The sequence below is a fragment of the Calidris pugnax genome, unplaced genomic scaffold (assembly GCF_001431845.1).
Source record: "Calidris pugnax isolate Ruff unplaced genomic scaffold, ASM143184v1 scaffold14, whole genome shotgun sequence".
Lineage (NCBI taxonomy): Eukaryota > Metazoa > Chordata > Aves > Charadriiformes > Scolopacidae > Calidris > Calidris pugnax.
This window is the reverse complement of record NW_015090793.1, coordinates 5,025,592-5,313,949: the sequence shown is the minus strand read 5'-3', so window position 1 is coordinate 5,313,949 and position 288,358 is coordinate 5,025,592. Positions and strand designations below refer to the sequence as shown.

General features: G+C 39.1%; 5 protein-coding genes across 13 annotated transcripts in view; 3 read left to right on the top strand and 2 right to left on the bottom strand.

The window, feature by feature from the left end:
- RGS12 (regulator of G-protein signaling 12) overlaps positions 1-72,549 on the top strand; it is an 89,986-nt gene extending 17,437 nt beyond the window's left edge. Inside the window, exons 3-18 of one of the 9 annotated variants that reach the window (XM_014935976.1) lie at positions 7,534-7,653; positions 28,002-28,023; positions 35,874-36,043; positions 39,291-39,383; positions 40,514-40,657; positions 44,983-45,162; positions 46,404-46,557; positions 47,800-47,876; positions 49,652-49,852; positions 50,823-50,896; positions 53,462-53,588; positions 54,558-54,654; positions 56,124-56,200; positions 56,718-56,871; positions 59,477-60,094; positions 71,796-72,549. In XM_014935976.1, coding sequence (XP_014791462.1) covers positions 7,534-7,653; positions 28,002-28,023; positions 35,874-36,043; positions 39,291-39,383; positions 40,514-40,657; positions 44,983-45,162; positions 46,404-46,557; positions 47,800-47,876; positions 49,652-49,852; positions 50,823-50,896; positions 53,462-53,588; positions 54,558-54,654; positions 56,124-56,200; positions 56,718-56,871; positions 59,477-60,094; positions 71,796-72,160 — 2,673 coding nt within the window. In that variant the 3' untranslated portion in view covers positions 72,161-72,549. Of the gene's footprint in view, positions 1-7,533; positions 7,654-8,720; positions 8,836-17,137; positions 17,251-21,232; positions 21,974-28,001; positions 28,024-35,873; positions 36,044-39,290; positions 39,384-40,513; positions 40,658-44,982; positions 45,163-46,403; positions 46,558-47,799; positions 47,877-49,651; positions 49,853-50,822; positions 50,897-53,461; positions 53,589-54,557; positions 54,655-56,123; positions 56,201-56,717; positions 56,872-57,953; positions 61,620-71,795 lie in introns of those variants that run through there. The other 8 variants (XM_014935968.1, XM_014935967.1, XM_014935969.1 and 5 more) reach the window with 8 other exon arrangements.
- An 18,136-nt stretch (positions 72,550-90,685) lies between these two features.
- Positions 90,686-134,828, top strand: HGFAC (HGF activator). Its single transcript, XM_014966673.1, has 14 exons — positions 90,686-90,840; positions 92,325-92,379; positions 94,214-94,310; positions 99,879-99,952; positions 105,391-105,504; positions 106,562-106,693; positions 108,088-108,198; positions 120,347-120,521; positions 122,903-122,988; positions 123,948-124,188; positions 126,678-126,817; positions 128,939-129,079; positions 130,099-130,247; positions 133,009-134,828. The coding sequence occupies exons 1-14, from the start codon at positions 90,775-90,777 to the stop codon at positions 133,177-133,179; spliced, it is 1,752 nt and encodes a 583-aa protein (XP_014822159.1). The 5' UTR covers positions 90,686-90,774; the 3' UTR covers positions 133,180-134,828.
- Positions 134,829-137,119: 2,291 nt separating this feature from the next.
- DOK7 (docking protein 7) lies at positions 137,120-203,749 on the top strand. Its single transcript, XM_014966666.1, has 12 exons — positions 137,120-137,228; positions 137,379-137,424; positions 139,983-140,213; positions 144,196-144,396; positions 153,013-153,132; positions 160,857-160,964; positions 163,633-164,507; positions 185,881-185,923; positions 195,395-195,460; positions 196,538-196,609; positions 200,250-200,402; positions 202,040-203,749. The coding sequence occupies exons 1-12, from the start codon at positions 137,175-137,177 to the stop codon at positions 202,174-202,176; spliced, it is 2,106 nt and encodes a 701-aa protein (XP_014822152.1). The 5' UTR covers positions 137,120-137,174; the 3' UTR covers positions 202,177-203,749.
- Positions 203,750-211,455: 7,706 nt separating this feature from the next.
- LRPAP1 (LDL receptor related protein associated protein 1) lies at positions 211,456-221,368 on the bottom strand. Its single transcript, XM_014936111.1, has 8 exons — positions 221,150-221,368; positions 218,138-218,282; positions 217,619-217,743; positions 216,108-216,228; positions 215,013-215,171; positions 214,412-214,494; positions 212,511-212,687; positions 211,456-212,197 (listed from the first exon to the last, which is right to left on the bottom strand). The coding sequence occupies exons 1-8, from the start codon at positions 221,327-221,329 to the stop codon at positions 212,132-212,134; spliced, it is 1,056 nt and encodes a 351-aa protein (XP_014791597.1). The 5' UTR covers positions 221,330-221,368; the 3' UTR covers positions 211,456-212,131.
- Positions 221,369-224,241: 2,873 nt separating this feature from the next.
- Positions 224,242-225,321, bottom strand: LOC106902924 (C-C motif chemokine 5-like). Its single transcript, XM_014966761.1, has 3 exons — positions 225,104-225,321; positions 224,758-224,866; positions 224,242-224,575 (listed from the first exon to the last, which is right to left on the bottom strand). The coding sequence occupies exons 1-3, from the start codon at positions 225,210-225,212 to the stop codon at positions 224,482-224,484; spliced, it is 312 nt and encodes a 103-aa protein (XP_014822247.1). The 5' UTR covers positions 225,213-225,321; the 3' UTR covers positions 224,242-224,481.
- Positions 225,322-288,358: the final 63,037 nt, after the last annotated feature.

The window sequence follows — 288,358 nt, the reverse complement described above, 5'->3', positions numbered from 1 at the left end:
TTAACCCATCATGCCCCATTTTTCAGTCCATCCCATTCTCAGGCCCCATAGACCCTCGCTTTGCAAGTCTTCCAAGTCTGCACTGTCAGATTTTGGGTGGAGGAGCCTGTGACGTTGACTGATAGGATGAGGGGTAAGGGGAAGTCATGGCCTGCAGTCCTGGCTGCTCTGCCTTGCTCTGCCGGGGTGGTCACTCAGCTAGACAGGACCCATAATCAGGAGATTGGAACTTAGGGATGGTAGAGGACAGCAGAGAAAGATTAAGCCAAATGGTCAAGAGCAGGATTTGAGACTAATATTAATGAGAGAATAGTATTTGTACCAGCTACTTTGTTCCATGATCCTCCAAGACTTTCAGTATTTTTTGAGATTTTGTGCACCGACTGTGTTGGCATTACTGTGGCATTCCCGTTTCCCATCCTTTTTCAGAAGGCTCTATATTAGGAGCTGCCTTTCTGAAATCTTAAACCTGCATTTTTTGTAAAGACGAACTGCCATTTCAGACTGACCCTTCTGCTGTTTAACATCTGAGAGTAAATTTGACGTATTTTGAATATCCACAGAAGCTTCAAATTATATTACCTGTGTATCTGGGTGCTGAACTGTTATGTACTCAACCTTAAAATCATGGAGTCAAACCTGAAAACAGTGAGAGTTTTTTAAAAGCTTCAATAGCTGGAAATAGGAGTAGGACAAATTAAAATTTGATGATTTTATAGTTAGTATAATTAAGCTCTGTGACACATAGAAGGCAACAAATTCTGTATTAGCTGAGCTTCTTAAATTGAGGCCTTTTAAATGGTGCTGGTGGTTTGTTGTTTGTTTTTTTTTTCTGTGTGATAAAATCAATGAATAGAAGCACCCTCCTTTTGTAATGTGCTTTTTAGAGACAATCAGAATAAGTACTCAAATTGACACTTGTACAGACATTCATAGACAGAGGTTTTGCTGAAAGAATCTAATTTATTGGACTTTTTGTGTAGGGAGATGCTGGCCTGGGGAATCAGCTCTCTGGAGCAGGATGGCCAGTTGCCGTCAGGGTAGTGATGGTTGTTTCTGTTGCAAGCGTGGTTTAGTTGGATTGTATAAGACTCACCAAACTGTTTTTCTGGTGAAATTTTCTAACCCAGCTGGCAAACGGTCCTGCGTAACCATTCTAGCATATGCGTGGTCCTTTTGTATTATCATAAAGGGTCAGGGCTGAGGATGGAATCCTTGTTCCACCTGAACAGGAGGAGGAGGAAACAATTTCTATCAAAATTACTATGTACCGGTACCTATATTATTGGTTTAGAGCTCTTATAACTTTGTTCATGACATTCAATTACTTTCTTATGCCTTTTTCCTCAAACATTTAAAAAAAATATTTCACTCACATGCTTGAGAATCCTGTGAGATTAGCTTTCACTGTGAAACAGTTTTGAAAGCTTGTGAAAGCATCCTTCTATAAATGTAGATGATGCTTGTTAATGTTGGTTTTTTTACCTTTTAAATTAGCTCCCCTTCTTATATTTTACCTTTTCCTCTTCCTGCTCTTCCACACGGCAGCCAAAATCTTGGTTCCGTAAGCTTCAGCCCCATTAGTTTCTCCTCAAGGTCATGAACTGTAATGTGTTTTTCATGAAAAGATTAAATTGTTAGGTGTTGTAAAGCTGATCTAAGCCTCACAGTTTTTCTTTCTCCATTTTTCCCCTTTCTGGATTCCTGCTGCCAGCTCCCTGAATTTTGTCGATGTCAAGGATGCTTGAACACCTAGCAAAAATCTCTCACTTCCTTAGTCTCTTGCACTCCAAGAGTAGCCAGCGTTCTCTCCTTGCTACCTCCTTCCTGCTCCTCCAGCTTTAAAACTTGCACCAGATGAGAGGAATTTCATTGTTTTATTAGTTATGTCCATATATTTGCGTGAGAAGACAATCTGTGTTTAACTGTGTGGAGAGACACAAAGACTATGTAGTACAAAATGGAACTTTCAGGTTGTTACATATGGCAGTTTGTCAAAAATTTAATAGTGCTTGTTAAACACATTTGCTAGAATATGAGAGAGCATGATATACAGCTCATGCTGTAGCTGGGAATTTCTTTAAGCCAATTGAGGATGTTTTCTAAAGGTGTTTGGTTTCTTTGGGTTCTGAATAATGGATAAGGTTTCATCAGCTTGCTTCTGTGCACTCACGCTCCAGGTTCGAGTATCGTATTGACTATCAGAGTTTCACGTTGCATTTCTTTGGTAGTACCAACTTTGAGTTCCTGTCTTGCTCAGGCCAGAGTAGGCAGTGAGCATCATCAGTTGTGTTGGCATGACTGTGGATCTGTGTTAGAAACAGGGTTATTTCATGTTGTAAACTATAGTTTATCATTAGTGGAGATGAGGGGGCAGCCTGCTGCAGTTTGGGAGCTAGCGTGATTACTTCTAATCCTTTTTCTTTCTGTCTTTAAGGAACTAGATTTTTGCAAGTCACCTTGTAATGGATTATTTTTATTCTTTTTGTCCCTCTGTTTGCAGTCTAACATGAATCATGTGCTTCTTCACTCTGTTGCTAATACATGAAGTACAACATATTCCACTTTCTCATTCATACTTCTCTTGTACACCTTTCTTGTTATCGGCCAGGAACTATTCTCACTTGGACACATTCACAAACTGCTGCTAGATCCGTCCTCCTCTGGTGACTTGTTTTTAATGCCTTCCTTGTCAAGTAGATTAGGAGGTAGCTAATCCACAAGGCCAAATAAGCATGTTAAAAATGAAATTTAAAAAAAAAGTCTTTGAAGGGAAATAAAGTCTATAGCTTGGTAAGTGTCTTATGGTTATTTCAGGGGAATGTATTTGCATGTGCTATTACCACATTATGTTAGCCTATGGAAAAGGGGTGGTCTAGTTGTATATTTTTTTTTAAAAAAGCAGACCCATTCTTTGTCCTGCTTTTTCTCTTATGGTTATACATTTAACTGGTATTTCAGACCATGCCAGTTCATAATTTTTACTTTGTTATAAGAACAGAAAAAGGAATGGATTTTTTAGAGCATCAGCGTGTTTTTTCTCTCCATCTGCCAAATTATAACAGGATAAAGGCTTTTAGAGGTATGTTCTTTTATACTTTCACTGTGATAGACAGTAGTAGTAGAGTTGTAAGTGTCTGTATGGCAAAATGCAGAGTATGCATTGCTGTAGCACAGCCTTTTTACTAATTTAACTTGTTTTCACAAATTTCTATGCTTTTCACTTTTCTTTTTTGTTTCTGGGTTCCTAAAATGAAGACACTTAGTGAAGTATCAGATGGATTTTAGTTTCTAATACTGTTCTGTGACAGGATTTCTTAGATTTTATTGAATATCTAAATAATTTTAGAGTTTTCTTTTATAGATTTGGCAACACAGTGTTTCCTGAAGAGAATCTTTAAGATATGGTAGTAAATAGTTCTATTGCTTATAGGCAATCTGTATTTAAAAAGACACACAGCCCAATGTTCATGAAGCAAAATTCAGTGTTTTAGTTTGGCAGCTAACAATGAATGAAACAGCATTTTGTTGGTCATGTAGTGTGGCGTTTAAAATTTTTTAATATCTGTTTAATAGTGTAATAAAGGCAGTAGAAGTATGATAATTTCTCTATGCCTAACAGACTGCAAAATTTACATTAATACCAGTCATTGCACTAGCAATCTCTCTTTGCTTAAATACTGTGAATTTCTTTAGCCATGATGATTAGTATGTTCTAGTTGCACTGGCTGTTCTCTCTTCAAGTCGTGGATACTTTTATTTCCAGCTCTTCAGAGTCCCGTGAAAAACATTTGCCAAAATGTTGCTGCTATTTGCTTAAGATACGTGATTCTTTCTATATTTGTGTGTGCGTGTGTATGCAAGGCAATTTTTTTAATTGATCTGCAGAAGGAGGTCTGTGTTCACAGTCTGAATGTCTGGAATAGAGTCAAGAAAGGAAGAAAAGGGAGACTTCTCAGCCCCATTACCAGGAAATTAAATACTTCATGAACTGCAGTCTTTCATTTTCTTTTTTTTTTTTTTTTTTTTTATAATTTAAAAGCAGCACTAAAGAGGAGCCGTCTCCCGTGCAACAAAAAGAAATAGAACAAATATTTAAAGCGGTTTTCTTTGTGAGAAAGGGGCAAAACTCCTGCCAGCACTTCAGAAATAAGCGGCCGTGACCTCGGGAACTGTGATGAGTAAATCCTGCGCTCAGCAAGGTAACAACGGGCCTGGAGGCACTTGTGTAGCTCTCAGTGCCCAGATTTTTTTTTTTTTTTTTTTTTTTTTTTTTAGCAATGTCTTCCTTAATTTCCTAGGTTATTAATTTGATTCTTCAGAGCATGGGAGAGATTTTTGTCAGTTGAAAATGTTTTCCTAATTGCAATTGTTATCTAAATCTTTTGGGGAAATGGTTAGCTCAGTGAATTTCTATATTTTGTAATTGTTTCTTAAGCACTGTTTTATTCTTGGGTTCTTTTTTTCCCTGCCCTTATCTTTACCATTCCATCCAGGGCTCAATAGTGAGTTTTGCATAAGAATATCAAAAACCTTCAATAAAAATTTCGATTGGATACTAATTTACTGTTCTCTTTTCTACTACCACACAATTTGTAAGTATTTTTGTCCACTCTCCCTCTTTCTCTTTGTTCTGTTTCTCACCACAAATAGGTAAGCAGCATTTATGTCTAAAATGGGGCATCTGGTGATAATTAATCTTATCTAGAATCTGCTTCTCAGTGGAATCTAATTAGATTTGTCTTCAGGCAGTTTGTTCCTCTTCCTTCAATTTGTAATGTTATTACTTCAAAATTTTTTGAGTGTATGTTCTCTAGTTGTGTCTTAATCTCCCAGAATCACATATGGACATCTCCTCTATTTAAATATATACTGGAGAATTTATATTCTTTTTGGGCTGAATTAGAAAGAAAAGTGAAAATGTATTTGCTATTCCAAATATATATGACTGCTAGTGATAGTTTTTTCCCTTTGTTTCCTTTAACCAATTTTCTTTTGTGAAAGATAAAGTCATGTGAGGGATGCATCTTGTTTTGAGAAATATGTGAAAGACTGTTAAGCAAATTCCATACTGTGTAGTTATTTAATTAGTTTGAAAATACTCGTACTTGCACTAACAATGTCGTTAATTTCACTAGCCTTAGAATTTGCTGAGCTGTTTGTAGTCTGATAGTTTTTCCACTAATTCACAGATAAAAAATTTAAAAATTGCCAAACTGACATGATCATACTTAACTAGTGATGAAGCCTAGTAGCTCTACACATATATTCATGCTGCTTTAAAAGGAACATACTCATAGGAGAAGCCGTGTCAGTGCTTTGATGTGTTATGCAGTAATAGTAATGGATACTACTGGGGTTAATGTGGAGTTCACTGTCTGACACAGATTACTGCATCAGCTATAAGCTTTCAGTTTAGACAGGAAAGACCATTGTGACTGTAAGGTATTAGCCAAGGGTGACCCACCTCAGTGGTACCTGCCTGGATGAAGAGGTGATTTTAGAAGTTGCTCAGAAGGACAGGAACTGTCCTCATTGCAGTGGGTGCCATCTGTGAACATTTACCGAGCAACTTCCCTGTCTTCACATTTAGTTGATCATTTTAGCAAAAGCCATCTTAGCGTGTTTATGCTGCACTTGTAAATGTTCTCTTAAAAAGCTCCTAATCTCCAGTTGCCAGATTTCCAGTTTTCCTTGGCAGAACATGCCCAATTTTCTTCTCAACCAATAAAAAAACCTCTTAGTAAACTGAAAACTGGGAGGGAAGGAGATACTGTATAAAAATGGGTCACTTTTAATACTGAATGAAGAAGCTGGAGTCTCAGACTGTTGCAGTGATGAAACCTGATAGATACTTTGGATCCAGATTCCTGTATACTGTCTTGACATTTCTATGAGCTTGTAAACAGTCTGTTGTGAATACCAGTGATAGTTAGAGCCCTGTTGCTAAAGAATAGTGTTGACTCCATAGGAATAAGCAAACAGGCAGGTATCTGCTAGATAGTACCTAATATATCTAGTATCTTTCTAGTATCTAGTAAGAAATTCTTTACTGCAAGGGTGGTGAAACACTGGAACAGAGAAGCCGTGGCTGCCCCATCCCTGGAAGTGTTCAAGGCCAGGCTGATGGAGCTTTGAGCGACCTGCTCTAGTGGGAGGTGTCCCTGCCCATGGCAGGTTGGAACTCAATGATCTTTAAGTTCCTTTCCAACTCTAACCGTTTGATGATTCTACAATCTGTTGAATACCTTATCTTTCATTGCAGTAAGGAGGCTGCCTAATATTCTTGATGCTTTTCTCTACTTTGTATGAGTGGTTGTTAGCATGAGATTATAGGAATGTGAAATTTGTGATTGTTCTTTTGGTTAACATGACGTATATAGACTTTCAAACAACTTATCAAAGGGTTGCCAAAATATTTCAGAATTGAGAGCACAGCAACTTGCCCAAAGGAAGAAGCCAATACAAATATAAAATTCAGTAAAAATCATGAAACTGCCAATAAGCAATTTAAAAACTACTAATATATTTTTAAGCTTACTGTGATGAAAAAGATGCTGAAATGAAATAGAAAAAAAATTCACACTGACAAACTTTGTTATTTTCTAAAGTGGAAAAGCATTAGAAGACGGGGAGGAATTTTCCCCACATTGAATGTTACAGTGAAAGGAATCCAAAATTTCAGGCACATAATCACAAGTTTTTATAATGTAGTGAGTTTATGTACATCTGCTTAGCAGCAGACACTGACTGTGTGCCCACTCTTTGGTTTAAGTTTATACTTTGCCATTTGGCATAAACTAGATATGTACATGCTGAGCTGTTGTAGCTTAACTGACATCTGGTAACTTTTTAAGGACAAAGAATATGATTATGGGGAAGAGAGAAAGCCATTAGATTTAATTGTTGCAGCACCAATTCTAGTTGTGGAATATCCAAGTGAGGTAGTTTCTTTCCACAAAACCAGAGTTCCTCCATTTTGTACTGTGTGATTTAAAAAGTTGGACTTGACAGTAGCTAGCCTTTTAAAAAAATGAGTAGTGAAAGTAAGATATTTAATAGTGTGGATAAAGATTCTAACAAAAGCCGGGTGAGAAGATTTCTAGGATGGTAATTTCCTATAGAAAGAACAGATATTTTGTCATTGTAAATATTTTCCAGTTAAGACAGTAAAGAGCTAGGATTGTCTTGCTTTTAATTAAGTTCTGTCTACTAATACTGAAGTGTAGCATGTGTACACTTTAGCAACGTAACTGATGACTCATGTTTATACAGTGCCTTAATACTGAATATTTATATTATTTGACTTGAGACTGGAAAAGTCATAACTTAAATGATTTTAATACATAATTTTACAGGGGCATGATAAGTGACCAACTTATGTTGAAATTGTGGTCCTGGTACAGGTTTGCAAGTCCATCTCCTTGGAATTCTCTACCTATCAATTTTTAAAGTTCAGATGCTGTCGCTATGATCAGCAATGTGCTAAAATTAAAGTAGTAAATAATAATATATATTTTCTCTTTTGTTTAGGGTGCAAAATTTGGACATACAATGGGATTAAATCAGGCTCCTCCCCCGCGTTCTTCTGTCCGAAGATCATTTGGAAGATCTAAGCGATTTAGTATTACTCGTTCTCTGGATGACCTTGAGGTAATCAACTTTCACTTAAAACCTTCTAAGTGAGTCCTGGAGAGGAACTTACAGTAGTTAATGCTTATCATTAATGAAAGAAAGTAACATTAGTAGTGTAATAAAGTTTCGAATCATTATATGAGATTTATGTGAGGGGAGTACAGATTTCAGGCATTGCCTGACTTTTTCAGTGTTTCCTTAGTAGTTACATTGATGCCAGCAGTGGCCATTCTTTATGTGGGGAATTTTAACTTTATTTTACCCATCACAGATGGTCATGTAAAGCAAAGTGATACAGTTTTGCTTATCAAAATGTTCATCATATCTTAGGAGTCATTGTATCATGATATTGTATAAAAAAATCAAATGATCATCATACTTGGTTTTTCATTCGGCTGATGATTGTTGCATTAAGAAAATTTTGAGGGGGTTAAAATTTGTAGCTGGAGCAGGCTTACTTCCTAAGGAATGTAGCCTACTGCCTATGGAAATGTTTTTAAAATTTTTTAAATAGGTTTTTCCTCCATTTATATCAGCAGTTGAGAAAAGGGAATTCCTGATCAACTTGGTGTTGGTCATTGGTTGTGGTGGGTTTTGGGTCTTTCTGAGTGTAATTTAACAATGCTATTTCACATATGGTATAACATCAGCTGATGCCTGGGCCTCAGTGGCTAAACCTTACTGATTTTGGTGAAAACCAGGCATGAGAAGCCACCTGAATTTCAAAAGATGCTCTTCCTGCTCCGCTGAAAACCTCCCTCACCCAGCTGTTGGAATATGACTCCAATGTATCTTATCTTCTTGTGTGCTTCCTCGGGAAAACCTGACCCATAGTGATGTGAAGGCAAATAGGCAGTTTTTTCCCTTGCCCTTTTATCATGAGATAAGAACGTTTGTGGTTGAGAGGAAACAAAAATATGTGAGAGCTCTTGGCATAGGAACCATATAATACATATTATACTGCTCTTTAGCATGGGAGGGAATGTGGCACACTGATTCCTCTAGATGGGAAGGAGGTGTTTAGAAGCATTTGAGATGGGAGGAGGAAAGAAGGAGATATTCTGAGTTTTGTGCCATGGGAAAATGTAGGAAGAATGGCATTGCACTGACTCAGACCTAAAGGAGAGGGGAGCTCAGTGCACTGGATTTTTAGGGAACAGAATATATGGAAGGAGCTTCTGGCGTGCTTAGGGAATGCAGGTAGGAACTATAATTACTTATTTCTCAGATGCTTTAAAGGACATTTTTCGTTGTGGTCTATTTCTATCTTGTCTGAAGCTTTTAAGAGTCTTGCTTTTTTTTTCTAGTCATGGAAAATACTTTTTCTTTGCACTCATAACTTTAACACAGTAAGTGCATAACTGTAAAAAACAGAGCAAGATCCTCTGGATAAAGCTGTTAGGAAGCCGTCTAGCTACATCTTTCTTCATCTGAAAATGGCGATTCTTCTAAATTAAAAAAGCTTGCTGCTATGTATTACCAGCTTTGACAGAATTTCTGGTCACAGTAAGTGAGAATCCTCTCAATATGTCAGAGCCTAGTGCTAGTAGTTCATGTGGAATAGGAAAACCATGGTTCAGCCACGTTCTTCCAGGTTGAAATTTCATAGAGATTTATCTCATATTTTGAGAGAGTATTTTAAACACTGTTGTTGGAGCTGTTTTACATTGCATAAATATTCATTAAAATAGGGATGTGGTACTTAATTTTTGTTAATTTCAGAAATATGTCATAGTCACTGGCCTGTAAAGACCGTTTTTCTCTCATTATGTCTTAGTTGGTATTCATTAGTGTATATAAATTGAGTAGCACCAACAGGAGGGATTAAGAGGCTCTCTGTGTTACCCTGTGTCCTAATTGTTAAAGCTGTTACTTTAGATGGGGAAACTTACATTGTAGGTCACCATATGAGTTGGACAAAGAAACAATCTGTATTAAAATCTGTATTTGGATGAATGCCCCAACTACATGAAGCTATTTGGGGTGTGGACGGCTCTCTGTCAATTGCTTCTTTTCACTTTGAAATCTGGTTTGGTTTTGTGTTGTTTTTTTTTTCCTCCCTCTGCATGTCATTAGAGAATGATACTCTAGCCACCAGAAGAAATACGAACCCGGAGAAGAATTTCAAAAACTTCATAAGTAAGATAGTGTTGAGGTTTTTCGATTTTGTTTCTAACTTTAATGTTGCTACTACAGCACTTTTCCCAAGTACTGTTACATTAAGTGTAGTAGAACACAATGTTGTTAGTACACGTTTAGATTATTTCAGGCCATCTATTTAGAGTTACTGGAAGAGGAAATAACAATACCAGGAAATTCTTAGAGACTCCACCTTTGGAATAATGATCATGGACATATTATATAGGCTACTCAGTCGCTATTGTGTTCTTTCCAGTTATCTTAGCGGAATGGATAAGGTACTAACCCAAACATGAAATTTGAAAATGAATGCGTTTCTTTAAGTTTGTGGGTTTGATTCCTGCTGGCATCCAAATTAGTCATCTAAATTGAGAAGAATAAGTAGCTTACATGAAGTTTCTTTTATGGGAATATGCTGAACACTGTTTATTTGCTTGTAGGTCTGAAGAAGGTTGTATTTGGATTTGTTGTGAAAGTATGAACTTGCTCCTCTTGTCTTCGGAGCTCTAGTTTGTGAAATACTAGCTGGCAGTTTTGCTGTCTTCTGCCATAAGGTGGCGTGATTTCTTTGCAGTTTCTTTTTAAATCTATCCAAGCATAAAACATATATATATATATTATTTTAATAAATAAAAAAAATATTCCAAGACAATATGTGACCTTTTCTTTTAAATTGTTAGATTATGGCTGGCTATACATGGACAGACAATATTCTTATAAGGTTAGATTTGGCTGTAATAATCCTTTTACTCATAAACAGTTTTGGAGCCAGATTCCATAAAACACTTTCAACTGTTAGCATGTTCCACTCGTATCTAAATTTTTCTTGAGGTCTATAAAAATGGGGGATTCTTGCAGTATTCCCTTGAGGTCAATAAATTCAGGTTCGTCCTCGCCAAGGAGAACATTCAAAGGTGTTGTGTTTCCTGAAAATCGTTGTGGCACTTGTAAGTTTGCTATTTCTCTGTGGTTAAAAATAGGGCAGAATAGTATCATGAGACATTATATCTTAGGCAAGCAAGTGTCAAGCTTCTTAAGTATTGTTAAATAATCCTTTCATGTAGAGATCTTTTTAAAATTAATGACTATTTAATTATTTTAAGTACATAACAGGAGGAAAAAAGATGGCTGTTGCTGCTTTTCTTCTTGTCCTTATCCTGTTTTGGAAACTTTAAATCTGTAGACTATATAGAAGTGAACATTTTTTGGATCAAATTTCTGGAGCTTACTAATTTTTCAGAGTTGGAACGTATCATATATTCCTTTTAAAAATCAGTGTGAGGAATTTTGTTAGAATGTTCTATCTTAATTATAACCATTAATAATGTAGTATTATTAGCTGTTATTATAGATAATAATACTTGATTTTTTTTTCTGTTTTGTTAATTCCACTGAAGCAACTTTTTTTGCATTTCATCTGCTAATTAAAAGCATACAACACATCTCTTTGGTATGAGGTTTTTATACTAATGAATGACATGTCTCTGCTGGATATTAGCTTTGGCATCTGTGGGTGGCAAAAACCCCTAAATGCTCATTTGACTTAATAATGAGTTTTTAAGTGGGTACCTGTCTTTGTTTGACTTATTTAAATAATCAGACAAAGCTTACACAGGGAGATAATAGCTTATATTAGACCAACTAGTATACTAGGAAAATCAGACAAGAAGAACTAAACATGCCCCAAACTTTTCCCACCCAGTTGATCCAATAAAAAGTATTAAGTCTGCCTGCAGAGCTTGCTTCATTGATGTTCTTAGATCATCACCACGGCCACAATGCCGCCTCTATGGCTAGTATAATTATGTGATTGAAATCAAGAGGCCTCTTCATTCTCAGCCCATCATTGTGAATTTTAAATTTGGAAAGAATGTATATTTTTGTCTTAGGTTTCACCATTTTTTAAAAGCTCTGATAACTTGCCATGGGCTGCCAGTATATGCAGGTTCTACTACCCTTAATTGTTGCATCTTTTCCATGTATTTTGTCTTAATTTTTACCCAAAATGTAACTGCCTAATTGACAGTTTTGCTTTCATGAAGATGGAGAAAAGGCCAGTTGTGAAATAAAACTGCATGCAAGAATAAAATCTCTGTTTTTGTATGTAAAAGTAGTTCTGTATTTTTAGTCTGTTAATAGTAAAGTTCTTAAAGGGCTACTCCTGTCTTACATTTGTATATTCTGAAGGCTGAATGCTAACACAGTCTATCCACTGATGGCTCTTCTGGAAGCCTTACGGATCTGTGACCACAGCCTATGTTCTTTGTTTCTTGTTTCCCTTTGCTAGAACCTGTCTGGTGTGGCTCAGTGGAGCAGCAGTGACTGACAGATCCTGTTTCTTGGAGTGTGCCACCAGGGGTCAGCTTCTAAATCAGTGCGAAGCATTAGATTTATGCTTAGTGATTTTACAGTCACTTGCTATAATAGCCCAGACCCTCTTGTTGAATGATAATATATAGCTTTAAATAGTGTAAGTTAGTCGTGACATTAAACAATGATTTCTTTACCTTGAATTACTGTAGCATATGTGGTCATGGAGCTGATCCATAAGGCTTTGAAAGCATCCAGGGGTTTCTGCCAGGCATTCTTCTGCTCCCTTCAGACCTTTGGCTGTTACAGTCGTGGCTGGAGTTGTTTACCTGCTGTGCTGCATAGTGGCTGCACACACTCTGCTGGTGAATTAAACATTGCCAGGACACAGGGGCAGGCAGGGGATTGCAGTATTTCTACTGTCACATTGTTAGAGTTGTCATTTATGTGACTTCGACCTGGGCCAACTAGTGCATTTTCTCAAATGACTTCAGTTGTGGTTTAGAGATTAGCCCCAATAGCTAGTATTGCTGTCCCTGGCAGGCAGTTTGCACACAGCCAACTTTATTGATAGGAGGTTGGGAGAGCTTGGCTGGATACCTTGGAGTTTGTCATATTGTTTGGTTGTTTTTGACTATCTCTGGCTTCCAATTGCAAGTGTAATTTCTGGTGGTAAAGCTCTAAATCTTGTCGCAGCTTGTTTAAAGTGTCCTCCAGTAAAACCATAACTTTTTTAGTTTCAAAGTACTTCTTTCTTCATTCCTTGCGAATGGACACAGGAAAACAGGAATACTGTTTGGTCTTGTTCATCTTATCATAAGGTCTATTGAAGACAGTAATGACCAATTGATCTCACAAGTTTCAGTTGGCCATTACATGTGTTAAAGCTATGTGTGGGTTTCTTTAAAAAAAGCAGAAAGCACCAGCTGTGTTTGGAACTATGCATTACCTTATGGTGCTATTTATTTAACTAGTAGTGATATAGCCAGTATGTCTGTAGGTTATTGTCATCTTGTATTGAACAATGCCTATGATCACCTTTAGTCTTTTTTTTTTTTTTCCTGACATCATTCTTAGTGTGCCTTAAAGATTTCCAAAAGCATCATTTTTTTTCATGTTTGGTCCTCCAGACTTCTCTGTTAAAAATTTCAAACTCTTTTCAGCATATTCTAGGGGATCTTTATCAGGCTTTTACTTTGCTGTGTGTGATCTTACCAGGTACTTTAGTTATATCCATAGTTACTGCCTAAAGGAGGACAACATCATCCTAACGCTATACTTCTATTTATTTTTTCCACAGATTATGCTCTGGCATTAACCTTAAGTCTTTTCTGGTATTTTATACAGTACCAAAATTTTAAAAAGATTTCCAATATATGCTCTAAATTTTCCATATGTTTATAGCATTTATTATGTAAAATTCTTATATTCCTCACATTGTTTTTTAAAGCATCAGACAAAGGTGCCTTGGTTGACGGATGAGTACAATTGTGTGTAACCTCTTGTTTATCATGAATTGGAGGTACTTATTTCTAGATACAATCCAGAATGTTAAACTGTGGGATTTTTTTTCCAGACACTGCGAATAATGGGATTTTTTTTTTCTTTTTTCTGTTCTTGCAATTGGTTAAGTGACCCTACTTTTGTAATTTTACTGTTTACTCTTTTCTACTCCTTTTGGGTTATTTTCTTTAATTCAGGTTCTGGAGAAATTTGCCATGTAAATTTGCATGTAAAAAGCTGAGTAGTCAGAGAATGTGCTGAAAGCTGGGTCTCATCTCTGCTTTCTTTGTGAGGTGCATATGACAGTGCTCATCTCAGCAGTGCTCATCCCATACTTCGGTGCCTGAGAAGAAACCAAGTGTGGCCTAGGATGGATTCCATGAGGAATTGTATGGAGAAATTTCTCCCTGAGGAATCTATCAGTACATTGTCTGACCCAGCCACTCAAGTGCTGTCCAAGCCTTACTGCCTCTGGCCTTGGCTCTCCACCACAGGCTGATTTCTGTCACAGATCCAGAGGCACAGAATATGCTTTCAGGGACGTGATGAGAACTTGTAGTCTGCTTAAATCCTCAGGCAGCAGGCCTTACTTCTTGTCAGTAGCCAGTTCCACCATTCTTAAGATGTGTGATTAAATGGACACAGGTGAATTCATAATCTGTCAACATCTCTGATGCAGTCACCTTTGTGGAACTAGAAGGATCAGCCAGGGTGAACAAGTTAAGGTAACTACCTGAAGCTACAAGAGGGGTCATATCCCTTAGCTCAGCAATATGAGGTAATGGACCTTTGGTTTGGGTCTGTTCCTTCGGTTCCGGTTTCTTTGCATAGTGACAAAATAGTCAGTGCTTGCTGGATTGGGACTTCTGGTAGATGAGCAACCCATCAGGGGTGTCTTTCTCCACAACCCTTGGTACCTAGTGTTCTTTTAAAATTGGGCTTGCTCTCTTTGAACTAAAAGTCTTTGCTCTTCTGGTTCTAATTCATGCAGCATGTTAACCCCCTGACATTAAGGCAGAGTAATAGCTTACAGCACTGGGGTCTGTTAGTGAAACCTAGAATTATTTGCTGCTTAAGGCTGGCCCTTGCTTCACTTTCTTATATTACACTTGTTGACTCAAGAGCATCTTTTAAGGCTCCTCCCAAGAAGATGAGCAGTGAGTTGAAGCTACTCAAGGTAATAAGTACAAGAGCAGTCTCTGAAGATAAGAGCAGGCTGCTTTTATAAGACTGGGTGACTGGACAACAAAATGGCAGGTGAAAATGTATGCAGATAAATGTAAAGCAATGCAAATGAGGCAAAATAGTCCTAGCTTCATATATTGAATGATATATCTATATCTCTGAGCTGAGTGTTTCCTCTCAAAAGTGAGGTCTTTGAGTGACAAGAGACAGTTGTGTGAAAACATCAGCTCAATACAGTAGCAATGAAACAAAATCTTATGAATTATTAGGGAAGGAACAGAGGAAAAAAACCACATAATGATTCCATTGTATAAATCTATGATTTGCCCACCCTTTGAATGTTATGTTCTGGTCTCTTTATTTCAAAACGGGTATGATATTAGGAGTGGAAAAGGTTCAGAAAGGTGTAACCAGAGTACAGAATCATGGGTGGCATAGCAAACATAGTTGGGATTGACTGCTCACTGTCTCCTTCGGGACAAGGAGTCATCACCGTTAATTAAAGGTAGCTGAAGCCAGGAGCAAAACAAACAGAACGCGATTGTTCATGCAGGAGGTAAGTTGGTCTGTGGGATGCCTCACCACTGAGTGCTGTGGATGCAAGAAATTTGCATGTCCTGGGGGGAAAGTGGACAAGGATTTGGAAAAGAAAGCCACTGGGGATTATTAAGGAGACAAGCAACACCAGGTTTAGGAAACCTCCTGAACTAAAAGTCCCTTGAGTCTGGGAGAATGTAATCAGGGAAATGTCCTCTGTGTTGCCCTGTGCTACTTGTCTGTAGACATCCATATGTGGCCACTGCTGGAAACATAATACTAGGTTTGATAAACTTGTGTTCTGAGAGGATTCTCATGTTCTTAGACTCAAGGATGGATATTGCATCTCCTTAACTGTGGAAATATGGATTGTACTGTTGGCACAGGAAGCTGCCTTACCTTTCACTTGGTGTAAACTTGTTTGTAAAGCCAAAGGCTCACTGACCATAGTATTTCCTAGTGCAGCGTAACTGCCAGGGGGCTCAAGGAGCATTCACTGTTTGTGCCACAGCTGTCTGAGCAAGGGGGCACCTGGACAGAGCTTCTGCTGCAAAACAGATTGCCCACGTAATTCTGGCTGGGAATGAGGAACTGGGTGACTGATTCTGTGCCTCGCTGTTCCTGCCCTCCCTCAGCTGCTCTTCCTCTTACCTGGTTATGTCTTTTTGTCGTGTCATGTGTTAATGGGGCAAAGAGGGATCTGTGAGATCTGAGTAATGTTAGGGAATGAATTAAGTCCTTATGGAATGAACTGAATTGATATTTCTAGAGTATAATCACAGAATGCACGCAGCACAGATGATACCACTGTAGCTATCTGTGAGTTGTTTCTGACCCTGTTTCCATGCTTAAACTGCTGAGATTTTGGCTAAGTGTTAGTACCATTTCATTTTCACTGTCCTTGTGGATTTACCAGTGCAGTGAAAAAAAAAAAAAAAAAGGAAATTGTCTGTGGAGCTTCTACTGGATGAACTACTGCTTTTTATTCAGTATTAAATTCTCAAAACATTTCATTGTTCTTCTGATATTTAAAAATATACAATAAAAATCCATCCTCTCCCTCTCGACTGAGGAACTTAAGTTCTGTCACTTCAGGGTAGTTCGTAAGCATTACTTGTTGGGCAGAAAGTGTATGCATTTCCTTCTGAAAATACACAGCTATTGCTGGTCTGTGTGGAGAGTAGGTGTGGTATTGAAAATTACGAGATTCATGTTTCACTTGGAACGCGATCCTTGTAAATGCCAATGCCCTGCTTACTCAAAAGAACACAGAGCGTTTTGGTAGGATGAGATAGGTTGCATAATATGCATACATGTGATTGTAATCATACTGAGACACGCACCTACACGCCAGAAACTGAAATGAATTTCCCGTGAGTCTTACAAGTTTTAACAGTTATATTTTTTTTAAGGCTTTTTAGATTACATTTTAAGTGTTTTTAATAGGGATTGACGGCCTAGTTCACGCAGATAACATACTCCTCAAAGGGGAAAGTGTTAAAAAAGAGAATACTTTGGAGGAGAAAGCGATGTTGACTCAATGCTTAAACAAGTTTGGACAAACGTTTAAGACAGAGTCCTGTAGGCCCTTACCAAGTGCTTTTTGCATTAGCAGATTCCTCAGCAGCATGCTGTTGTCTTAATGGAAGCTTTATTGTTACACAGGACCTGCCTAAACAACATTTTAAAAGCTGCCTGTTCCTTTTGATGAGAAGATACAGAACCAGTATTGAGGGCGGAGAATGTGGTTGGGAGGGAGGAGAATCCGAGAGGTGTTGATAGGGCAACAGACAGAGAAGCCTCATTTTTTTACTGGACTCTGGAAGAAGTAAATATGTGTTCAGAAAGAGCGTAATAATAAAGTTGAAGGGACTGTTTCTTAACAATGAGCTATTAAATTATTTATACATGGAGAAAACTTTTACTGATAGTCAAGTGTCTGTAAGTATAAAGTTTTGTTTGTCTAAAGCGAACAGAAAACAGGAATATGGTTTAATGAGTAGCCTTCCGAGCTAAGAAATCTTGCAGTGAAATGTGATAAATAATGCTTCTAAGGATTCAATGAGGTTTTAAAGAGACAAAGTTCGTAAGTATAAGTATTTAAGTTGACTTTCTCTATAAGATCTATTATGAAATTTTTATAGACATGCTTTAAATATCTCTTTAGCATTGTTTTTAAAATGTGTAGTGAGTTTAGTTGATATACAGGTATTTCTCTAAGTTTTATGTAAATCTTTCACTTAATTTTGACTGTACTTGCACATGTGTTTCTGTAAAGCAAGAATGTCATGCTGAAGTTGTAAGTTGCCTTCTAATTGTTACAGCATTTTTTAAGGTGTGCAGCTAAAGTGATTTTTTTTTTCTTCTAGCTGGATTTTTATCTGATAAAACAAAATCCAGGTGGTATGAGTTATTAAAATAACTGAAAATAAATGAAAAGTTTTTATAGAATACGAAATTTCTGAGGTGTAGAGACTTCAAACCAATTTCAGCTTCTTGTTGCTCAGAAAACACGTATTTTTCTAAGTAAAGGTCCTAACTGTGTTACTGAATTTTGATATGATAGTCTTACTTTTTGTCTATATCTCTCAGAGTCTTTAATGCTAAAAGTACAGCAGCAAAATGAACAATTTTTTTTTTTAATCAAAAGGGAAAGAATTGCTTAGAAAGAGATATATACATTGTTTACTTAAAATTAGTAGTTTTCATGCTCAGTTTTACATTGGTTTCCTAAAAATCTGTTGATTCTTAGAGGCTTCATCTGCAGTAGTAGGAAATTTGGAAGCGGCTCAAGGTGTTTCAGTGCTCAGTCACTTAATCATATACTCCTTAATATATAATTGAATTTTGATATTTTTTTTTTACTGGGCTGCAAGTCACCTTCCATCTGGGTGTGTAAGTTATGCTGTTTCTGCATGTTTTTATTAGCAGAGAGAATTCAGTTGCCTTAAAATATTGATCAATAGAAGGGGACAAAATAGTAATTATTTCAAAAACATTTTGTGAAAAAGTGTATTTTTTATTATCAGCTTACAGTCAGGCTCTACAGAAGTACTTTTTGATGTTTACAATATGGCTTTTGAAACCAAATGTTTGTTTTTAGAGTAGATTTCTGGATGGCAAATCTTCCTGAACACTTTAAAATGTGTACATCAGTCTCAGAAGTGTAGGCAGACAGCAGGGGGCACTTGGAACAGCAGTTTGCATCCAGTCGCTTTACTTCACTGAATTTATTGTATAGGAAGTCTTGGTATTTAACAAGGCAGCTTGTGTTTCATTTATTTATACATGAACAAATTCCGAATAGTTTGGCTTGAAAACATTTTTCGTTGCTAGCGCTTTGGAATAGGAAGGACTTTTATTTTGAAATTTATAGAGGGAAACCACAATGTTGTAAATACGAGAATCTTCCCTCTTTTAATCAGTAGCACGTATGGGATTTATTTATTGCTGCGTAGCTGTCAAATAATTGACAAAAGCATATCTGGACAGATTATAGAAAATTTGGAGAATTAGGAAAAAACCCCAACATTTTATTTTAAAGCAAAGTTTTCTTGATTTGTGAGTGGGCTTTTCGATACTCCTGCTTTTTATTTCAGTAACTGAGGTCAGTGAGTTAAATCATACTCGTAACAGATTTTTTTTTTTTTCTGGCTTTTCTGGCTTTCATACAAGTAGTTGTTACTTTCTTTAACATGAGACAAAAAAAAATACTTGGTATTGATGAGATTTAAGATTTTGATGGCGCATTCTGCCAATGTCAAATTTACTTCAGGAATTTGTGTGACTAGAGTTGGCCTGGGGGATTGCCTCCTCCTAGGTACCTGGCGGTCTTTGTGTGTGTTTTCTTCTTTTAGGAGTCAGGGATATATTAAATCCTGTTCATCTTTTGACAAGTTAAAACTTATCCAGGCTTCCTGTCATTCTGTCTTTCTCTTCAGCTTTTGCTGCTCCAAAAACAAATGTACGAAAGAAGACATGAGCAGGAAGTGGAGGGAGGGTAGAAGAGAAAAATGGATCAACCATATCTGGGGTCTCTACCCCTTCCCACAGCTTAGCTTCTAAGCAGATGGATGTGGGTTTACAACTGTTGTTTTTGGTATATCTGAATAAGGTTTTTAAAGCTGTTTTGTCATATTTTAACACTTTCCATTAATAGCTTGGCAAATTAACATTCTTTCTGCTTTTGACCTTTGAACTTTGAGTTGCCTGCCTGGTTTACAAATATGGTACACAAAATCACAAGATTTTGAAGCTAGCAGCTGCTGAAGTAACCTGTGAAAACAGAGAGAGAGAGATGAATTTTTAGAGGGCTTTCAGAGTCACATGACGTTTCATAGCCATTATCATTAGCTGGCACTGTCTAATTGGTAGAGCTTACTTGCGGCGGTAGTAGAGTCACTATATGGAAAAAATGTGGACATGCAATGCTTAGTTCAATGAAATAAAATCAACAGCTTTAAAGGTCTGTTTAAACTAAGGGATTATTAGGTTTATAACGCCAAGTATGAGTGCCTAGAATGTATAAAGCATTGCCCACACACAGTGTTCCTAGCAATGTTCATTATGGTTGCCCTGGTGAACTTCTTGGCTTGCAGCTGCATCCTTTTGCATGCAGGGTTATTTTTCTCCTAATAATTCATGTGTTTTTGTGGGTAACATCCCTGGGTAACCTGTTGAAACTCTGCTAGTACATTTGACCTTTCTAGGTGATTCCTGGAGGACTTAGGTTGAGTGTTAAGTAAACACTGTTGATAAAAGTCCTTTTTTGCGTTACCCCAAAGGGGTATTCACAGGATAGTTTTCTAGGCTTTTCTGATCCATTTGTCCTTTTTTACTCATCCATTGCAAGGATTATTATGCGTGTGGTTACCTGCATATTTGTAATGGTATTGCTGCTTGGTTAAGGTATTTACAGTGAAAATACCTTCTGCATCCCACTTGGTTTAGTGTCAAGCAAAACGCAGTATTTAAACAGCTGTGGCTTTTTTTTCTTTATAAAATTATAAATTTTTAATACTTATCCACACATAGTAAAACTGTTCTTCTGTGCAAGTACCATAAGGAATTTGCTTCTTAAGCCCTAAAATAATGAAGGGTGTAATTTGTAAAACACATTCCTGTCTACCCACCCATTTGTTTCCATTGCATTTCTTCATGGTATTAAATACTTGTAGAAAACAGCATTCTGAAGTGCTGTGGTGTGCCTATTCAAGCAAGTAATCTGTCATAAAATGAGCTTTGTCCATTGCAGCAATTTACTTATGTCTCTGGAATGCTTGTTAGAGTATGCTTCCTCCATTTTCATCTGTAACTAGCTTAAAACTTCTTCTCTGAACACTCTAAATTGAGAAGACTGAGTTTTTCTCTTAACCAAGTCCCTTCATCCTAAATCCAAAAATGGGAATATGTGACTTGGACTGTCTTTTGCAAGGCAATCTTGCTATGAGATCTTGAGTAAAGGTTCTTAACCACTTTTGGCCTCATCTTCTCTCTATAAGGTTCATAGTAATATTTGCCTTCTTCATAGGGTTGTTTTTATATTAGGGGCTCAACCTAGGAACTGTATGGATGTGGGGGATTCCACAAGCTGCATTGAACAAGGCAGAAGATTCCCCTTTCCTAAACTACTACTAGTAAGTCCACCTTGGCTTTAAGGACATCCCACTAGCATAAAAATGCCTACTAATCATTCCCACTTTGCAATTCTGACATTTATTTTTAGCAGAAAATTGTATTCTGATTGCTTAAAAAACAGCAATAAATGGTTTAGGTCTTATCCCTATTTACTTGTGAATAGCAGCAAACTTGGTGAAATCCTATACTTTCCATATACAGTCTCTTGAAGACACTGCTGTCACAGACAAGTTAATAGCACTTCCCTCTTATATTACAAGTCTCCTATTTTGCTCTCTGTTCCTGAGGAGCTGTGCACAGAACTGCCTTGACATCAGTGGAGCACAGGCTTGGGTAGTGAGGAAGGAAGGGCAGAATATCAGTTGATTTCTGAAATGAGAATTTTTTCTTTAGCGACAACAGGCTGCTCTTAGGTTAAACCAAATATGCCAAGTTTCCTTGTACAGTGGATTTTTACATGCAATTTATAGCGTTAACCACTGAGAAGTTAAGCAGAATAGACTGTTTGAGGTCCTACTTTATTCTGGCTTGCATTATGTAAACCTCTGAAAATAGTGGTTTACTATGTAAACGTTTCTATAACTAATGTTAGGGTGATTAACTAATGTTTTTCTGAAAACTGTCTTGGAAATCTGTTTTATTGAATACAGGACTTTCACATAATTTAACATCATTTCGTTTTCCTGATTTGTTATAGGAAACGTTTTAAAATACAATCAGCGTGATTTATATAAAATGATCTAGCTTTTCTGTTGAGAGATAATTGAGATCTAATCTGAATCCCTGACGAACCACAGCTTCCTGCATTGGCCTGTTGCTATGGGTAACATAAAGGGAGTAAAATAGAACTTCATATGAAATGCCTTTAAACTTTACTGGCATGTACAGGCATGGAACAGGGTTGAATTTTTTAGTTTAATCTTTGAGAAGCTGATGTTTTAAGGAAATGCTTTTTCCCTATTAAGTGAAGATGAATTTAGGAAGAGTACTGTTAGGAAAAATAACTGCTGTTTCTTACGAAGAACGGGTAAGTGATATGAATTATATTTAGCTAAGGCAAGGCATCGTTGCAGTGAGAAATTATAAGAGACTATTGCTACTGGCAAGAAATTAGAGAAGAATGTTATCAGCTTCAGAATGCTTTTTGCTTAGCTTTTAAGCTTTTTTACTTTGAAGTATTTGAGTTAAAATTCCTCTGTCAATGCAAACATTGGGGTTTATTAACAGAGAAGAGTAAAGGGAATCTTATTGTACCAACTAACATTGAGATTTTAAGATGTATGTATGAACTGTGCTCAATATGTATAAAACTAAAATATCAGTATGTTTATAATCTGTGCAATTTTTAAAATTCTCTGCAATGTATTTTGTATATGCTTTCTGTACCTCTATATCAATATTATATCTTTAGGTAAAACTCTGTATATTTTATATAAATCTTTATCAAAATAATTTTGGGGATGGATTTGGCATTTGAGGCACTGTGTTTGTGTGATAAGATTGGTTTTGTTTGGAGTAAAAAGTTGAACATTTATTTCTTAAAGGAATTCCAAATGTCACATCATTTACTGTTCATATGTTGTTTTTATAGATCCAAGTATTTGATGAAAATATTTAACTTTCAGAGAAGAATGTATTCAGTAAAATTATTGCACATTAGTTGTGCTGTATTTTTTTTGGGGGGGTGGAAATTATTGCATCAATGATACTTTTGTATTAACTATTATAAATGTACTTCTTCGGTGGAGGAGAATTGAAAAGACAAATTATGTAATACTCCTTTAAGTGGCATTTTGTAGGACCATCCTTTTCATGGAATTCTAAATCATTAAATTAATTGCAATAATATTTTTAACTGAGGATAAAAATAATATTACTCAACTGTTTAGGTGAGAAATACACTTGAGATTATTTATTAGAAGGGAAATCTAGCAATAACTTTTAGGTAATATAATATTTTTTACTTAAAATGTTAGAACAATGTTTGCCGTATTTTGAGACATGATCTCAGTCCCAGAGATCATTAGAGTTCATGGCATTTGTTATAATGTTAATGCTGTAATGCATTTAAAAGGATAAAAATACGTGTATGTAATATAAGTCTTGGAGTAATGTGACTGAAGATCTAGGGACCCGCTGGTAATTCATACCTTGGCAAAAGGAGAAGTTGCTTCAGGTGATTTAATAAGGAGTTTAAACAGAGCTAGATGCAAGCAGACAGTCGACTGAGTGATAGGCTTTCCCTGAGCTAAGTGACAGAATGTTTGAAAGTTGGCTATTTGTATTCAGTCTGTAAATCTTCGGTGCTTCGTCTCTCAAACAAGTTTCCCAAACTTATTTTGTATATTGAAATCATAAGAAAAATGAGTTTAGAGGGTTGGTGGGGCTAGGTATGCTATTCCAAGGTGAAAGGCTTAATGAGAGGGGCTTTTGTAATATAGCGTGGAGTATAATATAATATTGTATAATACTCTACTAGGTAAGCCTGTCAGATTCTGAAGGCAGCAGTCAGAGAATTTTTTGGATTCACCAAAAAAAGTCAATGCCTATATTGGAAGAAAGTAAGCTTTAGACAGGGCACATAGAGAGGTCATTTTAGATCCCTTTTTCTCTGAATGTTTCTGGGTGCCCAGGGAAGAACATAGTTTAGTTTGTGAAGATAGTTTAGTCTGTGATTTTGTCATTGTTAGGGTAGGAGAGAAGAATACTTCTTCATTCTCTTTATAGACTTTATCCCTCTGCATCTCAGAAGGAGTTGGAAATATATGTGTCTTTTTTGACTCAAGAAGTCTCTCACGCACAGTCTATTAGCACAGATGATTTCATGTTGCTCCATTTTATTGCTAAGGCCTGGCATTTCCCAGTATTTGTCGCCCCTCTTGCTATTCCCATCTTTCCCTTTGTTCTTCTCAAGTACTTGAGCATGACTTTGACTTGAAGGACAAATTTTGAGGTGGAAAAAAAGGACATTATTGTGTCGTGTTACGTGGGTAGTCTGTACACATGGATTTATTTGCTCAGTATAATGTCTGGGATCTGGATAGGGTGTTTCTGAGTTTTCTGCATCATGGTTTTATGGGGTAGTACTTAGCTTCCTGGGACCTGATCCATGTAAAATGGAACTAAGTGGATTTTCTGGATAAGAGTTTCTGTCAACTGAAAGATGTCATCAGACTAGTTTAATGCAGTGGTGCACACATCTAGCAGGTATAGACCATGAAAGCCAAAAGATATAGGCTGTTTCAGCCTTATGAATTATTCTCCTTTATGCCCTCTCTCCCTTTTTGCCCTGTTTATGCTGCAAGATACTATGTTGTCTACTTCTATACTGCAATAAAAAGTTTATGTACTCACAAAGTAGATTTCTCCCTGTTAATTATTGTAAACTTATACTCTTAGATTTGTTGCAAGCAAATCCATGACATCAAAAAAACTCATGGGCCCTTCTGGTTTTTCTACCTAGCAAACAGAGATGATACAAAGAGAAATTTTACATATTTTCTCATAATCAGAACTTTATGATATCTAATATATGCTGAAGTGCTTGCCAGTTTACAGAGACCTGGAACATCTTTTATGGTGTGTGATAACTGGGAAGTAACTGTTGAGCTTGCTGGCCCTGGCACTGCGCTCCTCGCTTGGATCACAGGGATCAAGACCTTGCCCTGAAGTCTAGGGAAGAGAGTTGGATCCTCCAACTTTGCGGTGTGTGCTCGGCTGCTAATCCAGCTGGATGAGCCAGCAGAGTTCCCACGAAGAGATATACTAGAAGACATTTTAGTTTTCCTGAACCATATTATTTTAAAAATTTTGCTAATTTGTTACCATCAGACTCCTGGCATATACCATGGGCTTTTTTCTAAAAAGCCTTTTTTGGAAGTCAGAGTACTTTGAAGAACTAATTTCAGTTCTTATCTGATTGTGAAAGATTTGAGGATTGAATACAGTTAGATTTTATCTCTGGGTGATAGTTCATATGTACATTCACAAAATGAATATATGTATGTTTTCTCATTTGGAATGACATACTTAAATACTTTTTTTTTTTTTTAATCTTCACATTACCCTAATTGGTACAGGATCATACCCTGTCCTTCCTCCATCTTTCAGAAATGGCTACACACAAGAACTGTTCAATATTATAGCTTTTTAATAGACATGTTTTTTAATACGTAGTTCTTAATAGGTATGTGGTAAGTGTTAAATTTAATCAAATAATCATAGTTTGTATGTATGGCAGATCAAATTTTGTCCTGAAAAGCCTCCATTGGTGGTAAGCGTGAGTGCTGAAGAAAGAAAAACAGCCCCCAACACATAGTGAGTTTTTAAAATGAGATCATCATAGTATTTAAAATCTGGTCTTGCAACTTACAGCTTTGGACAAATCTAGACAAGTTTCAGGTGAACAGTTTCGAAAAGAAACTGCTTTGTCTAAATGGGGACTGCATGCAGCTTCTGACAGGTTTATTTTAAGATTTTAAGTACTAACAAACATGTTTTGAACATAAATTCTTACATGATAGTTACAAGATTTAGCTTCAAGCTGATTTTGTTGAATTAAGTGGATTTAGTTCAGTTACATCAATGAATTTAAAAATATTCTTAAATTTTCTTCTGTGATATACAGAAGTAAATTGAGAATGCTTGGAACGTGCTGGGTGGTTTTAGTAACACGGTAATGTAAAAAAAACAAAACATAGAGTTTGAATATATCAAAAACCAAAGGGAAATTTGAAATACCTTAATAGCACAGAAATAGGTGGTTGATATTTAGATAAGAAATTGTGTTCTTCCTGTGGGTACTTTTTTTTTTTTTAATGTTTAAACATAAAAATTACTCAGGCCTTGCTTGGAGAGATTCTAAGGTGTTGATGCATGTAATGTAATGTGTATTAGCCAAAGCATTTAAAATGAACACACAAACCCAACCTATGGTGAGTAGAAAGCTCACTGTGTTAAGTTATGCTGGATGGATTGAGGTAATACAGTGTCTCATTGTCCATAGAACTTAATTAAGTGGCACTATTACTGTAATATTCGAGCTTTTCTATGAAATCACACAATTTTTCCTTTGAAATGATATTTTACAATACAGTTAACTTCCCAGTTTTTGAAAAAAAAAAAAAAAAAGTGTAAATATTCTTATTACTCTCATGGGAATTCTGTTCATTTTACTTGATACCTTTCAAAAACATGGAGAGGAATTGTACTTGGTGTTTGAAGCTAGATTCATGCAAGCTGCCAAAGTAAATGACCATTCCTAAAATGTATATATTTTGAAAGTATTTTTATTTTTTTGGTCTACTGTGTAAGCTGATACTATTTCTTTACTTTGATTCATCCTTTTCCTCCTCCTTTGAAAAATGACGTTGAAATTGTTTATTCAACAGCTATTCTGTAGAGTATGTGAATAAGAAATTAGAAGCAATCATATTTATAAAACAGAGTTCAGTAATGTAAATTAAACTTTATGAATCACATTAATTAAGGTACAACTTCTGAATGCGTAATATGCTTGCTAGATTTATGTGCAAATTAGAAGTAGAAAAGATGTCCTAAGCCTCACTGAAGAACTGAACCCAAAACGGTAGTACTTCTTTGCTATCTGAAACATCACTTTTAAAAAACCTGAGAGTCCTCGATAGACTTTTGATTATATTATTATGTTTCCCAGATTCAGAAGCATTTATTTTCGTGTAGTTGAACAAGAAGTGCCATTGTGTTTTTGATCTTCTCCATGGAAGATGTATTTGTGTTTATCTGAAGTAGCACCAGAGGAACGATGTCAGTAGGGACTAGTTTGGATTTTGGAAGTTCCTAAATACTTGTATTGAAATCTAGATCAGGTCCGCCTGGTGAGGCCACAACAGCTTATAATAAGTGGTGTCCCTAAGAGAGTGTTAACAGCAGTATGAAATCCTGCAATGAAATACAAATGAAAAAATAAAAAAAAAGGAGAATATAATATTCTTTTAAGGATTACTAAAGACTTCGGTGGATTTTGAATGGAAAGGGAATGTTTGTTGCCAGGACTGGAAAATACAAACTATGGAGAAATAACTTTTCTCTTGAGTTGTGTGTATGTATATGTTTTTTTTCTTCTGCATGTATTCCATCTTGGAAATATTGTAGATACATAGGGCATTCTTCTGTAGCTTTTTAAAGAGCAGTACAAAATAAAAACATTTCTTTTTAACTGTTTAGAAGGTTATTTAAAGGTTCAAGGGCACTTTAAATGACCAGGAAAAGATTCCCCAAATTAAAATAATAATTTTATTTTAATAGATGTTTAAAATCAATACAAACTTCAATCTCAAAATCAGCTGCCCTTCTACTTTTTCACTCAGCTGAGTGTCCAGGCGCAAGCTGTAGAGTACATGTTGGGTCACCTACTGATTTTTACAGAAGTGTTAGCTGCCTTAAGGTAATCTGTGATCAAAGAGAGTTTAGCACATAAACTTCAACATTTCACTTAAAAGATTGTCCTTGAAAATTTAACGTGAAATACTTGTAGAGGTGGTGAGGTGTTCTTACCCGGCTTACTGGAAATGCTCTTAAAATGCTTTTTGGCTCTGTGGAAGTCAGAAGTAATCGGCAAGGGAAGTTTTTGGAGTCACCTGACAAAATACCGACTTTTAATTTTCATTCCACATATCTCCAGATATTGCAGCAAAGTAAAGTATATGAGGTGTTGTTTTTGTTTTAAGTCTTTCCAGGTCAGTGTTAAGGTACCTGCTTTTCCCCAATACTAACCAATTGGCTCTATTCATCTAAGAAAGGTTGTTGTCGCTACTCACAGCAGGAAGCACTTCGTCCAGTAAATATTGTGGAATCAAGTTTCAGAAAAGTGGTTAAAAGATCCGGGGTGAGTTTCATGGTAGGGAGGAAACACCTGTGAGAAAGCAACAGCTGGTTTCTTTAGATCTTCCTCTCTCGTGTTATCTGTTGTTAATAAGATGACAAAAGTAGCTAACACTTCAAATATTGTATGAAGCTCAGAGATTTCTAATACCATGAAACTTAAGTAACACACATTTTTCTCTTTCTTATTGCAGTCAGCAACTGTTTCTGATGGAGGTAAGCTGAAACATTTTTATTTTTATAATGAAAAGAATCAATTTTCCACATTAAGCAATATAATATGTGTTAAATAAGGGGATATATTACAAGATGTGAGTCCAAAGTGGTGCAGAACCCTGTGAGTTCTTTGGGAATTGTGCCAATGAAAATATTGCAGGATTATGTTCGCATACTTTCACTGATTTACTTCCATAATTGTTTTGGTAACACATCTCTCTAGATATGCACGTTTTTATTGTAACTAGTCTTCTTCATTCATAATAATAAAGAGGCAGAGCTGGTAGACTTTGTATAATTAGATGGTAGATAAAGTCTTGTTCTCCGTCTTATTGTTCTTTACATATCCCGTTTGCTTTTGAAGAGAGATGCTCTAGCTTCTAAGTTGTAAGCTCTGTTGATACATTTGTTGAGGTTGACATTTTCTTTACAGTGCAATGCATTTTGAGAAGGGGGTAAGTAATTTGATATTTGTAAAATCCCAGCATGGAGCTTCTGCAGTTCTGGAGTACTCCTAACTAAACTCCATCATCTAAACTTGTTTGTGTTGATTTTAACATGTCTTTAATGTTTTAAAGGACGTACACTCTTTGTTAAACATTAGAAGATGATTTCTCTGAACCTTTGAAGTTAATTGAAGCAGTTTAAGTATGGTTCCTTAATGGAATAAAGGCATTTGTATAGTTTAAGGTATACAAGAGATGGCTTTTCTCACTTGTCTTGCTTGACAGGAGTGGGTTCACTTGGTCCTGCAAAGAAACTCACTTACATAAATATTATTACTTTTGCTATTCTTTGACAATAGTACAAGAAAAATTTATTAAATGAAAAGGGGACAGACTGTGTTGCTCTAATTAGTGCAGTGAAATTGAAGAAATATTTTGAATTTTAAAGATAATTTTTTATATTACATGCAAATGCAAATGCAAGATTCACAATACTATTCACAAAACTCCATTGTGTCCTAATTTCTGATTTCTTGCAAAGCTAAAACTACAGTTGAGAGAAATGTTGCTGTTTTGGTCCTTTTGATAGAGCCGTTTTCCAATGGCTGATTGACTTTATCATGTTTTTACCTTCTCTGCTGCTGACACAGTCTACTGCTGTAACAGTATTTCTGTCTTGATGAGAAGATAGAGAAGACTCTGTATTGTATCCATCTTGTCTGCAAAATGTTAAAAGAAGGAAACAGAAAATAATTGTGTCTATTCCACTTTCTGTTTCTAAAATGCAGCCTATGTTGTTGTGGGAAAAATATGTTTTCCCCAAGATGTTACCTGTTTGATATACCTGTTACCTGTTTGATATAAAAATCAAGACAGAGCACACACAATTTTTGTTTGTGTCAAGTTAAGTTCCAGATGCTGAGGGGCAAAAAAAATTGATTGATATTTTTTAGCTAAAATGGAATGTACTTGTGTCTTGTCTCCATGAGGATTCTTGTTCCATGTTAACAAAAATTATTTTACTTCTGTTGCCTATCCAAACTTGGAGATCCCTAGGATAGTACTCATATGATAGTCACTTCAAGCCTTTTATGCTTACAGCTGAAAATTTATTTTAGGGATTTGACTTGTTTTCAGTTCTTCCAATATGACTTCTGTATTTCATTCCAATTCCGTATTTGTGGAATTGTGGAATTATTGTGTTTTCACAATAATCGTATACAGTTTTGTGAAGTGATGAAATGTAAGGGCTGTGTAGGTTGCAGAGGTGAAAAAACAGTAAGGTATATTTGTTTTTCTGCTGAGTTATATGACCTAGTTTTTTGAGCTAGTGCTGAAGATTTAATATGGACTCTCTCTTCATTGTTATATGCTACTTTTGGGGGGGTGTAATTTATGTAAAAAGCAGAAGTTGAACTAGACTAAGTAATATTCTATCAATGCTTAAATATCTAGAAAGGGGATTGGAAAAACAAGAACCAGAGAGACTGTAACCAGGAAAAGTGAAATGAAATAAAATCCTAATTCATTTCATTTAGAGCTGCATTGAAGAAAAAGCTCTGATTCACGTCTGAATTACATTTTCAGCCTTTCACTTTTATTGAGTATGTCACAGCACTGAAATTTTTCCAGTCTTCTCTAATCTCACTAATTTGTTAATAGATCCACAGATTTACACATTTTAGGGCATGTCTAGGTTAGAGAAATTTGCACCAGTGTAACAATTAGCATAGCAGTGTATATTTCCTTCCTAGACTAAATATTAATAATAGTATTTGTACAAATAGATACTGTAAGTAGTGTTGTTAAACTTTAGACCAGGAAGGGAAGCTTTTATGTAAAAAAGTAATTATTATGTGTTTATATACATTCTTTCAGAATAATTGGAGGCATGACAGCTCTGTACGGTTTGTTTCCAAGGTGAATGAAGCCTCATGTCATATGGCTTTTATCACATTAGAGCTAGAGACTGGAAAACAACTGTACACTTTGTTGCATTTACTTGACATGGTAACTCAGCTTCTGCAAGGCTGGGATGTTCTTATTAGCCAAAACTGTGTACTTGAGCTTTGCAAGCTAGGTAAACATGTAAAAGAGAAAAGTACTTGAATTAGTGTTGTTTCCAGAGATGCTGACCAGTAGCAGCCCTTAACTGTAGTTGGTTTGCTTAGTGAACTGCAGTCAGTGAGAATGGAAACTGTGATAATGCTTGGATGCAAGATCACTGCTATAGATCAGTTAATCTGCAGCACCTATGCTCTAGGAATAGCACAAACCGTTTTATGTTACTACAATGTCCTGTAATTAGCAGATTTCTCCAGCTTCACAGCTGGGAAAGTGCTCATTCCTGCTGACTCTGGGAGTAGCGAGCGTGTGTACGCAGCAGGCAGGCTGTGCAGGATGTTTTGAGCACTGTGCTGTCTAAATTGGCACAGAGATGATCAATAGTCCCCTGCTAATGTCTGACTTTGTAAAGTGCCATCTAGGTATCAATAGCCAAAGAGAAAACCTTAAGGTCAAAGGACGTATAATAGAAGTACATAATCATTCGTGTCCCAGACAGACAGGTGGTGAGGTATCTGAGCTGTTGAGAAGGTCTAAGACAGTTCTTACCTGCACCAGACAGACAGGTGGTGAGGTATCTGAGCTGTTGAGAAGGTCTAAGACAGTTCTTAGTTCTTACCTGCGTTTCCCTACAGAGATCAGTTCCACAGAGCTGAAGTCTATTATTTCCAAATACTTAAGCATAACAGATACTATGTGCCTGTCTTTCTCCCAAGATACTACTTTACTGTAGTTTCTGCTGATTTTTGTTATTAGTATTCGTCACCTGGAAAGAATTTTCATAAGGAGAAGCATTCTTAAAGACTTTTTTGAAAGGAAATTGGAGTTCACAATAATAAATAATGTAAAACAGCATTTTAAAAATTAACTAAAGAAGGTAGAGCAAAAAATCTGCAATGAAATCCAAAATAAAACAACCCCCTGCTGTTTACACCATAAATACAGATGGATTATTTCCTGCAGCAGGTATATGACTTATTTTTCAGTCACATTGGCAGCGCATGCTTGTTGTAGCTGTGTTCCACTGTAACATAAATAATTCAAGTTCCTTTAGCAGCAGTGGCAAAAGGTCTTTTCTTTAAATTATTTATGTAGCATTTTATAATGCTTTGTGTTAAGTATACTATTGCTTTCCTCTGCTTGAAGCCGTGAGGGTAAAGAATCGATTTGTTTAGAATGGTGCTGGAGGCTACTGGGAATCGCTGGGGGGAAAAGCTTTAGTTTCCCTTATTCCAAAGTTGGAGCGGAACAATGTGCGGTGCCGTAAGACTCATCTGTACCCAATGGGTTCCGGGACGTTACAGCTGAACTTGGTATGGATTCAGGAGGATGGCTTTCAGTGAATGCCTTGAAGTATTTGATTAAGTGGCACCACAGCGGTTCTTACCAGCTTTATCCAGGTAATGTACTTAGTGATTAACTGGAATATCTTAATTATATGAATTTATGCATTTTGATGATGGAATACATGTAGCTTCTCACAATAATAAAACGTATTTATAGATTGAAAAATATATACAGATTTTATGAACAAATGCATAGAAAGACATCCTTAATTAATTGTATTCAATGTATTCAATTACAATTACTGCTTTATATTATTTAAATCAAAACTTTCAAAGCCATCTTATCCTGCATACTTTCAAGATTTTAGCTGATTAAATGCCTGCATTGTCTTACGTAATGCTGGCTTTGTAAAACAAAACCAAGAACCTCCACAGAATGTATAAACACCACAGGTGTTAAAGATTGTTTTCCTGTGGGACTTCTAGAAAACATACTGTGTCAATTTTTGATTTGCAGAAGATAACAAATGAAACTGAATGAGTTTTGCACAGAAAGTAGTGCTTCCTCGCTGGGTGTGGGGGTTTTCTTGAATAGAACAAAAATTTTAGGTCCCTGAGTTAGGAGCCTCCTTTTACAGGTAATGCAAGATGGGTCAGTGCTTACACACAGCAAGGAGAAAGGGAGGCAGGCATTAGGAAACTCCACACACTGCCACGTCTTCTGTGCACCGGAGCTGGGGTTTTCACAGTAAACTCCTTTGGCATCCTGAGATTCCCAATAGCTAATCTTCCTTTTTCAAGCGCTTAACAAGAGGGAGGAGGCCACTTTGCACAACAGCCTTGCGGTTAGAAGGTTTGAAGGTGGGAATCAGGGCTCTACGTTTCCTCTGATGAGCATCACAGAGTGATTGTTACACAAAGTATGTGACTGGGTTAGAAAGTTTCTGCATTCCTGCTTTTCCAGGTGGGCTGTGTGTGCCTCGGAATGCGTGAATTGTGAGAGCTGGGAAACCTGACACTGAAGTCTTACATAGGAAGCATTCCTCTGCAAAGGGGAGTGGAGCAGGAGTTACGGTTTATACAGTCTGCATTTAAGTGTGATTTGGGTAAAATGCCTCCTAGTCTGTTGGTGGGGTTTTTTTTCTTTTTCTTTTTTCTTCCCACCTGAACTTCCTTTTACTCTGATTCTAAAAAGTCTATCTTCAGTGAGTTTTATCCAATTTAATTGCAACTGTTGATGTATGTGGTAAAAGATATTAGAATATCCAAGCCTTTTCTGGAAAACAACCTTGTTCTGTGTTGTTTTCAGGTTGACAGGTACCCCAGTAGAAATCTGTAAAGATTTCTTTTAAAAGAAAACTGACTGCATTTTTGTTTTAAGGGGAAAAACAGCAGTGTCGGGGTTGAATATGATTTCAAATAGTTCTTTCTGAATAAAAAAGGAATTAGCTAAATAAACCCCACTAGAACAGAGAAAGTTTACTGTGAATGAGTAATCCCTTAATGGTGCCTTAACACTTTGGAGGACCTGTGCCAGTAGCTCTTGAAGTTGTTGAAAATGGAGTCATATTTTGGTTCGTTTGTTTTCTTGGGCCCTCCAGAGTCGGCAGCGTATCAGAGGAACGAGAACCCAGCGCAGTTCAGAGCAAAAGTAACTCTGACAAGCTGGAGAGAGCGAGCAGCTGCCAGCAATTAAAGGTAGTTAGCAGTCACCCACTGGTGTAAACACCCAGAGACTGTAATTGCAGTTTGGTCTTCCTGCCTGCCATAGGGAAGTTGAACAGCTGCCACTTGGCGGGAGGAAGGCGAAGCTGACCTGCTGCTGACTGCTGTGCCTACCATGCTGTAATCCCTTCTGAGTCCTAAGGCGCTGTGTCTTGGGGATTCAGAGTTGAGCACTTTGTGTGGCTACTCCCTAATTTCCCTCTGTCAGCCAAGGAGGTTTAAACGGTTTGGTATGTGGGATGAGTTTACCTTTCTGATTTGGCTGAAAGGAACTAGGAAATTTTCATCATTCATCACTGGAGAACACTGGGGATTGAACCCTCTAGGAGTGAGGCAGTATCTGAAACTGTTCCAGATATATCAAGAAGTGGGTGTCTATTTATATCCTGGACTGTAAAATAAAACGTATCCACCTGCAGAGTTAAAGCAACATACTTCAGATAATAAATTTAGATACAATTCTTTTCAGATTCACATTAGCTTCTTTCACAATAGTTTCACCGGGGTGACAGGTATTCTCTAATGAAGCTAACAGTTGACTTGGATATGCTTTTTCATATGTCTTAAAGAAAAAAGTGAATAAATATTTCTTATAAGAAAAATTGGCATTATTTGCTGAGTGTTTTTAGTTAGCCTTGGTTAATATGACAGGCAAAGAAAAATATTTATATACCTCATGTGTTATTATGGTCCTTAAATATTATTGTTGATGAAAATACAAAGTTACATTTTCATTCCTCCCTAATCTAATTCTGTATCTTTGTTTTATTTTGTCTTACCTTTGTCTTAAACAATAGCTTTGCTTACAGAAATTTGCAGTAGTTAACTGTTACAACTTAGTAAATATTTCTTAGCTACAGAATACACTTTAAAATGAAGTTTTCAAAGTGTTTTTCCTTTAATTTTTCCTATCTTTATAAACAGCTTTATAACTTTTTACTCCAAGCTTTGGTTAATCACTTGGACAGTTTCTCAATCACTTTACATTTATAGTGAACTGTATATTTGCTTTGTTATTTTCTCACATCTATTTTTGCTAATTTTTCAAAGAATTGAATGTCTGCTTTATTTTTCTTCCTTTATCACAGAATCATTCACTTTAGCATCTCTACAGTGCAACCTCCTGCTCAAAGCAGGGTCTGTTATGAGATCAGAGCAGGCAGCTCAGGGCTTTATTTAGTTGTGTCTTCCCAATTAATTGAACCTCAGATCACCTCTGTGAAGTGGGTATCTGTGAAGAGAGCTATATCAATTTTGCATTTGTGCAAAGCAGTGATGGAGAGCAGTGATTTGTAAAAGGGCACGCAACAAATAAATGACAAGTTTGTGAATAGAACCCCGTTGTATACAGTTCTCTCTTTTACTTAGAGCAGCCGTTTATTTCACCTTCCCACTTCTGTGAACAAGTAGTCACTTTTTTATGAGGGGTTTTTTTGTGTACTCTATTGATATGTGACAAAGATGATCTGGAGTTAATACTTGAAATTATTACATTCACACTGCTACACAAGATTTTGTTTTCCTGAATTCTTTATAGATTCTTGTTGATTTGTCTTTCAGAATACAAAAGAAATTTCTGTTTTTTTGAGATCTAAAGAATCCTACCATTTCTCAACTTGAGGTTTCCAACTGTACCATGTTGCTTGTGTCTGGAAGAGATTCACGGATCCCTGTTTTTCTCAGAAACCCTGATAAATTTAGGATCTATATTTTGATATATTTTCTTTCCATAGATGAGGAAGGCATGCATTACTAGCTCATTTTCCTTGGTATTTTCCTCAGTTGACTCCTTTCCTAAATTTCCAGTGTTTAACAGGAATCTCGCATTTCCATGAAAAACTTCAGAGTCCCTGTCTACTGACTGAAGAGTGTATGAAATTTTGCTATCATCTCCTATCATTAAATAGGCTTTTTCCCACTTTCTGTGAACAGCGGGTTCTTAAAGGTCTATCTTCCATGGATAATCTTATAAAGGATTGCAGTCCATGGGGTGAGGAATGTGAGCAGAAAATTTTGTCCAAAGTATTTGTTTTGTTGAGCAAGAAAAGAGATTTCCTTTTGTGCCTGCTTGTTTTGCTTCCGGCAGGGGATTACTGTTAAGACACTAGTTTAATTTAATTTGCAGTAGAATGGAAGAAAATTGAGAGATGGCTGGGGCTGCTTTTTCTATGCAGGTGCTCCTAATAAACATGGGGAGGGCCATTTTGAAGTCTGCACTCCTTTAAGCTTCAGCAGGAGGTGTGATGAATCGAGTAAACAATGCTGAAGAGTAAAAGTTAATAATATTTTATTGACAAATTTGCACTTTCTTTTTTTTTTTTTTTGACAGAGCTGAATAGTACTGATTTAAAAGACTGCGTCAGTGAAAATAGCCTCAGTAGCAATGCTAGTCTTCCCAGTGTACAGAGCTGTCGACGACTTCGAGAAAGAAGAGTTGCAAGCTGGGCTGTTTCATTTGAGCGTCTTCTTCAGGACCCTGTTGGTGTTAAATATTTTTCGGTAAGTTTTGAGGAACAGTAAGAGGCCTTTCAAAATACCCGATATTGCTTCAGTAGTTTTTCTCTATTCTTTTTTCTCTCTTGACATTATCCTTGCGCAGGACAAGAGACAGGAGTTCCTTTTTTACAGAGATGTTATCTGAGCATCTTTCTAAGTTTAAACTGGTTCACATTTGAGTTCATAGTAATAGACGTACTGCTGTGCATTTCATATAAAAATGGAGGCTACAGTTTGCCTTGTATCTGAACTTCTAGGAACCTTCCCCATTTTATAAAACAAGTACATTTGGTTATATTTGTACCTGTAGCCTTTGAAAAAAGGAAGAGGCAGTAGTTTCCTAAGAACTGGTATTCTATTCACGTTTGCCTACTGAAATGTTGGAAGCCACATAGAACATTTTTTCAGTGATACAGTGTCTTATTTTCCTGCAAAAAGTTTTTAATTACTTCCAAAAAATGTTTCTAAGGTAGCTAACAGCACTGGTTAAAGCTGCAGCTTTCAGAAGTACTGTTGAGTATTTGCAAAACATAAAATAAGCTTCTTCACAGCACATTTATGGAGTTGTAAGTATTATCATCTGTTTTACATGTAAGGAAATAGAGGTTTATATCCTTTTGCGTTGTTGCATTGAAAGCCTGTTGCTGATTCTGAATCACAAGGACATTTTGTGCTGCCCAAATATGTTTCACAAACACGACCTAAAGAAACTATGGTTTGAGAGATGTAGATTATTGGAATCTGCAGTAATTTAGACTCCTGTACTTGATACAAAAGTACATTAAAATACCAGATGATTAATAAGCAGACCTCCATCTTAAATGCTGTGGGGACCCAAAAACCCACATTAACAGTGAATATGTGTTTGAGGAAACTGAGTGGATGAAAGCAAAATAATCTACCCTGGATACTATATTGTTGTCTTTCCATTTTTCTTAGTTGAGTAGCCCAAGAGTTATTAGCAGTTCTGCTTAGATACTGAGACTTCTTCTCAGACTGAAAGAAAAATTACACTTTTAATCTGCTATTAGAACCTACCTGAAAACTGATATAGTTTGGGGGAGCGCTACTGAAAGTTTAGTTGCCATCAGTAAACTTACTTACATGTAAGAGCCCTACCTGAAAACTGATATAGTTTGGGGGAGTGCTACTGAAAGTTTAGTTGCCTTTTCTCATTACTTTTAAGCCATCAGTAAACTTACTTACATGTGAAAGTGTAAGCCTTAGAGTCTGGCATAAAGCTGAGTCATGGTGCCTACAGAAAAAAAGAGCCTTTTCAAGTGATAGAGTTGGGTTGGGAGAGACCTTAAAGATCATGTAGTTCAAGCCCCACTGCCCCATGCAGGGACACCTCCCACTATACCAGGTTGCTCAAAGCCCCATCCAGCCTGGCCTTGAACATCTCCAGGGATGAGGCATCATCCACAACTTCTCTGGGCAACCCGTTCCAGTGTCTCACCACCCTTGTAGTGAAAAATTTCTTCCTAATATCTAATCTAAATCAACCCTCATCTAGTTTGAAGCCAGTGGTTACCATTCCTTCAAAGGGAAGGTCAGGAAGCCTGCAGAATGTGAAGGGATTCACCTATAACCAGCCAAAGCACACAGATTTCTGCCAGCATTCAAGAACATTGGAACACCAGCGTTTAATTTACAGTTGCATAGTAAGCATCTTGGTGCATTTGGAATTCAGCATGCATAGGCCTTTCCTGAGGACATCTTTGTCACAGAGCAGGAATTACTCTCCAAGAAGAGATTTTGCATGTTTTGCAAATACTCACATTTTGCATAATAGTCTGCTGATTAGAACAGTCATCCAGGAAGTGAGAGACCTGATTGCAAGTTCCCTCCTCGAGTGCCTCAAACCAACATCTCCGGCTTCCCAGCCGTGTGTGACAACGGCTGGGCTGCAGAACGTTCCAACTGGGGCACCACTCGCTCTTCCTGACGAAGCAGAATTGTTGTACAGCCAGCTGTGCCCAAAACACGTAGTCAGAAAGAAGACAGGCAGGAGATTGACGGTAGATGCCTAGTGAAGGCACTGAGTGGGGAAGTAAGCAGCTGAGTTCCAGTTCCTGCTCGCTAATTTGATTCTCTTTTAATCTGTAATTACATGTAAAGTGCAGAAAGGTCCCCTGACTACTCTCTGGGTTATCTTTTATACCTTTGGTGTCTCAGGTTAGGGATCTGAAGAACTTTTAGTTTAAATTGAGAGATTGCTCAATTGCTTTCTTACAGTTGGACTCCCTAAACTCTGTGTAAATCTTAAAAGTAAAATAAAGTTAAGTTTTAAGTATTTCTGTGAAGGTTCCTCTTATGCTGCTTTCTGAGACTGCCTTGTATGTTAAGGAAGCTTGAGTGTTACCAGTGTGACAGTTGAGTGATGGTTGTGGCTTGCAGGCTGACTTAAAATAAAATTTCCAATTAAACACTGATATCTAAAACTTTAAAGCATAAACAACCATTGTTCCAATTTTATAAGACCAAGTTACTTTTTTTTTTTTATATTCCTCCCCCTATGGTTAAAATGCTTTAAAAAAATATATGCTGAGAATATTGCATTATACAGATTTGAATTAGGGACAGTTTGTGATTATACAGTTTCCCAACTGCATGGGGTCCCAGTCTTCATTTGCATCTTTGGATGCTATAATATAAATGTCCTAATTATTGTGTGTTGTACTGGGAGATTTTTTTTTTCTCTAAGAAGGCATTTTCCAAAGAGAAGCTGTGTAACCACGCCAGCAAGCAGTGATAAACGATTTTTTTGTAGTTGCCCTGTGATGCAGAAAGATGCTGTAATGAATACAGAATTGATTACGGGCTCTGCTTGATAAACATCTACTCTATTATACTAGTAGATCTGCAATTAAAGGCAGCCGGTTAACAGTGTAATTTTTAAATGTAGTTATAAATTATTTAAATTTTTATTAGAAGTTTATTCACTAGTTTATGCACCACTTAACATGCAGTATCAAACTTCGCCTTTGAACATGCAAATGATTCGATTGTAATTTGATGGATTCTTCTCAATTGTATATGTTTGAAAAGAAATGAGAAAGAGGAGAAGCACTAGGCTTACATTCGACGTGCACTGATTTTTACTTTAGAAGAAAACTGGATTGCGAGACCGATTGAGATGTTACCATTATGCAAACTTTAATATTCTTATCAAGCATTATAAATATGTTGTTTGAAATGGCAAGTAACATCTTTTTATGGGACATTTATTTATTTATTTTCCCCCTAGGAATTTCTACGGAAAGAATTTAGTGAAGAAAATATTTTATTTTGGCAGGCCTGTGAATATTTTAACCATGTACCTGCACATGATAAAAAAGAGGTAAGTCTATGTTGTATTTCAGTTGCTTACTAAAAATTGTTACTTCTTCAAGATTATTGAAATTATTGGAAAATGTGCTTGGTCTTTGCACTGAGACTTCACTAAAATAGAACTGGAGCCTCAGTCTAATTTCCTCAGTCCTCTGAGAGTAGTGTCCCAGGTTTAAGATGTTGGATATATTTAGAATGCAGTGAAATGCAGAGGTAGTTCTATAAAAACGAGCTAAGGTATGCTGGATGTTGAAAAATGGCTGGCTGCAGTAGCCCACTGCAAGGGACTGCAGAGCAAGTTAATTTAACATGTCAAGGAAGGCTGAAAATTAACCTCTGTTGTGCTCTTTCAGCTAGAATAGCCAAGATGATGTGTTTATAACTAACTTAGCGATATCTACTGCAGAAAGTGTAGTTATGTTTGTTCACAAATTATGAGAATCTGCATCTCATCCTTTTAAGACAGTCCTGTGTTGGTCAGGCAGTTGTGGTGAATTTTGAATTTTGTGCAGGTTGGCAACGCTTCTGTTGACACCTCAGCCAAATCTAGTCAGGTTTACACTGTGGAAATTGTTTCATGTGTGCTCTTTCATGGACCATTGAGATTTTTCCCACTTTCTTCTGTCTCTGAAGCATGTATTTTCTGAACTCACCTTAAGGGTTTTGAGATCAGTTTGGTGGTTTTTTCATTATTTCTAGAATGTGGGTGTTTCAAAATAAGCAAGTTAAAAACAGAGCATGAATGTTTTTAACAGTGAATATTCAAATGTATGTTTACATTTTTCTACCTTCTAGAAATTGAAGGATTTATTTAAGTAGTAACTGTTAATGTAAAAGGTCTAAAATCTAAAAAAATTCATTCTCCTTTGTAAGCCAGCATTTGATGTGCTTCACCTTCATTATTTTCATATTTTGATTATTTTATTTGATGGCAACTTTTAATGCTTGAGAAATATTTGATTAATGTTTGTAATTTTAAAGGAAAAGCCTTATTTATATGCCTAAAATTGACCAAAACTGTTAAATGAAAAAATTCTTATATATTAAGGACACTGGAGTGTCTTTATATTTTTCTGTGGAATGTATCAGTGTAAAAAATGCTTGCAAAGCAGACATACATTTAACATTTCTTTTCTGTAGCTTTCTTACAGAGCTCGGGAGATCTTCAGTAAGTTCTTGTGTAGCAAAGCTACGACCCCAGTTAATATTGACAGCCAGGCACAGTTGGCAGATGATATTCTCAATTCTCCACATCCAGATATGTTCAAGGAACAGCAACTTCAGGTAACCATAGAAAACATTACTGTTGTACATTTATGTCTGTTATCTTTTCCTCTGAATGTTTTAATAATCTATAAAAGTAGTTGCAAATGCTGTACATTTTACTATGCATAAAAAGAGAGAAGACAAGTTCATATAGATTCTATTAGCAGAATAAGTAGACACTGTATAATGAAATGCAGCTTGACTTTTTCTGTACGTTTGCATATGTGTGGAAAATCAGCATTAACTAAAAAATAATCTGAAAAATAATATTATTGAAATGAAGGTTTAGTGCAAGTAAACAATGCCATGTGGTGCAACAACATTGCATATGGTGTTTGCATATGGTTGCTTATTCTTTTCTGTAGTGGACAATTGTGTACACAAATAACATCTAATTTTGGTTAAAGTGGTTTGTAAAATATGTCTGTTGTACTGAAGGACTCCTTCCCTTGTGCTTTAATAGAACTGTCAAACAAAGCTTTTTAAAACTGTTGGTGTCTGAAGACCTCTGAAGTGGATGCATTTTAAATAATTTTTAATGTTCAGAACAGAACAGTTATGTAACAACAGGATACATTTCACATTTTCTGTAGAATTTAAGTTTCTTCTTTTTTCTCCGAAGTAAGGGTAACTCCTACCCTAATATTTTATTAGTAGAAATAATTTTGAGATCATGTTATTTAAAAATCAAGGATATAGCTTTAACTGCATAAATGCAGAAGGTCACAATTTTAGTGCAATCTCAGATTGCATACTTTTGGAGCATAAGAGCAGGTGGGCCCAGTATTTTACTCCATCTGCAAAGTGGAGATAGAAAGGTAGGGTTAACTGCTAGTCTGGTATCTTCTAGCATTACAGCTACCACCCATGCACCTACCAAGGCCCGAGATTTCTGTGGGAGTTACCAGCCATGATCTTTCCAGAGGTTTTTTTCCATGTATTCCTCATCTTGGTTTTATGGAGTCCATGCTTGAATTCCTCTTCATCCTCTCCCACTTGTTTGGTGGAGCAGATGGTGCCCTTATGAGTCTGGTGGCTGGGCTGATGCAGATTTTCTTCCTCCTTTGAAAACACTGTGTTCTTAGATTGGGGGGCTCAGAAGGTGGGTGAAAATGCTGATGTGAAATGGTGTTGTGGGTCTAACCCCAGCCATGTGGTCTGTCAGGGTCTCACTTGCATTTCTCAAATTATCAGTGCCTCTGTAGTTCTCCCCCTCAGTCAGGTCCGTTCCTCTCACTGAAAAATTAGGTGAAGCAGGATGAGAGTTACTTCTGCCAAAGCGGCCTTGAAGCTAGGTGTGCCAGCTGAGGTACTCATGCTGTGTTTGTTGCCTGGCTGAGTTGGTGCTGGGTCATCAGCTGCTTTGATGGCCTTTAATACCTTGGTTTCACTAAGTGATGGTTCTGCACTGGGTCAGTTTGTGGTCCTGATGGGTGGCGTGACCTCAGAAACACAGAATTCTGGGTGTATGTAGTTAGTACACTCACAGACTTCCAAAGTTCAGCTGATGGTGGTGACACCATCTTAACAGTGCAAAGGCTTTGCATTTGTGGTCTTTCACAAGAGGTTTCTATGTTTCAGGGTTGAGCATGGAGTGTAAGAGCGCTGGTCTGTGCTGGCTGTAGGGTGTTAGGTGATGGTGGGGAATTGGGAGCGTTGCTGTAAGGCTGTGGTGGAGTTGCACAAGCGTGTGTGGGAAAGTGCCTTGGAAAGCACTGCTGAGGCCGTTACCTCTCAAGCGCTGCCTGTTGGGAATGCTGCTGGAAGCTCCTTTCTGTCCATAGCCTGACAAATCAGCAAGTTGTTAGAGGTGCTTTAATACAACAGCGTGGATGCAGCCAAAATACCTAGTTAGGATTTCTCTGTTTCTTAGAATAGAATAAGAACGAGCGTTTTGAGTGTTACAGGTGCAGGACAGCATGGATCTCTTGAAGATACAAAAATAAGAATAAAAGAAAGTTTACTTCATGTAGAGTTGTGTAAATGGATGTAAGTTTTTCTGTCCTTGTTTATGTGTAAAGTTCAAATTATGCTTTTATAAGCTATATTTCTCTTTCTCATCTGTAAGAACAAGAAATAGCATCAGCTAGATTTTTCCAAATAAGCAGAAGTCATTACAATGTGTAAATTAATATGATAATAAAGCTAAATATAGGAAATTGGGGATGTAGTGTGGGCTCGCAACATAGAGATGATGATCAGCTCAAGGTGAATTAGTTAAGCTGTCATCACTCTGTCCAGCAAAGTTAGAAGGTTGGAATGTTTTTGCTGTATTAACTCTCCTTGTGTCTCTTAATTCTCTGCAATATTTTCCTTTATTCTTCATACCTAGCATGGAATAGCAAATTTATCTTCTTTTGGTGCTAGATTCTGTGACAGGAGGCAACTCTGAAAAGCTTAGTTTTTCATCCTGAAACAGTATTAAATTTAGAATATTAGTATTAGCTGTACTGGAGAATCATGTCCTATATTTTGCGGGCACAAATGGCATTTAGCTTAAAATATTATGATTTGTTAAGGAGTGTAACTTCTGCAAGTTTCATTTGCTTAAAAACCTCAAGGGCAGGTGAAGTATTTTGTATTTATCAGTTAGCGTGGTTTTTGCATCTGTGTTGGTGTTTGCAGACGGTACTTCACATTTTTCCCCAATAACCTTGCAGCATCAGTGTATCTCTGAGTCCTTGGGATTGAGGCATTTTGATTTCTTGTATTTGAATTCTTGTCGTCTTGAGCTCTTCTGTATTGTATGCTGTTTTGGCAATATACCACAGTATTACTCTTTGAGCTCAACAATTTGGTGAGCCTTGGCCTGAAGACCACGTGTGCTCTGAAACTGGTTGTCTTTTTGAATTTTGTGTACCTGTGGTCAGAGAAGGATTTTATTTTTCATAGCATGAGAGAGAAGACTCCCCTTTGTGAGCGGTTTTTCAAGTGGGAAATCTTTGACCCTGGCTTGTCTCTCTGACACTGCATGAAGGGCACATCAGGCTTTGTGCTGAGCCGTTTCAGCCGGTTAAGCTGGCAAAAGTAACACTACAAAGTATTTTTTCCATAGTTTACCATATGGAAAACAGTACGTTAGAAGGCCCAACAAACAAGCCAAGTAGCACCTAAGTGGAAATGGGAAGACACGGGAGGAAGGCAAGAATATGGCAGCCAGCATTCAGTTTGAATTAGATCTCTGTGATGCTGCAGGATCAAGCTCTCTGAGTGTTGTCTTGCTGTTTGCCAGAAAAGCTTTGGGATAATGCTTGCCGAGAAGGGTTTCTCTGCACAACCTGAAAAATTATTTCCATCTGTAACTGGGCTACTGTGGCTTGGTGATGGACTTCTCTGTAGACTCTTGGGAATGCCATAACCAGTTGGGTGGTGCATAATGTTCTTCACTTGTCATGTCCAAAGAGGGTGGTGTTCATACTATTTTTTCAGATCAAGTGAATCACTGCAGAAGATATAGAGGTGAAAATAAGAATTCACTTAAAACTATAGGTTTGCAAAAGTAGAACAAGAAAGTCAAGCATTGTGTTTAGCATTTAAGGAAGAATGTCTGTTCCTTTACTTTCACAAATTTACCTTTGGCTAAATTAGCCTCAGACATTTGCTTCAGGCCTAGTACAGAGCTGCTTCCTTCCTGGGTGTTTAAAGGTAAATGTTGGTCTTGCCCAGAGCAGCCATTTTATGTAAACTGTTCTTTTTCAAGGTCTTGATGTTACAGCACCTTGATAATTGCATCTTCCAAAGATACTGATCTTTTTTTTTTCCTTATGATTGGGCACATGAACATTACATAATTCTGTAAAGGATTCTTTGCCTCTTCCTGTGACAGTAATTAACCTTGTGTATCTTGTATTGCTGCATACTATAGCATATTGCGATTGTATCATATTCCTGAGTTTTAGACCATAAACTTTTTTCTTGTTTACAGCTACTTTAAAAAACACGTGTACAATCTAATCCTGTCACGTATTTAAAGATTATTACATCAATGCTATAATATTTAAAATGGTTGGCTTGCTATGCGCTTCACATTGAATGTACATAGGCATAAATGCCGTAAAAGATGGCTGTGAGGACGGTGGTGTCAAGATTCTAGAGCATCTCAGCTCCTCGTGCACTTTGCACAGATCATAGCATCTGTCTGAACCTGTGCTAAGGGAATAGATAAAATCATGTTTCACTTCTAAGTGCAGTGTATTTAACTGGGTCTAAACAAAGTCATGACTACTGCTGTTTACAGGTTAATGTCCTAAATTTTGTGGGGGTTGGCTGTTGTGAGATCGCTTCATTTTCTTGATGTGTTCCTTAAGCTTATGTAACCATTATCCATTTCATTTTAATTTCAGATATTTAACTTGATGAAGTTTGATAGCTATACTCGCTTTCTCAAATCCCCCCTTTACCAAGAATGCATCTTAGCTGAAGTAGAAGGTCGACCTCTTCCTGATCCTCAGCGCGTTCCCAGTAGCCCCACTTCTAAACACAGTATCAGTTCAGAGAAGTCCAATATCTCAACACCGAAAAAGGTTACCTTTGTATTGTTGTTATTTGGAAACTATGTTCTTAAATTATGTTTTTCTTTAGAAGATCAAAGATAAAATGTAGAAAACAATTAGAATCTTTGTTTAGTGGTGCCGGTAAATATAATTACAAAATCTTTATGTTCTCAGGAAAATTCTTATTTTTTTTTTAAATCTGTACCTTTGAATCATATTTCTAGCTATTGACTTCCTGAATATAATTTTAAATCTTATTATTTAAATATATGTGTACAAATAAAAAATTAGTATTGTTTTAATGCATCAGTTCAGAAGCTTATTTTGATTGAATCTTGGAATTAAGTTGTGTTATCTTAACCTTTGCTGAGAGCAGACATTTTATCGGAAGTTACTGGAGAAGATTTAACCTAATCTAACTCACCTTTGCAGAGGATAGTTTCTAAATTTCTTAGCCCCTGCTGAACTAAGATAATTCTGGGTAAAAGAGATACAGTTCTTAAAAATCAGGCCAGCAGTCTTACTGATCTCCTAATATTATTTAGAGTTTATTTTTTCTTATGTAGATAATACCACCGTAGTGTTACATAACTGTATGGGTAAATTATAACTTTGGATTTTTCATGTCAATCACTACACATTAGCCCATCTGCTATTGTGCGTTTTTATGACTAGGAACCTTTTCAAAAGTAGCATTTTAAGGAATACTCTAATAATCTAAGAAGGAATACTAGGCTGCTAAAAGCAAGTTTAGTTTCATATCAAACATTCCTGATGTTTGTGTTCTTCAGAACTAATAAATACTTTAATTATACTTTTAAGTGTTGAACAATGCTTTGTCATTGTTTTTAAATGCAGTTCATGTTCAAGCCTACCCTAGGAAAAATATCTGAAATACTGAAGTGAAAATCTGTGTTTTAAAAGCAAGGCAAATGACCTCTTCACATAAACTTAGGTGTTACTGGTGAGCTGTGGAGAGTTCTTTCATATTTGCAGAAGCTTTCCGCGGCTTATTTCCAACTGCTGTTTTGTACTCCCTACCAAGTAACATATTTCCATCTGTATATTTCTTCCTGTTTCCACTGGGTTGGTTTTTCTTTTTTTGATTGCTATTGAGAGGGATGCTGGCATATACACTTGTGAGTGGGGTAAATACAACAGCTAACCTGACCATCACACCCTGGTTTTGGGAAGAAGTGTGGGAAGGTTTAGTTTAGATAATATTCTTACAACTGTGATCCAACGCATGATTTAATTGTGTTTTATGATAGTTAAGTGGTAAATCAAAGTCAGGAAGATCTTTAAATGAAGAGTCAGGAGAGGAGGACACTGAGAAGAAAAAAAGGGGAACGTTTTTCTCGTGGTCAAGAAGTAAGAGTTTGGGAAAATCACAGAAGAGAAAGGAAAATGGTGATTATCCAAATGGTGAGTATTTTCTTTCCACTTTGTTTCAGAGTTGTTTCAACAATAGATGTGACTAATCTCATCATGTTTAGTTTGCATCTAATGCATCCTTGGGTGTGACAGGAACAGAAACTGTTGAGTCAGAAGGCTGTAGTGTGTCTAGTATCACTGAAAGTTCTGTGGAAGCAGATGTACAAGTAAACAGTTAAAAGTATGAAAATATTTAAATTTGTTTTTATTGATTTCCAGAGCCTGTTTTCTGCTTTCCGGTAGGCTCTCCATTTCTGTGTGCTGGTAATTGCTTTTTCAAGCAGAGAGCTACTATTTTTATAGTAAGATAATTTCAAGTCTTCACAGAGATGTTCAGGAGCTGTACATGCAAATAGTGCTATAGTTACAGCTATTTAAAAATTTCTCCATCTGCATTATTCTACCTTTCTTTCTTTTACTAGTACTACACGTTTGTTCACTTTTGAACACACTCATTAGCTGTTTCCACCGTTCCTGACTAAAAAAGAAGAGTCAGAGTTGTAAAAGCCATTGTAGTCTGCTGTTTTGTTACTTCACTGCTTTTGAGAGTTTAGGGAAGAGTACTCCATGAAAGCACCTGTGCATGGCCTCTAGAAAAAGGGATAGAAGTTGCATTAACTCATTCCATTGAGTGAAAAATAATAGAAAAATTCCACCAAAGCACCAAATTTGGACCATATTGTTACTGTGGTTTCTTCTTTTCTATTTTCTAGTAAAGGCACAGACCCACAAAATGTCTTTGATCATATCTAGAGTATTAGTGTTCTCGTTGTACTCACATATGAAAAGACATAAGAAGCATTTGCTAAGAATATAGACTTAAACTTTGTTAGGTCCTGGTCCGATTGTCCGGGAGCTGACTAAAAGCGACTAGAAATTGTCTTAGATTTCAGTTTTCTACCACCATATTTGCACTTTAAAAAATATTTATCTTCCTTCAAAATAACTATAGAGATAAATTATTTTAAAATTTTAAAAGAAATTTTGAGATTTTTTTTTTTTAAATACAAAATCAAGTGTGGTTATTGAAGAGCTACATAGCCAAGAAACAGTTGAGCAAGTATTGTTTTGATTTCCATGCTTCAGTGCACACTATGAAGATTTGGTAGTTTTTTCTGTAATGAAAGAGTTATTTTTCTGATCAGAGGAGCTAATATTTGAAGTAGTTTTCTCTATTATAATAAATAATAAAAAGAAGCCCTTTTACTGATTGCTGATTCTTTCCACAAACAGATTCTATTCAGTCCAATGGGTTATCATACAGACGGGAATCACAAGGCTCCATGTCATCAACTGCCAGTCTTGACTTGGTAATGGACGACTCTTAATAATGGAGTGGGGAAGTGGTGAAAACAGTGATTTACTAATTTTTGAAGTAGTGTGAAGCAATTTATTTGAAGTAGTATTTTGAGAAAGGGTCTTTAACTGATACATTTATAAGCCAAGGTGTAGTATTAAGCAATTTTAGAATACCAGAAATGTAACAGAGGTTGTGTTTATATATTTCTTGTTATTTTGTCCTTGTAACAGAAAGATGTCCTTTGCATCTGTCTACTGGTGCCTGTCTTAACTTCAGGCACCAGTAAACTTCAAGAATAAAAATTTGTCTTTCGAAAGGAGCTACTGTAGTTCTTTATAAACAGCTTTTTCCACCTACCAGTGCTTTGAGATCTGTTCTGAACAACCACAGGTTAAAGCTTTCCGTCCGCTTGGGCTGTATGCAAGTTGTGTTAGTTTGATCCCTGTGGCACCAGTGGCTGTTGTGCTTCTTTCCTCTCTGTTTCTTTTAAAGTTGCAAGTTTGTCTTGTCATTATGATTTAACTCTGCTCCTAAAATCTGAGTAAAGAGGGGCAGGGAATTTCATTGCAAGTGCTGTGATTTTGTTATAGTATGTAGGAAAATAATCACTGAAGCATGCTGTGAGTTCTAACCATCAAGTTCTACCTTTGCTGTGAAGGTAGAATGAAATGCAAAATTAAAACAGTATTAATAATAGAACATAAATGTAATACTTTAAATTTATTTTTTACTACGTTGATATGGAGGAAGAATATAAAAAAGGAGATTATTAAAAGTTTTTTTTGTACCCTCTAATAGACTAGATTCTAGCAACTGTGTAATTTTACCTATGCTACAAATACTGCTCAGGGAAGCAAGCGTGGCAGTCATGTTTATTTCTTGCAGAAAAGTCTTGTCTTAATAAACTGGAGATGCTAAGCCTCCCCAAAGCAGCAACCCCTCTTTTCTCTCCCACTCCCAACTGATATTAGGTCAGAAAGTTACTGTAATTTGGATGAGAAGCTGCAAGTTAGAGAAGAGAAAAAGCACAATGAGTACCCTAAAAGACTGTTGAAAACAGTATTTTTGTAGTGTCTTTTTAAGTTAAAAGTGAGCTTTTTGTTAAATTTGTGAAGATACTTTTGGTATTTCATAGCAGTGCTACTCTTCTGCTGTTACCATAGAATAAAGGTTAAAGCTGTGCCCTTTGGCATTAACCCATAATATTGTACTTTTTGTTCCCTTTAATAAAAAAACAGGTGGTCATTACGTGAATTATTTTAAAATTTTAATTTCTCTGTGGTGTATTTGTATGTGTAGCATTCACATTATGTTAAAAGAGGAGGAAATTCTGTTTGAGGAAACTGATGTTTAAAGGTGTTCTTCAATTAAATGTTGATTCATAATGCCCCAATGTTAATTTTTACACCAGCAGGTCATTACTGAGTTACAGATATTTAACAATTTGGAAGCTAAATAAGATCTTATTTAATTCTTACACTTTTTTGGGTAGGAGTTCTGCTCTATAGTTTGAGAATCTTGTAACCTGTTTTACACACTTCCTGTCTAAAACTGAATTGGTCTTTGAAATGTGTTTAAGTTCTGGCAGTGCTTCTTTATCTAAACTTTTTTTTTTCCAGGATTTACATTTATTAGATATTTGTGTTATTTGGAAGGATTTCTAAACCATAAACAGGATAGAAAGTATGCTTCTTGTCTTGGTTTGATTTGTGTGGACTCTAAAAGTTTATGCATATTCCTGATTTTCCCATTGGGCACTGACTTTTCTTTCTTTCTTCTGTCAAGTCCGAAGGCTCAAGATTACCTGCATTTGTACCAGATAAAGAGAAATCCCCCAAATACTGTTGTGTAAACCTTCCGGATGGTTCATCCAGCAAAATGGCTGTTAAATCTGGATTCTCTATCAAAGAGGTGCTATCTGGGCTCTGTGAGAAACATGGCATTAACATAGCTGCAGTGGACCTTTTCTTAGTTGGAGGTGATAAGGTATTGCATATTCCTGTGCGATTTAAAGCGATTTCATACTTGTTTTACTGATAAGGAATTCTGTTCAGATAATAGTAAGATGTATCTCCTGGTTCTGCCTATAGCTTTACATTGGCAATGCTAGTTAATTGAAGGAGAATTTTAGTGAAACTAAACTGATGGAGTACTGTGGTTGTGGTATATACATTACAGAAAGCAGAAGAGAGCTTATGACAAGGATTTCCTTATAATAATAAGTTAATTTAGGTGTCTAGTCCATGTACTTGTCCAGGGGAATGGTTGGCTTGTACTTAACTGACAGTATCCACAAAGAAAGTAAATGTGTTGTAGCAGATGGTACTTCATTAAAGCAAAGAAACGTAAAGACATTTAGTTGTTCAAAGGTGAAATGAGAATAATTCATGCTAGAATTAAGGTATATGTTTTAATATTGAGAAAAATTTCCAAGTCTGCGTTGGTGGGGGGTGATGGCTCTTATTCCAACCGAAGTATCTTCAAAGAGAAGCTGTGGATGTGAAACATTTATTGTCTTAAATTTATGCTTGTGATAAATCTAGATGATTAGAAGAACAAAAATCAACGAATGTGCCTAGATTTGTGCCTGGTCTTTTAAATCTATTAATGATTGTTAACTTGCCATATTTTCCAACACATCACTCTATGTAATGATTTATTTAAGCTGAAGAACCTGTGGTTGTTCTAAAACACTGAGTTCCTGAATACCTGCTGACTCCAGTGAGAGTTATAAGTTTGGCCATTGTCTCACAACTAGCCAAAATAAAATTTTGGCTAATAAAAAATGCACTTTAATCATGTTGCATATTGTAAATGAATATCGGCTAGAATGCATGCAATTTATAATAATAATTTTATGAATTATCTGAAATTTTTTTAACCACTCAGCTGTTCTTTTGTATGTTTTAAGATTAATTTGTGGTCTGTTCTTTTGTTCCTTTCATGTACTCTGTAGCCACTTGTATTGCACCAAGACAGTAGCATCCTGGAGTCGCGGGACCTACGTTTGGAAAAACGCACTTTATTTCGGTAAGACTCAAAAATGCCACCTTCCTTTGGTATTTTCCACCCCATTTTCCATTTTACTTTTTGTAAGCGCACTGAAATGTATTATCAGTTACCTATGCAGCAAAAGAGTAGTTAATGCAGAAAAGAATTCATCTGAATCCAGTAAAAAATGGAGTTAGCCATGCAATGCAACATTTTAGATTGTAATCCAGAATCCAGCATTAGGGGATCTAAGGTTCCCGTTCATTTTACAGGCATATTAGAAGAAATAGACTTTAGGCTCTTAGCAAAGAGCCTCAGTGAAGAAGGAAGGTGACCTGATGTTTTGTAACTGAAAACGATTGACTTCCACGACTTGCAGTTAACTCAGTTTGAGTTTCTGTTAAAGTCCATTTTTACTTTGGATTGCAATAACACTTAGGCAAGAGATAGGCATTTAGCATGGGGATTCTCCTAAGTTAGATACCCTGCCTACACTTAGGCACTGATATCCCTTAGAGTTAGAGCCAGCTGCTGCGTGCTTCCTCTACAGGTAATGGTGAGGTTGGGGTATCTCTAAAAGGTAATTCAGATGAGGGCAACCAGGGTGAGGATCACTGGGAGAAACGTGGGCCTAACACGAACATTTCAAACTAAGTAGAACAGCACCTAGTGAGTTTTAAATGCTGCTAGAGGAAGCTTTCTGGATTGCTGTCTTGAATACAAGTGGGATTTTGATGCTAATGTTGCAGTTTAGGTGCTCTTAAATATTATTATGATGTCTAACCGCTCAAGCTGAAGCAGTTGTGAACAAGCATAAAGGACAGATCTGCAGGCACAGAGACATGTTTAATAGGTTGAAGCAGCATGAGAATGAAGTGGAAATTGAACTGCAAGTCTTCTAATCTAATCCTAAATGCTACAATAAAAAAATAGGCCTTTAAGATTAAATGGATATGTTTATTCCCATTTACTTACATCTGTAATTATGTGCCTAACTGACAGATTACAGTAAAACAAATTGTATAAATATAAATTCATTTGAGTATATAAATTTGTCTGAGTATAGATTTCTAACCCTGAATCTTTCAGTCAATGTTACAGTATCATTATTAATATGAGTATAATATAATTCAGTACAATATGTATTTAGTATTATGAAATATTATACATTTCTTTCAAAATAATCTGTTTCTATTTTGTCCAAAATGCCAGAAAATATAGTAATGCTCCTAAATTCTAACAATCAAAACTAGTGCTATGAAAACTCCTGGAATAATTATTTCAGGAAAAAGTCACGAAGTAGAATGTTTGTGTTACATTATTGAGTTGTGCTTTTGAAGTGAATAATTTTTTGTGTGTGTCAGGCTTTCTTCATTTTGGCTTTATATAACTTTTCTTTAGCAAGTAGGGCTAGTTTCTATTTATGGGTACTTCAGATTAATGAATGTGGTTTAGCATATTCAATTTTGAAATTGAGATTGAGCAGTCTTTTATTAGGTGTGAGTTTATTGAGTTTCCAAATTAAAAAAGAAATTTTAAGTAGGCAGTACCATATGTTACTTGTGTGTTAATTAAAGTGTAGAAACATTCTACATTATTTCCTTCTGTGGGTAGATACTGTGTAAGCAAAAATACTCAAATATTTGGAATCTTTTCACACATAAGACAAATACTATGTGGATATGCTTGATTACCTGAATGTCTGCTGCTTTGGTGTCAATTACCAGTTAATGATTAAAATTGATCATTTCTATTTGGTAGCTGCTGTATTCAGAGAAAATATGAAAGACAAAATTTCAGTTATTCAGGTTTCTTGTGGAGGTGAAAAATCAGTAAGACTAAACATCTTGTATTTAAGTAACTTGTGTGAGATAAAATATGGGGTTTGCATTCAATCATGACTGAAAAAACCACTAATAGTTTTCATTTCTTCAGATGATATACATTCTTCTGATAGTTTTGTTAGTAAGAAGCCTGTCCTTGTTTTCGTACTATAGTTCCATTATAGTCAAATGTGGCTGTTAGGGAGGAATTGGGGCACAGATGAAGAGTATTTAAAAACCAAACCAACAGCAAACTGGGCGCAGTTCTGTGAAGGAAGATAGACAAAAATGGGATAGTTGTTTGGGTTTTAAAATTTTTCTTCACTCACTATTTTGTTCCTATGCTTAAAAATAAAAATTCCTGTCCAAGCCCATCTCAAGTAATTGAATAGGACATTGTGACTCTCTCTTGTGGAAGTGGGAAGAAACATTTTTCTTGCATGCAAGGCATGGAATCACTGTGGAAGCATTCCTGGACCAGAAGGTCAGAGCAACCTCACTGTAAAGATGAAAGTGCTATGGAATGTGTCTGACTGGTCTGAGGATCACCGTGCAATTAGGTTGGCTCATGCTTTCACTCAGCTCTGGCAGTGAAACGGTAGAAGCTTTACTTGTATTTAAAGTGCTTTAAACCTTCAGGGTAGGATAGATTTGTGCTAGTGAAGTTTCAGTGTCAGTAGCTGTAAACTAGTGTAACTTTGCTGTAGATTGGATTTTGTATATTTTGTACATTTTGTTTTTGGAATATTTAATACTTAATGTTGGAATTGATATGTTTCAGGCTGGATCTTGTTCCAATCAATCGATCAGTTGGTTTGAAAGCTAAACCCACCAAACCAGTAACAGAGGTCTTAAGGCCTGTGGTTGCAAAATATGGTTTAAATCTAAATGAACTTGTGGCAAGACTAGTAAGTATTTTTTGATGTAATTCAGGCTGCAGTATTTTTTGTCTGGAGAAGATAATATGATAGACCCTGAAATTTTTCAAATCCTTATAATCTGTGTTTATAACAAATCTGTATTTATAACTGCACGTTGAGATGAAAACGCTTAGTAGTCATACCCATTACACTTTAAAGCTTTGAGGTCGTTACTATTGTCTGCACCTGTTTTATATTCTCCTTCAGAATAAATCTAACATCCTAAATAGTAAAGCCTGAATTTAGCTTCATCCAGAGCTCAACTTTTCACATTATTAGCCAGGGAATATTTATTGACTTTAGGTAAAGCTATTGTTCCATTATCCTGGGCTATCAATCATGAAAGTTACCTCAGATCTCCTCACAGAAAATTTCTGTGGAAGCAAACAAATTCAACTTCTTTACTACTAAACACTTGACTAGCATTTTCTCTATTCTATTATGGTGGAATATCAAGGAATTGAAAGTTAGTTTTGTGGTATTTCTAGAATGTATACTGTCTTGGCTGAACCAGTCCATGTTTTTAAAATAACTGGAAAACATGTTGGTATAAAAATAATTTTGTTAATTTTGTAATTTCATTAAATCAGGTACAACCAATTTAGAATATAAAAATAATCTCAAGCTTCCTGTGAAAAATATGGTTTGCTGAACATACACTCTAATGGTCCTAGAGTATTTGTGCATGCTTGCAAACCGGGTGATTTTTTTTCTCCTTGTATCTTCTTTTCCCTAAATATTGTTCTCCTCACATAACTGGGTTCCACTCATTGTAATCAAGGTAGTTTTACACAAATGGAATAAACATTTTTAAAATAGTAGAAGAAAGATATATTGAGGCTACACTGAAACGTAAAAATACTTTGTTCATTTTCTTTCAAAAAATGTCAAGACTGCATAAATTTGTTCTGAAAACAGCTTTTTCTCTATTATATACAAACTGTGATCCGACTTTAGAATGGTGAGCAGGAACCACTTGATCTTGGTGTCCCTATATCTAATCTGGATGGTCAGCGAGTTGTTCTAGATGAAAAGGAGCCAACAAAGGGCAGAGGTAAGTTGCTGTAAGAGCTTTTATTAGTTTCATAAACCCTGACTTCGGTCAGTTTCTTCTGCTGAGCTGGAGGTGAGGTAAATGGGATTAGATGTAGCATATATTCTTTTTAACTAAAAAGGAGTGCAGTTTGTAAAGATTGAAGTACATCTGTGGTCATCTGTTGTGACCAAGTACTTTACGGTTGCTGTAAGAAATTTTGCACTGGTAGTACTTGAATATTTTACTTAGCTCAGCCATAGATCCACACACACATTTAGGGACATAGTAACCAATAATAATAACGAGAATAAAATGCCAAATAACTTCTGTGAAATTTGGCAATGAAGTCAAAAGAAACATTCTATAGGAGTCAAAGAGATGCAGTTTATGCAGCAGCTGTATCTACTGTTATGATAACCCCCCTCTTTTAATGTGCAGAGCTTACATCTCCAGTTTTAAGTGGTCATTTCTGGAGATAGTACTAAAAAAAGATACAATTTGTGATTTCCTTGGACAAAATATTATGAAGAGCAGAAGTTAATCAAATGAACAGCTGAAAATCTTTTGTCACAATTAACACACTGCATTAATATCAGCAGCCTTGAGAGTAAAGGTTTGGTTTCGTTAGGAGACCTTTTTGTAGATAGAGAACACTTAGTTTTAAAATTAAAATTTGATGCGGTTAAATTAAATTGACTTAGAGCAGAGATCTTCTTTGAGGAAGAACTAGAAGAATAAAGATGGAGGTATTTATTGAGCAGAATCAGATTTGTCATTTTTCTAGGAAACGGAACCAATTGTTGTTTTGAAAAAAGATATCAATCTAAATACTCTCACAGATAATTAGTTTAAGGATTACAAATAAAACTGTAATCCTATGTGCTGCCAGCTGCTATAAAAGCTTAAATCATAGGGAATTATTCTGGCAGTAGAGTGATTCTGTGGCAACACAGCAGTTAAAAAGGGCCATGATTCTGTGTTTGCAGCTTGGTCTTTGCATAGTATATTTGTTGAGGCAGATGTAATTTGAAGGAGCCATTTAGTTACTTAAAAGTAGACAAGGATGATATGGCAATGTCTAGAAAACAATTGATTCATGAAATGGGTTGGAAAAGGTTCAGTGTGACTTTTCAATGGTCTTTTTTGCTGAATTTTGATTCTTGTTTAAATTCTAAATTTGAGAATTACAAACTGAATTATTAGCTGAGAAATTTTAAAATAAATTTAGACTGAATCAACTGAAAATTTAGGAGAACTGAAATGAAACTTCAGCATCTTTAAACTTTTAAAAGTATTGCTTGTATTAGAAAAATTTGAAGATGAGAGAGGTTCTGGTAAGTTTTCACTGAAAAGTGTCAGGGATATCAACTGTGCTCACTCTGAGACATTTTAAAGCAAAAAATCTGTTTTATGCATCATTGTCACTTAAAGATTACTTCTTTGGGGGCTTATAAATTTGTAGTTATAGAAGGTATGTTTATGTTCAGTGTTTACAGATAAACCAAAAGGTGCATCAGTAAAACCGACTGCAACTGTAACTACTTCAAGAAGCCAAGTATGTACTGTAAGTCTTCTGCAATGATTTTTGTCCCTTAGATCATCTTTTGTTTCCTTCTGGAATTCTATACTAAAAACTGCATTCATCTATAATTTTTAGTCGGCCAACTTATGTAACTAGATTGAGTATAGTTATAATTCATTTTACCTTTTTCCACTGTCATCAGCATTTATTTGTGAGAGCTTTGTCTTCATGATGAATCAAATCGCTCTTTCACTGTGTTGTGTTTGTTGTTTTGTGTCTCATTGGCTTGTCTATATTTGAAAATTATTGAATTACTCTGAAATTCAAAGGCCCTTTCTGTAGTATGAATTCTTCAGAGTAAAGAATATTATGTTTATTTGTACATTTTTGGGAAGTACTATAGCAAATGTTTTTCACAATAATCAAGATTAAAGCATTTGTTGTGGTGGTGTTAGAGAAATGTGTTTTCAAAATAACTTTTTTATTCACTTAGACCATATTATATACACAATGATATAACCTAAATGTAAGTAGTACCTTAACTTTCCTTCTAATGCAGGGAGAGGGAAGAACTCTAGGAAAGTCTAATTCTATCAAAATGAAAGGCGAAAATGGAAAAAATGCTAGGGATGTCCGGCTGTCAAAGAGAGAAGACTCTATTGCAAAGATTGGGAAAAAAAAATGTCAGAAAATAAATTTGGATGAAGCAGAGGGTATGTGAACTTTATGTATTAACATAAGTAGTCTTAGAAAAATTAGGATTTTGTATCTGTGTAGGAAAAGGTACCATGTGTTTAATACTGCATTGTGAAAATCATAGTCATGATCCTTATATTTTTGTTTGATACTGTGTTTGAATTGTATAGTTTTTGAAGCTGAAGGTAGAATTTTAAGAATACCTAAAGAGAGGCGCAGGTGCCTAGTGGATTTTCAAAAGTGAAAGCTACCTAATTCCAGGTAAAATAAAAAGGAATTAGTTATTCAATTGCAGTTGAATATCCCATTTGGTACCCTTTGCAAGCCATGTAGAACCTTGCCTTTTTTTTCACCTTTACATAAGAGTTTTTAACTCACTGAAAGGCATTCTGCACAGTGGTGTACACCCTAACTTACTCAGGAAAGAATTTTTGAAAATTTTACACTAAAGTCTGTAACAATCAGGGCGGTACAGTCTGCTGACTCTGAAGTAGCTGTGATGTGCAAGAGTAAAACTTGGTTTATGTTCAGTAACTGCTCTGGAAAGGTGATTAGAAGTAGGAGTAAGCTTGTCATCTTGTGTATTCTGAGTCCTGTTTTTACCTTCAATTCCATCTAAATAGTTTGGGGGATGCCATTGGGAAAGAACTCATGAGAGAATTTGTTTTCTTATAGAAGGATGTCCATGGGTTAAAGAGGAATATAACCTGTGTAGCAGTAGAAAACTTGACATACCACCCTGTGCCCTAGGGCATTAACTGAAGCAATTACCAATCTTGTCGGCCCTGCATGTTCCTTCCTATTTTCCCAAGCAGCTAAAAATCAGAGGGCATCTTTTACCCACAGATTAAAATTTACTGCTGATGTTACTTAATAGCCAGAACTTGGTTATGCACAGTTATACAGCAAATGAATGTTCATCTGTGAATAAATGTCCAGGAAAGGAAAAAAGTGCTATGACTAAAACTTTTATTGCAAAATAGATGTTTGTTAATATAAGTGTTATTACAAAATATTAGTGCATTTTAAATTATTTTCTGTTGCTTATTATTTTGTTAACTTGTTTTCCATATTTTAATATTTTCATTTTTCTTCCTAGGGCTGAGTAAAACATTAACATAATTTGAAAACTTCAGAATTCGAGGCTTTCACATTTTATTTTGAATTTTGTGAAATTTGTCCAAGTTTGGAAAATAAGTACCAAATGTTGTAGACTGTTTTTTAATGAAAAAAAAAACCACAAAACCTGTTCTATGAAGTTTGAAATTTCAAAAAGGAACATTTTTGTATGGCACATATTTCAGAAATGTTGCATGTTTTAATATGCATACCGCCATTTTGCAAAACTTTGGCAATAAGAAGCATTTTGAAGCTTCCATCTTGGCTACATTCAGATTTTATGGCATTTGACAAAGCATGTTAAAATGGCATTTTTACAAATGCATTGCAAAGCCTGCCAAATATGAGTAGAGGACTAGGAACAAGGTCATAGAAGTGCAAGTGTATGACCTCATATTATGCTAAGTTAAAACTAATACTAACATTTTGTGCTTTATTTTGTAATGGCTTTTGCTTCAAGCAATATTTATAAGCTGGGTTGAAGCTATTGATTTTAATTCATCTGTTGGAGATGGTCTTTTTAAGCATCTTTAATATTCCGTAGTCTCAATGCTCTTTTCTTGAAAAATTAGGACATGCAGAGACCCTATATTAAGAGTTAAATATTTTTATATTTATATGTTTTGTACCGAAGAGTTGTTTATTGTTGTGATGCTTCGCTTTTGAGGAGTGGTATAATTCTTGGCTTATGATTGATAAGTTTCTTGTTGCCAAGTTTTGAGACTTTCTAGAACAGTGGTGACTTACTATGAGTATTATTTATATAGAGAAACATATTAAACCATTGGACATCATTAAGGACATGATCAGAAAATCACTTCTAATTGTGTTAAAACTCTATAAAAAAGCTGCCCCATCGCTTTAGTAATGGCTCCTTTGATGGCTGTTTACTACCTATATGCTACCGATCAATTGCAGTGCAAAGTAAAATGGGGTTATTTAAATCATCATCTGATCATGCCCTGTGATGATAACATCCTGGATTAAAACTGCACTATGAGTTGAACTGAAACTGTGATAAAGTATTATTAAACTGAAAGAAATTAAATATAACAAGGAAGTTTGCAACATTTTGAAACTTTGAACTTTCGAATGGCATGGCTATTTTTGAGTTAAGATGGGTAAACCCCATCCAGAATATAAAAACCTGCACCCATTGTCAGTAAAACCAGAGCCTTGTTTTGTATAAAGAATTAAAAAATCCTGCGTGTGTGTACAGATTTATTAACTGCATAAAATAGAAGATGTGTTCAAGGCTCAGTGAATTGCAGCTGTTCTAAACTGCAAAACTCTTACAATAGCAATCCTGATGGTTTTAATTATAGTGATGCTAGCGAACACTGCTGCAATTGAAAAAGTTCCTAATTAACATGGGATCTTATTTCAAGGCAGCATTGAAAGAATTGAAGATCTTCATGGAAAATAAATGTGCTGAAAATTTACGTTTTAATGACATTGCACTTTCTGACAAAAACTTGTCAATTTTGGGTTTTTCCCCAATAGAATTTTTTGAACTCATATCCAAAGCTCAAAGTAACAGAGCAGATGACCAACGTGGACTGCTAAGGAAAGAAGACCTTATACTTCCTGACTTTCTTCGTTTACCACCCACTGGACCAGAACCATCCTCATCTACTCCTGCAGGCCCTAAAGGCCTCAACAAGCGAGTTTCAAAAAATGATGGCAAGGATGGATGTACATCACCAAGTGGAAAACAGGAGTCCGTACAAAACTTTAATGAAAGTTCAGTTAAGAAAATGGGTTACGCGGAAAATAAACATAAATCTGCTTTGACAGCTCTCCACAGTCAGAAGACTTTCAGTGTTCCATTTAATTCTGCATTGTCTCCGATTCCGCATGCACAGGAAAACAATGCAACTATATGGAAAAGGCAGTCAAGAGAATTACAAGCAGAAGGCATACAGATGGTAGATGATGAGAACGTGGCAGACTTGACTCTTGTGGCTGAAGGAGATATTAGTAGCCCTAACAGCACTTTGCTACCACCGCCACCACCAACACCACCGTCAGACATCAGTAAACTCACAGAAGCCAACTATCCACCCCCAACTCCTTTTGCAGGTAATCAGGAAAAATCTGGATATCAAAGATCCAATTCAGGTATTTCTAGATTTTAATAGTCTTTCCTTTCATGTACAACTACTTTCCTTGGCACTGTTAATCATTATTTGGCACCCATTAAAACAAGAAAAAATTCTCTCCGCACCTTAATTTTTTTTACAAAAAAAAAAATAGATTTTCATTGCCTTAGTCTGTACTAACTGTAATATTTCTGGTTGCCTTTAACAATGTACTTTTGTTTGGATTGGGCGTGTGGCCAAAAATGGACACATGCAGATGAACCTTTAAAATACATCCATATGCTATAATTATCTCATTCTTTACCCTAGGAGTACAAAACAGGATATCAGCATTTGGAGCTGCATAACGCTTTTGCGTTCCAGATTTTCTGATCCATTTATCATAATGAGATACATGATTAGGGTTTGGAAGTTTTAAGTGCTTTAGCAGGAACCCTAATTATGTGTAGAAAAGTGCAGTACGGTTTATGATTAAAATTTGAAATGGATAAACCTTAATTTCAAAAATATTTTGCTAATAAATTGGTATTTTTGTGACTAAAAATGTTACAGTTTTTTTTTTAACCCATACTTTGCTACACAGAAAAATAGCTTCCATTTATCACACTTTGCCCCAGTATAATCACATGTGAAATAACTCTTTCTATTAAATAGTTTTAAAGAAAACATTTAACATTTTTTAGGATGTAAGTTTCATGGTCTAGCAATATCACAGAGCAATATTAGCCCGAGGCTGAAGTATGGAATTTCTTTATAAACATGGACTCTCATAATAATTGCTATTACCAGAAACAAGGGTTTGAAGACAATGGGTGTCGTGACATTGACGTTTTACAGTCATTGTACTGTACATTTTAATGTAAAATATAAGAAGAGGTATCTATGTGCTACATTTATTTTTGATGTTTCACAAACATATGGTGCCATAATTTGTATGATCACATTTCTTTGTGATGTGGGAATATACATTTTAATTATTTATCTTTTTACACAGAGTATTTGATACTGTTCTTTATCTGTATGGTTGATGATTTGTAAATACTTCTTTGGTTGTTGGATGCTTATAAATGGCAATGCAGATTATTTCATCCTCTTGGTATTTTAAAACCAGGTTCCTTTATTAGTAGTGTTTGAGAAATGTTCTATAAGCGCTACCGCTTAATTTCTGAAGCTGAGTATTGAACAGACTTGTAACCAGTGCCTACAAATAACAAAACCACAAAATGTACTTCAGACATATTGATGTGTATATGCATAGATTTGTGTTGGTGTCTTTCTGATAATATGACAAGTGTACAACCTAGGTATCAATTTGCATATTTTTCAGTGAGAACTGTTAAAAAAACCATTTGCACTTAAAAAAAAACTTCATGAATTTACAGTATTTTAATGCATGCCATACATTTCTGTGTAACCACTGAACTGTAGCTTTCCCTTTTCCCACTTTCTACTTTTTACTTTGTAGAAATCTTTGTGTAGTTTTCACATGTATTTTGTATCTTTGTTCTCTCAGGAGTAATAAATTCTAGACCTAGTTACGCAAACTGGTTTTAAGCTTTGATTTTCTTCATTATTTAAAAACCGTTCTTTCATTCCTGGATTACAAATTCTGATTGAAATTATCTTCTAATAACAAAGAGATTAATAGATATGAGCTAGCAATTTCTGTGATACAAAGTTGACAAACGTTATATTTGTTAATAATCTAGATATCAAAGGGTAAAATGCTGTCTTGAGATGCTGATGGGTCACATGTCAAATCCATAGCATGGACATGTGCACCAGAAGGCAGATAAGACAGGAGATTTCTTTAAATGAGTCATAAAGGAACTCCTGAAAGGAGAGTCTCTTCTGTCTTTGGGTTCTTGGGCTTAACTTCATATTCATTACTTTCCTTCTTATTTTAAACTAAAGCAATTCTTCCTGGGTCTTTAAGAAATGAGCTGGTGATCTCAATTCATTTGATGTGGAGTAACCAATATAACCTCTTTATTTGGTAGTCTTGGGTAAGAAATGAAGGGTTGGATGGGTGCTGGAGACCACGCTACCCTTTTCATTCTCATCAGAGATGGGGTCCTACATAACAGTACTGTGAAGCCTTATTAAAAAAAAAAACCCAACAAAAAACAACAACAACAAAAAAACTGCAGAGAGGCTTGTGGTGCTGTTACCTAGGTCTCATTGTGTTCTGGGGCTTGAAATTGTAGTTTTTCCAAAAGTCACTGTGTTCCCACCTTGTTGTGGGCCTTCAGAAAAGAAAATGAAGCAGTTGAAAGCTCTGTAGCAGTTCCCCTTTTAAAATTATTCAGACTTTTCCACAACAAATAAATAATATTGAATTATTTAATTTTTTCCCCCCAGATTTTAATTTTCATGTATTCCAACTGGTCTACTCTACTTTCACTGGGGATTGTGGTTTTTTTTTTTTATAGTCACCTATGAGAATTTTAAGCAATCAAACAAAATAATTTTGCGAAACTAAAATCTTAGTCTGTTTTAGCTTTGTGGCAAACCAGATTTTATCTGATTTTTGAGGAATAACAAAACTCTAAAAGAAAGATCAAAAATCTAAAAAAAAAAAAATCTAAAACCACCTTTTTTTTTTGCTACAACCTTATTGCATACACTTACCTGTATTCTGCACTCCACTCCCAGTACACTGCTCTTTTATGGGAACTGTATTCTACAAGAGAATGGTGATTTTATGGAAAAAGTGTGGGCTGAAACAAAACTTTTCTATTTTCATGATTTCTTGGAGTTTGCATGGAAAGACTATTCAGTGCTGTACAGTAATTATAGTTAAGACTGCTGGAAACTACCTCCAGTCAATAATCAATATTTCAAAGGACTAAATCATTAATAATGGTTGCTTTTTTAAGTGCTTTAATGGTTCTCCATCCATAATCTCCCCATCAATGGAAAATGCATTTCTGATTGGTTTATTGAATTAGAATGTTGAGATAAAAAGGAAAATAATGACAACATCGTTTAAAGTGGTCCATAATCTTGGATTCAAATTGGTATAAAGGCAAGTGACGTGTGTGCTTACACTATGTGTTGGGTTTACATATGCTGGGAAAAGGGCTGGGGAGGGATGTAGTCCCTCACATTCTACAGGGGACAATTCTCTGACTGCAGACTGATGTAGTAAAGCCAGGCCAGTATCCATCCCTCCAACAGGTAACTCTTGAGGTTTTATTCATTTGAAGATCTGGAGAGCAAAACATGAATAATGGAAAATGGCAAAATGACGTTTGCATTGCTCAGAGCTTTTGAGGGCAATTTTTCAAACACAGATCTTAGCTTTCTTAAATAAATGAAACGTGTTTATACTGTAGCAATATTTAGCTATGAAGTATATATCAAATCAATGTGCAATACAAGAATCATTACTGATTCTAGTTGCGTTACTCATCAAGGAGAAAATGGCTTGATTTTGAATAAGCCTGCTAGTTCTGGCAGATTTCCCACTTTAAAAGTCAGGGGTTTTTGGAGTCTGAACACTAGTTCTGAAATGCGCTTACTTCATGTCTCTACATATAATGGCAGTGGGTACCCATCTGTGGAAGAAATAACTTAATTATTGTGTGGTGCAGTTGGCTTGAAGTGATGCATTCTTTTTTTGGTAGTGTTAAAATACTGATTTAATCTCTTTGGTTTGGTCGGTTTGGTTTTTTTTAATTGCATGGTGTAGTCTAGGTACTTTGAATGTTGTCCAGTTTTTTCCAGGTGGTTGGGCATATTCCTTACCCGAGTGAAAAATAAATGTCATGGGAGAGGCAGTCTTTCAGACCTCCAGTCCCTGCAGGCGCTCTGAATACCAAGCCAGAGGCTTTTTTGCACTAGATTGTTTATTCAGTGATACTCCACTGGGACCAGTGAGTTGTTCACTGAGATTGTTGCCTCTACTGCAAAATAGTTGGGCATTTAGTCTGAGCAGCAGTTGGGCTTATTCAGGGAGTACCGTTTCATCCTTAGATAGGACCAGTTGCAGCAATCCAGGCTGAAGGTGCACACACAGTAGATTTGATTCCTTCTGTTTGTTTCTGGCCTTTCTGAGATTGTTCTTCCTTCCTTTTTTTTTTTGTTTTGTTTGCATTTAGAACAAGAAATGTTCTTAAAAGGAAATTGCAGTTACAGTCATGGAATTATTGCCTACCAAGTAAGAAAGTATTTTTTGGAGTAGATGCGTAGACTAGATCCAGCAATTCAGTTCAGTAAAATAGTTTACTCACAGCTCCCTTTTCATAGGTGTAAGATATTGTTGGTTAAGATAGAGAGCCAGCCAGGGAAAATAAAAGCATGGTGAAATCTCTGGAATTATACTTTGAATAATAAGGCTATGGAAGATAAAGAGTGAGTTAAGATTACATAAACAGTTACTTCATTTGTTCTGAAGACGCTGTTTTGTTTCTGAGAGAGATGGACAATGGCATCCTCAAAATAAACTTGCTTCTTTTCTTATTGGAAATAATTCTTTCAGAAATGGGTTCGTTAGTACCAGTGCTAGGATTTTTTTGCTTTGAAAGATAAATTACGCAGAAATAAAATGCAGGGTGGACTCTCAGAGCCTGAGGCTGGCTATTGTTCCCAAAGACAAAAAAAATAATAATTCCCAACTGCTCTTTTTTATTATTCACAGGGAGGACTCAGTGCGCTGCAACCAAGGAATAGAGATCAGATAATATCAGCGATATTTCTGTGACTTTCACTTTTTGGCTACTAGACTTTCCAGTTGTAAGGGTAATGAATTCCAAGCACAATAAACTTTGTCATAGTTAAGGAGATTAAAAACAATCATGCCTATATCTTCAAAAATGCAAAAGGAACCTTTATTTTTGTAAGAATTTCTATAGTAATGGATGCAGTTATTTTACATAATCCCTTAATTTACGTGGCATATTTTAGAGAAAATCCAGTGGTGCTTCCTATGTAAATCAAGATAGCCAAGTGAGTGAAAACATAAATAAAATAAAAATTTAAGAAAAGGAAAGGATTATGACTAAAAGATGTAAAAATGATGTAAATCGTTATTTTTTAACAAAGGCTATTGTCCTGCAGTTAATTACAGCCTTATTGGCTCTGTGTAATTTTATGGAAGATAATTGGATTCTGGATCAATATAAAGCAGCACTCATGGGGATCCAGTCATACTAAGGCCAGAATCTGTTAATCCTCTTTTAATCAGAGCGTGATTAGATTGGAGAATTAAATGTAGTACATGGCTGAGATCAATAATAAACAAAGGAGAAGGAGAATTATGTTAAGAGTAGACAACCAGGAAGTGAGGAAGGCCTTGAGGGATAATTACTTGAGATGTAAGCTTATTTCAATCAAACAGCAAGATACGCATTTTAGAGAAAATTACAAATTTTGTCACCGACTAGATAAAATGTTAGAAAAATCTTTCTAACTGCTCTTTGAACCACACACACAGAGGCTAAAAACAGATCTGTTCAAACACATGACTTGTATTTGGATGGTGAAATGAATTTAGGTGAATTATTAGTTGAAATGTAACTGGTAGCCCTGCTAAACCACATTTTTGAATTTCTTAATTGAAAAATAACTTAATGAATGGCAGATTAAATTAAAACTGATTGAAGTAATTCAAGCCACTATTTCCCAACATATTACTCTCCGCACTAATTAAATCTCCTGTTTCTGGCTACTGATGGAAAAGCAAACCCAATGTTAAAATGAAACGCTGGAGCATCAAACTGAGGGTTGGATAATTTTAGAGTGTTGCAGAGATGTTTTGTCATGCCTACTGCTTGGGAGGATTCAAAAACTATTTCATAGAATCATAGAATGGTTAGAGTTGGAAGGGACCTTGAAGATCATTGAGTTCCAACCCCCATGCCCTGGGCAGGGACACCTCCCACTAGAGCAGGTTGCTCAAAGCCCCATCCAGCCTGCCCTCGAACACTTCCAGGGATGGGGCAGCCACAACTTCTCTGGGCAACCTGTTCCAGTGTCTCACCACCCTCACAGTAAAGAATTTCTTCCAAATATCTAATCTAAATCTACCCTCTTTCAGTTCAAAAACGTTACCCCTCATCCTATAGCTGCACTCCCTCATAGAGAGTCCCTCCCCATCTCTCCTGTAGGCCCCCTTTAGGTACTGGAATTTCAGTTTTAGCAGTGGAGAAACAGAAAGTTCAAGCAAAATGGCCAGTGTTACTGAGGTCGTGCAGGCCGCTTTGGATCAGAATTCAGAACTTCTTACTTCTTCTTGGACTGTTTCTGGCTTTTAGATGATGTTGTGTGTGGTTCTCTTCAGCAGCTGTTGTAGCCATGTGTGTGAACGGTCACTGCCCCCAGCAAACATAGTTTGCAGTGTGTCCTTTTCTGATTATGCATCCACTGGTGAGCAGCAGTAGTGGTTATACCAGCTCCCTCTTCTGTGTAATATTCAGAATTTGTCTTTCCAACTAACGTTTTGTGCTTTGTTTTTGCAAATGATTTTGAGGTGAGCGCAGTGAAAGAATTTCTATCCGCCCTGTGCTTCTAAACTTAATGCTGCAAATGTATTCCAGAAATTCCCAGGACAAAAGTAAATAGGCTGATAATGCAGAGTATTGCTGCTTTGTAGAGTAATCCATTTCCTAGCTTGATGCCCTCATTGTTATTGAGTGTGATTTCAAGGCCCTGAGTATGTTCTGCTCTTGGTGTTTCATCATGCAAGTGAAATACAGCACATAAAGTCAAATTTCCTTTGAAAAGATTTAGCATAAACTGTAGGAACCTTTTATTAAATCCTCTTTCTCCTTGGTGTTGTATCAGTTAAGAGATAAAAGGAAGGAAACTTTAGAAGGCAATTCAACCTGCAGAATTCTGAATCTTAAATGTAAAGTATCCTTTTCCCTTTGGAAGCATAAATATCTTTCCAAACTTAAAAAAAAAAAAAATTGCTTACAGTGCTAACAGTACATCAGTCAGCGTGGAAGTCATTTATCCACCACTTAAAAGAATCCACATGTGGGAAAGCCTAAAATTTGGAAATACCATTTCACAGCAGTTTAGGACAGGAAGGAGGGAAGAAGTGTCTTTCCCAGAGTGGATCTGCCAGATTACACGTATCTTAAGGAAAAAGAGTTACTCAGACTGAAATATTTCCAGGAGACGTTGAAGTGAACACCACTGCAGAAATGGCCTCACAAATCTCCTTTTTTATAGTCCCATGTAAAAAAATGCTTTCTCAGCCAGTGTGTTACCCCCTTGGGACAGGTTGTTTTATGGGATCAGAGATGAGAACAGTATCTGCCCGATCTCCTCTGTTAAAGAAACACACGGATCTATGACTGTGGGGACTGAAAGTGAGTGGTTGTATTTGGAAGTGATATATGCCAGTAAATAACCAATTCCAGGAGTTGTTCCTGAAAAAACGTTGGTGATTTCTGTTCACGAGAGTTACAAGTATTATGAAATACTTCAAACAGACTCTTACCTGCTGTAAGTCAGCACAAAATCATTGAGCTGGAGCTCATTTATTTTTAAGGGAATATCTGATCCTCTCTGACATGAGAAGTTGAACGCCTGGGATCCACGGTACAGGAGTCAGCAGAGTATTCTTGTTATCTTCCAGCAGAACCGAGAGCCATCTAAATAGTCAATGGTTTTGACAAGAACAGTAGGAGTTTAGCAAAGGTAGATTGCTCAGTGAAACGCTGAATCTGCATGGAAGAGGTGGCTGTCTGTATGGAAATAGTGTTGGGAAAATTACGGAATAGAATTTAACATTCTGTCCTATATGAAATCCACTAAGTGTGGACTTTGAAGCACAGAGCTTATCTCTTAAAGTGAAACTTAATAAACGACTACTTCTTTTATTAAAAAAAAAAGACAAATATGGTGTGAATGGAACTGAGTATTGATCACTTAAAAAGTGTTGAATTTCAGATCAGATCTAAATTATGCTTTAACAAGTGAATCATAACTAAAATTAGCACATTGACAATAAATAGATCTAATAATTATGGTGTAGAAATAATATCGTTGCAAGTTGTTGTGGGTGGACCTTAAAATCCCAAGCACCTGCACTGAGCTACGGTTATTTGATCCTGTCATCTGCATTTGACAGTTGGTGCTGGTCCTGAAACTTCGAGGCTTTTTTGTAACTTCATCTTTTCCTGGAATTTCGCCAAATGCTCCCTTGGTCCTAAACTACTTGGGAGACTGTCTTCCAGTATCTTGCTTAGATCTTTTTAGAGCTTGAGGAATAATTTATACAGAACAGAAAATCCCTTTGTGTTCCTCTGTAAAGACACTTTCCCATAATCATAATGTTAAATTCAGAGAGCTTGAGAATAATACACAAAATCAAAATTTCAGAAAAAGAGAAATATTGGTAAAGGAAATGAGGAAATCAGCCAAAACATTGCGTGATCGTTTACCTTTTGAAAAATGCAGACGGGTATGCACAGCCTTCTAAGAGTGAGTCTATAAAATAGCAGATCTTCAGGTTAAAGACAGAAGACAACATGCATCATCCCATCTTTAAACCGGCTGGAATATATTAATGGGATGAGATGCACAGGAAAATTCCCTTAGAGCTGCATGGAATGCTTAGCAGGGGAGCCGAAGGTTACCAATACGCGTGATTATTCTTTTCCCATCTGTTTGGAAGTCAGTCTGTGCAACTACTGCTCTGCAACTACTGGCTTCCTTTGCCTTCTGAAGTTAGGGAGGACATTTGACAGACCAGATTCAGGAAAATGTGATGTCATTCCTGACATGCTTTATGGAAAGCAAAGCAATCCATAGAGACATCCATGGAGGATTTCACCACTTCAGTGCAAGAATGTGTGAAGAGAAATGTTATCAGTGAAAGCTCTCTGCGCCTTTGATGGTGCCCTGCAGAGCAAAGTGTGCTCAGGTAGCTGTGACTCAGAAAGAAAATAGGAAGAAACTAGTGCAGAAGTGTTGTAGGCATCATTCCAGCCTTGTTATAAAGCTCCACTGAGTACATGCAAGTCTTAAGACTATTTTAAAATTTGTGGGATAAATTTATACACAAACTGGTTTTGGGAATCTCCTGTATTATTTGTGCCAAACAGCCTTACTTCATAAATGCTTTGTTTTTAATAATAAGGGAGGGGAAAAAAGCACATTAAAATATTTTTTCAGTGTAGTGCTACTCTTGCAATCATCTTCCTGTTTGGTGTAGATGAGCCAAGATCCTTTGTACCCTGCCAGGAAATGAGAAATTATCTTCAGAGTGTCATCCCTTAGTAATTCTATATTCTTTTGAACCAGTATTTTAGATAAGACCATCTCTGTTACTGCCCTGCCTCCAGCAGTAATTTGTTGGATGCTTCAGAGGGATTGCTCCTGAGAAGGGTATTAATAAAAAAACCCTGCCCATAGCACGGATTTATTCCTCTGCAGATGGGCTTATGTCTTGCGAAGCCCGAGAGCTAACGCTGACCTTGTTTTTGCTTTGTTCCTACTAGACAACTTGCAAGCCCTGTTGCTCCATGTGGTGACTCAGCGACACCACAGTTCCAAGACTTAATGGCATTTCCTACCCATAGCTGTAGAAAGGCTTAGCAACCAAATAAATACAGCAATACTTATACCTTCGTTAGCGTTCCTCGGCAGGAGTTTCCAGCCCTTTCATCTGTTGTACCCTGTTAATGCAGGCTATTTCTTTGGAAAGTGTTTTAGCTTAGTTCAAGTCAACAGAGCTGAAGGACCTTATGCCACCATCAAAGTTGGTTCTTTACATTACATTCAGTAGAAGGATGTATTCTCAATGTGAGGACAACTGGATGACTCATGCTCTGTCAATGCAAACTATTTGGTGTAATTTGTCATTAATATGGCTTTTTGAAATTAGTATCTCTTTTAAGCCAAGATGAAAGGAGAGTTGGAGATCTTCCTCAAAGGGCATAGAGTAGTAGATTAAAAAGATCAAGAGTACAATTCAGTGCATTCAGGTTAAGATAAACATTTTAGAATAGAAGAATAGCATTTTGCACCACAGCCGTGCAAACAGCAGTTAAAATTAAGCCAGTATTCGGCCACAGTAGGAAGAAGTAAACATGAAGCGTAATATAGTCCCATTAAATGTTAGCTGTAAATTAGTAGGCTGGAGTCGTGCTGGGCTAACAGGGCTGAGGAAGCTTCCTGCCTTCTCTCAGCTTTTGCTCAGCTGATTTGCTTGGAGCTTGATCTAATTCCTCTGGATGGGAAAAAAGGGAAGCATTACTGATGTGGAATATCCTCATTATTAATATGGGGCTGCATTGTAGCTAAAGCACTGAAATAATATTGCACTACTTAGAATTTTAACTTATTTTCATTAAATAGAAAGCTTTAACCCTTGAGAAGACCCTTGAGAAGAGTGATTTGATTGAAACAATCAATTTCTTTTTTTGTCCTTTCCATTTGCATTTTCCCACTTCTTCATATCAAAAAGTTCTTGATTAAGATGATTACATGTTGAAATTTATTTTTCTTGCAAAAAAAACCCTGTACACATCAATTTATGGAACAAAACACAGGTGAAAGCTTTCGAAGCCAACTCTGGGATTTAACCACACAATTGTGGGATTTGTGTGACTAAGTGCTAGTCAGGCACTTGTGTGTACTGGGGTAAAAAGTTTAAAGAAGGTTTGGGGAAGAATTGTTGGACAAGATGGTATCTTTTAAAACACTGGCTGGTACGTGTGGAAAAAGCAAATGCAATGTGAAATGGAAGGCCTTACTCAGGTCTGCCTTTGTGCCTTCAGAGGTTTTCTATTTTTTTCTTGGATTCCAGCTGGTCTAACAGAAACAGTTCTCTCTCCCTGCAAATGTTACCCCTTGGGAGCATGTTGACTACAGAAATCATATTGATAACCATGGTGTGAATCATGAAATCAACTCATTCTTCATCCTTCCCTTCCTGTTGCCTTTGAATCAGGAAAAGCAGCTTTATCTGCATTTAATTAACAAGTGCTTAGCAGTTTGCAGTGTCACACCTAACGCAGAGCTACCTTTTGGGGAGCTCAGGTTTAATCTAGGGTTAACTTGGGATAGTAATGACTTTGTATGAGTAGTTCTAGAGAACAGACCCAAATCCTAACAATTGTGATTTTAGAAGCACTGTACTGAAAAGAAACTTCAAGGTTAAAAAAATCACATGTAACTCAGGGGTTTCTTGAATGTTTAAAGCCCTTCGGCAGATTTATTTCTTTTCTTCTTCTCCTGTAAACCGTGGCCTATAACTGCTCAGTTGCAGATCAGAGCAGTGAACTGCAGCTTCAAATCATCCTTCCTTGGTCTGTTAGAGAATTAATCTCTGGCCAAGTAAAAATAATATCTCAGCAGGGATCTGGTATGGGAGGCCAGTTCAACTCAAGGAACATCTCCTGTTCTGCCCCAGTGGAAGCTCTGCATTCTCCTCCTTCAACTTGGGGTTTGCTGGTGTGGCAGTTTTTGTTCTAGAACTGTAAAAATTTATACTAAGTAGTTATTTTTAATGGAGTCCTTTTAAAAGTTCTGAAAAATGCTAAATTAAGACAGATACACAAAAATCATTAATATGTATCTTTGAGATCTACTATTTAGTTCCTTACTTGGTATATCAAGTCTTCTGTGTGGGGCAGAGGAACATCCCAGCTGACTATCTACGATTAGGCTGCACTACTGAAACCCACTAAAAGCCAGGAGATGCATAACTCTTCTGTTTTGTGTTTGTTTTTTGTTTTTTTTTTTTTTAATTCTTCTGTTAGGTGCAAACCACAGAAAGAAAAAAGATTCACAGGGGACTTCAGGAAACAGTTGTGAGCAAACTTCTCACAAAGCGAAGACCAGCAGAAGCTTTAATCCTCCTGGTGTGAGGGAGAACCCTGGTAAGGAGCTGCCTGTGAACAGGATAATTGATGTGGATGGAGTCAAACTGGAAGAGACTGGCACACGCTCCTGTGATGATTCTGAGGGGAACCTCAGCTTTGAAGGATATGTCTCTGAACTGAGATCTTGCCAAGGGAGGATGAGGACTGGAGTTTATAGGACATCAGACCTTCCATCTCTGATCACTGCCAAGAGTGAGAAGAATAAGGGCACTGAGAATCAGTATAAAGCTACTTTTGTTTAAATTCCTGGTTTTAATTAAGAGTTCTGGTATTTGTGCTTGACATCAGCAGCAATGGAGATATCCCTTAGAGGTGTGTTCCTGCAAGTTATAAGTTGTTGTCAGTACCCGTTGCCTTCAATGAGTCTGCCAGGCTGTCTCTTCTGATTTGAGTTAGAACCCGTACAGTGAAAAAATAGTATTTCAATGAAAGTATTGAGCTATTTGTTTTTGTTCTCTTACTGCTTCTATATAATTTTCCCTGGGATGATTCCATTGCACAGTGCAATTAAAATTATTATTCCCTACTCTACCCTTCTTGTCTTTAATAAAGACAAACTCACTTTAAATTCCCCTATCCAAACTTTTTATTTAAGATAATTTCACTGCAGTCTTCTAATGTATTTTGCTGGTCTGCAGGGTTCCCTGTGTGTTGGTAGACTTTTGAAGTGGAAGTAAAATCAGTTATTGGTATAAAAAGATTAGGATTTTTTTCTTTTTTATCTGTCTCATAATTTTTGGGAAGAGGTCCAGGTGGAATTTGGTCTTGTCTAATGCATTGCCTGGATGGATATATGCAATAAGACTGTTGCTATACAAGCAGTAAGAAGCAAAAAAAACCAAAACAAAACCCAACCAAAAAGCTGTGAATTTCCTGTGCTGGGAATAATAGCTGCTCCTGAAGCCAACAGAAATCTATATACTAATTACATAGTGGTGGGAGTGTCATCCAGGTCCCTACTCATCTCTGTTCTTGGTGTCTTGGCCGTGGGGGAGGTGGATTTGGATATTGCTCTTTCAATAAGCGGTTAGGTGCCCCTCATTCTTCTTGTAGTTAATTCTAGTTTCAGTTAATCTTCTAGCCTCGGGCAGAGTTTTGAGAAAGAAAAGATACTTAAGACTACTGACATGTTGCTTTTGCCACCTGCTCCTTTTCCTCCTTTCCCATTTCTTCAGAAGAGGTTATGAGTCTGGACAAGCAGAAGGGTATACGAGTAAATGAGAGTGTTGGATCTCTGTTCATCAATGTGAAACAATATTGAGTGTATATATTGAGATCTTCTGGTGGTTCACTGCTTTGAAATGATTGCAAGACTTAAAAAGTCATATTGCATAGACTGCAGATCTATACAAGCAGTAAGTCTAAAGCATTACAGTAATTATTGATTAACTTCTCTTTCTTTGCTCCTAAAAGCTTACCAAGAATTGTGAATTTTCTGAATAGCTGAGAATACTGGAGGCAGTCACTCAGTTTCTTAAATCTGTAAGATGAGAAAGAGTTACATATAATTTTATATGAGTTAAGTAAGATTCCTAAGGCTTAAGAGTTGTAACATCAAATACTCCAGTGATATAAATGGACACAGCGCCCATTAGTTTTAATACTTGAATTCTTTTCTACTGCTTAGTGATTTTGCTCTTGGTACTGAGGAAAACCCTTGTTAACATTAGGATCAACTCAGTGTGTGACTCAATGAGGACTTATCTTATGGAATAGATGCTCTTTTAAAAACTTTCCAGATTAAAACCAATTTGAGAATCATGCTAAAATCATAGTGGAGTAATGATAGTAGAGACTTGGGAAAACACTGTGGGCAGCAACTGAGATCAGAACTAGGAGTGAGCACTCAGACTATGCCTGCGCTGAGGACAAAGGGGGAAAGCTTTTTAACTGATCCATAGGATATGTTATTTTGTATTGTACTATATATCATCTGTACACGATATAACAAAACAGTCATAGCCCAATGACAAGAAAATATTTAAGTATCTATGTATTTTTAAAGTGTTTTTCCCATTATTTTTCTTTCTTCTTTTGGTAGTATTTTACTAATATTTGGCCATGAGAGAATATTTCTTTGCATAGATAAGTGGCCACAATTTTTTCCTATCTTCCAGAAAATTAATAGCTTTGTTCTAATCAAGACCAACATTACATGAGTCAAACTCAAGAGAAGGCTTTTTGACCTGTGATACGCTTTGCATTTTTTGAGTGCCTTGGAAAATCAAATCCTGACTTCATAGAGGTAAAAGCTTAAAATTAAAATACAATAATTACAGTCTTTATTAGTCTCTGATCAGTATTTTAGATGAAACAAGGTTACTTATCTTACATTGTGCAAGTGTGATTAAGTGACTTGTAGTGAGCAGTACAAAATTCTTCAGCTGGAAAAAGAGACAGCTGAGGAGAGATGTAATAACATCTGAAAAATCTTGAGGGTCATGGAAAGGGATTGGCTATTCACACTCTTTTCTAATACAAGAATTAGGGGCCATGAGATTAAGCTAACAGAAGCCAGGTTCAAATCAAAGAGTTGGTTCCTCACCTTTTCTTTCCACATGCTGCTGTGCTCTGAAAACAGGCAAACAAAATCACTGCGAGTGCAGGAAACTGTATTTGATTGTATCAAGGATTCAAAGGGAATTTGACAGCATGGGAGAGTCAAGCTGTGTGCAGGAAAATGAAGGATGTGAAAGAATGGAGTTTTCTTTAACATAGGGAAAAATCTTGGCACAATGCCTGGAAATCCTGTAAACAAAGGGACTTGGGAAAAACCATTCCTCCCCATGCTGCTCTGTTATGTGAGGTATTGGCATGTTGTTTAAAACAATGACTTCTTAGCTAGGACTCATGGAAATCCATTATTTAGATTTAGAAATAATTAATAATATTAGCTCTCCTATTCAATATCTGGTGAAATATAAAAGCTAAACCTGCTGGAATCAGTTGCCATGGATCATGGAGTTAATAAAAATGAATGTGAACAGCCTCTCTCTGGCTGATGTTTTCCAAGATTTTACTATGTTGTCCAGTTTTAATTACTGCATGACTTCAATATTATAATATGATTTTAAGTTGCCTCATGATACTGTGATTTCCACTACTAATGAAATCTCCTTGCAATTAAAAAAGCAGCCTAATTGAAGCACTGCATGATAGATTAATCCTTTATCTTGCCAGCTAGTTCCTAAAGATAATCAAATTTTATGTGGCTTTATTTCTCTTTTGCTTTTCCTGGTTTTCCCCTATTGAAACTTCACATAAGAGAGTTACTCTTATGTCTCCTTAATCCCATGATGATAAATAAAAGGGGAATTTGGTGTCCTTACCCTCTTAAGTGGAAGAGGGAGATCCACTGACCAATATCAGTACTCAAACCTGAAACTGTAACAACCAGTGATATAAAAAAACCCCAAGAAACAGAAAATACTGCAGCATTCTAAGTCTTATTAAATATACCAGTTCTCTCATCTTTCACTTGTTATGGTATCTGATTTTCACATGGCAGTGGTTTCAGCCTCATAGGCTCCACGACAGTTACAGTTTTGTTGGTTTTTTGTTTTAAATGCTCTGTGAAGAATATAAGATATACACATAGGCAAACTTGGAAAGGGACTTCCCCCTTAGGATTAGTGTAGCAGTGTGCCTTGTCAACAAATTTGTGATATAACACACACGCAGAATAACCCGCTGCGCAGTTTAGCTCTGGGGAACTGCGTGATGAAGAACTGGTGTTTTCTGAAGGCACAGACACAGGCTTTGCAAAGTGACCTTGCCAGAGATTTACTGCTCTGTGGGAAGGAGCCAACACCTGACTGTACCGTGTCCTTTCTCATGCCCCTGAAAGTCTTCTGGGAGTTATTTAATGTCTTTCAAGGTTGCTGGGCCCTCCGTGCACTACTTCTCTGCCTGAAAGTTTTGGTCTATTTTCTTCCCTTTGCTGTGGTGTGTGTTGCCTTATTCCTCCTTCTCTTCTGATGCTGGTATTTACTGTTTTTAACAGAAATCTGGTAAAAGATATAGCTCAGCTGATAGCCTCCTTATCTCGTAGCAGAGACAACCAGGATTTATGAGCTTGTTTTGAATTTCTTTAGAAGCATCCTGATTTTTGCCACAAAACTGAAGTCCTTGCCAGTGGTTGGTTGTCAGTAGCCGTGCTACTGCTCATCCCAGACCTCTCCAACACAGGATCGACGGCGAATGTCGTCGTTTAAAATGGTCTCTCCTGCGGTGCTCGGGATGAGCTGGGAGACTGGGCCAGTGTGTGGTAGCGCGCCGTCGCATCCGTGATGCAAACAGCCAGGGGCATCTTTTCACAATTGCTCAAAGATTCTGGAAAGTTTCCAAAAGCTCAGTTAGACAAAGGCCACACTCCAACGGCAGGTCCTTATCGAGAGGTGTGAGAAGCCAAAACCGTTGCAGGTCCAAGGCACTCCCCCGCACTCCCAACCGCAGCCCTTTGTGTTGGGTTTGGAAACGGACATCATTTCTGCATCGACAGGCAGATTTCCAAGCTCTGTGGGAATGCAGCAAACACGTGTGACAACAGTGTTGCTCTGTGGAGAGCGTGGGTGTTTACCCTGCAGCAAAAACAGGTGGCCCATCCAGGTACTTCTCTCTGCCTCTGCTCTTGGAACAGCATCCTAAGCTCAGTATGGTGGGTACCCAGCAACCAGGACGTTTGTGAACCTGGATCCAATGCCAATTAAAACACAGGAAAAAATTCCGTTGATCTTACTGAAATATTTCCCTCCTGTAGACCAACTGTCACTTTTAGCCAAAGTTGCTCTTGATTTTTCTCTGGAGGCCTTTATCTGTGGAGAAGCACTGGCTGATCAGGTATCTGCAAATCTTGCCTGCATTACTCAAAGTGTTAGCAAATCCAATACGTTACACATGAACCAAAATGTTTTCTGAATTGTTTGTGTGGAAGATAAAGGCATTTTTTGTATTTTTTCATCGCAAGTGATCATTCTATGTACAGCCTAAAAATGTTGTTGTATAGAATTTGATTCGTGTTCTTGTTTTATTTGTGGTTTTGTCTTTAATCTTCTATATAATGACTTTATAATATGAAAATGCACATTGGATTTATTTTTCATGCCTTGTCTCCCCAAAGTATTGAGAAATCCTGTACCGCACAATAATGTTTATAGAATCTTAAGTGTGTCAAACTCATTTAAAATGTTAATTGTGTGTGTAGTAAGTAAATAATTTATACCACTGGAACTGATAATGTTTCATTGATATCTAATTTTGGTGTAAGGAAAAGATGTGAAAAAGGTTTTTTCAGTTATTCTGGGACCTGCTGCTGTCTGGACATCACAGTTTCAGTGGAAGTCTGAGACAATGTGAAACTAGCCTGCATTTTATTAGATTTTGCAAAGATGTCTTCTTAAACCTAGCTTACATAAAGAAATTCCTTTAGAAAGGGATTGCTAAGAATTTCTGCCAAATATTTATATACCTTAAAAATAGCTCATCCTCTGGAATTTAATAATAGCGGGTTAGGTTTTTAGCCTTTAATTAATTCCTTTTGCTCTATTCTAGCAACACAAAGGGACTGCAAACCTGAGGTAAGGCAGTAGCTGAATGTTTTCCAGGTACAGTGGAATCATCCTCTGGCTTCCCTTCTGCACGGTCTTGGTGGGTTCTCTGGCTCTGTGGTTTCTGAGTGGACAAATGCATCAGAGCTGCTCTGCCCTTGCAGCAGGCACTGCTAAAACACACGAATGCTCTATCTAACAGAGAGCAAGAGTGGAACAAAGTGTGTGGGGGCAGCGGCTCAGTGTCTGCGTGCACGAACCTGAGTCAGTGACATGATGGTCCCTAAACGGTCCCCTTCTCATTCACCATCCTCTTCGTTTGTGCTGTGAAGGCTCTGTGCCAGAGCGAGGCCAAGGCAGAAATTTGAGTGCCAATAGCAGAAAACAGTAATGTATGGGAATGGGTTGAAATGTAACTCTTCCAACTCCTTGCCAACAGGGTATTGCTCCCCCCGATAATCTTGCACTGGTTTCCAGTGATGATGCTGAGTCCCACCCCTGCAGGTACACAGAGCTGCAAAGCCACTAGAGCATTTCCAGGTGTCCACAGCTGGCACGGAGCATGAGGGTGAGTAATGTAAAGACCACTCACCTGCCTCACTGGAGAAGGCCCTGAAGTCCAAGTTTGGGAAGTGTATTCCTGTCTCTACTTTGCACCAGCCTGTGCCTGCTTACACACCGACCTCTGCCTCCTTTGCATTCTCTTCCTGCAAAGATCCACACACAATCTCAAAATAGTATATAGTTAAGTTATTGTACAGCTTCTAGCCTCAGTTCCAGAGCCAGCTGATAAAGAAATGAAAGGCCAGCTAGAAATTAATCTAATTAAAGTTAATCCTCTTCAAGTGGCATAATTTTAAGTCAGGGCACAAAAATGAAACTTATGTCTCTCCCTGTTCCTGTGAGAGTGGGGTTTTTCTTACTGATTTGAGGCTTTCCTGGAAAGATGAAACTATGTGATGAGGGTAAACTACCCTTTAATTGCTATTCTCCCTCATTTATGGACTTGCACAAGCATCCTTTTTAGTAACTATTTGCTACTATGTGAACACCATGAAGTAAAATACCAACAATATCCACATATCTTCAATGTCTTCCATGCTTTCAAAATTTCCAGAGTCAATGCTGCAGCCAGGATGAAGCAACATCTGGCTGAGATCAGCAAAGCAGTTGTGTATGCAGTCTATGCAAAGCAGTTAGCTGAAACTTGTTTGCAACCAGGAGATAATCGGTGATGGTGGGCACATATCTATGATCTTGTCCTTGCTCATTTGAGTGTTGAGTGAAATGTGTGCATGTGAGTATTAGAAAATCCAGAACAATACGTGCTGCAACTTCACTCCCTGGTGAGAGGGTGAAGGCACAAACAGGCAGACAGGTGTTCATCTTCCTGTTGGAAGGTGCTGGATGGCTAATGAAGTGCCAACAGACTTACACCACCTCAGTCTCCTGGAGAATGCCGGTCCTCCTATTGCAACCTTCCTGTTTGTTTTATGGTCTTGTGGGGAAGGGACAGATACAGAAGATATAAGATTTTTCTGCTGTGCACTACAAAGACATAGAGCCAACAGCTGCCATAGCTTATACCATGAAAGAACTCCCTCTCCAGTGCCATGAGGTGTAATTTTCCTTGCTAGGCCACTACATAGTCAACAGGATTTGGCCATGTGTGAGCAGCAGAAAGTCCAGTTTAATTCAAAATAGATTAACAGAGCTAATCTGAAAGTCATGATTTCTGTCTTAGGAGAACCCAGTTGGGACCTTCTTACCTAACTTTAGGTGTCTACTCCAAACCTGCCTTTGTATCCTAAAGATGTGTTACTTTATATAGTTATTAGAGATATAGTTAATACTGTCCATTGATATAAAGAATTATTTGTTTAATACTGTCCATGGTTATAAAGAATTGTTTATTTCATCCTTGAAACATACTTTTGGAGAGGTGACTCGTACCTTAAATTTCACTTTTCTGTATTTTCTAGGTCTCCATTTCTTATACCGGGAGCCTCAGTACCTACCTCAGATGTAAATACATATGCAGCAGGTCCTTGAAGCTAGGTGGGGTGACTCTGATCTGCCAGTTTCTCCTGATGTGTGAACAATGTAAGTCAATGACAGCTCAGATTGTTTCTGCAGCAATTACACAGAGCAGCAATTACATTTCTGCAGCAATTACAAGGAGTGGCACTGGAGTTACAGGGAAATGAGGGGGAAAAAAAAGAGAGAGAAGGAAATACGGCAGGGATATTGGCCATTTTGTAAAATGCTTAGCCTAAGCCTTTTCTTGAGGCCAGGGATGAGGTAGTGAGTGGTTGACAAATCACTTCTGAAGTCAGGATCGTGCAGCGGGGTGAGGGCTGCTCACCAGGAGGGACCCCAGGTTCTTCCTGGTACATCTCTGCCTGTCTTACTTCTGGGAGTGAAGGAAAAAGGGCCTTTAGGTTTTGTCAGGGACAGAATCCCTATTGATTTGGTGAAATAACTGTGCAGCAGTCTCCAACAGGAGTAGACTGTGGACAGGTGAGAGCAGAAGGACTTAGGAGAGCATCAGGGGAGGCCATGAGTGGTGGGGCTTTTGTATGCAGTGAGAGGGAAGCCCAGGTAAGGGGCATCTGTGTCCCTCCTTGCAAGAGGCAAGCTTATCTCTCTCTGATGTTACCAGCTCTCCCAAGGCATGGAACTGAGGTCCAAGGGTCCTGCTCCTGCGTAGGAACAAGAGCTTGGCAGCAGGGAGACCAAGGGAGGAAGCTGGAGGAGCCCCTTAGAGATTTTCCACCAGACTGTAATGCAAAATCCCTGGGGAAAGGCTAGGCAAACGCTGCCCTAGATTAATGGATTGACAATACAGATTGACAAATCTAAAGTGAATATCCTTATGATGACATCAGAAAATCCAGTGTCCCAGCAGCCCTGCTGGCCCTGGGCAGCTGCCACGGTGACACTGAGTGATGAGAAGGACTTAGGAGAGCATCAGGGGAGGCCATGAGTGGTGGGGCTTTTGTATGCAGTGAGAGGGAAGCCCAGGTAAGGGGCATCTGTGTCCCTCCTTGCAAGAGGCAAGCTTATCTCTCTCTGATGTTACCAGCTCTCCCAAGGCATGGAACTGAGGTCCAAGGGTCCTGCTCCTGCGTAGGAACAAGAGCTTGGCAGCAGGGAGACCAAGGGAGGAAGCTGGAGGAGCCCCTTAGAGATTTTCCACCAGACTGTAATGCAAAATCCCTGGGGAAAGGCTAGGCAAACGCTGCCCTAGATTAATGGATTGACAATACAGATTGACAAATCTAAAGTGAATATCCTTATGATGACATCAGAAAATCCAGTGTCCCAGCAGCCCTGCTGGCCCTGGGCAGCTGCCACGGTGACACTGAGTGATGGGAGAGCTCCCTGCCCAGGGTGCAGGCTTAGAAGAGGGCACCTCATCGTGTGGCTTCCCTGGCCACTGTAGACAAAAGGCTGATCAATGCGTGTCATCTGGCACTTCAACCCTGGGCATATGAGTTACCTGCAAAGCAGAAAGTCAGTGTTTAATGAGACATCTGATTTCCATACATCTATATTTGGAAAAAAAAATATGGAAAAAATATATGTATACATACATATATACAGGTTTCCATACAGGATATTATTCAAGGGAGGAAGCTGGAGGAGCCCCTTAGAGATTTTCCACCAGACTGTAATGCAAAATCCCTGGGGAAAGGCTAGGCAAACGCTGCCCTAGATTAATGGATTGACAATACAGATTGACAAATCTAAAGTGAATATCCTTATGATGACATCAGAAAATCCAGTGTCCCAGCAGCCCTGCTGGCCCTGGGCAGCTGCCACGGTGACACTGAGTGATGGGAGAGCTCCCTGCCCAGGGTGCAGGCTTAGAAGAGGGCACCTCATCGTGTGGCTTCCCTGGCCACTGTAGACAAAAGGCTGATCAATGCGTGTCATCTGGCACTTCAACCCTGGGCATATGAGTTACCTGCAAAGCAGAAAGTCAGTGTTTAATGAGACATCTGATTTCCATACATCTATATTTGGAAAAAAAAATATGGAAAATATATATGTACACATACATATATACAGGTTTCCACACAGGATATTATTAGGGCTGCAATCAGAATAATTAGAGTACTGTTTGTGAGTTCTGCTCTCCACCCTACCATAGGCAATAACCCCAGCGTCGAGGCCGGCTGTGGGGCTGGTGTCCTCCCCGTGGGGCTGTCTCTTCCCTGTTGGTGCTCTTTCCCACTTTAAAAAGGAAGACTTCAGCTGCCGCAGCGGAGCCACCTTCCCTCACATATGCCTGACTTATAGACCATTTTAAAGTATGCCATGGGGGCGTCTAATATGCTAATGAAGAAAGTGGGTGGAATAGCAGGAATTTGAGCACAGCTAAAAATGTACGTGCCTAACAATTGCAAATCAGCCTGTGCTGAAGTTACCTAAATGGGTTGGCATCGGTGGAAGGTGGGTGCCTCTACACCTCTTCTTGTCAGTTTTCAGTGAGTACAGGGCTAAAAAAAAATCACACGCCTCTGTATATGAGCCTACTGTTTCAGCCAGGGTTATCGGCAAAGGTTTATAGCAAAGTCCTTGAAAAATACAGTTACCTACTTTCCACTCTTATTCATATACAGTAGGAGGAACAGTCTCTCCATGCAAACACATCCTAGACTGGTTGCAGGCATAGTATTTTCGGTATGTCATGACATCTGAGTGCATGAACAGATCTAAGTATCATCTTGAAATGGACTTCTAAAATCTTGGTTGGTTTTCGCAACGAGGTCCATGTCTGGGGTGTATAAGTGAAGGTTCTGCATATTGTGGCTTGTAACAGAGCTTTAAATCACTCACAGATTTGTGTGATTAGGGGTATAAAATCACAGTCTGGTTTTGTTTCTGCAGCTCAAGCCTAACTCTTCCATTGCTATTTCTATATTATTTGATTTTTCAGATCAGAAGTAAAGTTTTCTGGATGTATGAAAGAATCATTTGTAAGCACAGCTGCACATAAAGGATTTTTAAATATACACCTGCAACTGCAGTGGCTGAATCTGGCTAAAATGTGATTTCACACAGAAGAAAGCATGAAGCCATTACAAAATCAGCGCACACAAAGGGTGGTCAAATGAAAGGAGAAAAACTGCAGGCAGGACATCCTGCCAAACCAAAGCCACCCATGCCAATGGGAAGAAGTGCACAGAAGGTCGTGGTTGCAGAGTTGCAGCCTCATCAGGCTGTTATGTGCCTCTTTGGGAAAGTAAAAGGTAGCAGGAAAGACTGGTATGGGAATGGGTCAAAGGGGGCTACAGCTCTAGGGAAACTACAAAAAATGGGATGAGTCTTCCTAGGAGCGCTGAAACTGGAGGAGGGGATGCTGAGGTATTTGCTGTTGCTGCAGAGAGCCCGTTTGAAAGGCTCCATCTTCTGGGTGCTGAGTGTGGAGGGTCCTGTGACTGCTCCTGCTGGATGCAGGCAATGAGGACAAGCTGTGAAGCTCTGGGCTGCAGAAGGAAGATGAATACAACAGTTGTGTGACAAGGAAGGGACTCACAAGGTCTGATACTCGTAGCTGAAGGAAGATATAGCTCTGAGTGCAGACCCAGTGCTGTGGGAAGAGAAGCTGGTAGTGGAGAGCAAGAGTGAAGAGGCCACCTCCATTGGGTAGCAGTGCATTAAGGGGTAGAAGTGGTGGGTAAGCACCAGGATGTGGGGTTTGGTGGGGAGTGATGTTTAACAAAACCATACCAAGGCCAATGGAGGAATCACAGGGGGAAAATCCTGGGGGCCAGGGGCAGATGGATCTCCATGGGGAGGCTGTGATGATAGCATGGTCTGCAGAGTTGCTGAAGAAGGGACCCAAGCCCTGCAGAAAGCAGATGCAAAGGGAAAACCTGATAACCTGATAAGACCCACTCATGCATGGAAGGAAGATGTTCACTCTGCTGCTATGTGCTGGGGAGGCAGTGGAGGTTGCTGGCAAGGCTGTGGTCCAGGATGGGGTATCCATGGCCAGCATGTTTGGGGGGTTTGACAGTGGTGAGGGAGTGAGATGAAAAAAATAACTTCCTAAATGTGAGAATAGTTTCAGTCCCTGGAGAGAAGAGAAAGGAAATTGGTGCCGAAAACCCCGGAGCTGTGAGCTCACGGGTGAGGGAAGCCAGGGGAGCTGCTAGAGATGCTGGAAGAGTGTGGGAGGTGAGAGGAGTGAGGAGGAGTAAACATTTGGGTGAAGGCGTATCTTTCTGTCCCAGGATTATCTGCGGCAGCGCAGCAGCGCCAAATCCATGTCTGCTGGATCCCAGCTGCCCAGCAACCAGCCTTCTGCAGCTGTGCTTTTACCAGCCTCGCTGCCTCAAGGAGAGGGGAGGATGGTTTGTAAAAGTGTAAGTGTGGCAGAGGTTACACACAGTTTGGGGGCTGTCAATATTAGCAGCGAGGTCTGGTGTGGGATGGGATGGACCAGGACTCCAGTCTTCTCTGAAAGCCAAAACCATGTAGGTTTTTTTTTTCCCCTGGGATTTCTGAAGCTCCCAGGGAGAGGTGGGGGTGATGCCCAGAGGTGTTTGTGATTGCAGTGTGGCTATGGAAAGCTGTGCATTTTGGGTGCTACACTGTTTAAGGTCCCTGTGAATAACTCAACTTCTCAGTTTGCTTCGGGCCAAAGCTTTTCTTTTTTTCTCGCTGAAATAAGCAAACAAGCAAAATGATTTCAGCTTTCTTCCTTTGCACGTGGCTTTAGCAAGAGGAATGCAATGGCTTTTCTCTAGGCACCACTCCAGAACAGGGAAGAGGAGGTGGAGGCTCACTTCTTGCCTCAGTGAAGACTCTGGTTTCGGGTATGAGCGACCAGATTGGGGTTGTAACATTTCCTGAGACAGGTCTGACCCGTGCCCTCCCGTCTGGGGGCAGCCCCAAGCAGTAGGTGTTAGGGGGAAGGGGAAAAGTTCCTCGTGCACTCCCCGTGTTGCTACACTGCCTTATTTTAAAATCTTTTAAAAGCCACTAGACTTGAAGCCCATGAGCATTAGCGTCAGCTGTAGTGATTAGGATATTCATTATGTAATGGGGACAGCTGAGTTTTGGTAACGGCTCCCAGGGCCAGAGGATGGGAATGATCTCAAGCAACAGAGATGAAGAGAATCCCATCTGACTGTGACAACAAGGTATACAGCATGGTTTTCAGGTCGCCTGGAGGAAAAGAAAAGAGAGTTGGGAGGGTTTGTACGTCAGTGTCATGTTGGCACTGAGTCCCTTGGTAGTACCCCAGGAGCAGAATTGCCATACGAGATTGCTTGCATTATACCCTTCTTGAAAGATTAACATATAGTTGTATTTTTCATTCTAGAAATACTTCTAATTACTTCCAATCCATGTGCACTCATCAGGTTGTATAAATGTCTGGGACACAGCACACTTGCAGGGACTTTAGGTCTAGCCCTAGTTCCTTGTGCCAGCAGCGCCATAGCCTGCGTCTGTCTCCTCACCCAGGACACTAGATTTGGGCTTCGTATTAATAATGTCAGCTAAAGCCTGGAAATCCACTCGTCTCAGGAGGCTGCCATATGTTACCTTCACAAGGGATGAAGAACCTGGCTTTGAAAGAAGAAATCCTTATTACCTTATTGCTATGAAAAAGCATGGAAGTTTGTAAGAATACATGGGGGGGATCAGTTAGCCACTAGAAAAGATTATAATTTGTCTTCAGCTTTACAGGAGCTGAGTGGTAGAGTTCTCAGAAACATTTGCAATGGTCAGGAAATAATGTAAAAATAGAGAGCACTGATGAACTTGCAGTCATGGGATAACCCTCCCCCAGCCTGCCTGGTCGCTGGTACACAGGAATGAATGCAAATGGGTGCGTGTGTGTTTAAACTTGTCTATTCCACTTATGTCTAGTGAATTAATTGATGAAAAAAATCCCTACCAATTTTATTGTTTCATATTGGTGGCTGACTCAGTTAATTTACTTTTTGTTGGTATTTAATGATTTAGGATGGTTGTTAATATTGTTTCATTATTACTAAGCAGTTCAGAGTCTGGGCTCAGTCTGGGCTTTTATTAATTATTGTTAAATTTAAAGAAATAAACCACATTGCAATGTGGGAAATGAGGAAAAGGCAGATGTATGAGACAGCATTATCAGTATGTGCTATACCCCCTGCAGCAAGGATTTCTGTCTCTTTCTGCTCATTTATTGTGTATTTATTTGCCTTTTCATTTTCCCATGATGATGTCAATATTAAGGCAAAAATGCTGAAACTGAGGAATTTTAGCCTTTGATACAGAAGGATTACAGCCTGCAAACAGGATAAAGAGTTCCTAGTCTTATTTTGAAAGCTTTAATTGACTTCAGCAGTAGCAGATTCTGGCTCTAAATGCATTTGGATTGTGTGCACACCACAAGAAATGTTCAATATTGTGTGCAGCAAAGTTAAGAATCAGCATGTGCCCTTCTTTTAAATGAAAATGGAATTTTCTTAGAAAACAAGAACCAGACTCTGTCTGCAGTTTCACTGGTGGGATGAGCTGCAATACAGGCTCCAGGCCTTAGAGCCGCCAAAAGTTCTGTCACTCCAAACCAGGTCTGTCCACTAGCACAAATTTCTATCTTTCCTCTCTTTTATATACATGCACATATTTATATTTATATTTATATTTATATTTATATTTATATTTATATTTATTATGAAAAAGCATGGAAGTTTGTAAGAATACATGGGGGGGATCAGTTAGCCACTAGAAAAGATTATAATTTGTCTTCAGCTTTACAGGAGCTGAGTGGTAGAGTTCTCAGAAACATTTGCAATGGTCAGGAAATAATGTAAAAATAGAGAGCACTGATGAACTTGCAGTCATGGGATAACCCTCCCCCAGCCTGCCTGGTCGCTGGTACACAGGAATGAATGCAAATGGGTGCGTGTGTGTTTAAACTTGTCTATTCCACTTATGTCTAGTGAATTAATTGATGAAAAAAATCCCTACCAATTTTATTGTTTCATATTGGTGGCTGACTCAGTTAATTTACTTTTTGTTGGTATTTAATGATTTAGGATGGTTGTTAATATTGTTTCATTATTACTAAGCAGTTCAGAGTCTGGGCTCAGTCTGGGCTTTTATTAATTATTGTTAAATTTAAAGAAATAAACCACATTGCAATGTGGGAAATGAGGAAAAGGCAGATGTATGAGACAGCATTATCAGTATGTGCTATACCCCCTGCAGCAAGGATTTCTGTCTCTTTCTGCTCATTTATTGTGTATTTATTTGCCTTTTCATTTTCCCATGATGATGTCAATATTAAGGCAAAAATGCTGAAACTGAGGAATTTTAGCCTTTGATACAGAAGGATTACAGCCTGCAAACAGGATAAAGAGTTCCTAGTCTTATTTTGAAAGCTTTAATTGACTTCAGCAGTAGCAGATTCTGGCTCTAAATGCATTTGGATTGTGTGCACACCACAAGAAATGTTCAATATTGTGTGCAGCAAAGTTAAGAATCAGCATGTGCCCTTCTTTTAAATGAAAATGGAATTTTCTTAGAAAACAAGAACCAGACTCTGTCTGCAGTTTCACTGGTGGGATGAGCTGCAATACAGGCTCCAGGCCTTAGAGCCGCCAAAAGTTCTGTCACTCCAAACCAGGTCTGTCCACTAGCACAAATTTCTATCTTTCCTCTCTTTTATATACATGCACATATTTATATTTATATTTATATTTATATTTATATTTATATTTATATTTATTTAGTGTTTTACAGAGGCTCACTTGAAATGGGTGCTAAATGAAGTCTAAAATCTAAGGTTAGGGACTTTATCTTGAAGGCCATATGGATTGTTTCCATGTTTTTTGTTTTGGTTTTTCTCGTTGTTATGGTATTTGCTCCACACACACCTGACTGTTTTCTCCCTCTGTGGAATGTTTCCTTCAGTATGCTGGAAATCATGAGTCACAGGTTAATTGATTTGGAAAGGTTAAGGAGAGCAACTTCGTGGGCTCATCAGCCCGACCCCTGGGGTGATGGTTTGGGCACAGTGCCCCAGGTCTCTCAGGCTGGTGGGTTCTCAGCTGCAGTGATAGAAACCAAACAGCATCTCCTCCCTACAGCAGAGGATGTCTCTGTCATACTAGTCATCCCCAGAGGTCTTAATAATGTATCATCTGGTGCTATCTGAACATAAGAACGTTTCTTGTGTCTCGTGTCAGCTAGGGCTGCTGTGGGGGTGGACCATCTGATGCTCTGGGTGCTGAGGAGGTGGCTGGCTGCATGTATGGGTTCTGCCTCCATCTCTGGTTAGTCCATTCCTGAGGTCAGGTGTGATTCCTGTAAACTGTCTGAGCACCAGTGATTGCAGAACCAGTGTACATGAGTAAATGAAAAAGGTTATGCTTGCTGAAACTTCCTAAACTGTGCTGCTGCTAATTTTATTTTTTTTTCTGCTTCCCCCACCCCTTCACCCCCTCCTGTTTATTATCTTCACACTGGAAGCTCTGTGCATCTGGATTCTCAATGGAGAGGCTGCCAGGTCAGATGTGAACACGTGTTAGGGGAAGGCATGGCCTCCCTATTTGGTGCCTCTCTGCCTTTGCGGTCATTCCAAGCTCACCCAGGACCATGCTGCTGGATGGCTCTACTGGAATGGCTTAAAAACAGAGCAGGGTAAGGGATTCACCCATGTCAGCTCTCTTTCCCCAAGTTTGTTCCCCAGCTGTCCCTCCATGCACACTTCTTGTGCTGCTCATGGCCAAAAGCTTCACATGATGACACACAAATATCTGCAGCCAAGACTTCTTCACCCTTGTGAACTTCCAAGTGCCTGAAGCACTCTGAGGTTTATAAGAATTCAGTATCAAAACTGAATCTACAGTTTTCTGAGTAGTTTCTTGCCAATGAGATACAATGCTTCTCCAAAAAATATCTGGCATACTTCCTTTTTACTGATTCTAGGAAAAACTTGATGAAGGCAGACAGACTTTCTTCTGGTTATAAATAGCTGAAAGAGTAAGTGATCACTTAACACAATATACAAAAAAACACACCTTAAATTCTGCCTTTTCTTTATAACCATAAGACCTGTTCAGACACCTCTCTGCTGAACCAGTGCAGGCAGCATACATGTAGTTAGGGTTTTTTAATGATTCATATCTGTCTGAACCCTGAAATCACTGTTCGGTCATTATTCAGACCTTACTCAGGGGTAATTCCCATCATATGGTGGTGCTTCTCTGGCAGCTGTTGCAACTCCTGGCTTTGATGCCTTTTCCTTTTGCTTTGTGCCAGCACCCTCCTGTCAGTTAAGTGGCTCCTGGTGTTGGTGCTTCTTCCTTTCTCTTATGTTGAGGAATTGGTTTGAGCTAAAAGCTCAAAAAGCAAAAAGCTTAGAGCTGTGACTCCCCAGAAAGACACTCTGCAACTATTGCTTGTAGTTCAGTGCCTACGAACTGCAGCAACTGGGAGCAGACACAGGGATGCAGAATGCATTCTTGTTTTAATTCTTTTGGCCTTTCAGGTATGGGAAAATGCTTTCCTACAACCTGCCTTGGTGATCATAGAAATACAATGTTTCTGATCCTGAAAGCAGATGATTTTTATTCTGGAAATGGTGGAAGAGGGTATTTCTGCAGCTTTAAAGAAGTCTCTTCCTCCTCTCCTCGCTGTCCCATACTTGCTCCCCTTCTCCTCTCTTTTCACAGAGCTTTTGGGAACTCTGGATGGAACGGCAGCTAACAGCTTTGTTTTGCTTTCTTTGCATAATTTCAGTAGCTTGGGTACAAGCCATTGTATAGGCATTACTAGTCTCATGGTTTGGGCCCTCAAACCAGGACAACTAGTTTGAAGCCTGGTGGCCACAGTCAAGAATGAGGGTAGGAACTGGAAATCTATATTACAGCTTTGCCAGGTGCCCCCAGACAGATTAGACTGTCTCCACATCCCATTTCCATCTTTGAAATGGGTGAAAAATAAGACACATCTATTCCACAAGTCTCTTCTGAAGCTTTATTTACTTCAAATCTTCAGGCAACAAACAATGCATAAAGGCAAAAGTCTTTTTCTGCTTGTTTGCTCTTTGCTGGATTTTGGGAAGAAAATTCCATTTTTTGCCCAGTTTCTGCTGCTCCAAGCCTTGCTGACAGTAGGAAAGCTTTCTCCATAAAGCTGTGTATGCATAGTTGCACTAACAAGAGTATTGCTTTGAGGATAGACACAGCTGTATGACAGCACAGCCGATGGAAGTTTCCTCCAACATTATAAACCTTCATGGCAGAACTGTCCTGGGGTAGCTCCACTGCCCCGCTGGGCCCTAGTGCCATGGTCTTGTTGGGTTAAAATAGAAAATAATAATCACATCTCTTCCATGGCTGTGCTGGTGAAACTTCAAAGGGTAGAGCACAACTTAAACAAGGACTGTGGTATTCTTGCTGTTGTTGTGGCTCTGGGGATTTTGGGTGTGAAGAGGCGTGGTCCCTGATTGACAGGGCATGGCTAGAAAAAGCCTCGTGCAGAGACACAGTTGTACCAGCCAAACCTGTGGATTTTGGTTGTGGGGCAAGGTGGGGCTGAAACAGACTCCACTGGTGAAATCTCAGTTTTAGCAATACCCTCTCTGCATCCCTATTAGAAATGCTTCTGCCGTGCAGTGATCTCAGCCAAGCACTTACAAGACAGAGGTGGCTTTGCTCAGGGGGCTGCAGAAAGGAGTTTTCTGGTACACAAAATGTTTTGTTAGAGGAATGTCTATTTTCTTTCATTTTAATTTTCCCAGTGTGTTGCTGAAAGGCTGCTGTTGTACGTCACAGCTGGGCAGGTAACCATCTGTTAATGAGTAATTCTTGTGTCTGGTATCAGCATTGATCAGGTCCATATTTTGCAATGTAATGTCATCTCCTGAGTGGGCTTGCTTGGAGCTCCTTGTTACTGCTACGCCATGCTTTTAATTAGTTCCTGAAGGGAAAGAGGAGGGAAAGGCCTGGTTGGTAAATTGTCTCTGATCACAAGCAACATTGGATTACCTCCTCTGGAGGTGCTGTTAAACGCTTGCTGAGCACACCAGCGGTCATCTCCAACGCCGGGCACTTGGTGAACTCTTCACTCCCTGTGGTTTGGGGAGAGTACCTCGCTACATGGCATTCCCTTCTACCCACAAAGACATTAATGATTAACAATGATAACAGCTCTGCTTACATAGAAAGCTAAAATACCCCAAAGTTAAGTAAATCACAGTCCCTTGTGAAAGCCCGTTGCTGACTCACTCTCCTGCTTCAGCCCAGCCCTGGAAGTTTCTCTCTGCCAGGCAAAACCTTCGTGAGAGGAGAGCAAAGATGAAAGTCTCTGCTCCTCTCGCTCTTGTCTTGGCTCTGACTCTGAGCAGTGACTGTGTAAGGAAGGTAAGTCCGATTCTTCTGTTTTGGAGTGGTGGATCACCTACGTGCTGGCTGGCAGGACAATGTTGCCTTAGGGTTGGATGAGTGAAGCAGCCGACCAGACGAAAAGAAAGAGTGCTTCAAATGAAAAACAAAAGGGATTTGCTAGATGAAGGCTCGCAGCAGCACTGACTAAGCAGGGGGCCTGCAGGATAGCTGGTCCCATGCAATCTGCATTCAAAGATATTGCTTACATCCTTGCTCTGAAAGAATGGGAGGGGAGGAAGGACCACAAAAATTGAAATACTTTGAAAATGAATCTCAGAAATGTGTTGACACAAGCAGGTACCTGCAGTAGCAGGGAAGGAGAGTGCTACCCCACCAGACTTTACTGCTACCTGGTAACTGAACATTCCAGCTTAGGCAACCATCTCCTACTTTTCAAACCTCTCCCTGTTTTCATGCCATGCCCTTCAGTGTTTTCACTGGGTGCTTTGTGTCTGGTTTTTTTTTGGGTATACAGCACTGCTGAGCATGGCCATGATGGTTTGTTTAAACTCCACCATGGCCTGGCATCCACCAGGGACGAGCAGAGCAGCTAATAGCCTGGACCCCCAGTTATGTGGCTTTATGATTAGCCTTATTTCACTAGCTAGTTCAAAACTAGCTCAGATATGCTTAAATGATGCTATAATCCTAGCTGTCCCCGTGAGGTACAGAAGTATCTCCTTAGATGCTGCAGGTAGGAGCAGAAAGGAATATTCATGGTGCCTGGGAAAAGATCAGCCCTGGCTGAAGCCATTGGAGACTGAGTCAGTGTAAGGTGGAATAACTTTCTTGCTCAGAATTGTTCAAGCCTCCCTATATATCTTAGCAACAGCTTTGTCTTACCCCTTGCTTGTTATATCCCCTATCCAGTTCTGCATTCATGCTGTGCTACTTCCTTGACTGCTTTTGTGATATTTTTATTTTGCTATAGTTCATCTGTCAGCACCTTTGATGGCAGCAGCACTTTATGTGCATTACCATTTTTTATTGTTTTGTGTGGCTTAAAATCAGCTCAGCCTAGTGCTCTTTGCTTGCTGATCAGCAAATCCAAATAAAGTAGAGGTTGATTTTTTAACTAATGCCCTGGGGGATATAGCTAAATGGCAGGAAAAGTCAAATGCTGGGATATTATTTGTAACTGTGAACTGGCCCCGGAATGCTTCCTGCTGAGAGAAATAGGAGATGTATCCTTTGGCAATAGAAAACATAATGGAGCTTTGGCCTTTTTTTGTGCTGTGCTGGGTTTTCCTGGTTTAACAGAGACCTTTCACAAGCCAGTGTTTATCTACCCTCTTTCACCAGACTGTGCCCCAGCAAATCACACACAAAAATGAAGATCTTTGCAGAAGCACTGGGAGAAACACAATTTCAGGGCACCCTGGCAAGCATGTTTGTCTCTATAGGATGGTTCCCAGAGTGAATTTGTGTCTCCAATCCGCATTCTTTTTTTCTCTTTGTAGCACCACAAATCTGGGGCAGGAAGAGGCTCAAAACATGGGCTCACTCCCTCACAAGGTACAAAGTCAAGTCCAATAGGTTTCCTGACAGTGAGAATGCTCTGCCTGTCTGTATCCGTGCTGCGCAAGTCAGTAGTAAGCCTGTCTTTGTTTCAACATGAATAAGGATTATGGAATGGTTATGCCAATATTAATTTCTGAGCAGAGGGGAATTTGGGATTAGCTCAGGAATCTCTGGGTAATTTTCCTTTAGGTGTGGATTAATGGGAAGGTGCTGATAAGATTTTAGTTTGTCTCAGCTGGCGTGGCTTATATTCACTCATAACATGGTGTGTCTGTAGATGTGCAACTTCCTTTATTTTAATCAGAGCCGCGTCTGCCCTGCAACTTTAAAGTACTTAAGCTCTTTGATATGCATAGGTTCAATTTCTGCTGCAGCCCTTGATCTCTCTGTGGGAGAAGAGTTTTAGCCCCATGCAATTTGCTGGGTTGCATTTGTTTTGATGGCACCTAAAATAGTCAGACAACCTGGCTGTGCGCGCGCATTGCAGGCTTCCATTCTTAAGGATTTTGCTGTTAAGGATTACATGAGTCAGACCATTAGTGGTGCCTTTATAGCTTAGTCTTCATCAGACTTTGGAATGCAGTATGTCTTCTGAATAGATGTATTTTCACAACTCCCCTAACTGCTTATAACAGGAGGTATGAAACAGAGAAAGTAAATATCTGAACATTTGATTAATTAGTTCAGACAATGAAAACCAGGCTTGAAAAAGGGATAGAAAAGGGGCTGGCAGTAGCTATTTCACATTGACAGATAAGAGGACAGCTAGGACAGATAGAGTGACCATAAGGCCAACGGGTTAGGGAGGGTTTGGAACACAGGGTTGGGGTATTTTTTCCATTGTGCTAATAACTGGCCTCATCAGTTCTTTGAGCTAATTAATCTGATTTTGTGAGGGCTAACAGATATCGCAAGGGTGTGCAGGAGCCCCAGCCGTGATGGAAAGGGTAAACTCAGGATAAGGAGTAGTTGTACATCGTCACTGAGAAATGGGAATGTGCTGTGCTGCCAGCTTGGTTGTATGCCCCATTTCTCTCCTACGGAAGTGGTTGGCTTTCCATTCACGCTCCTGGCTCTCAGAAGTAATTGCTTTTAGTTTAATGGTTAAATAAGCTCTGACAGTTTTTCATTGTCTTTTTTATCTTCAGTCTCCTTCATTCTCAAGACTCATCTTGAAGGATTTTTTATGTTAGACTCCCACTAGCCTTCCTAGACTCCCACCACCCTTCCTTAGACTCCCATCACTGACGTCGTAAAGATAAAACTTGCCCTTTTCAGACACCAGTCCCATTGATTTCTCCCCACTTGTAAGGAATGTGCTTATCCCAGAGGATAGGTGGTATGATCAAAATTATCTGTCATCTCCCCCAACCTTTAAAACCTTCTTTCTCCTGACTGTTTCTATTTTGGTTTGTACTGTCTGGTGCCTTAATTGTTTTAAACAGATGTTACAATGTGATATGGAGCCTGAAAGGATACTACTTCAGAAATCAACTTAATATGCTATTACAATGCTACATAATTAGAAATGATAATTGCAATTAATGAATATAATTGGCATTTGCTCTACCAGGCATTGCAATATATTTTGAGCTGAAACGATCTGAGATCTTTATTCTACTGCAGAGCCCATTAATCCTTGTTGATTCAGCCATTACGTAGGATTTTAAGCCTCTTATACACTAGAAGTTGCAGAGACACAGAGTCCGAAGTACAGCTGAAAAGCTTGAAGATATCTTTCTTCATAATTTCATATGATAACGTATAATACATATACATGTGGGTTGGATTTCAGATCCATGATGAGGTTTTTATTCTTGTATTTCAGTGTTTACGGAGGATGGAAATCTATGCAAATTTCCTTTCCGGTACGGTGGAAGGTTTTATCACTCATGTTTATCGAATCTACTTTCCCGAAAGAAATGGTAAGTTTACATTGCTCATAAATGAAGACAGCATTCAAATGAAAATGTCATCCTTTCTGTGCTTTAATCCTGTTTTGAGAACAATTAACTTGAGCTTGATGTTGAGCTCAAGCATCAAGGAGAGCCATGCAGTTCTGTTTGGAGTCATGGCCTTTAGGCCAAAACCCATGGTCAGAGGGGAGTGAGTCCAGGCATGAGGTCTCCAGAGCCAGAGAAAGCTCAAGAACTGCAGAAATATTTCCTACTTGGAAATTCATATTGGAATTGCAACTTATACAAATGTCAAGAGCTTGTACAGAAAGGCCAGGACCAATGGAATGACCTGATAGAAACCCTCTGCTGAAGGAGAAAGGAGAAATACAGACACCTGTAAGAGATGATGCTTGGTTACAGAATTGTTTGGTTTGCGTGGGCCATACTTGTGCTGCAGCAGAGACCAAAGGATTTTTGAGGAAATTATTATTATTTTTTTATCCTATACTCTAATTTCTATTCAGGTTGGCACCAGACCCCTTTTGGGCAGTGCAATACTAAGAGGTGAGGTATTACTCCTGCTTGTAGGGTAATGATTTATTCTATTAGAGTGTTTAAGGCCAGTTCTCCTGACTTTGGGCAAAGGTTATTCTTTTACTTATGCAGAAGTTGTTAAATTCAGAAGTTGTTCGTTTTGGGGTAGGGGCAGTCAGGTGGGAACCCTACTGCAGTGAGCACTGAATAAACAAGAATAACTTTGCAGATGAATCTATCTAATGGACAGATACTAACAGGGAACAAAGCAGGGAATATATGGGTACCAGTAATGTGATAATATATGCACAGATGAGCTATGTGAAAAGCACATAATTATATGTTTTCGGGGTGGAGATAATATTTTATAGAACTTATTTTACTCCCCCATGCAGGGCAGAACTCTCATTTTTTATATTGGACTGTCTAATTTTTTCATGATTTGTGTCATCTGTTTTAAGTTTAAATGCTGGCCACACAAAACACATCCCTTCTTACACAAGTAGACGCAGAGCTGCAAGCTAGGAGACCACTTCTGAATTTCCCCAGCATCCATAGATACAATCCAGATAAGAAAAGCCTCAAGGAAACAAGAATTTGAGAATATCTTAACTAAAGGAAGGGAACTGGAATAATTTTGCAGTTTGTGCTGTCTTTGATGAACTGTAGCCACAAAGAGTTTGACCTTTGGACTCACTTAGTTTCATGCAATGCTTAAGATGGATCCTGTTAATACGTGACACTCTGTGTATTTGTATTTAGCCAGTTAGGCCACAGAACTGGAAAAAAATGGAAAAACCTGTGAATGGATGGGGTCCAAGGTTAGACCACACTTTAAAGCCGACCTCGGACAACTTGCTCTTATACTTGCAATTTTTAAAAAGCCATTTACAAGTGGGGAGACAAGGAGGAGGACAGCTGGAGCTGTTTGGTTTTGACAGGCCATTTCACCCCATGGCTGACCTTCTGGCCAGTGTTTACTCTTTGCTAAAAGCAACCTAACATGTGACTTCAGGCACAGAGATGCCGGGAAAAGAGCCCTGAAAGCCACCAGGAAACCTGCTCTGTGCATTTTTGTGTGACTTGGCACTAGCCCATGCTGGATTGATGCTGAGTAACTGATCCCAGGGGACCTGGGAGGCAGCAGGGAAGGGCAAGGCTTGTGTCCTTCCTGCTCTTGCCTGCCTGTGAGCTGCTAGTGAGGATGGAGATGATGAGAGGCTGGATGCTACCTGCCTCTTTGGGGGAAAATGCAAGGAGGCCAGACCAGAAGAGTGCTGGATTACACACTAATGAATCCCTGTCCTTAGTCCTCAAATCATACTTTAAGGCAGGACTACAGGCAGGACTCTGGAGTGTGAGCCGAAGCATGCTCCAATTGGCATTAATGTTATTACATGTTTCCTCATGCTACATGTGACAGATATTGTGTGCTAGCCCATTTTATTAAGGTCAGTAAAAAGATAGTCTTGCAGGAGGCATTTAAGAGCAGTGTCTATCTTAATCAAAAGCTGAACTTTTAATTTATGAAAGCGACCGTGTTGATTAAAAGGGCTAAATGTGGAAGGCAAACAGACATGACCTTGTCTGTTTGTAACATTAAATATTTCAACATAAATCAGAGGCCTGACCACAGAAACCTCTCCCTACTTAATCTGAGAGCAACAAACAAGTTGTATCTTTATAAATATTTATCGAAAACACAGGAAAGAAGACAAAATAATTGCAGTATTCAAATCACAAACTTCCTTTAACAGCATCCTGTATTGCATTTCCCTTTAATTATACTCTCTTTGCCCAGATAAATTCCTATTTAGATGCCTTTTACCAGGTACTAAAGATGTCATGTAAATTTGCCTTTTGTGCTGAAGGGAAAATATTAGCTGGAACTGTTGCTAAAGTTCTTTGGTCCCTTCAGAAAGACAGTGTAGGGACAGACAAAATGGGAGTGCAATGAACACCCATGAGAGCAAATGGGGAAGGTGGTCTCTGAATTACAACTGAGCTGTGGCTGCAGGGGTGCTGCCAGTGCCCTGCCTCTGTGTCCCATGGTGGGATGGGTTCCCTTGAGATCCTGCTGAAGGGGAATGGCGGGAGCAGATCTTGGCTCAGATTTTGGCTGTGACTGGGAAGGTGTTGACTCATACCCTGGAGAAAGAAGCCTTATCCTGTGCTCGAGTGCTGGGTGTGCGGGTCCTGGTTGTGCCAGGTTGCAAGGGTAGGCTTAGGTCTGGATAGAAAGGGCACAATCTTACCATCTTCTGTGGAAACAGAACGATTTGATACTTTGGCCACAGATTAAAGACAGTGCAGAAGAGGGTTTTGTCCAAGATTACAAGATGGAGAGTTTGTGCCAGTCCTGGAAAGGACAAGGACACGTGGGGTGAACCAGAAGAAACCAAGCATCAGGCTCTGGACTTTGTTGGTGGTGGTTGCTCTGGTATTGTCAGGTAAAGTTTAGCCATCTCTTGTGGTCAGGACAACCCCAAAAAAGGTCTTAGGGAACCTCCAGGCCTTAAACATGGTGACAGCACCAGGCATGATGGCAGAGCTCTTTCCTTACACCAGTCTGACTCCGGCCTGAGGCTTTGCTTGTTCTGCAAAACATCCTATTACTAAGGCTCCCAATGCACCTGATGAGTAAAACAGCCCACTTTCCATTTATCCCACCTACCAGTCAGGCCTCATCTGCAACACACCATTTTGTTGTCCATTGCCATGTTGTTTACCACACATGCATTTAAAATGTTGTTTAAATCAAGCCCTAGTAGCGAACTTTTCTGGTGTAATTAATTCAATATCCGTGTCTTTAAAATTTCACTTTATTAACAATTTTATGTGATGGTCTGATGTAGAGAAATTAGTTATATATTTAGAGAGTGGGCCTATTTACAAGTAGACCGAAGAAATAATAAGCCTGCTTGGTTGGTGTGGCTGCTGGAGGTAATATCCTGTGAGACCGAATAGTCATAGTATTTTTGGTAAGACTCTCAGCAAAGAAGAGCTTTTTAAAAGAAAAGGAGGGAGACTAGTGAAGTAGCTTTGAGGATGTGCTGAGTTTCTCTCAGACAGTGACAGGTACGTGGCAGAAAATAGAAAAGGATTATATGAATGTGCAAGAAGCCTGGTACTGAGAAGGCAGCCTGGCATCACAGGGGAGGACCAACACCATCGTAGTCACTACAAGGTGACAGGGAAGAAGGGGATTAGTTGTGAAGAGCATTGGATGGGAGGACTGGTGGGTTGTGGAAAGCTGGTGGAAGAAGCCTCTGTCAGGGTGTTTGGTAACAAAAAATATTTAAGAAGGAAAAAATCGAGTTTCCTTTTCCTTAGAACTTGGCTGCTGCTGGACAGACTCCAGAGAGTATTAACTAACATATAAATTGTTTTCTTTCCCATAATGGTCAGAGTTTGTTTGGATTCTTTAGGTGTATACAGGGCCTTTTCCATGTGCCTCTTCTGTGCTGCCCGGTCTCTAAATCTGTAATTACGTGAGAAAAGTTAGAAAAGTTTGGATTCTCCTTCCCCATCATGGCTGGACACACTACTGTTCAGTCAGAGATGGTTTTGCCAACAATGACACAAATCAGTGCACCACCAAGAACCACTTTTAACTTACTCCTCACCTTAATCCTCATGCATAATAAACCATCCTTTAAAAAAACGCGATCCACTTCCCACTGAGGGAGCCCAGAGAAATTTCCATTAATTCCCAGCAGAGTCGCACAGACCTTAACGCCTGTGAGAAAGCAGTCTCTTTAAGGTGTCAAGTCAATTAGCACTAGACTAGTGAGCGCCTTTCTTTTTATGCACCTTGTATAATTGAGGTCACCAAACTTAATATGCGTGGGCTATTCAGATGCTCCATAGGAACTAAAGCCTTTTAAATACCACATAGCATCTAATTAAGCAGCAAAGTAGGGCAGTGAAAATGGTAGACATGCTCTACAATAAAATTTCATCTAGCTTGTGACGTCCTAGGGTGAAAAAATATTTTTTAACACAACTGATAAAGTTGTTGACTTATACTAACTGGTATACTGTGTTAACACAAGGTATGACAGAAAGACACGTAATAAAAATAGATTATCAGGGATGTTAAATAACACAAACTCCTATTTCTTCCAGTGCCATGTACCCATTCGTTTCCCTGCGTAGTGGCAGCTGATATTTATTATACTGCATTAGAACTAGTTGGAGAAGATGTTTTGGTGGACGGCGCGTTGGGACACAACGTGGGCCTCCAAGGTTCAGCCTCAGTTCAGTCACACACTCCCTGTGTGGCCTGGGGAAGCCTATAAGTCTGCCCCTGCAAATGGAGAATAGCGGCTTAATGCTCCTTGGAGTACTACGAGTCTTGGAGATAACAGACTGGTGAGGGCAAGGAAAGTGTGCGGACAGAGCTGTCGGAGTTTGCCTCAGTAGGATTCCCACGGGCGGCGTTGCATGCAGGATTCAGCCCGCTGCTCTCAAAAAGACGTTTTATCCGTGTATTTGGAAATCACCCTTGTGTCAGCTATTTCCTCATTTCGTCTGGCGAGTCAAAAAATAGACACACGTTAAAGGAACTGAACGCAAAATACAGTTGCTGCTGAAAGCCAAAAAAAAGTCCCTCTGTGGACAGTCTCCTGCCTCCACAGATTATTAAAGTAACTGACGGGCTTAAAAAAATAGTTTGGGTCCTGTTTCGCTTGTTCTGTAATGAATAAAGGAGACATAATTTATTTGCTTTGGTTTTGGTTTTTATTTCTGTCTTTCGTTTTCTAATCTTAGAAATAGAAAGAAGGTTGGGTTTTTCTGGAGGATTCACTGGAATTCTCAGGTCCTGCTCCCACATCTTATTCTTAGTCTGTATTTTGTTTGAGAGAAATGGTGCAGACCATCTTAAACAACAAGAACTAAAAGCATATTTTTCCTCTGGTGTTAAGAGATCTTGAACAAAACATGCTAATTAGGTAAAAAAAGTATGAATTTACCCAAGAATAAAGTTCCATATTGATTCAGTGCAAGCATCCAGGTTGTTAAAAAATTGCACTAACCCGCACCTTTAATTCTTTTCAGGTGTTCAACAACACATAACTATGACCGGGACAGGAGATGGGGACACTGTGTTTTGTTGTCTGAAGACCACTCAGGTAAGGTGAGCTGTTGCTGAGTTGCTCCAGATACATGGCTCCTACTTTACCACCTGCAGTAAGGAGGGATGGTGTCTTCAGTGATGCTTTTATTTGGTGTACGCAGAAGAAGCCTTCACATTAGCTGTCTCTGTGACTCTGAATAACCATAGCATTGGACTGTGAATATCACACAGTCTTTAATTCACTCTCTGTTGACTAAGAAAGTCATAGAGAGAAATGATGGTAATGCCAACATGGAAATCTGAACTGCTGGAGCTGAGGAAAGAAGTGATTGTCTTCTCCTCCCTCATGGCTTGGATGTGCTGTTTATTTTTTCCCTTACTTAACCAGCTACATTTTCCTTCTCTTTGACCAGCTAATTTTTTAGAAGGTACAGAAACATTTCATGCCCTGTACAACACACAACCATCACTTCCAGCTGTCCCTCCTTGAGATCTCAGGGTAAAGAGCAGACCTTCAAAACCAGACTTCCTTGGGCTTTGGGCTGTGTCAGAGAATACAAGAGGACGGATGCATTCATTGCAAGAGTACTGAGGGATAACGATAGGGTTACTTAGTTGAGCAGGGCTATGGCTTCATGTGGTCACCACACTCCAATGCTAATTACCTCATTGTGAAAGTCTGTCTAAAATGGGAAGCCAAGGTCTGTGGCAAACTCTCCTTTCTGTGTCAGTTGCTTTAATTGACACACTGGTGAAAGCATCATTTCCCAAGCAGTTCGGTGGAGAACATGCATCCCTGTCTTCAGCAGTACCTTGATGGTTGGCTCTTGCTTGTCTCTGTGTCCTTAACTTCATATTTCATGAGCTGGGTGCTGGGGATTCTCATTTTATAAGGAACACATGTATCTAATTCTCAATTTATATGACAGACCAGCGCTGAAAAATCAGGTATTGCACTGATCAGACTCAATGCTCCTGAGGTTTTTTTTGGATCTATATCTAAATGCTGGTCATGTTCCTCTTTTCTCCTTCACACTACTTTCAAATGTGACCTGTCTTGTTTAGTCTGCGGAATATGACCACGTGCCCTTAGATGTTTGCTTCCCACTTTCCAACAAAGGGTATTTTCCACCATCTCCTTGCAGGATGTCATGTCATGAGACCCATTGCCAAGTTGATTACAATCTACCAGAGTGCTTGAAAAGCCAACGTTAGCTGAATCATGCTGAGAGTCTAAAATTAAGCAGTGTATAGCATCATCATTTTAAATTTAACAACTTTAAATTTTAATTTTCCAGCCTGGCTTTAAAACGGACTAACAGTAGATCAGAGACAAATGACCTAAGCCCAAAACAAGCAGCAATGCATGTGCCTTTGTAATGCAAGTATGTCAGACATGAATGTAGACTTTATAGACAGTTCATGCTTACAAGAGTCAGGTTATGAGGGCTGCAGTTATTCATGAGTGACCTCCCAGAGCTTAAAATGTCGGAAGTGGTAACTCATGATTGCTTTAATCCTCCATTGAAACCCTGACTGTCAGCCGTGGTGGCTGGCTGATTCAAGGAAGCTTTTCCAGTAGCTGAAGAAGGAGCTCTCGAAGCCTAGTGTTGCATTTCTGGGGGTGCCTTGTGTCACCTCTGTCCCTACCTCAGCCCATTGCCATGGCCCTGCCAGCCCCACATGCAGCCATCTCTGCAGTGAGCTGGCTGTCCAAAAGCCTTTTTGGGCTTTCTGGCTCATTTTTGCCTGTTATCCACCACAGCACTGGAGAGGGTGGTTTGCAACAGGAAAGCCACCTTGTCTGTCTGCCCCTTGCCAAAGGGTATTGCTGTCAATATACCCTACCACCAGTGAGGGCTTGCCCTGGCTCCTTTTTTTTTTTTTCCACTCCAGAAAAAAAGAATTAGAAGTGTAAGAGAGAAAAGGAAAAAGAAAACAGGATGGGGTAGCTGGAGGAGACCACTGCTGGATGTTGCGATGAAAAGACTATCTCTGAAAGCATTAAGAATTTTGTAATATAAAATAAAAGTGTCTTTAGCTGTTCATTTATTTATAAACATAAGTCTACTTTTTTTTTAAGTAGCAGGCACTGTGTTTGGACTTGGAAAATTCTTAACAGATCACCAGTCATAGCTTAGAGAGAAAAGGTTTATAGTGAGGTTGAAAGGAAGAAGCAGCATAATGGCTGAGGGGAATTTCAAGCAAACAGGAGGAAAGTTAGTCTGCTGAGGGAGACAGCTAGGGAGAAAGAAGCAGTCAAACTGAATAATGTAGATATTTGAAGTGTGGAAAACGTATGATTTTTTTGTTAAAAAATCCACTAAAATATTAAATCTTTGGGGGAATCTCAACCACTTTATAGACACTTGAAAAACAAGAAAAAATGAAATTTTTGGGAGAGAGAGTATCCTTTGGCCATAAAAGATTGGTGAGGAATGTGTGAACTGGGATGCTGAAGGAGCTGCTTGAAAGCGAAAGCTGAAGCATGAACTCTCTCTGGGCCAAGAATACCATGTGTACACAGGGAGTCGACTTGAAACCATTGAAACTGCTTACAAATTAGTGTTAAGCAAGTGTTGGAGGCATTGGTCCAGAAAAATACATCTGCCAATCTCAAGAAAAAGTTTAATCAAAAAGTATTTAGCTTCAGGACGAAGCAAAGCTTAGGTATGAAGTCTCTGCCAGAGGGAGATGTTAGTACTGCGCTGTACAGAGCCAGAGCTCACCATAACAGTACCCAAGGTGCTGGTTCAAACCCCTTCTGAAATCACTTTATCACTGCCTTCAGGTTTCCAGAGGATCCTCCACTCCTGCCAAGGAGATCTCCATGGAGACCATGTGTAGTATCTGCCTGATGTGACCCCTTCATACACATGGGCCAACTGGGTTGTGAATGTGTAGTTTGTATGTATGTATGCATGTACACATACATGCATAGAAGTGGAACTAATGGGTCTTCCAGTCCCTGGGTAGCCTCTTAGGACTACTCCTATGAATGTCTGGAGATCTTGGAGAAATGGCCAAAACCCTGAGGAATTCCAGACTTGGGAGAAAAATGCCAGACTGAGGTTTTTTAAGAGACATTTGGACTGATATGGAAAGAAGAAGTGGAGTGATGTGGGCTGTGCAAATAGGAGGAAGAGGCACCATCCCAGGAGGGACTCTGGGGAAGAGTAGTCCCAGTTCTGGGAAAGGTGGGTGGCAGAAACAGAAAGTTTTTCACAGAATCACAGAATCTTCTAGGTTGGAAGGGACCTTAAAGATCATCTTGTCCAACCGTCAACCTAACTTTGACAAAAACAGACACCCGCACAACAAGCAAACAAAAGGAAGATATGGTTAGAAAGGCGACACAAGGCTACTGCTCATTCAGCAGAGCCTCAGAAGGGTGAAGTCAAGGTGATTGCTAGCAAGCACGGAGTATTTTTTCTGTGAGCGTGGGGAGATACTGCTGGGTGGCTTTAGATATTGGCTGAGCTTTCAGGGATTTGGCGCTCCCCAGTCGATGGTTAGTTAATGGGGGGCAGGATTCCCGGCAGGGAACTGTGATGTGTCCACACGCTTATGAGTAGAAGTTTTTCCTGAACTCCATGGGAGGTGGGGAGGAATGCAGAGTAACCTGGCAAAATCAGGCTCAAGTGGCGGGTGGCATGCAGTGAGAAACTCTGATTCAGAATGAAATGAAGGACAGGAAGTGCTCTCTGTAGATTTAATGAAGGCATAAAAAATGTCTTTTTGAGTGCCACCATACCAGAAAATGGCAAGGAGATCAAGTCATGGTTTGGAAGTGATGGGAGTAGGAAATACGGGATTTTCGTTTGAGGAAACATGACACCACTAGAAATTTCATAACTATCAAACGGCAGGAGCAGTAGGAACGTCACTGCCTTTACTTGCTTTCCCTTGATGTTATCCTGAAGTGAAACTGCCAGGGAATACACCCATGCCTGCTATCTGATACCAATTACACCACTCTATTCTGAAGTAAATATTTTGAGTTGTGCAGGAGAACCTTCACATTTACACTACTGTAGCAAAGCTCAGCCTTTTGTGTTTAGCTTCAGCCCTGTATGTGTGTGCCTGTGTTTCTATATGTTGAATCCCATGGTTAGGACCACACACACTAGCTCAAGGAGCACCTGGATTGAGTAACTCTACATTTGCCCTCATGGAGTTTGACTAGTGTTAAAAAAAAAAAAAGAGGGTTTAAATGAAGACAAGCTGTTGGGCCAGCTTTGCAACAGGGTGTAAGACCTGATGTTCGTTGACTTCAGGGGGGAGACACACCCCCTCAACACCACCTGAAGTCAGGAACAAGGGCTGGCCAGCAAGGCTCTAACACCTTTTGCATTATACATTGCCAGGTAAAGCTTCCATCGCAGGGATGAGAAAGTTGTCCTGGAACACCCCCCTCCTCTCCCACCCTGTTTTCCCATGATTTAGAAAATTCCTTAAAAAGCAGAGCTACATTAGACTGGTCCAGTTTGATCTCGCTCGGCCTGATTTAGAATCATAGAATCATAGAACGGTTTGGGTTGGAAGGGACCTCAAAGATCATCGAGTTCCAACCCCCCTGCCATGGGCAGTGACACCTCCCACTAGAGCAGGTTGCTCAAAGCCCCATCCAGCCTGGCCTTGAACACTTTCAGGGATGGGGCAGCCACAACTTCCCTGGGCAACCTGTTCCAGTGCCTCACCACCCTCATAGTGAAGAATTTCTTCCTGAGATCTAATCTGAATCTTTTTTCTTCCAATTTAAAACCGTTTCCCCTTGTCCTATCGTTACACCTCCTGGGAAAGGGTCCCTCCCCACCTCTTCTATAGGCCCCTTTCAGGTATTGAAAGGCCGCTATAAGGTCTCCCCGGAGCCTTCTCTTCTCCAGGCTGAACAATCCCAGCTCCCTCAGCCTGGGATGAGGCATTTACTTGGATGTGCCCTTGTTTTGCCTCGAAGTTTTTTCCTTTGTTCCAGCTGTTCCATTCGTGTTTGTCCATATCCAAAAAATCCATAGCAAATTCCTCTGTGGAGGGCTGTCCTTTGTGTAACTGGCAAGGGGGATGCCTGGTGCCGGTCAGTGATGCTGGGATGCGGTGATGCGGGCAGAGGCAGAGCTGCAGCCTTCCCTCCCCAGTGTAAAGGCACAGCTCCATCTTGTGGGCATTCCTCCGTCTCCTTCCTCGCCACACTGCCAGCCCTGGCGACTTCACACGCCTGACTGGACCTACCACCTCTGGACAAGTTGCTCTGGAGGAGAAGGTCCAGCGCAGTGATTTGCTACACATCTTTTAAAAGCTGGATAAATATAGGTGCTATACAGCTGGACACAAAATCAATGTAAATCGGCTGGGTAAACATTGTTTTAGATTACTAGGTGTTATTGAAACTGCAGTGCAATCAAAATGGTTCGTGTCACCAAGCCGACGTGTAGCACAACAAAGCACGGCTTATCTGGCACCTATTAACATCATCTTCTTATGTGGCCTGTCTAGATCACTGTGCAAACAACCCTTGCCAAAACGGAGGGACCTGTTCTCTTGCTCATGGCTACAGGATGTACCACTGTACCTGTCCCGAGGAATTCACGGGCCAGAACTGTCAGATGAGTAAGTATCTCCTTCCGCGGGTGTTGCAACATGAAATACAAGCAGTAAGTAGAGTTCATTAATGTTTGCTTAATGAAAAGGTAGTGCTGTTGTGATGGGAGAAAGCACTGCAGCATGAATGTTTGTGTAGGCAGATTTCCAAATGGTTCTGACAGACAATCCATTACTGACAGGACAGCTGAAAATAGCTTGATTATGCAGTTATAAATCCAAGCATGCTCTGAGCCAGTGAGGTATTAAGATATGGGAAACACAAAGAGCCTCTTCCTCTCCCTGTGCTGTTTTTAAGATTTAAATATCACTTATATGGTTGGAAATGACTAATATAATCCAGTAGGCAGGGCTGGGAGACATGAAAGAACAATAAAATTTCAGGTGACGCCTTATCCCTTATGTATATGCACACATGGGTCCATTGCAGCTTTTAGTGTGATGTCAACTTAATACCTGGGCAGCTGGTCCACCTTCAGGGGGGGCATTCCCAAAGGAAGAGAGTCCGGCCAAAAAGTTTTGTTTGGTTTATTTTTCCAGTTTTATGGTGGTGTTACTCCCAATTTACTGCACATCAAGTGAGGGATTAGGATTTTACACTGAGGGTTTTCAGTTGTGCTTGCTTTTCCCTGCAGCTCTAGACTTCTCTCCCAACATAAGCACAGAAGCCTCTTTCAGTCCTGGAGCTCCGCCGTCTCCAGCACAGCCCATCATCTGTGGAGGACACAGTAAACTGGGACAGACACAAGTGCATACCACTGATTTTATTTTTTGTGTTTGCTGTGTGACCTTTTGGAAGATCTTAAGTAATGGTGATAGTGTCATGCTCACAGGGCTTTAGGAGGAAGCCACCACTGCCTCCAGGTCCTTGGAGCTGCTGCTACAGTGGCTTAGTGCCTTCACACTGTGGTGTGGCTTGGCTTGCTTGAGAATCACCAACTGTCAACAGGCATATGTCTGCTCAACAGGAAAAAAGAGATGAGCAGGGAACGATGGAGACTGTGGTCCCATTCCTCGCAAGAAATAACCTCTGAAAGCTTGTGTTGTTTTTTCAACTGTCTTTTAGAGAAATGTTTTGACGACAGTCTCTACGAGTTCTTTGATGTGGGCGTGAGCTGGTCAAGAGTCCAACAAGGAGCTGTGGAGCAGTGCACGTGTGTGAACGGCCAGACCGAGTGCGAGCGTGTCGAATACAGAAGTAAGGCACTATTTGGTATTACAGCTGTTGGCCTGCATGGAGGGGGAATAGAGGACAGTAAGGGTACCAAAGCACGTTATACACAGTAATGCTGCTCTCCCAGCTCATGTACCCTCCCCTTACCTTGAGTAATAACGTAGCCGGAGTAGTAGTGCTGACCCAGGAAATCACTTCAATCTGTCCACCTTTATTTGAAGAAGCAATTATATGCATTAAGCTGAATTTTAGGGACACAGCTCAGTGCTTTCTTCACCAGGGATGCAACCCTGGACTGCAGCATGTGAGAATATGCAAGAGATTTTACAGTAGATGTGGTAAAATTTCTGACCTTGTGAGTTGTCTTACAGAACCGTAACATTCCTGAGAAGCACACCCTCCTCTACTCTTCCCCTGCACACCTACAATCGCTTTGTGTTGCTGTTTCACACCTGAGATTTTTTCCCAAGCCTATCCCACTCTTAGGTTGCCAGTGTGTAAACTCTACCTGCCTCCAGGATCCCATTTGCCTGCATTGACCCCAGAGTCCCCATGATTTTTGGCTTGACACACTCATTCTCAGCTGGGGTGGTGCTTCCTGAGTTTTGAAGCCTCCTCCTTGTTTTGGGACTCCCAGGTGGCCGACACAGCTGGCCAGCTAGCTGCAGGGCATGTCCTTGGCATTGTCACTTATCTGGTGAAGCCATCACAGCACCTCCCTGTTGGAAGAAGAGATGGTGGGAAGCAAAACATATACCACACCTATATATATGGTCTGGTATCCTGGTATTCAGTTATTCAGCCTGGCTGACTTCCACCCTGCCCAGACTCCCAAGTAACTTACAGTACTGAGTAAAAGAGCACGTTGAAATAGGTAGATGCTTTTATTCCTACCTTACAGAACTGGAAACTAAAGCATGGAGAGAATTGGTGGCTTTCTAGGACGTTGGGAGTCCATGGGAGAGTTGGGAAATTTGATAGGACTTAATACTTCCCAGTCACAGATCCTAATTATTTAACTGAGCTCCCTGCTAGATACATTATTATAAATTTTAATGCAGCTCAGTGGCAAACTTGGAATTGGCAGAACCCTCTGTACAGAAAGAGATGCTAATGCCACCACCATCCTCACTAGTAATAATAATCACCACCCCCATTTTACCCATTGTTCATTGGTAAGATTTTTCAATAGCTAGGCTGACATTATCCAATAAAAAGTAAAAACAATGAGACAGACCTCAGTAGGCAGAAATCAGCAGTTTCCTTTTCATCAAGTTATAACAAAGTGTAGGTCTGAGACGAGTGAAAAAGGAAAAACTTCCCCAAAATTTATATGCCTGGAGAAGGTGTACTAATGTAAGTTAAGATGGACAAATTCTCTTGAATAGTTTGGTTTGATTCTTGGTTTCTACTTGCAGGTTGTGTTCATGACCCTTGCCTGAATGGTGGAGAATGTAAAATGGTTACCTTCAGTGGGAAAATAGTATGTGATTGCAAAGGAAATTATGCAGGAAAGTATTGCAATATTGGTAAGTATAACAACCTACAGGTGGGCAGAGAATTTGGAATTTTCATCCGGGTTTGGAGCTGGTGTTTTTTGCCTCTGTGTTGTATTCTGTCTTTGCAGACATTTCTTGTAATAACTGAAGAGTCACACAGAACAAGTGTTTAATGTGTTCCTCCATGTAAAACATAACACAGTCTTCACTACCAAGACCCTGATTCTAAAAATATTTGTTCTTGTCTGTAACTCCATGGAAAAATAAGCACAGAAATCTTAATCCCATGCCCATAGAAATAGCTCATGCTTCCATTTTGCAGGATCAGTCACAGAATTGTACCTTAGTGAAACGCTTCCCCACATACCCATGCATTTAATAAATAAAGCAGCAATTTATGCTCTGACAAAATCTAGCAGCTCGTTGTATTTGGTAGCACTAGATTATTGTGGGAAGTAGACAAAGATGAAACGCAGACCCTTTGTTTGGGTTACCTCATACTTTAAATTAGTAGCATGCTTAGCCCAGTAGAGCTTACCTAGAAGTCCTTTCTGGCACTGGTGGAAAACAACCATGTTTTGGTCCCTATGTGTTAGTTTGTGTTGCTTCCTATTAGATACTACATAGTTTTTGATATAATTTTCCTTCAGAAGATTTAACATTTCTCACTGCAGGGGTTAAATCTGCTTGTAAATCTTACCTGCGTGCTAAATTCTCAAGTTCTATCAGTGGCTATTTTTCAAATACAGCAGGTTTCAGGCATAAATTATAGTAGATCTTCAGTTATACCAGCCTGTGATCCCATCAGTTCACTGGCTATATCTTTCTGACTACGTGAATGCCAGGGTTCATCAAAATTGAAGACAAGACTCCTGGTAGCTATGGTGGGCACCTAGTTGGTCTAAATGGGTGGTGGGGTAAAAAAATGTGGTAATGAACACTGGAATTGGTATCTGGTGGTTTTTGGGTTTTTTTTTGTTATTCTGGTTGTTAACAAATGGTCCAGCCATCTAATTTAAGATGGGAAAAAAAACCTCACCAAAGATTTGAGAGACCAGCAATAGAGTTGGAATAACAAATGCAAGGAATGAACTGGCAAATGGAATGGTGTGTGAACTGTTCCTCAACCTCCACTCACCAGGTACCCAATGAATCGTGCAAAATAGGCTTATGATTCTTTTAGTCCCTGCTAAGGAGCAACACTGCAGCTCTGGGTATTTTTGTCCTTCAGCTGCCCTAGTGAGATTTGTCCCAGGCTTTGCGGGTGCTGCCGCCGTGATTTGGGCAAGGGGCTGCACGTGTGCACTGCACGTGTGACCTGGTGTCCCGGCGCTGCTCCTCTCCCAATAAAACTGCATTTCAGATTCCTGTTTCATTATCAGCTTCCCCTGCCCAAAGCGGCAACGCTGCGCGTAAACATCCACGCGGCACGGCCTGGATTATAAATATCAGGATGACAGTGTTATAGCTGTAATACTGGTTTCTGTCTGACTAGTTTAGAACAAGAAATAAGCAGGTGCTCTTTGATTACTTGAAAATAATAAAGCAAACATTTGGTTTGCTAAACAAATGCCTTTAGATGCTTACAATCCATCTGCGTTCGGCTGCCTCACACCCCCACACAAACCGGGAAGCAAAGGATTGTGTTTATGTGTCAGGGCCTTGCAAACAAGCTTAAAAATGAAAAAATACCCTCTTTGCCAGGATTTAGTCATTCTGAATTAATGCAAATAAATGAGTGCTGGGGTCTATAGACCTGGTAATGCGATTACACGAGTGCAATGGCATTCTGGAGTGAAAGCACTGGGTGCTTGTGCTATCAGAGCACAACTGATTTTTAAATATACGTTGGGTTAATTTTTTTCTTCAACCCTTCAATTTAATGCTGTGAGCACAGCTGGATTTTTTTCTATGTTTTCCTTTTTTATTGTCTTGTATATTTTCCCTTGTCTAATAGGACTGAATTGTGAGGTTACCCTTTAGACATAAGAGCTCATGGTTATAATGTTTGATTCAGAGAAAGTTACAGTGTCTCCAAAATTTGTTTGACTCTACATTATTAATTTATGGAGGCAGCCTTAAACCCAAGTTGTGACACAAAATTTTTTTATTTTTTTTTTTTAAATAAAACAATCAATTTAATTAATAGTAAGTACACCAAAATGTTATTAGGCTATGATGTGTTTGAGGTCTCTCTGGTGTCCTCTGCCCTTGACCTCTACCAAGAATAACCACTTTTCAGATGTTTCTAATGGAAAACCAGCTAATTTATCTTGATGTTACACTCACAAATATTAATAAACAAAGCGCCATCCTAGGTCAGATCACAAGTTTAAGTACTACTGTGACTTGAGCACTGGCAAAGTAGAGGATGACCCAGGAGTCATGTAAGTAGCAGGAAATTACTGAGAAATGCTTCTCCTGGTTGAGGATTTTCTGAGCAGGCGGCTGGACCACCAGGTTTGATAGACCTTTAGCTGTTTAACATGAATTTGTCTAAAGTTTTTTGAACTCCTTTATGCTTTTGACTTTCACAGCATGCCATGTCAAGAAGTTCCAGAATTTAAAAAGATGTGATGAGAAGCAGTCTTTTCTATTGTTAGCTTAAAACCTACTGCCTGGTAATTTCATTTCCCCCCTTTGAACAGTGAGTAACAGAGAATAATAATAAATTTTGTGATTTTATAGATACCTATTTATCTGTCCATTAGTTGTTTCTTTTTTTGGACTGCGAGGTCCCTGTCAGTACTCAAAAATAATCTCTTCACAGATATTAAAATTCTCTTGCAAACAATCATTATATAGATATATATTGCTAAGCCATTATCATAATGACCATGTAGCTACTGGCAAATTACCAGCTGACAAAAAAAATATGGGAGGTGATAAACGTGACATAAGATATATCTATAACAAAGGAGTTTGATATATAAAAGACAGTTTCTAATATAGATTTCTGTTCTTTGTGGTAATACATTCTTTTCTAGCCCTTAAAGAAGAAACCTTCAGTTCTAAAGAAAGAATGTCCATTTTAAAAAATGTTCTAAAACAGTTCATATGCATAAAATTTCAGTGAAGTATAATTTCAAAGGAAATTAGATACATCACCAACAAATCCCTCCATAAACAGATGCCATTTAAAATTGTTCAAGGATCCATTTTTTAATTACGTTTATATTGTCATAATTGCCCTTAAATATGCACTTATTTTCAGAAATAAGGATTTTGTATTAAAAGAGTAGCTGTGTTCACTTTGGAGACAGAGTTCTTGCTGAGAGAGCTCTGAATCCAGGCATTAGGTGAAGACTCTTAATTATCCAACCATGAGTAACAATAGTTGTTTTATTATACAGAGAAAGTCAAAAAAAGGGCCCAGACCCAGCCACTTTGGCAGTGAGAAATATGAGGAAGAAATGAAACCTGAGAAGGACGTGAGCATGATATTTTATCTCTAGCCCAAATTGGTATAGGGAGTGGAGAGTGAATTTTTGGGAAGATGTTTAACTTCAGAAATACTTAGTTTAATTGGAGGTGGTAACTTATGACGAACAGTTATAAACATGTAATTGTAAAATTACTTTGACATTTCATGCTTCTTTCAACAGATAGGAGACATGGTAGAGATGTTGGGTAAATACAGAAGGGGACACAGCTAAAAAAAGAGGGTTGTTAGTAAATTTGAGGATCTTATTTGTATTTTTAGGTTTATTCTTGATTTATTGGAGGGAATGTTAGTGGGGTAACTTTATTCTGTTTAATTAGTTGCCAAGACTATTCCTGAAACATTTAGTCTCTATAGGCAGCTTTGTTGTGTTACTGTTGATCAGAGAAATAGCTGGTAGTCATAGATGAATAACCGATGTGGGGTTTAGGAATATGTATTTCAATGGTTTCTTGGCTTTCAACTGGATTTTTAGGGTCACCAATTACCTTAATCATTGGGCAGTACATTGTAGCAATAATGTGTTTGCTAGTATTTTGATCATGATGAAGTATGAAGTTGTTGAAGGTATTTTTGAAATCCCTTTATGTTTTCTAGTGGTTGTTTTTTTTTTTTTTTTTCCTGGTTAGGCTATGGGTAATGGAAATACAGGGGTACCATAGCTTTAAAGAAAGTATGAGTTGGAATGTTAATTACAGAAGGCTTATGGTTATATAAGGAGATGTGTTGTTGTATGTCAGAAGTAGGTTGAAAATTTTTAGAAAAGGAAGATGACAGAATACCTGAATATATAATTATATGCAGGAAGAAAAACACTATTGGCCACATCTTTGGGGGTTAAACTGGGGGAGTCTGAGGTAATAAAAGAAGTAAAAAAGACATCAAACCCACCGTTTTAGTGGTTGTTTTACTGAAATAGGGTGTTTGCAGTTTTCTACTAAAAAAAGTACTTTAGTAAAGGAAATTCAGCTCTGAAGGCTGAAGGGAAAGTTTAAAATCTTTTTCTTCTGAAGAAGACCGTAAGAGGAAGATAAAGAATCTAACCTTTTCAGTTATGTTTACCAATGTTATCTATAATCCACCAGAATGGTTTTGGATTAGTGTTTAATTTTTTATTTGGGATTAGTAATAAATCTAGGATGAAAAAGAATAAGTTTAATATTCCTCCTGGTTGTGGAAGAATGGATGGAAAAGTAGATAAGAAAGCATTGTTATGATTTGATATAGCTTGGCAAGGTGATTATGTTTTTTGCAGGGGTACAGTTTTATGGATCCACTGGGAGGTTGCATGAGGGTAGGGAAAAGGTTAATAAGGCAAGAATAATGAAGAGAATGCCTAAGGCACCAGTGCAGAATTAGTAATGATAGGTTGGATTTTTATCAAAATTTTAGTTATTTCAAATTGCTGGAGTTACATGGAATAAAAGTAGGTCTAGTAGACTATTGCCTGCAATGATAAATGGTAGGAGAGACTGGAAGATGAAGAAGTGAGAGAACATGGCATTATCAACTAACAGCTTGCATCTGGAGAGGATCCAGAGGAGGGCCACAAAGATGATCAAAGGACTGGGAAGCCTGTCCTATGAGGAAAGGCTGAGAGAATTGGGTTTCTTCAGCCTTGAGAAAAGAAGGCCACCACGTTCTGGTATTTAAAGGATAGCTACAAAGAATGTGGAGATTCCCTTTTTACAAGGAATCACATGGAAAAGATGAGGGGTAATGGGTACAAATGAGAGAGAGTGGAGATTTTGGTTGGACACAAGAGGAAAATTTTTCACAGAACAATCAGCCACTGGAATAATCTCCCCAACGAAGTGGTGGATTCTCCAACATTGGACACTTTAAAGATTCAGTTCTACAGAGTGCTGACCAATGTTGTCTAGACTGTGCTTTTGCCAAGACAGGTTGGACCAGATGATCCCTGAGGTCCCTTCCAACCTGGTATTCTATGAGTTTACGATTCTCTGATTCATTGCACTAAGGTAGTGCCAGTATAGGGGATGGGGAACAGGAAACTAGCGATAACTGTGGCTTTGCAAAACAATAATTACAAGTTGTCATTTATGGAGGTGGTAGATGTGAGCAATAATAGAGAGGCTACTCTGATCTTCCAGGTTTCTTTACAGAATTAGGAATCATAATAAAGACTTTGGCTGATGTAGACAAAAATGCAAAGGAAGAAGGGAGCATCATTTGCATGGAGCCTGTGGATTAGTCATTTACATTTGGCATTTTGGCAAATGTGGGCTAGAGAGGAGAAAGCTTACAAGCTGTAGTCTTAGCAGTATAGTGTATAGCAAGTATTCTATAAGGATTGAGTGATAAGGCAAATACCAAGGAATAGGCAAAAACTACTTCAGTCAGAGGTAGGAGTACGTTGGAAATCAACACAGGATTTCTTTATTTTTACAAAGAAATGTTTTTTCCAGGTATTGATTGGCACTAATCAATTGGGTGTCTTCTGTGTTCCTACAGTGGTGCCTTTTTAGATTGCAAGTCTTTGTTGTAATCCTGGTATAAACTAATATGATTAATATTAGCAGCTGCTAATATGAAGCAGTTGCCTAGCCTTAGTCTTAGGATAGAGTGCGTGACTTGGCAGCAGTGCTAGTTATTGGGTCCTGGTTAATTCAAAGCCATTAAGGTGTTTTTAGTCCTATTTTTGATTTATTTGAGCCGTGACAGGTGGTATCAGTTAATTATGGTGTTTTTTTTTTACAGAGGGCACATCTTATTTTGAAATGTGAGGGGACTGACATCTCTTAATCCATGCATTCTGTTTTGCTGGGTAATTGTCAGTTAGGAAAGTTGTTGAAGGGAAGATGTGGTAGACCTGATACAGCAGCTCACAGCCTTTCAGCTCACCCCTTGGATTCCTGCAGAAATCTCCTGTGCATTGTTTGTCTCTCCCATTGCCTGCTTTCTCCCACCAGCCCACGCTGGGTGCTTGAGGTGCTCCAGAGACACCCCACCTTCCCCACCTCTCCCCCAGTCATTACTACCTCTCTACAGAGGAACTGCTCATCCCCTGACCATCATTAATTGCTGGATACTCTGATTGTTCTCCTGTCCAGAGACTTATCTTGGGTTAACACATAAAGACCTAAAGGTATACTCAAAAGACTGAAAGCTTTCACTATGAATTAGACACTCAGATACTCTTGAAAATCCCATAAGGTAGTCCATGGAACAGGTTGTTTCCCTGTCAAAGTAATATGGCACTGAAATTTTCTTGTTGCTGCAATGTCTTTCCTCTACTTATAGGCAATCTATTTCTTAAATACATTGCTCCTTTTAACTCTCTTTACCTACCTATTTGATGGCATTTTATGACTCTATAAATCATAACTGGTGTGCTAGAATTTAAGTTTATCAATATAAAAATAAAATGGAAAAAGACTCAGTCCTTCCTGTTACCTAGCATATTAATTTTCTAAGTTATAAGAAAATACTGGTAGAGTTTATAGATTTCTGGACTTAAGCCTTTACATGAAAGACTTCAACTTACTCAGAAGGTATATTTGTACATCAGCTTTTATAACAAACATAAATCTCTTCAAATTTAGCTCTGTTAATCAAGGTACTTGCAAATGCAAAAGTACAAAGATACTTTGAAGAAAAACTGTAACATATATAAATGTGTGACTGGAGTGTGCCATCCTTATGTTAAGATGTGGCTTAGAGAGATCTCTTGTGCTATATAAATCACTTTGTTTTCCCAGTCCTAAATCCATCCTTGTTCTACATGGTAAGTTTCCATTAGATTTAATTCATTGCAAAAGGATGCCAACATTTCCACATTTCTGCCTAGTTTTTGTCTCAGACAGATTGTTTGTGTGTTTCATAATCAGGCTATGGCTTCAGCAGGGATTTATTTCAGTGTTAGGTGCTGTCAGTCCATAGATTTTATTGCTATTCAACAAACCAGAAAGCAGCACAACTATTTGAATCAATTATTTGTGGTAAATTTCTTAAATACATTATCTGCTGTTGTATTAAATCTTAAGCCCAAACACAAATATTGAAATCTAGAGAAATATTATACATGTATAGTTGAATTATTTAGAAATATATCTCGCTCTCTATATATAGCTTCCCTTATACTTCAGTTGTGGTTTATGTTCGTTAATTTGCAAACTCTGAGTAATACAGAGGGTGCTGTTATTCTCACTTCCACAGGCAGGTATTAGTGCATGAAGATGTGAAGCAATTTGCTTCAAGCCCAGAACAGTCCAGTCCTGGGGCCGCTGCCACGCAGTCTCCTGCCCTGCCCCTGTGTATCAGACTTTGTATTCTCATCATTAAAGAGAGAAAAAGATGACAACTGCTTTCGTCAGTGCATTCTGTGTAGATCTGGCCAGCTTCCTAGATAATTAAGGAGTTTTCCAGTGGTAGGGGGAGGGAGAGTTTGTTCTGAAGTTAAATCAGATTGTTCTTTGGGAGGATGATGAGCAGTAGTGGTAGGTTAACGTGAATGTCCTTCAGAGGTCTCTGCATGGTGTTTGTGTCATTTTGCAGAGGAATATCTGCCTTACTGTTTTCAGAATACCTGAAGGGGTTTTCAAGGCTTTATCCAACCAAGTGAGATGCCTGTAAAAGCAATCTCTGCAAATGCTGAAGACACCTTTCTATCACATGTTTATTGCCAGCTCAGACCAGCATTAGAGGCAGCTGCAGCAGGGGAAGTACACCTATCATCTCTGAGGGGCTCTCACAGCTACCCAGGAAAAGGAGATCAGGGAACTTCTAGGTCAATAAAGAAAAGATGGACCCTTCTGCAGGCATCCAAAGAGCCTGAGCTCATATAGGAAGGAAACTTGACTTGTACCCTTTGTAAAGGATGCCTTGGAGAGCAACACATCCTGCAATGCTGAGGCAGTGCAAGCAATAAGCTTATGCAGAGGCATAAAATGTAATTTTTCATTGCTATTCATCTTCATTGTTAATAGATGAAACAGGATCAGATGGAAGTATAAGTTGATAAATGTGTTAGGAAGTCTTCAGAGAGATATGAATGCCCTGTCTGCCAACCCAGCTGCTCTCTAGTGAGGGCTGAAGTTCTCTCTCTCACCAGTGCAGGAGACATAGGGCAGGCACTCAGGCCTTTGGCTCTGGAGCTTCCTGAAGCACTGCAACAGGAGTGGACATGTGCTCCAGGGAAGCTCTGGACAGAGGATGTTCTTGTAACTCCACCAGGGCTTTGCTTTAGTCTATGATTTTCTGAAGAACTCTTCCATCTGGGTAACTGATAATTAAGACAGAACAAGACCTCTTGTAAAGGTAATTGCAAGTAGAAGCGAGACTTTGTCCTCCTCTCCTCTCCTCTCCTCTCCTCTCCTCTCCGCTCCGCTCCGCTCCGCTCCTGCCACCAGCTGATATAGAACTTCACCTAAGAATAAAAGCACTACAGATTCGTCAGGGATAAAATAAAGCATTACTGAATGAAAGGATTACTTAAAATCATCCTGTCCCAGGACTAGGACTATCGGGGCATAATGTTTTTTCATTAACAAAATGCAAAATCTTATGCACATCTGGAAGGATAATACAGTCAAAGCTCAAAAACATTAGCAAAATTGCTGAAAGACTTCCAAAAGAAACTCATTAAAATGTTCAAGTATATAACTACAGATCTGGTGTCAAAAAGTCTTGTGAAATGTTTTCAGGAAGTTAGCAATTAGAACTGGTTGAATAACTGCTATTTCAGGTTGCTTTTAATTTTAAGACCTGAAACTGTGTTTTACTGAAAAATTGAAAGGCAAAGAATTGGTATGACATGCTCATAAAATATGCCATCCTAACAAAACTAGAATGTTTTATATGAGCTATTTAAACCTGAGGGATTTTAAAAATAAATCATATTTAAATGTTAATGATTTGTTTCTTTTTTTTTTTTTTCTGAAAAGAAATGAACAGTGGTGAGTATGGCATAGGTCTGCAGAATAACTTGAATCTGCATTTGCATCAAAACTTTCATCATCTGAAAGTCTGGGGTCTAGGCCATTTCTACTCTTAACACCATGATTGGCAGTACCACAGGGAAGTGAATGAACAAGAAAAAGAAAATATTATGTCCTTCATTACTTTCTTCCATATAAGAAAATAAATATGTTTCAGAGTTAGGAGAAGTTACAGCAGCTATAAAGAATTGAGAACTAATAATTCCCAGTCAGAGCAATCCATTAAGAACTGCTGAAAGCAGACCACCTACACGCTGTTTCTGACAAAAAGGAAAAAAGAGATTTTTCAGTGCTGCAACTGTTCAGAAAAGAGTATTAGAAGCAGAAGATCTATACGACTGCAACAGTTTCACAGATTTTTTTGAAAACAATTTGTCTTGAATTATAGGTGACAAATGTGTTAGGTTTCGCATATACTTTTAAATGGCCTTAGATACATAAAGAACTGCCCTTTAATGAGCTGTGATATGGGTACTGTGGTTCTACTGCAAGCCAGTCAAATAGAGCTTGATGGAGTGGAGAACAGACCAATGGAAAGCTACTAATGAAACAACTGTATTAACCCAATGTTTGTCCTCAGGATACAAGATTAAGTCCCTTTACTCCTGTGCCCGAAATACTCCTTAGAAAACCGGAAAGAAACAAAAAACTGTCTCAGAGATATTACTGTTTCTCTCAACAAGTGCAACATAGAATCCAAGCTTTTTAGTCAGAGGAGAATTACGTAAGGGATGATTTAGAAAGGGGCCAAATTCTCCCAGTTATAATCTTCTGGCAGCTTTAGCAATGACTGTCAGATCTGACGAAACAGAGATGCATTGGCTTTTAAGCCTGATACGGATGAGCACAACTTGTAAACACCATCTGCAGGATGTCCAAAGCATTGGTATTGCAGAATATATCCCTGGTTCTGCACTGAAACAGAATCTCTTGTTTCATCCTCGTAAAAGTAGTCAACTCTAAATCACTCCTGAATGTAATAAATACAGCACAAATAAAAACAGCACCTGGCACTTCCCTGGATAAATGAAAGAATTCAGCATACAACATGGTGGTGGTATTTTCATGACACTGTTTCAGGGAAACAAAGCCGCATAACTTGCAACTTGCCCAGAAAATAAATGGCAGGGTTGCCAAGAAATGGTTGCTATTGCTGGCAACACAAATGACAGACAAATTATTTTCTCTGAGCTCCTAGATTACGGTTGTTACAATATGAGTTTGATTTAATGTTATATTCATAGTTATTGAAATAAAGGGAATTTGATTCAGGGGGTGAGTGGGAGAAAATATTGCCTTATCTCAGAAGTGTCTGCCAGGCCAAACCAGAAAATGAATTTTGCGAAGTATTTGTATGCTAACTCACACTGAAGTTCTTGGACCAAACCTCTTGACCTTCAGCTCCCAAATTCATGCCATATGCTTGCTTGTGGTTCTGTGGTCTGTTGCTGCCCTGATGACTTGGAAGGATAATTGACATCAGCAGTTCATTGCTGCGATTCACTATTTCAGCGCTGCTTATATCCCCTGGTTCGTGTGTCACCTTCTTCTGTCAAAACAAACAGATCTTTGGCAATAGCTGTCCACACCGTGTGGTCTGATAGATCATCCTCACAGTGTGTTTTTCAACAGTAAAGGAATATCATGATGTTATATATTTAAGTATGTTTATCAGTTTAGAAGGAGATTCCACTAGTCTTGCAGATGTCAAGGATAAGTCACACTGACATGGCTGGGATAAAAAAACCTCTAAGGCTTGGTCACAATTAATCCTCTTTGTACATTAGATGGTTTTGTGTTTCCTTTGAGATACTCTGAGCCGTGTTTTGAGGTGTAGACTTTCTGCTCAGTGTAGCTATTTGTATACAAATGCATCCCCATATGTTTTTCAGCCATAATGCTGGTATGTGCTGTTGATAGATCTTGGCAGCTGAGTATACAGTATACATAGAATATGTATGTGTCAGACCTATCTGAAGAAATAACCCATGTGCAGGTGACAAAGAAATGGGTTTTGAATAAGAAAACTCAACCTTCTAGTTAAATTTTTGCAAAATTGAAATGTTTGCCATATGTAGCTACATATATGTAATATTCATGGATATAGTGTATATATACGGGTGTGTATGAGGCCATAAAAAGAAGTATTTTCCAAAATCAGACCTTTGAAGCACTTGCTGGCAGGGCAGGATTGTTTTCACTGCTTTACAACACAGATATCTCTATCTGAGCTGGTTGACTTAAGCTCCCTTTATTGTCAATGGAGATTCAGTCAATGCAGTCAAGAATTTATGGCAAGATTCATCTCATCTTAAAAAAGCCATCTCAAACAGGCTGGATCAGTTTGGCACTTGAAATGCCTGTTTCTCTTAATTGACTAAAGGGGAGTCTCCAGTGATGAGCTCAGTTGTGTCTAAAATTAGACAGAAGGAGTCCCAGCCATATTGCTGACTTTGCTGCAGATTGCTGACTAAAATCTTCCATACGCAGTACAAATTTTAGGTTTAATTTTCTGCTGTACTGCCAGTTAAATAGTTATTTGTGCATGCGTAAAAATGAGGCTAACTCAGTACTAATTTTAAACAGAATTTTTAACTGCTTGGGTTCTTTTATTAAAAAAAAAATAATCCTCATTTGATGCATTCGATTCCTGTGAAAGGTGAAAGGCATTACAGGGAATTGGGACCACTGGCTCTCATTTGGGACCTCAGCTGTGAAGTAAGTATTTAACGTGTAATTAAGATCAATTCCTGACCAGTGTTTTATGCTGTGCCAGCTCCTAGCCACCGGTGCTATGTTGGGAATGGCATGGAGTACAGAGGTACGGCAAAGACAACCATTTCTGGACACAGCTGCTTGCCCTGGCATTCAGACTTGCTTTACAAAGAGCTTCATGTCGACAGCGTGGAGAAAGCAGTACAGCTCGGCCTGGGGCCCTTCTCTTACTGCAGGTGAGAAAAGTTCATGACTGCCTTATATTTGTAAATGGTGAGATGGATGAATTAGGGAAAGGAGAAGGGCCAGGAATCTCAAAGCTGGTGTTTTTCCTGTCTTGGAAAAGCCAGACTGACTTTAACAGGAGGGATGTAAGTGTCAAGATCTACCTGGTCTAAGTGGGAGGTGTCCCTGCCCATGGCAGGGGGTTGGAACTAGATGATATTTAAAGTCCCTTCCAACCCAAACCATTCCATGATTCTACGACTATATGATCTGGTAGACAGACAAGGTCGATACCTTTGTCTGTCAAGTGAAGCTTAGACACAAAATGATGTTGGAAATTACAGATGATTTTTTTCTGGGATTATTTTTTAAAATGAGACCTTAGTGACTCCATAAATGGCTATCCAAAAGGAGAAACAAATGCATTAGCCAAACTGAAATGGTTAACTTTTGATTTCTAATTCTTAAATTGTGAAATACATTACATAAAAGAAAATATTTTCAAAAGTGAAAAGTTATTAGAAAATGAAAAATCAAAGCAAAATACCTCAATAATATTGATATGGAGTGTTGAATTTCTTTCCTGGATTTCTTCCAAAGCAAAATTATTGCAAAATAACTTTTCACAGTTTTCATTGATCCATACATATGATAAACTACATTTCTGCTAAAGTTTTCTGTTCAGCTATAATGAACTTTGTGATATATAGGTTTGTGCTTTCTCCTCAGCTATTTTATGCTCCCTCTGTCTCTGAGGTCCTCGTGAGATCAATGGATATCCACAAAGAAAATGTTTCCTTTTAGAGAGAATCCTGGTGGGGAGTAAATGATAAAAATGGCAAACATCAGACACTTCTTCATAAATTACTGGTCTATGTTTAGGCTTTGGGGATATTTTTGTTTGTTTGGATTTTTTGGGTTTGGTTGGGGTTTTTTTGGTGGTGGATATTTTTTTTGTGTGTGTGTGTGTGAAACTTAGACCAGTATTTCAGGAAGATAAGAATGTACTGCACTTCCTAATTTGTTTGGTGATAAAAAGCACACATGCATGTTGAAAGTAGCTCTTCTCCTCTACCAAACTAATAACGAACAGTTCCTACGCCCTCCCTTAACCCAGATGGGCTTACTTTCCAAGGCTTGGTCCTGACTCAATCACTGAAGTATGAGATTAATGGTGTCCCAGCAAGGCATTTTATTGGGCACATATTTTATTCTTTGATAAAACTCGATCCCTTTGGGTTGCATTATTTAAGCACAATATTCACTTGCAGATCTGAAATGCAAAGAATAAAATGGTGTAGGAGCTGATGTGTTCATGTTCTGTAGAGGTGAGAAAAAAGCTTTTCACTTTTTTGTCAGCTTGTTACAATTTCTGGGGATAACTCTGCTACACTATATAATCCTGCAGATATCTTCTTCTTCAAATAGTCCAATTTAGAAACATTGTTGGCGGAAGATGACTCAACCTGTGTTGCTTCTTCAGTTCTGAGAATTTCAAAGTGCTTTAATCTTTTTCTGAAGAGCAGTCAGATTAAAAAGAAAAAAATATTGAAGAACCTTATAATAATAGATAGTGCTTCTGATAAATCCAACTGAAATTAGAATTACTGTTTAGCTGAATTACCTTGTCTATTTGTCTTGGCCTACTGTAGACCTTTCTGGGTCTTCAAAGTTTCCTTATATTCTTGGAGGAGTAAACTAGGCAAATTTCTGGTTATTTATATGGCATTGATAAAGGCAATTAGGCTGTACCATGGAGAAATCCTAATGGAATGAAAGCAAAAACTGTTTAACGCCAACGTAACAAAGGGCTAAACTGTTTCTGATATTCCCCCCCTGCTTTGAGGAATATAATACTTTTTGAGGTAGTCTTTCATTTCATCAGACTCTCCAGGGAATGTGCACCTGAGCTTCTCAAATTTTTTTTTGCTAGCTATTCTTGTTATGGATTTTCTATGATCTACCTGTGTTGGAATTTCCTTGCTTAAAAAAAAAATCACCTAAAAAAGGATTCTCTCCCATGGGATTTAGTCCTGAAAATAGCTGAGCTGATATCTGTTAAAGCACTTCAAGTGTGGGCTGTATTTAAACCATGGGAACGTGCTCATGCATCCAAATACTTGTAGGCAAATTTTACAGGTGTTCAGTCATGTGTCTGTACTTCAGGTCCTAGAGAACCTCAGACTTGGCTTTTAGCATGAAGAACGCTACTGAAAAGCTGCTCAGCCTTTTAGGGGTAAGCAGGTGCTGCAGCGCTTTGTCCGACGGCTCGAAACCTGAGAGTCCTGTTGGTCCTCTGCATGGCACAGAGCAAATAGCAGAAAACCTCTGGGGAGCTTGGAACAACAATGTGGTTAATGCTTGTCATTCGCTCTCCCCCTGAATTAATTAGAAATCCAGATGATGATGAGAAGCCATGGTGTTACATCATGAAGGACGACAGCTTGTCTTGGGAGTATTGTGACATTCCATCTTGTGGTATGTAAAGGCTCTCTTAAAATCCATGTTATGAATGAATGAAGAAAGATTTATTGATACTAGAACAAGCTTTCACTGTATAATTTTGAATGTTCTAATGTTCCCAGGAGTGTTGAATATTTTACTGCTTGCACTAAGTCATATGACAACAACAAACTTCTTTTTCCTTTTTTAGAGTTGCAATGCAGTCTGTGATGTTTGTCCTGAAATACTGTATAACAGTGGTGTCCTACTACTGCTTTCAGTCAAAATCATCCTAATATCATCAAATTTTCTGCTAGAACATGCAAGACAGATCAGAAATGATCAATGCTTTGGTACAAATTGTCATCACTTAGGGAATTATGGGCCCAGAGAAGGGAATGGGCCTCTTTGAGAAAATGGAGGATGGGATGCTGAAGATGTGAGACATAGCATTTAATTCCAAAAACTAAATAATTCTGCTCTTCCCCTAAATTAATATTTAACTATTGTTAATGTTGAAGCTGACCGTTAGAATGGAGTTGTACTCTGGAAAGACAGTTTATAAACTGGTCCTTTTATTTCCCTTTTATGGTTCTAATGCATTTGATAGATGATATGTTTAACCCAAGTGTCCTAGTCCTTGCTATTGCAATGGTAAACCTCAGCTCAGAATCTGAAAATTAAGATGTGATGTATCATGCATTATTTTGTGCCTCCTCTAGTAGTGAAGGTTGCATTTGTACTAGTAAATGAAATAGTGTCTGGGAACGTTCACAGATGCATTTAATTGACACTAGTACATGTGTAGCCAGAGTGTTGGAAATAGACATAGCTTTCAGTCTTGCAAGTCTTCTAAGGAAATAAATGAAAATCAGTTGTATGTGCATGTTTAATGATAATTTAACAAACCTTTCTTTTAAAGACTCCTATAAAAGTTCCAGTCCTTAGAAATCACAAGGATTTCTAGCCTGATGCCATACTCCTTTATATCTCAGCAAGCAGGGAAAGGAGGCCACCAGTTCCAGACAACACAGATAGTTCTGCAATCACCAGGAGACCATGTGGGAGAAGACACAAAAAAAGAAGTTTTGTGAGACCTAGGATTGTTGGGGGATCTTCATCTCTGCCTGGATCTCATCCCTGGACAGCAGCTATATATATTGGAGAGAGTTTCTGTGGTGGAAGCCTTATTCAGACTTGCTGGGTTGTGTCAGCAGCACACTGCTTTGCTAACAGGTAAACTCATTGAACAGTTTGACACTAGGTCCTCCCCTCCTTATAGTCACCATCTGCTTGTGACTTGCAACAAACCTGAACTGAAATAAGTAAGAAAGAAAACAAGATTATAAAATGTTTCAAAAGGAGTTTCTGGCAATTTCAATGCTGTTCATTAAACTAACTAATAGTTTGGAGTCCTGTTATCTCATAAGCCCTTATCTTGTTCCTTAAGAAGTCTCAAACAGGGTAAATCACCTAAAAGAAGGAATAAGGTAGTGCTGAGCAGGACATAGAATGGGAGATTGCATATGCAGGCTTATAAGTGTTTACCTTCTTCTCAGCTACCTTTTTGAATGTTATGCCTGCTTTGAGATGTAGCAGACGTGACTATGCTCACTGCTGTGTTTTGTTCAAAAAGACTGAGAGAGCCAAGCAGTGATTTATTAGAGACAATAAATTACTGTTGGCTGGCACAAATAGAGTGGGCTGAGCTGCAGAAAAAGCAAAGGAAAGAACTGAACCGTTACATTTTTGAGGCTGATCTCCTTGAGAGGTGTTTTGAGATTTTTTGAGCATTTTTTGCCCCCCAGCTGTGGGACACTGGAGAAAATACTGACTATAGGATGCTATTACTTTATTCTAAATATTTTGTTTTCTACAAATGCCGAACACTTTCCCTGATTTCAGTTTGATCACATTGATGGGAGAAATATTACATCATTTCATACCCATTGTTCCTTTGCATAGTAAAGAAGCCAAGAGAAACAGAAAACCTCATGCCAGAATACATACACTGATAGCTTGGAGAGCTAATAATACCATTGTGAATGCTGTACTGAAGCATTTGGAGCTTGAGCCATAACGCATTTGTTTTTCAAATGTTGTGAAATAGCTACTAACTTTGGCAGCTATTCAGGACATTTCCACCCACTTCCAGCTGGTGGTTTGGTACATACAGATTTTCCATAATTGCTGCATTGTAATTTGCACTCTTCCGTATGTTTAGTACCACGATTTCAACTGTTTTCCGCTAGGCGACAATAGATACCTGTGCAGCTTTTTTTTTTTTTTTCCTTTTTTGTAATCCCTCCTGTTTTATTTCTTTTCCTGAATGAACCACCTGTAAGTCAGAGTAGAACCATTCAGTACCTTTAAAATCTATTCTAAATACTAACCTGGGAAGCAAAAATCTGATTTTCAAGGGGGTTAGCTTGCCACTGCAAGAACACTGAGAAAAGCCTTACGCAATAATCAAAGAATCTTTTATTGTTTTCCAGTGACAGAAAGATAAACTTTGCACTTTCCTTTGTTAATTATAAGCATAGCCATTGATGCAGGAGAGCTGCTGGCCCTCTGCATCGCCATTATCTCTTTCTTCTAAGTACATTACTATTGATCATTGCTTCGTGCTCAGTACTGGAGGAGACAACACAGAGCTTTTGTTTCTGACAAGGGATACTGATGCACAGAAACACAACTAGGGAAATTTTGCAATGATGTTGACCACTCTGTATCTGTGCATGATGTGTGGCAGCAGATATTTTCTGCTCCTGCACTGGAAAACAAAGCATGAGTGCTCTGATGTTGAAGACACTTGCTGAGTTCATTGTAGACTTAAGGACACGCAGATCAAATTGGTTTTAAAGTATGAGTGAAATTTGAATTCCATTGCTTTCAAAACTGGAGAATGTACTGCCTTTACAAACACCTCCTGGTTATTCCCAGGTGTGCCTTTCTTTCCAACTGCTGCACTGGTTTCTATTAGTTGTCCTCCGTAGGACACCTGATATGAGAGGACTGCGTAAAGTAAACTATCAATAGCTGAAAAAGATGCTGTGAATTACAAAAACTGTATTTTTCTCTGAGTTAGGTTTTTCCCATTAGATCAATGTGCTGTTGGGACCTTCCTCCACAAAGTTGCTTTTGATTCTAGACAACAGATTTACCATAGATCAATCTAATCTCAGAGCAGAAGTGGTGATAGCTCTCAGGTGGAAGCTGCCCAGGTGTTCCTGAGTTGTCAGTTTGCCAGTGCCTTTAAACTTTTGACCCACACCCGTAATATTTTAAGAGCCTAATTTCCCAGGGAAATGAGAGATCCACCACTGACGTATCTTTTGGCCCCTCACGTTTTCCTCAGTGATTTTGTACTCATTGGCAAAGTCTGGTTGAGGTTGACTCGGTTAGTTTTCTAAAACAAGAAGTGCTTGCAGCCCCTGAAGATGCTTGTTAGTCAGACAGCAGCTGGGCAGCAGTCCCTGTGCTGGCCTTTAATTAGGCTAATCAGGACCCACAGAGCCTGGGACTCGCTGTAACCTTAGTCATCTTTTTCCTGGCCCACAGTAGGTAGGCAGCCTGGGAAACAGGTCAAGGCATTATGAGAGGGTAAGTAATCGATGCGGTGGGGCCTGGGGTTATTACAGTTCATGGGACACACAGTCATTGGAAATGAGGTTTTGTTTCACTGGCTAATCACAGAATTGCTTGTTCTCTATTTTGTATTACAGTCCACTAAAATCGACTATCAGGGTAGTTCTGGGTCAGCATATATTTAATAAAACAACTGATGTAACCCAAACATTTGAAATAGAGAAATACATCTTGCATCCTCAGTATTCTGTGTTCAACCCTACTGAACATGATATTGGTGAGTATTTTTGTTTACAGTTTTATTTTCTGTTTACTCAAGTTAGTTTCGAGTTGATTTGTCAAAAACTGCCTTCGTAGTGGAAGAGTCATAGGCATTAGGAGAAGCTTTCAGATGCAGAGAGTTCTTAGTTCTACCACAGTTATGAGAGCATCTGAAAGCTAGACAAATTCAGATGAGAAATAAATTGCAAATTTTAAATAATTATGATAATTAGCCTTTTGAGCAATTTCCCGAAATTTATGGCAGATTCATCATCACTCCAAGTCTTTGTGGGATTTGGCATTTTTTTCAACTGAACCAGAAACTGTGGGCTCGATGGAGGAATCACTTGGTAAAATTCTATTGTCTGTATTGTATAGGGGATCTGACTAGATGAGTATAATAGCCCCATCTGCTCTGAAAATCCATGTTACTAAGGATCATTTTTTACACTGAGATAGGTTTAAAAATCAGCTGTCTTATCAGTCAAAAGTTAAATGCCCTTCTGATTGACCTTATAATATGAGTCAGAATGACAATGGAACAGCGACTCGCTTCTTATTTTCTGATCTGCTGTTGTGGAAGGTGATGTGTCACCCCGGGGTAGCAAGCTGTGTGGGCACTTCGTCTGTGAGACTGTTTAATAGCCTGACATGGTGGATATCACAGGTCAAGCATGTACTGCTTTCTTGCACCCAGATGGGGAATATTTTTTACTCTGCAGCAAAAAACATTCAGATGTGTTGGCTGGAGCTCAGTCACAGTGTACCGGGAGAAAAACTGGATTTGGGGTATTACTCTGCTCTGAAATATACTGGTGTAAACCACCATTGGCATTTTGAAATCTCCTAACTTTTTTGATTATTCTGGACTTCAGCATGCCTCACCAACGTGCAATGTCCAAATCCAGGGTCAGCTGAACGTAGAGTTTCCTACGACGTGCCCCACTGCAAGCAAACAAACAAGCAGGCAGAAACTGGGGGGGAAAGCTGTTGGGGTGCATTCTGCCCTGTCAGTGATTTCTACTGATGCAGCAGAAGAGTTATTCCTGCTGAAACTGCTTTTCAAAAGGAAACAAACTACCAAACAAGCGTTTGCTGGGAAGTTTGGGGGATTCAGAAACATACAGAGATGGTGGGGGAGTGGAGGAAGGCGAGGAAAAGCAAGCTGCTGAATGTTGGAGAGTGGTTTGTGTGGGCTTCTCAGCCTGTGAGATACTCTGTACGTGTTCCACAAAGGCGAAAAAATGTAGTCAGTAGAGAAATAAGACTATCCAGTGGGATCTCTTGCTTGCCACACAGCTGTGCTCAGAAAACCTGGAGCTTCGAAAAGGCATGGTGTGAAGCTTTAGTAGGTGTGTCCATGTTACCTCAGCTCTGTCCTCTTTGAGCAAAGTGCCCAAACTCAACATGCTGTCCTTGTTACACCCAGCACAAAGCCCCTTCTATTGCTCTACAGCCAAACACAAGAGGTTTGCTACAGGGGAATCAATGTTTGTGCTACTTTTGACATCTTTCAGTATCAAGCTCATGCTGCTCAGCCCCATGAGTGGATAGTAAAGCTTGTGTAAGTTGTTTAATTCTTCGTGGTTTTCAGAAGCTTGGTTTTGAAATATCCTGATTTTTTTTTTTTTTTTATTCCTTAATTTTCAAGATCTTGAATTTCACCAAACTGGGTGATAATACAGAGCACAAAACACACCAGCCTTTGCAGTAATTAATTTTTTAAATCAAATTGGAATTAGGCAGGTGGCCAGACTTTCAGAAGCAGTGAGCACTTGCACGTCCCACTTATTTCAGTTGAAAGTTGTGGATATGTCACTGTTATTTAACTTTAAGGTGGGAGGAGGCATATGTATTTTCTATCTTCCCTTTTCTCTACAAAGGCAGTGAAGCAAAATCTGCTCACCGAGCACAGCATAAAATAAATATTCCCACAAGGGGAGTAGCTGAATGTTTCAGCCTTCAATTTGCTGTGAAATCAGGTGCTGTTGAGATGAGTCTGTCTGTATTTGATTGAAATATCTTAATTAAAAGAGACTTAGGGGATAATTAAAGTTGTATCTGAGACCCATTGCTGCCAATACCATTAAAGAAAGGGAACAGTCATTTTATTCCTCCTATATCTTCTATTTTGCAGCTCTGATTAAGCTGAAGAAGAATGGCCAACGTTGTGCCACCAAGTCCCAGTTTGTTCAGCCCATCTGCTTGCCAGAAAGCAACACCGTTTTCCCTGATCAGTTCAAATGTCAGATTTCTGGATGGGGACACAGGCATGAGAGTGAGTAAAATGAGAGTTGGTATCTGTAGAAAAAACTGATGATAATTAAAACATAACGCTCAAGTATATGTTATACAACTGATAGTGTGGTAAAATATTTTCCAAAGGACTTCTGGTGGGATTCTTTTAATCTACCTCATCTTGAACTTCCTTTATAGTCCTTGGAATTTGGAGTGCAGTTCCCTTGACCAAATGTTTGCATCTGTTTTAGGATGAGCTGAGCTGTGAACTAGCTAGATCTCTGTGGACTGGGAGGGGAGCAAGTATTTTAATTGTAGGTGCTGACAACTTGACACCTTAGTCGAGTGAATCCTTTCCCTAGTTTCTCAAGGTAGATATCAAAGACCACAAACCAAACCAAATGAATTTACTAGTCTGTGATGGTGGAGATCTTTACCTTTGCTGGCAAGAATCTTTGGAAACATCTACAGGAGAGGGCCAGATAGAGAGCTAAGAAGTGCTTGCATACAATTTGAGAAAGGTGGAAAACTCCATCACATCTTTTCAGATGAGGAATTTCAGTATTATGATGCTTGGCCATGCTGCTTTGATGTGGAGATAGCAGAAACCTATGTAGATAGATGAGAAGGATGAGGGAGGTGGCTGTCTCGTTTTGGTAAGAGATTTAGTATAAGCAAATGTTGTCCTGGTCTAAATGTTTAGTCTAAAGGCAAAAAGAGGTAATTAAGCCTTTGATAGATTGATGATTTAATGTCACATCTGGAAAGAGGAGAGGACAGGAGTGCTGGGGGAATGTTCCTGACTCTCTAGGAAATGAGAGAACCCAAAGTGAATTAATGTCTGGACGTGGCATACTGTTATTTTAAAGGGCATGTGGTCTTACTGGAGGAGCAGCGTGTGATCTGATCACTAGAAAAAATATTATCTTTTAAAGAAATCCACAACATGAATATGATGAAATGTGTTAAGTGTGTTTATGTGTTGTACTGTGCAATATGTTTTCATGTTCACATTCTATAAAAATGACTTTCTTTTCCTCTCTTGGAATTTTTTTAAAGATCTAACTGGTTATTCAAAAGTCCTGCAAGAAACATTGATTCCAATTATTCCTGAGGAGAAGTGCAGAAGCCCTGAAATTTATGGAACAGAAATCACTGAAAATATGTTCTGTGCTGGCTACGTCGATAGCACATCTGATGCTTGTCAGGTAATGTTGTGAGTCATCTCTAGGCAGAGAATATAAATGTATATTATTGCCAGAAATGTTGCAGTGTTACAGTGCTTGCTTTTGACACACAGTGTTCCTAAAGAAAAGAAACGTTCCTAAAGAATAGAAACTTATGTGACTGCACTGTTTGCTTCCAGCTTCATTTTTTTTAACCTGTTCAATGTCAGTTAAATTCTACAGAAGGGCAAAAAACTTCCAGGCTGTTATATTCCTCTTATCTTCATAAAAGGCAGCGGCTAAACACTTGAGGGGGAGTTGCTTGAGCTCCTGGCTGACCCCATGGTGTGATGGCAATGGTTTGCTGGTCAGCTGGCAGGGATGTGTTGGCAGCCTGACCAAGGTGTGCCTGTCCCAAATCCCCCAGGTGCTGCCTCTTGTCTAACAGAAGTAAGGACACCTGGGTAGGAGGTGGGGAGCTGTGGGGAGGTTTGGAGGAGGAAGAAGGTGAGTACAGTGGATGGGATTTAACAGTGGAGAATATCAGTCCACTGGAAATGGTGGGTCATGACCTCTGTCCTTTGTGAAATGACTTCATGCTCTTAGTACTTCGCATTTCTTTTTGAATTGTGTCACGCCTTGGCTCTGAATAAGGATGCAGAATTGTTGTGGTGATAGATGAGGCTATTTTTTAAATGAAGGATCAGATTATTCCTTATATAAACCTTCAGATTTTATCTTCAGTTCATTTTGAAGGAGGAGGGTTATGCTCTATTAGCATCAATTTGGGAACAGGCAGCACATAGCTAATAGTTGGCAATGAGATTAAGTAAAGCAAATAATATCATGTATGCTGTGTGCTGGAATCTCTACAGAGTTCATAAAAGGGTCCAAAGGAAGGTGTCAGGAGTGAAATGGCAGCAGCCAGCAGTGGCTCAAGGTTTCCAGGCCAGGGCTGAGAACTGACTGTGGTTATTGGCTCCAGGTGTTCATGCTGCCCAGAGAACTAGAATTACCTTGCTCGCTCAGTTTTCCATGCCTTACCCAGGAAGTACAAACACAAGACACAGCAATATAGCTGGTTCTTGCTCCCTGCCCTATGAAAAAAGAGTAGATCAGGAACGAGAGGGTGAAAGAAGAAAGCAGAGGGAAGGAGAGAGGAGCTGCAAAGAGGCAAAATCTGTGAAACAGTGATTTAGAGTCACAGATGTTGCTGAAGAACAGTGCTCTTGACATTAAATCATTATTAGTGAATCGATAATTTGCCTTTTTTTTTTTTTTTTCCTGTTGGCAGACTTGTAGTGTGGTCCAAGGAGAAATGGTGTAGACCTCTTAATTTCACAACAAATGTATCTGGCCCCTGAGTTGTCTTAATGTATGCTTAGGAAATTAAGCTATAAACAATCTGTTATGTATAAAAATATTTCAAGACCAAGAAATACCAAGCAGATAATGCGTTCTGCTTCATTATTTTTAAACGATTTTCTTGGAAACTACTTTTTTTTTTTTTTTTTTTGAAGATCAGTGCACTGATACCAAAATTGCAATCAATGAGACAAGTTATGGAGAAATAAGCAAGGTTCTGTGAAGTAAATTGATCTCAAATGCAAGACTTCAGTTGATGTCCCTCATTTGTCACAGAAATCTCCTAGTATAAAGGCAACACAATTTTCCTATGTACTTTGCGATTTTCTTTTTAAATAGGAAAAAATATATTTATCCTCAGTCCCAAATAATTAGAGTGGTGGTCCTTTCACTGGTACTGTTTACTGAGTCACATTTTTCTTTTAATTTCTAATATTTTAATTTCTGTAGAAAGTCAATCTAAGAGTAATAATAATAAAACTCCCTTTCCAGAATGCTTGTGAGCTTTTAAATAAGTAGAAGTGTTCCAAATTTATTCTTGCTGTAGTGTGTCCTTAAAAATGTTTAAGTTTGGTCTTATTTCCGGTTTATGGTTTTAATGACAAGGTAAATGCTCCATAGCATCAAATTCAACAGATGCAAAAAAACCCACATGCCACATAAAATTATAGCATCCCACAGTCACCTGGAAAAGTGTGTATGTATGCAACACCTTTTTTTGAGAACTCCTGTGGTCTTTGACGGTTGCAATAAACTGCATTGAGAAACACTCCAAATATTCTCTGCTTTATGTAATCCATCCACGCAGAGCCCATATTACAGCGCAGTGTAAGACTAACGACTTGCTTACTCCCATTGCAAGTGACCCACATCAACCGTGCTCTTCAATAGGTGTCTGAACCTAAAAGAATTTCAATTTTTTAAACAAAATCTGGAGAAATACTGACAGACTGCAGCAAGTCTGAGGGGGGTGAGTTGGGGGCCACAGCCCGTGGTGGACCCAGAGAGCCTCAGGTACCTGGATTTGTGCATCCTGAAGGAGAGGCAATGTGGAAGGGGATCAGGGGCTGTCTTCACGGTGGCTGTAGAGGAGCTTTGAGCAACCTGCTCTAGTGGGAGGTGTCCCTGCCCATGGCAGGGGGGTTGGAAGTAGATGATCTTTAAGGTCCCTTCCAACCCAAACCATTCTGTGATTCTATTTTGATACTTCTGTTCAATGTGGAATTAAAAAAAAACACACCATCATATTAGAGGTGAGTATGACTTGAAAAAGCTTTCTACAATGAAACATTAGTACAAATCTGCTTCTTTTTTTTTTTTTTTTTTTTTTATGTTTAAATCTCATATGCAAACATTCTTAATTGAGAACTTTCCTGAACTGGTCTTTTTCTGACTGCTTTCTATTAAATTAGATAACCTTTCCTTACTTTTTACACAGGGAGATTCTGGTGGACCTCTTGCCTGTGAAGAAAATGAAATCTCTTACCTCTATGGAGTTATCAGCTGGGGAGATGGCTGTGGCAGAGTCAACAAACCTGGAGTATACACACGAGTGACAAACTACATAAACTGGATTAATGAGAAAATAGCCCCCCGAAAAGCTAGTTGAACATTTAAACATGTTAACATTTGAAGCAGAGTTCAGAAGTCTTTCTGTTTCATTAAAGTGGCATATTTTATTCTAAGTTAGTATGAAAACTGTCACGGTAATTCATAGCAATTCCAAACCAGACCACAAAAAGTAGGCCTAACCCATCTGATGTCAGCATCCTTGATCTAGAATTTTAGGGCTGTGGATAGCTCAATGTATGAGACTGTCTTTATTTGGCTTAATAAAGCAAACATGTCAAGAGAGCGTACCAAAATCTACAACTGTTTATCTGCTTGGTGGATTACATAAAAAATTGTCTGCTTTTGTACAGTTTCTGCTGGAGTTTCTGCTGTCAAACCCCAAACCAACCTGTAACAACATTATAAAATCACAGAATCATAGAGTGGTTAGAATTGGAAGGCACCTTCAAGATCGTTGAGTTCCAACCCCCCAGGAACACCTCCCACTAGACCAGGTTGCTCAAAGCCCCATCCAGCCTGGTCTTGAAATTGGCCTTGTATTCTCAGATGAGATAAAAAAACAAGCAGGAGAAGCACCAAAAAATTAAATTCCCTGCCCATCAGAAGTGATCTCTTGAAGTTCAGGTCGAGAGACACCAATAGAGCAATGTAGGTGAAGATGCTCCTCAGCTAACTGCAACAAACCAGTTCTAGTTTTAAAACACAGAGGGTTTAGATTTTGAGTCAACCAAACATGTAAGCGCATTTTTTTCCACTGACATAAAATCAGGAACACACTTCAGAGCTCTGCTGAATCTAGTGTGCAGTTTTCCACCAAGGTTAATGCAAAACCTCCTGAGAGCACAAAATTTCTTGCTGAAAACTGTTGGAAGTCAGTGCATTTGACTCCCAGCCGAAGCAGTGAGGACCTTTTGCAGACTGTGAACTGCTCCTCATCCTGAGGGCAGCAGTGGAAATACTTCACCTTGGTGATAAATGCCTAAACATTTCTTAAATCTCACAGTGTTTTGAAGCTGTCTTAGATTTTGTACTAACAAGTTTTTCAACTGTTTAGATAATTCAGAAAGGAGGTTTCTTTTGACAGATTTTTAAACTGGATGGCTTGGGGAGCGGCTTGACATTCTCCTTGGGGGTTTGGTGATATCATAAACCACAGGCTTTGCTGTCATGTTCTATGGAACTGTTATGGGAACAATCAAAGATTATTACAATATATAGCTGTGTAGAGGCGGTGGACTCAGCTGTGTAAGCAGAAAATGATTCAACAAAAAATAATCTGGTCTGATAAAGAAGAACAGAAAGTTACATATATACATTTATTTTTTTTTAATACAGGGAACCTTTAGCCATGTCAGATGTGTACTTTTATAAGTATTGATGTGAAATGTATCTCTTCTCTGATAGCGTATGTTTTTGAATTCTCTTAAGTGTTTCAAGCAAAGCTATACTTTAAGATACAGAATTTTAATGTGGTGCCTGGATACTTAGATGTGTGTTTTGTTTTGTAGCACTGGCAGTGTCTTCATGGGTTTCTTAGCTGTGGTGAATGATTTCAGCAGTTAAAAGAAACTTTGTAAGGAAAAATAACCAAAACATGAATTTGTGTAAGTAAATATATATAACAATGCTAATCTAGATAAATGATGTAAACTGTTTAATAAAAATGTTTATCCTCTGTTTCTTGGACTTAGTCTGTAATGTATGAAGTTACATTTAAATCTTTGAACCACTCTGTAGGCTGTTCAACAGGTTGAGAGCTGGTAGAAAAATGAAATAACACTTCTGTGTGTTGGAAGGCATCTGAAAAGCTCCACGTAAGGTTCAATTTCAGCTGGTGGTGCTCCCAGTTTTATGCAAGTGTTGCACAAAACTTCCAGTGGACAGATGTAAGAGCTTAGATGTGATTTTCATTTACAAATACTGTGAATACTGAGATCAAAGTCTTTAGTTTGTTTTTTTCTGAAGCACTAAACGCTAGCTTGAAAAACTGGGGATCCACCTCTGGGGTCTGATTCCAAAACAAACTGAAGCCTCTTGTTGCTGGGGTTTGCCTTCCTGGCCATTTGCAGTACGAGTCTGGCTTGCTTAACTCTGCGAAAGGAATGCACGGAGTAACAAGACTGACTGTACCTGCTGCTGAAAGACAAGTACTAAATCAGCATGAAGGAACTATTTACTCTTCTTTGGAAGGGATTCATCTGGAACAGGTTCCCGCACAAAGCTTATGGCATCCTGAATGTCCAGATCTGTTCTGTGACTTCAGTTTCACTTTGAAATTAATATTCATCCACACTGTGCATGCTTTTAAATCTGCTAGTTTTCTGTTATATTCTTCTTTTCTCAGTCTCCTTTTGCTGCAAAGAAAGTGGCTGTTTGATAGGAAAGGTGTTAGACTGGTGTCTCTGACAATTTGTGTAGATCTTTTTAGCTGTCCTGTTTTCAAAATGTATGCTGTTTATATCAGCATATGGCAAAACCAATACAATCAATAATATATCTCTTTTTTTAATACATTGAATGTTTACAAGTGAAGCAGTCTATTCTCTGCCCTCAAAGGTCTAAATGACAAATTTTCAGTCAATATTGTCATACCTTGAATGCACCAAAATGAATTTGTGGCTTTCAAAGCAGCCCATTTGTCTATTGTCACTGCATTGATTTGGTGGAACTAAATGTCATCATTTGAGGATTTGCTGTGTGATGACCTGTATTAGATCCACAAACCCAACCTAGGGGTGGCAAGGGCATGTCCAGGTTAAGCAAGAGGTCCTTGCCAAACCTCTCACACCTGAGATTTGTCACATTCCTATGGGGTGCTCCAGCACCTTCTGCATTCCTGCTGAGCATTACCCTGTGGAAACCTGTCCTCCATGTTTTTCTCCTTTCCTTAAGTGCTTATCTCTTGGGTTAAAATGAAAATCCGACTTAAATTTACTAGCAAAATTTTATCTGATATTTTTCCTAACATTCATCTGGAATTAGAATGCAAAGCCAGTTGAACAAACACATCCCTAATTCATTATGAAACACACTTAAAAGATGGTTTTATTAAATTATATGTTCTTCCATGCAAACTGTCCGATTCAAAAGGAAGAAATAAATGCAAACATCTAAAAAACCCTTCTATTATGCTATTGAAAGAAAAATGTGCTGTGGTGCTGTTTAAAAAAAGCTGAAGAACTAATTACCATCAAATAAGATGCAGTAGGAGTATTTTTAGAATAATGGACTCTAATTAGTCCATTGCTCGCTGAAATAAATCTGAGGACATCATTAACATATCTTATTCTATTAATTGTAGCTGCTCTGGGTTTGGTGTAAGTGGGTTGTTATCTCGTGACAGTTGGGTTGCAAAGGGAAAAAAAAAAAAAAAAAAAGAGTATTTTTATCCGGGGTAGTTGGGTGTACGTCTTCTGGGAGCCAAGGAGAGCGCTAATTACAGTTTTTGAGGGAGAAATCTGGGCGTTGCAAGGAAGCCGCCGGTCGGGGGGTGTTTCGGACAGGCCCCGCTCCGCGGAGCCAGCGGGCCAAGGAGATCCGCTCCGGGCTTTCCCTCCGCCCCGGGCCGCGGAGGTCACCTGCAAAGCCCGGAGTGGGAAGCGGAGCGGGGCGGCGCTCGGGGGGGCGGCCGGAGGAAAAGCGGCTGCCGTCGCCCTCCGGTTGCCCCGGGGTCGCAACGCCCGCTGCCGCAACCCTGGAGAAAACAATAATAATAGTAATAATAGTAGTAATAGTAATAATAATAATAAAAAACCCCGCCTAACACCACCATAAATTACGTGAATAAAGAGTGAGGAGGCTTCCCGGGACCCCCTTTGCCCTCCGCCGGAGCCGCCAGCCCCTCAGCCCGTCCCCTGCCCGTCGGGGCGGGGGGCACCGGGGAGGGCCGTGCCGCGCTGGCCGCCCGCCCGTCCGTCCGTCTCGCTGTGCCTGTGCGGGGCCCTAATAAAGCTATTTTGAAAGTGACCCCTCGGCCGGAGCGCGGGGAGGGAGCGGCCAGGCGGGCGCAGCTGTCCGGAATCATGACTGAAGATGACGGATTCCGTGGTGGTGGAGGGTCACGTCAAGTTGAGAGATGGAAAAAAGGTCCCTGCTCCCGGCGCCCCTTCGGCTCGGCCCCGTAGCGGGCCGGGGCCGGGGGTCCCCAACCAACAACCCCCCTCCCCAGGAGGGGAGAGAGCCCGTTCTTCCCTCCTCCGGCCCCGGCTAACCCTCTCCCTTTGCTTCTCGTTGCAGTGGAAGAATAGGTGGCTGGTGCTGCGCAAGCCCTCCCCGGTGGCAGGTAAGAGGGGGCCCGTCCATGTTGGGGGGAGACCGGTGCCGGGGGCGTCCCGCTCTCCCCCGCCCGGTGCTGGGGGGACAGGGTTTGGGGTCCCGGGGCAGGGAACTGACGGGGCTCCCTCCCCTCGGGGTCGGCTGCCGCCGGAGATCGCCCTCGGTGGGGCTCCCCTCAAGCCGTCGCTGCACTTTCCTCCTTGTTTTTTAATCGGGGGAGGGGGAAATTAATTATCTGACGACCAAAAACAGGCGGGGGCGGCTGTTGTCGGAGCCCCCCGAAGTGCAATGGGGGCGGAGAAGAGCTGCGGGGGCTCTTCTCCGCGGAGCTTCGCCTCCTTTCGCCCCGAAGGGCTGGGGACGGCTTTCTCCCTTGGGGAGGCGGCGGTCGGGGGCGGCTGTAGGCCCGTCTCCCCCCGGAGGGATGGGGGCAGCCCGGGCCGTGACGCCGGGACCCTCGGGCCGGAGCCCGGGGGCAGCGTTCGTCCGTCGGGCTGTCAGCTCTGCCCCGGAGCGAGGGGTTCAAGCAGCTTAATATCAGGCTAAAACCAATGGGAAAGGTGACTTTTCAAAGCACAGCGATTTGGTTTTGCTTCCCATTCCAAATGCAATTTCTTTTTTTTTTTTTTTTTTCGTTTCTTTTCTTTTAAAATTATTTCTTCAGGGTGATTGGTGGCTGTAAAAAAAAGCTGGCATTGTAAGCTCAGTAGTTATTTTTGAGCCTTGTTTTGACATAAATTATCACTTTGATTTAAAAATAAAATAACATTTTGAATTAAAAGGAAAAAAAAAAAATCATTTCCCTGCTTCTGAAGGGGAAATTGAAAATGTTATTCAGAGTTGATGTTTTACTGCTGGAGAAGGGAAAGTAGGTTTCAGGTTTCCCCATCGTTTCCTAACAGGGAGAAAACATTTGGGCCCGAAAGTGTATCTTTCCAGGGGTAAATGTTGTCTATGCTTAGACAATGTGAATCTGCCTTGCTGTGGAATGGATTATGGCACCTTTCCTAGGTTGTTGCTGGTAGACTGAAGGTTTGTTATTAATTGAAGCTCGTCAGACCTAACTGTTTGTTACTTGAGTTGTTACAGTTATGTGCCAGTGTCTTAAATGTCTATATATTGGCTGCATCTGTTAAACTTCTCTGCCTTGGGCATCTGTTGATTCCCAGTGCTGTTATCTAGACATGTGAATATGGGCCTGGATTTCTAACGTGAGTAAGCCAGGTTTGAAGGGGGAAGATGAAGGAGCTTGCTTTGAAAACTTACTGACTGCTAACATGCCTTATTCCTCCAAAATAGTATTTTCATTCTAGCAAAATTAGCCAGGCTTACCAGACAAAGCCCCCAGTTATTTGCTTTTCTTGGTCTGCAAACCACAGTAGCTCTTTCTTCAGCCACACAACTGTATTGCAGAATGCCTGAATATCGCAGTTGCAGCTGTTTTTGCTGACAGGTGCACGAAAACAATTGGGATTCCACCCAAAGCTGGGCTTTTGCTTAGCAGCCGGTTCAATCTTTCAAGTCATTTTTCACCTCTTTGGAGATGGGCCAGTCCCTTGCCCAGCTCAGAGCTACAGGGCACCTGGCCAGGGCTCGGGGCATCGCACCCCAACAGCCAGGCAATGGCACACGGGGGGCTTTCTCCTTTGTGCTGTGCAGGCCAGCTGCAGCTGGGGGTGTTGGAGCTGTGATGTTGACCATTAATGTCATTTACAGCTGAGTGGTGTGTGGTAGGAAGGGAAGCTGCGGGAAGAGGAGTGTTCTTGTAAAGAATGTGAAAGGTGGGAGAGGGCTCTCCCTCTTTTTTTTTTTTTCCATTTTTTTTTTTTCTTCTTCCCTTGTCCTTTGGGTTGGCTTGTGAAATGTGCTTTTCCCATGGGTCCGTAGCACTTGAATTCCTTTCTTCTGCTGCATAGTTGCGGTGTCATAAACACCTCTAGGAAGGGGTTAAAAACAGATGGCGACACAAGCAAGTATTTAAGGAAAAGAAAAAAAAAAAGGGGTGCTGCACTTAATGATTATTTAGCAATGGCTACTGTGTAACATTTAACTGGGAAACCTGAGCTGACGCTAACAATCTGGCAGTGCAGTCCGCTCACCATTTAGTAGTTGAGTAATCTGTGAACTACTGTAAGAATTTCATTTGTGGTTCAGTATGTTCTAATGGAAATATAGATGACAATAGCCTCTCGGTCTTTAGCGTTTGTAATGCGAACAGCTATCGTAGCGTAACTCCTAATGCTCAGAATTAATGAGTCAGCTCGTTCCAGACTTGGGAGAGTATCTGAAAAACTTTGAAAAGTAAAATAGGGAAGACGTTTTACTTGCTTCCTTATTTCTGAGCCTGCAGGTTACCCTTGAACCATGCCTTCAGTGTTTCTTCCCTGAAAACAAGGACTGCAAACTAGCTGGGGGTGGGGTGGGAAAAGGAAACTGAATTCTTGCATTGACTCGGTCAGACTGACCCTGCAGTTGTCTAAAACACCTTTGAATTGAAGCAAAGCAGTGAGAAATGTGTTGTGTTCTGCTCTGCCTCATCGTCTCTGACAGTTTTGCTTCTTTTAGACTGTTTGCTCATGCTGGTGTACAAGGATAAATCTGAACGAGCAAAAGGGCATAAGGAGAGGAGCAGCATGACCTTAGAAGACATCTGTGGCTTGGATCCTGGGCTCTCCTATGAGGGCTTGAATCACACACTTGCAATCATCTGCCTCTCTCAAGTTGTGATGCTGGGCTTTGAGAACAAGGAAACAATGTATGCGTGGGATGTACGAATCCGCTACAGTTTGGGGGAAGGTAACCTTTGTCTTCTCTTTTTTTTTTTTTTTTAATAACTTTTTTTTGGGCAGCGGGGGGGGCAGAGGCAGGGGGAGGAACCCAAAGAAAAGCATGGATAAAAAAAAACCAACAAAGTACAGTTAAGGAAAGGACTGTCAGTCATTTGAGAGTGAAGAGACTGCTCTTCCCCTTACCTCTTAAAGCAGGTGTCCCTTATGGTAGGTTTTGATTACAGTACTACCCCAGTACTGACAGCTAACTATGACAGCTCTTAACTTAGTTTTTGATTTTTGCACCGAAAGTGTGTAGCTTTGAAGCAAGGTGATCAGAGTTCTACTTATGGTCCTGCGATTTACCTGGGGATTTTAACAGGATTCAGAGAGAGCCTGAATTCAGAGAAGCAGAGTCCTGCAAATCCCAGCAAGTTCTACTTGGCTAGTTTAATCCTAGTATTCTGAGCTGGCTATTAGATATTGCACTGATAATGCTTCTTGCTGCTAGTGTCCCCTTTCATGAAGAGACATCTTGCAATAAGGAGTGTCACCAGGCACAGCTGTTTCAGCTAACTTCACTCTTATACATCTTTTTTTTTTCTTCGTTAGCAGCTCTAAAATGTACAGTGGTGAACAAAGAGTGATAATATTGGTAATCCATAGTATCTGTCTTATGTTTGTTTAGTCATAACTAGGGAAGGAGGGTAGGTGTGTGGGAGACACACATTAGCCATCTTAACCATTTCTTACATATGCTTTGCCATCTGTTGCGTTTGTGGACTCGTTCCTGTGCAGTACATGCATAGAGAGATCGCCTGGGAGTTGTACAGTAATAAAATGTAGAAGTATCAGGAGAGAGATGTATGGATGCACCACTTGGAGCTATCAAATATGAAGCCTTGAATAAGGGGAAGGGTTGGAGGGGGTTTCTGAACGATACGTGCATGAGTATTGGGAGTAGTTGATACACTTTGATGTAGCTGTATTCTGGTTCTATTTCTTTACTAGATTTGGGATCTACATACAGCATAGACTTGTCCTAAAACCTGAAGGACAATTTGAATTTGACAGTGCGTCTGGTTTTCACAATCTTGCACTGATGCAGGGCCTGGATGGAGAGAGCATTCAGTCTCAATCTGGGTGTGGGGCTTATGGTTCTGATAGGAGGAAATGCAGAAGCAGCGTATTTTTAAGGGGAAGCTGTGAGTGTAGTAGGAATAGAGCCCATCGGATGGTGATATTTGCAGCCATGGAGTGAAGACAGAGCAGGAGAGAATGTGTGTGGAGGTGAAGAAATAAAGAAGTAAGAAAACAAGTATAATTGATTGAAATGGCAATAATTTGGAGAACATTAATTGCAAAAAAGCTTAGAGGAAGGACAATAGATCAGAGTACAGAATTTTTTTTTCAGGAATTTATCTTTCAGCACTAGTTTAGTTAGGAGAAAGAAGTCAAATTAAAGTGTATCTAGTTTGAATAGACAGAAATAGAAAAGAGCAGAGACTTAGATGAAGAGACGACGGTGACTGGTGTTTTTCCTTAAAGCATAGCAAGGGTGCCTTTGTGCTCCTTGGAAGTACGGTGGCTGGATGATAAAAATAGACTATGGACAGATGACCTCAGAGTCTGGGAAGCAAAAAAAAAAGTGAAAGGAGTTGATGCTGCTCTTGAATGAGGACCACAGAATAGAGGTGTTTGCACTGGAGTTTTGAGTGTTTTCTCTCCATTTTTTAGCAGGTGAGGTGGATGTTAGTCCTGGAATAAAAGAACAAGGATTAGAGAAAACAGTGGAATTAAGTGAGTTGAGGTGTAGGTCAGGTACAAGAAGAATGCTTGAGCCCACAACTCATTCTGAGGAAGTTAGCATACTGCAGGTCAGTGAATAGCTATGAAGAGGAAAAGGGTAGCTAAAGAAAATGAGGGATTAAGTAGTACCATTTATTCCTAGCTATATTCAGCTCTGTATCTTATTAATTTTTGTTTTTCAGAGTAGAAGTAAATGGCTGGGGAGAATTTTGAAAAAAAAATTCCAATTTATCAAGAAAGTAGCATATGGCAAAATCTTTATGTCCAGATTCCTCTATTTTGGCTTTGTTCATATTTGAATATGCTGGGTTTTTTTTTTTTTGTGTGTGTGTTTTTTCTCTTTTCTTTTTTTCTTTTTAGCAATGGTTTAGAATCTGAAATGCAGCTCTTTGTTTTTGGCAGCTGTTGTAACTTGCAACTGATTGTGTGAAGAGTGTGCTCCATTCCTTATTTAATGAGGCAGAAAGAACCCTAATGCTTCTGCTCCCATAGTTTAATTGCCAGCCAAGTACTGGGCAGAGGGATCCAAATGATTTTAAAGATTCCTTACTGAATGTTATTAATCCAGATGGTTTTTGTATATTTTTCATAGCTTACGTTTAAGCAGGTTGGGTAATAACTGCATGCCCCAAAAGGGATATTGTGTGACTGTTGATCTGCTCCATAGCAGTACTACTGGCAAAGCTGCAAGTAGAGCTGTGGTTAGAGCTATCTCTGTCTCTTTGCACATTTCACTCAAATGACTTTGTGGCTAATTCTGCTGAAGCCTTAGGGAACTTACCAAATGCACGTCACAGATAAGGAGTTGACTTACAGCTTGGATGGTAACTAAGAATATAGCAAGTTATTTAGATGAGATGCAAGACTCAGACCTAGCTGACATTTATGATGCTTGAAGAAACATAGGCAAGAAACAGGGAAGAGTGTTTGTAAGAAGTGAGACTACCTGAAAGTTACCCTGTAGATTTCATAGGCTGGTAGCTGTTTGTATGATTTCTGATGGATCACCAAAAACTAAATCTATCTAGTTTTTTATAAATGTTCCACCAAAAGATTTTGTTGGAAATGTAATAGCACTGATGCTTCTCTGTGCCAAGACAGATAGATAGATATATATACACACACTTATATATATATATATATACACACATATATATGTTGTTGTTTTTTTGGCTAATCACAAGATGAAATAAACTAGAGGAGTAGTGGAGGTCAAAACAGTTGTTTGAAAATTAGGTGCTTGCTCACTTAAATTGCTCCCTTTGAAACACTGTGAGATTTAAGCCCTTGAAGTGCTCCCAATAACTTATTATTCAGAATGCAACAGCTCTGGAGGAGATGGGAGACTGGCCTAGAACAGCTGCTATTTTAGGTAAGGACCCTTGTAACGTATGGGATACTGGAGTTGGGATTTGAACTTGAATTTTGTAAACTTGAACGAGTCAGGTGTTTTGGTTTTTCCCCCCTACTCTTTTGAATTTTAGGCTGTGAAATATGAAGAATTAACTGACATTCAAGAGTGTTTATAAGCTATGAATCACTTAATTTCCTAGTCATTTTAAATGTCTGGACATCTACCATCGCTAACACTCAATTCACAGATTCACAAAGGTGGGAAAATGTAATTTTCCTGGTCTTACTGTGAAGGAAGGAGTGAAGCTGCTTATTCAAGGTTGCAAATGAGTCAGTGACAGAGCTCTGGTTAGAACTTGCCTACTTTTTTTGAGCCTTGGCTTTTGGGCTCCTTGGGCACTGTGTTATGTGTGTGTGTGCATGCATGTAGGAAAGGAGAGGCACAGGCTGTTTAGAAGAGGAAAAAGAAACAAACCCGTTAGTGATGGAAGAGGTAACTAAAGTGTGGGCTGGCTAACTGACGAATTTGAGATAAGGATTAGCCTGGAAGATTTAGGCTAAATTAATGTAGTGTTACAATTTAATAATTTGTAGCGTTAAGCCAAGACAGTGGGTTTTGTTTGTTTTTTTTTCTCCAATTCTACACTGGTGTAGTTAAGAGTAAGGACCTTATAGCTACTCAGATGGGGCTGTCTGGGCTCTACTTAGAATCTTTATGCTAGGGCCGCATGGTGTGGGCAGGGGGTCAGTCCACATACCACAGCTGAACAGATAGACTTAAGTTGCACCAAGTTGTGGTACCTTACTTCTATTTTCTATAGTAATTTTTTTTTTTCCTTATCTGATAGTTCATAGGTTTCAAGTTTTTGTAGCACCTGGCACTAAATTGGAGAGTGGGCCTGCTACCCTGCATTTCTGCAATGACATTCTCGTCCTTGCAAAAGACCTTCCTCCTAGTGTCATGGGGCAATGGAAGCTCTCAGATCTGCGTCGGTATGGAGCTGTCCCAAATGGATTCATCTTTGAAGGGGGTACCAGGTGCGGCTTCTGTAAGTACAAATGGAACCTGTCTTCTAAAAGTTGTATGAAACCTTCTGTAAAAATGTACATGTGAGTCTCATTCCAAGTGGATTTTGCAGAACCAGCTGTGCTGCTTTGTCATACGGGCAGCCTCATATCAGAGGGTCTGTTCTACTGAGTAGACTTCTGCAGGCTTCAACCCTGGTGTTCAGCAAAAATGTGACTGTGTGGGGTCCTGACTTAACATTGCCCTGTGGCAATGTTTAGTTAAGTGTTGCTATTGGATACAAAGAAAGTAAGGTAATGAAATCTTATGGCTTGTGTCATGCGAGAGATAAGGAAACATGGTTTAATGGTCAGATTATTAAATTATGATTAATTATTTTATTGTTTGCAGAAGGAAAATTAGAGTTTTGAGGTTACAGGTGGCACCAAGGCTATCATTGTGTAAATGTGGATGTCTAGATCCTGTAGAAGTCTTCTAGCTCCTAAAAGTTAGGAACTTCTCTCTGTTCCCTTCCCTGTTAGCAGCTTTGTCACTTTATGGGACCATGAGATTCTTGAGGTCAAAATGCAAGCAAGCAGGCAAGTTGAAGCTCGTTTCTGTAGCCTAGTAGCTAAGATACCCTATTAGAGGGGGAAAAATCTCTTGTTCCAATGGCCAGTTTAGGACTTCTCACATTCTCCAGTCAGACTAAATACAAAGATCCTACACGAGAGCTGAAAAGGGAAGATAATTAATGCACTGGCATAATACCATATACATAATTAGAAAAGGTAAGGTTTTGACTTCAAAAGCTGTGAAGCCATGTTGAGTTGATGATCTGTGAGTGCAAGCGGGTATGCAGAGTGCTGGTTTGGATGTGGTTTGACTTGCATACTGAAATATGAAAATAATGGATTTCTTCCATTACCAAACTGAAAAAATAGACAGTTTCAGAGTTGATCCAAATCCAAAGTTAGTCTTCCTTTGGACTTTTGGCAAAATCTGGGGAGGAAGGCAAAAGAAATCATTTTGACTGTTTTGTCTATTGAAAAGTATAGAGCTGAGTTACAAAGATGGTAATATGGACTCAACTGTTATATCCTGATTCCTGACACTTATTTTTAGTGTGGAAGATTCTGGTTCAGATCTCTTACTGCATAATTCAGAAATTGGGATTATAAAGGGTTTTCCAGCATCTGAAGGACTGGGTTACAGGTGTAGCCTGTGAGGAAACACATCTGTTTTCTTTTAAGGTTATTCTGTTTCACTTAAAAACTGGTATGGGACTGCAACCAGTGTCTTATTTCCTAGTGGTGTGGTTTAGACTGTGAGATAGATAAATGGTTATAGAGTATAAGGGGGAGTCAGCACAGCCACCTTTTCCCCCCTCTCTTGCAGCAAGGAGGTGCACAGGATGAAGCTGGATTTCTAAACACGGTGCTGTTAGGAATGATGGATGAATAAAGAAGTGTATCTAGTGTTTAGTACAAGACCTTGTTTCCTGGAAAGATTCCCCAAGTATGTAGGGACCATTGATATTACATTAGTAATCTGCGTGGCCTTATGAGCTCTGCAGATGAGCAAAAAATATGGTCTGCAGGAGGTAAGTAGCAAGAAATTTACTGGCTGAGCCAGTCTCCTTGCTGGATTTTTGTCTGTCTGAAGGCATCTCCACCACAGCTTTCTAGAAAGCCCTGTAGAGTGTTGCTTTGAGGCATGCAATATATATGCTCCTCAGGTGTATGGCTTGTCTAAATTTTGCATTCATCCATTTAATAATTGCTGTTAGAGGATTGTCCGTGTCCAGAAATTTGAATATAGCATCTCTACAAGCACTCTTTTGAGGTAATCTAACTCGCAAGAGTTGAGCAACAACACACTTAAGATATAAGAGTGAAGAATGAAGGTATGTTTCAGTAGGATCTAGCTAACATACTGAATCCTAAACTATTGTGCTTAATAAAACCTATCTGTTCTCTTAATTGCTTTGTAATGAAATGGATTTATATTATTGACTATGTACTGTTATGATCTGTATTTATGATTGGAATGGAATGTATTAGATTACTAGTATAGCACCCTACAGTTCTATGTATTGCTTATGTTATGTTGTTAAAGTTGCATATTTCCCCAAATAAAATCAGACCAGTAATATGACATTTTTTTGTGATACAAGAAGTGTTCAGTAGCTGGTATGGTGAATATAGACTGCCTCAGTGTGTGCAATTCACTTTCATTGCAGTGTTTAGGAAATAACAGTTTTGGTCTTTTTATTCTTAATTTGGTTTTGTAGTAAATGCTAACATATTATAACATTACTAATATAATAGGAATAGTTACTGTTAATTGATTTAGAAGAAAATACTATGCTTTAATATATAGAACATCACCAGTTCATGCTAATGCTTGAATTTTGAAAGCTAGCAAGTAAATGAACAAAAATCTTAATAACTTTCTGTCAATTTTTACTTAGTTGATTGATAATATAAATGAATGCTGTAACTTATTTTGGAAGATCAGTGGTGCTTTAGTACAGAGAATTTGCCATAGTAGTTTTGTTATTAAAGTGTTGATGAAACACTGCTGATACTGTTATGCAACAGCATTATAGAATGTTAATTATTAAGTTTCTACAGTATAGTAAGAAGCCAATTTTTTTTTTTTCTTTAGAATGATATCAGAAAGAAACTTACAGTTTGGATGTCACAAATGCCTAGATATCACAGAATGTTTGAAGGTGGGAAGGACTTCTGGAGATTACCTTGTCAAAATCCCCTACTCAAGGCAGGGTCAGCTGTAGCAGTTTGCCCAGGACCACATCCAGTCAGGTTTTGCATATGTCCAAGGATGGTCACTCCACGATCTCTGGGAGCAGCTTCTTCCCATATTCAGGTGTATCAGGTGCTCCTCCCAATTTTGTATCTTCTGCAAACTCTCTGAGGGTGCACTCTGTCCCAACATCCAGGCCATTAATGAAGATGTTAAACAGCACTAGGTCCAACATTGACCCCTTGCATACACTAGTAGTGACTGGCCTCCAGCTGGACCTTGTGCTGCTGATTGTAACCCCTTCTGCCTGGCAGTTCAGCCAGTTTTCAGTCCACCTCACTGTTCACTTACCTAGTCTGTACTTGATCAGTTTGTCAATGAATGTATTATAGGAGATGGTGCTGAATCCTTGCTAAAATAAAAGCAAACAATATCTACTGCTTCATCCACTAAGCTTTATCACTTTATCAATGACTATGAGATTGGTTAGGCACTATTTCCCTCCTGTAAATCCATACTGACTACTCCCAATCAGCATCCTGGAAATAGTGCAAGCAATCCTAGAAGCCATAACCTTCCTTGGTCTGTGATTTCCTGAATTCTCCTTCTTGAAGATAGAAGTCATGTCTGCTTTGTTTTTCCCCCAGCCCTCAGGAACACCTTTCCACCCCTCAATCTCCATGACCTTTCAAAGGTAATAAAGACTGTCCTTCTAATTTCACTAACCAGCTCCTGTAGCACCTGTGAATGCATTCCATAAGGCCCCATGGGCTTGAGTATGTTCAGGTTGTTTAAATGTTCCTTAACCTGGTTCTCTTCCACCAAGAAAAAGTTGTTTTTCTAGATTTTCCCACAAGTCTTGAGGGCCTGGGCTTCCTGATAGCAGAATTGAATCTTGTCAGTAAAGACCAAGGTGAAAAAGACCTTGAGTGCCTCAGCCTTTTTCATGTTCTTTGTCAACTGGTCCCTTGTCCCATTCAGCAGTAGGCTGAAGTTTTCTCTAGTTTTTCTTTTGCTGTTGATGTACTTGCAGAAGCCCTTCTTATTGCCTTCAATATCCCTCCCCAGATTAAGTTTCAATTACGGTTAGGCTTTCCTAACCGTATTCCTGTGTACTTGTATGGTGTGTCTGTATTCTTCCTGCATTGTCTTCATCACCTTACTTCTACCCCATATATACTTCCTTTTTATGTTTGAGTTTTGTGTGGAGTTCCATGTTCATCCATACAGGCTTTCCTGCCAGACTTGCTTGGCTTGAACTGGTGGGAAGCGAACCTTGAAAATCAGCCAGCTTTCCTGGATCCCACTTCTCACCAAGACTGTCACATGGGGTTCTGCCAAGTAAATTCCTGAAAAGGCCAAAGTCTGCTCCTGCAGACTGATTCTAGGAAATGTGAGGTGAAGATGTTATGGTTCCCTAGGTAAGCAGTTAAAAACTGGAATCTTTTTCCAAGTGTGTTGCCTAACTAGAGAGGACACTCTGAAATATCACTAGAAAAGATTAAGTGGTGGTAGCATTGCTTTGCATGTCTGTTCTGCTTGCCATACTTCTACAGTGGGAAACCTGGGTTCCTGTCTCCCTTCAGCCTGTAGGGCTTCAAATGTTTGCTTTCCTCCTGAGAAGTGTTTGGTGCCCACTGCAAGAACAGTGGCTTAAAATGCAGTCTTGAGTTCTGTAGATCCTTTTATACCTGTGATATTTTTAATATTTTTAAAAATTTTCATTCTAAATTTATGTGGTCTTTTTATCCTAGATTGCTGTTGTACCTACCTTGTCCTTTAGCATAATGTTCTCTCTCCCTCCTTCTCTCCATGATGTTTACCTCCCTAAATATTTATAGAGCATTTATTTATATTTTCTGTCACTTTTGCTAGGTTAAACTCCGCTGGTTATTGTCCCTGTAAGATAAAGGAGGTAGAAATGAAGTCTAAAATGTTCTGAATCTGTTCTAACTTTCTGTTCCTTACTTCCTCACAATTTTTTTCATATGTATAAAGTACTTAATTACGTTTTTTGAATTCGTTGCTCAGTACAGGTTTTGTTCAACACTGAAGGCTTTGGTGCTCAATCCAGGTAGAGGGAAAACACCAGAAATTTCAAAAATTAAATCTAGGTACACTTTCAAGACAGATAACACCAGTCTATTCTTAATAGGAAAAAGAACATTTCCTCTTGCTCTTCTGTTGCATTTAACATCACAATTGTACTGCTAGAGATTAGAAAATCCTTTCTTGTGCTTCTCCCAGCTGCAAACAAGTTCACCTTTGGGGCAAAATTTGGCTCCCCCTCTTCCCAGCCTCTCTGTAGCTGAAGATAAATGACACATACCATTTTCAAAAAAACAAAAGGCATCTGGGCCTAGGAGTCAATTGAGAGGTTTGCTCAGAGGGTGTCATTTTCACCAGAGACAAGCAGCCTGAGATACCTTCTAAAGGGCGTTGCTCAAGGCCAGGATTGAGATGTACTAGTTGGACAACATGAGCTGAACTGCCAGGGTTTGTACCTGTCCTGTAGCTAAAATACTTCAGGTTCTGGCATTGTCTGGCACCTCTAAGGAGTAATAATTCATGGGACAGGACTGACTCTTTCTGCTTGCTTTCACACACAGTACAGAGATTTAAGTAATTTTTCATTACTGTGCTTTTTCAGGATGTGTTTGCTCATGGGTTTGCTTTTTTAATATGATGAACTAAAAATCAAACATTAGCAAGATTTAATAAAAGTTGGAAGTTTTATGAAGTTGACAGCTTCTCTTGAATGCTCGTGAGACTGTACAATGCTTTGCTGCCAACTGCCACAGAGGACTGGTTTAGTGTTTCAGCTTCGTGCAAGCGGTTGCAGGATGCTTTTCACCAAGACTCTTACCACATGGAGAGAGTGAGTGAGCGAGTGAGCTCTTTAGTCTACTAAACAGCTGCATGGTATTACAGTGATGCATACCACATATTCCTCAGCTTCCAAATGCTTGTGCACCAAATCTGTTCCAGTACATGACTGAGATGTGTAATTTCTAGTAGCGAATTTCTCGGCTTTCTCAAGAAAGCAGAAAAGAACTGCAATTGCTGGCTTTTATGTATACTTTTAAAACATAATTTAGTTAAGCCTTACCTATTCATTCAACTCACCTGATGCATTTTGCAAGGATCCTTACACTGCTTCCTTTCCTTGCAATCTAGTTCTGCATAGCAAAAAAAGGAAAACATTTCCTGTGAGAGTCAATTGGCAATTACAGTGATCAAGTGAATAATAGAATCTACAGAGAAGTATTTTACACATGTGTATTGGATTTGTATCTACATGCACATCTGCATACACTGTTAGTACTAGTTATATAAAGGCTGTCACATTTGTTTTCGGGCATTTCCAAATGTGTGATAGTTCTTTGCAGAAATCATCCTTTGAGTTAAGCAGTCAGCTCACGTGCACACATTTACTTTTTTTGTTTCTATTAAAGTCAAAGGCTTGTAAAGCCTTTTAGGAGTTTAAGACTCTTGACAATAGTGATAAAAGAATGAAGTGGTCTGGATATATTCTTTCTGTACAGAAATATGTGAGGAATCATCTTTTCCTGAATGACAACATGGATGTGTGGGATCCTGCTGAATTATCCAGCCACGTAATCCATCACTGTGCTTGTGATATGAATGTCCTCTGTTATGTTGTCTCCATGTCCTGCTTGCTTATTGTGCATGGAATGGGAAGGCCATGTGTTCAGAGCCCAGCAAAGCCTTGTGCTCTCTTGCTTCCTCAAGAAGGACATGTCTTCTGAGGCCAGTGTGGTTCATGAGGAAAGTGTCATACCATCCCGGATTAGGCAAACTGATTTTCCTGTACAGCATTTACTCCATGGGGGGAGGAGAAGACAGCTCAAAGGAAGACCTAAATTTAAGATACCTCCTGAATACATACTTTGCACCCAGTTCTTTCTAATATAGTGTTCTCTGGCTCTTTGGAATCTCCTGGGCAGGGGAAATGCAACAAGACTGTGAGTGAGTCACCACCAGAAACTTTCATACCTGTCAGACCGCGTGATTAGTGTTATAATTGCCTAGGTGGTCTTTGATACAGAAGCCAGGGTATGTATATGTGCCGTAAAGAAAACTTGGGACAAACTTGTTTTTAAAAAATGATAGAAAAGAATACCACAGATGTGTGGAATTAGGTAGACTATCTTCTTAGTTTCGTGAGCTAGTGTGTGTTCATCTTTTCAGTTGCTTAAACATAGCTTAGTGTTTTAATGTTTGTCTATCCTGAGTCTCAATATATTTGAGACTCTGTACTCAGGAAATGATTGGCAGGCCAGCCTTTGAGTATAAATTTAACTTCTACCAATGAGTGAATTCTAATTCCAGTAGAATTTATAGCAGTTCAACGGTACCAGGAACAGGATTTCTGTTCCTTTGGCTGCAGAAGTTTTGATCAGTAAGATCTAAAGGGGAACAAATGTGGTGGAGTGACAAATCAAGTTATGAAGGTGCTACTAACAATATTGTCTTGAATAGATTTAAGCAGAGCAGGCCAAGATTTAGATGTGACACAAATTGAGAATGACAGAAGAGTGTGGACCAGAATATGCTTTTCCTAGAGTGGTCAGTTTACTGCTTGCTGGCAATATCAAATTTACTAAAATAGTTAATTTTGTTTGTGATCCAGTCTTTATTATCCCCTTTCTTTGAATCCCATAGCTCTTTCTCAAGCAGTCAAAAGTGCATCCATTGCATATCCTGTTGCATGTGACATGGCATATGGCACACATGACATGTGGAAAGTGCTATGGATGCTGGCTTTCTGGTCAAGACCAGCTCTGCTGCTTGAAGTAAAATTAGCAAAAAATATATATGCAACTCAGAATTGTGTAGAGACATGCGGAAGTCAAACTTATGTCCAGATTAGGGGCCCAAGTCCCTAGGAAAGTAACATGCAAAACCCTACTGCAGATCTAAGCTTTGGTATTGTGGTTTTCTAGCATGCAGGGCTCTGGTGAACTGGCAGCACTTCTTCAGGGTCTATGAACTAATTTCAGCTCCTTTTTTTTTCTGGTTATTTTGTTTTTTTTTCCTGAAGTCACTGGTTACTGGGGTGGTCTTTTGCCTGGTGTGTTAAGATCATCAAAAAGGTCAACTAGACTTTTTTTTTCCTGATGTGAGTAATTTTTGGACTGAGAATTCTCAAATAAAATGTTCTGTGGAGCACTTCTAGTCCTCTGTGTCGTCCACATAGCCATATATCATGCAGCTCAGAACTTGTTTGTTTATTTAGTGATTCTCATTCTAATTTTGCTTGGGGCTATTCTTAATGAATGGAAAGCAAAATATCAGAATAGAGCAAAGGGTAAAGATCTGATGACAACCTGTGGAGTTGTGTTACGTTCTGTTAATAATAGGCACATACGGCTTAGTCTAGGAAAATTTAGAAGATAATCCAGTAATATAACCAAATCCTGATTCATTGGTATATAAAAAGCTGCTCTTGGGTGAAAGGAGAATTAACTTGGTTCATTTTGATGAAGACACTTTAAATATCCCTGACACTTGCATAGCTAAGATTTGATCTACAAAATTTTAGGAGATAAATAAGAATAAAAGACCCAGACAGCTGTTGAGCATATGGCTTGTATTGTGGCATTACTCTAATTGCCTGAATCTCAGAGTATTAGCATAAATTATTAGGTAGCTATTGAATTTATGTGTATATTTGTGATGTAGTGTGTGTGTGTTGACCTGAATTTTTTCTTTTTATTTCTTTTCTTTGGAAAACATGTCTTGTTGATTTCTTTTCATGGCTTGCACTTAATAATCTTTTGATTGCTGTTTTATAAATAGCTTCAGCTAAACATATTTATAATGTATCCAGGTGAAAAACACATATATATGTTGTGCTTTTTTGCAGGGGCTGGTGTTTTTTTCCTTTCTTGTGCTGAAGGAGAGCAGATCAGCTTTCTGTTCGACTGTATCGTCCGTGGCATCTCCCCGACGAAAGGCCCTTTTGGTTTACGTCCAGTCCTACCAGGTTAATATAGGAAGTATAGAGTAACCAAGCAAAGTAGGAACTTGCCATGTCTAGCACTTACTACTGTGATTGTAAGAACAGCCTGCAGACACTAAGGGTGTAGAAAGTGCAAAGTGGTTTTCATTCTGAAATGTCACAGTAGAGACTTATCAGTTGAATGTACCCTGTTTCCCCTGCTGCTTTGGCTCATTCATATATCTGGTAATATTGCTAACTTTAGCCTTCTCTTATTTAACAGTACTAAAATATGGCAATTTTAATTGAATGGGACCCTAACCTTTAGTTTTAAGCTTATACAGTTCAACCTGAATCCATGTCTGCATTACTATTTTGATAGCTTAATAGAAAACTAACTTCTGGGGCATTTTAAGTTCATCTGAAACACTTAGAACTAAGTCTTGACAACCTTAGAAAGCTTTGTCAGGCCTCCAAATCATGTTTCAGTTTTGCAGCTTGAGCTTCTTTTCTGATGTGTGAGGATTAAATTCCTTTTCCTATTTTGTAGTAAAGGTTACATGCACTGTAATGTCCAGGGAGGAAATTAGATGGCATCATAGTAAGCCCTGTTGCCTTTTGACTTTAGCGGATGAAGAAATATACTATTGAGTTGTAATGGTGAGAGTGTGGAAATAAGATTGGAGAAAAATATCTGTGAACTGGTGGTGGGATATAGAGCAAATAGGCTACAAGAATGGTGAAGGATGAGGTGGGATTTGTGGGAAATGCATAGAGTTTCTGTTTAAGTGTTAGGCAGTTAGTAGGTGTTTGACAGGGTTTTACTGCTGTTATAAGATTAAGATAATTGCAGGAAGGAAACGTGATGCAAAAGATTAGATCTCGATGTGAAACTTGTGAAAATAAATTATGAAAAGTTAGTTAAGGTAAATGCAGTAGATACGAGGCTCAGTTCATCTCTTCTTTCCCATAGTTGTAACACCAAAATAAATAAAATAATCAAGCAGAATAGTGGGAAATAACCCTCATTCTTCTTACATGGTGATCTGTGTTTGAGTTGACTAAGTGGAGTGTCAAAAAAAGCAAACTAGAAAAAAACAACAACAGAAACCCATAACCCAGTGCTGATACTTAAAACTTTGCTATTGAATGCATATTCTTCTGCTTATCTGAAACAGTATTACATGTATACCACTCCTAAATCTTTCGTTTAACAAAAAGTTACATCTGGAAAAATTAAGCCTACAAGCAACTATTCTGTTGTCCTTTTTTAAAGAATATTTACTTTAATTTTGATTTTAGATGGCACATTCTTTGAAAAATCTTTTTTTAGAGGCATGTAGAAGAAAATCTGCTTTTGCATCTTAGTTTATCAACTCTGCTGTTTGTGGGTTATTATACATAGCCATATAACACGTTGCCTTCCCGCCTTCAAGAGCTCTGACCTCACTGAAGCACGTAAAGTGGATATGGAATATCCTGGGGATGATTTGGTAATTTTTCTAAAGGAAGAAGTGTTTTCTAAGGTCTTTTTTGTTTGTCTTCTGTGCTTGATGGACTTGCCACTAAAATGAGGTGAAGGTGTACTCAGCCACTTGATTTCACCTTGTTTCCCTGAAAAGAAGCAATCTTCTGTAGGGAACTGTATTTATGTTCTTGCAGAGTCCTCTGCAGCCCTTTTCCAAGCTAGTTTGACCCCTCTAACTTTTATATCCCTTGCCTCTTCCAGTTTGTTGTCATGTCCTGTGTACACACCACTTTATAACAATTTTTTTATTTTTGTTTATGTTCTCCTTCATTTATTATCCCATGCAGAAGCTTGCATGGACCTGTTCAAGGCACATGTACAATACTAGTGAGTCATCCATAGACTAATTTTCCTTATCAAGTATGCTGTTACACTGAAAGTACTGTATTGCTTGAAAAGGTCATATCTTTTCCAGCTGCATACGGTATCTGGCAAGAGTATTGAAATTCACCCAATCTTTTGAAAGGGTTAGTTATTAAGTAGATTAATCACCTGCATACCTCAGATAACTAGATCAGAACTTTGAGATTGGGGATTCTACCAAGAAACACCTAGTCAGTATTATTCATATTTATTGCAGTGCATGATGCTATGCAGTATCAAATGTGCTTTATATATATAATGTACTGCTTTTGGGTAATTTAAGTCTTTTACAGGAAGCAGCCTTCTCTGCACAATTTGATACTTGAATTTGGCTGCCTGCTGTTGCCTGTACTTTTCCAACTTAAACATGTTGAATATGGTTGAATAACTTAGGTGTTTTCAAGGAAGGAGAACACACAAAGGGTGTACAGAGAAAAGAATATAACATGGTGAAGAAAAAGCCACACTGACAGTGTTCTTGGACACCAATATAATCTAGAGACATTACGCGGCAAACATCTGCTTAGTCTGAATTTGTAAAAAGGGTAATGACTGAAGCCAGTGGCTTCACGTACAAACACCTCAACATATAGTTAAGTGGAGTGCTGAAATATTTAAGTGTTAGCATGACATTAATAGGAAATGATAGAGACTGGTTTGAAGAGGACTGCAGTTTTCTTACTTCCCATGGTGATTCTTTAAACAAATGTAAACAGCCCAGTATCCAAAAGGAGTTTGTAAACTGCATGTGCAAGGGATATTTGCTCAAGTAGAGTACTTCTTTCCAATACTTACATCTTCTTTTCAGGATTGTAGTTTTTTGAAATATACCTTCCTTAAAAGCTTGGCATTCTTATAACATAGATATATGATTACTGTATGTATTTCATTATGTTATCTATAAAATATGTAAGGAAAAATCTGTGCAGTGGAACTCGTGAACTTGACTGACCATTGCAAAGTATCAAAATCTGGTATAATCTCTCATAGCTGATATGCTTTCGGCAGCAGGTTAGAGTAGAGAATTCCTGAGATCCCTTCCAACCTGAATTATTCTGTGAATTTTGGAAATGGTTATCAAATGAATGTGACTATTCTTATGGTAAAAATAATTCCATTATGTGTACACCCAAAATAAAAGAAAGAGGACATTAGATGTTTTACAGTTTACTACTATGTGATATTTATTTTGGGAGTCCATTAATTTTGCAAATTTGTACCAAAATACTTCTATTGGTAGCTCCATTAGCAGATGGGAGTCTTTGATTTGTTAAAGGTTGCATGATCAGGTCTCAAATTTAAGACATATGGCATTAGGTGGAAATGCAAAGGGTGTGTACGTGTCTGTAGATGCTTTTAGGCAATGTAATGTTTTACATAAAGGACTCAAATGAGTGACAAGATGTCTTCGGATGGCCTGTTTTGCCCAGCTACTTGTTGGAAGATAATTGCAGTAATTGGCTACCTGCAACTGGCAAGTTTTTTTCTTGAGAAGATGTTTAGAAAACAGATCAGAGAATTTTATGTTCTTGTCTTGACAGAAGTGTAGGTATTGATAGAGTAATGAATCATTGATTGCATGGTTTGTAATCTATACTGAATTTGCATGCATATTATTTGAGAAATGTTGTTTTTTTTTTTTTTTAATCAAGTGTGAATTGAGTTTCTTCTTTTCACTAGCAAAATTCATCTTGAATGCCAAACATGACCACAGCAAAGGCCCAGCAGGCTATCAGTGATTTCTTTGATCAGTGGGCAGACCAGTACTCTCTAAATCTGGCTAAGGCTATGGGACAGTCTAGTCCTGCAGGCTGGAAAGACCCCAAGTGTAATGTTGGTAGTCTTGATGCTTTGGATAGTCTTTAATTTTTGGAAGCTTTTTCAGGCTGTTTTGTGACTGACTGGAGAGTGTGCAGTGCTGCTTGCTGAGGATCTATCTGATGCTCTTTCTTTTTGTTGAAGCTTGATACGCTTTTGGCCATTGCAAGACAGCTCTGTGGCTGCCTTCTGCAGTATCTGTACCGAGTGGGTCCTCCTCAAACTTTTAGGACATCTTTTCATTCCTCCAGACATCTTACAAGGTGTGGATATGTTAGCATGAAGGTGAGGGTCCAGGCCTGATTTGCAAATATCCCTGCAATTACAAAGGAAGAAAGAAAGGAGAGTTGTTCAGCCTAACTTACCTAACTTTTTTTAACGAGGTAATTAAACAATGTTGCATTTTAAAGATGCATATAATCAACTATATCTTAGGTAGCTGCTGACTTGATGCAATACATTTTTTCCTGACAGGTTCTTACTGAATACACCAGGAGCTTTGAATTACAGTGACACTTTATTCATATGTTACCAAAGTATTCAAAATCTCCCACGATGAGCAGCTGATGTTGCTTTAATGAATATCCACCAACGTAATATAAAAATAAAAACTCCATCAGAGGCATTTTTAGCCCAGCCAAATTTGATGTAATCCTTCCCCTTTGCCCCAAAGCAGCATTTAAGGAGATTTCAAGGATTGTCTCACACAAGAGATTTTTATTCATATCAAGGGATACGTTTTTGTTTGGAAAAGGATAAAACACTTTCTTAATTGAAGGACATGAGCGAATCTAACTGCCTAGATTCCATGGGAGTAAATCGTGTTATAAGATACATTTGTTTAGAGTTTGGGAAATGAAGATAGTAATTGCTCTTAGAGTTGTTGGAGCTACTGGAGGATGTTGTGTGGGCAGAAGCTCTCTGAACTTCCTTGAACAGCTGTCTCAGTACCGGTCATGCTGCTTCCATCCTCCTGAGTTAGCAATATGGAAATTATTACACAGTTATTTAGAGACTTTGTATTGTGCATCCATAAAGTATAGGATGATGCCAACAATCTACTGTAGAAAAAAACTCTGGTTTTTTTTTTTTTTACCATCTTTAGGCCATAATTTTCCAGCCTTAAGACAGGAGGTCATAGATTATGCCCTTAAGTAAGGACTGGTCTCTAAAAGGGGGCTGCCAGTGACTTCAGTCCTTAGTATGATCTTGTAACAAAACCTCCTGATTCGTGCTTGGTAGTCTGTAACCAAAAATACTGGTATAAGAATCTGCTGCTTCTGGAGAATAGTGTTGTGTGTGTTTTCTGTCTTGCTTATTAGCAGAGAAGGTTAAAGGCAAACCAAACTTCAGTAAAACTGATGGACAATTATTTTTATTATCTGTCTAATACTTTAAGTTTACATCTGTTTGGCAGATTTTGAAGTTTCTTCTCTGGAAATTTCCTAGTACTTGCTGAGAAAGGATTCTTCTAATCAATCTTCTGTAAAACTGGGCAATGAGGGGTCACGGCCCTCACACAACTATGAACCCAATTTTATACACACATTTTATACAAAGGCAATCCTTAAGGGGAAGTGTAACCAAATAAATTATCAGTCTGTTGGACTAGAGATTTCATGTTGTTGAGTGAAATCTGTTGTGTTCTGTAGCTGTGTGGCTGATAGGGAATTTGGCTTTAGGAGCAATTGAACATATGAAATAGAAACTTACTGAAACTTTGCTTCAACTTCCCTCCTACCTCCCTGTCTTGTATTTTATTACAGGCCAGTTTTGCAAGATCAGTTGCTTGACCAGGTGTTGGGTGTTTTTAATTATCTTTTTCTGTCTGTAAGAGGGATATCAGTTACTAAAAACCTAATAATTGTGTATGTGCTGCAATAACATTCTGAAAACCTATATTTATCTAGTAATTGTATTCTTAGAGAAGTGAAGAGATCTTTCCTACTGACAGTTCTTTGCTGTGTGAAGGGCTAGTGTCTGTTGCATCTTGGTTTGTCTAATTTGCTGATCTGTTATGCCAGCTTTATACTCGAAGTTGAACGTTTTTGGACATAAGGGCATTTAACTAGATAGAGCAGAGTAACTGGAGCAGAGGACATTCAAAAATAGATTCAAGCAGCAGCCTGTAACACTGTAAGCTGCTGAGCAGATCCTTGCATAGACCTGTCTGGGTTGCACCATAGGTGCTGGTGGCCAAATCTTGTATTTTCTTTTGGCAGAGGTCCATATGGAAGCATTGGGGGTTTCGTTTGAGTAAGTAGTTACACAGGTTTGAACTAGTCAATGCTTAATATGAGTTGTATTGCAGGGAAATAGGAATGGAGACCTAACAAAATAATCTGTATCAAACAGTCCTCTCTTCTGTTCTTAAAGTTAAGTGTGGAAGGTGTCAGACACATCAAACACTGTTTGAACTGGGAGGCGCAGAGGTCACAGACCCTGTTTGTCACAGGCATTGTTGCCTTATCCCTGTTGGCACATCTTTGATTTCCAACATATGTTGTTATAGAAAGACTGTGTGTGTCTGTCTTGTTCTGCTAATCTTATCCAGACTGTAGACTCGTAAAGGCAGAAACCCTCTCTGCATGGGGAAGAAAGTTCAGCATTGTCACTTCTGCTCTTGTGATGCACTAGGATCTACCCAGGGAAGATCAAAAAACGAATATGGTTAAAGAGGGGAGAGATGAGGCAGCTTGTTTATCAGGTAGTTTATAATGTAGGGACTTCCATGGAGCCTCAGCTCACCTGGCTTTGACTGTGGTGTTGACAACATCAAACCCAAGTGTTTTAAAACTGAAAGACCTGGCATGAAAATAAAACTTTTCTTTTATCATTTCAACTGTTTTTATTTTACTAACTCAACCACAGCAATGTGTAACCCTTTTCATCCTTTTTCCTCTTATTAAATGATTCAATGAGTAAATGTTTTTATAGTGTGCTACTACTACCCAGTTGATCAGACATACAAGAGCAGCAGTTGTGAGGAAGCTAATCTGTTTTATCTGTCATTAATTCCTTTCCCTATGTAATTAATAAGAGCTACTGAAACTTCCAATGATGGACAAGTTAGCAGACCATATCCTTTGCAATTGCTGAACATGACACAGTTGTCAGTGCTGTTTGAAGATATCTGTAAGATTTCTCTTGGGGTAGTGGTTATGATTATTTCCAACATCTGGTTTTATTGTTGTGCCCGGCTGGAAACAAAATGCTTTAGAGGAAACTGGCCTGTTTTACTGATGAAAGTTCTTCCACATTCTGTATAACTTTTGTTTTTTCTCTTTCTATTGGAATAGAAGGAGCGTTCTTCAGTGAACTAAATTCAGCTGGAATGGCAAACTTACTAAAATATACAGGGAAAATCCCTGATAGGACATTTTAGGAGTGATTTTTACTGTTCTAACTTGTCTTGCATTAAACATGAAGACTGAGGGCTACCAGGTTGCTTTTTTCATCTCCGATTTCTAAACTTAATGACCTTCTGAACATCAAACTTGAAAGCAATGTCTTCGTAAATAGATAACTTGGATTGGAAGGTGTCAGATAATTTAACCACTATGAGTTTGAGTTCATGATGTAAATTTGTACATTTGTAGGATGAAAATTTGATGTGAATTTGTTAGATGAAAAATTTGGTCTTTCTCAATGATAAAATTCCCAATTACTTCAGTGAAGTCAAGACATATTTTAAAGGTCACATTAGTTTTCAACTCCACTAGACCTGCTGGATGCTGATTATCTCTGTAGCTATTGCATTCAGTGCTGTGCACTTCAGGGGTCTGTCCCTGGTGGTAACTCTTACAGACATTGTGTATAATCTCTGAAAGTCTTTGACACTTAAAATAATAACTTATTATGTGGCATTTCTCCAGGATGTGGTTGAATGCAAATTGTCCCATGCATTCTCAATCAGCATTTTCCCTTTCCTGTAGTAGAAGGTCAAACATAAGAACAGAGTACCTAACATAAGAATGTGTCTTTTCCCTGCCCCCCTTCTTTTATATATTTTCCATGTTTCTTCTTTATTTATTTATTTATTTTCTGTTTCTTTTTGAAGATCCAAGTACAAATCCAGCCTATTCAGAAGAAAGATTGGCTCATGAAGCTTTGCAGTTAGAAAAGCGCTTGAGCTTGCTTTCTCATACAAGTCGCCAGGGCAGTGGAGGTAAGAAATATCTTTAATTAAATTAAAAAAAAGGGTGTTACTCCCTTCCCAGAATTTAGAAATGAACATATATATGTAATCATAAGATGATGAGCTTAAAAAAAAAAATAATAGAGAAATGGTCAAGTATTTGATTTGGCTGCTGTTGCTTGTGGGGCAGTTCTCTAAACAGCGTTGTCTGAAGTCCATTGATGTAGATTAGAGTTTTTCAACTGAACAGAGCAAGTTGGATCTAACTCTATCAACACAGGAAAATCCTGTAGTATGCTGAACCTTACCGAGTGTGTGTAAAGATTCAAAAGATTTGTCTGTGTCAAGTTTGATACCTGCTTAAGCACTTGACTCGCTCCAGCCTGTGAGATGAACTGACTTGTGTAGCTCACGCATCAGGCCTACAGCAGATTTTTGTAATAAAACCTGGGACTCCTGTGCTCTGGTTCTGAGTGCTCTTTGTGCTGGTATCTCTGCATGTCCCTTCTGGAGTTGTTTATGTATCAAAGTAGAACTGGTGTCTAGCACTGGATTTGTAGAAGGGCCTATGCCCTCAACTGTGATTTGAATTGTTTAATAACAGAAGTTTAGATCTTCAAAACATCTGCTTTGCTCTTGACTCTAAAGCTGACAAGCTTAAAAATGGCCCTGTGAAGATACTCAAGAGCTTAATTATGGACATGTTTCTATACATGTCCATTGCTACTTTACTCTTGACACTGCTGAGTAACATGGTTTGTGCCTAAATTCCACTGAGACTTCCTGAGGTTTTTCTTAGTTAGCATATAACTACCAGACTTGACTAGGCAGATAGAAAAGAAATGAGAACTGATAGGGAAGCCGGCCTCCTCTTATAATCCTGTCACTCTGGTTAGAAAACGTGGCCCAACTTTGTATACGTTCTGTGATTGAGATTATGACTTGAATTTATGGCCTGATTCTCCTAAGAATGTTACAATCCTCGGAGAATGAGGAATCCTAGAGTAAGATTTCCATATTCTGTTATTTGAGTTTTGCATAGGAAATTTAAATATTTGTGTTTATGGGAAATATAAGAACAATATTGTCCTTGTAAGTTTGATGGGAGGACATTTGCCTGAATCTGGAGATCTAGGTTCTGCCACTGCCTTGGAGCTCTACATAGTTAGAGCATCTTCTCCAAGATTGCGGGAGGGCTTCCCTTCCAGAGTTCTGAAGTGCCTAAAGTATTTCTCTAAGAGAAGTGATTTCAAATAAATTCAACAATCTGATTTTAATTAAAAAAAAAAAAAAAAAAAGATATGGGTTTTGTAAGCAGAGTAAGTTTTATTTAACAAGTATATTTCTTCTTCTGGGCATGTTGCTGAGAACTACACTTAATATTTTTGTAATTCATGCCTTCCATCTAGACAGCTGTATAATTTAATCCCAGGTGTTACATTTAGGGGGTCACAAGCCAGTGTCATGCAATGAGTCCTTGGGCAAATGAAAGGATTAGATTTCACTTGATAAACATTGCTATTTTGTGATAGTATATATCCAGAATTATTTCATGAAGAGCAAGAGAATTGTTCTAAACTTTTCCTTCAACACTTGAGAATAGAAATAGCCTAGTAACACCAGAAGCTGGGGTCACAATTTGCAGTGGACCTTCTTTTCCTCTTTCTACCCCATCTGGCAACTTTATTGCCCAAGGTTTAAAGTGAATAAAATTAATACCCACAAAATGATCCTGCTGTCATCCTTTATTTTCACATTCCTTTTAAGAAGGAAGGAAATAACATTGTGGAAGGAAGGAAATAACATTGTGGAATATGTGTCTTGCTACAAGAAAGTGGGTTTCTTTGTATTTGTGTATGTGTTTGTATGATGTTTGTCTTCTGTAAATATGCCATTTCATGCCAATGTTTATTTTTTTTCTTCCATTTTCTGTCTTGTATAGCAGTAGTTACCTGTAAAAGTGTCCTTCTTGCAAGTATCAAAGAGACAAAAGAACTTTCTTGCAATATGTGCATAAATGAATCACAGAAGATATTTTTGTATATAGATATGTAATAATCTTTTTAATAGTAGTATTCTAATTTTTTAGTTGTTAAAGTGATTTATGGTTGCACTTTGGTATGGATGTTATGAAGTACAATGTAGGAGAGCTCCAAAGAGAGAACAGGACTGTCTTAAGTTTGATTTTTATTTTTGCAGTCTCGTTAATGTTCATTTTAATGTCATTCAAATAAGATTTAAATAAAAAAGTACAAATAAGATAATACTTTTGTTGATTCAGATCAAATAGAAACAGGCAATGTCTTATCTGGCTTTGGGTCACAGTAACAGGGTTTTCTTCAAAGCATCCTCAGCTATTCTGAGTCTGGGGCTTTGATATAGGAGTATCTAAAATAAAACCAATTGACTGTGCAAAAGTAAAATATGGTTGAAAAGGGGAGAACTTGGTGCATCTAAAAATTTAGCCTTGAACGCATTAGGTTCCACAATGCTGTAGGCTTATGGCAAGGTAACTTACTATTTTCATTTTATTTTTCGCATGGGGCTAGGAATTATTGAGGAATTCTGGCTTTGTGGCAGAAGTTACTCTTACAAAAAGCCAATGGAATAACAGGGCCCTTTCTGTTTGTATACACTTGCCATGCTTCAGTCTGTTGATTGTGTTTTAAACATAGGTTGATGCGTTTTCTTTTTCTAGGAGATGATAGAAGTCTTTCAAGCTCATCTTCAGATACCAGCCACTCGGATGTTAGTGTTGGGAGCAGATTGACAATTTGGCCTGAACAGTCTTCAGCCAGCACTTCTCAAGAGAGTCACGGACTGGCAGCGGCAAAAGGCATTCATCTTGGGGAAGAAAAGACCCTTCCAGAAGGGGCACGTGGCACCACTAAACCACCTCCAAAGCCCCTCCGATCCAGACAGCTACAGGAAATAGGTCGTCAGAGCTCGTCCGACAGCGGAATAGCTACTGGTAGTCATTCTTCTTACTCTGGAAGCTTCTCTTCCTATGCTGGGAGCTTGGACATTTGCCATGGTGATGAGTTTGGATCGCTGCTAAGCCTGCCATTGAACTTTCCTTCAGATCAGAATCTATGTACTTGTCCTCACAGTGAGCCCCAGAGAGGTGCGGGATCAGAGTATCAGGTTCCCAGCTCTCTCAGGCATATTTACGATATACCCAGGAGTTTGTTACAGGCAGCTTCTAAAGATGTGCAACCAAAGAGTACAGATTCCACACTACCCAAGGACCAGGGCTTGTCACCTCAAGGTGCGAGTGACCCAAAACTGCTACTACCACACTTGGAAGCACGGAGGGTACCTGAGCACAGCCAGGACAGAGGGAGGCCTTCATCCTTGCTCGCAGAAGGCACCAAGGACTCAAGTGATGAGACATATGTGGATTTTGTTTCGAGGTGGTCAGACAAAAAACCTCAAGGACAGGTGTCAGACTCCAAAAGTAGTGAGTTGTCACCACCTAGTGGGGCCTCAGCTGACCCCTGTGAGACATGTAGCCCCCACCTTGGGATGACAAGAGCTCTTTTTTCAGCTTGTCCAATCTGTGGTGGACTAAAGGTAAATACCTAACACTGAGCAGATGCTAACAAGCCTTAATTAATAGAGCATGATTAATTTAAAATGACTTAAATTGCAAGTCATAAATAATATTGTTTCCTTTATAATTTGAACTGGTAATAACTTTTGTGTTTATGCTCAAGTTGAGAGGCTTAGCACACGGTTTCCTCAAAATCTGTTCCTGATCAAGAAAACACTGAAGAATACAGGCCATCAGTCATCATTGCTTTTAAATTGGCCAATTTTGGGTTTTGATGTATGCAAACAGCTTACAGTGACAGAGACAGAAGCCTTACAGGCTCATGAGAGGGCTGAATTTGTCATCTAATAGTAGTTTAGCTTGAAGGACATTGATCTGTCTTACTGCTGGTATTTTAAAAGAAAAAAGAAGGGAGGCTAAATAGTATGTGCTGCTTTTTAGGTAACCACAGTACAGATTTTTAATTCTATTGTTGTTTTTCTTTTCTTTATCATTGTAGTTTGAACATATCTTGCATAAGAAGCCAGATCAGTGAAGCTTCTCACTGGGGAAAGAGAAGATAGTGAAGTTAGCATGGCAATCCATAGCACGTCAACTAATCCAGTATATTTATAACAGACCAGTGACAGTTACTTTAGAGGAGGTGTGCAAAAACTCGTAAGTGTACTACCAGGACAGTGTATTTGCAGGAAAAAATATCTTTGATCACCAGTCACATAAAGACTTAAAACCTGAAGCACTGAGATTCGTATGCCTTTCTAGACACAGTTGTTACTATGACTGATATTGCCATGAATTCTTTTTGAACAGTGCGAAGCTCTTGGCTTTTTAGGGCAGTAAGCTTTATATGTTATTTGTATATTGCATGGACAAAATATTTTTGGTTTTACCTGTTCTGGAGAAGACCTTTTTGGTGAACATGTTTGCTAAACTAGAAGAAGGTAAAGCTGTTTGTCTTAGTGAGCTGTTGAAAGGCTGGGAAGGTTAGAGAGAGGGCTTAAATTAAGGAATGTGTGAAGTAGGGATTCAGCTAGAGAGACTTTTGTTTGAGGAATTAAGTATTGCCACTGAAGTGTATACATTTTAATTGAACGTGTGGGATTACATAAATCACTGCCATGAAAGGGGGTTGAGTGTATAACACGTTATGAAAGAAATATTATGAACTTGAGGGATTGTTTTCTTCTCACAAGGTATTTCATGCATTTGCATTGTTGACTGCCTTCACGTGTATGAAAACTGGAAAATGCTGTCTGCCTGAGGTGCTTGTATAGTCTCTGTAATGGCACCTGGGGCAGTACTTTGTCACGTTCTTGCAGCATTTGGGAGGTAGGGAGGCACTGGTGTGATAGGTCTTATAAATTTGTGTCTACACTGATCACGAGGATCAGTGTTCTTCCAAGACCATCCTTGCTAGCCATGGACACCAAGGCCCTTGCTAGCCCTCTAGCCTAATTCTGAAAGCTTGGCTTGATGCAAGGGCCTGAGATTCAGCCTCCCTCTTCCATTCTTCTTGCAGCGCAGGCAGTGGTGCACACAGCAGTGTTTCTGCTGCTGCCTTCTTGTGTCTGCTGCCTGTAGTTAGAGAGAAGATGGGAAAAATCATAGAATCCTAGAATAGTTTGGGTTGGAAGGCGCCTTAAAGATCATCAAGTTCCAGCACTCCTGCCATGGGCAGGGACACTTCCCAGTAGAGCAGGTTGCTCAAAGCCCCATCCAGCCTGGTCTTGAACACTTCCAGGGATGGGGCCTTCACAACTTCCCTGGGCAGCCTGTTCCAGTGTTGTCCTGTTCCCCAATAAAGAATTTCTTCCTAATATCTAATCTAAATCCCAATGTCTAATCTAAATGCAAAAGAAACAAAAAATATCTAAATCCATTTAATCTAAATGCACCAGACTGATTCATAGAAGGGCTCTGCTCTGGGATTAGAAATCTCAAAAATGGCTTTTTTATAGGCAGCAAGGAAATAATTAGTTCAGGTACAGTTATCTCACGTGGTCTAACATTTCTCTGTGATTTGAATTGTCATTTTAGACATGAATTTATCAAATTCACCTGGACATGTGAGGCAGACAGGAAGCTGAAAGTGTGTATTCTATTGTATATCTTCAAAGCTATGAAAGGCTAATTTATGTCACTCCTCCTTTAACTGCTTGTTTACTCCAAAAACATACCCATCCACATCTTTTATTGCAAAGTGCTCTCAGGTTTCATGCTGTTTCTAGTTGCCCTAATAATATCTGTTGGCAAGAATGTCAGGAATTGTCAATTTAGACAAAAGTAGTGAGAGAAACACTGGTGGAACACTCTTACTAACTCCTGTTTTAGCATGAGGTATACTCATCTGCTTATCTTTTTTCTTTTTTTTGCCTACCTATTTGTAAGCATTTGGTAAGCATTTGGGAAAGAAGACTTATTAAATTGCATGATTCTTTTTTCTTTTTCTATTCTTTTTTTTTCTTTTGAGAAAAAAGAGTAGCCTTTTGATACATTGTTCTGAACCATCAAGATGAGTTATTTCAGCAGTATTTAATGGACACTGTCTTTGGCTTTTCTCATGATAAATACAGTGAAAGTACCAATCTGTATGCTGTAACTAAAAAAAATAATTCTTATTCCTTGTGCTCTGAACAGATTATGTTTAAAATGCAGTTAGGGCCAGGAGGATCTGATTTGTGGATAAGACACCAAGTTTTCACATTTATTCAAATTCACGTTCCAAAGGCTTTAGTGTGCCAGTGTTTGGAGTTCCTTTGCAATTTCAAGTTAAGCTGTTAATTAAATTGTGTAGATGGTTTTAAAATGCCTGCTATTTAAAGTGACTGAGTGACCTGAATAGAGGAAAGCCTCCAGCAGTAATAAAGGATATAAGCATTTGCTTGTTTTTTCCCTTTTATGCAAACTTGTGGCAAATCGTGGTTAGATTTGGGCATGTTGTCTGAGTGTGGTGGAGTTCAGCGTGTGACGAGTTGGAGACAGGTTGCAGGATGAAGACATGCATATGTGGAAGGCATGGTGGGGTTCGTGATTGGGATTGACTTGGTTAAGAACCACCTGCTCCACTAATGACAAGGATGATGATGAACGTAGGGAGAACATACCCTGGGAAAGTGCAAAGGTTCAAACAGAAAATAGGGCAAGGAAGCCTTTCTGTTTCACTCTGGATGAAGAATAGAACCAGCATGAAGAAAGCCACTAAATTTGCTTCTGTTATTTCTATATTGTATTTCTATTTAGACATTGGGGATTAATAAGCAAGCATGCAGGGTGTTTTGCTTTCTGTTGTATGTTACTGTAGTGTGCTCAAGATGTCCTTCTTTACAAACTTCATAAGGTGTGCCTTTGCTATGTAATTTTTGCCTAGGTGATTTCAGTGCTATAGATGATTGCAGAGATGAATTCTTTGTGTATTGTAAGTATATTTTAAGCTCAGAATGTTGGATTGTTGTGGGATTTCTGAGTAAGATGTAGAGATTTATTATTAGACTGATTACATTTTCAACTACTTAGCTAATGCTAATTTGACGAATAGAATTTCACTGTACGCTTGTTGCTCTGTAACTTCATTTGATGCTCTGGTTTGAGAAATGATGTCAACCTTTTTTATAGGGTGTCTTTTTTTTTTACACCGCCATTGTTTGTAAATTTTCTTAGAAGTCTGAAAAATAAAATTATTTTCCAACTGGTTTTGTCCTTTTCCATCTGACAAGTACTGGTTTTAGTTTTGCTTTGCTTATTTTCCCCTGACCTTCATCTTCTTGCAAGTTGAATTAATATGGAGTGATTGTGGCTGTCTCTTCACGCTGCTTAGTGTTATACGCAAATCACTGTTGACAGCTCGAAATGTGCCTATTAGTAGGAATGACTTTTATGTATTTCCAGCTTACCCTAAACACATATTTATGTCAGTGGGAGTTCTTATGTGTGTAGAAATATAGGCTTGATTACCGCTTTGGTAGTTAACTTGCCATGATAGAGGAGAAAAGGAAGTTTCAAACTGTTGTGTGGCTGTTGTCATCAATCCTGTATTGGTATTCAGCCACCTATTTTAGTTGATCGTTTAAAAATACCAAAAACTCCTTGGAGACAATGGTCCTGAATTAGGAGTTGGTCTACCCAAAATCTCTGTGAGGTATTTATACAGTTCTTGCTGCCACTGTAACTGTATGCCTCAAACTTTGTATCACCCAGCATATCTGTAGTAAGCAGAGATACGGGAATGCTGTGGTCATGATGTACAAAAGAATTTAGGGGTTTTGTCAGGATGCAGAATCCACAGCTCTGAGTGGCTAAGAACCACTCCCTACACAATATAGGGAGATCTGGTACCTGCCTTGGGGGGATGTGGGTCTCTGTTTAAGTGCGGAGTTCTTTGATTAGCTAATAGGAAATTTAGATCTCTTAGTGTGTTCTGTACAGACGGCTTTATTTTGCATTGCAACTTTAAGAGAAGCATGTGCACGTCTGTACTGTGATCCTTGAGCAGGCATTTTACTCGGTATATTTAATCGTGCAGCACCATGTCCCTGCAGGGCTTGTTAATCACATGAAACCTTTTGTGAGTGCGGAGTCTTTGAGTAGATCTAGCGCTACTGTGAATATCTGTGTTTCCATTGTGCTTTGTAGACCAGGGAGAGATGAAATGTAGAGGGAAGCAAGATCCTCAGGCAGAGAAGGAGCTTGAACTCTAAAGAATGACCTATAATGAGGTCGGTTATGTGATTTTTGCCTGGACTGATTTAATCAAGGTCATAAACAGCGTATACCTGGGTTGAGAATATAGCCTTGGTCTTCCAAATCCTATGCAAACCCCTTAACCCTGAATTTAGCTGGTGTATCTCCTTTCATTGTAGACTCTGCTTTTGGAAGTGGTAAAAGAGAAGGCCTATAATGTGTAAACTTGTGCAGTAAGTCTCAAGAAATAGTGGCTGCAGTCTATACTGCCACATCTAGGTAACTGAGAATGTGTTTTGGGGTTTTTTTTGGCTTTTAATCAGGTACTTTTCTAATGTAGTATTAAAACAGATACTAAAGAAATCACAATATATTGTTTTACATGACTTTAATGTAGCTATGTTTTTTCTTTTGGAGCCATTACCTCTTTCCCCATGAGACTGAACATCTTATGTGTTTATCTTGTAGTGTGTTTATTTCCCTGCTTTCTCTGAAAGTATAGGAACATGATTATTAGTAATTACATGCCTTTTACACCTCTTCTAAAAGATATTTTTTTTTCACATTATTGATGTGTGATGCTGTAACATTTTGTGCTTCCTGCCACCCTCAAAAAAGCTATGGGCTGTCTAAATTCTCAGTTGAGAAGGATGCGCGTGTCATCTTCTACAATGCTGTTTCTGCTTGTATTTCTGCTCTAATCTTAGACCTCTGGGCAGTTAGGCAACACACACACTGTCAAAACTATAAAAAGGAACAGTTTGCACCTCAGAGGAATCTGGAAGTCTGTCGTCAGTGTTATTGACCTGAGTGACAGTATGTTTGTGAGGCTCTCGTGTGCTTTGATGACGATGGATTCTGGATACTGTTGGCTTTTTGCATGAATAAGAAAATGTGCATTTGTATTGTCGTCTTTTAACATTTAATTCCAATTGTTTTTCTTTAAGTCTTGACTGTGATGTATTAACCTGCAGTTAGGTGTATCTTCCATAATGTGTATCACTACTACATGAGGTGATTACAATGGACAATGAATGATATGGCAATCTGGTATTTAACTTACATTACACTTACTGTAAAAGGCTCTGAAATTTTTACAATAAAGTAGTGGGGTTTTTTTTCGCTTTCATGGATTCAAAAGCATGTTTTAAAACACCAATTTCCCCACAACATCTTTTTGAAATAAAATAAATCAATGATCATTGCTGTCCTTAATAATGAAGTGCAGTCATTTCTGGAGCTGGTTGTGCTGACAGAAGCACACAACACTGTGCAACTCAAAGACTGGAAAAAAAAGTATGTTCTCCAGTTGAAACTGGCAGAAGAAAGGGGTGTAAAAGAGGGGGGTGTAGTGCCAGGCTTAGAGGTTGATTAGTTTTGGTCAGGACTCTACGTCCATCACAGAGTTAACTCCCATCCCCTTACTAAGGTGCTGTTGGGTCTGCTTATGCACTGTGTTGAGATGTTGCTTATCAGCAGTTCACAGAGGAAGGAGGATTATTTTTTTTCTTCTCAGTTTACCGCTGCTATTTTGTACAATATTATAATGCGTCTTGGCAAAGGCTTCACTCCAAATGATCAAGAAGAGGAGAAGGTCACTTAATAGGTATGACTTTGGGCTTGAGGCATCACAATAAAATATAAGACATGCCAACCCTACCAGATCTGTGCAGAACTGACTTGCTTTTGGCTCTGCAGGAGTTGCCTTACCTCTTATCTAAAAAATAATACTGAAGATACTCCCTATCTGCCATGAAAATATCCCTACAGCATTATGAATAAAGGTTCTAATCTGAATTCAGAATGATAAGAATTAATCTCTTGGCACTTCTCGGGATCAGGCAGTAAGTGGAACAGGTAGCCTCTGGTGTGTAAAGTGAAAAGAAGTGCCTGCTACAGAAGCAGTGGTAAGTGAAATGAGATTAATGATGTCAAGAGATGAGAGCACTTTCCTACATGAGGGAATGTAGACAATGTAGCTCAGCAGAATTAATTCTTCTGTACTCAATAGAAATGTTGCTGGATTGCTTTTCTGTCAGAGAGCCAGTGAAGATATTGATGAACCATAGATATTGACCTTTTATACCCATCAGAACGAACAAATGGGAAAATCTACTTCCTCCCCTAAGTACAATCAGCTGAATAACAGCTTTTATTATTACTACAACTGATGGCTACTTCTTCCTCTGTTGTAAGCAATAGCTCTTCTGAAAAGAGAGAAAGAAATGTTTTGAAAGAGGAGGAGTCTGACAATAAAAAGCTGGAAAAAAATTGCTCCCTTTGGAATGTAGGGTTTATGGGGCTTTTAGTTTTGATCCAGTTGTAAAAAGACTCACCAGATCAATTGGAACACAGCCAACAGAAAATGGAAGGGGTTTTTTTCCTGTCTATCTTCTTTTTTTTCTAAATTGAAATCAATTTCTTTCTGGAAAAATTCTACAGAATCCTATCAAGTGTTTGCACTTTCTATCTTCATTTTCTAAAAAGGTGAAAGTAGAATGTACCTGCAGAGGAAGAAGCCATAAAAAGAGATTATGAAAGCAGGATTACATTGAGCTGAACTCAGAGGGAAGCAAATAACTCCAGTGGCAGCCCTGGATTAAGATTCCTAGGATTGATTCCCATGCTGTTTCTCTCCTGCAAGACCACAAACAAAGTTACCTTAAAAAACCCTCAGTTCCATGACTTGCAAAATGTTTGTAATGTCTACCAACTTTATATTTTTAAAATCATGGATTAAAGAAGGCTATGCAGAAAATATTTTATTTTGATTAACAGTCACTGATATCAAAGTAATTGCATGTCTCAGAAGAAATTGGTGAGTGTCAGTAGGATAACAATAATTTGGATGGGATGTCTGGAGGGCTGACAGCAGCTCCCTGTGAGTAGATGAGAGGACTGAAAAGTTGCCTACAATTTTATGTATCGCTTTATTATGCTTCTGCTGAAATGCTAAGGAACATGTCTAGAGAAGAAAAGAAAGGCAGTTCTGCAAAAGTCCGCATAGCAGAGACTAGAAGAGTGGGGTTGTATGCTCTGGACCTCAGGAACTGCAGAAGAAATCCATACTAAACTTTGGTGTTTTTGTCCTGCCTGGCTTAGTGTTGGATGCATTTTGCAAACCTGCATGGTGTGCTATAAAACTAATTGTCTAATGCAGACTCCTGGCAGGGATTTGTGATGGCAAAGTGCAGATGACAATGTCTCACTTTAAATCCAAGGGGAATCCCAGGGTGTGCAAGAGAGGTAAGAAGCTTGAGATTTGGACTGATTTAGGAATTTTGTGTTATGGTTTTATTATTGTGGCTCTGACCACCTTACCTCAGTCTATTTAGTTGTATAACTTGTATCTGGATAATGTTTACTTCCCAGGGTTACTGTCAGGATTGATGGGATGGTGTTTCTACAGTACTTTGGATATGGACAATTCTATTCATGTGCTAAAGATTATATTAAATGTGATGTTTTCCAGGCTGCAGGGAGAGAGAGAAAGTTGTTTGCCTTTTCAGTGAGCTGTTGACTCATTAATAAGAGTTACTAAAGAAGAAAATTAACCTCTCAGGATGGAGCAGGTGCTCTACAATTATTTTTTTTTTAAATGCTGGGACGTCTATCACTAATTTTTATAACTTCAACAAATAGTTCAAAGCCATTTTCTATTTAATGAAAGATCACAGAGCAGTGGCACTGAATACATTATTTCAACAGAGTTTTTTGTGTGTGTGTGTGAGAAATTGAGCTTGAAGAATTGTGTCTTTCAAGAATTGCAGAGTTACTGGAAATAAGTTACTAATGTTCGGCTGATACAGAAAGTGTACAACTGAGGACATGGCAGTTGAAAACCAGTTCTTTCTAAACATGAGGTTAGCTGGAGGGTTGAGCAGTTTTTTAGCACTGAGAAAGAAGGAAGATATCAAGACGTGCTTGAGGATATGACCGAAATTAAAGCCAAGTTGTAACAGCAGAGGAAGAAAAGTATAATTGTATTGTTTTCTTCATGTATTCTTTTCTTAAATTCTTATGGAGAGGCATATTGTATTAAATTTAATTTTGCAAGTTTCCTTGATGCAATATTTTTTTTGTTTGTTTTTTTGAAGTAAAAATCCATTTTGCCTGAATTAGGGATTAGGTAAAACTGAGCTCTTCCCCAGTAAGAGGTGTGAGAGCAAATGACCACAGGGAACTTCTGGAGCAATTCAAGCTTTCTGAGGATCTGCAGTTAAGCATTTCAGCTAGTCAACTGTCCAATCTAAAGTAAGTAGATACTTACTGTTGAGTTTCTTTTGTGCTGGCTAAACTCAGCTCGAAGTGTAGGAACTCTGGGTCAGAACCATGGTATCACAACAAAACCTTGAAGTTACTGTGCCTGAGCAACCGAGCTAATCTTTTTTATGGTGTAAAAGATGCTCTTTACCTTACTTTTAACTGGTTGCATACAGCCTGTTCTGTTCCATTCCTAAATGACATTGTGGAGGGAAGGTCCTCCTTGCATTCTGGCCAGCTAGCCAGCTAGCATAGTAATGACATGCTAATGACTGTTGAAGGGTCCCTTGAAAAACTATAACTTGCTTCAGGGAGTAATTCAACCCATGGGTTTGAACAGATGTGGGGGGAAAAATGCTGTATGGAGTTACTGCTTCTTTTCCATCCTCTCTACTTCAGCTCCAGTGAAGTCTGATGCCTCAATTTGTCTGTAACCTGTAATTTTTGTGTGTGTATAGACATTAGGCTGAGCTTCCTTGGGTAGGATGGGGATGTTAAGATCAAAACCAAGTGGTTCTTAATGTGATCCATGTGATAAATGACAGCCAGGATGGGGTTAGTGAATAACAGATTCTTGCATGCAGGTTCTAGGCTGCAGTAAAGTGCCTTTACTGCATATAAGCTCTGCTTGTATGTCTTCCCTGGTGTGATTTTTTATGTATTTCCATATTTCCTTTCCTAAAGCAGGGTAGATGAGAGAAAGCAGTCCTTGAGACTTTCTCTGAAGTGGTTCAACCCCACATAAGTCCAAATTTAAAACCCCAAAGAAAAGGGGTTTTAAATTTGACTTTGCGCTCCTAAGTCTTTTCACATGAGGATATTGGGCTATTCACGGTATAAACTGCAGCAGCCAGCTGTCAATCAGCTGAAATGACTGTTTCAACAGCTGGGAATCAGTGGGACATGAACTCTGGCTGTGTTCCTTCTCCCCTACCCACATCCTCTGCAGTAGTCTGGATTCTGTGGAATCCTCTGCTAATTCAATGCTGATTGGAAGCAATTTTGAATGTACAAGAAATTTGAGCCCGGAAAATATTAAGGAAATATAAACCTTTTCCAGATCTGGTTTATTACAAGGACAGAGAAGTGTTAAGTGGGCTATATCAGGGCTGGTAACTGTATACTTGAATCCTCTGTAGCACTAGGAAAACATTTCCAGATGAAGTTTGCCAATTCATCTCATTCCTCGAGACACAAAGTCAAGCAGAACGTACATGCTATGGAGATAACTGCTACAGAAAGCTTTGGAAAACTACAGAAATAATTATACCTAATAATTTATATCAGTGCTCTCCAATATAGGAGAAGCCTGTGAGCAGCCCCCATGCATAGTTAAGTATCTGTATCCTTTGAAGCTGTACAGCTTAATTATAGTTTCATTACCTTTGACAAACCATAATTTCAGTGATGGGTTGGGGATAAAGGAAAACACTTGTCTTAATCTTACTATTTTGAGCTTTCTCTCCCATATTTGACCTTCTGGTTCAATCCATTTCATTCTAATGATGGTCATTGATTATCTTGTTAATTTTTTTTCTGGGAGAAGTTGACTAACTTTAGCTGTAATGTGAAGTTGAAAAAAGAAAATGAATGTTAAAATGATACTGTAAGGCTTTCATTTTTATTCTTCATAGGCTCATAACTAAGCCCAATCTCATTCTCTTTTTGTGTGGAGCACTTGTAACAAGGGTTCTTTTCTTCATGTCTTTATGTGGAATGGGCTGGAAGGAAGGAATCAAATAACTAGTCTAATGTAAATTGGCATAGCTCCATCAGCTACAAAACAGGCCCAAGTGTATTTTTAGTGCAAGCACAAGCTAAGCTCTCACTGTGGAACAACACTCCTTGGGGGAAGCAGAAGATGGAACAGACTTTTCTTAGGGCAATCCCTGGTTGAGCATTTCATAATGGTAATTACAGTTTACATTAAACTTCCTACATCTCTAAAAATTTTTAGAGGTTGGTTTAATTTGTCTTTAACACCCAAGATTTCACTTTTCCATCTTTTGACATATTTTCACATTTGAGACCTTCTCTATTTACTGTTTGTCACTGTACCTGTACAGATGTAGTTAAACTCTTTATTTGCAAAAAAAATTTCCCTTTTCTTCATCAATAGATGACTTGGATTTAAAGTCTTATTACAAGGAGAAAACTTGAGTGAAAGGGATACTTTATGGAATTTTATAAAATTGGTAGAATTAATTTTCTGTTAATCAGAAACTTTTTGAAAAGAATAGTTGTGATAAATTAGGATGCTTCTCAGTGCAGTGGCATAAGAGCTATTTTTCATTAAAAGTGTAAAATTTCTCATATATATATTGGCTGAAGCTCATCCCCTTTCCTGATCAGGGAAGGAATATCTCAGTGTCAAGAAAGGAATGAATTATTGGACCTTTTTTCTTAGATGTCTCTTCTGGTGTAAATTTGCCATAAAACACTCCTTTGCTAATGAAGAGAGCAAGGATACGTGTGTGTGTGTTAATGATTGTCCTTTTAATTTATTTTCTGTGTCTCCAAACTTCCTGCTAAACATTATTTTTGTATTGACTTTCAAAATCTTGAAATGGGCTAACGCTGCTAATGCAGTGGAACTCTTGTTTCTACTGGGATGTGCTACTCTAAGAAAATGTAGAACAGCAATTCTCATTTGGCAAGCCCTCCAAATTTCACAGGTGTTTCTGCAGTACTGAGATGCTCAGTGGTGGCACAGATTGTCTTGTGAACTTTAAAATACAAAAGAAATGGATCACTTGAGGTGTCGCATCCAGGCTATGTGCATCCTCTATCCAGTCTTGCCTCTTCTATTCCTTTTATGTGCTGAGCAAGCAGAGATGTGAACACCACGCTGCTTATTATCTGCACAGCAGAGTCTAGTCTGCTGTTATTTATACTGGTTTGGACCCCATCTGAGCCTTATTTTCAGTGGTGCTGGAGTCTCTGCCTTGAGTGGTTTTCACCTGGTGCAGAGTGAGTGGAAATTAACAGATCTATTGTACAAGGAAGACTAGGAAATATGGGGAAACTGAGTGTATTTCAAATATCAAATGTTCTTGTAGTAGTGTAATGCTACCCCCTGTTGGAAATTGGAATATAAACCAGAACATATGGAACTGAAGCCTCTTTGACTTTGTGTACATTACTTCATTTCCATTGCACTTGAAAGGAGTTCAGAAGTGCCAGTCTGTATTAAAAAAAAAAAAAAAAAAGAAAGAAAGGAAAAGGAACTCATTTTTTGGCGTGAATAGGAAAGATGTTTTCTCCTCAGTTATCAGAACTGAATCCAGTTTCAAATAATCTTCTTGTCGTGTTAATATTCAGCTGTAGGACCAGATGCCTGCAATTTTACTGTCTTTCTATAAGAATACAAATATATAACCTATTGTAATTACTGTTGATTTTTATTGTTCACAAACATCTATCTATTCATAAAGGCCTTACCACTTCTAAAAGAGAAACACATCCTGTCTTTTTGCATGGCTAAAGCTACTGTATACACTATTATTCAGGTGCATGCTGAATAACAGCACTCATGTTCACCTGTGAAAAAGAGAATGGTTAAGGCAATGCTGTGGGTGCACTGCTGAACCTTTAAAAGTCAGGATAAATGAGTATTTGACCTCTTTTGCTTAATCATTACAGCTGGAGTTTCTGTGCATACCTTAGGAGAGGTGGTTTAACTAACAGGAACCTAACTGATAAAGGCTCTGAAAAGGGGAAAAGGGAATGTGATGTTGCTATGAAAACCTCTCTAAGAAGTTGAACATTACCTTGAATCAGAAAATCTGGGCGCCTTACACTTAAACGAAAAATCGTTTCTTTTCATGAAATTTCAGAATAGAACTTCTGCCACTGTAAATCGTGACAGCTCAACTGAGGAGTTGGGGGAACAATGTAGCTGATTCTTACTACCTGGAAGAATTGGCCGTCTTTACTTTGGCCCTAAGAATGTACAATATGCTAAACTTTAGATTAGAAGTATCTGCCTTGGTTCTTAGATCTCGTAGTTGGAGAAAAAGAAGTCATCATTTCTGAACTGAGTGTATTTGATGGTTTATTCTAATGGCAGTTGTGTAAGTAGTCTTACATGTCCTGAATGGCAGAATGATTGTTATGAGACACATCTGGTGAACGATGAGGCAGTGAAGGCTGATGTTAATACATTTTATTATGCATCAATTCACAGGTGTATTTGTTCAGGGTTCTGTGCTCTGAAATTAGGAGATGCTGTGCCCCAGCTGTCAAGCTTGGCAAATCTACCCTATGACATTTGCATATGGAGTTTTTATTTTTCGTGAAGAATAGTTTTTATAGTTCGTGCCTTTTCACTCCTGTACCAGTTCTGGCCATCTGTATTTATCATAGATATCGAATCAAAATTGGTCTCAGAGGCAATTTGCTGTGTCTGGATTAGCCATTTCTACCGGCTGGCTGAATTCCTCCGCCTAGTCCTGGCTTCTGCTATGAAAGTCCTCTTGTGTCATGAACTGGGAGTGTTCAGTGTTCTGATCATGCTCCAGTGTCTTTGTGCAGTGGGGTCTGTCAGGAAGCTTAGATGAGATCATCCATTCAGCAATATTCATGATGACTAGTGTCCACCTTTTCATTTGACTTGTTCATGCCGCTCTACCTAGAGGGTTTGCTGCTGCAGTATCTCTCTCTGCAGCTTGTCGCTGTATCTGTGCTTTTAAAACATCAATGACATAATGAAGTGCTTCTACCTGTATAGAAACCAGCGCTTCTGATTTTTACCTGTGGTTAAGTAAGCCAGACTCTCAAAATCATGGAAGTATTTAGTAATATTTTTTCACCTGGAACCATCATACCAATTTTTTGAAGAGCCACAAGAAACTCAAACCTTATGAAATTAGTTTGAAAAACTGTAAGACAAAACCAAGACCTGTGTTTGAGGGAGGTGGCAGAGTGTCTTTATTTTTTATAATAATAGAACTTTATTTATGTTTCTTAAGTTCTTTTTGGGCATTTCTCTGTGACTACAAGCTGTCTAGCTGTTATTGGTGGTAGGAGAATGTATGATGGTTTGGTGTTGTGTGCCTTCAGACTTTGCTTTCCCCTTGATGCGAGTGTTATTGCTTTGGGGAAGCTGTACGTGCTCTTGACTTGGTTTTTTGTCTTGCAAGTATGCAAACTTGACTTGTAGTAGTGCCTGGAAAAAGCCACAGACTTCACTGGCGTGTTTACACCAGATATTTTCTATGCATTGGATGGTATTGCATAGCTGTTTCCTCTAGAATTCTGTCTGAATACTTTTGTACATAATGAGATATGTGAGTGATGTTAAAAGGATGTTATTTAGGTTGAAAAGTTAAGCCCTTCACTGTTAAGGAATTGACAGATTTACAGTTGCTCAATGCCGTCTTGATTTTACCCACACATGTGTCCCTCTCGTGCAGTGAATGAGGCAGATGTCCCCTGGAAAAAAATGATATGTGGCCATGTAATTGCATTACAGTCCAGTTGTTCAGCACACTCCTCGCGTGACTCTTCGGTATGTAGCAATTCTAGGGCTGGTTTTGAAAAGCAAAAGACAAGAGCAAATCATGAGCCTTGTTGCTGTGTCAGCTTTCCCATGCCCATATATTATCAGTAGCACAGCTTGAAATTTGACCGTTCGGCATTGCAACCCAGGCTCCCACCGTCTGAATTTCAGGGCTGCTGCTCGCTGGCAGCTGGAGATGGCCTTTATCTCAGGGTGGAGGCTGGGAAGCTGGATCCAGGCACTGGCTTTTTCGGTAGCCGTGGCAGAGGACTCAGTCCAGCTTTTCTTTCTCTCCCATGGGTGGCCAGTTTCAGAGTATGCTAAAGGGAAGGTGTGTCATTTTCAGAGCTAATGGTCATATTCTGATGCCAATGGCCATATCTGGATTGTGTGACAAGTGGCTCATGGCTGTGGGTGGCTGGCAAGACCACAGCACGAAGCAGAAGGCCCCTCTCAACAGAAGCATATCAGAATCACAACTGAAGAGTTCTTCTGTAAAAACATGAGGGAGAGAAGATGGGTACACAAATCTGGACTAGAACTAAACAATACTTTTTGTTCTTTCTCATCTCTTGTTTAAACAACACCTTTAACTTGTGGATGAGGTGAGCTGTGATTATCCCACAGGTTTTAGGAGGCGTATTTTAATGTGACACAGAACACAGCGTGCCAGTGCCACTGAAATCGCCAGCTTCGTGCTTCAGAGTATAGCTAATGTTTGGGCTTGGCTGAGCAAACTGAGATGTTTCTGAACTGACTTCAGCAATCTTTCTGTAAGCCGACAGTTGGCTTGCGACAGATGAAGTTGAGTAATCAGAACTTTGCAGCTGAAACTGGAGCCCTGCACCTGAAGCATGCCACAGACAGAAGTTTCTGTTTCATTTGGAGTTGTTAGGGATGATTGTAGAGTTTAATAATTTTGTATCTTTTGTTCAAAACTTGATCAAGTGCTGGGCATTGTGAACCAGCCCATCAAAGCAGATGACCTTTAAAGTTTGCTCCATGTGTCTGTATTTATCGACCTTTCCTGGGAACTCTTTTTTCCCCTGTGGCAGCCTAAGCATTCCAGATCTGAAGTTTTCTGGTGACTTGCTCCAAGAATCATAGTCTTTTAATCCTTGTAAGGAAGGTACCTTAGGTGTCACTTTCATTAGGGACTGATTTCTTTTTGCAGAAATACCTTAGCTTTGCAGAACTTTGGACATGTCCCAGACTTTATCTTTTCCATTTTCTAAAAGCAATTGACACTTTCCTATTTTTGTGATACAAATTTCAAAATCTTCATTCAGAGTTTCTCACTGTGTCCTTTGCTTCTTTGTGAAGTTGCTGACAGTTCAAGATGCTATTGTCACAAACGATGTAATATTACTGTAATCTGCTGCCTCCCTCTACACAAACTACGTGAAGCAGTCAGAGGGATTGTGATGAAGGGCCACCAGCCACATACCGCAGGCATGAGAGTCTTTGTTCACTGCTAAGAAGTCTGCTTCACAGTTTCCACTTCTAAGGAACAATCCTCTGGATTTAAAGTCATGATTTTGATGGATTTCTCTTGAAAAACTGTATGTTTTACATGGTCTTGGTACTGCACAATAGGTTTAAAATCAGGGGTGGGAGAGGAAGAAAAAATCTAGATAATCTCCATGACAATTAAGCAGCTGACCAATGTTGCAGTCCATCCTCCCTGTTTATGGGTGCATGTTTGGTATGTGCTGAATAAAAATCTCAGTTTGCTTTTTATTACTGTTGAGTATGAATTCCACTTTCATAACAAGAAGAATCTGGGACCCCCGCATTTATGCTGAGCCTTTCTTCTTCCAGTCTGAGGTCACAGATTGGGACAAAACTCCATAGATGTGCTTAGACTAAAGCTAATGACACCTAAAAATCCGAACATCTAACTCTTGCTAGATTCAGAATAATGGAGCTATAAAAAGCTGCCAAACTTAGATGAGCTGAAAGAAAAGCTTTATTTCTAAAGATACACAAAAGGAATGACACAGGCTGTGACTGATGAGGTGTGTCTGAAATGTCGACAGTTATCAGACAAATGGCATTTCATTTCTCTTGCCAGTGATGATGGAGCCCAGCTCAGCATTACAATCTACAGAAGCTGGTCTACTTTTTCTTGGAAGTGTGGTTTCCTCCTTTTTAGGAGGAAAAATATGAAACAAAAATGTTTTGATTCTTTGAAAATACATGTTTTATATGGAACAGCTATCTAAGTGTTCCTACCCTTAGAGCCAGTAATGGGAGAGTTTAGCCTTAAGGCAATATTTTCCTTCATTTTTTTTCTGTCTATCTGACTTGTAAGTTCCTGGCTCCTTTTTTACAGCACAGAGAGGAGCTTAAAGAGCAGTTGTGATGCCTCTTGTCACTACGAATCTGGCTTCCAACAATATGAAATTGGGTACATTACATTAATCTTTGTTCCTTGCATTGGAGTTTACACTGGAAGATTTGGACTTTGGGGCTGATCTTGTGTCTAAAGACTAAAACTCCCATTAGCAGCATCAGAGCAGAATTTGGTATGTAGTCCATGAGAAGTGATTTGGGTATATAGAGAAAGGCAGACATATTGCTTTTTGTCAGTAAGACAGTATTTGTGTCTGGTAATTTTTTAAATGAGAACTGATCTGGTAAATCATATATTTAGTGAAATTGAAAGTGAGTGAAGCTTTGAATGAAATAAAATGAAACTTAAAAAAAAAGGAGGGAGAGAAAGACAAAGATATACCAAATATACACGGGGGAAGGGGGGCAAATAATCTCATTTTGATTGTAAAAAAGATTGTGTACTATGATGGTTATTTGCACACACAGAAATAAATGCCAGGGCTTAGGTTCTGTTCAGCTGTTTAGGGCAACAGAGCTAATCTATGAATAATGATACAGCATATCAAACTAGTGGGTTCTCCTAACGTCTCATTGAACCCTACCCAAGATATTTGGAAGCAGAACATCAAAAATGAATGTCATCTGACAGCAGCCAGATCACTACCAGAGTTAAAATAGCCCTGGACATGTAGTTCATGATGTGTGATATACAAGTGGTACATATCCGTTTACTGTGGGTGTTGTAGTGGTGAGGTTGTTTGAACTAACAGCCATGCATCACACCCTGCAGCTCTCAGCTCTTGGGTCACAGATAAAAGAAACTACCTTAGAAAGATATTTGACTTGTATTTATGAGTAATATTATGAGATGCAGGATTTAGACACTCACTTTATTAGTTATTGTCTGAATATCATAGCAGGCATAACCAAAGCATATTATTTGAGTGAGGTCACTCTCCCTTTTCATCTTTGGTGTAATCATATTGAGATACGTATCATACTTTTCATTTGAAAACCATGCATTTGCATTCGGATATTATGCCATAATAATTTCAAAAATTTCTCTTACCAACAAAAGCATGTTCTGTCTGAGTTTTGTAGAATTAAAAAAGATAGCTTTTAGGTCTCCGATGCCATTCTTTCTACTGAGTTGCCTTAGCCGTAGCTACTATAAGTTAGTGAAATTTCCCTCTTGCAAAGGATTGCAGCAGGTCTCGAGATGCAGAAATAATAGAATATGACATATTAAAATGGAAATAAAGACAACAATCTTATAGTCTGTAAAAATCACTTGATAACAATTTTTTTTATTCTTAAATATTTTTTCTAATCTAATCACGATTCTTTTAGTTATTTGTTGTTTATCTATTCACTATAATTTCAGTGATATTTTATCAGTCCCCCATCTGATGTGATTTAACACATCTAAATTCTGTTTGCTTTTTTGCATCTTCCTTTGTCATATATACTCTAATCTAATAATGGCTTTGAAAGTATATTTATTTGATATTACCTGTGTAGCCTTTATGATTTTTCCATCTTACCAAATTTGTACATTTTTATGAAAAACTTTCTAGAATTTATTTTGTAAGAGTAACAAGGCATTCCAGGTATGAAATAAGACTCCATTGTTGAACAAACTGTACCTATGTAAACAAAATGATCTAATTTTCAGTTATTTCTGTGTCATATATGATGCGCAGGCATTTGCAAAGGCAGTTTGAATTCTTACTCACATTCAGAGGTCAAAAAGCCCTGCTAATTGATTTTAGCTTGCATTAAGCAGCACATCACCAAAACCGAAGTTTCTGTGACTTAAATGTTTTTAACAGTTCAGCATTGCCTACTTTTTAATCCCCATTCTTGCAGAGGTGCTATACTTGTGCAACACTGAGAGGAGGGAAAATTAGCAAAACTTAATTTGCAAGTAAATCAAGTAGTTATAACTTGAATTTACAGGGGGAGCAGAGCTGTTAAGCAAGTAGGAGCATATGCCATTTTGCTAATAACTTTGTTGTAAGCTGAGAAGAAAACCAATAATTACAAAAATATTCCATTTATTCTTTGTTTCTTTGCATTACTGTTGCTTGTAACATCTGTAATGACGAAAGAGGACTCCTCTCTGGGAGATTATCTATAATCAACCAAAATGCCACTCTTTCTCCAAAGAACTTTCCTTTCAGGGTTTCTGTTTTCTCCACTTTATTTCTATTCATGTTTTTGCCATAATGTAAGATATTCTGATACGTACTGCATTTATGGAAAGAGAGTTAAAAATATTTTTCCAACTTGCTATCTAGTTTCATGCATCAGGCCGTGCCTTGAATGACAGCAAGGCTGTGCAGATTAATGAATCTAGAGGCAAAGGTGAGGAAGATAAAGGAATTTTTTTTCTCCTTCACAAAACAATTTTTGATTGACTTTGTGAACTAAGTAACATAGAGTTCACCCCCAACACCTCACAAACTAAAAAAAAAAAAAAAAAGCAAAAAGCTTTTTTTTTTAAAAGAAAAAAAGTTGCCAGAAAGTTGTGAGATCCTTTCTCATTAGCAAGATTTGACTTCTATGCGCTTCAACACTGCAGTCTGCCACTTTCTCTTCCATTAAGTAAGCTAGCAGATGTGACTTTCAGAGGCAGCACAATCTGCTTCACATCCACAGACATAACCAAAGTCAGGGAAATTATTTTTTGATATTCTGTATTAGTAAACCCCTAAAATGATACTGGGAGCAGGAAAAAAGTATTTTTCAAGTCTGCTATAAATAATAGTGACAAAAAATTGATAGAAGTGCTATTGTAATGGGAAAATATTGTTATACAGGATATTGCACATACACATATTGCTCAATATACAGAATAATGCTCATAATGCTCTGAAGTCATTTGTCCTCGATCGGTGCAGATACTTCTGCATACTCCCCAAATGAAAGCAGCAACTTCTGTGGTGACACACAGTAACTATAGAAACAAATAACATCCACTATGGTTAAATTAACAAAATGCTCTTTTTTTCTGAAATGCTGTGGGATATTTTTTCTGTTTCAGAAATGAAATCTTGACCATATTTTTGATTTCCTCCACCTCTCTTCTACTCTAAAACAGTTGCTCAAATTCAGTGTTTCATATTTTAAAATATTCAGCTAGCATAAAAGCTCAAGTAAATACTGAAGCTGTAGATTCCGTGTTTGCAATAGGATCAGGCAGAAACTTCCCTTATGCCCTGCATTATTCCACTGTTGAAAGCTGTTCTGAGTTGTAGATTTCAAAATTGTATTTTAAAAAACCTTACATCATCCCCTACCCCAATTTTTCCAATCAAACTCTTTGGGTGTATATTTTATTGGCTGAATCAGTGTAATCTTTTCTAATCTTTTTCTGGTTCATTACAAGGTCCATCAAAAGCACAAAAAGCCTTTCCACTTACTTCAACTGAAGTTGGATCTAGATGATAGCTCTGGCAGTTTTTCATTATGGTCATTTCTAATGAGCTTTATGTCTTAATGTGTTTGCTTTATCAAAATCTTGTGCAGAAATTAGTATGATTTGAACTTCTATATGGATAGTAAGTAAATAATCTGTTTTGTTTTCAGTTGAGAAATTTTGGGAAGGCAGCATAGAGCCAGTGTAGGGGGGAAGATATGTGTAAAGTATATGTAAAATCCTGAGTATGTCTGAAAAGCCACCACTTTCTAAGAAAGTATATAGTGGTTTTCCACTTCAAAGTCCAGAATACACATTTATTTATAGAAAAAAAAAAAAAAGGAATAATGATGATGAATTCTTGTTCTCTACAAGGTCACAGAAATGTAAGAGATCTCTTTGGCAGGGTGGTGGTCAGTAGCACAGACCAGACTGACTTGATGTTGCAGTGCAGGCGTGGCCTTGATACCATCTGGAGATGGAAGCACCGGAGTGTCCTCCAGATCGTCTTTGATTGGCATAGATAGAATAGCTGGGGAGAAACCTGGCCTGCCAGCATGTGTTGGAACACTCTTAAGTGTGAATGGGTACTGGTGCTCTATGCCTGGCTGCTTTCCTGTGCCCTCACTGCCATCGTACCTGCCCAGGATGAGCATGTGAAGCATCTGAGATAGCACAAAGTTTTTCTAGAAAGACTCTGATGTCACAGGTGTGATTTGCAGCCATTCTGAATTCGAGGATAAAATACTTCAGTTTTATGGACCTGAGTCAGAAGCACACCAGGCTTTGGTCTGTTGATAACACCTACTATTTTAAGCAAATATAGGCATAGCCGTGATTTACATATGTTACTCCGACTTGGTCTCATCTGCCTCTGAATATTAAATTTCCTTGCTTTTTGGTGTTTGATTCAAAACTGATTCAATAGTGCCAAGCTTCACTGTACCTGCTATTGTTGTTGCAAAGCACCCAAAGTCAAGCTTGTCAGTCTTTACTAAGGTACACAAAAGTTTTGCAACTTACGCGTGTTCTGAATACCTTTAGGTCTGAACACCTTTGCATCTGTTCTGGATTTTAAAACAACATATTAGGTTTTTGTGATGGTGAAGTGATTTCTCTGTCATTCTTCCTATATTTTGCAAAGTTTCTGTTTCTTGTGCAGATCTTTCATTGTAAAATTTTCTGTTTTCTTTAGGGAACAGCAATATTGCAGTCTGGAGTCTTACCAGCTATACCAGGTAGGAGCCTTTTAGTTATTTGCTTTGTTAAAGAATAATGCTTAAGTCTCAAATTGTGGCGAGAGAAACAGATTTATGGAAGCAGAACTAGAGGCTGTATTGAGAGGTATCCTGTTTGTGGGTGGTTTTGCTGCTGCAATTCATGACTGAATATTATGCAATACATTGTAATTTGTAGCATCTTTGGTTGCAAAGATTAAAGTATTTGTTTTCCCTTCCTTTTGTAATCTAAAGAGGTGCAAAGTTGTCAGTTTCTGTATAAAGTTGTTTAGTGCTTTATTTACCTAGTTGAAGAATGTCGAGGAAGTGTTCTTTTTAGGCTATATTAACACCGAGTGGAAACTTGATTTATATGTTGTGTACACACAGTTTTCTATAAAACACAAAAACACGAGAATGCTTCCTTACCAGAGGCAACATGGAGACACTTCACTCGTGTCAGTGGTTCCACTGACCAACAGACAAAATCAGTAAAGGGAGGAAGCTGAGTTATCTGGCCTGGAAAAATTTTATTTAGGCAAAGGTAACACACTGACTGTCTTTGCATTGTAAATCTGCCCCTCAGTAGAATGTGTTGGTTCTCTGGAGGTCTCTGTTTGGTGTGGCCAAAGTGCTCTGGCACCTTTTGTATCATCACATTACTTAGAAAACATTTTGTAAGCCTTTGGTTTTTTGTACTGTCTCCATCTTTTTCCTTTGAGAGATATGTGCAAAGAAGTTATTTAATGCCTTAAACGTATTTATATTTGTTAATCTATTTACCTGATAATTCAGTAAATTCATTAAATTATCAGGTTGCCTGCTTCCAGTAGACATAGAACAGCTTTTTGTGCTTGGGTTTCTTTGTTACTTTTAAAAACCTTAGCAAATACATAAAGTATATCTGGTTGATACTTGAGTGATCAAATCCAGTAAGATACCTAGGATCCGGAGGTGTCTCTGGAGAAGGTCATAAGTAACTCTATTCCTTTGTCTGTCTTAGCAGGAGAAAATCCAGAAGCATTTAGCAGATCTTGTTCCTAGTTATTCCACTCGAGTCAGTGGAACTAGTCTTGATTTATAGATGTGTAAGTAGAAGTACAAATTGAATCGTTAACTCTAATTTTATCTTTCCTTCTGGTACTCAGGTTTCTAGTCCTCTAATCAACCCAAGGAAACCAGAGCACTTATGATTAAACACTGTGTAAATACAGGGGAACTTGGGTCTATAGCTGTGTGTGTGAAGGGGCACAATATTATTTCTGCATTAATTCCAGTGGCAAATTAACCATGGATGCAAAAAAAATCTGACAAAAACTTAATCTCTGACTATTCATGCAGATGAAGGAGTTAGCTGTTTTGATAAAGCCTACCATTAAGAAAATTGGAAATGTAGAAATACAGGACAGATTTTTAGATCAACAGAAAGGGAAGATACAAGACTGAACAAATTTGAGTGGGTGGATTTTCATGTCTGGTACATTGGGTAAATATTATTTAAGGAAAGAACTGAATACTTGTTGGAATAACTATAAATGATTTAGTTAAGTGCAGCATCTAAAGACAGTGATAATTTTTTAACTATCTTTGTGGGGTTTCATCTCTTTGATGCTCTCACTATATACCTTTAGAACTTTATTCTCCAGTACTACACTATTTTTCAGAATACAAAAGAAACCCATCTTTTCTGTGTCTCATCACTTTTTTATTACCCTCAGCTATTTAATTTTAAAGTATTGTCTTTTATCCATGTGAACATTTAAAGTATAACTGAACTTGGTGCTGCAAATCTTTTAAGATAATCCTGTAGCCTTTGAATGTTTTGTTTCCACCATCTTTAATCCAAGCCACTAACTGAAGGTCCCTGGGTGCAGAGCAGTTATTCAAACAATTCCATCAGACTAAAGGAACAGCACTGGAACTTTTCTATGTTTCTCTATTAAGATTTTTTAATTCATTGTTGAGGATGACATAAGTGCACACTAATTAACTTTCAAAACCCATCTTGCACATGGACATGGTAAGATATCTGTACTATCATGAACGATTGTACAATGACCCAATACACGGTTGCAATGTTTGCTAGTGTAGCAGCCCACTTAGTCATAAACACATTTCTTTTTTATCGGAGAAAGGATTGTATTGCATTTTCATTTGAACACACCGTACAAGTGCAAACCCACTTCTTCCAGTGCTACAGGTGCCCACATATTCTGTACAGTATTTTTGCTCTTGAGTGCCTCAGTTCTGTGGCAAGAACTGGAGTGAGAGAGTCATGATCAATCTTTTAAATACTTTTCAGTTTATTGGTAGCGAATGCGGGTAATATTCCCTTTCTACTGCTAGTTATATATATTAAGCAATAGATTCAGCAACTTTAGAGAAATGTGTCTAAATGTGAAGGCAAGCTGAAAAGTGTTCAGAAATGTGGCAACAATTCTGAATTGTATTCCTAGAAAAAAAACAAGTTAGGGTGAATCATTTAATTCTAGTTCAAATAATTTGGTTGCCTTTGTTACGATATAAAGATTAGAAAGAGAGACTGAATTAGGTTGTTTGCATTTGTAGTAGGAAACTGTTCCTGTTGTTATCACAGCTTTGTAGTACAGATTAAGGTAAGAGATTCTTTGGAGTTTTATGATGTAGGAATGCTGGGTCTTAAGTATACTAGACTGCGTTTATGGTTATTATGGACCTTAAAATACCATGACAGGATAGAGGTTCAAAAATGTGATTCCGCTTTCCTGATTTCTGAGGCTGCTGGATTCTGGAGGCATCTAAGTTTGGTACATTTGCTCAAGAATTTCTCATTGGACCTATACAAAGTTTCTTATGAATGCTTAAGAAATTCTGTAGCATGATCTAGTGGGTGCAGTTTCAGAGATATGAGTACTTTATAGGTCATTTTCTCAGGAGCAGCTTATGTGTTGTGAATTAAGGGATCATGAATGAGATGCGTATTCAGTGTTGAGAGGTGGAACCAAAGGACTTCACAGAATGGTGAGCTGAAGAGCTCGCCATTATCTTGATTATTTTTCTGGTACTATAAATCAAAGTACTGTAGGAAAAACTGGGCTGAAGGGGTTCTCTAGCTCAAACCTGTGTCCTGACGTTAGGATGTACTTCTGTGTGTATGTCTGACAGGTGTTTGTTTAGCATGTTCTGCAATGAGAATTCTTAAGCCACCTTAAATCACCTGAAGTCCTTTGCTATTCCTACATTTAGAATGTGTTTCCTAACAGTTGTGGTGTTTCTTGCAGTGATTTAGGCCTGTTACTTAAATCTTGTGCTCCTCTCTAATTCACTGCAATAACTTAGATAGGAACCTCCAGCCCTTACTTAATAATGTCTTCAAGCCCTGTTCCAGAATATTTGGATTTTCTCAGTTGAGTGGAACTCACAGCTCTTTTGTTTTATCAATGATGTTTAAACCATGAGATTGTTTTGTAGGGAGGGAAGAAGTGCAACTATTTCTGTCCTTGATTGCCAACTCTTCCAAGAGTACTGAGCAGCCTGAATCCCAAGGGTCCTATTTAAAGAAGTTAAAATGGGAGCTGGAGCAAGTTTGCAGAAGTGCTTAGGGTCCCTCTGCAATCCCTGGAGAAGATATTTCATGCAGGCTTTACGCACCATGTTTCAGAAACATTTGCCCCTTCCCATTAGCTACAGAGAAGCTGATTGCCTAGGCATTCCCAACAGCCAGACCCAGCCCTGGACATTTCAACACTCAAACATCTTTAGTGGGAGGTGTGATCTCCCTGTTCTTCCATGCTGCAGGCTCTGGCATTACAAAAATCAATAGCTGAATTGGAAAATAAGTTAACAAATATCCTCCCCTGGAAGCAATATACTTTAATGTTGTAAGTTTTGTGACTTTTACATTCTCTTTTCTTTTATTTTTGCCTGAGCGGTTCCATTTTTTTCCATATTCCACAGGAGCAAATTCATCAGCGTTGGCACAGACACTCTTGCTATCTGACAGCCACTTTGCTTGTAACACCAAACTTACACAATGCTTGATGGGAAATGTTCTGAGAGGATGAATTAAGGAATAAACATAAAACAATGCTGTGGATTGGAATTCATGTGAAATGTCAGCTGAATGCTGATTATGAACATTGTATCTCTATTAAATTGTTCTTAGGTAGATAGGGAGTTAAGGGAGGGAGATAAAAAGAAAGAATAAAATTAAGTATATAACAGGTGATGGGTGCTGAAAATGAACTCAGCTGTCTGACAGCTTAACTTTTATGATGGAAAAATAGGTTTTCTTTCATGCATTTTTAAAATTTTGTTGCAAACCTATGCAGCCTGATACTTCTATTCCAAGCTTAGGAGTACGGTTTCAAGGAATTAATTGAGAGCAGTGAGAAAGAAGAATCTGGGCCATACTATGTTGGCTGTTGTTGCTTAGGCTGAAAATAATTTAGAATTCACATTAATTTTTTTCAGGAAATATGTTGTCAGCTCTTCAGATGTAGAAAGACAAAGTATGCTATGATACTTTTATTGAGCCAGTAAAGGTCTGTGTGCTGAATAGTGGCCACCATAAATATGTCGTACCTCATAGGGCTAAACACTGTAATGGAAGAGCATTATTATAATGAGAAAATGATGAATAGAGCCCTGCCATAATATGACATGCTCTTCTTGATTGTGGCTTGTTTTATAGGTGCACTCAAAATAATTCCATAGGGGAAGAAAAATAGGAGCTCAGAAAAAATGGTTTAACTAAGCTGATTAAAATACATATTGCATTTACAAGCTAAGCCTTTTCCTTAGTGACTCTCTGAATTACTAAGTGCCTGACAGGAGGCAAATAAAAAAGTCACTGTGGTGAAACCATATGCTAGTGAATGATCCAAATGCTGCTACTGCATCCTCTGGACTGAGTAGGTCCAGCAGGTTCCTGTTCCCTGTTTTGGGGATAACAGAAGGTGGTAAGTCCATGTCACAGTGACCCTCTATTCCTGCCTTTTCTGTGTTCCTGATTTGCTTCCCCATGCCTCCTCTGATAACTGAAATCTGGGGAAGGTACCTATCCCAGCCTTCTAGAACATGAAGGTGAAGAAACATATATGCAAACATAGTGATTTTTTTTTTCCTATTAAAAACACTCAGTATGTGTTCTTCATTCTTAGCCAATGTAGATACTGAGTGTCATATGGAAGATTTTTTGAGCAAATATATGTAAAGCATCTTTGAAAGTATATTTTTTGAAAAACAGACACTGAGTTTCCTGGTAGAGGAAGTGGTAATGATTCTGGCTTTACATTTTTGCATTTTTAAGGATGGGAGGCTGGGCTAGAGTAGCCCTACAGCATGGGAAGATGAATAACAGCTAGAAGTAGTCAGATTCTCTGTGATTCTTTTGGACTCACTAAACAGGCATCTTTGTGAAACAATATTTGAACAGTCACTGTGCTTGAATGCATTTCTAATTTTGAGTGATTTTACTACCTCTGAAATTGACTGCTAGAGAGAGAGGAGCCATTTCCAAATATGGTGAAATCTGTAGAGCAAGTAAGCGTTTTTAAGCATCCCCTTCAACTTTTATGTATTGCAGATAAAGCCATCTGTACAGTAGCAAATATATTACTTTGAAAATTGAGGAGTAACAAACTTAAGGAAGTTTTATAGGGCAATTATACAACACCAGGAAGTCTTTTATTACTTTTACATGAAAAATCCTCCTGGTGTAGTTGCGTTTCTCCTGTCAATCTCTAGGCTTTGGGTGCTCTTTTAAGCAAAGTACCTGTTTTCAAAGGAGGAGATGGAAATGTTGTTTGGCTGAGTGGATCAAAGTGCTTCATAATAAAAGTAGTTTTAATTCAATAAGAAGCAAGAATTTATCATAGAGCATAGTACTTTCTTCTGTCCTGACCCTTTGTCAGCAAATTTAGTAGCCCAGGCCTGCAGAGTTCATGACCTACTCCATGAGGGCAAAGTAGAGGCTGTGTGCAGCAAGAAGTGATCACTCGATAAATTCAGTGCAGTTTTACATGTGTCTACTCACTAGCCATGTAATGATAGGTGACAGGATCTGAAAATGTAAACTCTCTGAGCTTAGTTTAGAGCATGTATTCCAGCTTCCCTCTCATTTGTTAATTTTTTTTCCATGGCGCTTTCTTGAGCCCACATGCTGTAAACTGTGCTTGTTGTTGAAGAGTTTTTGCATAAAGCAATGACTATAAAGTCAGAAAAATGTTTCAAATAGTGGTTGTCTTCATTGAGATACATCAGACCTTTGAGTGTAATCATAGGTAGGAATGCAAAATATTCTGCACCATGTTTTCATTTTGTTGCATTTTGAATATCTTCTTCCTCTTACACGTTGCGGAAAGTAGAAGAGAAATAAGTCTCTTGATGAGTGAGACTGCAGCCAGTCAGCCACACAGAACTGGATGGCAGGGCAAACTGAAAAAATTATTCTTAACAATCCTTTGGCAGACAAAGGGAGTGATGGAAGGGAGTGTCTGTCTCCTGTTGGATGCTTATATGTTCGGAAATTTATCTTGCTAACTTGCTTTTTCCATTCCTGCAAGTGTTATCCTAGGATTCATAAATAAGAGACAAACCAGTTTACTTGGTAGACATAAAGGAGGAGGAAGAAAATATCTAGGCTGATCCCTGTTGACATGTGTTTATATGATGCAGTTCAAAGCTTCAAAAAAAATTCCATGAGAGATTTAACTATGTAAATATTTGTTAGTTGCCAGATTTGAAAATGAGGAAAATACAACAGGTCAAATCCTGAAGCATTAACGTAATTCTCTTAAACCAGCTCCAAATGGGAAAACTTCAACTTGACCATAAATGGATTGGAGTATCTTATTGTTTTAAATCTCCTTTCCTGTTCCTGATGTGTGCAACATCCTAAAAATGTTGCTTAAAAATCCATGTTTCCTGTGGAATGATTTCTACTGCATTACACTAAGTTTTTGAGGGAGAAAAATACCACACACTAGTTTGTGATGAAGCTGCAATTAGCGTAAAACCATAATCTTCAAAGTAACATAAGGCTTTCAGCTTTCAGCTGCATAAAGCATATTCTTAATAATGCACAGACAGGATGCTCTGGGATGTGAAAAATGAAAATAAGTATATCGGATAGTCTGGGGCATCATACTTTCTGTCCTGTTTTTGCATTTATTTATGCCAGAAGCCTTGTTAAAAACAAAATTTCAAACAATATTTTTAGTGGTTAAGTCCTCACCAGAGTATGTAGAGATTCTACAATCTGATCTCTTTTGTTAAAATACAAAATCAGTTTCTCAGCATGGTAAGCTTGAAAATTGCTGTACTCTTGGATTACCCTATGTATACTTTTATGTACCCTTGTGCACTTCTGAAATAGGCGTTTATTATTTTTTTAATCAATTTTCCTCATTAAATTAGGTAATCTCTGGGTTTTGTTCAGATTTATTTTGTAAAAGTGTAGGAATAATTTTATAAGCATGGAAGTTATTAGAATTAGAAAAAAATATATGAATGCATCATTTATGTGGGGAAAAAATAAGAAATTGACATTGTCTTTAGGTTCCTTGATCACGAAGATTTCTTAGGTATTTGAGACTACTATTTTATATTTTAGAATTTCTTCATATTTTGTAAGAATTACAGTAATTTTTGGATGCTATTTAAAAAAAAAAATATTGCAGAGAAGTGTTTCACCTGCTCAGAGACTATTCATCAGCTTAGGAGAGTGTGTTAATTTTATAGCTGATCCCCAATACCCAGCAGCACATGACACAGCTGCCCTGTCAGGGTTACTCATAAGCACAGCCTCCTACCTTATTCCTGTTAAGTACCAGTTACTTGCACAAGAAGTTCCCTTGAAATTATTCATGTGAGGAAAAAAAATGCCACTCATCTTGATTAAGGTGCCCATGGTGACAACAATAGAGACAGGACATTCATGGCTGGATAGGGATAATGCTAACCGAGCAGGTAGTTTGCTGGTTGAATAAAGAAGGGAGGTGTGTATGTAGACAAACCACACCACATAGAATCATAGAATCGTTTAGGTTGGACAAGACCATTAAGATCAAGTCCAATTTAAACCTACACTGCCAAGCCCCGTTAAACCATGTCCCTAAGTGCCACATCTACGTGTTTTTTTAAATACCTCCAGGGATAGTGACTCAACTTCCCTGGGCAGCCTGTTCTGATGCTTGACAACCCTTTCAGTGAAGAAACTTTTCCTAATATCCAATCTAAACCTCCCCTGGTGCAATTTGAGGCCGTTTCCTCTTGTCCTATTGCCTGTTACTTGGGAGAAGAGAGTGACACCTACCTCTCAGGGAGTTGTAGAAAGCAATAAGGTCTCCCCTCAGCCTCCTTTTCTCCAGGCTGAACAACCCCAGTTCCCTCAGCCACTCCTCATAAGACTTGTGCTCCAGACCCCTCACCAGGTTCATCGCCCTTATCTGGACACGCTCCAGCACCTCAATGTCTTTCTTGTCATGAGGGGCCCAAAACTGAACACAATATTTGAGGTTCAGCTTCACTGGTGCCTAGTGCTGGGGGGACAATCACTTCCCTGGTCCTGCTTAGAAGCATAGCACTGATACGTGTGTACCACTATAGGTTTCTGAATAACTAGCTCTTATTTCCTCCCTGGTCCTGATAGAAGCATAGCACTGATACGTGTGTACCACTATAGGTTTCTGAATAACTAGCTCTTATTTCCTCCCTGGTCCTGATAGAAGCATAGCACTGATACGTGTGTACCACTATAGGTTTCTGAATAACTAGCTCTTATTTCCTCAAACTTCTGTATCTAATACTATACCTGGGAGAGATTCCTGCTGATCTGAATAGCGCTGGGGAAAGGAGATGGCACTGCCTGTGCCATCTGACATACCCTTGGTGTAAAGCTTTCCTGGCTGTAACACTTGGAATGGTATTTCACAAGGGCCAGCTATGACCTGCATTCACACTTCATGGGAGCTAGGTCCTCTGCCTACCCTTCATCCTACCCTGGCTTCTGCGTTTGTGTCCAAAACTGGACAGTGGACTACTGAAGTGTGATACGGTCCTTTCCATTAAGCTCATTAGGCTTTAGATTCAGTCTGATGAGATTTTAATGAATATTTTAAACTTCGTGATTGCCAAAGCTATGCTATGGATTGCGAAGGTATGTCCCCACTTGGTTTTCATTGCCATTTTACTTCTCAGTTCAAGACAACTACCTCTGTGAGTAAAGTAGTACTCGCCACAAACAGGGAGGTCAGTATCCTGCAGTTTTATAGAAGGCATCCCTTCTTTCTGAAGAAAGAAAAGAACAAAATAACATTATAATGCCACAATCTTAGGATAAAAAATTTAGCAAAAGGAATTTGGCTTAAAAGAAGAACAATGAGTTATAATTCTTATTGAAATTTTTCTTGATGTTTCAGAAACATGTACTGAGAATGCTAATGCACAGCAGATATCTAATTATAGCAACAGGTATTTAGATTTAATGTGAATATCTCTCTTTGAAAACAGGTGGTGCTTCTGTCATGGCAGCTTCTGGGTCTTTGAAAGTGCATAGAGGGCACAGTTTCCAAGCTGGTGAGTATAGTGGTTATGAAATATATTCGTAATCTTAAATTAGTTTAAACTTAAATTATTTAAAACTTCAGAAAATGTTAAAGGTAATGTATAGCTTGACTCCCTGTTATAAAACTTAGGTATTTCTTTGTTGTTTTTTTTTTTTTTTGCTTTGCAAGGTTTTTGTTAGAAAGGCACTGACAGATGGGATAAGTTTAGAAGAGGCAGTGACAGATGAGATAAGTGTCAGAGCATAGGCAGTAATCTTATTCACAGCAGTAAAATGCTGCCAGCACTTTAACAAAGGGCACCCACCAAAAAAACCCACCTCAGGCCATGAAAAATCCTGTATCCTGGCAATGACGTGGTGGGAAAAAAAACCCTACCACATTTAAAGATACTTCTTCATGATAATGGAGAAAGAGACAACACAACACCAGCAGATACAATTATGAGAGTTTGTAATTCAGAATTAAACCAAATATGTTCGTTCTAGTGGCATAGCATTTTTGTTTGTGTTGTTTGAACTGTGCTGGAGTCTGAAATCATGAGAGAACCAACCTGGGCATCTTTTTTCAGCTTAGTGCTCGGGAAGAACTGATGATGTTGTGCAACCTAGCCTCTTGCAAAGCTGATGATTTCCATTTGGAAAGCAGTTATCTTTGGAAGGGCCAGTTTAAGCGTTCTCTGCGGAGCTTTGTCAGAAATCAAGAAGTTAGCCATCATGCTGGAGGTGGAATTTTAACAAGAGTCTTCCAGATGCTCCCAAGATCACCCACGCACTTCTCCCTGATTCATGCATTCCAGACAGCTTTGCTCCCACATTGATGTACAGCAAAACACAGTGTTGGCTTCAGTGGCCTTCAGTGTGAATACTTGTAAAAATGCCCTAACATTTATTTCCTTGCTGTTGCACTCATTAGAAAACACTGGCATCACCACCACACACAGGTCAGCACCGTTTATACTTTCTGAGATTTTTTTCAGTATGATTATTCAGTTTAGAAGGCTAAAAGTCAAAATCAGAAAATTATATGCTTTTTTTTCATTGTGCAAATTCCTAAATCCAAAGCTGTTGATGGTGTTCCTATATTCTAGGTCCAAAAGGTGGTTATGAGATGCTGACACTTCCTGCAGAACCTGGAACTCCTACTAGCCCTGAGGAACCTGGTGAGTACAGGTCTTTGCAGCCAGTTGCATCAGAGGCTACTAACATCTTCTGTTTCTTTTTCTTTTTCCTTTTCTGTTGTGAACTCTTTTAAATGTTTATTTTTGAAGTGCTGCCCTTTGAACATGTCGGCTTTACATGCATGCTCAGATGCACGCACACACACACTTATCTCAGGGTTTATGGTGTTGGTTTTCTTTCTGTGTTATTTATCACACATTTCTGAGAATGATGCCTACATAGAGCAGAAGATATGAATAACTAACACTTGCTGAAAGAAAGGCGGAAACATGAGTTTCAAATATCATTCTCTTCTTCCCTCCCCAGTAATACTATATTATCCTTTCACAGAATCAATCACATGGGGTTGGAAGGGACCTCTAGAGATCCTCTAGTCCAACACCCCTGCCAAAGCAGGTCCACCTAGAACACATTGCAAGGAACTTGTCCAGGCAGGTTTTGAATGTCTTTAGAGAAGGAGACTCCACCACCTCCCTGGGCAGCCTGTTCCAGTGCTCTGCCATCCTCAAAGTAGGGAAGTTCCTCCTCATGTTTAGGTGGAGCTTCTTACTTTCAAGTTTGTGCCCATTTCCTCTTGTCCTGTCACTGGCCACCGCTGAAAAAAGACTGGCCCCATCGTCTTGACACCCACCCTTTAAGTATTTATAAGCATTGATCAGATCCCCCCTCAGTCTTCTCTTCTCTGGACTAAAAAGACCCAAGTCTCAGCCTCTCCTCATAAGAGAGATGCTCCAAGCCCCTAATCATCTTTGTAACCCTCTGCTGTACCCCCTCCAGCAGTTGCCTGTCCTTCTTGAACTGGGGAGCCCAGAACTGGACCTTTCTTTTTGTCCTCATTTCAGTGCCACTGCATTTTCTCTTATTCTTCTCCTGCTATTTGGTAACTATCTTTTTTTCTTTCTACCTTTCCTCCTTTGTCCTCAAGCAGTCATGAAGCCAATTCTTTCAGAATGTCTCCAAGTACATTTTGGGCTGTTTTTCTCTCAAATCCCCCCTCCATAAAGATCTCAGATACTGATCCTCTGACCCCTCTTGTAAGCGTTTTCTACTTCTGTCCACCCAGAAAGGACTGCCAAAAAGTGCTGTCTTTGTCCATGCCTCTCTGTGGGTGCCTTGTTTTCTTAGGAGGGGCTTTTGACTGTTTTGTGCTTTTCAAATAAACCTTTCTCTACAAAAAAATATAAGCCAGTTTTTAGTGTCTAATGAGGTGGTTTTTTGGGTTTTTTTATTTGAAGGAAAAATGAATAGCCAAGTATTTCTATGTTTACAAAGAAAGCACAGTTTCTATTAAGACAGCACAGACTAAACAACAGAAGACTTTTCCTTTCCTTCCATTCCAACTTGCCCAACTTTGTTCTTGATTTGTTTTTGGGTTTGTTTTTGTTTTTTTCTTTTGAGAAGAATATTTGATTGTTGCCAGGGTTTTTTTGTTCTGTGTGTTTCTTTTGCTTTTCTTGCACAAAGCCCTACCAATTAATATATTTTTCTCCATGTGTATTTCTTTTTTTTAATTCTCAGGAAAATCACTTTTCTTGTCTGCATCAGGTATGACATTCAGCTTCCTGAAACCTTTCAACTATTTAGCTCTATAGAGAAGTTTGCTAGTTTTCATGCTAGCTAGCTTTGAGGAGACTTCACTTTAACTCCTGCTACATCACTTTACTAGCGTAGAGAAAGACTTCATAAATTATCTTTTCCTTCATGACTATTCGTGATGATTTCAGTCCTTAAGACTGTCATTTTCTTACAGCTTTAACTATTTGGAATGCAGGTTTTCAATGCTATGGTTCTGCTGAATCCCTTTTGGCACGGTCAGGCCAAATTCCTTTGAAATATTTCAGACAGAATAATTGAGAAGAATTTCTAAGAATGATGTTTGGTGAAGATACAGAAATTTATTCTGCTTGATTTTTTTCCCTTTTTATTTGTTCCTAACACCTGGCTTTGGAACAACAACTTGAAGCCTGAGGGTCAGAAAAATTTCCAGTTACATCATGGATGTTCCTATGTTTTCTTTATGAAAATCTGTCAGAAAACTGCCAACTTTCCAGGCTCTTAAAATTTTGGACTGCATAGTAGACCCCTTTCATTTAAATAGTTTAAACCTTGAGAGATTATCCTGGAACCTACTATAGCCTCTGACAACTCTTACTGTTGTCTGACTCTGTATGAGATATCTCTGCTATTCATAGTTCAGTCCAAGAAGAAGTAAAAGTTCCCCTTAATAGTTATTCACAGCTGCTCTTGGATGGATATAAGTAGTCTTTCTCTCCTGAGCTCTAAAAAGCCTTAATCACCTACTGTGTCTCCCTTCACATCTCAACAGTGTCTGAATCTGCAGAAAAGAAAAGCAGTGATTTGGACAAATAAAGCTTTGATACAAGTATTATGTGAGGACAAGGAAGGGTTTAATGGGAGGCCTTCGGGGGAAGGGAGAACCTGAAAGAGATACATTTTTCCTCTGCACTCCTCTGTCCCAAATTGACTGAACAGCTGAAAGTGTCTAAGGTTAAGAACTTCAACTGGACTGCACAGGTAAGCAATTCTGGCCTGCTGAGTAGGACAATGAGAATGTGACTCAAAGCCTTGCTCAAGCACAGAGGGAATACAAGTTTGTATTTGGGTCTCCTTCTACCTTCTTTCTTCATTCCACTTCTGATAAAATTAGAATAATGGAAAGTAGGACTAGAAGAGGTCTTGAGAAATCATCCAGCAGATTAAAAAAACGTTGTCTTTAAGTCAGAATTGCTTTATAGAGAACTGTTTCCTTGTAGGTGTTAGTCTATCTCATTTTTAGAAATTTGTAGATGTAGAAATTCTTCAGCCTCTGTGGGATTTCCTCTAGTGTTCTTATGATCTTTACTATTAGAAAGGTTTTCCCACTGTCTAATCTTCTGCTTTTTTTCCTGCAATTAAAGTCTTATTACTTGGTCTGTCACCACCTGGCATCGTTCCTATCTTTTTCAGCTTGGTACAGGGAACCATAGAATCATAGAACCATAGAATGGTTAGAGTTGGAAGGGACCATAAAGATCGTTGAGTTCCAACCCTCCTGCTGTGGGCAGGGACATCCCCCACTAGACCAGGTTGCTCAAAATCCCATCCAGCCTGGCCTTGAACACTTCCAGGGAAGCTGTCAGTTCTTCCCCTTGCTTTAAACAGTTCTTCAGTCCCTGTTTTTGGGACATAATTTCTAAACTTCTAGTAGTTGCTGTCTTGCAGATGATATAATAGTTCACATCTTCCCAGAAGAGATTGCTTCATATTGGGCTTTACTAACTTGAGTTAGAGCCAAAAGCCGTGTGAGGTAGTATTACATACATTGCTTCTGTTTGAAAACTTCTGCATAGGGTTTGCTTTCTGTCACAACATAGTGGGATCCCTGGCTGTGGTCTGTGGTCGTCTGCACAGATCCTGACTTGATCAGTCTCTGAGAATCTCTTCTGTACATACCTCAGTCTTCTCATGTCCTATCTATGACTGAGGAATGTGCTGTTTGGCAAGTGGAGGTGTTGCTGTTGAATGTTTGCTTTAAGAACATTTGATGGAACATTGTGTTTTTATGAAATGCACCATTGGTCATTGGAAACAGTGTCTATAATAATATGTTACTCATTTCAGAAGGGGCAGTAGGTTATTCAGCTGATGTCCCTCCATCAGATCGACTCCACAGCGAGACAGCCACCTATGTTAATATTCCTGTCAGCCCTACTTCCAAAAAACAACTTCATTACATGGAACTGGAACTCCAAGAACCTAGCACAAGCATAAGAGGTAAGGAAGTCCACAATACCATTTCAACAGCAAAGGAAGCAGAAATGTAGTCTGTATTGGGAATCTTAATTTCTCATCTACCCATAGGCTCTTGCCAACAGAGGAGTTGAACCGTGGTACGTTTGTGGGGCAGTTCTTTTAATTGCCAACTCTTTTCAAAAAGGGTTTTACATAATGAGGTTCTATAAGACATTCCATCCCTCTGACAGGCGCATTGTATATGCACTACTTCTAAAGTGAACATTTCTGTGTCTGTGGAGTTTGACAGACAGTAATTTGCTTTGTGTTCTCAAGGTTTTCATCACATATATTAGGACTACACTTACTTAATTTTTCTTGCTTGACTTCAAAAACAGGGCTGTGGGTGGAGGTGTAAAGGGCTTGCTACTCAGGGTACTAACTCTGGAGCCATGCAGCAAATGCTTAAGAATAGAAAGCAGTGTTTTCTTCTATCTGCTCTCCATGAGGACGTGTGAAAGTCCTACAGAAAGGAAGCCATCCCAAGTATTTGATTATTATTTTTTTTTAAATCTTTTGTCTGGATCTGGGTATTTTACTTCTAATGCTTAATTTGCACAATTAGCACATAAAGATGCATTATAGCTAGCATATATTGTCATTTAGAGATGCATTCCTCCTTACAGAAAGCCCCTAATCAGGATCTGGCATTTAGTTGCTCACACTTGGTATTAATGAGTTTTCCATGTATAGTTTTCTGCTATTGAGATTTTAATTTGTGCGCTTTTAATTTCAGCAAGTTTATTAACTTTGAAATGCTAGTGCTTTCCCCTTTGGTCGTTTTTATGGCTCTAGTTATGTAAGTCTGGGCTTCTCACAGAGTTTAATGTATTTCTCTGTACAACACCCTGTTGAAATATAAAAGTGATATTTTGTCTTCATTGTAAAGACAGTGAACCAAGACATTAAGAATGAAGAGCCAGATTCCATAAACTGACATAAACTTTCCTAAATGTCAACTACCCTTCCATGCTCAACTTGTATAACTTCGAAGGTGCCTCTAATGACCATAAATACTTTATTTTTTCATGCCCAGTTTTCCCAGCCTCCAAACTTGTACATCTGCACCTATACAGAACTTTTCTGCTCCTGAACAGACCGAGCAGCTTCTATCTCCCTTATTGCCCGTTATTGGACTAAATTGTTGTTCTGTCTAAGGCTGAAGATGGTCGATCTGGTAAATGTTCAGAGTGCCTCATCCAGACAAAGAAGAATCCCTGCCAAGTGCCCTACCAATGGTGTTCTCTTTTCAAATACCACGTTATTCATTTACTTACGAGTAGCCTGATGATGAAGCCTCCCAGAAGTGGGAGAGCTGAGTTCAATTTTGTACTCTACTGTGAGGAGTAGGGGTGGAGATTCAGACCTGGGGCAGAAATATAAGTTGATTCATTTGCTTATTTGAAGAAAACCAGATAGCTGAAATATGTAGATAACAAAGCTTTTGAGATTTTATTTTTATTTTATTTTTCTCCCTCTAAAGAGCTTGCTTTAAGGCCAGACCAAGATGACCTAGGAAATATGTGAAGGAAGTGTCTCAATAGCTTAACACTGGGTCAGTTTGACCCAGGAATACAGGAAGGGTGTACTCTTTTACATGATTTCATTTGGTATTTCAGGGAGTGGATCATCACGATACGCACAGATTGACATTGCAGCCACTGAGACAGCCCACAAAGTGGGGACGCAGCACGCCCAGTGCCGGGAGGAACGCCTGCAGGAGCTGGAGCAAAAGAAGAAAGGGGCTCAGCAATGACCCAGCCAGGAGAGAACTTTTGGCTCACCATAAATTGGTACTAATTTAGCTTCCAAAAGAACGACATTTATTTTAAAAAGCACTCATACAAAAAACGAGAGTAGCTTATTGCATTTATACCAGATTCATTCCAATATCTTGATTCCCAATTGGAAAGCTGGTAGCATGAGGGGGGTGCGTGGTCTTTTTATTTTAATTTGGTCATAATATCCTGATTTTTTTTTTCATATGCAATGGCAGATGCAAGTTACCTTTTTCTATAATTCTAAAATCTTCGAGAACCTGGAACCAATTCCAGTGTTTATTAAATGGTGGCATTTTCTTTGAAAATAAAGAACTTGAATGTGTGCAGATAAGGGAATGTGAGTGCGTGCGTGGTAAGTGTACACATAGGTTTGCATGTGTGCGTATGTGTGTATGTAAGCACACATTACTGATAAAATATATGTATATATCTGAGTGTATAAAATACGTTAAACCTCTATTAATATATTAATGGACTCTTACAAAAGCAAGGAAATTCAGTGCCTGATTTTTTGCAGGCACAATTTTGTTCAATTTGTATGCTTATTTATGGACATGCTTAACTTTACCTATAAATAATTCAGTTTTGTACCTCACCAAGAGTTTGTAGCTTTGGCTAAAGTTGCTCAGATTTAAAAGCTGCAGTGTCAGGGGTGCATATGTGTATGCATACAGACAAGAGCACACACAAACAAGTTATTTAATTTAATTATGTCTATAAATCAAAATAATGCGAAGAGACATTTTGGGTGCTTCTGTTCTTAAAAACCTGTGTCAAACCATAGGCTTTGATTTCATAGTTGCTGAGTACCTGTAATTCTTAGCAATTTTCCTGGAGTTGAATATATGTATCACTTTGAAAATCAGTTCTCAGGTTTCTCACACAGAATATCATAAAATCAAGGTACTCAAAAGAAACACTTACTTTTGAAAATTGAGTCTTTTATTTATATCTCCAAAACTATCTCTATGTAAACCAGCATCAGAAGCTGATTGTCTACCTTGAATCTAAAACTTTCATTGAATAATTCTCTGCTGTCCCTAAATAGCATAAAACCAGTTCTCTGTAAGAGGATGATGTTTTCAGAGATGCTACAGAATTGAGGCACAACAGGATGTTTAATTGTAATATACGTTTATCCAGAAGTCTTTGACATCTTGCCTTTGTACAGTGAGATTGTATGATTCAAAACTTGAATTAGTTTCTTGTGGTGCACTGTCTGTGTAATTCTTGTGCTCTACGTATTTGTCCTGATAAGAAATGTTATTTAAATGAAAAGTTACAGCAGCGACAGTCCTGTACGTACAAAGAAAACAAAATTTTGGCCTGCAATAACATATGAGCTTTGGTTTCCAGAAATTATCAGGAGTAAAACCTTGGGTATTATGATTTTTGACTGTGTCCTCTTAAGATACAATCTCACAGCCCAGTTCTGTTTTTCAGATATGCATTATAATTCATGTTGGTGAGTGGAAGTTTTGTGCCAGTGAGGGTTTCGCTAAGTGACTTAGAAAGAGAGGTGGGCGTTTGATTCTGAGGCAGAATTTAACCTATACATTTATTTGAATGTAGCCTCAATAGGAATGTAAAATATCAGAAATCTCTCGAATAAATAAAAACATGTTTGAGAGTTGACAATTGCCATCGTCATTTGTCCCGTGCCAAGATGTACTCCTCTGTTTATCAGCCTAGCATATTTGTGAAGGGAAAAGAAATCTTTCATGTGAGATTCCCAATTTAAAAGATTTTTCTTATTTGACAAATGCACAATGGTGGTCTGCTACATGTTCAGTACAACTGGAATGGGTTGGACTTATGGCTCCTTGGGACCAGGACTTATAGCTCCTTTATCTAACTGAACTGCTGTTCAATTAAGGATCCTCCGCTTGGAGGACTTGCAGGGTTAGATCTCTTGCTATGCACCTATTTATATTTAATATTTAAAATGAGCACGGCTTGCCTGATGCACTGAATTGCAGTGTTTTTCATTATGATATATAATGAAGCTGTAATATTTCTCTTGTAAAAAGCTATTTTCCAGGAAAATATATTACCCAGGTTCTCTACAAAGACTGTCTTTCTGTACTTTACTCAAAATTGCTTACATTGAATCCTGGACTTGCAGCATGGGTAACGATTTGACACAAAAGTAAAGGTCATCAGATCGCTGCTGGCCTTACAGGAGGACTCACAATTTAAATAATATGTTTTTCTGGTTAAACAGGGCTGTGAATCTGTGCATGCACGTGGTTCTGTGTGCACATGAATTTGTGTAAACAGCTGGATATAAATTTATACTTATAGTTCTTGTTAATGTTGACATAATTATCCTATAAGGCTTTCCACAAATGAAGTATGTTACTTTTTAGACTTTTGTTTCTCTTTTTGTATGTAGTTTGAATAAGACAAATAGAACAGATGACTTCCACTTATTTTTTAAACTCTGCTGATATTCTTGTGCACTAAAGCATGTTTAAGAGGCTGAAGCAGTAGACCAAACCTCACTGCTGCATCTGTTAAAAACTGGTTGGTGGTTGTTTTTGCAGTTTCTTGCAGGCCTCTCTGTCAAGTTATAGGCTTGACATTTCTGTTGAAGAAATGAAAGTTTTCTCATTTGAGTAACAGGAGCTGACAGAAAACCTTTTTCCTAAATAAGTAAAATAATGTGCCTTCTATTTCCAGTGGCGAGCTTGGGAAAATGGAAGTCAAACCATTATCCTATGAGCAGACCGGTGCTCATCATGTAGCTTCCATGGGTTAGCGCTGGTACTGCTGTTCATGTAGGAATAGTTAGGGGGTTTCCACTTGCATAAAACTTGTGCATAAGTAATCTAAAATACAGTTTGTGATGATTCCAGATTCAGAGCTCTTTGCAAAAAAAACCCCAAAGATCTCCCACGCTTTTGGAGACAAATGTGATTTGTAACATCTGCTGGTACAAATGAAGGCTTTGATAATTTTTAATTTAGCATCTCTTCCTGCCCTGACCAGGAATATGAGGAATTAATTACCAACAGAACAGAACAATGTGGTGTGGCTGATACTTCTGTAAGATGTTCTTGAAGGACTTTATCATGGCAGAAGTGCTCTCGGTGATGGGAAAACACGCTGCCAGCATGTGCAGTGTTGGGGCATAACCGCTAGTGTGTTGTGTACGTACCTCTTTCTTTCCTACTCAGCAGGTTACTGCCAAATGCAACTACTACTTCAGTAGTTTTTATGGCGTTGTTCGTAAGTGTTATGGAACATTTTTATAGGCAAGTATTTGGCTGATGGAATTTCTCCAAGTTAACATGTGCTGTGGGATGGAGGGTTGGGGTTTAGAGGCATTTAATTGCCCAACAATGCAAATAGTTACCTGGATTTTAATAGCACTCCGACACCTAATGGTGGAAAATGCCAGTAGGTGTCTTTAGGCATCTAAATGTGTGTGAAAATCTGCCCCAAGAGTTGTTTTTAGCAAATAGCTTGGAAAAAATTCCCTGTTTTCCTCTCTGCTGTAAACAAAACAGTTTAAATTACTGCAGCTTGGAAAACTACACTCAAATTGTATTTGCATTATGAGTGATTAAATTTTTTTATGAGATACAGAAACATGCACCCCTTGGTAAGCACCTTTTCTATTTTCTCTAGGATAACACACATACTACTTCTAAAATGACCACAGGGAGAAGACACGGGGTTACTAGCCCCTCATTTCTGGTAAAATTATACATATTTTTTTTTTCAGATGAAAGCGCTGTTATATTTTTATGTCACCTTTTATCTGGGAAGCTACTCAGCTCTCATTCAGCCAGTCTTGCGAATGTTATTTTGCAATCTAGGTTGAAAGGAAATGATTTAACATCATGCAGCAGTAAGAGCAAACAAAAAAGAGTAAGGATGGAAGAATTAGAAGTTATTAAACGGAATTTGTAAGGAGTAGCTGTGTAAATGTGTGTCTTTTCAGCATAGGTGAGTAAAATAAGGGAAAAGTGCTATTTTTAAAGAATGTGGACCGGTTCTGATGAGTTCAGTTTTACGTTTTCCCTGAAAGATGATGGGCTTCAGGGCAGATTTACTTGGAGGCTTTGGACAGTGATGATCAAGTGGTTACAGATTAAAGCCAGTGCTGCTGTGGACTTTTTTTGAAAGGCTGGAATATAAGTGACAGGAAAATGCATGCAATTCACATCCTGGATTCCGATACAATAAATAGCTTTATAAGGGCAGGTATAGGAAAGTGCAACTGCCAAGCAAGCTTTGAGTTTAGTAAAAACTTTAGGGTAAGTGGAAGTTAACTTGAAAACTTACTTGCTTTCAAACAACTGTCTGCATCTAGAAATAATTCAGATTTATTATCCCACTGTGTACACAGAGGCGTATGTAACATCACCCTTTTACAGAAATAATAGGCGTCAACTTATTTGAGGAATGTGCAGTGGGGGGGTGGGATCAGAAAGCAGATTTAGCATGACACTAATTTGTCTCTACAGTACATTATATTGTTGTGAAATCCCTAAAAAAAAAAAAAAGGCAAAAAAAAAGCGCCCTAGCATCTGCTATTGTATAAGCTAAATTTTGCTCATCTGTGGGCTGAGCTGGCAATTTATGGATAGTTCATATACAGAAAATATAGCAGATTGCATGCTCGGAAGGGAATCTGGCCTTTGGATATCAGAGTTTTATTACGTAATGGATTGCTCGGATTCATCACACATTGGTGTCTCTGCTGCAGTTGGAAGATGTGCCCCGAGGCTGGCCTTTGGCTGCTGTCACACTCTTTGTCCTTTTACTGCCAGCAGTCAGCAGTCCTGGACACAAACTGGGAAGCACGGGAAGAAATCCTATGGGGAGTCTGGTGGAGAAGTAGGCAGGGGTGAGCAGAGACCTGGAAAGAAAGTTGTCCTTGTTGGCCAGCTGTTGTACTGACAGGAGGACAGCCTCAAGGTGACAAAAAAGTGTTTGAGTCTGTAAAATGTTGTGTTTGGACCAGTGCTGGAGACTGCTGGCTGGATTGTTGCTTCTGGTACAAAGTGTGGCTGTAGCAAGGGAGTGGGGTTTCCTGGTACGGGCTGATCCTTGGTCAAACAGAAGATGTGCTGGCACCCTCTCTAGCATTGGTTATTGCTGATGTCCACTCTGAGGAGGCAGACCACCATGCTCCATGCGTGACAGAGTGTGTCTCGTGGTCCTTGCAGTCTAGACCTTGGAGGGAATTTTCCTCTGTGTTTGTTTTTTCTCCTCTGTGGAAAGTCTATGAAAGCTTACTGTGTACGTTGGGTGAGGGACAGCGGGAGCTGGGCCCTGCTACAACACAGAGAGCACCCTGATGTGACATGAAGGTGCACCAAATTTTGCATTCAGCTAAGCCAGTGTTATTCACAATAGCTGGGAGATTTGCTAGGGATGGATCAGGTCTACTGAAAGCCCAGGAACTGGTCTTAGATGAATTTTTGCCATATTTGTGCTTTTCATGGTGAATGCATGATACTAGTGACCATAAGTGATAGTTGGGAGAAGGCGTATCACATCGTGTCTGGCCTTGGAAGTCCTGGGTGGGGTGGTGTTGAGATTTGCTGACACTAGATGCTCCCTCCAGCAGGTATCTCTGGCCAAGCCCTCCTTCACACTGACATTTAATGTTTGCTCCCTCTCGTTACTGTCCATCTGGTTGGGGAGCTGTCAAGGGGCAAGCTACACCCTGCAGCTGGCCACACCTTGGGTTTGGGCTGTGATGAGAATGTAACAGCATGGAGCTTGCCCTGAGCAGTGCAGGAAGAGCCAGAAGCAACTGGATAAAAGAAAACCTGGTGGCCAAGCAGCAAGGTTGTCAACATGAAAACAGCGAGCTACCTGCCCCTGCTCTCGGACTCCGCGGTGTCACTGGAAAGCTGTAAGTGTCAAAGCTGAATAGATTGAGTTGCTCCATTCCTTGGTTTGAAGGAGCTGAAGAGAATTCATGTTTATTTTCCCTGTACGCTTGTGGTTAAATACATTTACTCTGGTTTCTTCTGTAAGGTATGTGCTGCAGCGGTACTTTGATTTGGACTTCTGATTGACTGATTTGGGTATATTCTCTGGTTTTTTTCTTTCAAAAATTCTAGCATAGCTGTTTGTACAGCTGGCAAAAGAATGAGAAAGAAAGGAATTCCTAAGATTACCTCTGGAAAATCATGTTCTTATCCTGAATTAGTAGCTACTCATGAATGAAACCTTTGTCTCCGCAGGGGAATGAGGGCCAGTTTCACAAGACCTGAAACAATCGATCAGTGCTAAGGGTTTAGTGACACCAGCAAACTGAGTCTAAGACATACGTGTCCCATGTAGGTTGTGGTAATTTGCTGCTTGAAGATGGGCTCAGGGAAGGGTAATCAAGTATTCCAGGCCACACTTACCTGTGTGGAAGGTGTTCAGACTGTTGGAATTTTCTGTAAGAGTCTGTATCAGAGAGGGGAAAACGTTATAGCAACGCATCTGCCGTAGAGGCTGTTCCTTATTTGTCCTGGTAGAATGAAGCGATTGGAGCTCCTCTACAAGCATATAGGACATAGCATTTATTTTAAGAAAGACTTGGTTGTTTTTGTTGTATTTAATGCCTTGAGCATTTATTTCCCTCTCATTTCTACACCCAACCTGTTTAATAAATAAAATCTATCCTACGTGAAATCACTGACACGTTTATTTAAATTGAGGTTCTTTTTCAGGGCAGAATTTGACAGACTGTATAAAGCTTAAAATTAAAATGTTCTGATCCTTTTTTTTTGTTTCCTAAGAAATGCAGTTCTTTCCTCCTTCTTTTGCTCCTACTTTTGTATTTCAAATTGTTTCTTAGAGTGGTTTGAAAAACTGGGTAATTTGAATAATTACAAAAGGATCAGATAAAATACCAGCTAAGGAAGAAGAGAAGGTTTAACCATTGCTTAAAAGCTGCTAGTTCTTTCTTATTCAGAGGTCTCTTCCATGCAGTCTCATCTATAAACTCCATTATTCACTTTCCATTAGGTACAGGACTCTGGGCATATTTCATTTATACCTTTTTTCTTGGCTTTGAATTTTTGTTGCTATTTACAGAAACAAAGAAATGGTGACTCAAGCTATTTTTTAGTCTCAAAGACTACCCACTCTTGTTATTTTGGCCACATGAATTGTCTTCGGAGGCTTAAAATTTATAATAATTAACTGACCCATACATATATTGATGTGCGGAAGGCACAGACTATAGAAATGGGTGAAATCAGACTTTAAAACTCACCAGCCTGTGCAATGTCCTGGCATCTGAAGAAGCAGGGAAGGCCCCAAAGAGAACTTGACAGGAACAGATACTGTTCCTAATGTCTCCTCTCCGCCGGTGCAGACCCTAACTCAGTTACAGACTATTTTGGGGGGAGCTGGATTCAGGGGCAGCAACCGCTGCTGTTTAGTATGTTTTCTTCTCTAGATTTGTGTGAATAATCTTTGGGCCTGACAACTCATTAACAACTGTGTCAAGTAAGTAGAGGTGACTGTACTGACTCCAGTCTCTACCCTTTGCCACTGACGACCTGTGACTTGTTCCTAATTTGAAAGTACTGCGACATGTAAATATTTTGCCAGTCTCTTGTACTTTGAAGCCCTTGCCAAGCGTTCTCTCTGCTGGAGTCTACCTGGCCTTTGAGCCCAATTACTGTCATGGTGTGGTGGGTAAAGACACAGCACAGCCACCACCACATGGTACAGCCAACACAGAATCACAGAATCACAGAATCTTCTAGGTTGGAGGGGACCTTAAAGATCATCTTGTCCAACCATCAACCTAACTGACAAAAATAGACACCCACACAACAAACGAGGAGCATCATCACTAAACCATACCTCCCAGCACTACATCAACCCGTCTTTTGAACACCTCCAGGGATGGTGCCTCAACCACCTCCCTGGGCAGCCCATTCCAATGCCTGATAACCCTTTCAGTGAAAAATTTTTTCCTAATATCCTAATATCCAGCCTGGCACAACTTGAGGCCATTTCCTCTTGTCCTGTTGCCTGTGACTTGAGAAAAGAGACCGACCCCTGCCTCTCTACACCCTCCTTTCAGGTAGTTGTAGAGAGCAATAAGGTCTCCCCTCAGCCTCCTCTTCTCCAGGCTGAATAACCCCAGCTCCCTCAGCCTCTCCTCATAAGACTTATTCTCCAGACCCCTCACCATCTTTGTCACCCTTCTCTGGACCCGCTCCAGCACCTCAATGTCTTTTTTATGGTAGGGGGCCCAAAACTGGACACAGTACTCAAGGTGAGTTTACAGAGCAGCTCTGCACTTGGAGACAGCCATCATGATCTGACCCTGGTTATGTGTTCTGTGAATCCAGCCTCCCCTGCTAATCCACAATTCCTCAGACATTCATCAAAAAGCACGTCCTTTCTGCTATGCCCTCCTGTGCCAACCAAAGGGGACATAAACCATGAACTATATGAATGGAACCATCTCTAAGATGACTTCTAATTAATGGCAGCCTCTGTTTCTCATGATGGACTGATTCTCTGGAATATAAACAACTGTTAGCTTACATTAAAATAAAAAAAAAAGCTTGTTGCTGCAAAGATATTCAGAATCTCCAAGTAAGACTGCTACCATAGTTTTGGTACAGATCACTTGCACATACCGAAATAGTCTTTACGAACAGAATCATACTACTTTTAACCCACCATGGACCCAGGAACTGCATAAATCATTCACAGAGTGGCTGATTCTGACCTTTCAGTACCTTTTCAGTATTTCTCATGATAGAGGTACTGCAAGTGAGGCTCGAGGACAGCCTCCTCATGCAGCACAGTACCGTGCTGCAATATGTGAGTGACAGAGCCACTTAACCATGCAGCTGTAATGATTTACCTTCACTGGACCTCTGCCTTAACCTTCTTTCTGGAACAGTTTCATGTGAAACACTCCTTAGAAACAAAGGGTCAGTGTTATTATTATAGAAAGTTTCAACCCAGATGGCTAATGTTTGCTAAAGTGCTGGTGCAAAACAGAAAAATCTGGTCTCAAAAGGGAAAGATAATCATCTTTACTGGGGATTGTACTGGAATACATGCTCAAAGGGAAGCTGCTGCAGGGAGCTTTCTTGCCTATTCAGAACATAGAGAACATGGTGCAAAACTATCCCTCCTGTCCTAAAAACTGAAGTGTGAGCAAACTTTAGTTTAAAGGAATAAGCAACATACACAAAACCCAGCTCTGGTCACTTCTCACTAAATAAGAGGGAAGACAAAAAGAAAAAAAAGCCTCACCAGTATCTTCTTTTGTTTTTTTTAATGACTAAGTATGACAAAATCAAGCAACCATAAGCAAGATAATTGTACACATACATTCAGCAACTACAGATGTGTTAGTCTATAACTAAAATTGTGTGAATTGACCTCAATACCTGTTCCCTCCTTACTCTTCCTCCCCCTCTCACATGAAAGATTCATATACAGTGCAGCTCTGAGCCACTGCTCAAAGTCAGTAGAAATATCTGCGTTACCGTCAGTAGGAAATGAATTAGGCCAGGCATTGCAATAAAAGACTTTTCTGGCCTCTGTTTTAACTTCCTGTACCTCAGTGTTTGCTTTCATTGATCAGATTACCTTTCCTGACCAGCAGACTAGTACTTTTCTTACTAGCAGGAATCCTTTGACAGTTGACATATTTTTCCTTTTGACATGACTGCTTATTTCAAAGGCTGTTACTTGATTCAGATGTAAGATTTACATCATCCAAGATATACAACTTAAATTTAGAAACTAATCATCTAATTTGATAGTGCAAATACAAAACTGGCAATTAAGTGGACCAAAAAACCCATTTCTCACAGGATAACCCTGCTCAATCCTTACTGTATCAGAAGGACTCCTTGGTAAATCCTGTTCAAAAAAACCACATTTTCTGTTTTGTGTTAACAGATTGATCCCATGAAGGAGAACAATTTTTTATAATTCATTGTGTTGAAGACCTTGAGAGATTCTGCTGGACAAGTCTTGCAAGTGTTTCTTTACCTAGCATGAAAACAAAACACAGCAAAAACAAATTTTAGTAAGACAATGAATTATCAATATCATACAATCAGATTTTGCTATGGGTATATGTGACAACAGGAAGAGCTGAGACAAGGCAAGACTCAGGCATTTTAGAATTAGTTCTATAAAAAACAATTATGCATCTCTTGTACTAAACATGGAGCACATGGAGCCTTAAATTCCCCCTCTGGAAGTCATTCAACTTGCATGGAAAATCAGCACTGGATAATCTACATACCCTCTGCTACCGAGTTAAACTTTCAACATGTATGTACACTGGACTTGTACAGACCTTATATCCTAGTTCTTTTGTCTTTTCTTCCAGCATGGCATATTTCTCTTTGTTTCTGTTCAGATGATCCTTATCTCCAGTTCCTTCTACATGCTTCAGTTTCTGGTGTGAAATCTCTAATTGTTTCTGATAATGATGATGTTTTTCAATTTTTGCTTCAAAGTGTTTCAGCTCCTCCTAAGACAAAAAACACAAACAGCTTCACAGGATTTTCTTTCCAAAGTTTCCTCTATCTTTTCTTGCCAGGACATACCTAATGCTATTTTACTAAGTCAAGCACAGACAGCTTTTTCATTTCCCTGCTTTTTAAGAATGTCTGGACAACACATTATCAACACTGCCCAGACACCAAATTTTGAAGGCAAGTGCTGAAAATGTCCCACTGCAGATTCCTCAAAGGGAGACTGCTGATGGCTGTGAGGTGCTAGAAGATAACAGGAGTGAGTACCAAATAAAAAGTTATACATAAGAATAGTGGACTGAGGGCACGGAGACAGACAATTTTTAAGAGAAGCTTCCTTTCAAAATCAGGTCCTGGATTCTCAATTTTCTGCTCAGACTTAAACATCTTCTGGGTTTGCAGTCTGCTATGATGAATTTGAAATAGGGTGAATTAATTAACAAACAAAAGGACCTCTTAGTTTGTCCCAAAGACAGTGGCTGGACTAACTGTGGTGGTGTTCAGGGGCCTCAGATAATTCCGTACACTGCAAAGGGGACCAAAGAATGCATAATGTCTCTACCCACCAAAGCATGTTATGTTTTGCTACTTCAAATTATAAATTTCCGTAAATTCCATTTTTCCACATCTTAGGACATGTCCTCTGTAAAGAGGATATGAACAGTTCAAACTGTTATAGCACAGTTCGATGCACTGCATCCAGAAAAACTCAGACAAACCCTACGGTTATAGCACAGTTCGATGCACTGCATCCAGACAAACCCTACAGTGAAATCCCTTTGTTTGACAGAGCCCACTTAATTCTGGTCACTGGAGTGTTTCAGTCCCAGTGGTTGACAAAATGCCTCTCACCTCAAGACAATTAAAAAAAATATACATAAAAATCCATCATCCTAATAGATCTTCAGTTTTTAAAGCAAAGGGGTTTTGTCTTCAACATTTCTGACATGAAAATAGTTTCCTTTTGCTGTAGGACATACTCCATTCAGGATCTCAGTTTGGGGTTTTACTGCCCTGGTAAATCATTTTAGCTGCTCCTTTCAGATGATGTACCAGCTGAGCAGCACTTACATTTTTCATTATGAAACCTTTATGAAGGTTGGCAGGGTGGCTAGTCAGGAGAAGACACAATTTCATGAAGAAGCCCTGAACAGTTACTTCTCCAGACCATCAAACAAAATCTATTCTGATAAACAGGTAGAGTCAGATGAAAAAAACCCTCTATTATCTCAATGCCATTTGAATTAAAGAAACCCACAGGAAATAATTTCTATAATATTTCCTTGAAAAGCTGTCTTTACCTGGGTACATTTAGATCAGTTCCACACAGTCCCACCACAGGAAGTTAGTGGTGCAAGAGGTGGGCATGAGAGGGAAATTGCTGGGTATACAGAGTACACTGCTTCCCAAAGAAGTAATTACCTTAATACATTGGGTAGAAGAGGGAAACAAACAAGTAGGGCCTAATCTTTTAAAGATTTAAAATATGCAACACTTGCTTTCACAGGATTCAGAATTTTCATTTTGCTGATTAAACAGAACCATGCATACAGCTAGTTATATACATGTTTGTATATCTGAAATACAAAGAAAGCAGCATGACTCTTTTTTATGGTGCCTGCAGAGCAATACAAAAGTGGCTGCACTCAGAGTAACATTGAGTGTTTCTCATATGGAAAGGTATTTTCCCAGGTAGAGATCTAATTGGAATTCTACTTACTCGAAAAGATTCAAGTTCTTTCTCAGTGAAATTGGCGGATTTGGCCATGTCCCACAAATCAATCACTCTCGGTTCTTCAAATTCTAAACAAACACATACAACTACATGAAAATCTGGACACAATGCTTTTATACCCAGCTTCTATTAAAGACATGCATGCTTTCTCACTTACATACACACAGATATATCAAGCACTATGTTACTAACAGGTATACTATCTAGATGAAAAGGAAGAAAAATCCAATTACTTAACTTAAAACTCCAGTATAGCTGTAGCAAGTATTTTTTAAAAAGTAAAAAAACCACCCTAGTAACTGAATAACTGCATTACTTGCCCTGCATGTGGTCTCTGCCCTCCTGGGGCCAAAGGCTTAATATCCCTTCTCATGTGGGCACGGAAGACACAACTATCCTCTTTACAGATTGTCCCTTCCATTAGGCTTCTAGCGTTGGTTTCTAAATAGAACAGGCTGGCTGTATCTCTTCAGCCCATTGTGGTCACACCATGTACTGTGACTACATCTTACTACTTGCCCACTGATTTTTCAGTTTTTAAAAATGAAATTAATCCCAAGTAAGCATAAAATCCACTGTATCATACCACTGGTTGCATCATATCCCTGGTGACTGACTTTACGCAAACGCTCAAACCCCTGATTGATGCTTCGTAGCTTCTCTTTGAGTTCTCTGTGTTTGTTGTGCAAGATTTCCTCTTTCACCAGGTTCTCTTCAGACGGGTTGATAACATTTTTGTGGATATCTGTTGAAGAAGAAAAGTGTTATTGACTGTGGGCCAAATCCTGTTAGGTCAAAAGCTCTAGAAATCCTCCAGATTTGAGGTGAATAAAAGATAAGTTCTTAGCATTTGAGCTGAGTGTAAATAAAGCATCCACACCACACAAGAGGCAGTAATTCCTTTTGCAGGTCAATACTAAAGATCAATGCCCCTAACTGCTCTGGAGGGTGATATTACAGAAATGTCTTTTAACTCCTACTGGCCACCAGCCAAGATTTTAATAAGGAAATGTTCATATTTTCCTAGGTTAGCAATATCCCAAGGAATTGGGATAGGGATGGTTGATGAGTCCTGTGCCCTCTTCCCTGAGTATTTCATGAACCAATCAGGACATCTGATGTTGAAATGACTTCTAGCAGCTTCCAGCTTGGACTCTACAATGCAAACATCAAACTGCCTATAAGCTTTAGAATACTTTGGCTGTAACAATTTTAGCTAGGATTAGTATAGCAAACTGTTTTCAGATCCTCAGTGCTTTAATATGCCTCAGGCTCAGTGCCCAAGATATTAAAGTATATCCTCTTGGGCTCCCAGCTGCTGAGATAAAACATGCATGTTCCCTAGACTTTAGGACCACATTTTGCAGCAGAAGATCCACACATGCTGCATAATTTCCAGTAACATACTATGGCCACCATTGCTAATCTGATGGTATCTTACCCGCTGCAAACGCAGGCCGAAACAGAAAACTGAAATGGCAACATTTTCACTAGCTGGCAAGAGTTTTGGGCAGCTAATGCAGAATTAAACCCAGCAAGCATTTGGAAATGTGAGCTACTGCAAGCTGTTTTGACAGAAACTCTGACTTCAGGAGTTTCAAAGAAACTTGGTACGAATGGAGGCAACGTGCAGAGAAAAGATTTGTACTGCTCTCGAAACATCAGAGAAATCTTCAGGCACCTTCTGTTCTGCTCACAGTCTCCAGCAGAATATTGTATTCATGGATCTTTTCTTTGTGATGCTTAAATTCTCTCCAAAGCTTATCCAATTCCTCATCAGAGAACTTCCCAGAGGTCTTGGCCTGAAAGAAACATGAGCTCATTGTACTTTCCAGGCCAAGTGCTTTTTAGTGCACTCAACTGCCAGACTTCTTTCTACTTCCCACCACATTTAGAAAATTATGAAGTCCAGCTTTTCCTTAAGATCTTTTGTTTTAAATCCCTTTCTATTAGTATGAGGTCAGCATTTAGCCATTGATGGATATGGTGGCTATAATCATGTCAAAGGGAAGTTTGCTTCAGACTTACAAAGCTAGACTTGCTATGGACTACACAGTGAAAAGCGTCTGTCATTTCTACTCTATGGGGAAAAAAAAAATTAATACAGAAATAAGGGCCATGGAGCTCCATAGGCAACTGTAAGGGGACTGTTTGCATGAGGGGTGCAGCTTAGTATTAAGCACAGTCTTTACGTAATCTTACTCTACTGGTGTAGAGTGAAGATTTTATCCTGTTGGGTACTTACTCTGCAGTGATTTGTTCCTTACTGAACTACTTTTTAGCAACTAGGGAAGCACTGGTCAGACAGCTGGAGCAGTATCCACAAATCTGGCGACTTACTTGCTGCAATGCATGATCAAAAGTGAATGTCTTTGATACCTATTCAGCCTCAACCCTTTTTTTGCTGAGGGAATGTTTCTATCTAACACACTTTACTGTTCCCCCAAGCACACGACATCACGTCCTTTGACAGAGATGTACCTGGTTACAGTAACATTTTAAAACCCAGAAAAGCTGCTTCTCTGCTTTACTACCACTGTGCTAGACTGGTGTAAGAATTCTTTGCTTTACCTGACTACTTGTTTCTTAAAATTTCAATTGTTTAAATTTTTGAAGATTATGTCTTTACCAGTTTTAACTGCCCAGACTCACAGTGGTACACTTTCTACTTTTTATGCATTAATGCAAATCCTGGAAATACCCCTTTTATATCAGGTTGGGAAACTCTTTATTTAACACCCCCCACTATACATTTCACTTTTAAACAGTCTATGAAATGGTTCTATTTTAAATGCACCTTTTTAAAAAAACCCAGAAACAGCAATAAGAAAAACACCATAGGTATACTACCACAGAGTGTAATAGTCACACAACAGGAAATCAAGAGTTCAGTGAAATCTGAGGAAAAACTCTGTTTGTCCTCAGTGGACCCAGGATCCCACCCTCCATGCAGACTGATTCGCATGTTTTCTTTGGCAAGGAGAACCTGCCACCCCTGGTGACCTGGATGGAGGTGGGGTGCCCTCAGGGCACAAAGGTGTGAGCTACAGAGCACAGCAGCTTGGCCACTACTTGAAAGCAGAGTAGTAAAGCTATTCAACTCCAACTCTGGGGCCTCTCAGATGACACAGACAATAGTTCAATGAAGAAACACTGATTTCCTGCACTACAGATCCTGGAAACCTTACTCACCTTGCTCCATAGTTTTTCCAGTCTTGGATCATCCAGTGTATCACTTTCTGTACCATCTTTAATGTAGTTGGTATCAACCAGTTGAGAGTCCTTCTTTCCATTCATTCCATATTTAGTCATAATGACTGCAAAGGAATAGAAGATACAAAAACATTAGAACCAACTATGGATGTATAGAAGATGAGAGATTGGCTACACCCCTGACTTGCAGAGCCAGATTTTGCAGCTCACAGTGGAAAAGGTAACAGTTTAATACACCGAGGTCCCAGGTTTAGTGACATCTTCTGAAACCATCAGGAGCAAAGGAATCTGTTAGCCTCCTGCAGCTCCCTACTGACCTCCAAAGAATTTGTGTGTGCTCTGTGTCTGGAAAGATAACCTGTTACTTAATGGTTCAAACACAAACATAAGTGTCTAAACATGCACGTCTCTGATGCAAAGTTTATACTCCTTCTGCAAAGATATACCTTACCATTAAAGCTGTGTCCAAGTTTGGCGTCTTTCAAAGATACACCTTACCATTCAAGTTGCGTCTGAGTTTGGCTTCCTTCTCTCCATCTTCATCTAGCCCTTCAGCCTTCAGTTTTTTCCAGCTTAGCTCATCCTTCTCTTGTAATTTTAGATCACTGTGCAACTCTGCAAGTTTCACAGCAGAGAGATGAAGCTAACAAGAACAGAGAAAAGCTGCATTCAGTTATATGGAGTCACCTCTTGCTGCAGTGTTACCTCAGAAGCCAGTATGGATGTGTAGCCAGTATGGATGTGTAGCCAGTATGGATGTGTAGCCAGTATAACACAGCATTTTTTTATTTTACTCTAATGCTATGTATCCATCTGAATTTAAGGACCTTCACGTATGAGCCACTGCACATATAACATCTCTTGCCTACGAACATGGCTCTGTCCCCAGCGTACTAGTGCTAACAGAAGAGTGATCATGCAGCCTTCTCTCTCAGCTCGTCAGCTACTTGGACAACAGCAAAATTACCTAAGGGCTAAAACTTTGTGTCTTTCTTCAGTGTTCCTTCAAGTAATATTTAAACGGCATTGTTCTCCCACTTTTAACAGGACCACCTTCTAAAAATGATGCTACCTTAAAACCAGTACCAATAACAAAGAATGTAAAAAATTAATTAAACAGGTAAGGCTCCACATCACTTTACTAACAACAGTCAAATGTTAGAATAACTAACTAGAGGTGAAAAGACAAGTTTAATGATTAAATACAAGCACCAAGTTTCTTACATTCACTCTTTATACTGCCTGAACACTAACATCCAAGACAGGTACCTAGCAATTTTGCAAATGAGTGCTAGAAATCTGTGAAACATTACAGTAATTAAGTTGTTTGCCTGGCTACAATCATTACCTGCAATATCATTACCTCCACCCTTGCTTCTGAAAGGGTTTTTTACTACAAGTTATTAGGTGTAACATACCCTAGATTCTGGAGCCCACTGGTGCTCTGGGATGGCCAAGAAGCCCTGATAACAAGCAATGCTAGAACTACATGAATGGCAACAGCAGAGTCAACTCTTAGAGACTACCAGGCCAAACCACAGACCTAGTGAAACCCACACTTGTCATTGGTTCAAGTAACTACAGAATTGGAGTCTGACTAAGAAGGACTCTTGTATTAAAATAACTTTTCAAAGTTTTTATACAAAACATATACCAATGAAAAAAGATGAAACCCTCCCTTCTTCCTCCCTCAGGGAAACAGGAAGAAATTATGGCTTTCCAGCTCCTGGCTCCCACTCAGTAACGTTTTCGGGCTTTCTGGAGGACTGCTCATCCAGCTCTTTGTTGCAATGCTGAATTGCACCATCATCTTTATGTAAAAGATGATACATAGTCCTTATGTAACAAAAGAACTCCTTATTTTCAGTACTATGTCTACCACTACCAAAATGAAGGAAAGAGAGTGCAGCATTGGCACATACAAAAATTTCAAAGTAGGTCTAACACACAGGCTTAGTTTTCCCTCTTATTCCAGACCTTGCACAGACATACTGAAAAATCACTTTCTAAAATGCAGGCTGGGTGTCACTTGTACACAAAAGTGAAATTTAGATGGGGCAAATTTAGTTCAAGTAGGTGTTGCCTCTCTAAAATCTGGCTCATCCATACAGAGTTTACTAAAGCTTAGTTCTTTATTCTGACAGAGTTAGCTTTGTTTTACATTTTAGCATCTTAACATAGATGACGTAAAGCATCTCAAATTTCAATTCCAGAACATCCAGGTATGAAAATAAAAAAGTCTGTAAATGGAAAAATACGAGGAAACTGACAAAACTATCATAGTTTATTTCTAGTTTCCATGTTGGTTCTTCTTCAGCTCTCAGTTCACAGCTGGAGTTTCATTGCCACACACTGCCCAATCCCCCATCTCATCCCTCTCCCATTGAGGGAAAGAGTATTTTTGTTATCTTCTTTTGGCACGTTGGGTAGGCAGTATCATGGCAGCAGCTCTATTTTTTGACTAAACTCAGGGATGTCCTGCCTCCAATTCAATCGCTCAGGCTAAGGAATGCCTATCCAGGATACAGGAAATCCATGATGAATATTAACCATATTCCTTTGCCTGAACCTTTACCAGCCATGACTCTAACATCCATGCTCCACAATATCCAGGGCATGAATATAGGTGTGCAGTGCGCTCCTCACCTCCTGTTGGAGCAGTCCTACTTTGCTGTAATTAATTTTTTTTTACTGTATTTTCACTTTAATTAAACATTTTTTTAGCTCAGAGCGAGAGAAACTCAAGTATCACTGTCAAAATTAAAGCTCTTATCTGGGAATGGTGATAACCATTTGCTGCTCCACTTGCGTGTGACTTTAACACTTGGTATAAATGAAATATCATAGGTGACATAACCACCAAGGTGGAGGGTTTCTTACTCTGCTGCGCAGTGCAAAGGAGGAACTACGGCCCCTGCCTTCAGACAGGACAGGACGAGAGCATCCCACCTCTTAAGAAAAGGGCTAAAACATTCCACCAGCAAGTACAGGAGCCAGTCTCACACACTCCACACTCTCTTCCACTTTCTGGGCATGTTTAACTGCTGGATTTTAACATGGGAAGATCAACACTTCCCATGACACAGGTGCACACGGCAGGAGAGGGGAAAAGAGACACCTCTGGGTGTCTCTTACACAGCACCGCTGTTCCCAGCCGCCTGGGGATCCGCAGAGCCCCCAGGGAGCGGGGCTGTGGGGGTCCCGCTCTGAGCCCCGCCAGGAGCAGCCAGGCCTGAAAACCAAACCAGAGCCACGGCGGCCCGGAGGCCCAACACCCAGCCGGGGGCCTGGGGAGGCGACGCCGGGCCCGGCCGGCTCTGCTTTCCCTCACACACCAGCCCCCCGCTCCAGCCGCCGCCCGGGCCGCGCCTCACATCTCCTGCGGCGGCTGACCGGGAATGAGTGTCCGAAATGGCCAAGCCCGACCCTGGGTGCCCGCTCAGAGCTCTGCCAGAGCACCCCCTCAGAGCGCCGCCATCGCCCCCGCTTCTCCCGCACCGCCTCACTCACCCGCTGCGCCTTCTCCCAGACCTGGTTCAGCTTCACCACCCGGAACTCCCCGGCCTCCCGCCGCTTGCCGCCGGCGGCCGCCAAACCCTCGTTCGCCTCCCGGGAGTATTTGCTGGCCTGGGCGCCAGCGGCAAGGAGGAGCGCGGCACCAAGAGCCGCCAGAGCCCGCGGCGCCGCCATGTCGCGCTGGACGGGGAACTACAAATCCCAGAATGCCGTGCGGCCGGCCGCCCTCAGGCCCCCGGATATCCGCGTGCGACGTGCGCACCCTCGTCGGCGAGGGAAAGGAATGTTTATGTAGGAATATAGGGCTGAAAATCCGATTTAGGTCGAAAATCTGGTGTCTGGGCAGTGTGAGACGAATTAGGTTTGGGCTGTTCCTCTTCAAGTGACTCCGTGTCACCCTCCTCGGTGTTCGCCCCGCAGAATGTGGAAATACCCTGGATGTGGTGGTTTTTGTGAGCGGGGTTTTTTTGCAGCCTGTAGGGAGTTAAGCGAACCCTGTCCTGCAGTCAGTGTGGCCTTCAGCGAGGTGTTGCTGTCGGCTCTGCGAGGGAGAGGGGACATGATGGCCCTAAACACCACCCCTTTGATCAAACAAAGTTTTTGAGATCCTGGCGTAATGTTCAAGAGTGTACAGAAAAAGAAAAGGCAGCTCAGGAAGGGTGGGAGGCAAGAATGGGGACCAGTTCCCCAGTACTCCCTGCGAGGGGAAGAAGAAGAATGTCCTCCTTTGGAGGTGGTAGTGGAGGATGCTTCTACCCAGGACAGCACATAGGGTTTGATGGTGTGGGGAGAAGAAGGACTGGGGCAAATGTAAAAATTAGTAGATTGGGTTGTTTTCAAGGGGTGACCTAGAGGAACGGCCCCAAGGCTGATGGTCTGTGCTGAGAAGTACAGCTCTTGGGCAGGTGTGCTCCATCCTGCATGTCACCACCCTCCTTTCACAGAACTTCCTCAAGTGGGCAGCCATGAAGTTCAGTAGGCAATGGGAAGCCTTTGGAGGCGATTCAGTCAAGCTGGATTAATAAAAAAACCATGATGCAGTGAAAACACCCAATATTTAATCCAGGGTTGGCATATATCTTCCCTCGTTTTTAAAAAATCTGCTCGAATTGAATGTTGCTGTGAAAGAAGCGTAGGAGGTGCATAACACGCTCCCTGTGGGTGTTTCTGAGGGGAAGGTGATGAAGAAAGCTGTTCCTTCTCTTGTCTTCTTGATGAATCCTCTTTTGCACACTGCAGAGCTTGTGTAGTACAAGGTCTTTGGCATAGTTGGGAATTTCTGTGTAGAGTTTTGTTTAGCGAGGCAGTGGTGGGGTTACTTTCCTGAGCCCAGCAGATGATGGAGGCTAAGGTTTGCTTCATAAATTCACCTCAGATCTCACGTGTGACCTTGAGCAAATTAAAGCATAGCGCTGTAGTACTGTCAACACCAAGCCTTCATGCATTATAAATCAGTCCTATGAAAACAAATAGGTTGCCTAAACTATAATGAGATTTCAGAGAAAATGTCTTGGGGAGGATTTTTACTGGACTCTCGTTTTTGCCTTGTAAGCAATATAAACATCTTGTCTTTTCTCCTCCACAATTTCCAAAGTCAATGCAGAGATTCACAGTCATATGAAGCTAGAAGCTGTTGCTATAAGACTAAATTGCAGAAGTGGGCAAAAGTATTGCAGCATACATTGCACTGAAGAGCAATTGAAGTGAGCATTGAAGTATACATTGAAATATAGCGAAATGATGAGGGGAAGAAGAAGGCCATCAGCCTTACCCAAGTCTTGGTATCGTTCTATATGTCCTGGCCCAAGTGCTTCGCTCCCACAAGTAAAAAACAAAATAACTGGAATTCTGTGTAGAGACTTTTGGATTTACGTTGGTATTGATGAGGCCAAACTCATCATAGAGTGCATCTTAGTGTAAATAAGAAACATGCAGCAGGAGGTAATGGGAAATCAATTCCATTGTTTCCCTTTCCCATGAACTTTGGGTCTAATTCTCCTGTCATTTGTCCTTAGCGCAGTTGAAAAGCAGCTCAGCTGAATCCCTGAAACTGTCTTAAAACTGACATAAGCAGTGAATGTGTTAAGCTGTTGTGGACTGTATTGTTTGCATTGCTCCAGAGGGTTGTAGCTGAGTTGATGGACCATTGTGTTTTGTGTATTCATTTTTGTTATCCTTATTAAAAAAATAAACATTAAGAAAACAGGATGCAGACCACATTAAGAAGTCTTTCTTCTGCCCTCTGCTCACTTGAAAAACAAAATTAGAGAAATTTGGAAAAAGGATGGCATTGCAAAGCAGTAAAAAGATCAGAGAAAGTCTTAGTTAAAAGAAAGACAGAAGAAAGTTTAATGGCACTTATGGAACAGTGCAGGATTTCTGGTAGAATAAAAGAGAGGAGGACTTTGAAGCTTATGTTCAGAGGCTTGAATGTGATTTAAATTGCATTCTTCTGAGTACAGTGTGTCAGGACATCTTTTCCTTTAGGAGTCAGTGCAAGAGCTGGACCAGCTGCTTCTTGCTTCAGTTTTAACAAAACTAGTTCACCATTAAATTTGTGTCTTCATGTATTCTATATACATCTAAAATTTTTTGTGAGCAATAGAAACTCCCCAGCGTTTCATAGAATCGTAGAATCGTTTGGGTTGAAAGGGACCTTAAAGATCATCTAGTTCCAGCACTCTTGCCACATGCAGGGACACCTTCCATAGACCAGGTTTCAAATACTCTCTTACAGAGCTCTGGAAATGAGAGCAGTTTTGTGGCCTTTTCTCATCTCCATCTTATGTCCCAGCAATGCGGTCTGCAGGCTGAGCCTTGTCAGCAAAATGCAGGGCAGCAAAGTGCAGGCCCTGAGAAACAGGCAACCCTCAGGTGAGGTGTCAGTGTCACCCCACAGGGACGTCTGGGTCACGCTGTGGGGCAGGAGCTGAGCCTGGAGAAGCACTGTGCGAGCTGCCATGGGGCCAAGGCTGCCCTCCCCAGGGGCAAGCAATGACACCAGGGTGTGGGGAGGGCACGGGGGTCCCCGTGGGTCCCTTCTCTCATGTTGGGGCTTCAGCAGGGACTTCAGAGACACCCAGAGGGCTTGATAATCCAAAGGCTTTATTTAGGCATCAAAACTCTTGGCTTCTCATGAACAGGCATGTTGATATGTTTTAAATTGTTTTTGTATTTTCTCTTTCTTAGCAAACAAAATTCCATTTAACAAATGTATGTCAATTAGAATAAATTTTCCCGTTGAAGAAGGATGCAGCTCAAGCATTCTGTTGCACGTCTGCTGCTGGGGGCCGAGCCCACTGCGCTGGGTTGGCAGTGGGGAAGGGTCAGTACTCCTGCATCTCTAAGTACTTCAGATGCTCCTGCACCCAGGGCGCCTGGGGATTTGCACACAATGTCTTCCCCTTCTTGGTGACCAGGCTGCCGGGAGAAAAACAACGTTGGGGCAGTCAGCCCAGACAATGAGATGCTGCGTCTTGGTGGCAGCATCCCAGGTGTCCCTGGTTGTGCCCCCTTGCCCCTCACAGCCACCCTCGGACACACTTGGGGTGCAGCCCCAACCGACCGTCCCACCCCGACCCCCGGCAGTGTTTGGTACTCACATCACTGCTGGCTGGGAGCACTGGCTGCTGGTGGTGTAGGCAGAGGCGAGGAGTCTGCGTGGGATGGGGGTTCGCAGGAATGAGAAGCAGCAGGGGGTGGGGATGGTGCCTGTGGGGACAGAGAGACCACCCCAGTGAGACCCCACACTGTGGCAGAGGCTCTGCCTGAGCCTCCCAGGGGATTCACCATCACCCGTGCTGTATCCCCCCTGGGACACCCCCTGGAAGCCTCCATCCCTGAGGCTGAATCCCAGCTCTGGTGATGACCACCAGCTCCTTGCCCTGCCCATGGACATGAGGGACTGTCAGTGGGGACAGGGCTGTCTCCCGGGGAGGGACAGCAAACCTGGCTTTTGGGAGGATGCAGCAACGCGGGAGTCATCAAGCTGGGCCTCGGCTGGGGAGCAGATGGCCACGAGGAGCAGAGTGGCCAGGGCGACTGCAGGGACCTTCATGGTGCTGCGGGGGCTGAGGAAGATGCTAGTGAGGCTGGAGCTGGGGCAGCTGCAGGGATGTCCTCTGCACGATGCTCAGCCCCTGCTGCCGCTGCCCTCCGTTTATTCCCTGGCTGCTGGGTGGGCACAGGGTTTCGGGAAAAGCAAATGAGGGAAATTATGCAAGGGTCGCCTAGTTTCGCTGAGCTGGAGATGGCAAGGAAACCACAGAAGGGAAAGCGCCAGCCCTGGGGCTGCAACTTTCAGATTCAAGAGAGAACAAGTCCTGTGAGAAACAGCTGAGGGAACTGAGGTTGTTTAGTCTGGAGAAAAGGGGGCTCAGACAGGACCTTAGTGCCTTGCCTGAAAGGAGGTTGTAGTGGGGTGGCTTTCTGTCTCTTTTCCCAGGTAACCAGTGATAGGATGAGAAGAAATGGTCTCAGGTTGTGCCACGGGAGGTTTAGATTGGATATTAGGAAAAATGTCTTCACTAAAAGGGTTGTCAAGCATTGCCCAGGGAATTGGTTGAGTCACTGTCCCTGGAGACGTTTAAAAGATGTGTAGATGTGCTACTTAGGGAGATAGTTTAGTGGTGGATTTGGCAGTGTTACGTTAATGGTTGGACTTGATGATCTTAAGGGTCTTTTCCAACCGAAATGATCCTATCATTTTACTTTGTGACTCCATGATGCTCTGGGGGCCAAGGGAACCATGAGTGGGGCTGGAGCTGGGGTGGCTGCAGAGCTGTTCTCCACACGATGCCCGGCCCCTGTTACTGCTGCCCCCTTTTTGTCCCCCAGTTTGAAGGAAAGAAAATGAGTGCATCATACCAAGAAAATTATGTTGGCATCACCTAGTTTTGCTGAGCTGGAGAAGGCAGAAGGGGAAGTTACTTATCAAGAGCCAGTCTGGGGCACGAAGCTCCATGCCAGAGCTCCGAGAAAAATCAGGGCAAGGCCAGAAAAAGGAAAAAAAAGAAGGAAGTAGCAAGTTTTGCAGCTTTCTTTCTGAGTGTGCACTGGCAGGAGTGTTTGAGAATTACAATATATCCAAATCATAAATTTGTATTTTCCTAAATGTTTAACTAGACAACAGCGCAAGCCAAAGCCTGAGCTAGGTGACCCATAACTGTTCCAAAATTTATTTAATTACTGTAATATAATATACCTTTGTCTCTGCTGATAACATCCAACAGCAACAAATTATGCCCTACTACTCCTCTTTAAGCTAACACAAGTTGTAAACCACCACTGATAATCTCCTTAAACACCCCCTTTCTTGTCTGTCCTGGTAAAAAGAAGGGCATGTCCACTTGTCTTTTGGTTCTAATGTAAATGAACGTAGAACATTTTTATGTAGGGAAGGCAAATAATTTTGAAACTCCATTATCTGTTTTTTTGGGTTTTTTTTAATTTGTTTGTTTGTTTGTTTGTAGGCTGCTTTTGAGGTCAGGCTCCCTTTTAGTTAAGATAGAAACTATCCTTTGACTGACCTTTTATCTTCATTGAGATTATATAATAAATAGATCCTTTGTGCTTATCTAAATTGGACAAGTGTGTCCACTTTGACTGACCTTTTATCTTCATTGAGATTGAGACAACTATAAAAACAATAATAATTGGCTCTTGGCCGTAATACATTTGTGTAGCTATAGTCCCATTCAGGAAGATTTACTACAAAAGTCAATGAAAGTTTGAGAATGACAAGAATTTATGAATCTTAAATTTCTTGATTAAGATTAATTATTGGGCAACTATTACACCTATGCTATAACTATCTTTTCCTCATTTAAAAGAAGATTAATCTAGATTCCAACACTATTTAGTGCTTTAGTAAATTAACCACATCATAGCAGATATCTTGGACAAGTCAGTCAAAGACTAACTTCCTTCCTTATCCATTTGGAAGATAAACATTAGTATAATGCCTTTTTAAAGAAGATAGGAGCAAACAAGAAAGATAATCTCATGTACTGTTTAATTTAAAAGTTTCCCGAGTTATAGATATCTGTACAGTTGCTCTCATGTATGAAGTCAAGCATTTTCTACTTTCTGGTTGTTTTTTTTTTAACTTTGGTTTTCTTTTTTTTTTTAGCAGCCTGCCCTATACCTATTAAAACCTCACAACATTATGATAGAGAAGATTAATCTAGATTCCAACACTATTTAGTGCTTTAGTAAATTAACTACATCATAGCAGATATCTCGGACAAGTCAGTCAAAGACTAACTTCCTTCCTTATCCGTTTGGAAGAGAAACAATAGTATAATGCCTTTTTAAAGAATATAGCAGCAAACAAGAAAAATAACCTCAGGTACTGTTTAATTTAAAAGTTTCCCGAGTTAGAGATATCTGTACAGTTGCTCTCATCTATGAAGTCAAGCATTTTCTACTTTCTGGTTGTTTTTTTTTTTAACTTTGGTTTTCTTTTTTTTTTTAGCAGCCTGCCCTATACCTATTAAAACCTCACAACATTATGATTATTAAATATTACAGAGTAGAAATATACTCATCTCCAAATAGTCAAGGTTTGCCTGTAGCTTCATATGAGATGCCACAGTACCTTTGCATACCCAGGTCACTCCTGGTACATTGCCTGTTTCTGACAGCGGGTGAATAATACCTTTTTGATGTTAACCACTCTAGATCTCACATCTTGACTTCTTGCTTTGGATTTATGTGTTAAATTATAGAGTTTATCCAAGGTTGATCTAAGATTACTGGACATCCTCTGTCCATGGGTTAAAATCAGCTGTCTGCAAGAGAGTATACAGGCTTCCAAAATGACAAGATTCAGTCTCAAAGAAGTATAAGAAATGTGATGGGAAGGCAAAACTGGCTTGAAAGCATCTGTCTATCCATTTTAATGGTGGCAGTAAACCAAAGCTCTGTATGGAATATATCACAGAAGTTAGCTGCAGCCTGATCTTCTGAAGAATGCCACAAATGTACCTTAACACTATGTATAATCCTGCCGTCTCTACTTGTGTCTGCAGGATTTTATTTACATTTTGGATTAGATGTTTATGGTTTAAAATCTTTTTCGCCCCATAAACATCCAGGTCCATGCTGGTAAAAGATTCTTGGGTTAATGTCAGGAATAGATAGCACAGGAACATTCCAAATCAAGATGGCTTTGGAGGTGCCTGATTGTCTTTGCTTGGTCAGTGACACAAAACATTCTCTGTGTCTCGTGTCTGCCTCTCAGTGTGGTTTTTGTAAGGATGGAGGGATCCTATTTCTTCTTTTACTGTCTTTTAATAACAGAAGAGGAAGCATCGTTCAGGATCTTACACATTATGGTTTACAGAGATGCAGAGTTCCTTATACTCACTTTATTCACTTTATATTAAAGAGCATTTATTCAGGTGTCCTTTAGGTTTTCTGGGACAAAATAGTCAGAGATACTTATCTGGACTAACAGAGCTGAAATCTCTCATCAAAGACACAATCCCGTTTTTCAAGGGATTAAGCCTGTACCTTCACTGTGTGCTGTTCTGTAAATCTCGGCCCAAGGTCAGAGTCAGCTTTTAGACATCAATCTTGACTACTTCAGCAGGGCTAACAGGAGGTGGATTCCTCTGATATTCCCTTCAGGAGTCTACTATAGCTCACTGCGATGGAAAGTCACAGTTGTCTTAAAAGCACTTTACACACTTATTCCTCAGACGGCCTGGAGGATTACAGCTGTACCTGACACAGCCTTGTAAGCCTGCCTTCTCCCTGCAAACCCCATTTTCAGCTCCGAGAAGACGACTCTGTCACTGCATCTGTCCCCGTGATTCTCTGCATGGGTGACTCGCAGTTCCCTGTCCAAGCCATCCAGAAAATGTGTCCTTTGCCAACCTCAGAATTTTTTAGGTATACTTAGTTCCAAGTCTGAATCATAGGAAAGCTACTCGGTTGTAGTGTGGATGAAACCTTCCCCCCTCGCCCCCCACCAGATTGTTCCATTTAAATAGTGTTAAGCTATGTAGCTGTTTTCTTTTCCTGAAATAGCTTCTTTATTTTCTTTGGATTTAATTCTGTGCATTCAAGCAGAAAGTTAAACAATGTCAAACTGAAGAAAATGGATCACATAACATGCAGAAAAGGTGAACTGGGGAAATGTTGATTATTGCATTAACTTCTTACCTGTGTCCTTACCAGGGGAAATGTTGATTATTGCATTAACTTCTTCTTCTTCTTACTGAATTACTGTAATATCAGAGAGAATTAACTAGCTTGGAATTTATTTTTACATATGTATTCTCATAAAGTGGATCCTTTCTTCTATGCACTTAATTTTAGTGAAAGAAAAAGCAAGTGTTGGTATAATATTATTGCAAAACATCTCTCTGGCGTAGTTAATTCTCATAATTGGTAACAGCTCTCTATTGCCATTATCTTACTGAAATTACTTCCTTAGCTAAACTGTTTAGGGCTGATGCTTATCAGTGTATGAAAACCAGCTCACAAATTCTGCCCTTGTAGGAATGATCCTTGTGGCTGGTTCAAGTAAACCTTGACTTGTTTTGGGAAGAAACAAAGTATTCATTGGCATTCTTTTTTGTTTAGTGCTCCTGACTACAGCTTTAGATGTCTTCTGACTGCTGTGGTGAATCCTGTGTTCTTTCTTACCCAATTCCCAACACATCTTTTTATAGGTTCTTTCTTTCTTCATAAGTGTGGAGGAGATAATAAGGATTTTTTAGGTGGAATCACAACTTTCTAAGTTTTCCTTCATAATACATGCTTTTATCCCTTTATTTTCCTCCCATTCCTCCTTTATTGCATATACAGCATTCAAACTTTACCAAGCAATACATATACCTTTCAAAACTTATCTGAACTTCTGTCAGTGTTTTCCCAGATGCACAAGGAAGAGTTGCATGTCACAGTTCTGCATTATTCAGATGTTACTCGGTATCTTTTTTATGTCTATTGAGACATACAGAAAACATTTTATTTTCTGGTGTGTTTGTTATAAGAACCCGTGAAGAGAAGCGGTGATGTTTTTCAAGTTAGTGTTATATGGGGGATTGAATTTTTGGTGAGCAATCTTCAAAGGTGGCTTGGCATTTTAGAATGTTACAAGCTCTGCAATGAAAAATTGAGAGTATAAAAGGAGTTGTTTTCATTCCCATTAGCATTCCTGATGTTTCAGCTGTTTAGGCAGAAGAAGGGTCATGGGAGCTGTAGAAAATTGAGCCAAATAAACAGATGGGATCTTCTAGTTTGGCTGAAAGAACTGCTTCTCCTGTGGAAGGTTCAAAGAGAGGATTTCAGAGTTAGAAAAAATCTACATCACCTGCTATGTCTGAGATCTTAGCACTTCCCAGTGGGCGTCACGGAGAAATTCCTCAAGGAGGGAGAGACCACCATTGAGTTGGAAAGACTTCACCAGCCAAGCACTGATTTCAGGTCATTTTGTTGTCTTTCTTGGCTATGAGCCATTCGAATGCAAAAGCTCTTAAGTAGCAGTTGGCTGTACATCTGTGCAGGAGGAATGAACCCAACAGGACAATAATTGTAGAGGGAGATCACACCAGTCACACCAGTCTCAAGAATAAGAACAATTTTCATAATTTTGTTAGCTTGCAGTGTTACAAGAGCCTGAAAAATAACTTACGAGCCAGAAGAAAAGACTTATTTCTTGCTGAAATACACACTATCCAAGTAGAGACATGCTGTGAAGAAAGGGTGCAGGTAGGATTACACAACAGAGCAAGAAGTACTGAGCTCACAAATATAAGATAAATGGTAAGTGTAAGCTATGGGAGGGATGATAAAGTGAGTTTCTTTGCTATAGTCTGGGTCAAAAAAGAAGAAGAGAGCAAACAAACCTGCAATAGCTGGTGGTATCCTTCTGTTGTACCCAGTTGTGTCAGTTAGAGTCTGCTGCTTCTGCAAGATAGACTGCCAACAAAGAAGAAATCAGTGTAATTGTCAAGAAAATTATTTTCTGGGAAAAAGTGGTTAAATGAAAAGAATGGTTGTGGATAGTGTTAAATGTAGCATAACTAGTATTAAGCACTACAGATGACAGATCTACCAGCCAAAAATATAAATAAATGGAAATCTAAATGTGAGCCACTTAATCATTTCCATTTGTTTTTCCTAGATGGCATAAAAAATAAATACTGATCAGGAAAGATATAAAAATGAAGTGAACAATCCAAAATCTGCTGTATTTGGGAGCGAGTAGCAAGATCCAAACATGGCTGTTTGCTGCCACCGGGCTGGGAAGAATGTACACAAAAGGAAATGGAAGATGTCTTCAGGGTTCCCAGAAGAAATCTGAATGTCTGTCTGTCTTCACCTGTGCTAAAGGACATGTTGCTGAAAGATGTGGCCAGTGAACATCCTTGTTGTAACTTGGCAATGGAGCCTGAGCTGGAAAATTGCTGTTGTTTTTATACCTCCATTCAAAAGATATTGTTTATCTGCCCAATTAAACAAAATGGTAGCAAGCCTAATTTCCCTAGTGTTGTCTTAAGTGGCACATATCTATGAACTTTTATTACCCAGAATAAATGAGCAAATGAGCAGTGTTAGCTGTGACCTTGTTGATAAAACTTTTTCAAGCATTCTCTTTCCAGGCTGCAGTTCTGTATTCTTGGTCTGCACAAATGTTCTTGGCAGGGAAGCATAGAAGAAAATAATTTTCAGATATTTCTAAGAGAATTAGAGTTATTCCTTATCCTGCCCTCCCTCTGTATGTCCCCAGCTGGGTATGTAATCCTTAGTTTCCATCCCATTCTATAGATCCTCCTGGAAATTAATGCTAAGCAAATAGTGTTTCTCTTGAAGTGGCCATTAAAATTCATGGATCAGAAATAAATATTAAGCAGCAAGGGAAATTTGCTGCCAATATTTATCTGAAAGAAAAGTTGATTTTATTTTGATCAGAACAAAATTGTGTTGAGTGTTTATTGTTATGTGCATTCCAACGTATTGAAAAACTATGGCTATGGACAAGTTAGTTAGTTGTAGCCCAGGATTCTTATTCATCATATTTCAGGCTGTATGTTTCCAGAAACAACTTAAAATACTTCTGTGCATTTTGGGCACAAATGTATTCCTTAACTTTCTCTGTCTGTGAGGATTATTTGTGAGTAGCTTCTTCAGCCTGAATGGAGAATACAAAAATCCTGGCGTAGGAAATATTGAAACACATGTATAAATTGAAGTCAGACTTGATTAAAGTCACACATGTTGTCTTGGAGTTCATTCTGAACTATTAAAGTTCACAGAGGACTTCCTCCATATCACCCCACCCTGAAGGTGTCATAAATCAGTTGTGGAAAGTGTGTACTCGCCACATTCTTTTTGATGACAGCTAGTGATAAGATTTGGCTCCTCTTTTTCTGTATCAGGGGTGTAGATCGCATGGGATTGTTTCCATTCCATGCCTCAGAAGAGCCATGAGGGTCAGACATACATACTCATGGTTAAAAGTTTAAAATTGCATCACCATAATTACTTTTAATACTCTGTTTAAATTTGTTGCAGCACTGACAGTGTCAATGACAAGACTGTCAGAGAAAGACCATCTATGAGAAGAAAAAGATAAGTCATTCTTACACTATGTAGCTAGCAATCATAACAGAAAGATAGAGATGCTTATCCTTATTTCTTCAGCCTTGACAGCTGGACAGAAAAGCTGAGTCATATTAACTGATTATTGGCAGGTGAAATAGATCAGGTCAAGTACATTCCATGGAATATGTCAAGTGCAATTAATCTTCATGGGAACTGTAACTGAATTTTCAACAGCCCTTTGACATAATGGTGAAGAATTTAGACCGCTTTAAGCTACATTCATCCTGTCATTTATATGTACAAATCCTTTATTGCAGCAGCTTTCTCTCGGGTGTGTGGCTCATCCAATATTTAAGATTTTATTATCTGCAAATTTTTTTACCCATAAAAAAGTTGTAACTGTGTTTGTTAAGATACGCTGTTCGGCTAAATTATGGGGATTTCAGAGATTACTTTATGTACTCAAGGGTGGGGTGATCTCTTCTGCTTTGCATATCAGTTCTGTAGCCTGGGGGACTTTGGTTTTGCTCTGAGGAGCCTCATGTCTGTTTCTGACCTGCACTGCAGTCTCTGTTATTGCTGCGTGGGTCTGCAAACTCTTACATTATGACTAAGTCACTAAGGACCTGATCCAAAAGACATGTAAATTGGAGAGAATCTGTTTACTTATGTGGGTTTTGGGTAAAGGCTGGATGGCCCATGCCTCTCCCAGCGAAGGGATAGAGAGGATTGTCTTACCCTGAAAGCAGGCAGGATGTGGTTCTGCTTTTGCATTAATAAAAAAGCAGTAAATCTAAGGTAGAGGACGAGTGATTAATTGATGGTGCACAGAAAGAAATGCTATCAAACATGACCACTAAAGATGAAAGCAGATAATCATAATTTCTGCAGTGAATAACATCATCAGGAGAAATGTAAGGAGCCAGAGGTACTGGCATCATGTTTACTGCTTACTCTTTTTGTTTTGCCATAACATGCCAAACCCAGCTTTGGATCCAGGTTTTGGAGGGGTTTGGAAGGGAATCTCGCAGTTTTGAGTTCCCTTCAGAAAGATTGCCCAGTGTGTCTGAGGCTGTGCATGAGAAATCAACAAGTAAAGAAGGGGGAACCCTCATGCGATTTGTTTCTTCAGAATAGTCTTTGGCCACAGGAGGGCAATACTGTTCTATAATAAATTTGACATGCTTTATTCACTGAAAATCTGGTTTGCAAACAGGTACCTGAGGGGGAAATCAGATTGATCATGTTTAACAGTCATCAAAGTCGTATTGATCAGAAAGTGGATTTACGCCTTTAGCTATGTTTGCAGGTGTTGACCAGCTAGTGCTCCCAACATCATCCTCTTTTTCAGAAGAGCAAATTGCAGCACTGAAACTGAGAGCTGTGATGAGATTTAAGGAACTGCTGCTTCTCCATCCTTGGTTTAGGCTGCTACTGGTTTATGCTGTCCTTCCTCCGCCCTCTGAATTGGAGGCCAGAACCAAGAGGTGGCACAATACAATAGTGATATGGCAGCCCCTCATGGTGCTGGTGGAGGGTTCTTTGTCCCTTGCCCTGCAGCTTTTTCAAACTGAAGAAGAGTTTTAACTGAAAATAGTGAGAGTCTGAGAGTGTGTGACTCTGACCAACAGTGGTAGGAGTATTTAGCTGGAAAGGGGGGGTCTTATTTTTCTTTTCTTCCTTAAGAAACTTTCTGTTTTTTCCCCAGTGGCTGGGGTTCTTCTTTACTAGGACCCAGGCGTTGGAGCAGGACTCTTAACTTATTAGGTTATTGATTCATGCCCTCACTCTTAGCTGGTCAGATAAATCTTTCCTGTAAAGCCCTCTAGGCTTATTAGTTAGAAGATTCTCCACAGAATCAAGTGTTGTGCGTTTTAAATCCCCAAACCAAGTGAGAGATTGACCGTGCCTTCTTTGGCTTTTATATGAATAGGAGGTATCACTGTTGGGTCTTATGAAAGAAAACTTCACTGTGTTCTCAATGAAGATTAATCTGCTTAGTGTGCTTTCAGACTAGTGGATTTAACCTTTAAAGGGAGGGGAATATTTGGTTTATGCGGACAGAGAGCTTAGTGTGAGAATGGTGTTTGGCACAGTTAGAAATGTGAATACATTTGAGTACTAATACATCACTTAACATACTTCAAGTACTTAAACAGTAATGTGAAAGTAATTTGTAGAGTCTGGGCATCAGCTGAGTTTGGAGGCAGTTGAACTCCCCAAACTAATAGAAAAGAATAGGAAGGTTTCCAAGGGCCAGCTCTTTCACCTGTGTTATTAGTATGCCAGGAACGGACTTCAAGAGAAGTTGAAATCATATTAAAAGTTAGAAAGGCATATTTATGAAGGATAGATTGCTAGTTTCCAAGCTAACCTTTTAGGTCAGTGGGAAATGAAAATGTTTTAGAGAACAAATTCTGCTGAGCTGCTGACCCTTTAGCTTCTATTTCTGAATAAAGGCTCAAAAAGGGCCCCTTCTGAAAGAGAGTTCTTCTGAGTGGTGTTTTTCAATCCACAGTTTGTACAATACTTCTGATCGGCCTGCAAATGCGAAATGAAACCCTTTAGCTTCTCTTTAGAAGTGGCTATACTTGGCACTGAATGTATGTAAGGGAAGAAAGAGCATTCGTGTCAGGTATGTCTTAAATGTCAATTTGTTTATGATATGCTTTACTTTTTAAAGTGTATTTTCAGTTTCATAATCCAGAACACAGTGTTTTGTCTTGCAAGAATTAGTTTTATTGCTTTTATTTTTAAACTTGTTTAAGGGGAACTGAAACAAATCTGGCAGTTTCGCAGTGCTTGCACTGGCATAGAGATAAGGAACCCAAGGAAAATGGCAAGTCAGCCCAAGCTAGCAATTATCACTTTCCAAACTATTGGAGTAATTTTGGGAGCTGGTGTCCTCAAGTGCTGAGAAAAGAAGAGGAATTCCTTCTAGAGAGCAAAAACCAATATCACTTTGGTAAAGGGCGGGCAACAAACTATAATGTGATGAAGTTTTCCCAGCTGAGAAAGTTTTTTGGGAGGGAAATCTACATTTTGCAATTAGGCACTTAGGTAAGACTCCTTTAATTTCATTTTACACATCACTTAATTTGTATGTACAGTGAAGGTAAAACAGGTGAAGTCAGTCACACGCATCTGTTGTGCACTTTTATATGTACTTCAGTAAATCCCTTTCTCAGTTTACTCCATAGTCACTTTTTCTACTTGGACTACTACATCAAAAACCCTATACTTGACTTTAATACCTTATCCTTAAATATTGAAGAAGAATTAGATAAATGCTTCTTTGAGTGTCAGTTTTCTAACAATTAAAACGTGTGAAAATGGTCATGTTAAAGATGACTTTGATGTTACTACTCCCTGAGTGTTTTTTCCTATTCTCTACCACACAGGTAGTGTATTCCTAGATAGATCTGCATTTATTTTCTGTCACAAGAAGTTGCTCTGCAGAAGTCACAAGCAGTCAAATGTCAACTGAATGCCAGAGAATTGGCCCTTATAATGAAACCTCTTAAGGTGTCCAATAGCCTCATGCAAAAGGCAAGGTAAACTTAATTTGTGACCTTTAGGACACATCAGCCAAAACAATAAAAACCACAGAAAATAATACCCTGCACGGGGATGAAGAAGATGGCCAAGCATTAGTAGAACTTTTCTGCTTTATTGATATTTATCATTTTCTTCTGTTTTTTAAATAATTCATAATGATTATTATTTCAAATGCTTATTTCTTTTGAAATTCTGAATGTCAGTAGGCAAAATCAATTTTTTTCATTCTTTTTATTCTTTCTCTTTAGTATAATCAACATATTTTTCTGGCTAATCATGGAAATATTTGCTGTTTATTCCCTGATTTAGCGGCTAGAAGAGCGTGTTAGTATTAGTTTATCTGGCCTCTTGTACAAGCCAGACCAGAGAACTGAAATCCCAGCATAAATTCTTCTTCTTGAGATGGAAAATGTGGCTTTTAGAAGGACACATTTTGTTTCAAGACTTCCAGTGACAACAAACTGTTTTATCTAGTAAGTCTTTGAATTGCCTAATTACCTTCACTTAAAAACTGTATCTTTTGTCTAGCCTGGATGTAATTAGCGTCAGCTGGCTGCTGGGAGATCTGGATGTGTTTGGTTAGTTGCTCAGGAGCGAGTACCTGAGATGAACACCAAAGAATAACTTGTCGTGTTGCTCCTACCCTGATGCCTTTAGCAGGCTAGCTGATTTATCCGCAAATATTTTTCTTCTAAGCTTGGAAAAACCACATGTAGCTATCTACACCAGGGTTTTGAAGGTCTGTGTTTTGAAGGTACCTGGAACAGAAGAATTAGAATTCAGAAAGGCTAATTTAAGCCAAAAGAATCCAAGTGTCCCTCTGTCAGCAAGGAAAATAGGGTGGTGCAGCCAGTTGGAATATTTAAGGTTTCTGATTACCCAGGACCCTGGAAGACACTCTCTAAATATCCTGTAGGGTCCACATGGTATACTTTTTTCTGAGAGGTTTAATCTTGTTCCCTCTTTCTTTAGTAGTGCTTTGGCTACATGTAGGGAACTATTTGAAAGAAATGCACTTCCAGAAAGAATGGGTTGATTTTCATTGAAGAATCTGTCAATAAAGAAAGAATAATTTAAACCTGAATTAAGGGTAGTTTTCTTGCCTCTGCCAGAAGAATTCCCAGCTGGAGAGTGGTAGGTGATTGTTTAGTGAGAGGATAGTTGCATTGATATAGATTAGGGACATTTAAAGCCCCTAATGTTCAATTACATAAACTAAAATCACCTCTGACCTCAGTCTGGAAGGATGCTGTGTACCCTTTGTTAAGCCTATTGCTCTTAGTGAATAATTTTTCTCTTTTTTTCGGAGTTGTGTTGTCATGTTTGGTTTTGTTTTATGCTTTCATCTCATTTGGTGATGAAAAAGCACACTGTGTGTGGGACTGTTCCTGAGCTCTAGAAACATGATAGGGCTTTGTCACTTTTCACTTGCACAAGCCACAGTGACATTCAATCTGGAGAAAAATATTACTCCTAAACACTGGGGCACATGAATTAAAGATGTTACAAAAAAGAGTGTACTTTAGTCAGTCAGCTGCTCAACACAATGCAGCAACTAAAAGAGACCAGAGGGGTTTTCAACAATAGGGCCAGCACATACTGGATGGGCAGGATCTTTCTTTCAGCCTTCCTTGAACTGCTGATATTTTACAGTAAAAAAACTTCTCATATCTTCTATCTGGATGCTTATTAAATCTCATCTCTAAAAGTTCCTGAGCAGTGATGTCTCTGGCGATCTAATGTATTGCTCCTTTTGGCTCATGCACAGAACGATGCTCCCTGACAGCCACTCTCCACCACTGCTAGACCCCTGTAATCTGAAGTGGAGGGAAACTGTGCTGATGGTAAAATCTTTTTGGCTGTTTCTTGGCCTTTCAGGGTTGTCACGAGAGTCTTAGAATAACAGGTGCTTCAATTGGAGTCAGAATTAAGGAGAAATAGCTATTTCTCCTTCTGCCATTTGATTTGGCATCATAGAAACTAAAAGACGCATATTCTGTTGCCAGCTCTGTCACTGACCTGCTTTTTACCTTTTGCAAGGCCTTTCTTCATTTTTCTCTTTCCTACAGTTGTCAGTTTAAAGGGTGAGCCTGTTGGGATTGGGGTCCTCTCATGTTATGTGATTTGGTCTGGCCCACTCTTTTTTTGTGTCTTCTAGATCCTTCTGTAAAATAAATGCTAACAGGAACTTCCAAGGCTGTAGAGACACACAACTCTGTACTCTTTTGCAATTGATTTTTTTTCAGATATTATTATCATCACAAGATCCAACCCCGTGTCAAAGGCTGCTCCTTGGTGACACGCTGCAATAAAGGGATCTTATTTCTATTTGTTAGTTAGTTGTTCCAGGAAGAAAAAAAAAAAGCAGCTTAAGTTTTTAAACCTATTATGCAGTATTTCAAAAGGTTAAGTTGCTGTTCTTTTTTTAAATACAATTTAATTGAAAATGGACAGTAGCCTGGATCTTCTTCAGGCGTAATGAAGCAGGCTATTGATATGCACCATGTGTCCCTGATTAAAATCAGAAGGCTAGGAATGTTCAGGCAATTAGGCAATTTGTCAGACATTGGCCCAATTAGTTTGGGACCATGGAGAAGCAGGTAACGGAAAGATACTTTCTGTGTTCCCTGTAAACAAAAAAAGAAACTACAAGGTGCCCAATGTCCAGGCCAATAAAGCCAATTAATTGGCTGAACTCTCTTGTTGCACTTTATTTTTCCTCTGGAAAGATTTGTCTGTAGTAGGAATTTACAGTGTAGATAAATATAGCAGTAGGGAAACACAGAGTATTTTTTCCATGAAATGAAGTAACTATTCAGCTGACATATGGATTTTGCAAAGAACAGTTTCCAAACATGCAGTAAAAATGAAGACCCAAATACATTGGTGAAGTTAGAATCATGTTTGCTTGTGTTGACACCTGAATTATTGCTTTGAGATATTAATACAAAGACCAGAAACCAAGAATATAGTTTAACATCTGGAATAATCCTCTAATTCTGTATTGCGAATGTAGCAGTTTCTGAATACCTCTGTTTACATATCCATCTAAGAGCAGGTGTCATTGCCTAATTCTCTAATTTAAAAAAGTACAGATGTGGTTTTCATGATAAATGGAACATTGGGTCATCTCAAGCAGGAAACATTCACTGTGGAAAACATTTACAGCCACAGACAAAAAAATCCATATAGTTCCAGTTCCAATTTTGTCTTTCTGTTTTTTTCAGAAATTGCAGCTTGTACAGACACATCTGTGAAGTGCAAAGACACATCTAGTGAAGTAGTAGTATTTTGCAAGAATATAACTGATCATGAATCTACCTAAAGAGCAGAAAAATCAGTAGGTTTGAAAAATCAGAATTATCTTTTTTAATACATGTGTTTTGTTAGAGCAAAAGGAAGTGTTTATTTAGCCCTAGTCTAGGAGACACATGCAGGATGTTCATCAGATTTGCCAGATTTCTTAGAGATGCAGTTACTTCCAAACTAAAGAAAATGTTGTTCCACACTGGCAAGTAAAGATGGGATAGCTAGCAATTCAGTCTCCCCCATGAAAAAAAAAAGGCCACATTGCAGAGGCTTTTGACTGAAAATGAAGCATTCACATAGTTTTCTTAGCTGGTGTTACAAAACATGTGCTTCACAGCTCCTGAGTGTTGGAAAAACAGGTTGATTTAATCATGGGCTTAGGGGCTTTGTTCACATGAGCAAGGGAATTAAAGTTCAGCTGCTTTGTCGTGGGCTAAATGTTAATCCCAAGGTGACTGGTACTGAGGTGCCTAAGAGATAGTACTCAATTACTGAAGGCGATGAAGGTTTTTTGGCAGCCTAGTGCCTATTCATTGCATTTCTGCTGAACAAGGAAGCAACCGGAACAAAAAAAACAACCACCATGAATCCTTCAGGGAATGCATCAAGTCAGAATTAAGGAGTTTACTTCTTTCAGCGGCCAAAAAAATTTCTGGTGGAAAGTGCAATTCTCATAACGAATGCAGCTGCAGAGTGGAGTCTGACAATACCTATCAGGTATTGATATTGCTATAGGGGTAGCAAATATAGGAACATTTACCTATGTCCCAGTCCTGTCCCAGGAAAATCATCTGGAGTCATTGGCCATCTGTGCAGAGGACTGTGTGGCTTTCCTGCTGCTGCCTGCTCTGTGCTGGGAGTTTACTTTAAGCTGTGGTACATGAGAAAAAGCAGTTTGTGAGGAGAGCAGAAGCCCTCGCTTTGCGAAAGCTGTCCTGACCCAAGTATGGGACACAGCTGTCAATTCCTCCTGTCGCACTTCCACTGTATATAAAATAATGAAGTGCTTACTAGACCATGGCAAATAAGTGTGAGAATAATTTTACAGCCTAGTAACTATGGGGTTTCCATGAGAGAGGTCAGTGCTAGACTCCAATTGCTCAGTACCTAATATAAAATACTGGGAACCTGTGCTGGGTAAGGGTCTCTTTTATCCAATAGAATTCTAAATTATTCTTTGAAAAGCATACATTTAGTAACAAGGTCTGAAGAAGCCCTTATTTTCTACGGAAATTGTGAGTGAGCTGTGTGTTGGAAGTATCTTCATACAGGAGTGGGGAAGGAAGACAAATTGTGTATAGCTTAGGTGAACACTCTGGCAGTCAGACCAGTGAGATAACAGAGATTGCATCCCTCTCTGGCTCAGTTCTGTGGTTTAACTAATTTTATTTGAGAATATCAGCCATGCTATAAGTGAGATGGGGGGGGCTGTGCTAAGTTGTGGGGTGAATGTGGCTAAGAGCTGGGGTGGGTACTTCTCTTCATGTGTTCATCAAGACAAAGGCAGTCATAGAATTGTAGAATTTTCTCGGTTGGAAGGGACCTTTAAGATCATCTAGTCTAACTGTCAACCTAACTGATAGAAACCATCATTAAACCATGTCTCTAAACACTAAGTCTACCTGTCTTTTAAATACCTTCAGGGATGGTGCCTCAACCACTTCCCTGGGCAGCCCATTCCAATGCTTAATAACCCCTTCAATGTAAAAATTTTCCTAATATCCAATCTGAACCTCCTGACCACTTTAAGCACTGTTGGGATTAGATGGAAGCTGAGCAAGAGTTTTGACGGGGCAAATTTTGGAAGAAAGCATCTTAGCCTTTTTGTAGATGTAGGTCTAAAGCAGACATAGTGACTCTGTTGGAAATTTATGAGTTGCCACAGGTTCCTGACTTCAGCCTGGTACCATAACCATTGCTCCATCTTTCTTGCACAGCATTGCAATGCAGATGACACTGATTTGTCTCACCTAGCTGTAGCAGGGCTAGTGATGGGAGCTAGTACAATCAATTCCACATCATTGTATACCATTGTAATCTGTGAGGTTCTTATACAAACACTGTAAGGCAACAATATAAATAGTAGATTAGATAACAGGAATTTTAGGCAGCATCCTTCCTTCCCTCCCGTATTTTGTTTCCAGTGCCTTGGAAAGACTGTGGGAAGAATAGTCCCAGGCAGGTCTCTAACTTTCAGTGGTCAGGAGACAGAAGCATGCAAAGCCGGTAAACACGCAAAATACAAATAGACACATCAATGAACATGTTGATGTATGTTGATGAGTCTGCTCTTATTGTTTGCCCAGAAGGCACTAAAACATTGAAATGCCCTCTTCCAAGTAAGGATCAAATAATAATTTCCTAAGTGTATCTCACAGCTATGAGCTATACAAGCTATTCATTTAAATAAGAATGAGCACCAGCATTTGCCTGTTGGTGGCAAATTCGCATGACCGATACACCGAATCTGTAGATCTTGTGTGTTAACATACCTACCTTATCTTTTGCAACATGAGTGAAGTTTCCCTGGAACTGGAGTCTTAGGTCTTTTGGTAGAAGCTTTTCCTATGGCTGGAGAATTTATGAGGTCTTTCTGCCTACAGGTTTTCTGTGTGAGATCATGGGTTCATACTTCAGGAAACTCTGTTCTCCTGGCAACCTATTTTTTGCGATGACAGTAAGAGCATAATCATCTTTGAAATGTCAACTTTTCTTCTTTCTTGAACAGAAAAATGACCAATATTGCCACAGTTTATTAGGGAAGACACTCAGACGGTATTACCACATAGGTCTTATTTCCAAAGGAAATCAGTCAAAAAATAGACATGAAGTGTGATTAAGAATGTTGAGGTTACAAATTCCTGTTACAAATCTAGATAAAAACACTGAATGTGTATGAAACTCTGTTACTGGTTCACAGCATAAAATTTTTAAATTATATCAATAATAATTACTAGAGTATTAAAAATTAGTTTTGCCTCTACAAGTACATATCAATTACATATCCTAACTAGTTTCAAACTGTCAATTTCCTTTTATATTGTCTACAACTCGGAAAATTTTGGAAATTTTTGTCATTGTCCGTGAAGTATGACTTTGTGGAATTAAATTTGTATTCTGACTGAAATTTTTTTTTGGCTTATTTCCTCAAGCTCACACTGTTCTTCACATATGACGGACTCATGTATTGTGTCTAAAATTTGTGTCACTGGGAAACTTCACTGACAACTGTGAAACTTCTTTTCTTTGGGTTGATGCCATTTGCGAAAACATTAGTTAACATCAGTTCCAAGGCTGAGTCTTTAAGAATTCCCGAAAGTAGAATACTGCCATCCCTGTCAACACATAGGCTTTCTCCAATTCCTTACTTAGAATTTTTGCCTCATTTTCTAAGTCTCAATTTTAAGACAGCACTATGGCCGTTGCACCATATTCAGTGCTTTCCTGAAAAATTAGATCTATTTTATATCTTATTGTGAAATTCTTGGGTCTTAGCTTTCAACCCCAGATCATCTTTATTCCTTAGAAGATACCTGACACTTATCAAGTGCTTTATGCTTTACCTTGATTGTAGTCATAAGCTGAAAAAGTGTGCCTGTGATTATTTACTGAAGCTAAACTGTTATTCAAAGGCGAAACTGCAGCTTTCTCTTCTAGAAGCTGTAAGTTCAATCTACCAGATAATCATGTGTTTAGGGTTATGATAACAGATGCATAGTGTCTATGAGTCACCCATATTTTTTTATGTCAGATCCAAAATTATAGCTCTCTTTTGATAATTTGTACTCCAGAGTCTTGCCTCCAGAGGAAAAAGGTGAAGGAACAGCATCTGAAAATTAAATACCATGTGGAGAACATGACAATTCGCCTTTCCTCTCTTGGAATTTGAGTTTAATTACAATCAAAGAACCCTTCAACCTAAATTGCAATTGCAGATTTTACAGCCACATCTGATGGTTCATGACTTGCAAGTAGTTTCATAGAATGATTCGCATCAGTTTATACTCAGTTTGGTAATATCTCTCTAAGAAAGAGCTCCAGCTGAGATGATGGGCAATGTTTTCAAAATCCCCAGGGCTTCACTATTTCTGAGTTTGTTTCTTCTCCAGTTTTCAGACAGGATACTGTCCCACAGCTGTGTAAGCCTGATAGCAAAAGTCTGCTTTTTACTTTTCTTAGTCAACCCCAGTTGGAAAAATCTGTAACTATAACTTTAATGAATTGTCACAGCAAATGGTGCAGTTGATTGAGTCAAGCTGGTCACAAAATATGCATATTCTGTCCAAAATAAACCTGCATGATTCTTCTTTGGGTGAAATGATAGTAGGGTATACCAATAATTGTATTACAGTGATATTAGTCTTGCCCTACGTCAATATCACATATTTTTAGTTTTTGTGATGAGGGAGTTGGCTAGAAAACATTATTTAGTTTTAGCTACTTGGCCAGCTGGAACTGTTTCAGCTCTGGATTTGGGGTTTTATACCCAAATTGGGTACAGCTGGAAATGTCTCCTCTTTTCTAAAAGCCAAGGTCTTTTCTGTATGATAAAGAAAAGGATCTAAGCCAGAGAAGGCTAAAGAACAGGAGAGAAATCATAAGCAGGATCAGGTATAATTAAAAATAGAAGGCAAGAATAGTGACCATAGCAGGGTGGTTTCATATAGCAATTAAAATCTAGATGAATCCAGATTTTTCTGCCTCAGATACAAAGGAAATTTTGCTTGCATGTATTACAAAATGAATTGTAACTAATTTAACTCAGCTAATTTGAGGATCCTTCATTCTGAAATTCAGGGAGAGAAATCCAGACCTAAATGTTTTGTTGTTTCCAATGTGCTCTTGATTTTGTCTGACTGTGTACTTGCATAACAACATTGCTGGAGAGCTATCCTGGTTATATGAAGGGCATTATATTCCTGTTAAACTCATTATACACCAGCATTAGTGAAATATAAGCCAAGCCTAACCTTTGGGTTTTTTTTGTTTTTTCCTCATCTTCAAAACTGGCCTATACTTAATTCTTTTCATAAGGGTTGATGAGTAATAACTCATGGGAACTTAGGTAACACTTCTGGATCCTCACAAGGAAAGAATAAAAGAAGTTTAGCCCCTGATCTGCATTTAAATTTCCTTTGTTGCTTAACAGTATCAATATTTATTATAAATATTATCAGTTGAATGCTCAGAACATGGGGGATTATAGCCATGTTTGACTGAAGATTATTCCAAGGGGGAGTTCATGTCCTCAGGCGCTCAATGAGCTTCTTGTCTCATTCTCTCCAAGCTGGGAAGACATACCTGGGAAGAGATACCTCAAATCCTGGCTCTGCTGCCCATCACATAGTGCTGGTTTCACAAGCCTTCATAGCAGGTGTGCTTACTGGTCCACCTGGTCAATTTTGAAGTTGAAATGAATATGTTTGCTTGGTCTCTTATTTCAATAAACATCTCCAAAAGGATTAGCATCGTCAAGATCAGCCTAAATGACTCCAAGCTGATGAGCACAAGCATAATATGATTTGGAGGCTCCAATTTTAAGATTGCTTTAATAGCTTCAAGCTGATCACATCCTTTTGCAACTACTTGTTGTGTATCTGTATACAACAAATCTAAGTGCTGTCCTATTTCTTCTCCCACCTGTTCATGTGAATGCCTCTTTACAGCAATCATCTTTTATACAAAAGCAACACATTTCAGTGCCCTTACTTCAAAGTGAATGCTGGCAGGGAAAACAAACCAGTATGAATACTTAGATTGTTATAGGAATTGCTGGAATAAGGAGTTTGACTTAAACTCATCAAAAATTTTTGATTTTTGAGAAATTACTTTTTTTTTTCTGTTTCTTTGTGGACTGTGTTCACTTCAATTTACATCAGAGCAGCGTTATGTCAGAGTGGTCAGCACACATAAATAATTGTTCTCTCTGTGCTACAGAATTTTGAGAATACCTTTAGAAGATCTGAAGGGCAGTAGCAGCGGTTTTGGGTGGAGAAAGGTGGTTTCTTAATCAAACACAGAAAATCCAACCAAAAGCTCCCTTCTCTCTGGGCAAGCGACCTGCTTGAATTTGTCAGGGAGGACCAGAAGACATACTGATATGAAACTGTGTTGGGAGGCATCCTTCAAGAAGGAAGAAATGCCATAAAGACAGCTTTTAGAACACTATATTGACATTTTAAAGAGGATTCAACTGTGCTGAAAATGAGATGTGTGAATGTATTGCTTTTCCTCTGATGCTTCAAAAATACAATTTTCAACCTCTTGACTGGAACAAACCTGCAATCTTTTTGCTTCTTGTCAGGTCTATGTCTCTGTCAGATGTTCTTTAAAAAGGCTATTTGGCAGATGTATGAAACGACACGTATAAAAAATCTTAAAAGGTTTCAGGATAGCATCAGATAGCTATGTAAGCTACTGATCAAACGGGCAATTGCAAACACTTCACGACACATGGTGCTGTCTTCTGTTGTGTCAGCTCTGCCTTTCTATGCCTAAAACTAGACCCTTGAGGAAAGATTCATGTGTATCTGTTGATATCCCCTACTCTTAGACCACCAATTTCAGCAGCAAGGCTGAACCCACTTCCATAGCAGGCTTCATAGCAAAAATAGATTACTGACCCTTTGTATGCATTAAGAGATATTAACTTGACAGAAATATTAAGCATGTCCATTAATCTGTTATGAGCAATTGCCCTCCTGGTAAGTCATCTATTTTATTATTTATTGTATTCTATCCCAGCCAAATTATTACCACTTCAGAACAACATGCCAAAAATCAGCTCAGGCAGAAGTTTACAACTCTCAGAAATGGGGCCTATTAAATTCATGAGAGCTTTGGAAGCCAACCTATACAAGTGTAAGTACATCACAATTTCAGAAAGGCAGCAATCATTAGAATTTATTTTATTACTATTTAACCAGCCAATAAATGCAGTCTCTGGTATATTTGAACTCTTTACATGGCTTGAGACTGTAATTTCTTGTAGATAACGGGCTCTAGTTAAAATAAACATATACCCAAATGCACTTATGATTTACACCAAACAATTTGACCTCTGGTAATGTTCTGAGGTTTCAAAAGAGAAAAGTCGTGGTGATAGCACATTAGATCACAATAGCTGTTCTACATTGAGTGAAAGGTCTTTTTATCATTGAAGAGTTAAATGTAATTTGCAGAAATATGCTTTAATGCTTAAAATATGTACATTGTTTTATAGTTGCTTTTAACCAATTAAAAAAATGGAGAATGTCTATGTATGTCCATTAATAACTATGCAAATATGATAGTGTACAAAAATATAATTTATTTATTCTAATTTGGTATCACAACGGATAAAATTGTATTTGGAGTTTTAAATAAATAACCTTTTTGTCATTAGGTAGAATGGAAAAGTCAAATATGTAAGGTTCAAAGCAACACAGATTGTCAGCTCTGCCAGTCAGAATTAACAAATTAGAAAATCTCTGTGCAATATAAAATTCTTCACCCTTGTCAATAGTTATTAATGTAATTCTGTTTACTCTTTCTCCTAAGCTTTTACATCTCTTACTTTGGTATGCTGTTTTTGCTGTCTTGAAATTCAGTCAATAAGTTCCCAGTGAGCATTGCTATACTGTTAATGTATTTAATTATCAGATATTTTTTATTTCCTTATCTAAAAAGGATGTCTTACAACAGTACATTCCTTCTCTGAGATGAGTGTATAGATTTTGGATTTTAGGGGATTACACAATGCTTGTAGAGGAAGTATTAATTTAATTTAGAGCAGTTAAAAAGTTTACACTCTTTTGGCACATGTTCCTTTATTAAGAGCAGGCAACTATTTTGACTCTCATATGCTCAGTCCTTTAGTTTTTCTGTCTATAAAACTAAAGAAAAGAGCAAGTCTATGTAGGCACCAAAACCAATTCTCACAGGAGACCTCTGCACTCCCTGTGGATGTGTACTGGGTTCTGGCACTAGGGGAAGCCAAACTGAAGGATTTTTTCTATAATGTGGCTCTGGCCTTCAAGAAACAACATGCTGTAGCTCCACAGCATAGGATTAATCTGTTGCCATTATATTTTGTCTTTCAGAAGGCAGCAAGAGTGCAAGGGACTCCTGAAAGTCACAAAGACTGCTACTCTCTACCTCGTACTTACTCTGTCACTTCTGTTCAAACATGATTGACTGTAGCCAGGACTCTTCTGTCAAGTAGGCAAATAATGCTGCCAGACCAGAAGCCTGAACACAATTCCATTTAGGCTAGATATGAGGATCATTGCTGTATTGAGTGAGCATGCATTTGTTTTTTACTAAAACAAATGAGGACAACTAGTCAATACAGCCACTTAGGAAGTGTTTGATGGAGTCTCCATGACTGGCAATTTTAGGTCAAGAATGCAGATTTTCTAAAGAGTGTGCTCTGCTTCAGTCATGATTAAAATCAGGGAAGTTTGTTAGTCTGCCTTATGCAGAAAGCTAGAAGTTGATTTCACAAAAGTCTTTTCTGGTCTTCTGGTCTTTCAGAGCAGGAACACTATTTTGTTATCATTAAATCAAAACCATTTCTGCATCCGTAATGAAGTGATTGTTTATGATGTTAATTGCTTTGGCTTAGAGTCTAATAAACTCTGCCACTTTCAAACTTATAACTGATTTTCCATTTGTAACAATTTGTACCAATGAGCAATAACATCATCCAGGATTCTTTTTTTCCTTTTTTTTTTTTTTGTCTCTCTCCTGCAAACATCCTTATGCACTGGTGACTCCATTAACCATAATTTGAATGTTTTCAATCAGTTCAATAAATACAACATTAATCTTTAGGTAGTGCCAGTTTTTTAAAATCACACTGTTATATGGCATTAAGTGAAATGCTTTGCCAAGATCTGAATATATTATGTAAACAAAATTACATTTATCGAGAGATTGAAATCTTGTCAGGGACCCTGCCTTCTATCAGATTCACAGCTTCCAGCTTTAGTGAAGAGAAGAAAAATTCAAAATAGCATTCCAGTTTAATGCTTGAAGTCAACTGAAGGATTAACCTGTCCTTCCCAAAAGGTAGGCATTCATTTGCATATCTATATCCATGGCATGTTTATTTTCAGGAGCCTAGAACTTTTTAATGCCGCTTCAGTAACTGACAGATGAACGGGAAGTTGGGATTCACTTCACATACTTTAATTGCATCACAGCTCTAGGACCATCTAGCTTGCTATCTGAGGCATAGGAATGTTGCAGACTCTCATTAATACCTGTCAGAAGTTTTAATTTACAAAAAAAAAAAGTCCTGATTCAGAAACAGCCTGCTGAATTCTCAGAATTGTGGAGCATGCACTTATCCAAAGCTGATGGAAGTGTGTCTGTTTCAGAGCTAATAAATTTTCTGACTCTGTGAGTGATTTCTGCTATGATAAAGGGAGACAGCACAATACGAATGATTTGTGTTCAGAGAATATTCTAGAGCAGCAGTTTGGCTTTTGCAAGTTGTCAGAGCTTGATTGACTTCAGTGGCACTCTTCCAGGCTGCACTGTCTGGGAATTTGGCTCTGCTTCTGATTGCACTCTTCCCCTCACTCCCCCTCTTTCTCAAAGATCCCCCCCAAAATTGCAGGTGTTCAAATGTAGCTATTACAAACATTCAGCTATTTGCTTCCTTGCTCTGAATCCTAACCTCTAAGAGGAACTCACTGCATTTTGTGATATTCTATGTGTAATGCAGAAAGACTCTGCTGCATTTGCTTTCTGGCAATATCTAAAATTTACAGGTATTTTTTTACTCATAATTATCATATAAACTTACAAATATCCAGGTTGAGTGTCTGAATTTATCTGGGATATTCAGAACAGAAGTAATTGTATTTTCCTGCCTTTGTACTGACAGGTGCTTGGGAGGTACAGAGATTTTCAGTCCTTGTTTAGTTAGCATTCAGCACAATCAACATGTTTTCCATTTAGCATTATTTATGTAATACATCTGCAAAGGCAGATACATCCTTGCTGTCTGCTTCCCCACACCACAGAAAGCACTGATTAATGAAAAAGAAGGCTACCATCTTTTCTTAAGGGACTTAATGCTCTAGATTTCAAACAAGATGAAAGAAGTAACAAATACACCTCTACAAAAAAAGAAAAGGGATACAAGACTCATCACAACCCCCTTCTGCCTCAGGAGCTAAACCCTGGAAAACACTCTTGCTTCCCTAACCCCAAACACCACATCAGCTGAAGGTCAAAATGTTTGTATGTCCTCATCTCACAAGTAGAATGAGTTGCCTATTTGAACATTATTAGAGAAGAAATAATTAGTTCCTGTGTAGCTGAAGGTAAAAGCAGTTTTAGGTAGCCCTCAAAGCAGTAGAACGAGTTTGGGGTGTCAAAGACTGCAAATACCTACGTGCTGTTTATAAGCTAGTGAAAGCTGGAGGAGTTCAGCCCCTCTGGAAACCAGATCATGTTAGCAGAGGGTCTAAATCCTTCCATTAAACAAGGAAATGTGAACACTTTTCCTCTATTTCCTCACTGGGAAGATGATGAATTCAGATGAGCCTGCACGTTTAAGCCCATTCCATTGACAGCCCCAAGTTGAGATGAAAAATGCAACTACGCTGTTTCCTAGGAGATACTTGTCTAAGCTTTTTTTAAGAACCTCGAGTGATGTAAAGTCCAGTTTTCTAGGTAGTCTTTTCCAGTTTTTAATTATCCTGAATGATAAAGCATTTTCTCCTTTGCAGTAATTTAAGTTCATTGCTCCCTGTCCCATCCTCAGTGGACATGAATAATGGTTTGGCATCTTCATTTTTGTTGCAATCTTTTAAAAGCCCATTGTTTTCTCACTCTTGTCTTCTCTATGCCCAATCCTTTCAAGTTTTCTTTTTTACACCTGATATACAACACTCCTCTTTACACAATATGACACTTTCACAACACCATATTTGCCTATATGCCGGCAGTAGGCAAAAAAAGTGCATGGAATTCTAGGAGAAATCTTGCTAGTTGCCTTTTGATGTTCACGATATATTAAAATCTGTAGCCAAACCACACTTTGTCCTTTTTGCATTCCCACCAGATTGCTACTGGAGATTCTTATTCTTTGTCACCTGGAAAAGGACATGAACACTATGGTCACCAGAGGTAGTAAGTTATTCACAGCAGCCAAAGTGCCAGCTGACTGAGAAATGGTGGAAAGAACAGTTCTGAATGATGAGTCAACAGAATGTCAGGTAGGATTCAAAGTAGGTACCTTGATGAACATAGGAAAAAGTTGTGTGAACTTCACCTAATTGGCTCCAAATTGGTGTTACCACTTGGTGTGAAGGTCACGGTTTGGCATGACCAAGTTCAGGGAAGGCAAAGAAGGATCAAAGGCACGAAATGGATTCCGGAGAAGGAACAGTTATGTAAGTTGGGAATCTTCTGACTGCAAAAGAGACAGCTGGGGTGAGAGCCACAAAATCACAGCAGGCTTGGAGAAATGCATGGGAATTATTCTCTGTCTCTTTTTATATAAAAGAAGGAAGAGTACTGAATGTAAATAATGGTAACCATGTTCTAATCAGACAAGAGGAAGCAATTCATGACATGGTTGGTTGCAGACTTGTGAACTCCCTTGTCTAGGATGTTATGGCTGCTGAATTCAAAGGAATTTACCATGGGCTCGGAGGGAGACTGGATAATTTCATGGAAGAGAGCTTCACTGTGGGTAACTAAATACACAGAAAAGCACACAGAGCCCAGGAATCCCTTGAAGTGGAGAGAGTTAGAAGCTGGGAAGTCAGGGGAAAACATCCTTGTACTGAATTTTGGTGTTAGTGGTTTGTGGAGACAAACTATTAGGCCACATAGGCCTTTGATGTCACCCAATACTACCTTTTTTACTAAAGTAAGACCAGTGCACTGCATTTTTGCCAAGAGCAACCAATATTTCATCTTTAGAGGAGATTAATTTTTTAAATTCAGGGCTTGTTGAAGACAATGGCAACTTTCTCATTGACGTCAATAGATGGGCACTTCATTCCAGGAGCTTCAGCCACAATAAATTGTCCTGGAAACAAACACTGGAACAGAGAAGCCTGCCAGGATGTTGAAATTTCTGAGAAGATAATCCAAACTTTAAGGTACAGGACAGATGTAGTCATATTATTCCAAATGCGCAGAACAGACATAAAAAATAATGACTGTCACAGAGAAGGATTTAACTAGAGTAATATTTTGATTTATCGTTGTGATTTGGGAAAACCCCAATTTATTGTCATTTAGGCAATTGTTTTGCCACCTGATGACCCCTCCCCACCTGGGAAGGGAAATCAGGGAAAATAAGGAAACACAAGGGTTGAAATATGAATAAATTTAATAGGATAAGACTAAATAATTAACAATAATATAAAGTACCGATATTGATCCCAATACCAATATAAAATATTCAAGGTTTCTACTCAGCCCACTCTCTCAGCAGGAAGCTGTGCGCTCCCAGCAGAGGACAGCAAGTGTTGGACACTGCCAGTGCAATGGCCTTGGGAAGAAGGGAAGGGCTCAGGGGTCCAGCGGTGCGGCAAGTAGTTTTCAGGATCACAACCATCACAGAAGAGAGAGAACTCCTTAGCAAACTTTCTAATCCCTATTGAATGTGATGTTCATGGTATGAAACAATGCTGTTGGCAGCTTGGGTCAGATTCCCAGGCTTCACTCCTTCTCATCCCTGTACCTGGCAAGGCTCAAAAACACTGAGACCTTGAAACCCACATAGCCTGGTGGGCTATGAAGTAAATATTTTAATGAATTCAGACACTAGAATCTTCCAAAAGTGGAGTTCTCCAAAGCATTAGAAGAGAAGTTAGTCCTGTGTCACTCCATCCAGGAAAATACTTGAACTTTGAGGTTTTATGTTTTCTTCCAAGAGCCCAGAAACATTAATCTAGGAAAAAACAGTTTTCAGAAAATTTTTGTCTTATCCACATTTTGAATTAGATCAATTGAAAGACTCACAAGACACTAGTCAAAAGTGGAAGGTTTGGGGCAGAGAATGGTGGCTGATTCTGGAAATTATTTTCAGAGAGTTTTTATTGCTGCCTTGTTAATGATTTTATTGTAGGAGATAGAAATGATATTACATATGGGGAAACTTAATTAGAAGTTTAACTTTATTTTGCTCCAAAAGCCCTGTTCCTGAGGTGTGACAGCCTCATATGTTTGTTCTGATTCTGACATTGATCACTGCAGTTTCAGCTGCAATCCCCTGGAGAGCCATAACCAAGTTTCCCTCTAAGGAAGATGCAAAACTTGCGTAACCGTATGGCACAAATGCTGCCTCTCCCATCCTGTGGGTATGCTTCTGGAAACCAAACACTGTATGAAGTGTCACAAATGGTGCTAACTACAGGAAAGTGCTGGCTCACTTAATGGCAATTTAGATGCTTTGTAAAAATCTAAAGCTTTGCGGAACCTTAATGAGATTGCATTAGTTCTTGGGGCTTGGACACCAAAAGAAAATACATGAGTATTTGAGTGCCCAGAGTAGGACTTTAATTTTCCAGTTAATCCTCTACACAACCATTAAGCCATGATTTATATAGTTAAGTATATAAAGTGAAAATGTGTACAGAGATCTGCGAATTAAGCTGCTGCTGTTATTTATTGCCTGTTCTATAGCAGTGCTTAGTAATCCAGTCAAGGGGCAGAGCCTGGTGTATGAGACACTGTATACACAAGCATCAGGAAAATTGCCTGTTTGTAAAACAGTAAGTATATTCCAAAAAATATTTCAGAATAAATTATTCTCTGTTTTTGTTGGGAAATTTAGTTGTCCTTTCAAAACAAGAAGGAAGCATCAGTTAAAAAAAATAGTTCATTTATTTCTAACTGAACAGTTTTGAAGGGAATGGAAATACTGCTAAAAAGAAAAGCCATTTTTGAATGGCTTAGCAATATTTTTGTTATGAGGCTTAAGAATTCTACTTCCCAGTATAGACAGCCATCTGCTTTCCTTTACATTTGGTATGGCTTTCAGTTCCTCAGACATTCTCATTCCAGATTTCAGTTTTTGACAAAGTGACGAAATGTAGTGCTGGCTTGTGTGAACGTGCATTCAAAGGAATGTGAGTCCAGGTCAAAGTGCACAAAATGAATATTTTTATGAGATCTGTCAAACTTATACACTTTGTCTTGACCTTAGTGGAAGGTGAATCAGAGTCTTAGATGGCACACTGATGTATATTGTCCATACAGATGTGCTTTGTGTATATGCTTGAAGAAGTGTTGTGATGCATGGTTCTGTAACTGCTAAGCAACCAAAATGACACTCCTCTCCTGTGGTGTGTTTTATACTCAGGGGTGACACAGACTGCTATTTCTCAGACATTTTTTCCAGTACTGCAGGTACTTCTTGAGGTTGGATTAATGTGCTTGGCAATGCCAACAGGATTTTGTCACACGTTTGTCACAAGCAAGGTCTTTGCTATATTGGTGTGTCGGCAGTTTATGAGGAGAGCAAGGGCCCATCACCCTCAGTTTGGAAAAGGTTTCAAGCCAGCTTTAGTGGGCATGGGACAGAAAAGAGCTATGCAGCCGTGGCCACATCAATGAACTGGGACTGTGTATGTTACACCAGCACAGGAACAATGACAGAGGGAGCAGCCCCTGTTTCCTTAGCAAACCTCTTGTTAATGATCTTTGGAAATCACCTTTCACTCATCTTGTTTTACAACTTCACCTTATCCCTTCATAATATATCAGTTCACAACAGCTGACTGTGAAATAAGTTCAGTCTACTCAGTTTATCTAGATGAAGTCTAAAGCCTTAATTAGTGTGAGAAGCAGTCTGACTGTAGTTAGCTCTTCAGTCTGGCAGAGAAAGGTATAACAAGATCCAAGGTTTGCAGGCCGAAACTAGAGGATTTCAGGCAAGAAATAAAGTATGGTTTTTATTTGTTTATTTATTTATTTTAACCAGTGTACAAGGTGGATCCCAGAATGATTTATGTAAGTAAAAGTTTTCTTTTATGCTTAAAATTGCTAGCTTTGATAGTTAAGTCAGGTATTTACACAGAATGAGTCAGTCTTTTCTTCTCCTTGGATTTAATTGTAGATTGTTTTTTTAACTATATTTGAAAATATTATAGCAAAATTTAAAGCCTGTCACAATATCCTATCAGTTCTAAACTCTTCATGTTTACTCTTGCCGGCACATTCTCCTGCTTCAGCTATTTGTTTTTTGATATTAATTTAAAAAATGTAGACACAGCTACCAAGTAGAAGTACTGGTGAGCATGCTCTGGGGTATGGATAAATAAGACAGAGGCGATAGATCACATTTCTTTGAGTAAATGCATACTTCAGAGCGTTAAGTGGCTTTAACTAGAAAACTGTGATCAGAGGACACTGGAAGAGACATGGCATAACGTAAGTAAAGAAGGAGAGGCAATGAGGGGCAATGCCACAAAGCATTGGTGGCAGGTAGTGCTCTTCATGATCAAGTTTCTTGAGATCGTGTAGTTAATGTGAAGTGTAGCGTGGAAGAGTGACAACAGAGGTTTGTCCTAAAGCCATGGCTACCAAAGCAATGCAAGTGGCTCAGATAGTTCTGGTAACGCTTCCATTCCCCTTTTCCAGCAGCAGAGCAGGGCACATCACTGCCCCTCCAACAGTCTAGGCCTATTGTGCTTTCAGTGTGCCATGGCTTCTGCCAGATTCTGATAGAAATCTAGAGCCTCGGCACCATGCTGGCCAGCTGCTAATTAGAATGATCTGTCTTCCTCTCTTCTTTCTTGTTTTCCTTATACAAAAATTTAGCTCCTGTTGGGAATCTGTAACCTACTGTATAACCACAGTAGGAAGTTATACAGATGTTTGGGAGGAGATAGTCCCTTGGGGCCAATTGTCTACATGCTGTACAAAGATATCTACCTGCTGGCTGTACTTCAGTATATCATATTATATCAAGGTATTTAAGTACATCATGGTATAACTATATAATTCATGTATATCGCCTAGGTATATCATCATGGTATAGCATCTAGGTATATCATGCTGCAGATATATTTTAGTCTTCAATGTGAAGGCTCCGAAACGAGCTCCTTTTAGAGCCGTGATGCTGGAAAAGATTGACTAATGGTCTGGCAATTCCTAAATTCTCCTTTTTTAAATTCTTTAGCACTAAATGTTTTCTACCAGACATTCACCAGTGTTATTTTTTATCCTACTAAAATGCATATTCAAGTGTCCCATTATCTAATTAGTTTGCTAATCTTCTGGGAAAATCATATTTTAATGCAATATATTTTCTGTTTTATAGCTGTGAGGAGGTGCACATTCTTTACTCTGTTGTAGCATAGCTCTGTCTTACAGCCTGCCACCCCCAAAAATAAGTGATAAGACTCACGAGGTTCCTGCTTCTCCTAAGTAATTTATCTGAAATGACATGTAGGTTTTAAAAGAAATATTGTATCTGTAGGGTTAAAATTGTATGAGCTTCATATAATTCACTTTTCATGAGAGGCACAAAGCCCTTTGTTATGCAGATCTGTGTCTGTGCTGGTGATGTACTGCATAGCTCATGTGCCACTGTTACTTACTACCTTCATTTCTATGCTCATATACAGTCTTATATGGGAATAGAAATCTCCAGGTGTGATCTCTAATGTGTATTAAGGTAGAGACAAGCAATTGAAGACATACTGAGGGTATAAAGTCATGCCTGCTGAATTCAGGGCCACATTTATACTCACCCTGAGGCAGCTAGCAGAAAATAATGGCAATGACACCTATATTTTATCCAGCACTTTTTGAGTGCATAGCACTCTCCGAAGGTGGTTAGCAAAGCTGTAACAGAACCTGCAGCCACTCTTTGCCTCAGTAACTTGTCCACCCGGGAAGCTACTGATACAGTTCTGCACCATGAGCTAATCCTGTCCTTTGCGGTCACTCCCTGTAGGGGACTTGCTGGATTTCATCTGGAAGAAAACTGTAGGTGGGAGAAAAAGAGTAAGATAAGATAAGAGAAAGATAAGAGAACTGAAGTGGTCAATTGTAACTCATTCATGTAGAATTTTAAAGGCAGCCCAGCTGAGTAGCACCACTTATATGATGGTTTGGGCAAGGACCAAACCCAGATGCCATGGTGAAATTATGCAAGTGATGAGAAAGGTCTTACTCTGCTGATGAAAGTGGATGCTTGATTGGGGTGTTTCAGAAGGACATGCTTTTCCCAGAGCACAGTAGATGTTGGCTTTGTGTAGTTACCAAGTGCCTGGTTACTTGGGAAATTCATATATGCTTGGAGTGGAGATGGGACCTAATTTACCAGACCATCCTGGAAAGAGGACGTATCACCTTTACCAAAGCTAATTTGTTACTTTGGTCTTGTGACCTTTGATTGTCCTGACAAATTATTGCAGGCATGGGATTAGCATCCCACTTGAGACCACTGCAGCCCAAAGACAGGCAAGCAATTGCTGATGAATAATGCACAGGTAAATGTAATACGCATTTCCAAACCAGTGAAAATTTTTCTTCTTTCTCCTTTTTTTTTTTTTTTTCTTTCAAATGTCACAAGTTTCAGCTCTTAACACTACAAGCACTTAAAATAGGCACACTGCATGCTGTGGAATCTTTTCACCAGTAAAAAGCTTTCATACCACAGTGAAAGAAAAAAATGTTTCAGGAGCTAAATTCTTTCTGGTTGGCTTTTTAATTATAATTATGTTTTCTGGTCCTATTTTGTAGATAAAACTTCCCATTGCTTTCCTCCTAGATAAAAAAAAATGCAAGATTAAAATATATTTGCATACATCCTCTGTGATATCTTTTTATTCCTGTTTATGTTGACGTAAGATTTCTTCTTTCATGTTTTGCACTGTCATTCATTGCTTCCAGCAGTCTCAGAGGCAATGCACAGTCACTGACTTTTTTCTGAAACTTCCAGTGATGACAAAATTTCATAAAATGTGATGATTTTATTTTCCTGGAAATGTTTAATTTCCCTTCTATTCCATGTTTTTCTCTTCATTACTTCAAGGCGGGTGTGAGTGAGAGTAATCTTTCATTTCACCCTGGTGTGCAATGGGTTGTAGTCAACAGCATCTATACAGTAGGTTGAGGGAGGAAGGTCACGTGCTCAGTGCCCAGCATCCTTCCTCATGGTCTGGAAAATCCTCTTCCAATACACCTTGCACTGTGGGAATTATAAGAGAGAGTCTTTTCTCCACAGTCTCTTTTCAGGTGCCTTCACTGATGCACAAATGTTTCCACAAAGTAGCATCTTATTTAATGAAATGGGACCAGAGGGAGCAAAGGGAAGGAAAGGGGCTTTCTAGGACTTTATTCCTCTTCTGAGAGTAGGAAGCTGCTGCTGTGAGTGCTTAAGTCAATGAAGCATTGAATTTGCTGTCTCCCTGGGCTCGGATCGTTAGCTGTGGTGTTATTGCAGATGTGCAGGTTAATCTAGGCCTGGCTCAACCTTCTGGGGTTTGAAACATGGGAGAAAAAGCCCCATCCCTCAATGACTCTTCCTTTAGTGGTTACCTTCCCTTGAAGCACCAGGGTCTGTTTTCCCTACTGCAAGTTATTGTGCTGTTAATAAGAAGACAAAGAGTCTCAATCATGGTTGAATATGGAGACCTTTGCACAGCAGAGATTTGGGAAGGTGTTGAGCAGAGCTTCCTGGCTTGTAAAATTATACACTGTTTTGTTTATAAACTTGCTACTGAGCATGATTGATTATTTTTCATTTTAATGATTGCATCCAGGATGAAAGTGATGGCTGGAGGGCTTGGATGTGGTGATAAAGATAACTCACATCTGAAGTAGGATCATAGTTTAGGGAAAAAGATCTGCAGAGGGGAGAAAAGCTGCAAAAGTGAAAAACAGCAAAGAGCCTATCTGTATCAGACATAATTTCCTGGGAAGGAGGGGTAGGTACAGCAAACGAGAGCAGAAATCTCTTCAAATGACAGTAGCAGAAGCGCTGTGGTCCTGATTCTCCACAGCTATAAACAGCTTCAGGAGATAAACAAACAAAAGCCTCTTGAAGCTGTAGTAGTTTATGCCATTCAAAAACAGGTTCTCAGTGGTTCAAGACATTCTGATGGTGAGCCTTGCATTTTATTAGCAATAATAACCTTTCCTAAATACGTCTAGCTAGAAAACCAATTCAAATGGTGTGTTTCAAGATAGGCTTATTATGTCCAACATGCTCATGATCTGTCATTTGCAGGGTGCGTATTGTACATTGTGATCTAAATCTATAGTGAGTGACTTCAAATGCTACCAGATGCAAATGCTTTTTGAAAAAACACTCTTGAGTGCTTGATGGGGAGTGTCTGTCTTTCTGATTGTAAGCACCAGCCAAGCCAATAAAAGCAATCTTGAAATTGCAGAAATCAGCTACTTGAAACAGTAGGGATGCGTCTGCTCTCACCTGAAATAAAATAATATTTGTTTTCCACGGGTCAGTTCTGAAGCTCTGAAAGAATTAATAATCATATGTAGAAAATGTTATTAAGATAGAATGTTGAGAAACACTCATGTTCTTGAAATTCCTCGCAAGAGAACTGGCAAATGTAACATGGGGAGCAACAAGGCTGTCAGAAAAGAGGAGGGTTGGGAGATTCTAGTACTGATAATATAGGATATTTTGCACATTGTAGTAAAAAACTTGGGCCATTGGACTTATGTAATGACGCATATTTGCCTTTTGCCAAAGAAATTAACTTGACTGCAGACTCAAATATGGATCAAACCTTCATCCCTCAACCATGCAACAAGAGTAGATTACAAATGTTTGCCTGCTTTTTCCTACCAACTGAGAAAACTGCTGTTTGCATTTGGGAGCGTATTTCACACAAGGGCAAACACTATCACTAGTGTGGAAGGCAGGGATGCATCTACTGAGTGTACGTTAACACAGGAGCTTGTGAAGCCCTACAGCCAGTGGAACCACATGTGACACTCAACATGGCCTTCCACCACCATGTATATTGCTCAGAGAAATGCAATTAAATATCAGAGTCCAGAACCTCTTCATTTTCCTTATAAAATATGTATTCTCTTCAATCTCCCCTTTTGACAAGGGGATATCATGACATATGTTTTTCTTCAGGTTTATAATCATGTTGTGTGGTAAATTCTTTATTTTTCAGCTGCAGTAATACCTTCAGCAACAAGGTCTTAAAATGGATATGTGTGATCTGGCACGCCAGAAGTGTCAACATCAACATGTAATCTTGCTCTAACCATGGAAATTTAATGTCAGTCATACTGGACAAACTAAAATACTAGGGACTTATGTCTGTAAACTGGCGAGGTCAAATCATTATGTAAAGAAGGAAAATAGGTCAGAGTAAGCAGGAAATAATTTTCTGTTTATGCATTGTATGTGAACATGTCATTGGCCTCAATTTCATAGTATCATCTACTACGTATAGTAGCATCCAACTTTCTACTATGTACAGTAGTATCAAACTTTCCCTCCCCAGACCCTAATTAAAAGAAATACAATTTTTAGTATAAAAATTTAGTACCTCTGGAGCCTATATTATCATAGACTCAAAGTTTGCTTTCTTTGAATATTAAGTTATGCCATTTTTCAGTCCTAGATTAGTTAGGATATCTGTAGCAGATAAACACAGAAACAGGCATCCAGAGCAAATTCGTTTAGTGCCTCATGGCAAGGGTACTAAAGGAAATGACAGTCTTTCATATCCACCTTGATGGGCTTTGATTAGGCCCTTCAGGAACTTATTTCTGTAGGATTCATTCAGTTCTGTAATTTCTATTTCAGATTATTAAACAGATCCAGAGGGACAGAATTCACACATCACCCACAAAACATCTCATTCAGCTGTTTCTAGAAGCTGCTGCATAGCTTTTGCTTTCAGCTTCACTGCTGAAGTCTTTAAAAATGTCATTACCTTCTGTGGCACTAAGAATTTTGCAGTAAGCAAAATGTCAGAGAGTACGTATGCGAATTTCCTCACAGTCTTTCAAGCCACCGATGTAGGCGAGTTCACTCTTTCTGTGTCAACCATAGTTTTTCTTTCAATTAGCAAGATGGTTAACTATCAGAGCATATAATCCCCAAATTTAATTTTTTTTAAGTGGCTCATTGCCTCTCTTATCCGCTAATTAAAAAGGTTAAGCAAGGTTTTTATTGACAAAATGAAGCCACTGCATTTCCTTCTGCCATTTCAGAGAAGCTTCCCCCAAATTAATTTATATTTTATATTCATTTACATTGGCATAGCCTACTAACTCATTTCTGACCAAGAAACCAAACCCTACAATCCTTACTGAAGCTTGGAAAACTGTCTGTGGTGAACAGTTCTGTGGCAGCAGCTTGCTTTGATCTGTCCATCCCCTTATCCAGATTTTAGTATTAAGCTACTCACAGCTGTATTTGCAGAAACCTTGACTTTTTTCACAAAGGCTTTCCTTACCCATGTCGTATTTGCAAACGATTGTTGTGTATTCGCCAGCCCAGTAGTTTCCTTAGCTGTGTTTCTAAAATGGTGTTCAGAATTCATCGTTTGCACTGAGTTGCTTATGAGTTAAATAATTTAAACCTCACCTAATTAAGTGATTCCCAGGGATGTTTCATAAACATATCTCAACTCTTTATTCCTGATACCCATTGATGTTTGGATTACTGGCAGACAGAGGCTGCCATCTCTCCTGCTGACTCTTGTTTTCATCCATCCGTACCAGTGTCTCTTATTCTTTATCCAACTCTTTGGCTCTAAGTTACTGGGGCAGTGACCATTTTTCAGTTTTTCATTAAAGACCTAGGAAAGAGGAGTTCCAACACATCACCAAGGCTACTAGGTGCAAGATGATTTCATGCAAATAATCCATTAAGTGCTAGATAAAAAGCAGACAAAAGGTAGTGATATATGTATGCCAGCTCAGAAACAAAAAAATTTTTATTAAATGTAATAGCTTTCATCCATTTTCCAAACAATTGAGATTGCGCTACTACAGTTGTATTATTGGATTATTCACTCTTAAACTGTAGACAGGTGCCCTTTAAATAACAAAGAAGAAAACGCTGAATGGGGTCAAATAAGAGACAAAGAAAGATCTATAATAGAACTGAATTATTTCACTCAACATCTACCTTGCTCAGACAGTGTTATTGAAAGAAGCAGGGCTCGGATGTTAAAGTGTTATGTTTCAGCCAAGCAGCATCAGTGGGATCCCAGAGCTGTTCTTGCTGGCATTCCTGTTCTCAGCAGGAGCAGGGCTTGGTCCAGAAAGCACTGAGAAGTTTTTCTTGCCAGGTCCATAATCCTTCACAAAGTGCCTTTTTTTAGGGGTCTTCCAGTTTCTGCCCTACCCCTTTCCTCTCTTTCAGAGGACCTGGAGAAACCCAGCCTTGCATCAGATGAGGGGCAGCTGTATGAAATCTTGGTAGTGCTGAGACTGGGAATTTACTGCCCCATCCTATAGATGTGTGAGCTACAAAGACATTCCTGACAGATCAGGGGGGTGTCAGCTTTGCAAGGAGACAGTCCTAGTTTCTAGCAAGTCTTCCTTCCGGTCTACCCAAATAAATGTTGGCTAGCCAGCTGTGAAGCTCTGGTTGCTGTGTGGCTGGGCACCAGCTCATGTAACGTTTGCAGTCGGGGTTTCAGAGCAGCTCTGTATATGTGCAGCATATAGCACAAGGACACCAGACTCCTGGCTGATGGCCCATTGTAATAATAACCTAATAATTCACCTCTTGGGCCTTTGTGGTATATTTTATCATGTGGTCTTGTCATGGACAGTTTCATTCTACTTGATAACATTGATTTTTGTTGTAAATACCTCTATATTAGGGTGGAGGGTATGTTAGACAAACTTAATTTTTTTTTCCTCTGTGGTATTTCACTCTGACTTTAAAGTTCTTGGCATGAGACCAAGAGATGAAACAAAACTCATAGGCAGTATAATCCCAGCAAGAAAGACAAAGCTCTCTTCTTAGGAAATCTCTGTTAAGGAGCTGCTTTGGCCATATGGAGAGATTGTTGTTACTCCCTCAGCACAGAAATAACAGGGCGTAATAGCTAACTAAAATGACAAATTCTTTCTATTTAGTATTAGAGAGATATTCTGCATTGACAGTCTCTCCCTGACCATGCCATTAAAATGGTGCAGGAAATAAGAAAATCAGTGTGATAAAGAACAGAAGTGCTCGTAATGGAGAGCCCTGAATGTTTTGTAGAAAAAGGCGTTGCTCCGCTGGGCTTCAGAGAGGGCTGCATTGTATTGGGTGGTGGAAGGATGCCGTACACTGTATTACAAAGTTTATAGAGAAGCCTGTGACCTTTTTAAATCATTATAAAACTGCAGCAGATTAACAAAATGCCTTTGCACTTAGAATGGAAAAACTTTTTTAATATTTTATGTGCCTTGACTTACAGCAGCAAATAAATCATTATTTCATGTTGAAATAAGCTTTAACTTTGTTTTCTAGAAGAAACCTGCATCCAAGAAATTATATTCTTAATGGAAATATTGAGTAAAAACTAGAGAAATTTATTAAAGCTTCTATTTTTCTTCCTGCAAAGATGATATTGTAGCAATAATAGATGTAAGGCAATAATGGCTTATATACCAAATAGAAATATTCAGAAGACCAAGGAGATCATAAATCTAATAATACTGAGGAAATTATGAGTCTGATTCTGACTTTTTCTTAGATTGGTGATCAAAAATCAGGAGTGTGTCCTTAGCTACCAATGCAGTCACCTGGCAGTAAGTAATAGAAAAAGTAGTCTTTGTATCTTGTAGGAAAAATAAAAGACTTAAAATATTGCACGTATTAGTTCAAATGTGAACAGAATAATGAATTATACAGCAAAATGAAGACAAAATGAGCAAGTCTTAAGCCATATTTGAAATATTTTAGGGGGGCTTCACAAGGTGGGGAGGGTTTACCAGGGTAATCTATTGTTTGTTTCTCATTTCTTTAGTTGTCACTGCAATGGGCAGAGGGCTATTATTCTTAGAAATGAACACTTCACAAATGTTCTTCATTTGACTGAACTGGAAAACACATTTGTGAAACAGAAGGGGGATCTTCAGGCCTGATGCAAAGAGGTTCGATGTTTTCTGAATAGGTGTTCTACAGCAAGAACACTGCACTCGCCTGACAGCTCAGAAGAGGGAAAATATACACAGGGTCCTGACCTCCTGGACATGCTGAATCATTTAAAATACGATGGCCTGTTGCCAACCAAAGATTATCTTTGTTGCTTTATAATTCTAATAAACAGCTTTAGTGATTGGTTAAATTACTTGGGCCATTTCAATCAAATCACAGCTGCTGTTTAATTTACAAAGCCGTTAGGATCATCCTCTAAACCCTTGTGCTTTTCAGCAAAATAAGCAAGTGAGAACACTTCCCCTCTTCCAGGTACCATTCAGTAAAAATTGCTGTATTACAGCTTTCAGACTTTAGATCAGGAACATGCATTTAAGTAAATCAGTTGATAGAATATCTGTCTGACTTTCACAAGGCACAACCCTTTTTCTCTCAAGACATTAAGGCTAAAATGACTGCAGTGCAGCTTTGCAGTTGCGCTGTGTTCTGACAAGGCAATGACAGTCATGATTACCTGCTTTGTGTCATTTCTTTGATGTGTCCATTCACAGACAATGCTGGAAGATGTAAGAGAGGTCAGCTGAGACTGCTTTTGCATTGGAGTCTTTAAATGATGGATTGGTGGATAAAGATCATATTTATTTATTTGAAATACAGTTACTCTAGGGTTGTACCATCCAGAGTCGTAATCCCTGTTGGCTTACTGTTCTGGAGAACTGAGCGAGTGCAGCTCTGGCAAAGCCTTTCAGACAAATAAATGTTTGTCCTGTTTTATAATGGTGACCTGGGGAAGCACTAGAAATGTATGGACTGAGCCTGAATGGTTATCAGTTCCTGAGATATGATCTCGTGTCTGAAACCCACTGGTCACTAAACTGTTGCTACTGATTCCACTCAGTTTGGCTGCTTATTAAAGATGAATGTGTGATGGCTGCATTTCTAAACTGTCTGGGTACCCACAGCATCGGGAGCACTGAGGGGGTTACATGGGATTTGAGCACCACCTAAAACCAGCAGTTGGTGTCCCTTGTAGTGTAGAGATGAGTTTCAAAATCTTACCTTACTTTTTGTATCTGTTAGTTTGCATATTTGAATGTACAATTTTTATGATTGCATTGCCACAACAATTGATATGTTGAGATGCAACTATTGTTTCTTGTGAAGAAATCAGTGATTAATATGTTAAAAATGGATTGACATTTGTGCAGTTAGAGAAGACTGAAAATAAAATTAGTTTCAAATGAGAATTGGAAAAGACTTTACAATTCCAGTTTCCTCTAAGGCAAGGAGACCTTCCTCCTGATGAGGAACAGAATATTATTTCCATAACATTGGAGTTCACCTTACTTAGATTGTAGATTGTGAACCATGACTAAGTGACAAAATCATCTGTTTGGTATTGACTTTCAGGAATAGAACCCTTTGGTAACTCTGACATGTAAGTATTACATAGCCCACCATGTATAGCCATGAGAAATTAGTTCAGCAAGTATTTTGGCATCTTGTCTTTGGAATTGCTGTCCAGAAATATTAAACTACAGTTTTCACATGATTGGGCAATAACATTCTTTCACTGGAGGATTGTTCCTGATGGTTGGCTGTGACTTATATGCAGAAAAAGATTATGGTAGGCAGCAGTGATGTTGCTAATTGTCTGATGTACCATAAAGAACAGTTGCCATCTACAAGTCATTCGTATGTTCCCTATAACTTTGTTTCTAGCAAATTCAGATATGCTTGTCTAAAGGCACACTTAGTTCAATTCTTCATTTAAAATGGATGTTACTGATATCATACCTGACAACATTTTAAAGACTAAAAGAAAATTTAATTATGTGATCTCCCTCCATTCTTGTGTCCATGGAGATGTAACATTTTCATTAATTTTTTTTCAGTACCTTTATTAATTTTTTTCAGGACCTTTAGGTCAAATAAATTCTGACAGCTGCATTTTCTCCTTCAGACATAATTTTGCAACTCTATCACATATGAGCATCCTGGCAAGCTTCATGAGCCTGTGTGAAGATGGAAGTTGAAGCTATTTTGTTTCAAGGTGTCCTTTCACCTATGTTGCTGTAGGACTTGGAAGCTGCGTACCTTTCGTAGGCAGTGCCCATTCAGCAGAGAGTTGTAGTCTAGCTGTGTTTTTACATTCAGTGGTTTCAGTTTCTTCTGTTGTGACTAGTATAAAGTAAATTTGTTTTTTTTTTTCTATGTTAGTTCTTGATTTTAAAATCTACATTTTTTTAAAAATAACTCTAACTTCACAAGATATGCAGTGTTCTCCTGTCTTGCTCCATTTGTGTTGCCCCATTCAATCCAGAAGGGTTACAGATATCCCAGAACTCTACAAATTATGACTTCAGTGCCTTCACTGGTAGTTTTTGAAGGTACTTGAAGTCACTTAATTTTTTTTTAAGTCAGTGGTACTGAAATATGGAGGGCTTCTGTATATCTGGAGGTAACTCAGAAAATGGCCCTAATTGTCTGATGGATATTTATAAAGGAAAGTATTGTTTTGCTTTAAATAAAGATACCGGAAAAAATTTCGAGGCAGCAAAGAAAAGCACAGAAACAGAAATGTAGGACATTCCGGAATTAAAACCATTCAGGAAAGCTTAATTTGGCTAATGTGTGCATGTGTATTGTGATACTGTTTTAATTACTGTAATCGTACTTTTTTTTCCCCTTCAAGACATCTGCCTGTTTCAACACCTCTTTGGCATGTTCTATCATCTTTATCTTACTTTGATAAGATTCCAGTTTCTATGCTTATGGGATGTACTGGTCAAGAGATTTATTGTTGGCTTTTCAGGCGGTTGTGTCCAGGGGGTTGGAAGACTCAAAATAAGGCTGTTACATGCAAACCCCACTTATGTCCAATCTGGTTCTTTTGACTCTTTGCTCTGAGCCAAGGCCACTACTCTGACTCCCGGCGTTGAGAGACATCTCTCCCTTTGCAGGGGCTCTGGTTGGACTGGGATAACCACTTCTGGAAAAGGCAGATTTTTTTTCCTGTGTTTATTTTTCAGATTTCTTTTCACTTGTGTGCCCTGGACCAGGCTTTATGCTGCACTGGGTTCTGTAGTGTAAGATCAAAGCTCTGTTGTCTAAAATCAGCAATAAAATCAGAAACCTCTGAGGTGCTGCTTGGAGGTTTGGCATTGCCTCCACTACCATATAGAGCCAAATGGATGAATAGTTAGATGGCATTGATACCTCCCCAGTGGTGGGGATGCTCAGATTCTATTAAATAACCTGTTTTTTAGCATGCTTCCTTCATTTACATCTCTGCTAACTTTTGAAGTGACAAAGGCTTGTCTGATAATTTCAAGTAGCATATTCTAGAGGACAGCACACTGCTGCAGCTGTGTGCCTCTGGTGACCTCTCAATGCTCATTTTCTCTTGATGTTAAACCAAGACATTTCAGATCCTCTGTGGCATTTTAAATGGGTCTTGGTTTGGGAAGTCAGACTGTAAATGTAAGATCACTCTCGTGATCATTATACAAACAACCCCACAAAGTTCACATTCTGCTTGGGGCGATTTAAAATCTTTCCCAGTGTTTTCAGGTATGTTGGCCTTAGAGGATCTTTTGAATTAATTTCTACTTCCTCTATATTTAGGCTAATTAAGTCAACTTTAACCCCATCCAAAATAAGGAATTTCTGATGCAACTGTGAGATGCTGCATCAAATGGCCACTAATACAGCATTGGGACGGCAGAGTAGCAAGGTGCTCATTGCCCATTTCAGTGGGTTTACTTGGGTAGATTCCTGGTTAATGTCTCTGTCTTTGTAACCATCACAGAGCCAAGCTGCCTAGATTTCAACTCAAAATCCTCTAGTCCCAATGTTGACAAATAGAGCAGAAGATGGCCTGCACTAAGACCCTGTAGAGTGGGACAAAAGGTTGGAAGTCAGGAGACACGAGGACTCATTTCTCAGCCACTGACCTGCCATGCCTCTTCGTCTGTTTGTGCAATTTCTCCTGTGTGTCTCATCTGTTTTGTAAGCTCTTGAAGCAGGACATAATCTTGTTTAGCATTTGCTCAGGGTGTGGAAAAAGAGAAGCCTGGAGATAAAATATTCCCTCCCTAAGCTGCCTGGAATGGAAACAAGTATGATGGAAAAATGATGGTAACAGAAGGGCAAGCACAGATAATAACTTTACTCCTGACCACTTCAGGAGGATGGGCCATTATTGCTTTTTGATTTCTCAAGACAGCCTGGTCATTTGATACCATATCCTTGGAGACTTACAGCTGACATCTTTTTAAAGCAAAATGCAATATGGTTGTATAATTGATGAAAATTATACTCCCACTAGAGGCAGAATGACATTATTTTGTGGGTGAAATACATTGAAAACCCGAGCTGTAGGGGGAGAACTCAGCTGTTTTTCAAATTCAACTTGAATTTACCAAGTTGAAATTCAACTTGGTAAATAATTTAGGCCACAAAAAGTGGAGGAAAATATTCAAGTATCCAAGTATTGCATCTCAGTGAATTTAAAGTTAACTTTGGCTTTGTTTCAGAATGGCATTTTTCTATTTAAAAATGAACCTAAATTATAAGTACAGATCTACCTCCATATTCTTGTCGTCTTTTGACTAAACAAAACAATCTAGCTCCTCACCTACTTTGCGGCAGCTGGACAGAAAAACATAATTATTTTTCAAGAGGGAAGCCACTTTTGCCCACACTAATGTGACCAATATTCATTCATTTTTCAATCAGCCTAAGTGGCCATAGTCATTAAATCTCCATAGTTTGTTTACTTCTAAAATGTCCTGTATCTCTTTTCATTAAAGTGAAATATGACCACTGTAGCAGTCCAGTGTATTCCCATTTCAGATTTACTTTTAAGGAAATTAAGCAATTATCTTCAAGGCATCTATAAATTGGAAAGTGCATGTCAAAAACTGTAAGCGGTTTACTTTAGTAAATGACTTCATAATTACAGCTTTGACAAAGAATCTTATGATGACACAACCCCAAGTCCCTGCAGAGTTACTATGAGGTCAAAAGAAACCTGAAACAGAGGTCTCAAAGTGCTAGCACTTTTAGAGCTGCTCCAAGTATGAACTGATGACCTTTCTGAGACTGGAAGGTAAATATGGAATGAATTCATGCACTGTGATCTTAATCTGAATGTAATTATGTTTAGGATGCGAGTGAACGAAGATGTGAAAGACAGTGAGGGACTGAGAGACTGGGATGTGCATGGTGAGCCCAGCTTCAATAGGTCTCTCAAGTGTCTTTTCACCTTGGCAGTGCATGTGATTGGAACTAGTGTTGAACACTTTTCTAACTGCGACATTGTTGAACTTGATTTGGCATATGCTTGGATAGGTAGGCTTCTGAGACTGCTGAAATTTGAGGCACCTGGAAACCAGAACCGGTTATTCTCCCACCGCTGCTATGCTGTGCCCTGCAGACCACAGCTATGGGTGGGCAGCAAAAAGGGCAGCAGCAGAACTTCTTTGTTCCTGCTCTGGACGTCTGTCTGGAACCAGTGAGCCAGGGATGGGTTCATATTGAGATGGAAGTCAAACCCCTTAATTTGCCATCCCTGGGGAATAGACAATGACAACCTGCCCTGAGGAGGAATTCCTGGCTGGATAACACAGGAGGAGACACAGAAAATTTCCACTCAGATAATTGTTTAGGAATTTCTCATCTTCCAAAGCCTTAGGATTATTACAAGGAACGAGAGTGCTGTGTTGTGCACTCACCAAAGACTCGGAGGTATCACTCTGAAAGAACGAAGAATTACTATATTATAGAAACTATTCTAGGAATAGCTTTGAAGCAAGGAATGTGAGATAATTCTGTTTATTTTGATGGAGTCAGGGCTACAGACTGTTCTAGTCCAGCTCTGAGTGTGTATTTTTAGCTTTTCTTTGTAAGATGGAAAATGGGCAAGAGAGTTCACCATCCTGTTCTGTGGAAGAGCTTTCTTATAGGCCTTATTTTTAAGTTTTCATAGGGGACTTTCTCAATTTTAGCTATTAGGGACCTTTCAAACCCATTAGGTTGAACAATGAATTGGTAACTATTTGCTGTTTTCTTCTAGGAACTGAATCTCAGGTCTACAGAGATAATAATATATTTTAGTGCATCAAGTGAATTACTCATCTGGTAGCTGTATGCTGTTTATATCTTCATTAACTGGCTTCTAGAGCAGCATGTAGAGTGGATATCAGATTATGAAGAGGTATCTGCGGATTTTCTTTTACAGGGTACCTTCTTTGGACCAGAGGATCACTGTAGGTCCTTTCCAACTGAAATATTCTATTCTAGTCTAGTCTAGTCTAGTCTATTCATCCTTCTCCCCACAGCTGTTCATCTCTCTTCCCTGACTCTATTTCAGGAGCGTGCCCTCCAACCAGCTGGCTATGGCTCTAGTGCTGATTGCCCCTCTTGAAAAGGTGAGCTGCTAACAGCAAATGTCTCATTCTGTACTGGATGTTTCTGACTCCTGTGCCTCTACAGAGTATTCAGATGACTTATTTGTCAAGGCTAAGCCAAGTCCTGCATCCAGTCTAAACATTTTATTAAACTCTTTGTCTGTCCTGTGTTTTCCAGTTTCCAGAGAATTGGCTTTAATCTTTAGCACTTTAAAGTTCTTCCACTATAGCTACAAGTGGTACAGGCTGCACAGAGGTACATGGGTCTCTGTTGAAGTCACAGCAGATCTGTTGTTTGATGTGCCATAGTTATAAAGCCATTCTATCACCTGTATGTAGACTACAGGGGCACAATTCAGAGTGAAAGCACAAAACATCTTTGCAAAAATGAGGTCATTTACTACTAATTAATACACATGATCCATTGTTAAAAAAAAAAAAAAAAAGCAAGCATTTTCTTAGCAATGTACTTCCCTATTTGAGCACTTTAGCCTGTATGAACTATGAAAGCCTAATAGTGACCTTTTTATAAGGAATGCCACTCATTAAGTACTCACAAAATAAGATGTATTTATTAACCCAAGAAGCACTCCGATTATTTATATTTCATTCCTGCTTAGGCTGGAGAACCATGTAGTTGCACAGTGTGCTGATTATTCTCCTCTGTATTACCCTGATAAAGGTTTTAGGTTTTTTTAATTATTATTATTTTTGCAGCCTGTTGTGTTCTGTTTTGCACCTGTGATCGTAGGACAAAACCAGTATTTTGGTATATGGCTTCCCAGTGCTCAACATAATGAGAAGCATAGGGAGGATGCAGATAGTTAACTTGTGAACTGGACTTAAAGAAGCTGGGAAAAAGACAAGAATAATGAAGGAGAATATAAAAGGAAGGACAAAAGGAATAACAAACATAAATCAATATCCATTCCACAGATTTTTATTTCACAACTTTTGCTTAGGATTTTGATTTCATCCTGCTTGGATTCAGCAGAAGAGATCTGTATAGGCTATGTTAAGAAAATGCTGTCATATTTTTCATATGCTAGTGTGGTTTATGTGCTCATGTGTTTCACAGTTAGCAGTAATGGGAAGAAATGCAAACCCAAACTTCCAGTGAAATGGGGAAACCATTGAAAGAAGCTCTCTGCCTGACACTAGACTGTAGAAGTTATTTTCTTAACTAAAATGAAGATCTTTAATAAAAGCTCATTATCAGCCTACTGAAGTTTTTTATGCCAGTGAAGAGTCTGACAGTTCATCCAAAGCTAACTACAGAGACAGAAGCTCTTACAAAAGAATAAAACTTGAAATCTACTTATTTTCAACTCTTGTATTCAACTAATATCATTACAGAGCCCCGAATCCTCAGCTCAGCTTCTTCTGCTTCATACACCTCCCTCTCTAACCTCATAGTACCTTCTTTTCTGGTCATGCAGAGTGAGAATCAGATGCTTGCTTCCTGACCTCAATTTGGGTAAACTGCCATTTTTGGTCCAGAAATGAGCACTTTTTTTTGGAGTGTTTCATGCTATTCCAAATGCTGTCTGCAGCCACTGGTTATTTAAACTGTAATAGTTGTTTATGATAAGGTTATTAGGGTAGCCAAGTAGTATATTTAACCAAAGATTTTTTGAACTTGGGTGAAATGCATTATTTCCAGCTGCTTCCTGGATGTCACAGTTTGTGCTTTATTTGATTACTGATACGGACTTTTCTGTGCTTAAGCCCCTCTTGATTAACTCTCTGAGAACTGTGATCTGAAAAATGTTGTATGCATTTTCCAGTCCCAAGTAAATAACCCAGGTGGATGGGTAAGAAACAAACTTCCCTTGTCATGTTATTAAATCATTTATAGAATCCTATTTGGTGGTATTCCCTGAGAGGCAGCTGGCTTTGAATAACCAAAGTTTAACTTGATGTTAAGAAAATACATATTCAGATCTGTTGCTAATCAAGAAAAATATACATGTAGCGAAATTCTTTAAGTTATTTTGATAGAACATGGTAACTAGGCTGTGTAAATAAAGAAAAGGCCAGCTCCCATCCAGGTAGATTAGTTCAAAATTGTTGTCACCTGGGCAAGCAACTGTGTGTGTCTCCCTCTGGGCATTTCCCCATCTTTCCTTCTGCTGTGTGCTGTTCTTTGGGTCCTGGCAGCCATCCTGGGAACAGTCTATTCCAGTGTCATGTTGTCACTATCTCGGCACTATGGAAGTGTCTCAGTTGTCTCAGTTGATATTCTGTTGCAGTTACAACGTTTTCTCTCCTTTTTTTTTTTTTTTTTTTTTTTTTTTTCTTGGAGAGTATCTCTCTCTCTCTCTCTCTTTTTTTCTTTCTTTTTCCCTGTAGATAGAATTTTCCTGTAATTTGTCCAACTAGAGGTACAGAGACTCTTGAATAATCTGTCTCTATAAGGATACATTGTTTTCTACTTTGTAGTAGTTCATTTGTGCTGGAACCTTCTCAGTAATCTTGCAGTCAAGGTGTTCACAAGTCTCTGTAGCCATTTCAGTGTTAAGGACAGACTGCCTTCAGCACTTTCACATCGCTTGTTAAAAATAGCTATTTGAAGTATTTGCTCTTTATGAGACTGACAGTGTCCTAGGACTGTGCCTTTACTGGTGGACGCTGCTCACAGAAAGGTGGTGGTTTTCTGGTACCAGATTCCTGAAGTCAACAAATGCAAATAGGTTATTGCATTCAGCTGGTGCTTCGGTGCACCTGGTGGCTGATCCACAGCCACATCTGTCCAGGCAGAAATCCCCAAACCTCTTTTCCACCAGATATAAGGGTCTGGGTCCCCTCCTCCAGTTTGGGCTATTTTCAAGGTAGGCAAAATTTTAGCTTTACTTTATAAGCTGCTCCCTCCTGAACTCCCCTTGTCCCTTTTACACTGGGAAACCTTTTAAATCCCAGCCTTTTAAATTGCTGACTCCCTTTCTTTGCACCTATTTACCGTGCCCATTAAGGCCAGTGGCCCTTGGGGAGCTTTAATGGAGTGGGATAACCTGGGGAAGGGATACTGCAAAACACTTCTCCAAGAAAAAGAAATTTGCAACCCCCCTTACACTGCGAATATAGGGATTTTGGTGAGAGGACAATGAGGCAAAGTTGTGGTCCCCCATTTTTGTGTGAAATTATGCAAACCTGGTAAAAGTATTGTGCATTCTAGTAAGTACATTCATTTTCAACACCCCTTGACGAAAAGGGTAGATTACAAGCTGTTGTGACACTTTGTGGCTTGAGTCTCCTAGCAACAGCGCTTCCTCCAAAGATGACCCTTGTCATTTCAGAGTGCCTGAACCTGGAAATTTTAAATAGCCTTGTATGGTTATAATGAACTTTAAATAAGCCTTTTCTTCATGAAAGCCTCATTTCCCATTAAGCAGATTTTATTTCCAAATCTCATGATAGCTTAATGATAAAATATAATAGTTGTGCTTATTGTGTATAGAATCACAAAGGAGGTAAGTGGTTTCTTTTTCATAAACGCACCTGACTTAATGTTTAGTAAGCCAGCTATTTCTTAAAAACTGTCTTCTCTGAGATTGAGAAAAACAGCTCTTATCTACTGAATGAAGGGTTGAGGGCTTAACAGCTGATATCTATTTTTATTAGTATACCTGAGATCCTACTTGGTAAGTGACTTATCTTTCTTTACTTATCTTTCTTTACTTATCTTTCATTTTTCTAAACTTCAAATTTTATTCAAAATTCTATCTCCACCTCATTTTTTTCAGAACTGATATTTTTTTCATTTTTTTGTGAAATAGAGATTTGTAATGGAAAGATATTTAAGGGATGTAAAACTGGCTGAAGACTTCTAAGGAAGTAGATACAAGTTGTGCACTGAGAGGCACACAGCCGTGTCATGGGGAACATTCAGAGATCCATCCTGGATGCGATGCTGTATAGTATTTTTATTAATGGACTGAATGATGGTATGGAAATGATGCTTACAGACCTTGCAGATTCTCTGAGTGGCTTTATGAGTATTTAAGCCAATCTTGAGACAGGAAGGAAAAGGCTGCAGTCTGCTGAAGACTGCACTCATTTAGAAATAGTCCCTTATAGTTATACAGTGAGCAAAAATGTCCCCAGGAAAAGGATACATCATATAGAATGGCCCACACGTCAGGCATGAATCAATAATGCCAGTGTGTTGGGAAAAAACCCACATATTTTTTTCCTGACAAAATGTCATATTAAACAAGTAAAAGTCCTTCTGCTTTATTGGGCTGTGGTGGGAGTGCTGTATTCAGTTTGGGACAGCACGACACAGGAAGGATGTCAACAAGGGCAGTTGCAAAGATTGTGAAGCTAGAAAACGTGGTCTCAGAAGAAAACTGGAAAAAAATTAGAATTTGCTTACCTTCAGAAAAAATGAGAAGCAACATAGTAAAAATCTTTTAATATCTAACTGGAATGCCATTGAAAGTGGCAGTTATAAGTTACTCCCCCTCTCCAGAGGGCTTCTCTGTCTGACATATGAAAGTAAGAACAAAAGAAGTCACTAGAGGAGGAGAAGATGAGGCTCTGTTTTGAATCTTACATGCAAGGCGCAGATTTAGAGTGATTTTTTTCTTAATGCTTTAAGAAATAAGATGCTGTTTTAGAGAGCAGCATTAAGAAAAACAAGACATGCGGATAAACCGGTCACAGTTCTGTGTCATTCAGGTTTCAGGTACCTTGATCGTCAGGGTTAGAAACATATATTCAGCATTTAACAATATATGGTTTTATTTCCCCATATATAAAATCAGAGATGCAGCTGGGTTCAGTGACTGATAACCTGCATGATGAATCTAGTGTGCTTCTTTATCATGTGTGCAGTCTGCACTGCAGATATTGGTTGTACTGTATTGGCTGCATACATTGCCAGAAAATATATATAAGAATCCTCTTCCACCTCCCATGTTAATAAATTCACATTATTTCTCTCATCATCTAGCAGTATGCTGGACAAGTCTTAAAGAAATTTGTAAATTGATATCAGATATGATGTTAAGGGATGATGATGAGGAAGAAAAGGGATGGGGGAAGGTTGTATTCATGTAATACAGTTTTATGATTTCAAATATAAGAGCCCAACATTCTTACCTAGAAAAGGAAGGTTATAGACTAGAAAAGGGCTTAAATTACATACAGTTTCTCACCTGATCTTGTCAAAGTGTCTAAAGCATTTTCATTTGGTCTATTGGAGGATATCACATGAATACTTTTGAATAAATGTAGTTCTAGATAGGGTGAACTTGCACAGAAAAGATTACCTCTGCATTTGAAATGTAGAAATGAAAGAATAAAAATACCCTTTGTGACTCTATTGAACAGCTATTCTTTGTCTTGTATTTGAGACCCTTATGCCTGAGATACGGTGAAAGAAATAGCTTGTTTTATTTCTAATAGGGGACATAGTATTTGCCAGTTATTCAGTTGAAGTTTCCTTAACTCCCATTAGGGCCAGTGGTGATCTGGAAGCCCTTTAGAGTTTGTCCAAAGTCCCAACTCACTGCTGTGGTTTTTCTCATGAGTTAGTTACACTTCCATGGGATGGGTGAAAAAAAGCTGCTATTCTGAGCTGTAGGTGGCTGTACCTGCTTAAGATGCCAGAAGAGAAGCCAGACCTGGGTAAACTGAGGCAGGCAACAGTGGTCTGAGTCTCTGGAGAAGTTTTGCTTTGGGACAATCCAGGTCACCAGCAAGGAATAGCCAAAGGTGAACCAATGCCCATTTATGTGGGGTGGGCGATGGGGTGAGGAAACTTCCTTGATGTTCTGATCCATTTGAACACATCTGACATTAAACAGCAACGCTAACAATGAAATATTGCTAGGTGAGAACCACATAGTCACCTGCTATGCTTTTTGTTAAAACAAAAAGCATGGGCATGCCGCACATTTCTCTTGCCCTGGTGACATTCCCACCATCCACTGAGGCAGCAGGCTCCTCTGTATTCTTATCAGAGCTATTTGCATGTGTCAATGCCAACGGCAAAGCACATTAACAGAAACATTTTCATTCACTGCTGGCAAATGCAAAGAAGTCGATAGGGAAATACATGCTATTTTGAAGCATCTCAAAGTGTACTAAATTGTAAAAGAAACAAAGGTACAAAAGGCATACAAAAGATGTTTAGGTGCAACAGGACAAATCCATCCAAAACCTGAAGACAGACAGATAAAAGCACTTTGTGTCATGTACAGGTTACACAAGGCAAGAGAAATGAATATTAAGATACAAGTTTGGTCTGTACTCCTTTTTACTCCATCTCTTGACTTCAGAAATCATGCAGAGTAGAACTCTCTTGAAGCAAGTGAATCAGTGTCTAACTCGCGGTGTCTTTAGCTGTGTAAGTTAAAGGCCACTCATACACATATATGCACTCATGTATGAAATATGACAAGATAAACGGTGTCACATTTTACAGAAGTACAAAATTTCATAAGAAGTGACATTGGAAGGAACCTCGATTTCAAAACAGAGTCGGCTGGGAAGTCAGACCAAGATGCTCAGGGATTTGTCCGGTCAGGTTTGGAAAAGCTTCACAGGACAGGGACTGCCCATCTGGACAAGCTGTCTCACTGTTTGACTGTCCTCCCTCAGATCCAATCTGAACGTCTCTGGTTTCAATGTATGCCTGTGGCAGGGCACTGAGGCCACTTTTAGCCCTTGACACCCATGACTGCTCCATGACTGCTCTCACCTGGGATCACCAGCCCATACTCTTGCCCATGAGCCTGAGAGCCCCATTGAAGCTAAGACCTTAACATCCAGTCCTTGCCACTTTGGACATGTGTTGTAGCCTTGTCTCCTTTTGCTCTTGGCCAGACTCCATGGATGTACTTGGGATCTGGTTCATCACTCAGCGTGGGTGTCAGTTGGCAGCACCTGACTCTGCCTGCTATGTCCAGAACCTGTGGGGCTTTACCCCATTGGTGAGGGCATTGCCCACACTGGGGCTACCCTGAGTACCCAGCTTACTGCCCTTTGGGAGCAACCAGCCCTTGCTGCTCTCTGACAAGTCATTGTGTCTCATTACCCCACTATGCACCGGCTGTGAAGACCCTCCATCTTCTTGATCACCTTTCTGTGAGACCAGGCAGGCTGCTGTTAGGTCTCTCTTCTGCTGGTTGAACAAACCTGGGTCCTTCAGCCTCTTCTCATAGGGCAGATGCTTCAGCCCTGTTTCCATCTTGGTGATCTTCCACTGAACTCTCCGTAGTTTATGGTTTTTTTGAAAATACTCATCTAAAAGGACATCTTCTGTAATGGATTAAAGACCATAGCTCTTCTTTTGACTGAATTCTGAAAACTTAATGTCCATGGCACAGTCTCCTGTTTCAGATTGTTTACTTCCATTCCCAGATGATATTTTCACTGATATCACTGGACTTCAGCCTGGGGATGCTTAATTATTATATCAGTCTAGCAATTTAGCAGCTGACACACATTTGGCAATTAGAACTAAAAAATGAAAGAACAGGGCAGTTTCTTAATGAAATTGTCTAGAACATCTGTAATGGGAGCAAAGTAATGAAGTAAAGTACTAAGAAATATGCTGCATTTTAAATATTCATGTGATCATTCAGCATTTCATCACTTCATAGTTTTTGGTTAGTAGCATTAGTAGCATTAGTGAGTCTTGACGTCTGATTTTCTTAGTCTCTCTTTTCTAGATACCTCAATAAAACCCAAACACAAAAGAAAACAAAAAATATGACACTAATAAACTAAAATTCCCTTGTAGCCTTTTGAATTAAATAAAGGGAATATGGCTGGACAAGTCTGTAAAATCATAACAGAGTTGTTATAGTTGCCTTTATTTAAAGATAAACACTACTTTCTTCTTGAATCCAAATTTTGAATCAACAAAGAATTTGGCACTTGCAGTAGAAAGAAAGTGTAGGTAGTTGTGTCTATTTTCACATCTGGAATCACTGTTGCAGATTTTTTTTTTTTTTTTTATTCTGGACAGGTGCTGAGTGTCTGTGCATGACCTGCGGGCAGAACCTCTGTTAAAATACAGCCCCTGTATGCAAAAAAGCCCAACAAACTGGCAGAAGAGCAAGAGAATTGAGAAAAATTATAAACCCTCACTATCAATATATCACTTGTCCAGTGAAACCTGATGGCATCACGTTTCTTCCCTGACTGTTGTATGGCTTTTAATACTGTATGGTATTTGGGAGAACTTGGTCTCAGTACACAGGTGGGTGTTTGTGACCCAGTGACTTTTGCTTCTTGCCCTCTGCTGCTACTCCTCCCTGGACTACATGGCTGGTCATGATAATCACCCTCAGCCAGATATCGTATTCTCCCTCTCTCTTGGAAATATCCACCATAAAGCCTCTCAGGAAATCATAAGAGGCTGTGGAATTGCAAAATCCATTCAAGTGTCTTGAATCCCTGTTTGGGACCTGTATAAAGTAAGGGCAGTTCTCCTCCAGCCTTTGCTGCTTTCACGTTGCTTTCATTTCAAATCTCTCTGGAAGAAATCTGTGTTTGAAGTTCCTAGTGAACAACACTTATGTTTTCATGAGGGATTTTTCACAGGGGTTTCTATAGCGTCTTTATTTCTAGGTATTGTAAGGCTATTGTCTAATCCCAGGTGTGTTTATTGTTAATTTCCAAATTAAATGATGAGCAGCTCAAATAGCTGCTAGCTCAGGACATTATGCATCTCATAATAGATGAATATGCGGGTTTCCTGCCAAAAGACGGTGGCTCAGATGATGCAGCCCCAATAGAAGAAGTAAATAAGTTAGGAACTTAATTACTGCCTCACACGATATGTATTCAGAAGTTTCTGTGCATAGCTAAACAAGTTCAGGGAATTGCAGTAATTTCCTTTGCTACTTTATTTGATTGTGCAGTGATGGAGAGGGAATGAGGTAACTTCATTTGCATTAAAATTATGATTACTTCTGTTTTACAAACCACAAATATGCACTGAGATCAGAAATAAGAATAAAACATCCTATTTAGGTGTTTTATTTGCAGTGTTATTTTGCATCCGTGATAAATGCCAGCTATATCGCGTTCCATCAACAGTATATTAAAATGTCTTGTAATAAGCAGATGTTAAAGAAACACTCCTGAAAATATTGTAAGGCCAGTTTTACAGTGGAATTAACCAAGAGTTGTATGACCAGAAAAACCTTAGGACAAGAAGAACTGGGAGCGGATCCCAGCAAAAAAGTCTATATGGAAAGAAGAGTATTTACAGCCCCATGCTTACAAAAGTAATTAAGTGAGAAGCCAAAGATGGTACCAGAACAGATAATAAATCATGTGATTTTAAAGCAGATCACCTCTGAGAATTTTTTATTTGTTTTTCTGGTGTAGAAGCCTTTAGGCTGTACATCTTCCACTCATCTTCCTAAGCCATAGGAAGTTGGAAACTTATGTTTTGTTCCCCAAATGAAAGCTGAGATTATTATGTACAGACATGAGTTAGGAGCTTGGATTCCAGAACGAACACCAAATGCATCACAAAGCAACTATTGAGATTTTGAAAAACAGCTTGCTTGTGCATACTGCTTTTTCTTAAACTTTCACATAACCAAAGTGCAGTCTTAAGTGGCACGGATTGGATAAATCTAAATATATGAGCGTTTGGCTGAGCAAATATTGATGATAAAATGAAGGCAACGTTAAGAACCACTGCTAACGACTCTACTGTCTCTCAGACAGTTAAAATCTCATAGGGTCTTGAACAATTTTGCTTCAAGTTTGAAAGCAGTTGTCCTGGTTCTAAACTGAATTACACTTCTTTCTCCTTTGGTTTACAGCTGCGTCAGGAAGAGTTTAAACAAGTTTTGTGGGGATCATATTTACTTTGAGAAGCTGTTGGACTGATTTATTCTGTGAGCCTCCAAATGTGTGGAGATATATATTGCAATTCTGTAGGAAGCACAGGGATATCGTCTTGGACAAACAGCTGCAAGAAGAACATTTTTGGTCCAAATGAAGGCAATTCACATGGATTGAGAGTATAATTCTAGCTCATCAGTGCATCCCCAGTCTGCACATGCTGGCTGAACAGGACTTGTGAAAACAGGGACTGTCCCATCAGAGCAGGAATATTTTCCTCCCACTTTGGATTGTTCAGAACCCTTCTCTGAAAAGGTTTCTACTCATGTCTTCCTTAATTTGATGAGACGGAGTTAGAGCACTCTCTCAGATCGCTCCTACTATTGAAACCCATAGCCCAGAAGGATTTTGAATATTTTCCCAGACCCCACCCTCTTTTTTTTTGGTCTTTTTTTTTTTGTTTGTTTGTTTTGTTGTTCTCTGATTATCAGTATGTAACCCAGTAAACGTTTTAAAGACTATTTTGAAATTTTTCTCCCTAACTAATTCCTCCAGATACTAAAATGCTGCGGCATGGCCTGATGGCTGCCACAATAACTCAGGAAGGGTTTCGGCTTCAAAGAAAAATAGTGACTGAATCATGGCAGGAGAAAAAGCTGAAGCAGTAAAAACTCCCTCTGGTGTATATGGACTGAAGCTTAAATCAGACTCTGTGTGAGGGAGAGACGGGTTGGCAAAGACAGGTAATGGGCTTTTGGGAGACCGCGTTCCACTCAAGCACAGATCCTTATGTCTTCTTGAGCAGCTCATTTTACTTTTTTTTTTTTTTTCCAACTTTCCTTGTTTTGTTTATGCTATGGTGAAACTAGCTCTTCTTCTGTATGTGTAGCTGTTAGTGTTATCAGCAAAAAAGGTCCATGAGCTTTACTAGGCTTCTTAGATATTATCATAAATAATATATACAGGAAATCCTGCATTACCTTTCAGAGGTGGAGCTTTTTTTCTTTCACATAACTACATAAATAAACAAGGTAATGCTTTAATCTAAGCTTTTTTGGTTTGGGGAATTTTTTGAGGAGGGGACACAAATTTTTTTACTGTAATCCCTTGCAAATACAGTTTAGTGCAAAATTCTGTTTTTCTTTATACCATTGAAAATGTGGAATTACTGCTGTAAGGAAAATTAGACTTATATTAGCAAACCGAGAGCAGAATCTGGCCCTCCAAACTTTGGGAGAATTCAGAAAAAGCTTGAAATGAAAAACAAGATTATAGGTGACATTCCAAATCAGTCTGCCTTTAGTGTGCCTGTGTGCATGAAAAAATAAAAACCTTGCTGACAAGAAGAGAACACTGAACTGAAATAAAGAAAGATTAAAATGGGGAAGAGCATGGAGTGAAACAGAAAGGGGAAAACTACCTGAGGCATTACGTGGATGAAAAAAGGAGGGGCAAGCGCAGCCCACTGGAGAGAGCAAAGGGCAAAATGCCAATTACACGTGGATCAAAGGCTTAAGAGAAGCAAAATGCTAATTGAGATAATGGAAAAAAAAAATCAAAGGGCTTTCTGCAGGTAGTATGCCAGCTTCAGATATTGGGGAAATTTTTGAGCAGGGAAGGAGGGGAGATGGAGACAGTATCCCAGTTGTAAATAAAGCCATTAGTTTCTTGAAGTATGTCACCCCTGAGGGAAAGCCAGAGTGGAAGTGTAAAGTGATATTGATACTACTCCTTTTTTGGTAGTGGGCTGAGGGTGAATTTAATTACTTACAGTGTGGTGTCAGCCCAGACATCTGGGACATTGCTTCCAAATTTAGAAGAATCTTTTAAGGTACCTAAATCTGTATTTAGGGATCAGAATAAAGAGGTTATCTCAAGGGCTTAGCCCTACCATTCTCCTCTCTCGGACAACTAGCAGGTGCAGTATTTACTTGTGGACAGAGAAAAGACATAGCACCAATGTTTGTCATCATGAAATGTCTTTATTCTACATGCAAACAAAATATTATGAGTCTCACTGGACTAAAGTTGATTTGTTTGGCTGCTGTTGATAAGACCTGTACTATTCAGAATTTGGCTTAGACCATTGTGTTTTTCTAATACAGACAGAAACATTTTGGTGACTATATCTCACAGTTCCTTTGGAGAAAAGAAATATTTGTGTATAATTCCTTTTTTTCCACTAGTAGTACTCAAAATGACCATGCAGATTGATATAGTCATTGGTTGTTGACTTATGTTTGGTGCAGAACACGAAGTGAGAATTTACTGCCAAACTTGTGAGCAAGATCTTGACTATGATTTTAGATGACTTACTTGTGTCTTCCTGTAAAATAACAAAAAATTTAAAAGGATGCGTGATCACATAATATCACTAAGACAGGATCACAGCTTCAGTGAAAGGATTAAAAAAGCTTCTCCTGTCAGAGTGTCTTTAGTCCAACAGAACCATGTTTTCTGTTTTGCTCCAGGTAACTTTTGTATCATCGTACAAAGCATTTCATCAAGTTAAAAAAAAAAACCAAAAACAAAACAACAAAAAAGCATTGAAAAAACTGTTTGCTCTTTCTGGACTATAGTAGATCTTGACAAACTGCATTGGTTCATGATAAATGAAAATTATTTGGACCAGGTTATCTCCTGGGTGGTGTCATAGAAAGTACCTAGGCTTTCTATGTGGGGTAAAGAACAATGGAGAACTTATGATCACGTAGATGATCCAATATTCTACAGACACTGTTCCAGGTATCTTTTGGATCCTTGCCTTTAAAGAGCATAAAATTGAGAATTGACTGTAAAGGAAAGAAAAGATTGAAGGTTGCAGAGTGTTTTCCAGCTTTGGCTCTTGCCAGGATCATACTCCTCTTGCCAGGAAATCTTACCGCAGACCAAGGAGCTCTGGATGTCAGAGTAAATACTGAAGGTGGGGAAATAAAGCTTTTTTGCTTATAGCAATCACCTTCTCTGATGCCATAAATACAGATTGCTTCCCGGGGAGGTGGAGGAACATGCATCTGCCCTTCCTTCATCCGCATGTGTGATCTCTGTTAGGTGTTGTCCAGGGAAGGCTGTATGGTCCATTTCCCTTTCCCGTGGCACGGAGCACACCAGAGCTCTGTAGGAAAGTGCTCTGGCAGTGCTGGATGTTCTCCTTAAGGAGGTGGAGTGTCAGAGCTGGGACTCAAAAGCCGGTGTCCCTGACTCATGCATGCACAAAATGATTAGTCGGTTGAACCGTGTTGCCCTCCACATTATCCGGCTTGTTTCCCCTCCGAGGCGGAAAGCACCCTTGCTGTTCAGAAGAGGAACCAGTCAATTTGCAGCAAATTAACTGAGGAGGAAACTTAATGAGGTTCTTCATGTGAATGTCACTCCCCACCCTGGGTCACCTCCCATGTTCACATTTTTCTGCTTCATGGCCTTAGCTGAGGGTAGGCAGCATTTTTTTTGCAAAATACTCATTAAAGGAAGAACATTTCCACGTATTCCACTAGAGTGTCATTTAAGTGGAAAAGATAAAATAACTTATTTTCCTGCCCCACATACTGTGCAAACAGATTAAAGGCAGCTAGCTGTCTTGCTAGAAGTTATAATGGTAGAAATCACACAGGTATTATTACTAAGGAAGACTCAATACTGAAGGAGGTCCTGCTATCTATCCAGCATGACACAGATTGGAGGGAAAGGATTATACATGCACTTCCTATTAACTACAGCAGTTACAGATCTCCAAAATTTTTTAACTGGTGTCAGCATTAAGGAAATGAAATCTAATATTGCTATGGGAGAGGACAGATACAACCAAAGTATTTGAATGTAAAGTGAGCACAGAGTTGAAAAAGGTTGATGTAGAGTGATCAAAGGGAATCCTTCATCCTTCACAGAGAATGGAAAGAAGAAATGCAGCTGAGGAGAAACCTCTTTCTGTTACATTAAAAAGAGTGGAAGAGACATTTCCATACACAATTTTCTTTATGTAAATTGCAGAACTCATTATGCATTTTCAGAAGTGTTTGCAGGACTTGAATATATTTTCAAACAAACATAACCAGTGGTATGTGAAAAACTGTCATATAAAAATAAAGAAAAAGCAAAGAATCTTCATTCCAGCAACTTCAGGCTTATCAATATTTTAAGAGCTTATTTTAATTTTTTTACTTCTTTCACCTGCCTAGTGTCTGATGGCAAAAAATTTAGCAGAGTGGATTTGATTCAGCTTATCATGAAAGTGTGCAATTCATCTACATATTCAGCTTTCCTTAAGAACAAAATTTTACTTGATATGAATGATTGGTATCCCCTATTGTATAGGGAAATATGCCTGCTTTAAAATCCATGCATTTGGGGTTTTTTTTTTGGCTATGAAGTGGCTATTGCTATAACCCTCCATATTTTGATACCTGAATAGAAGTGAATATCTTTGTTCACAAAGGAATCCATCCATTTGGCTTTATTAACAAATAAATTGTCTGCTTCTTTCAGCGTGCTCTAAAAGTTGCAAAGTACCTTCAATGGCTTAAATACATGAAATTATTAATTTTCTAAAAATATCAACATTTGGCAATTTGATGTTGACAACTTTAACAGTGTTGTGGAGACTTTTGGACTGCAGCTGTCTCCTCCAGTAATAGCAGGTAACTTAGAGAGAAATAAGATCAAGACACCTTACTCCGATACTTTCAATTTTCCCTTTCCAGTCCAAAATCTCTTTTCCACCTCTTGTCAGCTTCACATCTCTTTTATCTTCATTCTGGAAATTTTATTTATATTTTATTTTCTCCTCCATTTACTCTTTTCACAAAGGAGACTAATCTCTTCTTCACACTGATGAGTCCCAAAACGTCTCCATTTTGTGCTAACTTCTAATCACCTTTGCTCTTTTTCCAAATTCTCTATGCTGGCCTTATGACTTTTGACTTTTAGAGCACAGTTTCCTCCTTTTGATTGTTTAACTTGAACATTTAATTGCTTCTCATCTCGGCAGATGCTACTTCCCTGACATTTTATAACAAGACTTAATCAGGACATTTCCGCTCATTTTTCTGGCAATAATCAGCTGAAACCAAAAGCAGCTGTAGGAGGATACTCATTTTGTGGATTTTTATAGACAAACCTCTACAAAGTTTTGAGGATATTAGAAGCTTCTTTTATTAGCATTTTGAAAAGATTTCTATTTGCCAGCCAAAAACTACTTGAAAATTAAATTATTAACTTACAGTAATTTTACAGTGCAATAAAATTAAATACTTAAATTTATCAAAATATTTGCTAGCTCGTGAAAAGAACTTCATTTTTTTCAAAACTGCTTATGTTCTCACAGGATGGGAGACTAATTACTAGGTCCAGCTTGAAATGTACTTCTATGTATTTTAAAAAGTCTTCTAACTTGGAATTGAATTTAAAACTTCTGGTGAATATGAAAAGGGGATTTTGCAGTGTATGCAAATGTCTGAGAGACTAATGCACTGACACTGGCACGGAGAGGGCTGCTGACACTTGGAAGGTGGCCACGTTTCTCCAGCTACCGCCTGCTCCATCACAACAGTGAAAATCAGAAATGCAGGGGTTGAATCCAGGCCCTGTTCCCCTTGGGGAGCAGCATGGATCATGGAGCTTGGGAAGACCTTGCTGGGCACATCACACTGGGGTATGAGGTACCGAAGCGTGCAGTGCTGCGGCTTTGTATGTCGCTTTTCTTAATGTAAGCCAAACTCATTATTTTCTTTAATCCAATGGAACAAACAGAGAGAAAGATACTTTCCTTTTGTGTCTGTCACTTGCGTGTGTCTGCATTTCACATCGGACTGACCCCTCCTATCTCAGTGGCTTTATTCCGCTATAGTGGGTAACTCAGCCTCTGGAATAAATCAAGCCTTTAATAAAGTTTGTCTGAGAGCTCCGGTACCCCAGCCTGGCTGAAACAGTCTGTGTAGCTTCTTGGACAAGGTATTGGCTTTTCTTTTTGTGTTAGCCAAAGGATTTAGCTCCTTCTCTGTTTCTTGGCCAGGTTCCACTGGCTTTAGTGGCTACTGGTGAATAAGCCCTGGAACTGGGCTCTCCAGCAGATCAAATAAGCCAGGGACTGGAGAGAAATAATATTTGAAAAAAATTCATCAGAGGCATGAAACTGAGGGATTCCTAAAAGTCACTGGTAAAACAATTGTATTCAAAAAGGCCCTGCAGCATTATCCAGTGTCTGCGTTTATATAGCTAGAGACAGGAGCTGGAGGAGCAGGACATCGTGTCCTCTTCTCAGTGTCTGTTCTCAAAATCTTTCCTAATCTTTCCTCTAGAATAACCTTAAATGCAGCTTGTTACCCTGGTGGCGTGCTTATTTTTTTCTTTACCGTGCCTTGGCCGAACAGTTTGCTGAGCTTTAGATCCTGCAGATTTGCTTGTTTTTCTTTAGGATGAGGAATCTGTGATAAAAGCCAGGGCCTTTGGTGCTGTCCTGTTTGTTTACTGACCCCAGGAGAAACCCGGTGGGAGGCAATGGGGTCTTTGTTCCCCATGCTTGTTCCAACATCACTGCTCAGGCCTAAGAGACATCTAAGCAAGGTGTCTGTAGACCTCTCCTGGGGTCTGAACCAAGTGATGGTGCTTTCCAGTGTTCAGTTTTTCTTGTATTTCTGATGTTTCTTGCCCTCAAAGCCAAAGGTTACCACAACTCTGTTCTGAGCTGGGGAGGGAAGGAAGAGCTTTGCAGAGGTTTTTGTATGATCCCATCACATGAAATGCTAAGAGAGCAGAGAGGCAGAAGAGACAGTGTGACCTTCTTAATGCTGTTCTTGCACCTCTCCTTATAAGTCTGGTCTGAACACAAATCCTCCATTCAGGTGGGCACTTCTTTTGGGTTATATGAAAGTAATTTCAAATAGAAGCTATGATTATATGAGGATGGCATGTGCAGTCACAAATTTTACAAAGTTTACACCAGGATTTTCAAGGTCCTTGAAATTCATTGTTGCAAGTGAAGAACACGGTAGAAAAATTTTAGGCATTGAAAATAGCTAGTTAATAGTTAATAGGCTTTTGATGATTTGGTGGCTATCATCTTCCATTTTGGATCACCCCAAAAAAAAAAAAAGGCCTAAAAGAGCCTTCTTAGTCTAAAGACAAAAAAGGAAGTTTGAGGAAAAAAGCTTTCTATACTTGCAGGGACAATAAATACTGCTGTATACTGGGAGAAGGCTTCCAGCCACAAATGATGGATAGCACTTGTTTCTAGACAAGAGGGATAGTGATATACTAGATTTAGAAACAATGCCATTTTGATTACAGTCCTGCTTCTCTTGTCTACTTGAATTATAATTTTAGTGGGTACTATTTCAAGGCCTGCTGCAGCTAGGAATCAACAGCCAAGGCCCATCTCACAGCCACGTGTTCCAACAACATGGAACGGTAGCATGAAACAGGGCCACTCAAACAGGGAGCATTTTTTTGCTGCATCTCTTGGAGTTTTTTCGCCTACAGCCTGGATAGACTTGTTGTAGCTCCACTCTGGTGCACTCCTCTATCTCATACACCCCTGGGGTCCTAAATAAGAGTTGTTGCTTTGAGACATATCGAGATATTGAGCTGTTGTGGAAGGCTGTTGGGGAAGTGTGGTGGAGAGAGGATGTAATAACCAGGGTACATTTGGGCTTGTGAGGCTATACCAAAAATTTTCCATCAAAAACCCATGGGAGCCTCTGTTGTTAGGCAGGTTTAGGCTTACATGGCCCGTTTAGCACACAGCTTCCTTTTGTATGGTGATGTTGAAGAAGGGTAACTCCTTTTCTGATAAAGATGTGTGGCAGGCTTTCTTTTCCTTGCTGATTTGAATGGTGGCTCCAGTCTTCTCTGTGGTTAGAAAGGAATTTTCCTGGGTTTTGTTTCTATTAAGCTTTTATTCCAAGTGCTCCTGAACTAATCCCATCTAATCATTTGCAACACAGCTTGTTTTCTCTGGTAGTGCCTTGCAGATGCCCTGCTGTGTGCTGAGGAGATATCAGTGACACATGATGCTGAAAGCAAGTTAGAAATGTGGTTCACGTGTTAACACACCCAGGAGAAATGTAGGAAGGGTAAACTATTGCTGTAAAAAAAAAAAAAAAAAAGGAAGGTGGAGCTGGTCTTGCAATTGGACAAAGTTATCCGTGCTAAACTGGGCTAAGACCCACCAACATCTCTAGTGCCAGAAGCCCAGCACAGGAGCACAAGTCACATCTGCCTGCCTCAGCCCTGGCAAGAAATGCTTGCTCATGTTCAGTTCAGTTGAATTCGTTGTTAATAAAAGATGTAGGCTATGTAGCCAAATATCTATATTTATTTGTGAATCTGCAGCTTTTTAACAAATACCAAATCAGAGTGATTATATTTACGTTCCATCACAAATCACTCAAAGGAACATGACCAGACACCGAAACTACCAACTGGGAGTTCAGGTTTTCTTAATGATGGAGGTTTGAAAATGCAGAGAGGCTGAGAGCTCTGTTTTGA

Bases quoted from the DNA above. Each gene is read 5' to 3' on its own strand.
- HGFAC (XM_014966673.1), top strand. From the start codon at position 90,775: ATGAAAGTCTCTGCTCCTCTCGCTCTTGTCTTGGCTCTGACTCTGAGC. The intron at 94,311-99,878 runs GTAAGTTTACAT...AATTCTTTTCAG, and splicing joins CTACTTTCCCGAAAGAAATG to GTGTTCAACAACACATAACT. The intron at 129,080-130,098 runs GTGAGTAAAATG...ATTTTTTTAAAG, and splicing joins ATGGGGACACAGGCATGAGA to ATCTAACTGGTTATTCAAAA.
- DOK7 (XM_014966666.1), top strand. From the start codon at position 137,175: ATGACGGATTCCGTGGTGGTGGAGGGTCACGTCAAGTTGAGAGATGGA. The intron at 144,397-153,012 runs GTAAGTACAAAT...GCTTTTTTGCAG, and splicing joins GGGTACCAGGTGCGGCTTCT to GGGCTGGTGTTTTTTTCCTT. The intron at 196,610-200,249 runs GTGAGTACAGGT...TACTCATTTCAG, and splicing joins TACTAGCCCTGAGGAACCTG to AAGGGGCAGTAGGTTATTCA.
- LRPAP1 (XM_014936111.1), bottom strand. From the start codon at position 221,329: ATGGCGGCGCCGCGGGCTCTGGCGGCTCTTGGTGCCGCGCTCCTCCTT. The intron at 217,744-218,137 runs GTAAGGTGTATC...ATTCCTTTGCAG, and splicing joins ACTCAGACGCAACTTGAATG to TCATTATGACTAAATATGGA. The intron at 214,495-215,012 runs GTATGATACAGT...GTGTTTGTTTAG, and splicing joins GGGATATGATGCAACCAGTG to AATTTGAAGAACCGAGAGTG.
- LOC106902924 (XM_014966761.1), bottom strand. From the start codon at position 225,212: ATGAAGGTCCCTGCAGTCGCCCTGGCCACTCTGCTCCTCGTGGCCATC. The intron at 224,867-225,103 runs GTTTGCTGTCCC...CTGTCCCCACAG, and splicing joins TGCATCCTCCCAAAAGCCAG to GCACCATCCCCACCCCCTGC. The intron at 224,576-224,757 runs GTGAGTACCAAA...TTCTCCCGGCAG, and splicing joins TGCTCCCAGCCAGCAGTGAT to CCTGGTCACCAAGAAGGGGA.